The sequence below is a fragment of the Hoplias malabaricus genome, chromosome 9 (assembly GCF_029633855.1).
Source record: "Hoplias malabaricus isolate fHopMal1 chromosome 9, fHopMal1.hap1, whole genome shotgun sequence".
NCBI classification, from domain to species: Eukaryota; Metazoa; Chordata; class Actinopteri; order Characiformes; family Erythrinidae; genus Hoplias; species Hoplias malabaricus.
This window is the reverse complement of record NC_089808.1, coordinates 7647556-7935913: the sequence shown is the minus strand read 5'-3', so window position 1 is coordinate 7935913 and position 288358 is coordinate 7647556. Positions and strand designations below refer to the sequence as shown.

General features: G+C 39.6%; 7 protein-coding genes across 9 annotated transcripts in view; 3 read left to right on the top strand and 4 right to left on the bottom strand.

Annotated features, from left to right (window-relative positions):
- Nucleotides 1-12488: 12488 nt before the first annotated feature.
- LOC136707350 (histamine H3 receptor) lies at nt 12489-45149 on the bottom strand. Its single transcript, XM_066681359.1, has 3 exons — nt 44752-45149; nt 35544-35710; nt 12489-15632 (listed from the first exon to the last, which is right to left on the bottom strand). The coding sequence occupies exons 1-3, from the start codon at nt 44996-44998 to the stop codon at nt 14847-14849; spliced, it is 1200 nt and encodes a 399-aa protein (XP_066537456.1). The 5' UTR covers nt 44999-45149; the 3' UTR covers nt 12489-14846.
- Nucleotides 45150-66143: 20994 nt separating this feature from the next.
- On the top strand, nt 66144-113721 carry LOC136707283 (oxysterol-binding protein-related protein 2). Its single transcript, XM_066681262.1, is given in 25 exon segments — nt 66144-66269; nt 66792-66877; nt 67271-67345; nt 67520-67631; nt 67731-67816; nt 68889-68962; nt 70277-70340; nt 71192-71296; nt 71540-71665; nt 73933-74011; nt 74444-74550; nt 86228-86396; nt 89538-89704; nt 89707-89720; nt 91543-91618; nt 100408-100542; nt 101713-101810; nt 102884-103066; nt 103175-103282; nt 106106-106195; nt 106831-106957; nt 108180-108296; nt 108422-108545; nt 108743-108833; nt 111598-113721. Coding segments are annotated over 25 exon segments (2553 nt in total). The 5' UTR covers nt 66144-66232; the 3' UTR covers nt 111701-113721.
- Nucleotides 113722-121716: 7995 nt separating this feature from the next.
- Nucleotides 121717-126456, bottom strand: LOC136707890 (uncharacterized). Of its 2 annotated transcripts, none has more exons than XM_066682190.1 (5): nt 126375-126456; nt 124525-124669; nt 123864-123926; nt 122574-123149; nt 121717-122127 (listed from the first exon to the last, which is right to left on the bottom strand). In XM_066682190.1, exons 1-5 carry the CDS (start codon nt 126432-126434, stop codon nt 121823-121825), a joined length of 1149 nt encoding a protein of 382 aa, XP_066538287.1. In that variant the 5' UTR covers nt 126435-126456; the 3' UTR covers nt 121717-121822. The 2 variants fall into 2 exon arrangements, with proteins under 2 accessions (XP_066538287.1, XP_066538288.1); XM_066682191.1 differs by having other exon boundaries at nt 121717-121966.
- A 5073-nt stretch (nt 126457-131529) lies between these two features.
- LOC136707747 (tetratricopeptide repeat protein 39C-like) lies at nt 131530-147458 on the top strand. 2 transcript variants are annotated; one of them, XM_066681989.1, is made up of 14 exons: nt 131530-131603; nt 135111-135159; nt 136720-136848; nt 137711-137828; nt 139813-140362; nt 141138-141306; nt 142429-142522; nt 142711-142818; nt 144639-144748; nt 144870-144993; nt 145075-145172; nt 145464-145568; nt 145972-146010; nt 147077-147458. In XM_066681989.1, the coding sequence occupies exons 2-14, from the start codon at nt 135127-135129 to the stop codon at nt 147164-147166; spliced, it is 1767 nt and encodes a 588-aa protein (XP_066538086.1). In that variant the 5' UTR covers nt 131530-131603; nt 135111-135126; the 3' UTR covers nt 147167-147458. The 2 variants fall into 2 exon arrangements, with proteins under 2 accessions (XP_066538086.1, XP_066538085.1); XM_066681988.1 differs by lacking the exon at nt 131530-131603 and adding an exon at nt 132305-132718.
- A 3124-nt stretch (nt 147459-150582) lies between these two features.
- LOC136707282 (laminin subunit alpha-4-like) lies at nt 150583-159792 on the bottom strand. Its single transcript, XM_066681261.1, has 9 exons — nt 159697-159792; nt 158481-158611; nt 157587-157767; nt 157189-157344; nt 155984-156149; nt 154541-154665; nt 154168-154261; nt 151571-151690; nt 150583-151222 (listed from the first exon to the last, which is right to left on the bottom strand). The coding sequence occupies exons 1-9, from the start codon at nt 159790-159792 to the stop codon at nt 151026-151028; spliced, it is 1266 nt and encodes a 421-aa protein (XP_066537358.1). The 3' UTR covers nt 150583-151025.
- Nucleotides 159793-162622: 2830 nt separating this feature from the next.
- On the bottom strand, nt 162623-260531 carry si:ch211-241e1.3 (laminin subunit alpha-3). Its single transcript, XM_066680976.1, has 80 exons — nt 260211-260531; nt 256366-256518; nt 241891-242008; nt 241365-241483; nt 240712-240882; nt 233769-233866; nt 232127-232242; nt 230860-230978; nt 230668-230758; nt 229093-229224; nt 228536-228580; nt 228360-228404; nt 226682-226816; nt 225794-225928; nt 225542-225679; nt 223667-223801; nt 223429-223566; nt 222211-222345; nt 221973-222110; nt 221424-221558; nt 221143-221298; nt 220913-221047; nt 220150-220287; nt 219257-219391; nt 218842-218979; nt 217902-217960; nt 216305-216404; nt 211490-211542; nt 211211-211316; nt 210496-210595; nt 209348-209504; nt 205605-205737; nt 204164-204306; nt 203622-203722; nt 201696-201861; nt 200166-200329; nt 199581-199689; nt 199081-199178; nt 194977-195112; nt 193820-193946; nt 193245-193384; nt 192716-192831; nt 191649-191860; nt 190848-191052; nt 190315-190459; nt 189326-189466; nt 188604-188765; nt 187982-188083; nt 187717-187800; nt 186925-187155; nt 180618-180719; nt 179761-179879; nt 178540-178620; nt 177615-177709; nt 177342-177395; nt 177094-177245; nt 176150-176260; nt 175917-176028; nt 175388-175555; nt 174757-174953; nt 174479-174595; nt 173973-174127; nt 172768-172909; nt 172284-172383; nt 172039-172155; nt 171327-171500; nt 170990-171141; nt 170502-170705; nt 169954-170102; nt 168667-168829; nt 168362-168495; nt 168032-168173; nt 167589-167693; nt 167194-167339; nt 166492-166609; nt 166223-166363; nt 165942-166072; nt 165087-165221; nt 164505-164628; nt 162623-163287 (listed from the first exon to the last, which is right to left on the bottom strand). The coding sequence occupies exons 1-80, from the start codon at nt 260472-260474 to the stop codon at nt 163282-163284; spliced, it is 10398 nt and encodes a 3465-aa protein (XP_066537073.1). The 5' UTR covers nt 260475-260531; the 3' UTR covers nt 162623-163281.
- Nucleotides 260532-278764: 18233 nt separating this feature from the next.
- Nucleotides 278765-288358, top strand: part of cacna1eb (calcium channel, voltage-dependent, R type, alpha 1E subunit b) — a 73623-nt gene continuing 64029 nt past the window's right edge. Inside the window, exons 1-2 of the mRNA XM_066682062.1 lie at nt 278765-279407; nt 287226-287331. Of these exons, the coding sequence (XP_066538159.1) occupies nt 279184-279407; nt 287226-287331 (330 nt within the window). The 5' untranslated portion in view covers nt 278765-279183. The remainder of the gene's footprint in view (nt 279408-287225; nt 287332-288358) is intronic.

The following is a 288358-nucleotide window of genomic DNA, read 5'->3' as shown; positions in this document are numbered from 1 at the left end:
TGCTAAGAGTTAGAATAACTAATCAACCTCTAGTGTCTCAAATATTTAAGTGTAATGTATGAAGGTTATTGGCATAAAACTGGAAGCAACTGCTTTTAAAATATGAACTAGAATGTCGACTTTCGATGGTTTCGTTTGCATAATTTCATTAAATTTAGAGACTGTCCACATTACTTCACTATGAGGGATTTACATGTGAAGCACTTCATGGCAAAGGCTTTTATCACTCGCTCTCTCACAGTTAGCCCAGGATTCTCTACAATGTGGCACCACTCCCTCTCTAGAACACACTCCACACATCCACTGTTCTCAACACAGAGTTGACTCCTGTTCTACAAAGGAAGGGTCTTGCAGAGTCACATTGCAAGAGCAAATGCTTGACACTGCAGTGAATGATAGGACTTTCAGGTGGTTCTCACTGGTAAGTCATAAAGAGACGTATCTTCATTATTTAAACCAGATCCAAAATTCTGGTGCTTTAAGCTTTTTTGGTGTTTGTGTGTTTGAATATTGAGATGGAACTTGGGTAGTGACTGATTTCATCAAGCAAGAATGTGAGGACGTAAAACAACCATCAGAACTCAGGGAAACAGCCTATGTGTAATAGTGCACCAACAAACTCCAACGTCTATGTGTTCTGTTATTCATTATGCTCCCGCTTTCAGTTTAGACCAATGACATTATCTAGATCACTCACTACTGATTACATGAACGCAAACCATAAAATAAACTAATTTCAAAGACAGTAAAATACAGTATCTTACATTAAATATTTTTTGGGGGAGTATTAAAAAGAAAATGGTCAAATGGTGAGGTAGTTTTTCCCTGTGTGTATAAAACCATGGTTAATGAGCTAATTTTACTTTGAAATAAAGACATTAATAGTGTGTATATATTAACACAATTACATGTTCTTCAGTTTGATATGCATTTAGCCATACAAAAAAATGTAGGCATACCAATGGTTCTGTTAAGAACTCTTGGGATATTTATAAAACAGATATATATCTGTTTTTAAAAGTTCAAAACAAGGTGTTTACTAGAAATGATCTACTGCTGCTGCTAACCTGTTCATTACAGCTTTTGTTTCTAATCTAACAGTATCCCATCACTAAAGACTTAAGTCTTGTTTTAATTGAGGTGTATGATTTTATTAACAATTTCTTACATCACTGACAGGTTTTATGTATGTATTTATATTTTTGTTTTATTTATTGTCTGTGAGGAGTTGGTGTGTTCTCCCTGTGTCCGCGTGGGTTTCCTCCCACAGTCCAAAAACACACGTTGGTAGGTGGATTGGCGACTCGAAAGTGTCCGTAGGTGTGAGTGTGTGTGTGTTGCCCTGTGAAGGACTGGCGTCCCCTCCAGGGTGTATTCCCGCCTTGCGCCCAATGATTCCAGGTAGGCTCTGGACCCACCGCGACCCTGAACTGGATAAGCGCTTACAGATAATGAATGAATGAATGAATGAATGTTTTATTTATTTGCATTAAACAGGGTGTTTTTTAAATTCGATTTGTTCAGATTCGCAGCTCAGTATTTGACCTTGTTCAAACAACTGGGTATAAGTGGTGTAGAGCTGAACAGTGGAAGGCTGTTGTTGCCCAGTTGTGACACAACTTTAACATGTTTACCAGACTACTGTAGTTACTTTTTGGAGAGTATGGGCTAGTTTAAGCTCTACACACACGACTTTAGCTGTTTTTGTGCCAAACACATGAAAGAAACTTGGTTTTCCATGACATGAGCTTGTTAATAATATAACACTGATTGATTGAAACAGTGAACTTGGCCTTGGCGAGCGAATTAGTGCTTTCCAATTGTCTTTGTATTGTCGCGCGCTCATTATTCTGGCTCACGAAACTACCCAGTGGTCTCTCACTGAGAACTCTTATGCTTCTGAAGCTGAGGGTGGAAAGCCACAGCTGAACTGGCTGTAATTGCTAAATGAAATGAGGGCGGCTCTCCGCTCTGGCCCCCTGGCTGATGGAGGTAATTGTTTAATTGCCAAGTGCTGCGCCCCATCCGGAGAGGATTGGAGTGGAGGTATTTAAGTTGGGAGACGTGCAGGGTGAAATGAGCAGAGCGGTGAAGAAAGACCTGCCGAATGTAGAGAGGGTCTGATGTAGAATACACACATAACCAGGCATTCATGGAAACCTGATCATCCAACATTTCTTCTGAAATCAAGTGTTTTAACAGGATTTGTGTTCTGTTAGAGGTCAACTGGGGTGTAGCTAAGGTTCTGGATTACAATAGTCATTCCAGCTCGATTCTTACTGGATATAGCTGTTTGTTTAAACAGGATGTAGCTGCACTCATCCATAACTCAAGTCTTAGGCTCTTTAAGCTTCTAGACAATGCTTGGCATTGAGCTTTGTGACCTTATGCCCGTGTGAATCTCATTTCAATTCATGCTTTCCTGTAAAACATGTCCAAGCTGTCTTTTCAATCAGGGGAGTAAAGTACATGCTTTATCCCCTCACTTACAGCTTTCCTTAGTACTCATATGTCAGGTATCATTTGAGATATTCATTTATTAATACATTTATTCATTATTTCTTTCATTTTCTGTAACTGATTCACCCAGTTCCGGGTTGCAGTTGGTCTGGATCCTACATGGAATCACTGGGCACAATTCAGGAACACACCCCAAGCTAGGGGTGAGCGATATGAACCTAAAGTAATATCACAATAGTTGAGGGTATTTGGCAATAACGATATTTTTGGCGATATGACAAAACGCACTAGTTTCAAGAGCACACTATTGCAACAAAATAAATGTTATTAATATCAATCATCTTATATTTATTTATTTAATGTTATATTCAAACCTTCACATGTGGCAATAAAAATCTATAAACGTTTGCTTATTTTGTTTAACGAAAAACACAACAAACAAAAAACCCAGTGTTTGTTTTTGTATAAAATTATGTAGCGCATGTATATTAACACACAAACAATTATACAAAAAGTAACCTTAAAGCTTCATAGTAAATAACAAAACAAATAGTTTATCTGCTTGGATTAAAGCTCATTGGCTGTTGAACTCTTCTAATGGCATTTTTGATTTTCCTCATCCTTAACCAGGTGCTTCTGATTAAGGTGATGAAACAGATATTTTCCTCCTTTTGTTATAGGATTCTTTAATTTCTTACATAATACCATTGTACATCTGATATTTTGTAACCAAACCTCATCCACACGACTGAAGTTGCTTCCCTTTTTTCAGAGCGAATTCCTCCACCTTAGAGCCACTTTCCACCATACTTCACTTAGCATAAATGACTCGTAAAGAACGTATGGCGTATTATGGGTAACAGTATGATTTTACGCAAAATAAGTCAGAATATCACTATCTCAATTTTTTTTTTAATTGTGATGATGATATTGCAAAAAATACAATATGGCACAGCCCTAAACCAGACAGGCCACCAGTCCATCACAAGGCATCACACAATCACACCTATGGACATAGCCAATCCACATACCAGTATGTGTTTATGGAGTGTGGCCCAAGGTAGGGATTGGACCCATAGCCCTAGAGCCATGGAGTTTTGTGGCTGTGACCTTTTGTGCTTAGTCCACCGTGCTGCACTTTAAGCCCGAAGAGTCCACTTTTGATTTCATTTGAAACAGACTCTGGAAAACTCAAATCTGGAAAGCTCAATCTTAATTTTTATTTTATTTTTTTTAATAATTAGAACATGGATCATTAACTTTTCCATTAATTTGAAAAGCCAACACCATCTTTGTCTATTTCCTTGTTCTCATTAAAACTATTTTGCTGTTATACATTCCATCTGACCCAAGTAATTGTGGAACATGGTTTTCTTCTTTCCGTTAAACTTTTTTTAAACACTTTATCTGACGGTGACCGACTTGTTGCAGCATCTGGTATTGCCTGGTTGTTACAAGTCAGAGTTTCTCAATTAATGAGTTTTGAACTCCAATTTTGGAACTTGCAATTTGTGGCCACCTTTTAATTTCCTTACTTAATATGGATTATTCCATGTTTAATCACCTCAGAAATATCTCCTCAAAAATCTATAACCTGTAATTAAAGGCTGATTTGTTGCGAAAATGAAGGCTGCTCCTTTATTGGTCTCCTGACTGGAATCATTTGCAAGTGTAAATCTCAGGCCAAGATTTGCTACTGTTTTTGCTCTTTACGGTTTTTTTGAAATGTGGTGTCAGTTTTAATGCAACACTAGATTATATCTAGCACTCAGAAAAGCACAAGCAAAAAGTGGAGTTCCTTACATATCCACAGCTTCAAAAACCCCAAAGCAAGGTCTAAATTAAGGGTGTTTGGGAAGAGGTCTGAGCCTCTTTTTATAAGAACTTTAACACGCTTTCTCTGAGACATTTGAAGCCAGCCACCAAGTCTTTTTTTTTTTAACTGCTTCTAACACAATGCCATTGAACAGCTGCAGAAGCTTGGAGTACATCGTTCAGATCTGTCTTGTCGACTAACAGGCCCACACTGGGTAGCACAGTGCTTGTGTGATGAGGCAGAGGGAAAAGGGAGGACATCTAAACCACCTGGGGAGATTGAGGTCAGTCTTGGCTGAGGCTTCACCAGGGAACAAACTAACAATCTCCCAGTATTAGAGCCAACATTCAGACACCAGCTCTCAGGAGTTCAGCCTCCATTCTTTTAATTTATTGTAGTATAAACAACTTTTGAATTAAATCCTGAAACTTGAGTCAAGACAATGTTTTACCTCTTCTCACTATCTCTTGAAATATAGTTTAGTTTCCAATGTATTTAACAGTGTCCTTAAATAGTGCCCCTCACTTTTTGGACAAGGTTCTGTTGGCAGTTTTTGTAAACTCAATCCTGTTTTCCTGTACATCTCGACCGCTTCAATTACTGTTTGGGAAATAACTGAAATCTGAACTGTTTCCTGAACTGCAGTTAATCCTGCAACACACAATCTCCACTGAAATGAAGTGGATGTGGTGAAGTGATGTTGAAAGTGAACCAATCTGTAGCTTTTATTATACGGTTTTGTAGTTTGCAAGCAACAAATAGTGAAAGGGGATAAAATGGAGGAGCTGGAGTGTGGAACATGTTGGCTTTGCTGCCTACATAAAGCATGTGGGGTTTGGTAGAAAATCTATTGATTTTGACTTCACCTTTCAGAAGGGTGAGAAAGTGAGAATCCCAGGTGTTTGTTTATTTATTTATTTTTACTTATTTATTTTTTATTGGGGATTCTGTTCTTTCCTCCTTTCAGTCAGCTTCCTTCCATGAGGTCTGTCCAGTCTCAGACTGGAGTTGGCCTCGTCGTATCAGAGCTTGACTTTTTATCATAGGAAAGAAAAAGGGCGAGGGAGAATGAAATGGTCTGACTCTGGCCTCTGGGGGATATTTAGACCTAGTTTCTTTTTTCCTTATTATTGTGCTTGACTCCTCAGCTAACGACTTTCATAAACTTTAGGGGCGCAGGTGTGTGCCATAAGGGGTCGCCATTTCAGACAGCCCTTAGGGGCCATGCAGACTTGAGATTCATTTGGAAAGGTGGATCTGGTCTAGGCTAACTCCACCAAAACAACATGTATGGTTGTACTACAGGGTGGCCTCCAATTCTAGGGCAGTGGTTATCTAATGGGGACTCCAGTTAAGGTCCAGACCTCAATGCAATGTTTCTAATGGGGTGGAATAACATTCTTCTTACCATTCGACTGCATTTTGTCTGCTCTCTTTTCACCCTTTTTTTAAATGGCACCAATAACCTCACTCAGCGGGCAGTTAGTTTGCCATGTGCTTGTCTGAAACAGCTTAACAAACTGAATTTTAGGCTGACGTCACGTCACAATTTAAAGCGCCTCTTCAAAATTGCTCTGCGCTAAGAAAAGTGGACAGTGAAAACGGCTAATGGACTAAAAACGAGTTCATTTGTCTCGTTAATTTTAACTCTTTGGGCTTTCATCTCTGTTAGAAGTAATGTAAATGGACCTCATTCATATTTAACCCCTATTTCATATAGCTACTGTTTGAATCATCCCACGTTCTTTGTTCAACTCCAGCACAGTGAGGTTTGAATTGATGTAAAATGTGTTCCACTGGTCAGAATTAAACATGTTTTATCCTACATTTTTCTTTTAAAGGTGTCTGACATTTTGACGTTGTGTGTTTTTAGTTAATTTCTTGTACAACCAGTAGCTGGTTGTAATTTCTGCCATTTTAAACTGTTCAAAAATGAGCTTTCAAGTGGCTTATATATTGGAAATATATATACGATCCTTTCATCTCCTATAAAATTACAGTGTTATTTTCTGAGAAACTTAATTTACACGTTCTCTACAGGAAGCAAATGTCATGTTTCTGCATCTTTGCATTTATTTGCTTTATTTATTCATTTTTTTTGGCACAAAGTACTTGTTTATCTGCTTAAATGTATCTTATATAATGTGCCATTTATTTTTGCACATGCATATTTGGCTTTATTTATTTATTTATTTATTTTTCTCCCCTCCTCTCTTTCCCTTAGTATTTTTAAATGTTACTGCTCTCTGACCCGGATGTAATACACTTTTCACTTGATTAAACCAACAAAACACGTTGTCAAGGGACACCCACATTTTTCTTAAATTCAAATAATTGTTATAGCGTTTAGAAACAATTGAATTATTTTGGGTTTTTGTTACTATGGTAATGTGATACTGATGTGTAGCAGAAAGTATTTTAGATGTTTGCACCAAGAGTAAAATTGCTTTGCATCCATTCATTTTAATATATGTTTTAAATTTCAAAATAGTTTCATGTTCACTTTTCACACACATGACCAAATGTGATTAAGGCATAAGCAGCTTTAATTGTATTGAGACTGTAACTCAGGTTTAAACGCAGTCTTTAAATAGTGATTTCTAGTAGTTTACAAGCATGCAAATAAATAGAACTGCTGCGGAGATTAAGAACAAGCTGCAGCTGGTTCCTGCATCACCCTTCTTACCCACGCAGCGGATAATATCAGGACGGATCTATAAAAGTGCAGTAGCGTCGAGTGGTCAATTATACAGCTAAATGTATTAGCAGGGTCACCAAGAAATGACCACATGTAAACTGGAGCAGCTGGTGTGGATCGGTGTGGGTGGCAACAGATACGGGATGAATTGGAAATATGCACGGTATTTAAATTTTGATTTATTTGAGCAGTATATAACTGAGCAACAAAGAAACTATAGTCGTTTCAATGTTTAGTGTGTTGATTGTTTGTTCTGTCTTAGCAATGGGATTAATGTGTGTGTGTGTGTGTGTGTGGGAGGGGGGTGTTATTTAGTTATTTATTTTATTATTAAATATGAGCGTTAAATGGGGGGGAAAAGTAATGCTTTAGTGACTGCTTTGCTTTAGAGGGCATCAATCAATGTTCATGCTTAAGAGGTATTCTCAAACACATACGGTTCTTCCTTGTTGTGACTCGTTTCCATAGTAGAAGCTGGATAATTTAACAGCGTGAAACATGAGGAAAAACTCCCACCTGGGTTAAATAATATATCCTTATTCATAAAGCAACGGATTCCTAATCAGTACAATGTTATTTACTTTACAAATCCTGACTAAGCGATTCATTAATATAGTTTTTTTTTTAAATGTTATGGAATGCATGTGTCTTATGAAATCCCAGTGTAGACAGCCTTCAAACAAGGTTTGTGTGTTGATCTGCTGCATATGAGCTGTGATTTACTTATTACTCATGCATATTTCATTTTGAAATGCGAATTGCAGCGTGCAGTATGAGCACTGTAAATAAACAGCACTATGCTGGAGAAACGTCTATTTGCTGGTGGCATCAGGAGAAAATCTAAAGCACTGAATCCTCAGTTTTAACCACACTTTGTCAATAGAGAAAGTGGAGCGTTATTTATGAGAGGGAGGGGTTTCCTGTGTATACTAATAGGGCCATTAATGACACCTTTCAAAATCCTTATCGGCCCCTTGATGGAGATTTTAAAACATTATTTTATGTCACTATTTTTAGACAAAAAACCCTCTGGTAAGCTTTGACATGTTTTAAGACGTCCAGTCGACACCAGTCACAGGATTGAATCACAGCCGAGATGGACTTATCTGTTGGCAAATTGAATTATTACAATTTAATAACGTACTGTCGGTTAATATCCAAAATTACAGCTTTACAGGAGATCAGTTCACCCTCAATGTAACATGAATTATACTCCAAGCCTCTTTTTGGGGTAAATCTATTGAGCCATTATTGGATAATGCAGAGAATGTGGTCAACGTCCCCCTTCTTTTTAAGAAAAAAAAATCTTTAGAAGTGGCCAGTCACTTTTCATCATAATGGAATATGACAAGGAAAATGCCGGAATGCTCATCTTACTTTTATCTGGTCTCCCACAGACCAAAAGCTGGCGCTCTGCTTAAGTATAAGCAAGAAGTACAAAAATAAGCTGCGCAAAATCTAATGTATTCCTCTTGCATAAATGCATAAATTTTGAGGTCAACACGTTCAGCTTTGAGGTCACTCTCTCGTGACTGGCAGTTTAATCAGTGGCCGGTTTAAAAAGGGGGAAAAAAAAGTGCAGCATTTGCATGGATTTGCAGCATTCAGGTTAATACAGGGTATAGAATGCTTTTAAAATGGACCAGATAAGCATAGCCCCTAAAAACCTTGAATTTCATGGTGTAATAACATCAGTTTTACAAACTGGAACATATCACCACCTACATGTCTGACTTGGATAAAATGTTCAAGGCCAAACACTGACGCTTGGCTGTGGATACAGTCTGTTAAAGCGGCTCATGTTCATGTAGAACACAGAATACAAGCTGAACGAGACAAACACTCAAATCAGCTGCGCAATCTTGTAGAGAGGAGATGGAGCCCCGGAACACAATGCGGAGCACAGAGGAACAGTGACATCTAACGGCCGGGAGAGGGAAGTACAACCAATACTGGGGCCTGATGTTTGTAGACGATCTTTTTAAAGTAAATTCAGCTTTTTAAAGACTCGTATAAAAGACTTTTATTAGTTAAATTCTCTTGTGTGTTATTACACTGTTATTACACACCTCTTACACGTATGGTTAGTTCGTTTTGTATTAAATACAACAAGCTTATATAGTTGTTGGTTTGTTTAAATAGACTTGCAGGAAAATGTCCTATTTTGGACTTTACCTAACCCAGTTTTACATCATGAAAGACTGAACCAATCATGATCCAGTACTGATAAACTGGTAGAGAGAGAGAGCTAGCTAGCTATATAGTTATTATAGCTAATTTATTTTATTGCCTTTTACATCTTCATGATCTTCAACTGTAAAATATCAGGCGGTCTGAAAATTCAAAGAAACCTGTGCATGTGTGAAACAGTTCAGCTAACATTAATAAGGCAGATATTGGCTTCTTGTTTTAAGTTTTTATTCCATCTTAAATGGTACAGTATGAGCTTGTGGTCTACAGCATAATATTTCAGTTTAAAGGTGAACTTTATCCTAAGGCTCTGTTTTTGAGTGAAAAAAAAAAAGGGATGACCTTATGCCATACATAGACCTTTTTAAACATGATCCACATTAATTCATTTCATATAATTGTTTTATATAATGACTATTGTGTAAGGTATATCCGTTGCGGACAAAGTTGGGATGATCTCAATCAGCTGTCACCATGCATCATGCGGAGTATGGGCTGTAGAGCATTGGAACTGCAATTAGAAATGACTTGGTTTTAGTTTTGATTGTAAAATAATGATCCAGCCTCAGTACCTGATCTCGCTAATGTTCTTGTGTCTGATTTCCTTCCTCACAGAATTGTAGAAACCCTTTCTGCATTTATAAAGGGCTATAAATTACCTAGTAGCATTGATCCCAGAATTTAAAGTCAGTTTTGATGTTGTCATTATGTCCGAGATCTGCTTAAATATTGATGTGATAAGGACTTTATCGGTGGCCTGTCAGGTTGTGAATATATTTGCTTCTGTGGCTGAATGCCATTTTCACTTGATCTTTCAATAATATATTTAGCTTCATTTAAATACACACTTTATCTACTGTCCTAAAAACACTACCTGAAAAATGAATGACACTCTTGACTACAAATGAAATAAATGGAGTTATGTCCTGTGTGCGCTTTGGACTGTTCCTGCTACATCACATCATATTAAAGGCTCTTAGGCCTTAGCATTTGCATTCTTGTCTTTGACATTCCTTGAGCTCAGTAGGACCGCATTAATTTGCCACCAGGAAGGAAGCCGGCATTGACGAGCATTAGCAACTTACCAGGGACTCCCTCCTTCATTCGCTCTGAAATTGAAACAATAAGGCCTATATGTAGAGCCTCCCCCCCGCAGCTCGCCATCATAATACAGCCTACTGCTGCTTCCCCACTTACACCAAGATGAGGAAAGTGGCTTTCATTTGTGGAGCATTATCGTCATCAAGTGATGGAGCAAAGATTTGATTGTGGGGAGACCAGCATTGTTCAAGTAGAAAGATTTCAAAAGCTTTACAGGGTTTATACTGAATGTTTAGGTTTTAAATAGTGTATGGTCACACAGTAAAGTCACATTCAAAAGCTTTATTTTAAAGCAGATATAACCAGACATTAAAATGCTTGTGGTCAATCAACATGTATGAAGTTTGCTCTCCTTTTTAATGATAGTAAACTGGATGCTGAAACACTAGCAGTGAGTATTCTATGACCAGCACAGACAAATATAATAGTGAGGTCGGATACGAATGTTGGATGAGTGGTTCCATCTCAAACACCTCTCCATATCATCTCAAAAGTATGGGATGGTGCTTCGTCAATTAGAACAGTGCTGGGGGCTTTTGTTAACCCTCAAGTTCATTTATTAAATTGATATTGTATATGTGCAGATACTATGGAATCTCTCTCTACAGTTGGTAGTAATGTAGCTAAATTCATTAACTACTGTCCACAAACTTTAGTTTATTTGTATACAAGGACAGTTACCAATTTATCTTGTGCCTTGCGCAGCAGCCATTTTATCAGAAACCCCCACCCAAGTGCACTTAGTAGACTGCAGTTTCTCAGCCCCCTCCACTCCGTGACCATTGTAGGATCACCACTGACTATATTTGGAGGGTGCACCATTTTTTTCAGCTGATGTGGCCATGTGCCATCGGACGCAACGCTGCTACGCTTTGGATTTTAAACACAGGGCCCCTGTTTAGTGATGAATTACTAACCAAACTAGTCAGGCCAAAGTGTAGTGCCCTCTGAGAGACACTGTAAATAAATATCAAATATCAGGCCCCAGTAATATATTATATTAATGTAATGGGACAAATTAAGAGAAACTGCAAAGATGTAGACTTGTGAGGGATTTATTTTTCTCAAAATAAACTGTTGCAGGGAAAATTAAACTTGTTTAATTGCAAAAGTGAAATACAGGAGGTCCTCGGGTTACGTCAGTCCTGAGATACGATGTTTCGTGGTGACGACACATCTCCCATTTACTGTATAAAGCCTTGTTTTGACTTAAGTGGTTTTACGTCGTAAAGCGAACTTCCTGTTTGGTGTGCACGGCGGAAGAATACACGGTTACGCGGCTCTGGACCGAGGAGGATAGGTGTTAGGATAGGATAAGTGCTTACAGTATGTTATTTACGTACAGTATTACGTACCTGCTCAATACTGGACCTGTGAGGTTCATATCTTGATGAATGGTTCAAATAGGTTAAATTTTGTAGAGACAATTTTAGTAGAACCACAAATTACACTTAAATGGTATGTGAACCAGACTGGAAGTGGAGAGACAAGATGCCTACGGAGATCACTGTGTGTACAGTAACATACACACCCCAATTTGAATTGAAGTTTTGAGTAAATATAACTAGACAGTCCCTTATTTATTAACAGTTTAAAGCACAATTACTGTACTTTAAGTATTGCATGTGACCTTTTCTTGTATTTTTAAATCTACACTTTGATTTTGGAATGTAGTCACGCTCTTCTGAAAGGCACATTCTGCTCTTATGGAATTTTAGTGTTTGGACTCCTCAACATCTCCTAAATCAGCGTGCCCACATGAGCGCCCTTACCCTGCCAGCAAATCTGATGGTGTGCTTTTAATCATGTGCACACAAGCATGACCACATCTGCATCAATATTCTCAAGCTGTTATGGCTGATTTGCTGCTCTCAAATACTGGATAACCAGTGGCTCTGGAATAAATCCGTCTTTGGGCCCCTTGAATCAATGCAGTTAATTTAGATGAAATGGCAAAAAAAAGGTATCCAGCAAATGCTCAGTGTAATATCTTTTGAAACGACAAATCCAGAGCAATGGTATGTTTGGCGATAATGAAATAATGTTGAGTTGGCTTATATTCTGAACAAGAAGCTGGAATCACGGCACACCAACTTTAATATTCATCTTCCTTGTCTATACACATTTTTGAATGTATATCTGTTGGATTTTAAAAGCTTTCTAATGCACACACTTGGGAATTTAGGAACGAATAACTCCTCCAGCAGGTGTATTAAACAACACTTTATAAACACACACATTTTTATAATTTTGTCATTCTGGAAATACATCATATAATACTGCATAACAAAATGCACATAACATAATATACTTGCATGGGACCACATTGCTGTAACTGGCTTCTTATTTGCCATGTTTCTGTTTGAATTTTCCACAAGATCCTTAAATGGAATGTAACTTTGCACCATTTTAATGTGGAAGGATAAACTTCAATAAGGTATTGAGGAATTGGACACCAACTTCAGCTTTGTCACAGGGCCTTAGATGGCAAGACAAATTTAAGCCACAGCATTTAAATTCATTACAGCATGTATGGGTGGGGAGGAGGGGAGAAACACCACCACCACCACCACAAGGTGGCGATATAACCACAGAGTACATTTAAAACACTGGACTTGGTCAAGCGAGATTTACATATCTGAAACAACACTGATCTGTGTCGTTGGACCATTATTTTACTTACGTTATACACAAATGTTAGGAGTACAGTCTTTATGACTCAAATAATACATCAGAATTCAATACTATTTGACAGCAGTGATTTCTCAGTTGAACATTGTGTTCTGGGTTTAAAATATGAATGCTTTATACAGAATACTAAGTATTAGACTCAAACATTAATAAAGTGCATTTGCAGAAAGAAGTGTGCCATAGGACTCCTCTTGTTAGAGCTATTCAAATGTTAGTATTCGTTAAAAAAAACAAAAAACACACAAACATAAGATGCAAACAATAGTGTGTACAACAGACTAATTTCAGACTATGACAGCTAGACAATGCTACAAGGTAATAGTCCTGCTTTAAAATGTGTACATGTCAGTAGAATGAATAACATCTATTACATAGACTTATTTTTTAATTAATTAATTTATTATTTTTATTTTATTTTATTTTTTTGCTGTTTTTGAAACTTCAGAGTTACACAATTATCTCCGTACTCAAACATATATTTGATTGGATAAGATGAACCTGCTGTCTGATGTTTGCTTTTTCATGCCTTGTTTGGGAGCTGTGAGGCTAACATCTAGCAAAACTTAAGCCTTACCAGTTAGCATTACTGTTAGCATTGTACATTCTGTATACTTAATGCTCTCAGTTGCCCCCGACTACATTAGGTTGTTTAATACACAACATACAAAAAAATTTATCTTCATGATGTTGTATATACTACAGTTTGTAGTGAGGCTAAGCTACTTTTGTTCATATCTATAGAATGTTGTAGCCTTAACACTTGCCTTAAGCTAATTTAGTCCTAAATAATTGACACTAGTGATATCCTTACATTGTCCAAAACTGGCAACACTTCATACAGCATTAGGTGCTATATTTATGGCCTGCTGTTGTCTGTGTAATGTTCCTGCTAGAACGACATTGACCAGTTACCAGCAAAACTAAAACCTGCATACATTGTTTTAGATTTTGATATTCTGGTCAAGCAGCATGACCAGGCTAAACTAGCATCAAATATGACTTTATTTGGAATAAAGTTGCATTTTCACAGCACAATGTAGTTCAGGATTGCACTTTATGGCTTATTTGAAGTCGTTTTGTCTGCAGTGACTCTCTGCCCTCTCACATGCTTCATAGGCAAATAAATTTAGCTAAATATCTTAGTAAATTTTACCAGCAAACCCTGGACCTCAGCAGTAGACCTTGTATATACGTTTAAGTAGACCACAGTGATCCCTGTGTGTTTACACTTGGTATCAGAGCATTAGCATGTTCACATTCTGTGCCCAGGCAGGGTGAGCACTCTCTGTACAGAGTGTACCCACCAGTTATATGAACTGGACTTTGGGGGATCAAATGTGCCTGGGCACGGATTACCTAGTGAGTACACTCTATATAAATTTTACCCTCAAAGTCTGTCTTCAAGGCAGCAGCAACTGGGATTAGCAATGTAATCTTCTGTACTATGTATGTAAATAATGGTGCTTTTCCACTGCATGGAACCTACATGGCCCGGCTCACCTCTTTTGCTTTTCCTCTTGCCAAATCTGGCACCTGGTCCCTGGAAGCAAGTATATTTTTATTTATTTTTTGTGTCTCTGCTCACGCCTAATACGAATCGAGCTGTGTAACCCTTTCATAGTGCTGATTGGCCAGAGAGACCTGTAATAAATTAGCCGCTTGTAAAAGTAAACAGCATCATTTAAAAAGGAAACTGTCAAGCTGATCCCATGCTGTGAAAAAGCACCATTTTGTTTTGGTGTAAAAGCACATAAGCAAAACTACAGAGGCGAACTTGACGACAAATCAGTCTTGCCTGTTTAGAAACATCTGACATGTTGAAACATATTACAACAACACTGCTATATAAAAGCAATTGTCCTCAACCTAAAACATAAATCCTTTAGTAGATTATCTCGCAGTGTTGGAATGATGATCTGGTGGAGCCTGAGTCGACCTCTGCTTGGAGCAAAGGATTTTGGCGAATGCCCTTCGGAAGCTGCTGTGACATAGAGGGTAAAGGAAGGGGTTGATCGCAGAGTTCAGCCAAAGTAGCCAGAAGGTCACTTCATACCAGTGGTGAGAAACACACTGCCCCCTGCATGCTGCACGTATGATCATCAACAGTGTGTATGGTGCCCAGCATACAGCAAATACGCAAACTATGATTGCCAGGGATTTGGCAATCTTCTTGTCTTGTATCAATCGTGTACACTGACTGCTTCTCGCAGACAGACTGTCATTGCGATCCACTGCAGGAGAAGAGGAGCAGAGCTCAGAGCTTTTGTCTCCTTCTTCACTGGGCTGCTTCTTTTTCAGAATGAAGGAGCTGTGACATATGTAGGAGGCTAAACGGAGTCTCTCTCGCTTGGTAGACGGAGCAGATCCTTGGAATTGTGATGAGCTCATCTCTTGCCGGTGCCGTAACCTCCTCTTTCTGATGCTGCGGTAGATGCTGAGGTTGAAGTAGGTCACTGACAGGAAAGGAAAGAAAAACTCCAGCGTTGAGGCACAGAGCAGGAAGTACCAGGTGTAGAAGAATTCTGCAAAACACTCATCTTCCGGTACATGGCTTTCTCCAGTAAATCTCTCCCACAGAAGTATGGCAGGGCCATAGAGGAGGAAGGCTAATATCCACACGGTGGCCATCTTCCCAAGGGCACAGCGTGTCATCCCCTGCCTGGCCCGGTATGACACCTCAAATTAGGAGCAGGGAGGGCAGAAGAGGGGGGGAAAAAAGTGACGTTAATTTAATATGCAAGTTCATAACAAACGGACACCTTGGAGATTATGCTACCTGTCATAAGCTTTGGCACAAATACTGACAGCTTATTTCCATATATTTGAAGCAAAGTGAAGACATCTAAATGGAAGGCTTTGAAATCGCAAATTACTTGAGATTGCATCAGTGAAATTACATGCATCCTGCAAACAGCCTTGATGCAGCTTTACATATTTTTTCGCCATTCTCTCATTTCATGGTTTCCTGTAGGGCTGAAAAAGATGCACACACCGTGCTTTGACGTTGTTGGCAGCTGAACCACTTTGATTTGTGAGAAATGTTTTTTTTTAGTTCTGCACTGAAACTACTTTGCAAAGTAGTTAACATCGTCAGGGAATTTACAAAGAATTACATTTCATATCCCACAAATTAGCACTTCCTTCAAACACCATTACACCTGTTAATCTAGGTAAAGGACAAGAAATGTCATCGTTCTTCCCCATCACTCAATCTTAGTCACCATGGGCTCTCTTACCTGACCCAGCAAATTTGGCAGTTGGTTTTCTCCTCCGAGTTGTTGAAGCATGTCATGTGATTGAGAAAACCTTGGTAGTCCTCACCGTCCATGCTTAATGATAACTTAATGGAGAGTGGCAAAGTGTGGTGGTACGCTTGCTGTCACTCTGGAGGTATATACCCTTACACAGTAAAAGTATACCATATTCTATTATTTTTAAATATTTAGTTGCACCCTTTCATGTTCAGCACTTATTTTATTGTTTTATTTTACACGGTACTTTAATGAAACTTACAAATATACACCTCTTCTGGAGAAGACAATGTAATGTACCTTTAGGGAACACAACTGTACCACAGTTGTACCTTTTGTTTTTAAAAGGTACCTTAAAACGTTTGAGAACCACCGCGTTAGTCCATCTTGTGGATTTAAGCGTGATGCGTGTTTTTAACACTGAAGGCGGTGGTTCTCAAGCTTTTTAGACCAAGTACCACTATGGAAGCAAATCTGTCTCATCAGACTTTGAAATATTACTACTTTTGAATTTGTAGCACTGAATTTTGTTTAATTTGAATTTAAGTCTCAGGGCTATGTTCACAGGGCCATGACAAAAAATTCCAAGTAAAATTTCTTCATCTTCAGGACATCAATAGTGTGTTATGTTGTGCCTTAAATGAGCCTTTCAGATTTCTGAGACACTTTGAAAATAAAGAGATAATATCCGCGGAAAGAAGCTAAACGTGTAGTTTTTCCACGGTATGGAAGTTGTGTTCGTATTTCACCATCTAGCGGCGACAGAATGCAACTAGTGCAGCATTTTAAGGTGGAACAGAAAATCCAAATGAACAGATTGCTTATCCTTTGTATCCCGGATGTGTATCTGAATTTTTTCACTCGTATTTTGGCATCTGAATTTGAAATCTATCGAATTTGAGCAACTTTGAAATATCAATTGAATTTTTTTAAGCTTGAGTTTTTTTTTAATCTAAATTTATTAACCTTGAATAATAACAGTGAAAACGTGTTCTTGAAAATTCACGAGTTCAATTCAAGAGCAATTATATTCAGATGCATAATCGCGAAGCAAAAAATTAAGGTGTAAATCTGAAGACTTTAAATTCAGAAGAAACAAAATTCAGATGCATAATTTCAGTGCAAAATAAATCAGTGCTATAAATTCAAAGGTGGTAATATTTCAAAGTCTGATGAGACAGATATGCTTCCATATACCACCCATTAACAAACCAAAACCTCCAAGTACCACCTATGATTTTTACCACATAAACATGTGCGCCCCTGGTTCTTCCTCTGTTCCGGAGGCATAAGACTTGCTTGACGTGTTTGTATTGCTTTTTATTTAATTGACATTTTGTGTTAATGCAAATTATCTAAAATGACTGCTACAAATTAGAGAGAATGCAAATAAATATAGGCCCGAACTTAACGTTTTAAACACAGTTATAAATTTATGAGAAATAAGCATTTTGAAAGAAATAAAAGTGAGAAGAGATCAATTTAATAACAGTTATGTGCTTTTATAGGCTACAGGTGAAAACAGAGCAGCGTTTGTGGCAGGTCACAACGTCTCTATGCGCATGTAGCAGGTGAAGGAGGGGTGGTGCTGTGTTAAACCTTGTTTCAGGGCTGTAATGATGCGAACAACAGCCACGGTTTCCTTCAGCCGAGTGCTTTCTTTTATTTTGCCTTCACGTGTACAGAATTCTCAATTTAGTTCTCTTTTTTCCTCTGGATTTAGTCATTATGGGCTTCAGAGTATTTCTCGGGCTTGGTCTCGGTTTGCTTTTTTCAATTTTGCCTTGCCCTTTTTATAATAAAATCCAAATTGCTCACATCAAAACACAAATTAGTTTCATTTGGGCATAATTATGAAAACTGTGAACCATTATGTAATTTACAGATAAAGATTTTACATTTTCAGTTATGAATAAATTCCTTAATTTACTCGTGAAATCCACCTCTTGCTGCTTTGCGTACCACAGTTTGACAACCACTGGCCTAAGTGACACATGCATATGTCAGAGGAGGGAAACTTGAAGCTATAGTTAAGTTGGATGCATGCTCCTAACACGTCTATAGGCTGCTCAAAACTTAACTTACTACCATTAAACAGCTCATAATAGTAAAGATTGTGTGAAGGATTGAGTTAATTTACATAACCCCACGTCCCCAACTTGATCTAAACCCACATTCTCATGTTGTACATGTAAAATATGGCCAAATTCTGTGGACACATCCAACATTTAATCTGAAAAGTATTAATATGAAGCATGTTAGGATTTTGACTGTATGCTGGAGCCTAGCAATAAGGATGTGATGGCATTCAGCCACAAGAAATAGGTCAGATACTGGTTTCAGAAGACCATTCTGGGTCATTAATGCCACTCAGTCTCATCCCAAATGTACACTACATCCCAACCACAATGTATGATGGTGATATATGCTTATCTAGATGTTTAGTATTGATTTTTGGTGACCTTGGGCTAATGGGCACTTGTCCCATTTCATGTTTTCTTATAATAAAGAGGTCTTCAAAGTATCATCCAGTAAAACCCTGGCCTGGATCTAAGGTCTGGATTTGAAGATCCCTGAACGTATGTCCCTCAAAAAGGGACCTTTTTATAGTAACTGAATTTACTAATAAGGAATTGGTTTTCATATTTATATGTTTTTTGTTTGAGAAAGTAGAATGTTATCTTTAGAGAAAGCTACATCGTAAAAGACGTTAGGGAAATGGTAAAGTGGGTTGGTATGAATACTGTATTTGGGACACCATCTGACCTCAGTGTTATACCTAATCATCATCATCATCCAGAACCACCTTGACCTTGGTCCAATTTGTTGTTTTAAAGATGTGTGCAAAAGACCAGGAACTACGTAGCAAAGCCAGGAAAATGTCTCTAATCACTATTGAAATAGCATGACTAAGTGCTACTCCATTTACACTACAACAGCTCTTAAAAAAATGAGGGAGAAAAATGCAATATGCAATAGCAGCCTTCAAAACCTCTGTGCAAATCATGAAGAAAACGGGCCAAACAAAACATGCCATCTCTAGCACAATAATGGAAATGATTTGCGTTTTGGCAGAGGCGAGTGAAAAGCGAGCCGAGAGACGAAGGGAGACACGGTGAGAAAGTAAAAATCTCAGGCTGTTGATTGAAGAGCTCTTTAGCTGAAGCACTCGCTCAAAGGAGCCCCCTCCTAATGAACATATTAAAGAGCGGCAGCTGCTGGGCTCTAAATTAGTGCGTTACCTGATGATCCCCACAGATCTGTCGGCCATTTCAAATTCTTATTCATGCCGCCTGCCTGACCCCTACAGAGCTAGGGGAAAGAGGTATGGCGTTTAATGTTTAATGTTGTGCCCTCCTACATTTACTACAGTATATTTTGCACTGTGTTGCTTAGTCTTGGAAACTAGTGGTCGACCATGTTATGAGTAAATTTATAGCTGTAACTTTTAAAGTAAACTTGTAACTTTTAAAGGGGTTTTAGGACTGTTAATCCGTATTGTATTGCGGTGTAGGTGTTAATGACACTAAGGTCGTACGGTGTAAATATTGCCAATAGCCTTTTTTTTTTATTCTTTCCTCCCCCCGTTGTTGGCACAGTTTGTTTTATGAAGAATCGTGTTTAAATCAATGAAATTCACAATGGTTTAGTCTCATTTAATGTCATGCCTTCAACTGTGCCCCATCACTGTTTCAACAGTGGTTTTAATATATTGCAAGCGAACAAATAAGATATTAGGCCAAACATTTATGGACACATGCACGTCTGTTTCCTCTGAAATGAAGACTTTTGCCCCGTTTTGCTGCAGTAACGGCTTAAACTCTCGGCTTGCTGTTGGGATTGTTTGTGAAGTCAGGTACTGTTGTTGCTGGATGATTTGGTTCTGGATCATAAATGCCATTTCAACTCATCCTAAAGCAACTGAATGGAACTCCAGGGGATGTAGTTCCATAGCGCCATAGCCCAATGCTAGGCACTGCTCCAGAATGTCCTATTCTATTGGCCCTTTTCTGTTGATACTCTACAAAACGTTTGGCATTTGATTCAGTTTCTGCAAATGGTGCCTCTTTAAAATAGAAAAAAATAATTCATTAGAAGAGGAGTGTGCCCCCCCCCCTTTTTTTTTTTTCCTCCCTTCAATATCACATACCCATACTATAAAGATGAGTTGCAGTAGTTCACAACAGGTTACTTTTTACTGAAACCATTCCAGTCAGACTGATACACATCTGTGCAGCATGTGGCAGACCAATTAGAACCAAGCTGCAGAACTGGTGACTTGACAATGTCAATTTAAAATATCTAGACACCTGTTTTGTGAATTTGTCTCCCGTAGCTGAATTACTGCAGCACACACTGCTTCTGTATATTCAGTAGGAAAGGAATAGAAAAGAATGAGCTGGGTCAGTGAGCAAATGACTACGTTCACAATTCTCAATGTCAATAGTTGGCTGCGGTCCCCAACCACCGGGTCGCGACCCGGTACCGGGCCGTGGGCCATTAGGTACCTGGCCGCACAGAACATTTGATTTATTTTTTTTATTGATTATCAGTCTAAATGTTGATGTTTTATTTTGAAAAGTAACTTCTGTGCGGAATGACCCACGGATGGCGAAAGAATGGATCCGCGACCCATTTGTAAACAAACCTGGTGAATGGAGCCTGTCCGTGCTAGAAGAGGATCAACTGCTGGACATTGCAAATGACGGTGGCCTTAAAAGTATGTTTCAAACAACAACTGTCCAGTGTTCTGGGTTAAAATCGAGGCAGAATAACCCTGAGATCGCCCAAAATGCATTGAAAGCCCTGCTTCCATTTCCAACCACCTATCTTTGTGAAGCAGGATTTTCTCTAGTGACCGCAACCAAAACGAAACTATGGAACAGATTGAACGTACGGAACACACTACGGATGTCACTGTCTCCCATTATTCTGAGATGGGACCGGCTCGTTCCAGAGAAACATGCTCAGGGCTCTCACTAATTGACATTATTATTATTATTATTATTTGATTGACGTGTTCACCCTTTTATATAGAAATGACCAGTATTGTCACTTGAATCGAGTTTAGTTTTTTATTATAATTATTTCTTATTAGAAAGGATTTTCGTTCTAAAATGAATATTTTCATTTAGAGAGATGTTGTTGATTATTAATTTATGAACAAAAGGTTGTTTGTTGTCTGTTGATGTTTGCATTTGACATAAGACCACTGCGGATGATTTATTATTAGATTACGTCATTAACGATTATCGAGCAAGGCCTGAGCATATGAAGGCCGGTCCGTGAAAAACATTTTCCTAGATGAAACCGGTCCGTGGTGCAAAAAAGGTTGGGAACCGCTGGGCTAAAGTGAAGTATAGTCACTAGTGTTGAGCTACAGAGCAGTGAAACTGTATTCTCTTAAGTAATGGAAGCTCCATCTGGTTCCTCGGATGTATTTGCAGTGGCATTTAGTGAGGTCAGGTACTGATGCTGGATGATTAGCTCTGGATCTCAAAAGCCACTCAGAGACATTGGATGAATTACTTCAGAGAACATGGTTCCTCTGATCCCTAGCCACCACTACGCTTTGGCTACTAGGACCTTGGGCTTATGTGCGACTGATCCAGGCCATGTCCTTAATAGAAGAATACTGCCATATACCCTTTGTTACTACACCAGTAGAGGTGCAAACTCCCTAGAGGTCTTTTAATTTTAGAAAAAGCCTTCAAACCTATTGGATGGTAGGCAGCGGCTGAAATTAAACCTACATTTTCTACCCCACATTGCTCCCAGTGATTCCAGGTAGGCACCTGACCCACAGAGACCCTGAACTGAATGAGCAGTCACAGACAATAAATGAATACACAAACATGAATTCTCTGTCCTTTACTGTAAAGTTACTCACTGTTGAAGGTAGGAATCTTTCCTGTGTCATTGCTGCTAAACTGCAACTCTGGTGTACGCATACGCAGTCCAATATTGAGCACTCACTCAAACTCATTTGGAGTAAAACATTTTATTTACATTTCTGGATCTGTATGAAACGTGTTATGGCATGGCACTTTTTTGGGGGGAAGCTTAATTGCCAGCTCTGGGGTTTAAAAAGAAGTGATGTCCACAATAGATTTTGAATTGGACTCCGATGAGATGGAGTTTAAAGAACAGGACACGGGCAGCCTGCCTGTAGCATCTGAAGCCCATGAATGCTGTCCGTGTGTCCAAATTTGGAAAAGAAAAAAACGAGTCTCTGCTGCAGAAATGGAAGGAAATAAAGCGACAGACACTGAACAAAAACAAAGAACCCAGAATGTTTATCCATCATTTGTTAAATAACAAGACATGTTATATATTATATATATATATATATATATTATCACTGCAGAATTGTTTTGAAAGAATTGTTGGGGACTGGATGCTGTTTGTGTCCAATCCATGCCTTTTCTAAAATGGACTTTGCGTTTCGTAATAATCATGATCACATGAATGAAAGTATCAGTTTTACACATTACATGCACAAAATACAAGAAATATATTCTTATTGCAATACTTTTGCTCTTCCAAATGTGCAAAAAAATCTGAGGACTATGCAGTGACCATTCAGCGATGCCATCTGGTGAAAATGGTAACGTTTTTAAATTTTCTAAAACGGGCAAATCGGACTATTATTTTTTTTTTTTTTATTATTGTTAAAATGAGAAATTATTCCATATGTTATGTGTGCTCTAATTACAGAAATTAATTGGGATCTAACAGAGAACACATAGAAATGTTTATTTGTAAATATTCCAAATCATGATACTGGTTCCAATTTTGTAATGTGGGATCTGATTGTTTACAATTTTAGAATCAATTATAAGTTCTTTTTACAATGTATTATACATGTTAAAGTCTAGTGCAGTGAAGTGCAAAGCAATGTACACCAAAATATCATAGCACACTATTTACAAATGCACACCAATAAAGAACCATCTCCAAGGTGTTCAGAAGCCTTCAAAGGACACAAGTGTCAATCAAAAGCTCAGTGTTGGAACACTAAAGTGAACAAGTCAGAGACTAGGATAAGAATTATGCTGCCAGTCACCAGATACCTACTGTGTGTTTAATTACCCTAATCTATGGTAATTACAATGTATAATGAATAATGTAATATGATATTAAGAAAGAATTATAAATCTCTACACAGAAAACACTTGAGCTCTGGAGCCAATCTTGAAAGCTTTCTGCCAAAATGTTAACTGATCGTCATGTTCTCTTGTGGTTGAGGAGCTATATTCTGAGTTTGGATTTTACAAGTTTTGACAGTGAACCTGATCTTCAGTAGACGGAGGAGGTAACCCAGTCCGCTACAGTTTCTGCTGTAGTGTTCTGAGTTGGGGAAAATGAAGAAGAAAAAAAAGACTCTTCCTATCTGGAAAATATTTATTCTGCACCACAAAATGAAGGGAAAACATCCTCCATTGATGATTCTGCCAGTACATATGCATTTAAAGTGTGTATGTTTTATTTTATATAAACAGACAAGTTCACCAAATAGACGTTGAGATTTTGAATTTTAGAACATTTATCGAACTGGAATTACAAATTGTTGTTAAGATTAAAATTGTTGTGAATCTTTATCACAATTTTGAATGATGGATAAGTAACCGTATCACTTGTGGATATGTCATAATAGTCAGGAATATGAAAGCGTGGAAGATTCTGACCTGTATTTGTTCAGTCCCAGCAAAATGAATTAAGCCTATGTAAAAATTTGGATGAGTGCATGTCACCAGACGGCGCTAGATAGGTCAAATAAGTTTCGAATTGTAGATTAAAATTTGGATTAATACATGGATCACAATACTGAAATTCAGAGCCATATTTGGGCTTCTTAACTGGGATCACAATACTAGAATGTTGGATTGATTTCTGGATCCCAATATTGGAAAATCAGACTACAGTTTGGGTTCCAGGAATCGATGCAACAGTTTTGATAATTGGTGAAACACTTTGGGCTTGTCACTAGATTATAAAATGATCTGGACCCCCAAATTGGAATGTAAATCCAAATATTATATTAGCTCCATTTTTGTAATCCACTAAATTGTCTACCTTCCAAAGTTAGTATCTAGATTTCAGAATAGTTACCAGTTATGATACTGGATATTTTTTAGGAATCTTCCAAAACTGTTATGGAATCTTAGTTCAGTATTTGGGTCAACAACTAGGATCACGATACTGGAATCTTAGGTGAAATTATTGGGGTCATACCTGGTGTTATCAGTCATAAATTGCCTAAATTCCAAAGTTGTGTTTAGAGACCACCCTCCATGTTTTTAAGTAGTTTTTTAAAGCCTGTTTTAGCTGATGGGAACTTTTTTTTTAATTCTGTCAGGTCTTGGAGAGTTGTCAATTGTTATTCATTGATATACTACTTCCTGGCTGGTTTGAATTTATACTGAATAAAGGAGTGTGATCTCTGATTTTGCACAGTGCTGTAGCACAAATGGCTCACTTTTGGCTTTATATAAATGTTTTTGCTGTGTGTTCAAAAATCAGTCCCAAAAATATGTAGGCTGATTAGATCCATGGTAGTCGAATGATTTTTACCACCAAATTCGGGTATGACTTATCCTGTGTTTTGATTAACTGAGTCAGCTGAGGCATTCTGGCGACTAACTTCTCTGTTTGACATGCAGTAAATGTGTAAAGACACTTTCATTCAGAAACCTAGCCAAGCTGGACTTTTTTTTCCTCAAGCTGTTTGTAATGGCAACTTGGGTGTGAGTTCAGAACACACAGATACTTGCTTAAAGATCCATTTAATCAGTGTATTTTAATCAGTTTTACTACTGTTGCTAAGTATGTTTACAGCACAGTCCTGAAATTAAGGAGGCGGGGTGTGGATGCCTACCCTCCTCAGTGTTACATAGTGAAGTTTCTGTAGTGCTCCTCCTGGAGTAGCAATGACAGAAGCTGTATTCTCCCTTTTACAGGTCAATGGAGCGTCACCATGATTTAGAAGCTGTAATTTTAAGGTAAAAATGCTACCTTGCGTTCCGTGAAATGAGACATTTTGATGCTAATTTGTACTGCAAATATGCTTCCCCGCTTCTGTTTTCTCTGGCTGACCGAATACCAGCTTATCTGGAAACTGCTGAACTGGGAGAGTAACTTTGCACTGTCCAGCTGAATTTAGAACCCACCTCCTTAATAAAAAAGCCTCTTATGAACTGAATTTCTAAAATATATTATAATTGAAACAGCGGTCAGCCAATTATTTGGCACCTATTAGTCTACTACTCCTCTAAGTAAAGGAAAATCTGACAAATGTCCTCAAAAAAAACCTGCGGGGAGAGCAGTGCTGGCAGCAAATTAGAATATCATCAAAATTAATTTATTTCAGTAACTTATGGATGCATTAAACAGGGATCTATTTTAAGCATTTGTTTCTTTCTTGTTGATTATTATGGTTTACAGCCAATGAAAACCAAAACAAACTTCAATCTCTCAGAAAATTAATATATTATATAAGACTAAATTATTGAAACGTAAGCCTATTGAAAAGTATGTACAGTATACGCACTCGATACTTGTTCAGGGCTCCTGAATTACTGCATCGACGATCAGTCTGTGACAGACTGAGGTGTTATGTAAGCCCAGGTTGCTTTGATAGCGGACTTCAGCTCGTTTGCATTGTCTGGTGTCTCTCATCTTCCTCTTAACAACACCCCATAGATTCTCTATGGGGTGTAGATCAGGCGAGTTTGCTGGCCAATTAAGCACAGTGATGCTGTGCCAAAAGTACCAATACCTGGTTTAATAACCAGTGTGGACAGGTGCCAAGTCGTTCTTGAAAATGAAATCCACATCTCCATAAAGCTTGTCAGCAGAGAAAAGCATGACACTCTAAAATTTCCTGGAAGATGGCTGCACTGACCTTAGACTTGAAATAACACAGTGAACCAACACCAGCAGATGACACAGCGCCCCAAACCATCACTGATAGTGGAGACTTCACACTAGACTCAAGCAGCTCAATAAACACTTGAAATGGATCATTGTTTGTAATGAATCTGTGTAATGTGTTTCAATTTTTGAATTGAATTACTGAAATAAATATACTTTTTGATATTTTAATTTAATTAAATGCCCCTGTAAGTCCTATATTTAATTCCAGCCTATTACCTTAAATAGGTTCAGCTATGGGCCTGAAACATAGGACCATAAATAGCTTGGAGTAATCAAACTCAGAAGAAACATTTTGCTGTTTAAAGCCATCTTTTTTTTTAATTTATTCCTTAAGCACAGAGTATTGCCTTCCATTTTTATTTATAACCGAGGGTCAGGATGATCTGCTCCAGTAACTTTCTTAGAAAAACCCAGTGCATGACAAAGAGTTCGCTAGCGCAGACTGCTTGATGATAAACCATGAGAGAAATGTTTTTTCCAAAATGAAATGCCCAATTCTTTTAATAGTCAACTTTTGGACCTTGTACCTTTCCACCCATCGTTCTCAGTGCTCCTCCTTCATTTGCACTCATTAAACAAGTGACATGCTTTTAGTGTAAACTCAGAACCTCGCTTCATGTTGTGGTCTTTCGTTTTTGTTGTTTATTTTTATATATTTTTTTTCCATCTGCACTCAGCCTCCTTCCCCACCTTTGATTGAAGCTACTATCTAAAGTAGAGTGAAAATGGACAAAGGCAGAGTTTGTGAGATCAAATAGCACAGAGTGCCAGATTAAAGGCTGAGATTACGCCTGTGTGGTTTGGATTCGCTGCTCTGATGTTAAGTGTGTCTGTGTGTCTGTTGGAGGGAGCACTAAACAAAAGCAGGCGTTGTCGGGGTGCAGCGGAGCCGTCTGCTCGCATGGAGCTCCTATAAGAGCTTTGAAGCTTTTGTAACACTTCACCAAGAACGTGCTTCATTTATATTCCTACGGTCCATTAGATTAGTGGGCGGACCACTTGGGTGATACATTAATACTCTGCAGGTCACAGTTGTGGCAGGAGAGTGGTGAAAACAGTGTTTCCTTCAGTGCTTAGCATTAGCATGTTCTTAGCTCCTGTCAGTGGTTCTTAAAAATGGCCATGATTAGCCGAGCCTATAAAAACAAATGTACAATCTGAGTTTCTGTTCTCGTAATCACAAAACATGATCAAACTGAGAAATGACGCTCGATTTGGTTTATGTGTGAAATATATGTGAACGGGGAAAGTCTTCAGTGACAAGACGATGATAAACGCTGGATAAAGCAACTGGATCCTTGAGGCAAACATGATTTAACAGCTATTTAATTGATTTCTCTCATTATAAAGCACTGTTTATGAGGCATGCATGTCTCACTTGAATGCTATGGGGAGTCTAATCAAAAAGAGCAAGTCCTGTTAGGTCTATGTCACCAGAAGATTTTCCTCCATAATTTTTTCAAATATTTATGTCATTCAGTTTTAAAACAATGTTAAAAAGAAACATTTGTAAACATATTTAATAAAACATCCATAATCTTTTTTTAATGTTTATAACAATGTTTTAAGGGCTTGTTCACATTTGTCATTTTATATTGTTTATCATTTTCATTTATGTTTATTATATTGTTTATTCCACTTCATTAAGATGCTGCAGATATGTTGGGTTTTTTAAGCATTGTGCACTTAGTTTTATAAATCAATTAATCCACTAAAAAAAAAAAAACCTGAATCTCAATGGTTAATGAGGTCTCCCCAAATTGTCAATGTTAAAGTAATAACTTATTAATCATGTAAAAATAATACAAAACTTATTTTTCTTAAAATATGTCACACCCTTGTCCACCATGTGCTCTCTTAGCACATGGCTCTATTTGTTATTGTCCATGTCTCCGCCCATGTCCCGCCTTTGTTCCTCCTCCCAATCCGTGTCTCATTTGTAGTCCTGCCCCCTCGTTATCAGTCTCAGGTGTCCTTGTGTGTATACAAGTCCCTTTGTCTCTGTACGTTTGTTGGTCATTCGTTTCATTTCCCAGGTCATGTTGTTCAGCCTTCTAGTCTGTCTGTCCTGTTTGCTTTAGCTCTCCGTGTTTATGATTAATCTGTCTGTCTGTGCAGTTTCTCGTTTCAGGTTGTCGTTTCTCATTTATCTTGTTACTCAGTCTAGTCTGTCTGTCTCCACACTGTTTCACCGTTGTCATTTCCTCCATTGTTTTGCTCCCTCCAGTCTGTCAGTCGCTCATTTTCTTTCCTCATTCCGTTTTGTTTCGTTTTTGCCTGAGTCTTTGTCTTTGTTTTGTTATATTTCGTTTCTATAAATAAAGAGTTTACTGTGTGCATCCACCTCCGTCAGTCCACCCCCTTGATCCTGACAAAATATAACTTATCTGGGTCATTATGTACAAATGTCCTTAGACAAAGTAAAGTTAATGTAAAGCTTGAGAACCAAAAAGTGTCCCTTCAAAACTGTCCCTCTTTGCACTCGTAATGGCTTCTCCTAATCCAGACACCCAATTAAGAAGTTTTAGCAGGAAATCACTTGACATGCTTTTGCAAGTTGTCTTCAGAAACCTTTGGAAATGTGGGGCACTTGCTTTGCTCTGACTCTGATTCTTCCCATTCAAATTCATTACAGAGAGCTGTCTTTGCCTTTGGAATAAACTATTGCCAAGTTCATAGAAATATAAATCAGTGCTCATAATTCAGTGTTATGCTAAATACATTGAAATGGAAGTGGTCTTTCTTTGTTTGGGTGTGTGTCTAACTACAGAAATCTTTGAATTCACATCTCAGGCTTAGAAATGCAAATTAGTAAAACACACAAACATCTCAAATCAGACTCAAGTTTATAAGATCAATTTCCAAATCCTAGCTTTCCAGTTTGTGATTTTTGATGTCTCCCTCAGCCTGCCTTGCCCTTTAATTCCTTATGCAAGTGCCATACAAATCAAACTGATTGACGGTCTGGGACTCAAGGGTTATATTTTTATGATTCCCTGCATGTCCAATGGGGAGATACAGACTGAACAGATACACATCCCTCCCAAGGTAAAACTATGTAAATATATTTCCTTGGGGTCCAGATTTATATTTTAGATATGCCTAGGGTTGAAAAGGGGGTGGAAATTTTCAGTTAAATTTCCAGTCAATCACTGATAACTTTCCATGGGTACTTTGGAAATGTTCGAAAATGTAAACTTTCTATGGAAATTTGGTGAATTTGTTGGATTTGATAGAAAAGATTGGTTAATTTTAAAGGAACTATATCATACACTATCATCAATGTACTACTTTTTTGACATGAAGGCATAACAAAACAAATAACTAACAAGGCAGTCTTCTGTTAAATAAAATGACATGTAAAAACACTAAGGCTAATGGTCCTCAGAATGTTAAATAAATAATGTATCAATTCTTGGTTACAGAAACCCGTTGAGGCAAAAATACATAGGTAGCTAGCCTTTTACTACCCTGCTAGCCTTGGTAAACTAGTCCCTTAAATGAAATTGTTCATTGAGCTTTTCTGATTTACCAGTTTACCAGCAACTATTAAGATGAACTCTCACAGTTGCTAAGTGTTTCAATACTACTAAATATAAACCTCATCTAAACGTACCTGACTTTACATAGTGCTTTCATCCAAATGTTTGCTTTCAGAAGTGGGGGTGTGTGTCAGGTTTCTAGAAATCATCTGGACATATGCTGTACATGTGATGAAGGAATGAACAGTGCCTGCAGTAGGCGTGGTGTCAATAGCCCTTGAGTGTGTAATGTTCCTGGGATTGAGGAGCACTATTCTATGATGCTATGTTTTGGTATCATATCTGATTATTTTAGACTAAGATTTTAAGCTTATGGTTCAGAATTTAAAAAAAAACTGTATGCAAATTTCTCACCTTTAGCTTGGAATATTCCCATTTAATTCCCATGATTACCCATTAATTTCTGTTAATTCCCATGGTAAATTTCCCAATTTTAAAAATTCCCTGAATTTTGCAGAACCCTAGATGGGCTTCTCAAGCACAGTCCAGCTATAACAATCCAGTTCTAGATTAAATGAGTTTTTAGAACGTCGTTACAATGGTGAGAGTAAGTTATTTAAATGAGGCAGATAGAGAACAACAAGCTACTTGGTAAATTTAGCAAAGTTAATTATCTTGGCACGCTTTCTCTGTAGGTCATTCTGTGATTTCAAAAAATGTCTCTGTCCTAACTGAACCAGATCTAACATTGTCTTGTTTCTGCAGTCACTTTCCATTCTCTCAGCTCTACTAACAATACAGGACCCTGTTCAGTCATCAGGACCACCAGAAAACACGTGGGATTTGGTGTTGGATAACTCTCAGCGCTGCAGTGAAACTTGGTTTTCAAGGGGACACAGCAGTGCTGCTGGACTGTGTCCAATCCACTCAATCCAGAGCAACACACACTGTCCACCATTTTAGAAACACGTACCCTCGTCAGAGACAGTAATGTTAATCATCGTCCTAATCATTCATCAGTGAACACAGGACACTGTTGGCTGCATATTTTGATTGGTAGACAATCCTTAGTCCAGCGGTGACATTGAAGGGTTTAAAACTCGAGCGGTACAGATGTGTCCGATATAATTATACCAGCTCAACACACATCAACACCACAACACTATTCAACAACCCTAAACATATCAACTAATCAAATCAGACCTATTCTATGGGGGTTCTTACCATTTGAAGAACAGTGTGAAAGTGGGTAAACAACGTATACAGAGCAACAAAAGGACCACAGTCTTTAGATATAGATCTACAAAGTGCCCCTGTTTGGTCAGTGGGGCTGAGACAATGAACAGTGAATGCAGGAACAAGGAATAGTGGTAATATGGCTGAGTAGTGTTTAAATCCATGAGGGTTGTATCATGAATTAGTGTTTTATAGTTCATGTAAAAAAAAAAAAAAAAAATAGTTGGCATACCTCTTCCACTCGTCCAAGAACATACCCCTTTAAACTCGAAGAGCCCAGTTCTCCTTTGTCCTTTTTGGTTCCGACCTTGTGACTTTTTGTTCACCCATAAAAGAAAACATCTCTAACAGATGATGAGCAGACTTGGTTTGTCTGGCGTCTTATCAATCCTCTTATATAAACATCACATATCAGTTCGGTATTTTGTAAACTGACATTACTCCACAATCCAAAATGCTTCTGTGTACAGTTCTCTAGATTTCGGGTGTTTACTGGGAAATATTTAATACTAATTGACTTGATGGAATGCATTTCAGGGCACAGAGATCAGAGATTTACAAGGAAGACTAAAGTGTGCTGTACACTGGAATCATTTTATATATCAATTTTCTCATTTTTGTTTTTACCGAATTTGCAAAAAGACCAGGCTCTTCAGGTGTTTGGTTTTTTTTTAAATGGAAGGACTATTAGAAATGGTCAAACAGTATTACTCAAACAGGGAGGATGTATATTGCAATAAATGTCTCATGACACTTGCAGATTATGTCCCACAATGTTTTAAAGGTGACGTTCATGAGAGTAATAAAAACAACTTTTTATGAAATTCAGATGTTTCCTCATCATTTGCTAGCTCTGCAGTCTCTTTCTTTCTGGCTGTAGAAAAGCACAACCGTTGCCTCACTTAAGATGCAAAGGTCTCAGCTCAGAGAAGGCTAACTGCGTTACCAAAGGTGCTACAAAACTATACAATATGAGATACAAATGAGCTTCTATAGTAGTTCAAAAAGTGCATGCAACCAACCATTAGAGGAAATGCGTTTACCCACAACCTTAGACATTCCCTTTAATTCAGACAGAGCACTGAGTTGCATTTAAAATGATAAAATCTGAATACAATGGTTGATTCATATTCACTTGTCCAGGTACTGCATCTACTCTAAACCTTTTTATTAAAAAATAAAAGGCAAAAATTAATCAGACACAAGACAGTCTTGTGTATATCTAACAATAAAATATGTTCATACTGCCCTTCTGTAATTCACAGCTGAGTCATATGCCATAATAAAATTACCATTAGATGATAAAGTAATTATCTGTATTATTGCTGAACTGTTATGAAGCAAGCTGTAAAGCCTGAATGTAAACATAATATAAAACGAATGAGGTTTTGTCTATTTTTAGAAAGCAAAAGTAAACAGCGAATGAATGTTATATTGTGCCAGTCTGTTAATTACAACAGTCTCCTTGGCCAATCAGCTATACCTTAAACCTGATATCACCAAGTTTTAAAATAGTTTTAATGGTACTTGTGTATTTCAATTAGTAAATATTTTAGTTTCTGTTATTACTGTATGACATTTATTAGATTTATTAGATTGTAATTGCTTCAGTTTACGTTGAGATTTAGTTGGAACAACCTTTGGAATAACGCTGCATAGTATTTATTATGTAAATGATCCTGGTATATTATGCATTTTAGAATTGATATATTTTACAAATGTGCTTTCATTCTAATTTCAAAATACTATGTTTAGTAAAAGCATATCTCACGCATTTAAAAGGGGGAAAAAGGTCATATACAAAACCAACACTTACACATTTATAAGCTTCATTTCCAAGAACTAAGGGAATTGTTAGTTATTAATTTTAGTTATTTAGAACAATGTATTTCCAAAATGGCAGGTTGTAGAGGCAAAAGCGCACACATTTTTACATTTCTTAAAGGAAGTTAATATTGGTAGATTAATTGTTAAATATTAAATAAAACAAAAAAGTGTGTGTGTGGAGGGGGGGTGCATTTTGTGGTGTGGGCATTCTTGTTTTGTATTCTGGGGCTGTCTAAGTCAGAAAACATGGGATAATCCAGCTGGTCTGATTTTGATCAACTGACGTCAAGTGCAGAGACTTTGTACTGAAATTGTACTGCCCCTTGTCTGGGCACCTCCAATTGGCACTGGACCCACATTTTAAAAAGCACACAGTGCAAAGATGAGATTAAATGAAGTACAACAGACAATAGCGGCACGGTGGCTCAGCAGGTTAGTGTCGCAGTCACACAGCTCCAGGGACCGGGAGGTTGTGGGTTCGATTCGTGCTCCGGGTGACTGTCTGTAAGGAGTTTGGTGTGTTCTCCCTGTGGGTTTCCTCCGGGTTTCCTCCCACAGTCCAAAAACACACATTGGTAGGTGGATTGGCGACTCAAGTGTTCGTAGGTGTGAGTGTGTGAGTGAATGTGAGAGTGTGACTGTGTTGCCCTGTGAAGGACTGGCGCCCCCTCCGGGGTGTATTCCCACCTTGTGCCCAGTGATTCCAGGTAGGCTCTGGACCCACCGCGACCTCTGAACTGGATAAGCGCTTGCAGATAATGAATGAATGAATGAAGAACAGACAATGAATGCAGTGAAGCTGGAATACTGAGTGAGAACGGAGGAGAAAGAAATTTGTAAAAAATCGTTAACAAGAGCTTTGCCTCACTCAGCTCCACGCTGCTGGTGTGTGATCATTTTGGAGAGAACAGGTAGTAATGCGGTAGTTAAAAAGGCTGTTTAGACAGCATTACACTAGTGTTCCTGGTTATAATTTGCCCCAAGCATGTCACAGATGTTTCATAAAGGCCCCAGAGAACTATTAACTATTGTGGAAAATTAATAGAAATATTTCCTTTCAAAGTCTGTCACAGCAGTGACATTGTTTCTGAAAGCACTTGAACATGTCTGAGCAGCACAAGTGATGTGAAAATGCCATCAATAGACAATGGCTCAGATTAATTTAGTAGTTAGTGTGTGTCTTAAATGGGACATGGTTGAGGGGGTGCACGTTATCACACTAATTTGGGGATTCTGTCCCGTCTACTTCTGAGAATCTCAACTCTGTGCTGGATGTGGGTGTGAGACGGTGCAAAGATGAGGTTTAAAAAAAAAGCTAAACAAACACAATGAGCCGCAGAGAAAGTGAACAAAGCATAAAAGACTGCTTCTGCTTCTTATGCATCACTGCTTATTCATTCCGAACAGAGCTGTTTAGATGGGGGAAGAACAGTGCTATGCTGTCTTCTCCTTGTGGCATTTTGATCAAAATGTCACAGATGTGTTAAGACCCCCCAGAGAACTGTGTAAACTGTGTTCTGTAAAAGGGGTATATGATGTCCCTTTTAAAAGAGGTTGTTTCCCCTCATATGTCACGTAACTTACATGTGCCGATGTAATTGACTCTCCAGTGATGTTTTGAATTTCGGCATCGGGAAATTCAGAGTTGAAAGTAATGAAAAGCCACACTCTGTGTAGGAGTTCATTATCTGTGTTTCCTGCCATACGCCCACAAACCAAGTCCTTTAGTGTTCCATGTTCAGTTAAGTGGACTGCACCATCCACCCCTTGGATTTAGCTCACTGTTTTGGCCACAGTACAACAATAAATACTGGTCATATACAGGAAGATGATAGTTTTTAGTGAAGCATGTGAAAAAATGGGAGTAACGGGACTAACCGGATCTGAGATCTCTGAATAGAGATTATAAGCATAAAGAAATGTACAAAAAAGCCCTGGCAAAGACTCCATCACTGGGTAACAGAGCAAATAAGCTGTGTTCTCTGTTGTAATGGCGTTTCATATAATGCCTCTGAGATGAGTCCTTTTTTTTAACCTCAGTAATGTTCAATATAGCTTAATGTAATCAAATCTTCACTTCAGTATTCAAGTCCATAATGTAAAGACTTTCCAGAAAAATAGATGCAGTTACGGCTGCAAAAGAGAACAAACTACCTATTAATCACCTTGATTTCAGAGGAAACATTTTGCAAGCGAGTGTTCATTGAGTGTAAATCTTGGAGAATGGAGATCTACGACGTCCTCATTATACTTTTAAATAAATGCGTTTGGTAGGGGGCCGACATAAAAACACTGATGCCATATCAGCAGTCATTGTGTGAGAAGTGTGGTAAAAATAAGCTGTGGATGTTGACATGCACGGCTGCTGACTGGCCACTGATTACAGCCATCCATGTCACTTGTTGAATACGAGCCAAATTTACAAAGCCCATCAACTCTTCTCTACAAGCAGATTGCATGATTAATGTGATAAGTGCCTCTGTTAATCTCTGAGTAGAGCAGCCAATGCACAAATGTTCAAGGGCCAAGGACCTGGTGGCACTTTGGGTTTGATGTCCAGCATACCAACAGAGAAGAGCTGTATAATTAATCAGTTTTTAAACACCATTGCAGTTTCTGGGATTTCTCAGTTAATTACATAGTTAGCTCTATAGTTAATGCTAGAGATTTGTTTACAGCAGGTTTAAATGGCATGTTGTCTAGAACCAATATGGAAAACATTTAAAAACACATGAGAAGAGCTATAAATGTATGTTAAAAAATGAACAAACCTTACCTAGTGTTCCTTTGGGACAGTCATCATGAACATATTACATTGTAAATAACCCAAAGATAAAGATTTTAAAGTGCCTCACCGCTCTAGTGACGGACAGAAATCGATCGTAACTGATCAGGACGATGTTGAAGACTGAGGCAGTGCAGAGGAGGTAGTCCATAACCAGCCATAGTTTACAGAGGCCTCGTCCGAGCATCCATTTGCCCGTCAGAATGTAGGGCAAATATACAGGAATACAGAAGGCCCCTGTGGAAAAAACAGACAATTCAATTTCTGCAAATTCCTTAAGGCAAAGTAAGACATGTTTTGGGTTTAAACCTTTACTGCATTTAGGATGGCTGTGTTCTGTTGTGATCTAGAAACGCCCATGTTCTGTTTGAGAAAGAAAAGGCATGCACTTGAATGAGGTCTAATGGGGGTCCCATCAACTTTCAGCATTTACCTCTGTGCCTCTATTTAAAATTAAACTGCAATTTTGAGTAACTGAAAATTTGTGGAAACCTGTTTTCGAACACTTCTCATCTTCTCAGTCAAGTTGTAAATATTCATCTGAAGATTCATTCCACAGCAATCCTTGACCAAGAGAGCATAAATGATCCTGCCCTCTCTGTGCGGGTAGAACTCCCTATCCTCTATCACTCAGTGCAATGCCATTGTAGACAACTGTTATTTGACATGACAGAACTGACACTGTATTGTCCATCAAGCGTGTTGAGGTGTTCGAAATCACAAAGAGCTCTGAGAATGAGGAACATGTGCTAGACTTTACACGTTCAGCTTGGTAGCACTTTGTGACATGGGAAATTTAGCTTGTGGATGGAATTGTACAAGACCTGAGTGGAGGGAAAATACCAAAAGATAATGAAATGGTGCAATCCCAACTGGAATATTAAAGTAGTACCTGAATTCCCCCTCTTCATGCATTATTGATAAGTGATAATTACATATTTATATAAGACTGCTTTTCAATATTAATTCCAAAATATCACAAGCCAACTCAAATATAATACATTCATGTTTTTAATTTGTTGTTATTAATTGCTTTTATTTTAATACGTGCAACCCAAATCTCAGGTTCTGATCCCTATTCAACAAAGAACAAACTTTTGTCTCCATCTCTTCATGGGAGGGGCTGACCCTCATTGGATGCACTTGCAACCCGTTTAATCCGTCCTCCGAGCTCCATGGCATGCCCATGTTTACTTTCTTTGCTCTGTTCTCATTGGTTGTTGATAGGACTCATTCTGCCTTGAGTTCGAGAGTTTACGTTCAAAGTCGGGTCAATAAAATCACGTTTGATATGCCATGACTGGTCTGAAACCAGAAATTTCAAAGCAGAAATATTTAGAATCGTGCTAAAAGTCGTCTAGTGTAACCCCAGCTTAAGTCGTGCTAAAGAACAATGACTTAATTAAGCAACACAAAAAAACACGCTAACACAGGCCAGCAGCAGTCCTTAAAGTGCATTTCACAGTTGTGACAAATCCTCATGAGTGTAAAAAGGTGTTCAGTCAGGCTAGACTAATTGCAGTTAATAAAGTAAATGTTGTTCATTATTATATCTTATTAGCGACACAGAACACTGCTTTAACAAAAAATTTGGTATCGGCAGATACTTGAACATGAAATATCGGAAGGGGAAAAAAATTGTATTGGCGCATCCCTAGATTAAACAGTTAATATATTTTATGGTTTGACTTTACTATGTGGTTGGTAAGTTAGCCTGTTGGTTAACAGTTCTGGGCTTCAAGAGGCAGTAGAAGTTCCTAAGCTTCTTTTCAAAGCAGAAATTTTGATGAGAATAGCCTTTTCTGTTTCATAGCCTTTTCTCTGAAACAGAAGTAATGCTAGTACCCTTTAATGTTTTCTCATTCTCACGGCTATACACAAGCCAAGGCTAAGTGTGATTTGCCTCAGATTTTCTTCTCAGGTTAAAGTCCCTTTATAGAATTATGGACTGTGAACGTTTACAAGCTAGATAGGCTTAGACCATTCGTAGTTTAGCACTTTCATTTCACACATTGAAGGCAGTGAAATGAAAGGCTGTTTTTTTATCTGTGAAAAACATTTTTGCAAACACATTTTATATTTTCCACCTACTAAAATGATACTGAATTAATTTTGTACAGCGGAACCCCTACCTACGAACTTGATCCATTTCATGACCCGGTTCTTAAGTGGAAATGTTTGTTTCTTGAGTCAATTTTCCCCATTTAAAATAATGGAAAAGCAATTAATGCATTCCAGCCCCCACCCCGAAAGTCACCCTTTTTGCACTGATATATGTTTACAACACTCTCAAATTAGAAAAAAAAAATACACGTAGCGTTACTAAAAATAAAAGAGAAATACAGTGGAAACAGTAATAAAAAAGAAATAATAAAGTTTTAAGTGGTTACACATCGCTACCTTGAAGACGTGACGACTGGCTGGAGCAGTAACACAGGCACTGGCTGTATGACGGGAGGTGGGGGGTGGAATAACGGAGAGTAGGCGGTGAATGTGGGGAGACGAAGCGTAGATACGGCTTAATTTAGCACGAATTTCGATGTCTGCTATTTACACTAATGCTAATTGCTAAAGCTACAATTTGCTAATCGTAAAAGCTCACCCCAGTCTGGGCGCTGGGAGACTCGCCTATTGGGGTCAGTGGCCATTTCCAGCCGCCGGCTCGACGGAGGCTCTGGTTCGTTTCTAGAGTCATGGTTCGTTGGTGGAGGCAAAAAATATTCAAATGCCCGGTTCGTATCTTGGAAAGTTCGTTAGTATAGGCATTCGTTAGTAGAGGTTCCACTGTATTTTATTTTCAGATACTTTTTACAGTTCTGCATGGGCATAGACCCTAGTGGATCAATTGACAAATGGTGTCAAAAGTAACCGCAGTTTCAGCATGACACAGGCTGGAGAGCAGGCCACATCACAGATGGGACTGAGTTAACTTCAGGTAACAAAACTCTCACCAACCTGCTACAAAACACAGTGCTTCACTGAAACTCTTACTTTAGCTGGTGCTCCTGAGTAGAACAATGTAAAGTATGGGATGGCCATTTGATTTGTTTGAATGTGCCGTATAAAACACTTACATAAAACAAGCCAAAGTACTGACTTTTTTTTTTGGACACATTCATTAATTATATTCATTATATAACTTGCATTGTGTGATTATGATGATCATGATACAACACTGTTAATACAGTCTGGTGGGAATTTTCCTCCAGACATTCCACACTAATTGTCTACAATCAATCTGAGGCTACATGTCGTGGGCTTATAAAATGAACACCAATGGAGAATTACCCTTAAAAGGCGTTTTGCTCTGTGTTGAATCTTATAGTGCGTTGGAAGTAAAATCACAGATTGTCTGTGAGAATTCACAGCTTGTGCTAGGTGTAGATCTGTCCCACTTCAGACAATGACCATTCAATGCCAGTGTTCTTGCGTTCACAATAGTCAAAGTTAAATTACAGTTAAACAAATGAACGGAAAACTATGTGGCGGTCGAAAATGAAACTTCCATGTCGATACAGCATTTTGTGGTGCTAAAGGCCACCCCTGCTAATGTGTGTGTGTGTATGTAAAATAGTTATTTAATCAAGGTAAAATGTTCAGCTGCTTAAGATTTTGGAAAAAGACTGGGGTATTATGGGAAATGCAGTAGTGATGTTGCACCATCTTTTTACAGCCAGGATTTTAATGAGACACAAACATTTTACTGGTGCCCCTACAAAATGGGTCTAATCATGCCCCTCTGTTAATTATATGCTACATTACAATTTCCTGGAACCCTACTTAAAGAAGCATAAACAAAATGTCATTTCATTTTTTAACTAGTAGAAATAAACTAATAAAATTCTTGTAGCAGTGCCATCAGCACATGTGTATTCTGTGCCTGAGAAAACTTTGGAACAGAGTGCATCTTTATTGTATTTCTCCAAAAACTGCTTGAGGTTTTGTCTCTCAAATCCTGATTAATTCACTAGGCTGCTGTTTAAGATGAGACCTCTACCTGCTAAGTGGGTGAACTACAATAAAACAGACATGCTGCTGAAACTGACTAATGAAACTTTAAGTGTAAATACAATTCCAATTTGGATCCAATTTTGGATTTTGTTTTATTTTTCTGTCCTCCTCCCTCAGAGGTCTAATGCAAATTCCTAGGTGTGGAAAACATTAAAATGGAGGTTTCTGTTCCAGTTCATGAATATTTTCCATTTCTCTGCTGACTTTAAGAATGAAATTACTTCCTTGGGAATGGAAATGTCAACATTGCTTGACAGAAAATAACAATCTGGGCATTTTAAAAGGCTTGGTTCCCATATAAACCAGTCACAATGAAAATAAAAGTGAATGGCATGTTACTAAACAAGACAATGTGGATTTTCACACTGGACAGGCTTTGGCAGCTCCCCTCATCCACTCCTGCTACAAAGCCTGGATGAGAACACTGCAGTAAATTACTCAGTGCCGACTCAATCATGAAACGGAGAGCCTGGGGGAACTGACAGCAGGAACCTTTCTGACACACTGAAATGTGACACAGAAATACACAACCTAACCTTTAACACTTTAAAGGCAATTCATTATCAACCCTAAGCACAACAGGTGCGCTTGCATACATTTGCAAAATTATTTTATAGGCCTTTTTATCTGTTGACTCATCCAGGTAATGTTCATGTCAGTAATATAACAATAATTTGTTATCAATGCCATAGTTGTTGCTGCATTTTATGGTGTTTTGTTGCTGCAGTACTGTATAAACATTGGAGACAGTCCTTCATTGTTTTAAAAGGAAATAAAGTACACTTATCAGCCAGCACATTGAAACCAATGGGAAGTTAAATGAATAATACTGATACACACATTACAGTGGCACCTATGAAGAGGATATATTAGGCAGTCGGTCCTAGAAGCTGATGTGTCAGAATCATTTAAAATGTGTAAGGATCTAGGCAACAAGGGACAAATTGTAATGTGTGTGTTGTTTTGGTCAGAGTATCTCCAAAACAGCAGGTCTTCCGAGGTGTCCCCTGATGCCAACAATGGTCCTATGGAAGGGCAACTGTTAAACCAGTGACAGGGTCATAGAGCCCATGGGTCACTGATGCCCTAGAAATGGGGTAAAGGCTAACCCAGAAAACCTTCTGAAAAAGCTTGGTGTATGAAACTGTAGTTGCAGACTAGTTCGTGTACCTTGCTGTTCTTTTTGAGAAAGCTTACCTAGGGAAGAGATGTCCCCAGGATCCACCTTAGGAACAAGGCAAGCTGGCACAGGCCGTGTGAAGCTCTGGACAATGTTCTACTGGAAAACCCTGGGTCCAGGCATTCATGTGGATGTTACATGTGGTTTCTTTCAGCGGGATATTGTTCACTGCCACACTGCAAAACTGTTCAGGATCTGCTGCTAATGCCTTGGAAGACCTTCAGAGGTCTTGTGGAGTGCCTTAATGAGTCTGCACTGTTTATGCGATTTATACAATATTAGGAAAATGGATTTATCGTTATGGCTGACTTTATTTTAAGCAACAGGGGGAAAAAAAATCAGGAAATGTATTCGTAGTTAAAAATAAGTGGACATTTTGTCCATCACACCTGTATGAGATTGATGAACACCCCCAAAACCAATGCTAACCATTAGGACATGGCCGTCTCTTTACAGCTATAACAGCCTCTATTGCATGAAAAAGATGATTTATGTCAGTAATTTTAATCAAAAAAGTGAAACTTGTATATTATACTCATTCATTACACACAGACTGATATATTTCAAATGTTTATTTCTTTTAAATTGATGATTATAACTGACAACTAATGAAAACCCCAAATGCAGTATCTCAGAAAATTTGAATATTGTGAAAAGGTTCAATATTGAAGACACCTGGTGCCACACTGTAATCAGCTAATTTACTCAAAACACCTGGAAAGGCCTTTAAATGGTCTCTCAGTCTAGTTCTGTAGGCTACACACTCATGGGGAAGACTGCTGACCTGACAGTTGTCCAAAAGATGACCATTGACACCTTACACAAGCAGGACAAGACACAAAATGTTATTGTTAAAGATGCTGGCTGTTCACAGAGCTCTTAATGGAGCCCTTTAATGGAGACGCGAAGGGAAGGAAAATGTGGTAGAAAAAAGTGTACAAGCAGTAGACATAACCACACCCTGGAGAGGACTGTAAAACAAAACCCATTCAAAAATGTGGGGGAGATTCACAAAAACTAGACTGCAGCTGGATTCAGTGCTTCAAGAACCACCACACACACATGTATGAAAGACATAGGTTTCAGCTGTCGCATTCCTTGTGTCAAGCCACTCTTGAACAAGAGACACTGTCAGAAGCGTCTCGCCTGGGCTAAAGACTGGACTGCTGTTGAGTGGTCCAAAGTTATGCTCCCTGATGAAAGTGAATTTTGCATTTCCTTTGGTATTCAAGGTTCCAGAGTCTGGGAAAGAGAGGCACAGAATCCACGTTGCTTGAGGTGTAAAGTTTCAGTGTAAAGTTTTCGCAGTCAGTGATGGTTTGGGGTGCCATGTCATCTGCTGGTGTTGGTCCACTGTTTTCTGAGGTCCAAGCAGCCATCTACCAGGAAGTTTTAGAGCAGCTCATGCTTCCTGCTGCTGACCGACTTTATGGAGATGCAGATTTCATTTTCCAACAGGACTTTGCACCTGCACACAGTGCCAAAGCTACCAGAACCTGTTTTAAGGACCATGGTATCCCTGTTCTTAATTGGCCAGCAAACTCCCCTGACCTCAACCCCATAGAAAATCTATGGGGTATCATGAAGAGGAAGATGCAATAGACCAGACCCAACAATGCAGAAGAGCTTAAGGCCACTATCAAAGCAACCTGGGCTCTCATATAACACCTGAGCGTGCCACAGACTGATCCACTCCATGCCATGCAGCATTGCTGCAGTAATTCAGGCAAAAGGAGCCCCAAATAAGTATTGAGTGCTGTACATGCTCATACTTTTCAGCTGACGAGCATTTCTAAAAATCCTTTTTTTTGTATTGGTCTACATTAATATTCAAATTTTCTGAGATACTGAATTTGGGGTTGGGGGCGGCACGATGGAGCAGCAGGTTAGTGTCGCAGTCACACAGCTCCAGGGGCCTGGAGGTTGTGGGTTCAATTCCCGCTCCAGGTGACTGTCTGTGAGGAGTTGGTGTGTTCTCTCCGGGTGCTCCCACAGTCCAAGAACACACGTTGGTTGGTGGATTGGTGAACCAAAAGAGTTCGTATGTGTGAGTGTGTGTACTGGCACCCCCTCCAGGGTGTATTCCCGCCCAATGATTCCAGGTAGGCTCTGGACCCACCGCGACCCTGAACTCAATAAGCGGTTACAGATTCATTCATTCATTATCGGTAACCGCTTATCCAATTCAGGGTCACGGTGGGTCCAAAGCCTACCTGGAATCATTGGGTGCAAGGTGGGAATACACCCTGGAGGGGGCATCAGTCCTTCACAGGGCAACACAGACACACATTCACTCACTTTTGAGTTGCCAATCCACCTACCAACGTGTGTTTTTTGACTGTGGGAGGAAACCGAAGCACCCGGAGGAAACCCACGCAGACACAGGGAGAACACACCAACTCCTCACAGACAGTCACCCGGAGCGGGAATCGAACCCACAACTTCCAGGTTCCTGGAGCTGTGTGACTGCGACACTACCTGCTGCACCACCGTGCCGCCTGGTTACAGATAATGAATGAATGAATTTGGGGTTTTCATTAGTTGTCAGTTATAATCAAATTAAAAAAATAAACACTTGAAATATCAGTCTGTGTGTAATGAATGAGTAAAATATACAAGCTTCACTTTTTGATTTAAATTAGGGGAATCAACTTTTTTCATGATATTCTAATTTTATGACCAGCACCTGTATACTAAGATGACTTTCCACATGATTTGACTGTCTTTGCTCATTCATTTGTGCTTGTTCAGTTAAAGCATTTAACGTCCGCTTTTAGTTTTTTAAAGAAATAATCAGGCAAATGATCAGCTTTTTTCCCCCCTCTCTTCAAAATGTATGTCTTAGTCATTGGTAACATGTTTGGCTTCTCACAAGCCAATACTTGGAGGACACCAGGTAGCGTCTTTCTGACTTAAATATATTTTTATAAAGTTCCTTTTCTCGGTAATGGATTGCTTTGCTGCTGCTACGCATCCCTTTTACACTTAATCTCTTAAAATGGAGTCACGTGTAATATTTTTCTCTTACTACTTGAATTAAATGAAGGAGATTCTGAGTGGCACAATCAAACGTCAATCTTTATAATTAACAATTTTTGGAAGTTTAGTTAAAGCCACGTTCCTTAGGAAAGTATAAAAAAAAGTATCTAGAACTTGGTGTTTAACAAAAACAGTCATAGTTTAGAAAATACCTTGAATAACTTTTTCAACACAAACATATGTGTAAAGAACATGAATATTATTCGCTGAAGATTAGACAGGAAACATAGACATTTTAATGCTTATTGACAGTTTGACATCCTGAGGAGGAAAGTGTCCCTTGCAAAAGTAACAGTAAATGTTTTTTAATATATATTCCTGAATAATTTTGCTCTAAAAGTTTATTAAAATTACCTTGCTTCTAAACTCATTGTATATTTCATCTGTGCCATATATCTGCACTCTATAGCTGTATGATTAGACTGTAGTCCACTAGTCATTCTGCATACTTTTACCACCCTTTAATCCCATTCTTCATTGTTCTATAACACCCATAGAGCCATTCAGCAACACAGTGACACTGACGTGGTGGTGTTAGTGTGTTGTGCTGGTATGAGTGGATCAGACACAGCAGGGCTGCTAGGGTTTTTAAACACCTCGGGGTCACTGCTGGACTGAATAACAAACAACATCCAGTGGCCACTGATGATGGACCAGAAGATAAATATAAATTCTGCAGCAAAGGATGAGCTCTTGTCTGACTTGACATCTACAAGGAGGACCACTGGGAATGACCACAACCCAAATACTCCCTGCTCTGTGGTGGCCCTGACTACTGGAAAGAGTGCTCAGTCTATGTAGAGCAACAGATGGTCTGATGTTGTGTTGAAACAAGGACGTCATTTTAAATATACAATATATGTAACGTCACTTGACAAGGTTGGAGTTCAAAGTTTTTTGACTATTTTAAGCACCACAGTTCAACACGTTTTTAGCCGGAAATTTATTGAAACTGATGATGTTCCCAGAAGAGAAGACAGGAAACGCAGCCTTGTGCAAAATTGTTTTTTTATGAGGGGAGCGATGGAGGGTGAGCGCTTCCACTTACCAACGAGAAAATCAGAGATGGCCAGGTTCAATAAGAAGTAGTTACTCTGCCTCCTCAAACTCCTGTCCATCTTGAAGGCTAAAATGACCAGCGCGTTGCCCAGGACGATGACCCCGATCAGCACAACCATGACCGCGATAAGCAGCGCCAGAACCGGCGCCGTGAAGGCGAAGTCCCGCCGGATCTTAGCCGAGCTGTTGTGGACATAGTCCCGGGTAATATTAACTTCCAAAACGATGTTACCCATTTGCTCCTGTAAAATAAATGACTGGAGATCAACGGCACTAACAGTGTTCAGAGCGAGGCTGGCAGGTCAGCCTCTCCTGGTCAACGTCAGTCATGATTCAAAGAGCCGTTTCCAACAAACTCCTGGCTGAGACTCTTTTTCCTCCTCGCAGTTCAAGTGAACTGGGTCCTCTCCTGAATATACCGCCTCGTTTTATTAATCCCCACCCGTTTTCACACAAGCCCCGCCCTCCTGCTCTGCCATTGGCTGTCCTTCAGGCGGACCTCTGGTTAGTAACAAATCCAAGCACAGGGAAGTGGGGCTGGTTGGAAAACGGGTGGAAATTAATAACGAATGTGTAGAAACAGTGTATTTCAGGTTTGCACACTGTTTATAATTAGTGAATTTAGCCGTTTGAAAGAGCATCCATTGCTGTCAGTTTCAGCTCATCTTCACACAAGTAAGCAAACTGAATACGGGGGCTGCTGCAAATGAGTCTTTGCTAAATGCCAAGTGAAGGGAAGATGGGTATGAAGCCAGCAACCAGTGGGAGATTCTGTTTTGCCAATTTTTAACGTAAGTTTTCATTTTAAAAATGCTGTTTGTAAACACGCTATACATTAATGCTCAGATATGGATATTCCTATCAATTTTGTGTAGTCCCAGTAAACATTTAGCCGATGGTTCAACGTAATGACTGCCGTCTAATCAACGTTCTCTTAAGGTTGAAAATGAACCTTGAAAAGACGACTATTAGACGTATTTTGGACGTCAATTGACGTTATTAATTGGTCCCGAAATAAATTACTTGTATAAAACGCAATTTGGACGTCTACTGACGTTTAAAATGTGTCCTTGACGGACAGACTACTTTTTAGAGCTATTTTGAACGTCCAGTGACGTTCCTTGTTTACTGGGGTAGCTTTTTGCGATGAAGCCTTTTAAAATAAGCATTTCATATCTCAGATGTCAGGCACTTTTTGTATATTTCTCAACTCATGTTTAATGTTTCATATTTGTATACTAAGAAAAATGTTTACATATTGTAAACATCTGGTGGAACTCTCCTGAAATAGTGTATGATTTCTATTATGTAACAAATAATTGCAGGGAAAAAAATATGTAATATGTTTAGTTTATTGAGGGCAGATGAGCATTTTGGAATCATCAGCAAGACCCAGCACCATTACTGAATTACCACCACTCACCCAGAAAGCTTTAGAAGCTTCTGTGCACTGGAAATGAATCAAATGAAGTTGACTTAAAAACAGAAAATATGTCAGCTTTAATTGTAGCTGCGCATTGTGCTGAGGTGGCTGTCTGAATCAACTGACTGAATGAAAATGCGCAGTGTAATTAAATTAGATTAAATGAACCATTAATTTATTAATGTGATTGAATATGGAATGAGGTTTCTAAGCCTGTGTCAAAACAATGGGGATTAATTTAACGACATTAGAACTTCACTAAGCTTTCTGGGTTTGTGCTTCAGTGTTAAAGGATTATAAAGTGTCACTGGTTGTTTATAAACCACTAAATGGCCTCCTAACTAAATATATCTCTGACCAGCTCCCTGCATATAAACAGACCCCTCAGGTCATTAGAAGTTGGACAATTATTAGCACCCAGAATTAGAACTAAATGCAGTGAAATACTTTTTAGTCACTTAAGCTGGAGCAAACTTCAGCGAAACAAAGAACAAATAAAACCAAGCATTTATCTTTTTGTTGTTACTTTTTAAAAATAAAGAATATTGTTTTACTTTCTTGATTTTTTGCCATTTTTGTTTTACAACACTCCTCTTATTTCCTTTTTAACTGTAGCTGATTTTAATTATTTACCAAGACAAATGACATATGGTTTATACATTTATTTGAACTGAAACTTTAAATGAGACTGCTGTGGCAATCCACCAATCCACCTACCAATGTGTGTTTTTGGACTGTGGGAGGAAACCGGAGCACCTGGAGGAAACCCATGCAGACACAGGGAGAACACACCACACTCCTCACAGACAGTCACCCGGAGGAAACCCACGCAGACACAGGGAGAACACACCACACTCCTCACAGACAGTCACCCGGAGGAAACCCACGCAGACACAGGGAGAACACACCACACTCCTCACAGACAGTCACCCGGAGGAAACCCACGCAGACACAGGGAGAACACACCACACTCCTCACAGACAGTCACCCGGAGGAAACCCACACAGACACAGGGAGAACACACCACACTCCTCACAGACAGTCACCCGGAGGAAACCCATGCGGACACGGGGAGAACACACCACACTCCTCACAGACAGTCACCCGGAGCAGGAATCGAACCCACAACCTCCAGGTCCCTGGAGCTGTGTGACTGCGACACTAACCTGCTGCACCTGCATCATGCTAGTAAGTCTGAAAGTTGAGACCTCTCAGATTATTTTAAGTATTTCTATAGCTGATAGAACGTCAGTGGAACTTCAGTTAGTAAATTCAGCAACTTTCTAAGGCAATATTCTTCTCGTTTTGGTACAAATTATAACGGTAACATTTCAAAGTTGGATGCTTTTTGTATAAAGGTAGGAAAAATGTGCAGGTGATTAACTGTATATACAACCCTCTACATATGTAAGATTTCTCTATATCACTCATTCAGATTTATGTTTATGAATCTGTGTTTCCAAAAATATACATGGAAAATACTGGAGCATTGGCCCAAAACATCCATTTATATTGGGCCTTAAGCAGAACCGAATATAACTGGAAATTCAGTTTCATAAGTGATTGCAAAGCTTAAGAAATTCCCAGGTGGGTGCTTGGGTCTTTCTTGAAGGTTTCCATGTTGGTAGCTAACATAGTCATTGCTGTGCTAGCCCAAGTGATTTTATTTGGGGGTTGGGGGGTGGTGGTGTTTCTAAGTAGATGGTCTGGCTTTCAAGGTGATTGCTATGCTGTAGCATGCTGCTTTTGCTAGTATCAAAGATTATTCCCCTACTCCCTTTGCTGTAGCAGTGCTGAAAAATAAGCAGTAGTTGGCTTCCCACATCTTGGAGGTTGTCTGTGTGAGTGAGAGACTGGGGGAGTCCTGCATAACAGGCAGAAATATCAGTTGAGTCTATACCAAGAACAGAACAGTCCGTACAGGAGCACTTAACTGTGTGCTCAATTAAACATTCTACAATTAAACATTTTGTTCCACCTGTTTCACGCTTAAATAGTCAAGACCAGCAGAGAGCAGGTATGATTTGGCTAGTGGATTGTTCTCAACACTGTAGTGACACTGTGGTGGTGATATGTTGGTAGGTGTTGCGTCGGTATGATGGGATCAGACAAAGCTGTGGTTCACCTTGAAGAGGTAAAGTGAGAGAACATATCAGGGTTGTCCTACGTCAGTGGTGACAGTTGACTATTGTCAGCCCATTAGTGACACTGTGGGGTTTAAAAACAGCAGCGTAACTGCTGTGCCTGATCCACTCGTACCAGCACATACACACACTAACACAGCATCACCACATCAGTGTCACTGCAGCGATGAGGATGTCCCAGCACCTATACATCTTCTGTTGTGGTCCTGACCATTAAAGAGCAGAGTGAAATGGGGATATTCAGAGAAGCAAGTGGACTACATTCTGTAATTGTAGCACTCAGTGCTTCTGTATGGTCAGTGGAGCTCAGGTTCTTGGTATTAAAAAAAAATAGTAAATTTTCCTATGTGAACTGTGTTGACCGGCGAGGAGGTGAATCACTCTGCCATTCATTCATATCCTTTAGCTGCATGAGAACCCCAGCTGAGCAGGAGCTTTACTTCAACTACGACCATTCATTATTTCCAGTGCATTACAATTTGCACACCGATTACAATATGACTAACAAAAACAGTGTAAGAATGTTCAGCATATGGATCTGGTTCCTAGAAAGGGTTTAAGACTAGACATCCGCAACAGTCTAACCTTCTTTGGTGAGAGATTATGACTGGAATACTAGGATTAGATTTAGACTCACACAGTGACTCAGGCGTTTAAATTAAATTGAACATGACCTTAGCTGTTCCACCTTTACACATGTATCCACAGAGGGACTGATTTAAATTCCAGTGGTGGCTGGGGGAAATAAAAACAAACAAAATAAACACACCATCCCGACCTTTTTCGGTTCTTACTTATATTCCCTTTTTTAAAACATTTTAAAATGGTGACACTATGGTCTCTAGTATAGAGTTTTTAACGTGGTGGGGGTCATGAAGCCTTTGGGGTCCTAGGGTATGAGCAGTAAGCCTTTGTAGCATGATGGCTGTGTCTGGTTTGTTGCCCTCCTCATTTCTGTTTACATTCACATGCCGCCATCTGTGTCTTCAGTCTGTCACAAAGCTGCGATTGGCTTCTGAGCTAAACAATGGTCAGAGTGGGATCAGAACATTGAAAGCTTTGTATTTTAGCTATTTTTTTAAGTGTTATAAAAACCTTACTTTATTTTATTTCCTTTAAAATCATTTCCTGTCAAACGGACATCGCACCCCAATTTACATCATTGAAGCCTTCCACAGACTTGGTGCAATATCAGATTTAATCAGAGATCTCTAAATGCTTTAATAATTTGCTCATTTTTCTGCAGATACATCCTTTTTCTTTTTGAGGATTTAATGGTATTTAGTTACACGAACGTCCAAGAGATCAGATCCTCATGTTGGAAGATTAGCTCTGAATCTTAAAGCCCTCTTGAATGCCTCTCAGATGTATTGGATAGAGATCCATCACCCAAGAGAATGGAGTTCCACTGCTTTAAAGAACAATGCTGTGGCATTCATATATATCCCTTTAGGTGACAGGTGATGTTGAGCATGGCGAGTTCAGGTTCACGTGCAGCTGCTTTAGAGCGGCCCGTTCTGTTGGTCAGAGTGTGTTCTTTTGAAGACCAGTGTCATGGTTGAATACTGAAATAGTGGAATTAGGACATCTTGCATGCTGGTGGTGTATTTGTTAATGTGTCCAAAACAAATGTGACTTAATTATGATTGCAATATTTATCTGTTATACCACAGTGAGCTACCTGCAGTGTGATTGGCTGAGAGACGTTTCAGGAGTGCCAATATTACACGATAATGGCACTCCGACTGAAGCTCTTCAGGTATCACTCCGCAAAATACATGTAACCTAGCAACGATGCCAGCGCTTACAAGACTGCACTGTGCCTGGACTTTTTCACCCAGTTTATTTTCCTTTCACGCACATTATTTTGAACTGAGTGAAGGGATATGGCGCAGTGGACCGTTATCTGCTTTCTGATTTGTAAACAAAAGAATATCAGAAATGAATAAAAAGTATTTGTCTGCAGCTTTGTGGTTTCTGTGATTGTGTTTAACTTCGAGTCGAGGCGCGAATCTCACTACGGTCTGAATCCGCTATAGACAATGGTTAAACCATGACATTTTATTGACTTGAAGCGTTTATCTCTGCTTCTGTCCTGATTTAGACAGAGAGCAGCTCTGAATAATAAGCTGAGATTTGTTTCCCAACAAATCTGGTGTGAGCATGGACCGGCTCGCTGGAGAGAACCAAAGTTCCAAAATCCTGGACGGGTCCAACATCGCACAAGTTTAAGACACATAGTTTGTTGAAAAGAGCAAAAAGGAATGTGTGATAGAATCTACCTATCGTTACACTTATATATCGCCTTTCTAGACACCCAAGGACGCTTTACAATTCACACTGCTCAGAACACTCAATCCACACACACACACACTGGCGAGAAGCGGCAGCCAAATGTGCACAGCGTACTCTCGATCAGAACCAACCGACTACCTGGAGGACTGCATTGGGCACTAGGAAGTCACCCAGAATAGAGCGCCAATCCATATGTGGGCACACACACATTCACTCACACATACACCCTCATTCACTTAAACACCAGGACATTAAAGAAGCCAATTCACCTACCCTACATGTTTTTTGGACTGTGGGAGGAAACCGGAGCCCCCAGAGGAAACCCATGCGGACACGGGGAGAACATGGAAACTCCACTCAGATGGGATTGAACCCAAGATCCCAACGCTGAGAGGCGAACGTGCTCACCACTAAGCCACCGTGCCACCGTACCTCATGGAAGGTTGATTTTAAAATGCATTTTTAGTGTTTTTTTTTATCGTAAAACCTCATAATAAAGGGTGATAACGAACTGTGGTATAATTGCAATAATACACCTGAGATTCGTGCTATAACTGGTGTGCTGATTTTTGGCACTCGGATGCACACCAGTGCCAGTATCTCACGTTATAGCACTCCCTCTCGTGTATTATTGTGTACTTTTTGTACCTTTTTTTAAGATGGTGTCCAAGAACATTTGGATATAGTCAGTCAGTATGACCCTCTGAATTTGAAAGTAGTGTGTTCCGTGTAGGAGCAAATGTAAAATCAATGTACAGTAAACAAAGGCGGCTAATTTGTCATGACATCGGAGCGACCCTGTGTGTCAATAATTTATTGTGTCAGCACATGATACTATCCTCCAGAGACTTTCCCCTTCCAGTCATCGCAGTTTGACGAGTTAATGAGACACAGTTCTGCTGCGATGTGGCTTCATGACGGCCTCGTCAGCCCCTGGGACCACCCGGTGCGGGCCAAGGGGCTGACATTTCGCCCACTTCCCTACTGCTTCTACTGCAGCTGATCATAATTAGATTTAAGGGCAGGACAATGTTTTCTGCATATTTCTGATAGCTAAATGTCACTGTCTCCTGCTGCTTCCGACTTAAAACACTGATGGACCACACCCTCCCGCCTACATCTTGCCTGTAGATTCATTTTTTTGAGGTTTTTCTATGTTTAAAATGATATGAACAATGTAAATATATAATCCTTCATTTCCAGTGTATGATATTCTGGATGATTAGTGTCACAGAGATTCACGTATGGTCACCTTGGCCAATGCCAAGTGTCTTCTAGCAGGATGGATAGCCTCTCAGAACAATGTTGTGGAGCAGAGGAAGTGGTGGATCTACCTTAGGGTTGAATTGGAGTGGTGCCTCAGATCCACCAATATTCATTCTTCAATATCAGTAGTAGGTAGATGGTGTGAGGAAATTCAGCAGTACTGCAGGTAGCATTTTTAAGCCTTTACCAAGCTTTAGTTGCAAAGCTTTTACTAAGACCAGTTCTGACCACGTATTCCCATTTTTGTCTTTAAATTTAGAAAACACCCTCCCTATTTATCTGGCCTTCTCACAGTTCACACAACTTGTGAGCTGTAGCTTATGCCTTAAATACACTACAGTATATTGCCAAAAGTATTTACTCACCCATCCAAATCACTGAATTCAGGTGTTCCAATCAGTCCCACTCAGGAGCTCAGTGAATTTCAGTGTTGTACCCTGATAGGATGCCACCTATATACTAAATATTCCAGGCAACTGTGGTATTATAACAAAGTGGAAGCAATTGGGAACGACAGCAACTCAGCCACGAAGAGCGGGTCAGTGGGAGAGGACATTCAGAGATGTTACTTGCAATTTGGCAAGTTTGTGCTTGAGCTCTGCATTTTTTGGTGATTGACAGGTCCCTCTGGCTAATCATCGCTCTGTAGGGGTTACACATCACAATTTAATACCTACTAGACTTGGTTGGAACTGTAACCAAGCAGGGACTGAAAGAAGAACCTGGTTCCAGGGTCCAGGTACCAGATTTGGCCAGTGGGAAAGCAAAAGTCGAGTTGTGTAGATTCCAAAGCGCCATTAGTTCCAGTGAAAAGAACTTGTAATGCTTCAGCATAACAAACAATTTTGGACAATTTAATGCTCTTATATTTACAGGAACAGTTTGGGGATCGGCCCTTCCTGTTCCAACTTGACTGTGCACCAGACCACAAAGCAAGGTCCATAAAGACATGGATGATAGAGTTTGGTGTGGAAGAACCTGACTTACCTGCAGCTGGATATAACACCTTTGGGATGAATTAGAGCTGGTTATGTGAGCCAGGCCTTCTCTTCCAACAGTGTCTGACCTCACAACTGTGCTTCCAATAAACACACTCCTAAACCTTGTGGAAAGCCTTCTTATTAGAGGGAAGCTGTTATAGCTTCAAAGGGTGGGCTGACATCATATTAAGCTCTTATGCATGTGCAGAAAAGCAAATACCTTTGGGCGAAATAGTGTATGTCATACATTAAGGCTACAAATGTGAATGTAAACAAGTAAGATTTTAATTTCATTTATTAATATACTTTGTCATTGAACAGTGAGTGAAAGAGAAGCTCTTCATAAAGCAACAGAATCACATAAATGTCAGCCTGTGTTTAATACAGTTTTTGTGTGCAGATTGACTACGTTTATGATGGCAAAAGTACATTGATTTTGGAAGGAATTTTTGGAAGGAAGACTTGGCCACGTCCCAATAATTGTTTTTGTTCGACTCTGCTTTAGGTGAAGGATGGTGCCTGTTAAGAGACCATTAGTGGTTTTGACATTTAATTTAAGATATATATTTTCTGTTTTTGCCTGCCACTGCTTGCTTATATAAGGGATATTACAGTGGAAAATTTGACAGAGTAAATGTATTAGAAATACACATATGATGTCCTTTACCAGTTAAAAGGCAGTGTAGACTATATTCTGGGGAACTGCTGTTCTTACAGCGTAAAAAAACAAAAAAAACAACAACCCTCTGTTAGTGTCTATTGAAAAGCTTTTAAGGTGGAATGGTATGTCTGAGTAAGTAGCAGACTGTAGCATGTTTGTGGTTGAAGTTTAAATTGTCTACGTTTTCAATGAGTTTGTATTACCACAGAAGCATGTTTGTAATTCAAGCAGATTCAGTTTGTGTTTACTTTCATGCAGTTAGTGGTCTTCTGAATTTGGAGTCGGTTCCATCTTTACCACCTATGGAGCAGGAATAGAGCAACATCCTCATATTTTTATACTTTTTGACCATTGGAGGTCTCTTCACCATCCAGATGCCTCCAGATATAATTTCTGGCATGTCAACATTGTTTTCTTCCAAATTACTGAGCCAGAGCTGCATACAAACTGACATTTAACCCGTTTTGTACACTGTACAAATAGACTGGAGACCTAGCAAATATTGAGGGAACTCTCTAAATTGTATACAAATATATTTGGTTTAAAATCCATTAGTTATTACAGTGTAGCACTTTACAGAGCATTTTGGGGAATATGGGAATCTGGTAATGGTGTGGCTACAGTTTGTATCTACCCATAAATTAAATGGAAGTTCCTTGCTAATATAATATTATTGCAGTAATTGTTTTTGTAATAGATTAAATTAGAATTGTAAAAGTTGCTGTTGCCCCAAACAGTAGCAGTTCTGCTGAATTTATGGCATTAGTGATGCACTTAGTCTACTACTTAGTGACTGAATTAGTGAAAGTACATAGTGCTAGAGCTGTAAACAAAAAACAACTTTGATTTATTTTTATATCTCTGTTACTATGTCTTGCATCCAATAATAACATCTTTTGCCAAGACTAATTTGGGTGACTGTTGAAGTATCAGGTGCTGGTGTAATGGTTAATGCCACTGCCTTATATGTAAAATCTAAGGGTCATTCCTGATTTGGATATGCACAGATCAGTAAGAACTTGGTGTCAAGGGTTTGGTTCCCTGCTCTGGTAAAGCACAAATTAGTATAACCTTGTGTTATCAGCATATGTTAAATGCAGTAACTGTCTGTACGTCATCACACTGGTCACTATTTAAAGACAGAACAAATCAGAAACCAAGTGAATCAGTATTATACAGTAATGCCATATTTCAGGAGTTACTCCATTGATACAAAAGGATGATTTGTGTAAATACATGTTACAATAACTACTGATTATTCCTATTCTCTAAAATGCCATTTTGGTTTTGCTCAACACTAGGTTTTTTTTGTGTAATAATCTTTATAGTTATTCAGAATTATCTGCTACTTTAATTATCTAGTATGCACCTCACGCTCAGGTGGTTAATACCATAACTATGGTGAATGTAAAAGAAAGTGTTATGAAAAGCAATCTGAATGGAAAAGCCAAACCTTTGAAGTTTTAAAAAAGCATAAATAATAGATGAAGTTACGCTTGGATGAAGTGGAAAATTTTTTTGATGCAAAATGCGATTGACGCAAATTAGCCCTACATTCAAACGGAGCAGTTTACCACAGTTTTAGCAGGGGTTCAGTGAGAGACTCTTAAGAGTGAAAGAGACTCGTGTCATTTGGTACTAGCGTGCTTCATGTTCAGAAATGTTCACAAATCTGTGATGGTAACTTTGAATAAATTTACTTTTAAATTAACGCAACCTTTGAATACAACCCCTGCTGCAAGTTCTTCCTTCCTCTGTTTTGTTCTACTGTTTATTCCTTGTTTTTGATCAGTTTGTTCCTTCCTTAAGCTTTCCCCTCAGGCGACTTAGGCTAAGTGACAACTTCCCAAAACACAACCATTGTACTGGTTTTGTTATTAATTATCAACATCCTTATCTTAATCTAATGAACTTGTTGGTCAGTGAGCCATTTGTGTTTAATCTTTGTCAGGCTACATAATTATGCCAGACTATACAAAATTATACACTGTTATACAAAATATCAGAGGGTTAGATAAAATAAGCTACATCTTGGCTTCAAGATGTGATTTTTCGTTTGAGGAAAAAGACCCCTGGGTATATTTCACAAAGCTGGTAGAAAACGTTTCAGAGAGGAAAGGACTTGCTTGTTATCAAACACTGTTCTGTGGCTAACTGTAAAACTCTGAGAAGTGGTAGAGATCAGCTCAGGGTGGGTGGTATTCCACACACCAGGACTTCTTACTTAACCAGATATAGTTGGATTGTAGTAATGCCTGAACTTCGTATGGACGTCTATTTTTTGGCCTTAGTTATGTTTCCAAATTCTGCTTTTTGGAATACCCCCAGGGCCTGCTTGCCTCTAGCTTGGTCTATAAAATATAAAATTCTTACTGACACCCATCTGTCACATTCCTCATTACACAAAGCAACATGAACAATGCTGAAAGGTACATTTTTTTTATTATTAACCTGTTGATTGTCTTTATAAGTTAAGGTCACATACAAGCCTTGTCTATTCATGTCCCTCTTTAATTGCAACATTAGCGTCTCTTGTTGACTATTCATTTACTTTGCTCTGACCAGCATTTTGCTTAACTTCCAGTGGACCACACCCTTTATTTATCTGGCCTTCACACACTTTATTTTCAAGTTCTAGCCAACGCATTAAGTATGCCATAATTTGGAGCCACATGAGCCGAGTAAACATGTAGGGTTTGAACAGATTCAGCCATTCAGTAGCCTAACCTTTTTTTTTTTTTCAGGTGCGGCTGCTTTTAATAATAACAGTAGCTTACCAATCACTAACTTTGGAAGGCATTGAATGGATGTTGAAAGGGCTGAAATCTCTTATGGAGACTTTGACAAAGGCTAATACGCTGTCAGCTCTCCCGCTAGCCCTGCGCTCTCGGCTTGTCTCTCTAAAAGGTCCCTGTTGAGGTTTCTATCTCCAAGTTTCCTTTGAGATTTGTGTTCGCCTCCATTATCTTGTCATTTGAAAGGGATTAAACATTGGAGTCCGGCTTTAAAGAACTGGAACGGCTTATAATAATTGCTAACCTAATTAGCATGAAGCAAGCCCAGGGCACCAGAGCGCTGGTCTCTGAATGAGCTTGATTTCCTGAATGTAGCCTGATCACTAATGCATTGTGAAGACCTCTATGGGATATATAGTCATTTAGTCCTTTAATCAAGACTTCTATAATGGAGTACAACCTATTATTTGGCAAAAGGTGATGTTTTTAATTGTTAAAAGCAATGTGACACAATACCAGATGTTCAACACTGTAGAGAAAATAACCAACAGAAGAGCCACCTCTACTTCTGGACACCTAACAACCTGAGCATTTTGCATCTCGCAGTAAGCTCATATGGTTCTAATATTTTGGCCACGTCTAAATGGCAGGCAGGGCAGGCTGTAACACACAAAGATTAAACAGCCATTCTGCTGTAATATTGCAAAATGTGGTTTAGCACATGATGAAAAGAGCATAGACACCTCTGTAAAAATGATCGTGCTAATGGGGACTTCCTCGATGTGTAAAATGCCCAAGCCATCTTCAGTAATACACCTTCATACCAAGATGGTGCATCTCAATAAATTAGAATATCATCAAAAAGATAATTTTCTTTAGTAATTAAATTCAAAATGTGAAATTCGTATTATATAAATGCATTACAAACAGTGAGTGTTTCTTTAAATGTTGATGATTATGGCTTACAGCCAATGACAACCCAAAAGTCATTATCTCAAATTTGAATAATCAACACAAAACACCTGCAGTGGTTTCCTAAGCCTTTAAAATAATCCCTTAGTCTGGTTCAGTAGGCTACACAATCATGGGGGAAGACTGCTAACTTGATGGATGTCCAGAAGGTGGTAACATGTTCCTGCTGTATCCAAGCATAAAAGTGTGGTAGAAAGATGCACAAGCAACAAAGATAACTGCAGCCTTGAAAGGATTGTTTAAAAAAAGGCCATTCAAAAATTTGGGGGAGATTCACAAGGAGTGGACTGCTGCTGGGGTCAGTTCTTCAAGAGCCACCACACACCGACGTATCCAGGACATTAGCCACTCGTGACCCAGAGACAACGCCTAAAGTGTCTTACCTGGGCCTAGGAGAACAAGCACTGGAGGTTTGCTTTTTAGATGAAAGTAAATTTTGCATTTAATTTGGAGATCAAGATCCCAGATTCTGGAGGAAGAGTAGAGAGGCACACAATCCAAGCTGGTTGAGTCTAATGTGAAGTCTCCACAATCAGTGATGGTTTGAGGCGCTGTGTCATCTGCTGGTGTTGGTCCACTGTGTTACATCAAGTCTAAAGGCAGTGCAGCCATCTTCCAGGAAATTTTAGAGCTTTCCTCTGCTGCCAGGCTTTATGGAGATGTGGAATTCATTTTCCAGCAGGCACCTGTCTACACTGTCAAAAAGACCAATACCTGGTTTAATGAACACAATATCACTGTACTTGATTGGCCAGCAAACTTGCCTGACTTGCATCTCATAGAAAATCTATGGGGTATTCGCAAGAGGAAGATGAGACACCAGACTCAACAACGCAGACGAGCTAAAGGCTGCTATCAAATCAACCTGGACTTTCATAACACCTCAGCACTGCCACAAGCTGATTGCCTCTATGCCATGCAGCATTGATGCAGTAATTCATGCAAAAGGAGCTCTGACCAAGTATTGAGTGCATATACTATATAAACTTTTCATTAGGACAACATTTCTGTGTTACAAATAATTTCATAAATTGCTCTTATATCATCTAATTTTCTCAGATAAAGACTTTTGGGTTTTCATTGGTTGTAAGCTATAATCATCAACATTAAAAGAAATAAACTCTCACACTGTAATGTATCTATATAATGAGTTTCACTTTTTGAATTTAATTACTGAACTGAATGAATTTTTGATGTTATTCTAATTTATTAAGATACACCTGTAGATATTACATTTCTTCTTTGCCCAGAAGAACAAATCAGACCACAGTACACATTCCCTCTGGACAGCAGTCCAGTTTAGATGTATTCAAGCACAGGGGAAGACTGTGATATTGTCTTAACTTTGTAAATTTGTAATTTTAGTTATTTTACAGCATTGCCTACAATTTAATGACTCTGGATTATGGTCCAGGCATTAATTTCAGAATCAGTGAGTTAATAGAGGAATATATTTATTTATTTAAATATATTTTTTGAAATATTGTGGATTTATAAATAATTGTAATTTCATTTACAACATTTTCTATAAGTGAGGTTTGTAATTTTAAGGTTTTTTTTTTAATTTAAGTCAAATGGAAAACTATTACTCTAATTTAGGTAAAGCATGAAATATCACATGAATGGGAAAATATCAGATATTCCAGAATAAGAGCCTAATAATAAACCTTCCAAAGCCTTGTGATATAAATTACACTTTTGCTTTTAAAGAGTCTATTTATTATATTATTCCTTGTTGTTAATAAGCTCACGAGAAACAGGAAGAATAGTGTGCCCCCCCCCCCCCATTTAGTTTAGAAAAATGGCCCCCAAGGTCTCCCGATCTGACCCCCTTAGACTTTTATCTTTGTGGTCATCTGAAGGCAATTGTCTATGCTGTGAAGATACGAGGTGTGCAGCACCTGAAACTATGGATACTGGAAGCCTATGCTAGCATTTCTCCTGCGGTGTTGCTATCAGTGTGTGAAGAGTGGGAGAAGAGGGTTGCATTGACAATCCAACACAATGGGCAGCACTTTGAACACATTGTATAAGTGGTCAGAAACTTGTAATTAACTCATGAAAGAATAAAGTTACATTAAAACAAGCACACCATTGTTTTTCTTGTGAAATTCCCAATAAGGGTGATGTGCCACATGATCCTCTTCCCATTGAAAAAACAAAAGTTGGATCCAAAATGTCCAACTTCAAAATGGACGCCATGGTCACCCATCTTGAAACGTTTCCCCCCTCCCATATACTAATGTGCCACAAACAGGAAGTTAATATCACCAACCATTCCCATTTTATTAAGGTGTATCCATATAAATGGCCCACCCTGTACATAGCTGAACGAGATTTTGAAAATATTATACACTTATATAAGGGAAAATATATAAACAAATATGCACTATGTATAAAAATACAAAAATATTGCACTTTGTAGACAGTATTGCACATTGTGTAAAAATATTGCACTTTTGATGGAATTATTGCAGTGTGTAAACTTAGGGGAATAGCGATAGTGAATAGTGCTTAAGGACTGAGATCATTGCAACAGCATTAAAGACAGAACATGTGCCTGATAAGCATGTGTGTTTAACAGAGTTGAGCAGTCTAAAGGCTTGTGGGAAGAAGCTGTTACTGAGGGCAGAAGTCTGAACAGTCCATGAGCTGGGTTGCTGGGATAGCTGACAATTTTGGTGGCTTTTTTTGTGGCTCAATGAAAGATACAGGTTTTGTATGGATATTCAACAGTATGATTACTTTTATTCCATACTGTGATCACATCTCACATCTTTCACAAACTTGAAACATGTACTATGTATACTGTATAAATGTCAGTTATAAGGCTCCATTTCAGTCAGTTGAGCGTGAGACAATTTAAACAATGATGCACGAACATTAAAACATTCATAAAAACAGTAATAGAAACTTAACTTCTCTCTCCTCCATTTCCCTCTCCCTCTGTTTAACTTGTAGTGCCTCAAGTCTCAAAGCGAGTAAATAATTACATTAAAAAAAAAACACCAGAGTGTCATAAAAGTGTTCTTGGCGGTTGTAACACTGTCTCTTACAGAGTTAAGGAAAGCTAGCCGGCTAGCTGGCTAATTCTGCCTATATCTACCATACCATCAACACAATAGAAAAACGGGCAAACCTAAACACACCAATAAAATAAACCACATATTTGGGTCATGAAAATGGTTATAACCCTCACCCTGGTAGCTTTTTTGTGCCTTATCCACAATAAGGTGTGCCTGAAGCAAACTGAAGCAGCCTTCTTCGGTAAAGTTAATCTGAGTTCAGGTTAGTCAGGAAATTGTGTTGAAACAAGACTTATATTATTTATGTTACAAAAACTCAATAAAACACCACATGAATATAAAAACTCTACCAAAACCATTCAATTACATTTTTTATCTTAAAGCAGTGCATATATAAATATTGGCTAAGGGCCACCAGAATTACTTTTTAGAGTGTATTAGCTGACAGAGCAGATTAGAATTCTGCTCCCAGCGCGTTGAGCTGTCCTGTGCTGTGTTGGTGTTAGGGGCAGTTGGCTTCACGTCTTGGAGTGTCTCGGAGTTGGCATGTTTGTCCGCACCTGCCCAAGTAAGAGACATTGTTTTTCATTTGGGGCAGTCTAGCAGGTTGGGATTGGTGACACAAATTGGGTAAAATTCTGAATTCATGGGTTCATTAAAAGGAATAAACATGTTTTGCAGGTGTTATGTTAGTCTGGTGGGCCAGTGCAGACCAGTTAGCAACATTACAAATACTGAAGTGAAATTAGTGTGTCTAATTAGCATATGCAAATGAGAATATAACTGTTTAGATTAAATACATAAGCATTTTGGTCCAGCTTTGGTCCTGAAGAATTCGAACAGGAGCAGATGCCCCCACTTTCCTAAATGTTAAGATTCCTTTAAAAAAAAATAAATAAAGAAAGAAATTTCCAGACCTCAGTAACAATATGGGCATCTAAGTTAAACCCCATAGCTCTGTACCTTTAGTCCCCAAATAGACTCTCTTGTTCTGGCGCAATGCTCACAAATTGCCCACACTAAGGCCATGTCTTCAAAGCATGAGGCAGACACAGAGATGACCCTCATTAGTCCCTTTCAGACATAGCCCCAGCTTTTGGGGAGAGAGCTAATAAGATCGTTATCTTGTCCAAATAGGCAGGGTCCCTCATTATATTGGGGGTTCTGCACCTTATGGACTATGTAAAGCTATGCTCATCACAATCAACTATGGCATTTTAGCTTTTTCTGTTATTTGAATCGTGTCAATCTGTGTAATAATCCCTAGAGAGAGGCAAACCAACAACTGATTACAAGAGGCTTTTCAAAAATTAGGGCGCACTATAGCACCACTGAATATTAAATACATTTTTGTAAATGGTGTTTTGGGGATAGCAGGGCTAAGCCTGTCCTTTCTTTAAAAGAAAAGTACGAATTTGTCTGTAGGTGTGAGTGAATGTGTGTGTCTGTGTTGCCCTGTGAAGGACTGGCGCCCCCTCCAGGGTGTATTCCTGCCTTGCGCCCAATGATTCCAGGTAGGCTCTGGACCCACCGCGACCCTGAACTGGATAAGCGGTTACAGATAATGAATGAATGAATGAATTCTTACGTTGTTTTTATCAATGATTAAACCATGTCCATTTCATTCTCAATGGATCATCTCGTACACATTGCATCATGGAAGTGTTCTAGCAAGTACAGTGTATTCTCTAAAGCATATCTACAACCATATCTATTTAAAACATGTGTGTTACAATGAAGCTATGCAGATAAGACAGCCTCCTTTCTTTTACATTCTTGCTTTCTCCAAGATTTTGGTTATGGTTGTGATTTTAGGAATTTGTGCACATTCCGTAAAAAAATAATAATCACTGGAACAACTGACTTGTGGCAAAGGACTCTGTTTATGAAATTAGTTATTGATTTAGTGACTTTAAGCGTGACACAGCCACACTTCTGAATGACCCTATTTAATGCCAGTGTTTGTCTATTGAGTTTGCATGAATGTGCTTAGCACTGAGTGTGGCCATTAACGAATGGCTGAACAATGACACTAATCTGCAAACAGGAGTCAAATCTCTTAGTCCAATACAACGCAAGTCAATTTTGAATGCCTTGTTCTTTTACTAAAGGGAGAGCTCATTTACGTTTTCTAAAGATCAATCTACCAATCAACCAAAATAGTGCTAAAATTGATCCAGTCCCTGGGATGTGGAGCTGCAGACGTAGATGAGCCGTCTGACAGCAGTGATGAAGGGACTGAAGGGAGAAGGGTTTTCCACACAACAAACAAGCTTTGATCAATAAGATGAAGGGGATCTGGGATGTAACGGGACACAAGCAAAAGCATGAGGGACAAAACGAGGAGGCAACAACGCAACGTTAAGGAAAGGAGACATAGCACTGAACATACAACCACGGTCCCTCAAGATTCTCTGTGAAGACCTTCTGAAATAAACTAGTGAGATATCTCAAGGGAAACATTTCTCAGGACTTTTTATTTATTTATTTATTTTTAAATAGACCATTGGGTTTTCAGTAAGTATTTGGCACTGATTTTTATTAATACATTTCTAAACCTTGCCCAACTCATGAGGAGGTTTCAATACAAGATGATGTCTCAGCCATTCATATCCAAGACAGCACAACTGATCTCTCCCTCTGTAGGTGGTAGGATGGCCCTACTTTCCAAGCATGTTCTCAGCCAGTGCATTTGATGGCTTTCTATCGCATCAAATGATGACATCCATTTCTTTACTGATATGTTCTTGTCCACTATCAGCCAAGGGATCCCACCCTGACACAGCTGCACCAGGTGACATGTTCTGTAGCGAGATCCTCTGGGTCCTTATATATAATCCTGCGAAGTTGGAGGGCTGGATGAACATGGCCTCTTTCTGGTCTTGACAGGTAATTGAGAAAGAAATTCAGCCTACCAATTCAGCCTACCTGAAATCACTGGGCGCAAGGAGGGGAATACACCCTGGAGGGGGCAGACACACATTTACAGACACTTTGGAGTCACCAATCCACCTACCAACGTGTGTTTTTGGACCGTGGGAGGAAACGGGAGCACCCAGAGGAAACCCACACGGACACAGGGAGAACACACCAACTCCTCACAGACAGTCACCCGGAGCGGGAATCGAACCCACAACCTCCAGGTCCCTGGAGCTGTGTGACTGCGACACTAACCTGCTGCACCACCGTGCCGCCCAGAAAGAAATCACTCCACTTTTATTATACATCTAATGGCCGTGTTGACTGGAATTTTAGCTCATTGCATTTCTACCTGTGTTTTTGTCTCAATCTTCCATATGTCTACAGGTCGTTCAGTCCTTGTAATTCAGGTGAGCCATTATTATCGCTCTTGAACCACTGAATAGACAAACTTATGTAATTTGTGTCCTGACTACTAAATATTAATGAAGGTCCTCCTTTCCCTCAGTTCATCTCATTTACATAAACCCTTCATCTATCTTTCCAGTCTGGTACACATTGGAATCCAGCTTTGACCCCCACCAACCCACATATGTAGTCCCCTTGCCCCAGTGTCCCACTCATCTACTGTCCCAAGTCGTTCTTCACCTAATCACCTCCTGGAAACTTGCAAAATGAAAAACTCCATGAATATGCAACATCCTCTTAACATTTTTAACAAAAATTGTGTGAGAGGACCCTTTTGTGGCTTTGGGGGTTAAGCTTAATAGCAGCCTTAGACTTTATGGAGATCCAGTGATCTACATATTAATCTCAGCCTTTTCATTAAGATTATTTGCATATCAAACGCATTGCACACACACACCCAGGTTAATGTAGGTTAAAGGGTAATGCTTACTCTAGTGCAGCAGTCTGGATCTGGGCTCAGATTTGAATTCTAAATAGAATGCTGCAGCATTATGTCTATTTTATAAATGCTGATTTTAATCTACTTGATTAGATGAATATAAGGTTCGGCCCTCCACAGGAAAAGCATATACGTGACTGTGCAGAGTGGTTTTATTTTAGTAGACTCATGATCTGCTTATTACAGTATGGCAGAGGCACATTATACATCTAAGTATCCTAAAAATATGGCACAACTGACAAGTGCAGAAAGGTGCAAGGTCGTTCTTGCTGTGTAGTGAGATTCAGGGGCCCACGAACCAGTGGCACCCTTTCTGCAGGTGGTATGCCTACAAAAAACACACCTTGCCAGAGACAAAGCCTCAAAACAAAGCTGGTTAAGACGTACAAGTAACTGTCAAGCTGTGGACCATACCATATATCACCAAGTAATTTCATTAACTATAACTAGCACCCGTTTGAATAACTGTCTAGAGGTTGCAAACATCCTTCAAACATGGCCTCACTGTTTTCGACTATAGCTGCTCTAAGGATATCCCACATCTGAGAGTTGTGAATCTGTGTCTCTGCACAGGTCCTGGGAGTAGGTTTGTCCACTTGGACAGTTTCATTGCTCTGCAGATCCAAGTTCAAGTTGCAGCATGTGTTGTAGCAATTGTATTTAGCATTTATTTATTCTTTATTCATTTTATTACAGATATACTGTTGTCCCACTTTCAACTTTTTTGTATACAATGGGGGCGGCACGGTGGCGCAGCAGGTAGTGTCTCAGTCACACAGCTCCAGGGTCTTGGAGGTTGTGGGTTCGATTCCCGCTCCGGGTGACTGTGTGTGAGGAGTTGGTGTGTTGTCCATGTGGGTTTCCTTCGGGTGACTGTGAGGAGTGTGGTGTGTTCTCCCTGTGTCTGCGTGGGTTTCCTCCGGGTGACTGTCTGTGAGAAGTTTGGTGTGTTCTCCCTGTTTCCTCTGGGTGCTCCGGTTTCCTCCCAAAAACACATGTTGGTAGGTGGATTGGCGACTCAAAAGTGTCCGTAGGTGTGAATGTGTGAGTGTGTGTGTTGCCCTGTGAAGGACTGGCGCCCCCTCCAGGGTGTATGCCCACCTTGCGCCCAATGATTCCGGGTAGGCTCTGGACCCACCGCAACCCTGAACGGGATAAGCGCTTACAGATAATGAATGTATACAATGGAAAAAATACACATTTAAAGAGATGCCAAAATAAGCACTTAGCTCAGTGTCAGTACAGTATTACATACTATAGTTTAATAGTATTTAAAAGACCAAAATCTCTTTTGTAGGTGACACAGATGGAAGATCAGACTGTAGAATAATTGAGTTTCATCATCATTATCATCATCATCATCAATTCCATTTGGCCCATTTCAGTGTTCAGGTGGCAACGGTGCCAGCAAAACATCTGTCCCCTGCAACTTCCACCTTCTCTTCATGGGGAATCCCTAATTGATCCCGGGCAGCTGGGACATCCAGGGTGTCCTGGGTCTAAAAATATCACTAAAACCATCCCCCTGATAAAACCCCAGCAGGGCTTTACAGACTTAATGTGCTGAAGGCAATGCCTTTATTGTGATGCACAATATGACAAATGAAAATATACATAATCTTCTCTATGCCACTTCAGAGTACATTCCTCACAAAACATGGATAATAAAAGAGAATTATAAGAATGAGTGGATAGTGAATATTAAGATTAGAAATGCTATGTTAAACAGTTTGGGAAATGGACAAGATAAATACAACAAACCCTATCATCCGGCCAGTGCTTTCCCCAAGCTAAGTCTCAAAGGGACTAGGGGTAGATATTTGTCTTTTCTTTTGGGTTTGGGTGAATAAACATTCAATTTTGCGAAGGTGTTAAACGTTTGGATTCGTTTGTTTTCTTTAGCCTCACGTTGCATTGCGGTCCGTTGCCGAGCACACGGCTGGTGTCAGATAGCTTTCTTTATTTAGAAACTTTTTTTTTTTTTTCAGAACACACAGCGCCTTTAGCTCATTTAAAGCTGAGCTAGTTTTGTCGGATTAAGCACGAACGTCTGACAAAACGTTACACTGCCATACTGCGGAAAGTAACCGAAGACGACCCGAGAGAGTCTAATAACGGCAACAACAAATGTTGTCACCGAACATGGACCTGTCAGAGGAGGAATGTTCACTTTGTTACGGTAAATCTGCCAGCTGTGTGTGTGAATAACTCTGGGTTAAGTGTTAAAGTTGGTTAAATCCGTATGAAACCTTCATAAATATGTTCAGAAGTAGGCAAAACGAAGCATTAGCTGTGTCTAAAATGGCTGGAAATCTAAGTGTATTTATGAACGTGGATTGTGACTGACGCTGTGACTTTTGGAAATTATAAAATTATATTGGCTATTAAATTAGTAATTCCATGACTATAGTGGTGGACTAAATACGGAAAAGAACCATTTGAGGAACATTTATTGCTCCTCCCCCACAACCGTTTTCCGCCAAATCAGGGTGATCGATCATACAGAGTGTAAACTAGTAACCAATCACAACGCTGAAGTGGGCGTTACCAGCCAACCGGAGCCCGGAGGCGGACACTTGCAGCGGACACTTAACCAATCTCAGCTCACACAAATGAAAACAAGTTTTATGACTTTATATTAACGTTTTTTTTTTTAATTAAAGCCACTTTTATTGTTGTCAACTGATGTTCCCGTTTAAAGGTAAACACAACCCAAATGGTGGGTGGACAGCACTTCATTTGGCTTGTTACTTTGGGCAAAAAGAAATTGCTGAAGAAATGTTGAAGGTAAGAAAGATTTCTGAAAGGGTAATAAAAGTGAAAATACTGCTAAACATTTGTAGACACTTACAAATCAGTGATGTGGTCGGGTCTGGTCTTGTGTTAGGGGAGTGTAAAGCTCTCTCGGTAGCGGGTTGGGGCAGAGGAGTGATGGGTTCCATCCACTGCATTTAGGATACTGTTGTTGACTGCAGTGAGATCATCATAGCAATGTTCCAGTTACTAATTTAACAACCCCCTAGAAGGTGGGGAAGCATATGTCTATAAATGTCTGGCTGAAAGATACAACATATAAGACATTTCTTGTACATTAAAACATGTTTTCTACAACATTCAATTTTATTTTTATTTTTATTTATTTAAATGAATCCCTCCTAATAATTCTCTGATGATGTAAAGGCTGGTGTTGAGGTCAATGTGCAGAATGATCTGGGGGACACACCTTTGCACCTTGCAGCACTATCAGGGAGAAAGGTAGACTTTTTTTTAATCCTCTTTGTCGGATGATTTCTTTTTTCTGTACTTTATTGCCATTTATCTGTTTCCCATTTTTCTCCTTTCACTGTGGCTCCCTTCATCTCCTCTCTTCGTCACTATTCTTTCTATTATTTGTCCCCCCCCCCCCCCCCTCCACTTTTTGGGTCCCAGGAGGCTGTTCTTCTGCTCTTGCGCTATGATGCCTGTGCCACAGTAATCAACGGAGCTGCTCAGACCCCTAGGGCTGTCACGGAAGATGATGAAATCATTACTATGCTGGAAGGTGGGCACTTTAGGGGAGGTTGCTGCCTGGCCCAGATTGCATTCTGTATAGAAATGCTATATCTTTAACATTCGCTTTGCCTTTTTTTTTCAATCCCAGCTGCGGAGAGGAGAGAGAGAAGGAAGATAGAAGAGAAACTTTTGGAAGCAGCTAGAAAGGGAGATTCTGTGACCATGGCTGAGATGGTTAGTCCAGAAGTATATAGACGCCTACACATTTTAAGAAACCCCCCCCCCCCCTCCCTGATGTCAAGGCTAATATAAGCAGTTACATATTTTGCTTCAATAAATTCATTCATTATCTGTAAGCACTTATCCAGTTCAGGGTCACGGTGGGTCCAGAGCCTACCTGGTATCATTGGGCACAAGGCAGGAATACACCCTGGAGGGGGCGGCAGTCCTTCACAGGGCAATACACACACACACACACACATTCACTCACACATTCACACCTACCGACACTTCTTGAGTTGCCAGTTCACCTACCAACGTGTGTTTTTGGACTGTGGGAGGAAACCAGAGCACCCGGAGGAAACCCACGCAGACACAGGGAGAACACACCAAACTCCTCACGGACAGTCACCCGGAGTAAACCCACACGGACACAGGGAGAACACACCACACCTTTTAACATTTTCTGGTTTGCCATGATTTATCACTAACTTCTAGAAATGTCCAGATAAAAAAAAAATAAATGAATAAAAATGCATTCTCTGTTTCTCTCTCTGAAAGTGTGCAGCCATTAAGGTTAATAAGTTTGAAGGACTCCTGTGGAAGGTGAGGAGACATTCTACACTCCTTCCGTCTGTCACATACAGTCCTGAGTAAATGCTACTTCAATTTATTTTTTTGATTTATTTATTTTTCTAAATGTTAAACTCATTAAATAAATTAAAAAAATCTTGAACAAAAGCTGTATGTAATGCCACAAAATGTGTAATTTGACCTGGGGAGTGTGCAAATATTAGCATGCATTAAACATGTGTGAACATTAACATTCATTGCACATTAAGTCTATTGAATAAATAATACATCTCAGTGCACAGCATGATTTATTTATTTTATTTATTTATTTATTTATTTATTACAAGGACTCCCTAGTTGCATCCACCAGGTGGCAGCCAAGTGTTATAACACTGCTGTGAAGTATAGTTATTAAAGATGCTGATTAAGGAACAAAAATAAAAGGCTTTTGGGAATTCTCGGTTAAGTGTCCCAGAAAATGATTGTCGTATATATATTCTTTCTACCTTCTCAGAAATCAAATTTCTTGGCCTGGACCTCGCATTGGGTTGTTGTGGAGAATGGGAGTTTAAGCTGGTATTCTAAACAGTAAGTCCTACCCGCCTTCAGGGTAATTCACAATGTGTTACATCTTCCATCTGATATTACAACATCAACTATTTCTGATGATTTTGACCTTATACCATACCCATATTAACCATCTCTTTTTGCCTTTGTATGTACCCCCACTGAGCACATAAGTAGGAGCACCTATAAAGCTCATACATGCAATTGTTTAATCAGCCAATCATATGGATTCAATACAACAGCTTTGGGTAAAGTTCATTTTAACCAGAAAATGTCATCTTGCTGATTTTGGCTGATATTTGATATTGATATTTATTTATTTATTTATTTATTTTTTGGTGGTGGGTAACTGCTAAATTCTTGGGAATTCCATCCAAAACAGAGTCTACTCAGAATGGTGTAGTAAAGAAAAGCCCCCATTGGGCCTGTTAATACCAGTAAATCAAACAATGTAATGCCATGATCCACTGTAATGCTGAAAATGATCCACCACCCAAATAATACCTGCTCTGGGGTGGTCCTGTAGGAGCCCTGACAAATGAAGGACAAGGGAAGAGAGGTGCTAACAAAGTATACAGAGCAACAGACTGCAATCTGTAGTTGTAGTGCTAATCTAGGTGCACATTGTAATTTAACTTTCCATTTGCTCAGTTTTCACACACAGGTGGGCATTATAAATGATTTAGTTCTTAATTTTATATTTCACATCTCATAATGAGGCTTAAGTTGAGGGATATTTTATGGACTGGGGCTTTACTGACAATTAAAAATGTAGTATGCTGTTCTATCTAACTTTAACACCTGTGCTAAAATACATCCCAGTAAACATTCAGCCGTTGATTCAACATTAAAATAACGTAATGACTGCCGTCTAATCAACGTTCTCTTAAGGTTGAAAAGACGTCCAAACACAGACATTGAAAAGACGACTATTAGATGTATTTTGGACGTCCATTGACGTTATTAATTGGTCCCGAAATAAATTACTTGTATAAAACACATTTTGTACGTCTACTGACGTTTAAAATATGTCCTTGACGGACAGACTACTTTTTAGACCTATTTTGAACGTCCAGGGACGTTCCTTGTTTACTGGGATTGTCTTTTTTATGGTTTATGTTATGAGTTTAAGGGTTTTCTTTGATGCTGATCTGTGTTATTATCAGTTATTAGCTATTATTAGTGTCAGTTGGAAGCAAATTATGTTGCTATATGTTTTGTACTGGAAAACAAATCAGTTTGGGCTTATCAAGTCTTTGAAATGAATGGGTATTCTCTGTGTGTGTGTTTCTGTGTGTGTGTGTGTGTGTGTATGTGTATGTGTGTGTGTTGCAGATCTGATGCAGAGTCCAGCAATAGCAAACAGGGCTCTAAGCCTCTTATGAAGGCTCAGTGTATGGTGAGTCGCAAAACACCGTGCTTCAGCAGTCTGTGGTCAAACGTACCACTGATTCATCAGCCCCTGAAATCTGGTTTGGGATTGCTTTAGGAAATGGATAAAGGCATAAATAGCTAGATATCTCTCTTCATTAATCTCATAGGAATTTTGGCTAATTTCAGCAGAGATACAAGAAAAAAAATCATAAAAACATAAGGGCAAAATAAGCTAAATAATCTATTATCTTTAATAGTGAATCCCATAGAATGGATGAGACCTGAAGCCAATGGGATATGAAATGAAGAATGCATGTTTGGTAGATTTAACCTTTGCATTTAAAGAAGTGACAGCAGTAAAAACATTGCCACGTTTTGCTCTTTAACCATACAAAAATGTATCCTGATTTATATGGATGTTTTGTGTTTATTGGCAAAGAACCAAATTATGACCCACCATCACTTGAGGAAGGTGGGTCCAGATCGCACCTGGAATCACTAAGCGCAAGACAGGGACACACCCAGGAGGGGGCGCTAGTCCTTTGCAGGGCAACACGCACTTGCACCTTCACTCACCCACTTGCACTTACGGTCACTCGAGTAACCAATCCACCTACTAAAGTATATTTTTGGACTTTGGGAGGAAACCCACGCGGACTAGGGGAGAACACACCAAAATCCTCAGTGTGTCAGCCGGAGCGGGGCTCAAGTCTACAACCCCCAGGACCTTGGAGCTGTGCGACAGCGACACTAACCTGTTGTGCCCATCACTTAAATGGGAACAACGTTGTCCAAGATACTGCTTTTTTACTCAATGGTGATTCAAATGCTGACTGATTGAATGAAATTGTTGATTGTTTGATATTTGATCTACAGATGAAAGCCTGGGATAAATACTTTTTCACGCTCAAGTGTTGTGATGGCAGTGTTCATCAATTCAGATTGCCTTTTAGTTGTAGTGAACCAGAAGTCATGAGAAAAGTGAGTGTAACAAATATTAAACACCTATGATATTAAAATAATTTACCATTGCTTTATGTTGTTATAAAACGTGTACATTTACATGCACTAAGGGCATTTTGATATCAAACTCAAAATCCTGTTTTCACATACAGCTGAAATGGGACATGTCTTGTTTGTAGTCTGGAGCTCACCTGTTGCAGTACAGTAGCATTAGACCATACCTCAATTGCTGATGCTAACCTGTGCTCTCCATATGAGCAGAAATGGCTGGACGCCATAGAGGGGCACTCTGCATACAGCGCTCACAGCGCCAAGCCGGAAAACCTAGAGGAAAAGCATGCAGCTGAAGAGGACATCGCTCCCAGAGACCTGTCCCACAGCCTGCAGGTGCCATAAGCTTCTTCCTGCTAAATCCCTGCATGTGGTGTTAGGATTTATACTAAACACATGGTGCATGTTGTATGGTTGTATGTACAGTTGTCAGTCTGTTTCTGTCTATTGTTGTTTTTGGGTGGTACCCACAAAGACCCTAATTTTGTAAGCATAGTTTTGTCATACTTTATAAACATTATACATACAGGCAAAAGTATAAGAACACAAATTCTAATCATTGAATTCAGGGGTTTCTTTCAGTCTTCATATTAATGCTTATAGATTTAGAATGTGATGTCATAAAATATAATAATGGTGTCTCAAAACTTTTGTGTATATATTGTAATTATGTAGTTTTATTGTCCTAATACATTCATTCATTATCTGTAACCGCTTATCCAGTTCAGGGTTGCGGTGGGTCCAGAGCCTACCTGGAATCATTGGGTGCAAGGCAGGAATACACCCGGGAGGGGGCGTCAGTCCTTCACAGGGCAACACAGAGACACAGACACACTCACACCTACAGACACTTTTTGAGTCGCCAATCCACCTACCAATGTGTGTTTTTGGACTGTGGGAGGAAACTGGAGCACCCAGAGGAAACCCACGCAGACACAGGAAGAACACACCAAACTCCTCACAGACAGTCACCCGGAGGAAACCCACGCGGACACAAGGAGAACACACCAAACTCCTCACAGACAGTCACCTGGAGGAAACCCACGCAGACACGGGGAGAACACACCAAACTCCTCACAGACAGTCACCCGGAGGAAACCCACGCAGACATGGGAAGAACACACCAAACTCCTCACAGACAGTCACCCGGAGGAAACCCACGCAGACACAAGGAGAACACACCAAACTCCTCACAGACAGTCACCCGGAGGAAACCCACACAGACACAGGGAGAACACACCACACTCCTCACAGAGAGTCACCCGGAGGAAACCCACGCAGACACAGGGAGAACACACCACACTCCTCACAGACAGTCACCCGGAGGAAACCCACGCAGACATGGGAAGAACACACCAAACTCCTCACAGACAGTCACCCGGAGGAAACCCACGCAGACACAAGGAGAACACACCAAACTCCTCACAGACAGTCACCCGGAGGATACCCACGCGGACACGGGTAGAACACCCCAAACTCCTCACAGACAGTCAACCAGAGGAAACCCACGCGGACACGGGGAGAACACACCACACTCCTCACAGACAGTCACCCAGAGGAAACCCACGCGGACACAGGAAGAACACACCAAACTCCTCACAGACAGTCAGCCAGAGGAAACCCACGCGGACACGGGGAGAACACACCACACTCCTCACAGACTGTCACCCGGAGGAAACCCTCGCGGACATGGGGAGAACACCCCAAACTCCTCACAGACAGTCACCCGGAGGAAACCCACGCGGACAAAGGAAGAACACACCAAACTCCTCACAGACAGTCACCCGGAGGAAACCCACACGGACACAGGAAGAACACACCAAACTCCTCACAGACAGTCACCCGGAGGAAACCCACACGGACACAGGAAGAACACACCAAACTCCTCACAGACAGTCACCCGGAGGAAACCCACGCGGACACGGGGAGAACACACCAAACTCCTCACAAACAGTCACCCGGAGGAAACCCACGCAGACACGGGGAGAACACACCACACTCCTCACAGACAGTCACCAGGAGCGGGACTTGAACCCACAACCTCCAGGCTCCTGGCGGTGTTTAACTGCGACACTACCTGCTGCACCACCGTGCCACCCTTGTCCTAATACAGTTTTTTTTTATTATTATTATTATTTCTTTCAAAGGTGTTATTTCAATGCTTTCAAAGAATTTGTCATAAAGAAATTGCCCAGATTGTCTGAGAAGGAACTGCAATTTTTAAAAAAATAAATTGTAATAAATTGTTAAAGATATGAGTAAATAAAATGACTTAATTTTCAGTAGAATTATTTGTATTGTGTGAGCACAGGGCTCTCTTTAAAACATGACTATCATGTGTGCCCAAAAATGCCTTAATTTATATTCAAAACGTTGTCAATAATTATCTATTGAATTAATGGCCTTGCTTCTTGTCTAGTTTACATTTGAGTAGCAACAATCATTATATTATTTAATTTAAACATAGGCCACTTCTTGTCTATGGTTGTCTCTCAAATATTCCTGTTCCGTTTAGTGGGAGGAATAATGCAAGCAGAAATATGTGAAGTGATTACACTGTAAGTGTTCCAGACTGAGTGTGTTGACCTGTGTTCTCTACGCAGACAGCTGAGAGTTCACAGCAGAAGTTGGAGTCTCAGGTGGCTCTCCTTGTCTCTATGGTGAAGAGTGATGATGACAACAGTAAGGAACTCCTCTATTATGCCTACTCTGTCTGCAGTACAAAATAGCACTCAATTTAATAATGCCAATAATGAAGAGTAGGAAGTGTTGAGTTTATTGATCACATATATATAATGGGAATTTTTTTTATGATTTTATTTAGAGTTCTCTGAATTAAAATGCAAGAAATACTTATCATTTTATGTGAGACACACTGGCGTTAAAATTGGGGAATCCCATGCCATTCTAACAACTGCTGATACTTTAACCCTATTCTCTAGTGTGTGGCTATATGCAATCAGATTCTCACAAAAATGTTCCCAAATAAGAATTATTTAGAGTTTTTTTTTTTCAATTTTATCTTTAAAAAGCAATCCCCAAAGAGAAAATTGACTGATGGCTTTCACTAACCACTTCCGTGTGTCTGAATATGTATGTGTTTGTGTTTGAGAGAGAGTGCAGGTCATGAGCTGCTGAAGGTCAGAGAGATATGTCAGCTGTGCAGGGAAACGAGTTCTGCGATGAGACACTGCCTGAATCTGCTCTCCACACAAGAGGAGGTATCTCATTCTCGATTCAACCTTACAACCATCATGTACACACAACACAATGTGCTGCACCTTAACATCTTTTTTTACTCTCTTGTAGATACATGAAACAGTATACTCAGGTCCAAGGCTAAAAAAAGCAGAAATGTTCAAATAGTTCTTGTCTGCCACCTCAATTGAGTTGAAACAAAGAAATCAAGGTGTCATTATATAGTATATAGTAAGGGCTATAGTAGTGTCTATATAGTGTCGCAGTCACACAGCTCCAGGGGCCTGGAGGTTGTGGGTTCGATTCCCGCTCCGGGTGACTGTCTGTGAGGAGTGTGGTGTGTTCTCCCTGTGTCCGCATGGGTTTCCTCCAACGGTCCAAAAACACACGTTGGTAGGTGGATTGGCGAATCAAAAGTGTCTGTAGGTGTGTGTGTGTGTGTGTGTGTTGCCCTGTGAAGGACTGGTGCCCCCTCCAGGGTGTGTTCCCACCTTGCGCCCAATGATTCCAGGTAGGCTCTGGACCCACCGTGACCCTGAACTGGATAAGCGCTACAGATAATGAATGAATGAAAGCATAAAATGTAAACTTTTCAGTCTCGTTAGCATACAGCAGTTTTCCCCACACATTAACACTCAAATAATATAGAGGATTTCATCCTGAGTCTATACATGGCAGCTGATCAGAAAAGAGCTCAAGCTCATTTACATGCGTCATTATTGCAGAGTGGTTGAAATATGGTCATATATATATATATATATATATATATATATCAATTTGTTTTTTGGGGTGTGTGCTGAGCTCTGCAATCTGGCACAATCCAAACACTCACTCTTATTCTTCTCTTCTCTCACTGGACCTCTCTCCCTCCCCCTCCCTCTCTTTCATTCACACACACACCCTCACTTGCCCCCATATAATTTGTCCTCTCTCTGTATTTCTCACACACTGTCCGCTTATTAACTCTCATTTAACTCTCACCTTATCTTCACTAATCCCTTATCTTCAAATGCCTCTTGTTCTCAGTTCTCTCTTGCTTCCATTTCCTCCCTCCATTCATGTTTACCATCTCCTTTCCTTCTTCCTCCCTCACCCTCGAGTTCTCTCTTTTCTTCCCTCTTCTATTCATAGTCCGTCTTCTTCACTCACCCTCTCTTGCACAGCCTCTCTCTCTCACACACACGCGAACTCACACATAAGCTCCATCGCGCGGGTTGAGTCAAGCTTCAGAGAAAACAAGACAGAAGACAGAAAGGGTGACAGGACTTGTCTCTATCTATAAAAGGTACAGTCTTATCAATTCTCATTCATTTTTTTCTCCTAGTTTTTGGTTTGTTCTGTTGGAGCATCCTCTTCTTTTATCTCTAGTAGCTATTTTCATTGATGAAAATGTGCCGCTCCCTCGTGCCTTGCCCGTCCCAGTTTTGGCTCTGGGTTTGGAATTTGTCGGAGAGGAGAGTCGTGCGGCTTTCTGTGGCACGTGTCAGTACTGAAAGGTTGAGTTAGGTTTCAGCTGAACACAACAGTCGAATAGTGTAAACACAATCTTTGTTGGTGTCCAGGACCAGATTGGTTCCAGCATCGTGTATCAGACTTGTGTCAAGGTCACTGTATGGAAAACGGCAATATAGAATGTCTGTTTCAGCAGCTTTGAATCCTTAGAGCGGCCAAAGTTCACACCTTTCAGGGCGAGTGGAACCTCCTTTGTGACCACACAGACGGGGTGTAAATGTAGCTGGTTTTCTAGACACACTGAGTGCCTTTTTTTTTAATTCAGCCCAACGTTCATGCTTCAAAGCATTTGTCCTCAAGAGTCCACAGATTAGTTTGTGTATTTGGGGCAGCTGTGAGCATGCTTTGGAACCAAATAAACGCTCTGTAGTGCAGCAAATATCTGTTTGGATTGTTGCACTGTACACTGTTTGAGCATTTATTCTTGTTCATTTAGAAGGGAGGTAGTCCTCCCTCTGATGTATTGTGCACTAGAGGATTTAAACACTTATGTGCTCTTAAATTATTAATTATTTCTGTAAATAAGAAGGGAAACCTGAAGCTGTATCTTTATTAATAATTTATTTTATTTATAAATGCATATTTAAGTGCACTTGTTCAATAAAGTTGAATATTTAACTACACATTAAAATTCACACTGGAAACCGGTTGTAGGAACGTGTGCACTCTTTTTGTAAGATAGCTTTAGACGTTCAGAGCCATTTGCGTAGAAATGTCAGGACTTGAGTATTAGAATAATGCATATGTCTAGTGGCTTAGTGCTAGGATCAAATGATTAAAAGAAACTGTCTGAACAAGTGTAGCACACTGAAGACTAGCTAGATCCCCTACGACACAATGAATGGATTATAAAACATTACACATCTGCGGGTCACGGGGTTACACCATAATTACATTAACCCTAATCCTCTAAGTGTCCTCTTCTGAAGATTTGGTTACTTGTTAGTAGTAGCCTCTGTGACTTGCAAAGATGCAAATGGTTGCCTCTGACATTCTGTGATTTCTAAGTTTTGTTTGAGTATTTTGCAGTGTCCAGTGTCAGTTTGTTGTCAGCAGTGGTTTTGTTCCTGACCCCATTAATTAACTTTGGGGTCATTCATGGTATTTAGTGATGTATACCGGATATGAGCTTTAAGCTACAATGGTAGCGAGATGGATCGATTATATCACTAAAAATAGTTCACCTATCTAAAGATTCAGCTACATACCTGAGAGGAAAACACAATGTCTAACACTTTTCATATTTTTGAACCACCTTGTGCTTAGAATTAAATCAAATGCTGCTATAGCATGGACCCCTTCAGAGACTGTATAGTATATAACTCCCATCAGTACAGAAGATAAGGCTATATCTCTCAGGCTTTGTTAACAAATATGGGTTCTACAGAGCTCTAATTACAGTGATTTGGCTGAAAATACTTTTTCTGATTCAGCTCTGCTTCTATCAAACACTTGGGTGCCTGTTTTCAACCAGTGAAAGATCTTCAGAGGAATGCAAGGGGTGGATTAGTGATCAGTTATCTTACTTAAACTCTCTAGGGGAGACTTTCGCTTTGGGTTTTGGTTCCTCTGTGATTTATTCTCATACTCAAAAGCAGAGATCTACAAATCCACACATTTGATGCAGGGTGCAGGCCAGACTTCTAATGCACTTCCATTGCACTACCATTGCAGCAGTTGTATATTATACTCATTCATTACACACAGACCGATATATTTCAAATGTTTATTTCTTTTAATTTGATGATTATAACTGACAACTAATGAAAACCCCAAATGCAGTATCTCAGAAAATTATATTGTGAAAAGGTTCAATATTGAAGACACCTGGTGCCACAATGTAATCAGTGAATTAACTCAAAACACCTGGAAAGGCCTTTAAATGGTCTCTCAGTCTAGTTCTGTAGGCTCCACAATCATGGGGAAGACTGCTGACCTGACGGTTGTCCAAAAGATGACCATTGACCAGTTGTCTGATACAGGTCACCAGCACCTCAACTCATTGGCTTATGAGATATAGGTACTGTGCACTGATTATTTATTTTTGTTCTGGTATTTTGTGCTTAGACCTGGAATTACTAATATAGCGACCGTGAGCGACAAAGTGGGCGAATTCAAGGACGCGATGAAGTTCAGCTCAGGTCAACTTTATGCAAATAAGCAGTGACGTGCGGTGGCGACTTTTTAATCTGAAGACCAGCGGTCTAAATGTTCCCTCAGAACCGCTCCCCTCACTTTGGTTCCTATCTCAAATGGTTCCTTTCTCGGAACATCCCTTACTGCATCCGGACTTGTTTAAAGTTCACGTAAACAGTATGTTTTGAAATTGAAAGTGTAAATAATAATTGGAACATTTAAGTAGGGCTGATTTTTTTGATTAATTACATTGTGCTGCCTGCTTGCGTGTTGCTGGACACTCCCACCAGCGAAACATCTGAGCTATTTTATTGCTTTCGGTTTGCACACACAGTTACGGGATTTATATTCAGCGGCACCGAGACTAACTTTTGGCTTTGAGCCACACTGGGTGAAACGAGACAGACACTGCTTCCATCAGAGTCAGTCTACAATAGCTCATGAATTCCTCCCACATCCTGATTAATAGAAAATGCATGCTCCACACTGGTTATTAGGAGCTTCATTCACCATACTGATTAATAGTAGGATGATACACCACACTAAATAATAGAACATTTGAACGCTGCTCTGGTTAAAAGGAGATTCGTTCTCCACCCTAATGAATAGGGGATTTGAGCACCTATACTGGCTACTGAGAGATTCATACAGATTTAGGCTTCACTGCATAATTGGAGACGCTATTAGGGGGTTCACACTATAGACTGGTTAAGTAAGAGTTACTGTTGCAATGACTGCATGCTGGTGGGTAAGAAAGCCCTCTGCCAGAGTTCCACTTTATCAGTGTTTTCTCAATCTAAATCCAGGTGTGAATCACCATGGTAACAATGCTGTATGTAGGCCGAGCTGGTGGAAGGTGCACCGGGCAGAAGTGTCTTCATGCTTATATGTTAGAATATGGCCAATATTGAATAAGGTGCTTCCTGTCTTCCATTAAAAATCCCAAGTATATTCTGTCTGTGGATGATTGACTGCTTGATAATTACGTCCAAATCATAAATGACATTATGAACATTGTGTTCATTATTAAGAGCATTAATAGTCACTTATACCACACAGACAAAATGTAACAGTGACCCGTTACTTGCCAAATTGTGAGCCCACATCAATCTGCACTGTTAAACCTCAGATCTTGCCAGATACTGACCTTGCTTTGTTGTCTTCGTCATTTAACATTAAGCCTGTCAGTTTTAGAGCATATTTCATAAGTTTAACCTTTTAATTGCCAAGTTTATTTTGACACCAAGGCAGGCCTGGCTGGGAGCTGAGAGCTGCTTGAGGAACCAGCACTGAAAAAGCTCATACTTAAGAAGCAGCTACACAAAGAGCAGGCCCAGGAGATCAACTGCAGACCAGCAGAGGAGAAAAGGCTGCATGAGAAGCCAGCTCAGGAGAAGCAGTCACATTGGAGGCTCTTTTTATTTTTTGTTGGCACTGGAGGGACTGTATGAGCCAATGACCACTGAGGCAGGCGTGCCTGCAACAAAACAATGTTCATGGATGCAGGCAGACGGTGAAGCCAGGAAGCATTCAAAAAGATTTTGGACAATTGCATGCTCCCAACTTTGTTGGAACAGTTTGGAGATGGTCAGTTTGGTACAACACCAGTGCACAAATTAAGGTCAATAAAGATATGGCTAAATGAGTTTGGTGTGGAAGAACTGGACTGGCCTACACAGAGCCCTGATCTCCACCTGATAGAAAACCTTTGGGATTGATTAATGTGGGGATTGCGAGCCAGGCCTTCTCGTCCATCATCAATGTCTGACCTCACAAATGTGCTTCTGGAAGAATTTTGTTCATGGGCAAAAATTCCTATAAACATGAGTTAAAGCTGTTATAGCTGCTGACGACATATTCAACACTCTATGGATTTAGAATGTGATGTCATTCAAGCTCATGTGTGCAAAAGCAGACGAGCAAATACTAGTGTATGTTGTTCCAAATTGGCACTGTGGGGCAGCAGGTCGTATCACTGTCATACAGGTCAGGGGTCCTGGGGTCGTGGGTTCAATCCCCACTCCGGGTGATGGACTTTGAGCAGTTTGGTGTGATTTCCATGTGTCCATTTGAGTTTCCACTGAATGCTCTCGTTGCCTCCCATAGTCCAAAAACATGTGGGTAGGTGAATTGGCTACTCAAAAGTATTAAGTGTGAATGTCTGTGTTGCCCTGCGGGGGACTGGTGCCCCCACCTTATGCCCAGTGTAGCGATGAGGGCACAGTGATACTGATGACCACTCTTGTAGGTTTTAAGGATGTTCCTCTGGTTCTCCATTGGTTGATACAGGCATAAAAAGAGGAAACAAATGTTTTGTCCATCAAGGACTCAATAGTGTGTTTTGCAGCTTGGGATGGTGCGTTGTCCAGCATGAAAATGATTTTATTGTGGAAGGCAGAATTCTTTGTTTAATACCATGGCAGAAAATGGTTTGTTAGGAACTCCATCTTGCAGAGGTCATGTTAACTCCCCCAGGAACACTAAATGGACCTACTGTGTCATGTGATTATACTCCAGTGCAAATTATCATGCTGCCAGTAGCCAGTAAAGAGCCCAACCATCTGGACCATTCAGTGTAGGGTAGCATTAAACAATGAGAGAATAAAAAATCTAAATAAGTATCCATGAATTTCTCAACCCAGGTAGGCTCTGGACCCACCGCGACCCTGAACTGGATACGTGGTTACAGATGAATGAATGAATGAATTTCTCAACCCGCTTCATGCTTCTCATGATTTGTTTGACTAGGGATGGATGAAGTACAGGTACATGCACAACCATCAGCCTGTGAGTTAAGTTTAAAGTGTGTTCAGACTTGTCTTTTTGTTTGATTTAAACAAACCCTGTTGTAATTTGTTTCTTGTTAAAGTAAGTTATAAGATAGAACTGCATGTACCTCCAAAACCTGGAAAAAAAACAGGAATAAACTGGTCCAGGAGGCTGCCAAAAAAAGAACTGCATCACCAAAAGAACATGTGAAGCATGGTTGTTTTTCCTCAGATGAAACTAGGGCTTTAGTGAAGCTGGAATGACTTATAAACAATTTCCAAGTATCAGACAATTTTGGCATAAAAGCTGAAGATAAATTTCACAGCATGACAATGACTAAGGAGTGTATATTTACATTGGCAAAAGCACCAAAAGAACATCAGAAGATTTGGACTGAGCCATCTACAGCCAAGACCAATCCAATTGAAGATCTGTGGAATGACCTGAAGATGTCTGTGCACAGGAGATGATGCCTTCGCCATCTGACAGATTTGGCATGCATTAGCAAGAAAATGTGGGCAGAAATTGCCATATCGATGTCAATCGACCTTTTATCCAAAATCAAAAGGTACTTCAACAATTGAACAGTTTAAGGCTATGTTTATGAAACCATATTATTGTAAGTATATTGTGTATATATTTTTAATTTCCTTCTAAAAAACATGGGTATTTTTCAGTTGAACGGTACAGACTGTCACATTAAAGGTGGAAAACAAATATTTATTTATTTAATTATCTTTTACATCACATAACCTTGCATTTTAGCAGGGGTGTGCAATGTTCTGTATATAATACAAATACAAAACAAGGTTCGCCTTGCATGGCTACCTCCGACTCCCAGGTGTGACATGTGACAAGGTCGGAAAAAAGAGCCAGTACTGTATAAATATTTAAATTACATGCTTTCAGTTCAGCAGTGACACTGAGGGGTTTGAAAACTCCAGCAGCACTACTGTGTCTGATCCACTAACACCAACTAACACACCTGCATCAGTGTCAATGCAGCACTGAGAATGACCCATCATCCAAATCATGCCTGCTCTGAGGAGTCCCCCTCCTATGATTGGCTCTTCGTTTGGAAGTATGTGCTGATTAATCGCAGCCTGAGATTCTAAACCTGGGTTCTTAACTGCCTTCATAAAATGAGCTTTTACATTTGTTATATTTTTGTGAAGCTGAACTACTAGAAACCCTGTGTAAGTAGAACACAATGAGACAGGCCCTTCAGTGCAAGACCAGTGATCCAGATGTTCTACTCCAAGTGTGTGATTTTGAAAATAATGAGATATTGAGACAGCATTGCATCATCAGTGTGTAGTCACAATACACATCCACGTTTTTCCTCAGTGGTTTCTCGTCTGGCCCCCTTCACCTACTCTGCTGTTTCTCACTTACACTGCTTACAGTTATTTTTCACCCCGCTACCACAAAAAACAGAGTTTAACCACAGCTCTCAGCGCTCCCGTGGAGTGAGGAGACTGGTCTCACTGGCTTTCAGCAGAGTACAGTGGAGGCTTAAAATAGCGGCAGAGTGCAGTGAGGCGCGAGGAAGTGGTGCTGCTGAGAGTTGTGTGGCTCTGAGAGTTTCTTACACACTGCAGTGACCTCTGGCAAACCCTCCATAGCCTCCTGTCTCACAGTGCTAATGTGTGTTACCATAGAAAAAAATACTAGAAAACATGATTCCAGATGTTCAGAGTGGCTTTGCAGGGCATAGGAAGACTACAGCTTTGACATAATAATAAAGGCAGTTGTTAGGACTTTCAGAACTTTGCCTTCAGTTCAAAACCTGAATTATGAAACCCACCTCTGTCTGATAATGTTGAATTAATTAATGCCCCATGGCATTTTATAATAGTGTTGCAATGTGTGTGTGGGGTCAGACAGGTATTACATGTTTCTTTCTAAACTTGTAATATACATCAACCTAAATTTACCTTTAGCCAGATTTTTTTTTGTTTTGCTAAATTACAGTAGCATAGAGCTGCAACTATACAGGGGGTCCTTGACTTACGACGTTGAACCGTTCCTTCGTCGCGTCGTAAACCGATTTTCGGTGTAAATGGGAACATACGTACATACTGTACGTAAATAACATACTGTAAGCACTTATCCTAACACCTATCCTCCTCGGTCCCGAGCCGCGTAACCGTGTATTCTTCCGCCGCGCACACCAAACACGAAGTTCACGTTACGACGTTTACGACGCAAAACCACTTAAGTCAAAACAAGGCTTTGTACAGTAAATGGGAGATGTTTCGTAACCACGAAACATCGTAACTTGGCACTGACGTAACCCGAGGACCTCCTGTATTTCAATTATACCAACTTGACAGCTTGGTAAGGCTACGGCATATATTTAGATATTGTATAATCCTAGAATGCCAATAGTGCTCATTTTCAGAGTACCTCTTCACCCCTCTTGTAAATCAAACAGGTTTCACCGTGGTTATGTAGTTAAAATGTTTGTAGTTATTCTAGTGTTGGTACCTCGTGTCCAGTTCCTGAAGACTTAATCTATGCGAGTTTGCTTGCATACAATTACTATTTTAATTTTTTTATTTTATGATAAATTTTAGATGTTTACAGTCATAAGTCAAAGTACAAAAAGCATCTATAAAGCAAGGCAAGTTTATTTATAGAGCACCTTTCATACAGAAGCAATTCAAAGTGCTTTACAGAGGGAAAAAAACAGTTAAATTAAAAGGCAGAATAAAATCATAAAAGTCAAATAAAACAATTACATAAAAAGAGTAAAATGATTAAAAATGATTAAAATAATTTAAAATGATACAATAAAAGAAAAGAAATAAAATGCAGTTACAGATATAAATCTGCAGAATATTTTAAATTGAGCTGTAGCTGCTCAAACAGGAATGTTTTAAGTCTTGATTTAAAAGCGTCTAAAGTCTGGGCTCTTCTAATATTCTCACTCGGCTGGTTCCATTTATGAGCGGCATAGGAGCTAAACGCTGCCTTTCCATGTTGTTTTGACCTGAGGCAGGACTAACTGGCTAGTTCCTAAAGATCTGAGAGCTCTGCTCGGCTCATATCTCTGTAGCAGATCTGATAAATAACGCTGGTCCTACCCCACTTTTATAATGCAACTATAAAAGTAGTTTAAAAAACCAAAAACATTAGGCCACCTTTGAAGACCTAAGAGGTCCCGGGGATGGTACAAAATAACAAAAATAATGATTTGGTACTGATTGACCGCTGGAGCTCTGTACCATAATTGAGTACCTATATTCACAATGGCTGTACCTAAAAACACCTGAATTTACTGATTGTCAGGGTTGCTACAGTCTTTTGTGTATATACAGTGTACATGACAGGTGAAAATCCCTGAACAATGTATTCGCACAAAACCATACAATGAAAATATGACATCACATCCTTGTCCTATTCACACAAAGGACAAGGATGTGAGATGTGTTTGGGATGTGTTCTGGCAGAGCAAATGGATCACTCTGCGCTGCTTTTGCTTTAGTTTTATGGATTTGCTGGTCTTTTCTTACTATCTTCCTTTCCCAGGCAGATTTACAGCTCAGCGTTCCGGACACCGCTTCCCTCAAGGTGACTCTGCTCGTTTGGCACAATGCATTAAAAGCTCCCCAGTTTTTATAGGCTTAAACCAGTCTTTTTAGGCTTAAAGTCTTCCTAATAGCTGTTTAAATCCATGACCACGAAGCAGTGAAAGTGGCAGCACAGTCAAAGACAGGCTTTCGAACAACATCTCTAGTAATTTGGTGATTAGTGTCTGTGTGATCATTAATTTTCCTCTTGCAGCTAATGGCTGACACTGAAGTGTTTTTGCTAGCTTTTTTTTTTTTAAACGAAAGTTTGTAGGTATCTTTTTACAGTTAGTGAATTCAGGTACTTACATGTGCACCTATTGTGGACACAGACATTTAGTTTTGTGAATACAAGAACATCAAATGAAGTGTGACGTCGAAATAGCAGCATACAAACTTAGGATCATTAATATCAATGCCAAACATCAGCTAGAGAAGGTTACCCCAACCCTGGACACGCAATCGCCGGAACGGGCTGTGGAGCAGTTTAGCTCTACTGATGGAGGGTCGTGCAAGTCTTGTAAAATGAGTTGTAACTAATGCTCACTTCTTCACCTGATATCACTAATGGCTTTAATGACTTTTAATTTCAGAAAACAATGGATGAGCAACAATTACATACAATTACTTACTTTTTCACTTTCAGAAGCTTCAGCTGCTTTGGACGTCTGGTTCCCATCACAACCAGGTCCCAGTCAGTGAATGAATGAAGCGTTTCACATCAAACCACTCTGAAGGTCTTTGGTTACGTCTCACTTAGGCAAAATTTGTGAAACATTATGGGACATGCAGAACAAATTCGCTTGATCTTATCCTATATATGATGTGAAGCTGATTACATTTTTAATTTGGCTTGCTTTTTTTTAAAGAAGCAATCTCTCATTGCGTTATAAGGATTGCATACGTTAGCTGGAAATACCCTCTGTATGGTGATTTAACTTGTCACTGTCTGAGCTCAGGTTGCCATGAAGTGAAATGTAATCGTGTGTTGTGGTATGCTCTAAGACTGGGTGTTCAGTTCCCTATGCTGGAAACGAGAGCAGCCCAGGGAAACAAACACAAAACCCCAAAGCTGTGGTTGCTGTTCACCATGGGCTACCTGTTGTTAAACACTGAGTTTAGATAATGACTCTAGATGATACTGTGTATTGTGGCTCTTGAAGGAAAGATTTAGCTTTCTTTTCAACTTCATCTTTTAAATGTTCTTAAACAGCAGTCAAAACTGAAGAACATTCGATCTTCGAACAATCAAGACTTTGTACTCTACTGAAAAAACTGTAGACTACATTTTGGAACATTTATAAGCATTTGATGGCTTTTAAACTCAAAATATTAACAAGGTCTTTTACGGATGTTGGGTGATCACTTCAGAAGGACTTTCAGAATGTACGTCATGATAGTGCTAAGTTTTCTGAAGCAAGTAGGGCATTGTATTTACTATTTATTTTTATTTATATATTTTATATATTTTATTTACTATTTGGAAACGTCATTGGACTGGCTGTGTAAAACTGTCCACAGATGTGTGTGTGATGCCTTTTGATAGACTTGCTCATTGTCCAGCACTCCTGCCTGGAACACAGTGATTTGGGGTAGCCTCCAGACCTATTTTGATCACAATTTAAGTGATTATGGATTATGACATTCTTCATCAGTAGCACTTGATTTTCCTCAGTGTTATAGCTTTGTTTATTTTTGTGTGATTCAGGTGTGGAGTGTGAAGTTGGAACAGGAAGTTGAGAAGAATAAAATCCTCTCTCAAGCTCTGCAGGCTTTAGTGACTGAGCGTCAGCGGCTAAAGCAGGTACTCGCTAACGGCAAGAAGTCTCCAACCCCCAGCACACTCACTGAGGATGAGTTCTTTGATGCTCTCACTGGTGAGTGATCTCCAGCAATGAAGACCCTACTTCCAGCTCTGAACTCTGTTTGTCAGTAGCTGTGTTCTAGCACCTCATTTTGTTTTTCTACCCTTTGAAGTAGCCATATCATGGAAACCTTTGACTATTTGGATACACGCTTTAACACTTTCCACTCTATACAGTACACAGATAGAAACTAAGAATCAAATGTTCTTGTTTAAGTTTACTCTTTTTATTTTTCACTAAATCAACACCAGCCATTTCACCTAAGGTTATAAAGAATATATCAGCAAAGACTCCTTTGTCAGTAAGATATAATACAAGATGGTCTGTCTAAAGAGTTCTAAAACGGTCTGCGTAATCGTAAACCTTATCGTGAGGTTGGGAATTTTCTAACTTCTGTGGTACATAAAAGCAAACAAATGTCATCTCGTGGAAAAAATAAAAACAAAAATATTACAAACATATCCTTAAAGGCTAAGCACCACTTAATGGACCTCCATGAATATTCCACATTATTTTAGTTACTGACATATATAAGTATGAATTAAAATGAAAATAGCAGCTTAATTTGCTTTAAAACTGACAATTTTATTAAATTGACGGAAAAACCCGAGCTCGCTACGGAAATTCTTGAACGCAACCCTGACGTCACTGGTGGACAACAGCTGAACAATGCCGCGGTAAAACACCGTTATGACTGACTGTTATGACAGTATCTACCTAAATAACCAACATTATTCATGACAATAGCCTAGCAATAAGCTAAACTCAAATGTAGAGGTACCGTTATTCTTGTAAATGTGATCGAAGTCGAACTCGAATTCACTATAAACCTCCGTAATGCAGCTACGTAGCCGAGTATAATCTGAGACACCGAGTTTAGCGAGTCAAGCTAACGTTAACTAACACCGACTAAAACAGGCGAAGTGAGTGTCCTTACCCTGTTTACCTCCATGTTACAGAGGCTCTTGAACACCTTTCGTTGGTGTCCTTACATGCCCATATTGTTGGAAAAGCACCAGTGAAATGAGCTACAGATAACGGAGTGAGCGGATGGTGATTTCCAAAGTGTCCGTTTAAAGTGGACAAATTTAGTCCATTTTCTGGATATTTTGGGATCTTTGGGCCATTTGTGCACAGATGTCCCACTGTACATTGAATGATTGCAGCCAAAAACAACACACCTTTTCGTCATTTTGCATTAAATTAAGTGCAGCTTCTAGAGTGTTGTCCACCATCTACGTCACAGGCAAGACGCCTATTAGAGTTTCCCAACACAGTTGGGGGGGCAATGGTCATTTAAACCTTACTCCTTGAATTAGTAAGAAATAACATGTTTTCTGACTATCAATAAACACAAGGTAGGAACTCAAATTCCACTGTATTTATTTGTTTGACACTTTCATAGAGCTGGTGCTTAGCCTTTAAAACATTTTTCCCCTTCAGTGATCGGTAATGTGATGTTCTACTATGAATTACATTAAAAACAAATTATTGTTGTTGGATCCAAACTTTACTAGTGAAGCAAAATAAAATGTACTTAATGTTCAGTGAGTTAATGTTACTATATTCAATGTAAAGTGTGTTTGTTTGTTTCCTTCCCCCTTGTTTTTTATATGGTGCCAATGGTTTTTAATTAAAGCTCTTAATAGCTCAAACCACCACACCTTAAGAACATAAAAGTGGATGCAAAAATTCTGAATGTTTGTATAAATTATAGTAGAGGAAGAAAAGTGATTATTTCTGGTGACAACCTTGGAGTTAATTATAATGGGACTCAGCTCTTTGGAGATGCGAATCAATGTATTTGTGTAACAGAATGAATTGTTTCATCAACTTGAATAAATTCATCCAAAGTATGGAAATCGTCCTACGTGGGTTTATTTTTTAACCTTAACCAAGCTTGCATTGCTTTGACTAAAATGCATTGCATAAAAGATTTAATGCAGTATCATGCAGTTCACACACATATTAAATTATTTCCTTTGTTAACTGTTATTTTAGAAATGATGAGAATAATTGTGGCTTGATATGATTGGGTGTTGGACCATCAAATATAATGTTAGACCATCTCAGACACCATACCACTGGATCTGCAAGGCTTGTACCTGCCACACACACACACACACACACACACACACACACACACACACACAGACAATTGCTATCTAAATGTCACTGCTGTTACGAAATGACTTGCATTACATGTAATTACAGTGTAATGCTTTGTCGGATGCTCTAGATATGTCCTAGATAACAAGCACCTCCCGAACTCATCATAGATGTATTGCATGGAGTTTCATCACACCAGGGAACATGGTTCCTAACCTATGCTTAGTCTTTGACTTATATGAATTAAACATTTCCATTTATAGTGGAATGTGTCCGCAATAATTAGCTGAATCTATAGTTTTGTTTTCTACACTGACCTGCTGCAAAATTAAAAACATCTACAAGTAACGTGAAATGTATTATCGTGTTAAAATTGCAATTGTCAAGAAGTGGTCTATGTTAGGCAGCAAGTGAACAGTCAGTTCATGAAGTTGGACATGCAGCCACTTATGCAACAAGTTGCAGTAGAGTGTTCTGACACCTGTCTGTCACAACAGGCATTAGGTTTTTCCAGCAGTTTGTGCTACAGTAGCTTTTCTGTGGGATCTGACCAGCATGGCTAGCCCTCAGTCCCCGCACTCATCATCGAACCCTTTCGCCAGTTCACCGGTCATCTTTCACTGGATCACTTTTGGTAGGTATTAAACACTGCGTACCAGTAACTCCCCACAGGACCTGTCATTTTGGAGATTGTCCATCACAATTTGGCCATTGTGGAAGTTGCTCAGTTTTAAGGATTGACTGTTCACTCTGTGCCTAATGTATGCTACCACTTGGCTGGTCATATTGTGATGAGACCAGTGCAATGTTATTTGCATGTGATTGGCTTTAATCTTGTGGCTGATTATTGTATATATTTATACACACTATACCCTCTGTAGCTATAAGCAGAGACTGATTGGAAGATTACCTCTCAGGTGGACGGAGACAGTTCCTGTGTTAAACAGCAGGGTGTGTATTCAGCAGGGAGACTACAGTGACGTTACTGACGATACTGTGTGTGTGTTTGTGTGTGTGTGTGTGTGTGTGCATGCTTCCCTTCAGAGTGGTTCTCGGTCAGCTGTGTGATCTCTTTCCTGTCTGAGAGAGGACACACTGTCTCCATCAAAGCGGCTGGACCATTCGCTCAGCTTCAGCCTCCATCCAAACCCACAAGGGTCCTGCTATCATGTCTGGGGATGGTAACCATGGTGACAAGGCCCACCATAACGGAGTCAAGAAGCACAGGTGAGTCTCAAATCCCTGCGGAGGTGTTGCAGGATAAGGGCTTGGAGAGTGGGTGTTTGTAGAACCGTTGTGTGTGTTTACATTTTTATTGGTATATAAGTGCATTTTATTTATTTTATTATATTTTTCAATGCATGTATATTTCCTGTACGTTTGACTGCTTCAAAACATCATTTTAATTGAATTTTGCCAGTTTTATTTCAACTCTGCCATCTTGTCGTCTAAAATCATGGAGAAATCTTAAATTTCTTAGAATATTATAGAAATATTTTTGACAGAATGGTGCTCGTTTAAAGCATTTTTAAATAAAATCAAAGTGCATTGCTTTGTCAGTAGATTCTCCTGATTAAATAACTTTTTAAAGAATGAAAACATCTAGAAATACATAAAGAATTATTCAATCTTCAGAATACCTTACGTGGATGTAAGATGTTTTACCAAAGCTGTGAAGTAAGTCATCATTTTTATTTCTGCAGGATGCTTCTTGGTGCACTTTACCCAGCAGAGAGTTAGCGTTCAGTTTTAATTGCGTTTGGCTTCTTTCATTTGCTGAAGATATTACTCACTGGACAGGAAACACTTGGCATTTGCTTGAAAGTTTGAAAACAGATTGTTGAGCCAGGCATATGTGGTGTGTATCCAATTCTGCTCAAAATATAACCAGCGTTTTCTCCACCACCGTACATCTTCGTCTCACGCACAGAGTGTGTTTTGGTCCTCATGATTATTGAATGAAGGAGACATGGCAGCAGGCTGACCTCATGGTTAGCTGGGTGTCAGGTAACTCTTTCCAAAGCACCAGATCTGCGACAGATAATGGTCTCCTTCTCATTGTCCATCTCTGGGTTTACTCTGAAATTACCCTGAGCTGTTACAGTTCAAAAGAAAATGACCCTGATGACCTGATTGGTTGATAATTTCTCTATGAACCAATGTAGTCAACATACAGATTTATGCTAAACATGCAAATATTGTACACCTCCCCAATAGGGAGCCGACATACAGCATTGTTCCATACATTTTAGTGAACTCATCTGATGAGTTTAAATTTTTTAATAATATAAAATATGCCAAAGCTTATCCATTGGCCAATATGTTAATTTTGTTGTAGAGGAAATTGGCACTTACCTTTCACATATAAATCATTTAAATGGAAACATCCATCCATTTTCCACCACTTATCCGGGTCGCGGGGGAAGCAGTCAGAGCAAAGAAACCCAGACTTCCCTCTCCCCAGCCACCAGCTCCCAGCTCCCCCGGGGGTATACCAAGGCGTTCCCAGGCCAGTCGAGACATGTAGTCTCTCCAGCGTGTTCTTGGTCTGCCCCGGGGCCTCCTCCCCGTTGGACATGCCCGGAACACCTCACCAGGAAGGCGTCCAGGAGGCATCCGGACCAGACGCCCGAACCACCTCAACCACCTCTTGACGTGGAGGAGCAGCGGCTCCACTCCGAGTCTCTCCCGGACGTCCGAGCTCCTAACCCTGTCTCTAAGGGAGAGTCCAGACCCCCTGCAGAGAAAACTCATTTCAGCCACTTGTACCCGCGATCTGGTTCTTTCGGTCACTACCCAAAGCTTGTGACCATAGGTGATGGTTGGGAGCCATTATATTGGCCTCATAGCTGGGGAACTGTGTTGAGATTGATGTTACTATATTTTCCTGCTTGCAGAAAAATAATGTTGAAATGTTGAAAGACAGAAGGAGGCCATTATACTTAGTATCAGACCAGCGGGATAATTAAATAATTATTTGTGCACAGTTATGAAGGCTATATCTGTTTTCTATATTTCTGACTATATTTGTTTTTTATTCTGGGAATAGAAAATCCCTTCCTGCACCCATGTTCTCAAGAAATGATGTCAGTATCTGGAGTATCCTCAAGAAGTGTATTGGTATGGTAAGAGCAATTCAGTTTTCTGCATAACTTATGTAGCCTTCGTGAAGCTGATCACAAGAAGGATGAATATCTACACACACTATTAGTGATTAGGCACACTGTATGTATGCAAACACAGCACAAAAAGTAAGGAAATTTGTGTTTGGTTGATTATTTATTTGTTGTAAAATTGCTTCTTGGCAATAAATCTTATACCTTGGGAAATTCTGTTCATTTCCCTTTTCAATGGTGCCACATTTGTAGGAACATGCATTTGTGGGATGTGGGTTGCACCCATGAAAAATTTGCCCAATCCTCTCTTCCAATGCCAAACAGCTTATTCTGTGTGATGGTGTGGGGCGGCATCTTCCTCACTGGAAAAATGAGGCTTGTCATCACTGGAGGCCATCTCAATGTAGAGAGATAGAGATGAAATTCTGCAACCAGTGGCAATCCCATACCTCCACAGTCTGGTACCGAACTCTATCCTCCAAGATGACAACGCTCAGCCCTCCACAGAGTGGGGTTTATCAGAGACTACCTCCAGAATGTGGGAGTGGAGAGGAAGGAATGACCTGCCAGGTTCCTGACCTCAACCCCATTGAACACTTGTGGGATCAGCTTGGTCGTGCTGTTTGTGCCCGAGTGACCAACACAATCACGTTGTCTGACTTGTGACAAATGCTGGTTGAAGAATGGGATGCCGTCCCACAGCAGTGTGCGACCAGGCTGGTGAGCAGCATGAGGAGGAGGTACCAGGCTTTTGTGGCTGTGTATGGTTCTTCCACATTCTACTGAGGCTCCTGTTTGTTAAATGAATACATTTTTAAATTGCCAGTACGTCTTGTTTCTTCAAACTTCAATCATCCACTCCACCACACACCAAAAGAGTCAATGGCAGAATAAGCTGTTTGGCAGAGAGGATTTGGCAAATTTTTCATGGGTGCAACCCACATACTCAGCTCTACTGCTCATCCCACAAATGCATGTTCCTTACAAATGTGGCACCGTTTAAAAGGGAAATGAACAGGCTCCAACGGCATAAGATTTATTGCCAAGAAGCATTGTTACAACAACAAAAATAATCTACCAAACAAGAATTTCCTTACTTTTTGTGCTATACTTGTGTGTATTGACCTATATATTTTTTTGACCCTGTCTAGAGGTTCTGAACTTATAGTATGGTCAGACAACACCCCCACCCCTAAAGAATCCTGTCATTTGAACCATGCTAATACTAATACCAGTTATTCATGGTTTGATGTCCCAGTAACGATATTTAATATAAGGTTTTATACCTGTCCATATGGCAGAGCCGGAAAAAGTAACTATTGCTAAGATGATACTGATATTGAAAATGGTAGTGATCAACCTATAAGTGATATAACCAATTTATTGCTCAGAGCTTAATTTCAAGTGGCCTTACCATGGCAGGTGAATTTATTTCAGAGGCTTTACTATATTAAATATAAGAGATTTGTTTTCTGGCCCATTTCAAGGTGTTCATCGAAGGTCCGGACCACCACAGAGCCGTTATTAATTGGGTGGTAAATCATTGTCAGCACTGTGACAATGGGGTGGTGGACTCTTTTATAAATGAATCAGACCCAGCAGTGTTGCTGGAGTTTTTAATGTTTTGGCTGGGTAGTGAATGAGAAATAATTAGTTACGTAACAAATAGCATAGTGAAAATATGGGCAGGTTTACTAGCATTTTTCATTAATGCAGGATATTAATAGCTAGTTTGTCCCTGTTTAATGAATAATTAGTTTTGGAGCACTAGCACCACTCCAGCACCTCCCTAAGGTGTGCTGCTCATCACTCCAGAGAATGCCGTTCCACTGTCGTATAGCACAGTACAAGAGGTGTTTATGTCCATTTAGCCCACACTTGGCATTGAGCGTGGTGAGTGTAGGTGTGTATGCAGCTGCTGTAGGTTATTCCATTTCATGCAGTGATTTTAAAAGAGGTTATATCACCCGTGTACAACTGAACTTCTGTGATGGCAATTAAAGTAGCAATGTAGCTGACGTGTATAATTACACTGTAGAGAATGTCAAGATGTATTTTAAACTACTTTCCCTAGCAATCTGTCCTTTACCTGAGTGAGGATTTAAAGTTTTAGATTTTCCAGCTGTGTGCAAAGTAATACACCGTGCCAGAGCTCTCATCTGAAACACTGAACGCCACAAGGTGCACTCAAAGTAAACAAGAGCCTCACCCAGATATTCCCCAAAGTAGTCATTAATAATGAGAAGTGTTCCTCAGAACACAAGCACACCTGCCTACTCCTTTCCTGTGTGTGTGTGTGAAGAGTGTAATCTCCTTGCATAAACCCTGCTTCAAGAGGTCGAGTGTGAAAGAGCGTCTTTAGTCATGCTGTATCACTGCACTCTTAAATGAAGGTGATAGCACAATATCCCTCTTCATTTCTAAATTACTGATCTATTGAAACAGGGAAACGGTCAGAGAGGGAATCAGATGCTCAGACTGAAGGTCTTTGCTCAGACCGTGTGACAGAGAAGTCCTGTTCTTTATTCTTCTGACCATTCATTGCACAGCATTTTTCACTCTGCCTCAGAAACAGGTGCCACACACTCTGCACCTTTCAGAATCCAGAATGAACGTTTCAGTTGTTATAATAGCTTAAATTGATGGATTGATAGATGGAAGGATGGATGGATGAATAGAGAGAGATACAAACTGTGTATAGCCGAAACTAAAGGGACACCTGCTCATCCAACATTTCTTAAAATAAGGTTACTTTTAATGTTGTGCCTTTCTCAGCCACTTTTACTTTTCTACACTGTCAGAAAAGTAAGTGGTACCTTTTGTTATCAGTGTGGTGGTACCCTCAAGTGTACATATTGTGTACCTTTAATTAGGGAACATAATTGTAACTTACTTTATTATAATTGTAGATTAAAAAAAAATCTCCAGGACTTATATGGACCTCTGTCCAATGTGAAACACATATCTCCAAAAGGGTAATGTTAGGGGCGCGGGGTGCGGACTGACAGAGGGCGGACGCAAACGCTAATAACACAGACTTTATTGAACAAAAACAAACACAAACGAACTGGGGCATGAAATGAGCACTAGAAACGAGGCAAACAACACGAAGAAGAACACGAAGAACAAACGAACCATACGAAGAACAACATGAGAACTATGAACGCGGAACAAGGTACAAAGCGTGTAACAAGGAACAATGAACCTAGGAACAAAGAACAATGAACGACAAGAGGAAGTGAGACCAGAGGGCTTAAATACACAGACAAACGAGAAACAGCTGAAACGGATAACACGGGAAAAGACGAGGAGGCGGAACAAAGGCGGGGCATGAACATAAACAAAACAAAGCCATGTGCAGAGAAACGGACCAGACGGGACGTGAGTGTGACAGATGCCCCCTCCTAAACGCGCAACTCCCGGGGTGCGTAACCTAGACCCCCCCAGAAGCTGGCGCAGGAGGGAGCACGGAAAACAAGACAGACTAGAAAAACAAGGAACTGTAAGAGACGGGACTCAGGACAGGACGGGAACAGACACAGGAAATGGGGCTGGAGACACGGGACTAGACTCTAAACGTACACTGGACAGGACTAGAAAAAGGGGACGGGAATCGAGAGAGGACAGGAGACAAGACAGGAGCAGACACACGAGACTGGACATGAGGCAGGATATGACTAACAGGGGACTGAAACTTGGACTGGACAGGAGATGGGACTTGTGACAAGAAAGGACTATGCTGAACGGGAGTGCTTACGTGAGACTGGACGGGAGTGGACAAATGTGACTGGACAGGGTGCTTAACATAGGAAGGGAACGAGGACTGGACATGAGACAGGGCGGAGGGTTGCAAAGGGGACTGAACAGGAGACGGGACAGGTAACGGAATGGGGAACTGGGACTGGACATGGGCTTGAAAAGGGGCCTGGACAGAACTAACAGGGGACTGGACCGGACTAAGCAGGGGAACAGGGACTAAGACACTCACAGGTACAGACACGAACACGGTAACAGGGACAGGAATAGAAATGAAAGCAGACACGGGTACAGGGACAAGCACAGAGACAGGAACTAGGACAGGTACAGACAGTGGCATCAAAATCACCTGGGGGTGCCCAGGACTGGCAAATGTCTGCGGGGCAGTCCGAGGAACCAGCCTGGGCACAGCTCTGGGGATCGGCCCCGAAGTCCCTGGGGCCGTCCTCCGGGTACGACCGGAAGTGACCGCATCTACATTCACCGGGGCAGACACGGCCGTAGCAACCTTCTCGGGGGCAGACACGGCCGTAGCAACCGTCTCGGGGGCAGACACGGCCGTAGCAACAGTCTCGGGGGCAGACACGGCCGTAGCAACAGTCTCGGGGGCAGACACGGCCGTCGCCACAGCCTCGGGCAGGGGAGCGGCTGGCTGCGCCGCTTTCATGAGCAGAGGAGCGGCTGAGGGAGCCGCACCCATGGAGACTGGAGACCCTGCGACGACGTCCACGGAGGCAGGGGAACCTGCAGCGACGTCGTCCACGGAGGCAGGGGAACCTGCAGCGACGTCGTCCACGGAGGCAGGGGAACCTGCAGCGACGTCGTCCACGGAGGCAGGGGAACCTGCAGCGACGTCGTCCACGGAGGCAGGGGAACCTGCAGCGACGTCGTCCACGGAGGCAGGGGAACCTGCAGCGACGTCGTCCACGGAGGCAGGGGAACCTGCAGCGACGTCGTCCACGAAGGCAGGAGAAACTGCAACACCGTCCACGGAGGCAGGAGAGGCGGGTGTCGCGCTTACGAAGACAGGAGCGGCTGGCTGCGCCGCGTTCACGCTGAGAGGAGTTTGTGCTGCTCGCCGGGCTCGCGCTGGAGCTTTAAAGGGTTTAGGGGGTTTAACGGGCGCACTCACGAGATCTCCTAGAGGTGCGCCTCTGTTAGCCTCTCCTCCGTCGTCCTGAGGCATAAGGCTAACAGCCCCAACCCGTAACCCCCCCCCCAAAAATCTCCCCGGACTCGAGGGGGCCGCCCTCGGGAGCGGAGGGTCCTGCGGCGATGTCCTCGAGAGCCGATCGGGAGAATCTGGCTCTCAATAGTTTGCTGAAGCTCTCCACTGTAATGTGCAGGGTTCTCTCTCCCAGCACACGATCAGCCCACTGCAGTGCTATCCCTTTAAGAAGGGATCTCATGAACATTACCTTGATAAATTCATGTGGCGCAGGAACGGTCAAGTAGTCAAAGTACAAGCGGCATTGGAGCAAAAAACCCTCCACGTTTGAAGTCCCCTCAAACCCGGGGGGAACTCCCATATGGAATTGCAGGGCAGCCTGTTGGTCGCCCACCTTTGCCGCTAGAAACTCCTGTACTCTCCTAAACGCCTCGTTGAGACAATAGTCCGTGCTAGCTGCGTCCTTTAGGTGGTCAATCATTCTGTAAGTCAATGTAAAACGATTTATTTATTATTTATTTATTCCAAATTCCTGCCCGTTTCTATTGGTCCATTCATCATTTTTAAAATATGGTTAACTAAAAATTTACCAAAATGGAGATGCATTTTCTTTATTGGACAATGATCCATCCATCCATTATCTGTAACCCTTATCCAATTCAGGGTCACGGTTCAGGGCCAATTCATATACCCTGGAGGGGGTGCCAGTTCTTCACAGGGCAACACACACTCACATATTTACTCACACACTCGCACCTACGGACAATTTTGAGTCGCCAATCAACCTACCACCGTGTGTTTTTTGGACTGTGGGATGAAACCGGAGAGATACAGTCACCCGGAGTAAACCCACGCGGACACGGAGAACACACCACACTCCTCACAGTCAGTCACCCGGAGGAAACCCACGTGGACACAGGGAGAACACACCACACTCCTCACAGACAGTCACCTGGAGGAAACCCACGCAGATACAGAGAGAACACACCACACTCCTCACAGACAGTCACCCGGAGCAGGAATCGAACCCACAACCTCCAGGTCCCTGGAACTGTTTGACTGCGACACCTACCTGCTGCACCACCATGCCGCCCTATTGGACAGTGATGTATTGTTTTATTTTATTTATTTTATTTTATTGTTTTATTTTATTTTCTATAATGAAAGCTTATAAACATTAACCTCTCCTTCTGGGGAAAAAAAACAATATAATGTACCTTTTAAGGAACACAACCGGACTTAAAACCACCGTTGTACTTTTAAAGGGTACACTCTCAGGAAAAAAAAAAGATGGTAGAAGAGCAATATTGGTCATTAAAGGTACAAATGGTGTAAATGTACATTGCTTTAAAATGTCCAGTTGTGTACCCTAAAGGTACAGAATATGTACCGCCACAGTGACAGGGATTTTTTTATTTATTTATTTTTTTGTGAGAGAGACAGTGAACCTTTACACTGGTTTTATCTTTAGTCACAATGTACCTTTACCGTACATGCCCCCCCCCCCACTTTCCTCTCCCCCTCCTAAGTGTAGTAATGCTTTACACTAGATGCTGTATCACTCTTATCAGGGGTTTAATGCATGTAGCCACTAGAACATTAGTAAGGTCAGGTACCTAGGCTTGATAGTTTTGGAACACAGACAGCACACCACCTCATGCCAAATGTATTGAAGTGAGCTCCTTCACTCCATGGAACCCATTTCCAAAGCTGGTGGGGATTCATAATTTCCAGCCTGCACCTGGCAGTGAGCATGGCGACCATAAGCTCAACTCACAGGTGCTCCAGAGCTTCCCATTTCATTTCATGCTTTATTTCTGAGATTATACAAACTGTGTGCACAATTGAACGTGAGTTTATACAATAGACACAGTTTAGTTATTGAATTTACTAATAGGGGAAATGCGTGTGTGTGTCTAGAGAAATAAAAATAATAAATAATGTAAAAGTGAAATACATAAATACCTTTTTGTGGGGCTTGGTTTTTTGGGTTCAAGTCCCATCTGTTTCCATGTGCTCCCTGTGTCTGCATGGGTTTCCTCCAGGGTTTCTGGTTTCCTTTTGCAGTCCAAAAACATGGAGGTTAGGTGAATTAGCTTTTCTATTATCTGTCCTGGTGTGAGTGAATGTCTTGGTGTGTAGGTGACTTATGCACAGATATGGATTGGTGTTCTGAGAGTGAACCACCTAGTGCCCGATGCAGTCCTCCAGGTGGGCGTTTGTTTCTGGTTCAGAGTACGCTGTGCTCGTTTGGCTGCCGCTTCTGGCCTGTGTGTGGATTGAATGTTGATTGGAACGGTGTTTTGTGCAGTGTTGATTGTAAAGCTTCCTCGAGTCTCTAGAAAGGCAGTATGTAAGTGTAATTATTAATTTAACATAGTATAATCTCCAAGTTAAACATAAAATGTACTCTGGATATTAGAAAGTGATGAACGTATGTCGGTTAATGGTAAAAGCACAGCATATTGATCAGTGAAGGTCTAACAGATGGTGTGCACCTGCTCTGAAGCTTGAGAGATGCCCTTAAACTGCAGTTGTCAGCATAACACTCTGTAATTGAGTGCAATTTCCAAACAGTCCTGTAATTTGTCTTTAAACAAGTCTGATGCAAGTCAGATATGGAAGGCTGCCTGTTAATTACCTACATCTCTAGGGCATCAGGCTGTTCTTTCAGATAAGGGTGTTTAAAATCTTTGTGGATCATATGAGTACAGAGAAACTATCAGTAAAATCTCCAGAATGGGTTTGAAAACATTTTGTTCACTGTGATTTTTGTGGTCAGATATTAATTTGAATATGTATTATAAGCATAGAAAATTTCCAGCAAAAACAGTTTGAGATCCTTTAGGAAACGTTTAGATTTCTCCAAATTTAGATTTGGTTGTAATTGTTTTACAAATATATTGAATACACAAATTCAATGCACATACAGCAGTTGAATATATTCCACAATTATTTTCAAATACCCCCACCCCATTTTGTTTTTTTTTTCCTTTTGATATTAGTTTGAAAAATTTTTATGGCTAATGTTGTGCACATAAATATTCATTCATTCATTATCTGTAAGCGCTTATCCAGTTCAGGGTCGCGGTGGGTCCAGAGCCTACCTGGAATCATTGAGTGCAAGGCAGGAATACACCCTGGAGGGGGCGCCAGTCCTTCACAGGGCAACACACACACACACACACACACACACACACACTCACACTCACACTTATGAACACACCAATCCACCTACCAACGTGTGGTTTTGGACTGTGGGAGGAAACCAGAGCACCCGGAGGAAACCCACGCAGACACAGGGAGAACACACCAAACTCCTCACAGACATTCACCCGGAGGAAACCCACGCAGACACAGGGAGAACACACCACACTCCTCACAGACAGTCACCCAGAGGAAAACCACACAGACACAGAGAGAACACACCACACTCCTCACAGACAGTCACCCGGAGGAAACCCACGCAGACACAGGGAGAACACACCACACTCCTCACAGACAGTCACCCGGAGGAAACCCACGCAGACACAGGGAGAACACATCACACTCCTCACAGACAGTCACCCGGAGGAAACCCATGCAGACACAGGGAGAACACACCACACTCCTCACAGACAGTCACCCGGAGGAAACCAACGCAGACACAGAGAGAACACACCACACTCCTCACAGACAGTCACCCGGAGGAAACCCACGCAGACACAGGGAGAACACACCACACTCCTCACAGAGTGCCGCACATAAATATTGAATATTAGAATATTTGGTTCAAATCACTATTTTAAGGAATTAAATTATTCTCTTTTTTCTTTTTTTAATATGTATTTATGAACTACAAAAACTACATCTAGATGTGTATCTCTCTCCTCAGGAACTCTCTAAAATCGCCATGCCAGTCATCTTTAATGAGCCTTTGAGTTTCCTCCAGCGGCTGACTGAGTACATGGAGCACACATACCTCATTCACCAAGCCAATGTCTCCACAGACTCTATCCACAGGATGAAGGTAACAGTCATATATTGGGATAAGTTATAAACCATATTTACACAGAAATGTGTATCATTTTTATATATATATATATATATACACACACACACACAGAGTGAATGAAGGAACGTGGTCCTCCACCCAAATATCCAAGCAGAGGTCGTTAACTGAGATGAAGTAATAGATTATGGCTAACACAGTTAAAATCACAGGTGTAAGTCACTTTAACAATGTTATTGGAAATGTGCTACCCACAAAGATTAGTTTTAATCTTAACTTTTAAAAACCTGAAACTGAGATAGTCCTGAGAAGCACTCCAGCAAGTTTCTGAGATTACCATTGGATCTCTACCCTATGAGAGATCCAATGGCGATCTCCAATGGGCCTGTGGTGAGCTCCAGGTTAGAGGTCAGACAAATACAATGGATAGTGTGATGTAATATACTAGAAGTGAGTAAAATTTTGATGAGGTAGTGTTGCTTAGGTAGGACAGTTTCGCTCTCATTCATTCATTCATTAGGAGCAAAGAAAAACACTAGCATTGTGTCAGAACACCATGTGAGATGACCACAGGCAGTATCAAATGATATTTTCTATTGGATTCCAATGTATTTATTGTCCTTACTATTTTTTGTTTCTTTATTTTGTATTTGTAATTCACATTTAAAAATATATTTAGGTATTTTGTCTTGCCAATTGTATAGCTAGATTTTTTGTTTGTGCCTAGGTGCAATAATCCTATATATAAAAAAACTAAATCTAATCACATTCAGTCACTGACTGAACCTGAAAATTACCACAAAATGGGTGTTACACATTGCAACAAGCCAAATTCCAGGCTGCTAGGTTTTTGTGATGCAGAGTTATAGGAAAAAATGACATTGTTTTACATTTGGGTAAGATAAAAAAATACTGTTTACTGTATAGGTTTTGCAAATCAACCTGTGAGCAGCACTGAAATGTAGATGTTTTCTGTAATCTGCCCATTAAATAAACCTTATTTATTATACACATTAATAATGTCTTTGCCCTAATACATTAAATAATTAGCGCCCTCCCCAAAAACTGCTTAATTATACAATGTAATGGTATAGGGAGCAAATTATGGTGATAAAATATTCATAGGTGTCATTTTGAAGTGTGCAGTGTCAGGTAATAGATGTGTTTTTTTGTGTGGGTGTGTTGTAGTGTGTGGCCGCGTTTGCGGTGTCTGCTGTAGCTTCTCAATGGGAGAGGACTGGCAAACCCTTCAATCCACTTCTGGGAGAAACCTATGAGCTGATCAGGTCAGTGAAGCTTATGTGGGTCCTACACACAATGTTAAAACAAGCTCTAATATCTATTTACTGTGTTATCTAACATTTCGCTAAGGTAAGTATACTTAAAAACAAGTACATATCATTCATTCATTCATTCTCTGTAAGCGCTTATCCAGTTAAGGGTCACGGTGCGTCCAGAGCCTACCTGGAATCATTGGGCGCAAGGCAGGAATACACCCTGGAGGGGGCGCCAGTCCTTCACAGGGCAACACACACTCACACATTCACACCTACGGACACTTTTGAGTCGCCAATCCACCTACCAACATGTGTTTTTGGACTGTGGGAGGAAACCCATGCAGACACAGGGAAAACACACCAACTCCTCACTGACCTGTCACCTGGAGCGGGAATCGAACCCACAACCTCCAGGTCCCTGGAGCTGTGTGACTGCGACACCTACCTGCTGCACCACCGTCTCATATACCTTGTCTCATATCTCATCAATGATCAGCCCTGGTCATCGTGAAGATTTCATGATGAATGTTTCAGCTACATTCGGAGATACTTGTTTTTATTGGACCTCAATAATATGAAATGTTTTTTGCAGTGTGAAGCCCTCAGGGCGTTCCAGGCTGCCAGAGACACCCCAATTATTACTGCTTTTAGTATGCAATTTTAGTAATCAGATTTTGTTTGGAAAAAAGTTAATCATTATTCAATGAAAATTACATCACAATATATTTTGGTTGTATTTAATTAAGCCAAACAATCTTACTGATGGTTTAGTCCGTCAAGAGCAGAACAAAGACTAATTTCTTAACTGTATGATACACAGACAACTTTCATAGTTCAGTTTAAAATTGGTCATTTCATTTTTTTGTTTTTTATATGTTGGTGTGAATAAAGGGAAATCACTAATAGTGTGAGAACTGCAATTTTCAAGTGGTGTAATTTTTAATTGTTAAATTGATTAACCCTTAATCCTGAGATTTGATCAGTGTCACCTTTTTTTATTGTGCTTTTAATAAGAGCTATCCTGAGGTGATCTAAGAAATAGTCTGTGGACACCATATTATCTTCTTACACTCTGTCATCAGAGAGGATCTGGGCTTTAGGTGGGTTTCTGAGCAGGTCAGCCACCACCCACCCATCAGTGCGTTCCATGCTGAAGGCCTGAAAGAAGACTTCCTGTTTCATGGCTCCATTTACCCTAAACTCAAGTTCTGGGGGAAGAGTGTGGAGGCAGAGCCTCGGGGTATCATCACCCTGGAGCTGCCGAAGTAAGTGCAGTTCTCAGGATACAGACTTGATATACTTGATCTTGCCGATATTAGCTTTTGTTCTAAATTTGTGAAGCAAATTGTTCCACTATATTTCTTTCTACATAGGCACAATGAAGCATACACTTGGACAAACCCCACTTGCTGTGTCCATAACATTATAGTGGGTCAACTGTGGATTGAGCAGTACGGAAATGTGGAGGTTATTAACCATAAGTAAGGGCAAGTAAGGGTATACAACGGCACAATACAAACACTTCCCCTTTAGACATGAGGAAGTCACATTTCTATATTCAAACTCTATGTTTAAAGGTGTGTATATAAACCTAACAATTGATAATTCCATTATGTATTGGTGCAATCTTTGACGGAAACATAAATGTGTACACACACCTTGTATAATCTCTAAAGAGAAATGTGAAAAGTCTTCTATGGATAGTGAAATGTGTAGTAGGCTTAGTGGAAAATGGAGTATGAATGTAGTATGCATGGTAAAATTTAGTATGGGTCACAAACATACAAATCAAATTTATTTGTATAGCGCTTTTCACAACTGATGTTGTCACAAAGCAGCTTCACAGAATTATGGTAAAAGACAGTTTTGACATGAAATGTAAAGAATGTAAAAGTCCCCCTGGGGAGCAAACCAAACCACTGTGTAGTTTGCTTAAATTTCTGTTGGTGCATCCTGACAGTAGTGCGTTACAATAGTCAACCCTTGAAATAATAAAGGCATGTACTAATAAAGCATTTCTAATCTTGGTGATGTGTTAATCAAATGATAAATCCGGGTCAATTATGACGGCAAGGTTTAACTGGAAAGTCTACAAGATTTAAAATTAAATATGAATTTATTTTTTGCCACTTTTGGACCCAAAAGCAGGACCTCTGATTTGTTACTGTTTAGAAGGAGGAAGTTACGCAACATCCAGGCTTTCACGTCTTTTACACAGTACTCTATTTTCTTTAATCTTTGTTTGTCATCAGGCTTGGCTGAAATATACAATTGCGTGTCATCTGTGTAACAGTGAAATTAATGTCACTGTTTCTTAACTGTGCCTAGCGGTAACATTTATAATGTAAATAATAATGGTCCTAAAATAGAGCCTTGCAGAATGCCAAATCTTATTTTAGAATAATTGGGAGATAAATCGTTCCCCTTTTACGAACTGATAACTTTCCGTTAGGTACGATTTGAACCATAAAGGGGCTGTCCCTGTAATTCCAACCATGTTTTCTAACCTTTAGGAGAATATTGTGGTCTATCGTATCGAAAGCTGCACTAAGGTCAAGAAGCACCAGCAGGGATACGTGGCCTTGATCAGAGGCAAGAAGATTGTTTGTATGTAGATATGAACTAATTTTTTGGGCCACAACGTTTTCTAAGATCTTGGATAGAAATGGTAGATTATAAATAGGCCTGTAATTAGACAGTGTGCTAGCATTAAAATTTGGTTTCTTGATCAGAGGTTTAAAAACTGCTAGTTTAAAAGCTTTGGGAACATGGCCCAGGCAAAGGGATGAGTTTACTATAGTTAAAAGAGGATCGATAATAGCTGGTAGTACTCCTTTGAGTAATGTTGTGGGAATTGCACAAAGTATGCAAGTTGTACAGTTTGCAGGTGATAATCTTCTTTAGTTCTAACTGTGGGAATTAGGAAAGGTAAAAAGTTTCAAGTCTTTCTTTTACAGTTACATTACGTTTTATATCAGCCACATCAGATGACAGCCAGGTCGGATTTAATACTGTGGGTTGAGTTTATTGTCTAATGTTCTCGACTCTATTATTAAAAAAAGTCCATAAAATCCATAAAGTCCATTTTATAATTAAAAAAAATTCCATAAAGTTCACGCTTTGTAGAATAAAGAGTTGATGATATATATATATATATATATATATATATATATATATATATATATATATTATGGCTAAGACGTAGCTCATATGAAATAAAGTAATGGTCAGAGATTGCTGAGGTTTGCGGTAAGATTAAAATGTGTCTATGTTAAGACCTAAGTCTAAAGTGTGACTACAGTAGTGAGTAGGCCCTGTTACATTTTTTTGTAATACCAATAGAGTCTAGGATTAAAGTAAATGCCTTTTTTAGTGGGTCATCTGCCGTCTCAAAATGGATATTGAAATCTCTTACAACTATAACTTTATCATTGCACACAGCTAGGTTTGCACTGAAATCACTGAATTCTTTTAGAAATTTTGAGTAGGGCCCTGGTGGTCTGTAAATGTTACATAACATACTAAAGATTTAGTGTGGATTGCGAAGAATGTAGTATGCATAGCAAAAAGTGAAGTATGGATGGCAGAATATGTAGTGTGGTTAGCAAAATTTTGTATGCTTGTCAAAATGTAGTATACATAGCAGAAAATGTAGTATGGATAGCGAAAAGTTAAGTATAAGTAAAATATATTATGGTTAGTGAAAAAACGTATATGTATCTAAACATGTAGTATGCCTAACGTAAAATGTAGCATACATGCTTAAAGATGCAATATGTCTAAAAATGTAGTATGCATTTTACAAAAACAAAGGGTTGTATGCAAACCTGAAAAACGTGGCATGCATAGCTAAAAGAATTTCTATTCTAATCTACTTCCTGATTATTTTGGCTGGAATGGAGTTTGGGATTAAAGTTACTCATCCAAAATCAGTACCTGACCTCACTATGTTTCTGTGGTCCAAATTCCATCAAATCCTCACCAAAAGGTTCCATCATCTAAAAAGCCTAGTCAACGGTGCGGAAGCTGTTACTGCACAAGGGAGACTACCTATATTCAAGTCTTAATATTGGGATCAAGTCAGGAGAGTTATTTAGGATTTCTGCTGCTTTTGCCCAATTATCACTAAGCACCAAGGTGTTTATAAATTTTTAGAACTTGTGAAAAATCAAGATAGCCATGGCTTCCTCACAGAGATATTAGCATATTGCAAGAATAGCTAAATGCCCCTTTTTTGCTTTTTGCAGGTTCTAAAGATAAGCTTTCTCCTCTAAAATGCAATGACTCATCTTGTTTTCGAACAGAACTGGGGAAAGGTGCAGTCTGACGTTCAAGCCTTGTGGTCTTTTTGGCAAAGAGTTACACAAAGTAGAGGGTTACATTCTTGATAAAAGGTAACTGTGATTTAATTATTTGATTTAACTGTGATGTAATTAGTGCTGTGATTTTATTTATCTTTACTTTTATATAGTGTACCGTATGAGTGTAGATTGGACTGCATGAACCTTCTGTACACTACTGAATGTCTTACTCGGTATATTACTGTGCAAAATAAGAGACCACTCTTCAAAATGAACATTACATTCAAGTGAAGATTTGTTCTCTCTGATTCTGAAGTGAATGAATATGACATATGCAAGCTTCCGCTACTTGCCATGCTGTTATTGTAAATAAGAATGTTCTTAACGACTTGTTAAATAAAATAAATAAAACTTTCATATCAAAGGGTTAAAATCAAAGAAATTGAAAATCAGTTTTGTGACTATAACCGTTTCTCATGCATGTGTGTGTTTAAGTACCTCATCAGAACTGTTAAATAACGGCTAAATGTGATGAAGGTCTAAGTCACACTAACTTGCTCACGCAGCTTTCACAGATTTAGCCCCATCAGCTTTACACTTTGGCTGAGGAATCCAATTAATAACTGCAGTTTGAGCTTTTCCAGGCTTGGTGCCATTTGATATGAATCAGCATGCATTTATTATTCCTTGCACTGGCTGTGATTTAACACAGTGACATGTTTGTGCAGCAAAAAGAAGATCTGTGCCATTTATGGCAAGTGGACGGAGTGTTTGTACACCGTAGATCCGGCTACGTTTGACCTTCACAAGAAAGCAGATAAGAAGCCTACTGAGGAGAAGAAAGGCAACAAGCAGGTGCGTGAGCTGACACTTGTCTGACCCTTCTCTTTAGAGTCGATGCATTATTCAATTTAGGATATCACTTGTAGGCCTCAAAATAATAATTTATTAACATGAGCCAGTCCACCTACCAACGTGTGTTTTTGGATTGCCTGAGGAAACTGGAGCACCCGGAGGAAACCCACGCAGACACAGGGAGAACACACCAAACTCCTCACAGACAGTCACCCGGAGGAAACCCACGCAGACACAGGGAGAACACACCACACTCCTCACAGACAGTCACCCGGAGGAAACCCACGCAGACACAGGGAGAACACACCACACTCCTCACAGACAGTCACCCGGAGGAAACCCACGCAGACACAGGGAGAACACACCAAACTCCGCACAGACAGTCACCCGGAGGAAACCCACGCAGACACAGGGAAACACACCAAACTCCTCACAGACAGTCACCCGGAGGAAACCCACGCAGACACAGGGAAACACACCAACTCCTCACAGACAGTCACCCGGAGGAAACCCACGCAGACACAGGGAGAACACACCACACTCCTCACAGACAGTCACCCGGAGGAAACCCACGCAGACACAGGGAGAACACACCAACTCCTCACAGACAGTCACCCGGAGGAAACCCACGCAGACACAGGGAGAACACACCAAATTCCTCACAGACTGTCACCCGGAGGAAACCCACGCAGACACAGGGAAACACACCAACTCCTCACAGACAGTCACCCGGAGGAAACCCACGCAGACACAGGGAGAACACACCACACTCCTCACAGACAGTCACCCGGAGGAAACCCACGCAGACACAGGGAGAACACACCACACTCCTCATAGACAGTCACCCGGAGGAAACCCACGCAGACACAGGGAGAACACACCAACTCCTCACAGACAGTCACACGGAGGAAACCCACACAGACACAGGGAGAACACACCAAACTCCTCACAGACAGTCACCCGGAGGAAACCCACGCTGACACAGGGAGAACACACCACACTCCTCACAGACAGTCACCCGGAGGAAACCCACACAGACACAGGGAGAACACACCAAACTCATCACAGACAGTCACCCAGAGCGGGAATCGAACCCACAACCTCCAGGTCCCTGGAGCTGTGTGACTGCGACACTACCTGCTGCACCACCGTGTCGCCTTTAGTGTTATGTCATGCCTAAATAAAATAGTCCCACCATTTTGCCTCTGTTGTCCCCATATAGAGCAGTGTGGATGAGGAGCCAGAGGAAATGCCCCCTCCAGAGGCAGAAACTGTGCAGGTCATTCCAGGCAGTGAACTCATTTGGAGGATATCCCCCAGACCAGACAACTCAACTCAGGTGAGAGATGCTAATCAGGCTTTTAATTCTAAATAAAGTTAAACATACATTCTGATACATACTAAAAAAACCTTTTGCACCTTTTATAAGTTACCATTTGAGATGAGGTTTTCTTTATCCCACAGTATTATGCCTTCTCCACATTTGCCATGCAACTGAATGAGCTGGAGGAGGACATTAAGGAGAAACTGCCCACTACAGACTGCCGCTTGAGGCCTGATATTCGTGCCCTGGAGAATGGAGACATAGGTAATGTACCACTGTGGGACTCATACTGTATCAGTAAGGGTACTTTTGATGTAGGCAAGAATATGATTAACTGTATGAGTCTACTTTCTAACTTACTTAAAGACCTGTTAAAGACCTGCTTTAACACTAAGCTGCCAGTAATTTATGGTATTTCTGTCACTGTGTTGCTATAAGGCTAGCATATTGTTCCCATTTAGATTCAGCTAGTGCTGAGAAGAAGAGACTGGAGGAAAAACAAAGAATGGCAAGGAAGAACCGATCCAAATCCAGTGAAGACTGGAAGACCAGGTTAGTGTTTTCCTTCAGCAGACTGGATTAATTCTGCTCTGATGTTAGTATTTAGGCTTTCAGCTTTCAGTAGGGGGTGGCGGGGTGGACAGAGGAGCACAGCTGGGTGAGCAGGATGGCCCTACACTATCCCCCATTGCTCAGCATGATGTTGGCCCACATAGGGGTCTGTCTGTTAGCTAATGTAACAGAAGTGGCCATTTAGGTGTTCTCCACCAAGGATGCTGACATTACCAATAACTAGTTCCTAGTGGCTGTTCTAATAGAAGAATGTGTGTTCAAACATCCAGTCTGATAGCATCATGTGGAATTGGCAATGACTACAAAAATGGGGAGAATTTGTGTAGTAAATAAATACAATATACAGAATAAATCTTTTTTTAAAAATGGAAATCCCAAAGCAGATTAAACTCATAGAACTTAAACAAACAATTACTAGAGTCCCTTCATCTTCAGCATAGAAATCTATTAATGGTAATAATAAAAAAAACAAAATGAGACGTGTTTTGATGTGTATGAATACAGTTTCTGACATGATCACAGTACATTTATTTTGGCAAATTTACATCAGTGAAAGGCTAGAGTTTAAATATCAGATGCCTTTATCTGTATTCATTATTAATCTGTTTATTTCCCTCTTTTGTTCTTTTTCCAAATAAGAAACCCATGCACTGGCCCCAGGTTTGAGTTTTTGTGCAGTTGTTTGCAGTGCTTTTCAAGCTCTTAACCATTCTTATCAAACTAGCAAAATAATTATCCCAGAGCTTAATGGATTTGGATTAGCATTTTTCTGGTGTTATTGAGTTAATTATTGTTTTTCTATGGATCTTGAATTGAACCTTCACAAATCAGTTTCTTACTGCGAACAAAATTATTTTCTCATTATTCATAACTCATACCTGCTGTGGCACGGTGGTGCAGCAGGTAGTGTTGCAGTCACACAGCTCCAGGGACCTGGAGGTTGTGGGTTCGAGTCCTGCTCCCGGTGACTGTCTGTGAGGAGTGTGGTGTGTTCTCCCTGTGTCTGCGTGGGTTTCCTCCGGGTGACTGTCTGTGAGGAGTTTGGTGTGTTCTCCCTGTGTTTGCATGGGTTTCTTCCGGGTGCTCAGGTTTCCTCCCACAGTCCAAAAGGTAGGTGGATTGACGACTCAAAATTGTCCATAGGTGTGAGTGTGTGTTGCCCTGTAAAGGACTGGCGCCCCCTCCAGGGTGTATTCCTGCCTTGCGCCCAATGATTCCAGGTAGGCTCTGGACCCACTGGGACCCTGAACTGGATAAGCGCTTACAGATAATGGATGAATGTTGTGTATCTTGCTGTAATCTTAATATCAGTATATCATAAATATTTAGTTTGAAAGACCTAAAGCATTTCAAGAAACTAATTTGATTATCTCTAAAAATGTTGTCATGCTAACAACAAATAAGATTTCGAGATATCAAATGGTAACACATTACTATATGGGTATATTATTTAATAGCATTACAATTAAGCATCGTAATTTGGTTAAGTAACATTTCGATCATTAACTAATGATGAAAAGCCAATGTTTATTTTAGCATTAGTACAAATATTAGTATTTAATGTAATGTCTTAAGAAATCTTTTTTGAGAGCAAAATATATCATCAACACTATTATTAAATCATTAGCTGAGACATTGCTTGTTTACTATTATTAGAGAATTACCTTTATGCTAAAGTGTTACCTATTAAATAATTAACTCATTATAAACTGGAAAACAGAACAAATAATATGTGAATTAATGGCCCGTTTGTGGCCTCCTCAAAGGCCAACACAAGTCCATTTATCTTCAGTCTTTCAGGACTGAAATCTGAACATTGTGCCCTAAATAAAAGCCTTGTGATATTTCTGATTGTTGACTTTACAGTGAATTTGGTTGCTGTTGTGTGTAGAAACAGAGGAGTGTGTGCCAGTGTGTTTCTTCTATACTTTGGCTCCCCCTATTGTCCTTGAACAGTAGACAACAGACATCTTAAAAAGATAAAAAGATCAAATAAAAAGCGTTGTTTGATACAATAGCAAAAGCTATTTTTTATCATACACTTTCAAATACATATACTGTATGGCACTGAAGGATTAATATTACTCTTAATGTATTAATGTTCTAATAAGTCAATGCAAAATAATTGATCATGTCAAAGATGGTTTAAATAGCTCACCCCTTGGCTGTTAGTCTTTAGACAAGTCCTATTTTATTATATTATAATTGAATATAGAGTGCTTCTCTTCCAGCGGCACGGTGGCGCAGCAGGTAATGTTGCAGTCACAAAGCTCCAGGGATTGATGTGGGTTCGATTCCCACTCCGCGTGACTGTCTGTGAGGAGTTGGTGTGTTTTCCCTGTGTCCGCATGGGTTTCCTCCCACAGTCAAAAATACACATTGGTAGGTGGATTGGCGACTCAAACGTATCCGTTGCTGTGAGTGAATGTGTGTGTGAGTGTGTGTTGCCCTGTGAAGGAATGGCGCCCCCTCCAGGGTGTGTTCCCGCCTTGCGCCCAATGATTCCAGGTAGGCTCTGGACCCACCGCGACCCTGAACTGGATAAGCGCTAATGGACAGCTGGCCTAAAACATGGCGTGATATGGCGTGGCACCTTAAATGGATTGTCATATGGCACATATACATTTCTCATTACTTTAGCTCTCTATTTATGCATCTCTCTGAATGAGGAGAGAGCGAGAAACAGAGATCAGAGCATTTTTGATTGGAGGCCTAACGCTGGTTTCATGTGTGATCTTTGAAGGTGGTTTCACCAAGGACCCAACCCACATAACGGAGGACAAGACTGGATTTATTCTGGAGGATACTGGAACAGGAACTATTCTCAACTACCTGACATATATTAACTAAAACCTTCAGCATAACTCTTGACCTTGTACAGAAACGGGTTTATTTATACGGCTTGTTTCATCAAGAGGCAGTTCATTTTGGAGTGGAACTGACAAAGAGCTTAGTTGTGCACAAGACCATAATTCGTTCAGAGCTATTTTAGGACAGAAGCATGCTGTGATGAAGAGGTATACAGGACCAGTTTTTAAAGCACCATTTACCACCTTGGAGGAGGCCGGTGGTGGAAGACAGCAGACGTTCTTGATTATGCAGTGTGTGAGGTGAGGTTTGTGTATTCAGATACTTTTATTTCAACTTGTAGAGAATTAATTTAATATTAATTGTTTAAGTACATATCATAGTAATATTTAATTAGATGTAGCAACTTTGTACACAACAGGGTTATTGGTGATAAATACCTGTCTAGACATACATTCACTGAATGAACTACATCTTAGTCATCTTTAAGTGGTATAGAATAACTTCAATTAGTAGCAGACAAATTGGAGCTAAATTAGACTTATGTTAAAAAGGCTGGCTCTAGACTTTAGGCTGAACATAATGCTGGGCTGAAAAGGAATTAATATCTGCCTTATTCTTTAGCCCGGTAATATGTATAAACAACATGTCTTAGCAATGTAGGTAATACATAGTACAAGATGTTAGTATAGATGTTATTTATTGAATGATATATTTTAGTTCTTTGTGGTTAAAGAACCCCTACAGGCTATATACCCTCTATAGGATCGAGTAGTGAGCTGAGGGGCAAATCCAGCAGTTTTTCTCACACCCCATCGCATTCTCTGTTACAAAAAGTGATACAGAGGCATGAACTTCAGCAGACATTTTTGATTCATGAGTTGGATTCATGGCATGTTTTGTCATTTTGACCACAAAGATCTGTGCTAAGAAAGGTGCTATTGCCTCTATGTCACTTGCAATTTTATGTTAGCACCAAGCTTATAACAGTGCACAGTCATATTTTACTGGGCTTCATACTGTTTACAGCAACTTAACATAAGAATGGACATTCCATATTATAGAAGAGGTTTTCAAGTAATATAAACTCATCTATTTAAAGATTGGTGGTGTAGACAAAGATGTGAAGCCTAAAGACCCTAAACATGTACCAAATACATTTACTAGACCTGAAAATAAGCTCGATATCTATTTAAAACATCAAAATATAGAACATTGTAAGTTTCTCTTTAAATCTATAAACAGGACTTTGTCGTCCATTGATTGTATTTTCTTTTGTTTCCCATCTCACAACCACAAACACTAAAGTATAAGCACAAAACTGTCTTAACTATGCAAAAAAAAAAAAAACACACACTATACTGTTGTAACAACCTTTTACTTGGGGTATTAATTTACTCTTTCAATAAGCTGTTACAACAAAGATGTCCTGGGATTAGTGTTGGGCTAATGATGGTAATAACACTGATATTGGCCAGTTTTGCTGGTATTTGAAAAACTAATATACTAAATAAAGATTAAAATGTAACTTTTTGGGTCCAAATAAACAAGGGGAGTCAAAAGCAATGAGGTGTGTTGCTAATAGACAGGAATCCCCAACAGAAATGCCTCTTTTTAATATATATTGGCCCACAATAAGACAGATCCCACCACAGCGCATTCTGTCTTCACTGTTTGGTGACATCATGTGGTGATGCATCCTTTAGCCACAGTGTTACTGTATACAGTGATAATGCTTTGAAATGGTATAAAGGAATGTTAAGTGCCCCCCGTCCTAAACCCATCTGTGATATTGAACTGAAAGTAATCTGCAATTTCTCTGTTTTGTGGTAAAGTGTAATTGTAAAGAAGTTGATAAAATAAAGAAATAAGCTTACGTTTGACTGAGTTTGTACAGAAAATAACCACGTTACCTTCCTCCAGGCAGTTCTTTAGTGATAAGCTACAAAAGCTTTAGACAGTAGAAGGGGCCCTGTAAATTACACATTTGTAACTTTGCTGTAAAATCTTGTGAATACTTTAGAGCTGAAATTTGTTTGTATTGTTGCTAAATAAAGGCTTCCCTAAACTATTCCCTTATTGTCAGTGCAATCTTTTTCCCTTTGTGAGTTGTTGAGAAGAGTTGAAATGTAACATGTTTATAGTGATGGCGGCACGGTGGTGCAGCAGGTAGTGTCACAGTCACACCGCTCCAGGGACCTGGAGGTTGTGGGTTCGATTCCCGCTCTGGGTGACTGTCTGTGAGGAGTGTGGTGTGTTCTCTCTGTGTCCGCATGGGTTTCCTTTGGGTGCTCCGGTTTCCTCCCACAGTCCAAAAACACACGTTGGTAGGTGGATTGGTGACTCAAAAGTGTCTGTAGGTGTGAATGTGTGTCTGTGTTGCCCTGTGAAGGACTGGCGCCCCCTCCAGGGTGTGTTCCTTGCGCCCAATGATTCCAGGTAGGCTCTGGACCCACCGCGACCCTGAACTGGATAAGGGTTACAGATAATGAATGAATGAATGTTTATAGTGAATCCCACAGAACTCCTCATAATTATACAATGAACAATCAGTGGATTAAGAAAACCTACCTCGTATCCACATTCACACTCCAGTTTATCAGCTGACCATACAGGTGGACTACAGTCTGTAATTATAGATTTATTATTACCCCTCTGTGGTCAGTGGAAAAGATAATCTGGACAATGAATGTGGATCCAAGGAAGGTGTTCTTAATCTGGTGCTCTATCAGTGTATAATTACGATATAAACAGCATCCCAAAGTTAATCTAATGAACAAAAATTACCAAAACTGAAGGTTTGTTAAATTTTTCCAGTTTAAATTATTACAGTTTAAAAAATAAATAAAGAAATCTGTAGATGTTGGTCAGCTACGATTTTTGGTGTTTAAACAGAGCTGCTCTTATATATATCATGGTATAGTCGCACAATATGGAGGTCAGCTGCTGTGTTCAAATGATGATGTAAACCACAAACATGGAGATTTTTAATTGGATGGGGACATTATATATTTTCTAGCCCATGACAGATGGCAGATTTCATAACTATAAACCCTGTCTGTGGTCTCTCCAGCAGCTTTAACACGCTTTTGACTTGTATATTTTCAGCACTGTTGTTTGTGATGAAAGCTTCTTGCAAAAATCAACTCCTCAGGATGTCTTCCCTGTAATTATCACCTCATCCTGAGGCCAGCAATCACTTCAGACACACACTTGAACCTCAGATGAAACAGATTTCTGCGTCTCATCCCTCTTCACTTGTTCTGTGAGGCCTTCACAACTTCTTATCTGTGGATGGACACTGCAGGCTTCTGGAAAATTCTGTTATAAAGTATTTTACTGTTTTAAGCCATGCATTGTGGGACATGCCAAATGGTCAAACAAATTTACAGCATATTACTGCTTTTAATGAACAATTCAGCAAGAAGTGTGCTTTACACATGATGGTCCACATGAAAATTGAGTTTTCTCAAGTTTTATATAACTGCTCTCCAGCACTCTTTGAATTTCGACGTGAGCGCGTGACATTTTTTTTCCTGAAATCACCCTAGACTTCCACTGACACTGACCACTGTCATAAAGGTGAGTAACGTACATTTCTTTGCAACTTGTAAAGTGTTGTCGGTGTAGAAGCTTTAATGATCAACTTGTCTGTTTTTATGAGAGAAATATGGTGCTTTTCAGTTGTTTTAAAGCGCTTTAATTCTCTAACATTATTTAGCAGGCCTGCTAAAGCCTCAGCAAGGCTTCAGTAAGCCTACTCCATCATATCTGCAGTACTCAGACGGCAGGTTCAGTGTCAATTAAATAAAGTACAGAATAATTAATGAGCATGCCTGACTTGTCATTTATTTATCTACAAATTGGCTAACCTTACTGATGATAATCTGAGAAGTTTGTGGCTAGGTAGCAGTGGCATTAGCTGCGTTTATTTATCTATTGTAATAAATAGGGTGACCAGACATCCTCTTTTACCCGAACATGTCCTCTGTTTTAGACTTAAAAAAATGTCCGGCCGGAAATCACAAACGTCCGGGATTTTGTTTTTCTAGAGCTTACATAGAACTTCGAGAATTTTCGTTCACAAACTAGTCCCGCCCTCCCCTACTCCGATTGGTTCGCTTGAGTGAGAAGGGGGCGTGGTGAAGTAGCCTAAAATCTTCTGATTGGACGGTCTGACTGTAGAGCTACCGTTATTGGTCGATAACTGGTAAACATTTAATTGGTCAGTCTGCACGTCAGTAGTCCTTGTTTACGTCAGGCAAAGCTCATGTACCTACCCTCATCTCGAGCAGCTATGCCGAAATGTAAATGTAAGTTCTTGGATGAATTAAAAAAGAAATTCCCATGTTTTGTGTAGCAAATAAAGGTGTAAAGGACCTAAAAACCCACATACGTTCAGCTAAGCATACAATGGCAGCGAGGGGCGAGAGCTCATCACCCCCCAACCACACTTCCGACACGTGTCCTCTTTTTCACCATCCCAGATCTGGTCACCCTAGTAATAAACTACTATGCATATATAGGAGCTATATACCCCAATGTATTCCTTGCTTCAGTCCCTTCCATTACGGCGAATTCAGTAAACTCAGTATGTAGCATAAGTTAAGTATTTGTCCGTGCTAAAAGAACCCGACTTGGCAGAGGGCTTATGGATGGTTGGTCATATCTTCCAAGACCATACTAAGAAGTTAAGGTTATGAATGAGTTAATGAATGAATTTTTGTGCTTTTAGGTGTAAGGGGTAATAGACAGAAATGTATGTTTGGAACTGAAGGCCAGGTAATACAGCGTTAACCTCCAGAATCAAGAGGGTGCTGCCTGTATTGTCAAAGTCATGTAAAGGTAAAAATATGGTTATTACCATCCAAATTATTTGGTATACAAATATGTTTTAGAACTTTGTGTGTGTAACATGTAATTAATAGTTCAAACATTCTCCCACTCTTTTGTCATTTTATGGTAACTGTTGTGTAGTATTTAAATATTACTATTGTCATTCTATTTATTTAAAAAAAAACAACTTCAAATTGAATTATTAATTGCTATGTTCACAATGGCTAACATTAAAATATTTAAGTCGTAAACAGTGTTATCCCCAAGGACAGGAAAAATCTATACACATGCTTTTTCAGCACTCTATTCCTTGATGGATCTCATAACAAATGCAGTAATGAATAAATCCTTCTCACTTGCCATTTTCTAACTTCTTAATTTTAGGTTAATTTATGCTTAATAAAATCACAATATTTACCGTAAAATGAAATTTGAGTTATAATTATAAGTTACACTAAAAATTCTTTAAAACATTTTTGTACATTTAAAATGTATATAAACCCATCAGCCCTAACATTATGAGTTTTTGTTTCTACACTCTATCTCTCTCTAACTCTCAGCTCCACTCACAATAATGTAATTCTACTTCTTTTTTTAATGGTCAGGACCATAATAAAGTGGAACTGTGAAGTTGGAGTTTGATTAATGTAATTTCTTGGTGCCATCAATTTGCCTTAAAATATGTATACAGTAACTTCTTAAAATAAATAAGTAAATAAAAAATAAATAAATAGCAGTATTTTTACAGTATAAAGGTTGCATGTGATGGCTGTATATTGTTGTAAAAATTACAGTATGAAAACTAATACTGTAATAAAATACAGTAAAATGCTGGTTAAAAGAAAATAGAGTTCAGCTAATGTAAATGTACAGTACTGTACTGGCATATGAGCTGCCAGTAATTTACTGTATAATTTACAGTAGTCAATGAAATACTGTAATATACCATATCAAACTAAATTAAATTTACAGTACTTTTACTGTTAATGTACAGTGTACTGGCAACTGTGCTGCCAGTAATTTACTGTATAATTTACATTAGTCAATGAAATACTGTAGGAATACAGTATCAAACTCTAAGTTAAATTTTCAGTACTTACTGTTACTTTACAGTAGTGTACTGGTGTATGTGCTGCCAGTAATTTACTGTAAAAATTACAGTAGTCAATGGAATAGTGTAATAATGTAATACTGTAATAATAATTAACTTTACAGTACTTTTACTGTTAATTTACAGTAGTGTACTGGCGTCTGTGCTGCCAGTAATTTACTGTAAAATTTACAGAATTTTTTTACGGCCAACTATTTGAAAAATTAATTCTTGCTAACTTTAACAATATATATTTATACTATAAAAAAATATTTTATAATGCAGTTAGACATGAGACAGAACTGTATGCTTTAACTTCAGGCTCCAATTGGAGCATCTCACGAATACCATAAACTTCACACAGTATTAATGGACAAACTTAATACAATGACAGCAATGATTTTAAAGCTTGGATTTTCTGTGCATTTTTCCATGTCTATTTCAGTGTTTTGAACCACATTTAACAATTTATTCTAATTGAACACTGTTTGTCTTTAGTGTTGGTATTGCTTCAAAAGCTTGCATGACCCAAATGTAAGCCTTTTATGACGGATTACTTAAATCAGCATAAGGTGTTATAAAGGCTAGTTAAGTCAATTCCATCCTAAACGTGTGTTATGGTGACTACTGCTTATTAGAATACGCTTTTGTAGTTTTTTCTGTAGGTTGTCGGTTGTCATGGAGTGTCGTGAATAGATTTCAGTGTTCATTTAGAGTCATGTGTCCAGTAAAACATGGTATAGTTACTTTAATGACATCTTCAGGCTAGCATAGTTGGATGCAGGGACTGTAAATGCTCTGACGTCCTCTGCTGGGCGAGACATAATCTGCATTCATTTTTCCCACCGGCATTATGACAAACCCACACCACCTGCGATTTCAGTGGCTTGAAAAGATCCTCTTCAATATGATTGTCAGTAGGAGCGGCAGTAACAGCTCCTTTGATGTTATTGGCTAACAGTGTACACACAAAATGTCCAAGTTTATCCCGTATTCACAGAGTAAAACAGATCTGCTCGGACTCCCACACCTCCCAGTTTATTCTCTGTAGATTATAGAAAAATGAATTACAGAAGTCATCATGTAAAGAAAGAAAACCCTAAGGCTTGATTTAATTAAATCAGTCATTAAGGCTGTAGAGACGTGTTTAAAAGCCAAAGTGTCTAATTACAGTTTAACCTCAGACATAACACTTATTTTATTCTCTTCTTGTTACACAATGGTAATCTTTGGTGATAAACCTAGAAAAAAGATAAAGTCCTAGAAATGACATCGATTGGTTTTCATGACATTAATGCAGTCAGTCGACAGAAATAATGATAAACAAGTTTGTACAAATCTGTAAGCCTTTGCATTACTAGTTGTTGTAGACACAAAACCAGTGCAGTTAGCTTGACATTTCTGCAAATTTCACCACTATTTACACCGTTGTAAAGTAAAGGACTAGTAATACACATGTTTAAACATGAACATGAGTGTGTGGGAGTTGCTGACCAGTGAACACTACAAGATTATATTCAGAGTCAGGTGGAATTATATGGATATGAATTATTCTGCCACTAATTCTAAAGCGTGCATTGACCTTAAACTACATTTCCCACAATGCATGCCGATTATGTTGCCCGCCAAGTGATGGCATTCCACCTCTAGATTACAGTGTATCCTCTTCAATGTGATTTTTTCAACAAGTGGAATTAAGAAATAGCTACAAATATTGATCCCAAAATGTCCAGAAAAAAAAATTGATGCTGATGGAAGAGATTCAAGAGAACATTAACAGGATTTATGTTGTTAACAGAGCAACAAGCAAACATATTTTTATATCTATGCAAATATTTACAAGTTGAATAAGTAATACATTCAGAGTTATTTAACATTAAGGAGTACTTAGATTTATTCTACATTACACTTGGTTACATTTAGTTACATTTATACTGTTTTAGTTACATCTGGCCCTTTGAGGGCAACCATTATGCTGATGTGGCCCTCTGTGAAAATGAGTTTGACACCCCTTTTCTTAAGAGGACAAAGAGGAGCCTAGTGTTCCTGAAAACATTGATATCATTATGAATTTTGTAGCCTGACTGGACTTACGGTAGTGGTCCTCTGAAATGGACACTGGTAGGTTATCTTTTTTCCCTTTTCGCTTTGTTATCTGTAATCATGCTTTACTCATTCAACGTCTGAGATTTACCACAAAGATCTTTTACGCTTTAAAGTCCAGAAATATTAGGAGTGATACTGGCCAATGAAACCAATCATTTTAAACTATTGTTAATACCTTTTTGTGTGACGCCCAACAAAAATATTATGTTTATGATGTCAGTCCACATTTATCTAGTAGCAACTTGAGCAAAGCTGATTAAATGTTATACAGTAACCCTCAGAATTAAAATGGATATTAATTACAAGTTCTCTAGGGTTTTAATGAAACGTCAGTAATGTGCTTTGTTCAAAATACAACAAGGATCAAACAACACTAAACAGCCCTGATCAGAATCATTCGTTGCAGGTGTGCAGCAGCTAGAAGCAGGGCACGGAAGCTGTTTTCTGGATGTTTTTGCTCAGTTCTCTTCCTTCTCCATTCACATTTTGGCTGTTGTGTTAGTTTGATGTGGTTTAACTTTATCTTTTATCTATCAGTGAATTCACACACACACACACACACAAGCCCACTAGTGCATTAGGGGCTGTGAACACTATCCCTGCTACCCGGCGAGCAGTTGTGGGTTTGGTGCCATGCTCAAGGGCACCTCAGCCGTGGATCGAGAGGAGGACAGTGCTGTTCCTTCACTCCCATCACACCCAATTTTCTTGCTGGACGTGGGAATCAATCTAATGAATTTTCTAAGCATTAGGCCACAGCTGCCCACTCCATCCAACACTTGGCATTGTGGTTGGTGATATAAGGCATTCGTGCCGCTTCTTGGCCATGGACACCCATACCATGAAGCTCCCGGTGCACAGTTTTTGTGCTTGATGTTAATGCCAGAGTATGTTTGGAATTATGTAGTGGTTAAGTCAAAAAAGTGTTTGTAACCCCTAGGATGAAGTGGTTACTGAAAACGAAGGAATGAATTAGTTTGTGTTTATTTCCATCTGTACTCAGTTTGGGTTTTCAGCGAAATTGTACTTATACCAGTGACAGGACAGGGTTTAAGGTGCCTACACACTAGAGGCTGACAGAGCGTCAGAAACGCATTCCTCAAATGTATTTCAGTTGGGTCTCGGTGTTGGCTCAATATGACAATTGGTACAAGTGACTTAAAGTGAACGTCTACAATTGTGCGCAGTCGCAGTTCTCTCTGGTTGTTTACATTCCGAAGCTATGCGTCTTTTAAGGTGGAACAGTTTATTGAGGGGGAAAAACACAGTTTGTATGTGGATGAAGTTTTACTTGCCTGTAAATTTGTATTCACTCTTTGAAATACCACAGAAACTCATTTGTTACTAAAGTTGTTTAGTTTTGTAGCACTTGCAGTAATGCAGTTAACCATCTCCAGGATTTTGAGACATTTCCACCCTAAGTTATCTAAAACTGCAGCCTATATTACCCACCTATGAAGCAGTCATGAGGAATATCCTCATTTTTTATATTTTTAAGTCCTTTAAAACATTTTAAGAGGGATTGCCTAAAGTTGTCTGGCTAACATCAATTTCTGCATCAATTTCAGGTCATTCATTCATTCATTCATTATCTGTAACCACTTATCCAGTTCAGGGTTGCGGGGGTCCAGAGCCTACCTGGAATCATTGGGCGCAAGGCAGGAATACACCCTGGAGGGGGCGCCCGTCCTTCACAGGGCAACACAGACACACACACACATTCACTCACACCTACGGACACTTTTGAGTCGCCAATCCACCTACCAACGTGTGTTTTTGGACTGTGGGAGGAAACCGGAGCACCCGGAGGAAACCCACGCAGACACAGGGAGAACACACCAAACTCCTTACAGACCGTCACCTGGAGCGGGAATCGAACCCACAACCTCCAGGCCCCTGGAGCTGTGTGACTGCGACACCACCTGCTGCACCACCGTGCCGCCCCAATTTCAGGTCAGATTAAATGTTATTATAGTATTACTCAATAAAGAATAGGTTTTAACATTTACAGTTTCAGTATTTTATTTTCTAATATTGACACAGTAAGAAATGTAATCCCATACATTAGGATTTACACCCTATTTACCTTTCATTTTATCGATGCGCAGCAGCACTTACGTTCTACTTTCTACATGTTTCGTTTTTCTGCCTCATCTGGCGCAGGCTGCTGGTTGCATTGGGGACAAACGGAGGTGTCCCTCTGGTTTGAGGCGTTCTGATGGCTGCTCACAGGCAGAGAGCTGTGCTGGTGAAGCAGGAGTGGATGATAAACCTTGAGAGAGAGGCAGTAATGCGTCACAGGATCCTGGCAGTAAGGACAGGAAACAGTTAACTGGACCAGAGGGTCTGTATGGGTCAGGTGGCACTCCTGCGAGTGGTTACCAGAGCTGGCCAGGTTTGCAGATGGATAAACGGTTGTTGGAGCAGGACCCACTGGACCCAGGGGAGAATATGATTAATTAAATTAGTCACAGATATTCACTGCTTATAATAAAGGGTTTTTCTTTTTCATTTTCCCACCAAATAATTCCTCAAACAATTTTCTAGTGCCGTTGTAATAAGACATCTCCACTATGGTACAAACGGAATCTGTAAATGCCACCTAACCGAACCTCACACTACTACAGAACAGCATTAATACTGGTAATGAAAATCTAAATGAATGATCAGTTCACCAATTGTTGTGAACTGTAAACAGAATGGCTGCATTTGCATTTTAGACATTCTGACTACCATTTCCTATCACTTCCATTATGTAGAATCATTCTCCACAACTACCCATTTCACCTCTAACCTATTTTTTTTGCATCTCAACCACTGCACCACACAATTAGTAGAATTACATTTTAAAAATCCTTTCCACTGTATATTTCACATACCTGGCCTGTGATTGTAATTTGGGAAGTCGACACGTTCCTGGAAAGTGTTTGCTGGTCTTGTATTGACCGGTGGTCCTGTAGAAGCTCCAGCAGGATGCTGAGAGAAATGATGAGCTGTGTACAGCTGTTGGAAAGGAGGTAAAGTCTGCGATTTTGCGTCTTTAGCTTTATTTTTAGCAGTCTGGAACACAATCACTTCTGGGATCTCCTCTGTCTGTGCCATTATCACAGATTCGCTGGGCAGTCTGGAAGTTTTTATTAGAACAGCGTCCACTCCGGAGGATATCTCATGCAGTGAGACACGTTCAAAAAGTGCTGACGGGACCTGATGACCCTCCTCACTAGTAGTACCCAGAAGTCCAGCAGTCTCCTGGTCAGTCTTTCTTTGAAATACAGCTGTGCTGTGAGTCGATTCAGGGTCAATGAGCCCTGAAGTAAAGCTGAAGCCAGTGGCAGACCAAGTTCTTTCAAATCCATGTTCTTTCACAAGATCAACAGAGGGAAGTCTTGCTGTTGAGCTGGAGATGGTGTCGTTGATGGAATCCTCAGCACTTGAGGTGTTGCTTTTTGTGCTGACTGTGAACAAATATACATAAATAGTACACATTTCTGGACATTTAAAAAAACATCTCCATTTGGTTTTTGAGATACACAATGTGTCCAGATGTTTGTCGACACCTGTTATAACTAGTCAGTTGAACTAATATATGGTTACATACTGTACGTTGTGGATACAGATATTCAACAATGCATGAATAGCTTGTTTAATCTTCGTTTGAAAGCTTTAAACAAAACCGAATGCCCTAGAACAGCTGGACCTATGGTCACCACAGTGGAACATAAAGCCCCACAGTGGAAATGCATTCTCTGGAGTGATGGGGCTCCATCCAATACTTTTGGAATTTAATACAATGGCTTTTTTAATCAAGAACTAATCATCTGTCTGGGACTTCAGTAAGGTTTAAAAATCTGATTCCTCAGCAGAGGTCTAAAACATTTGGTCATATAAGGTTTTGGTGTGTTCACCCCGTGTCCGCTTGGGTTTCCTCCGGGTGCTCCGGTTTCCTCCCACAGTCCAAAAAACACACGTTGGTAGGTGGATTGGCGACTCAAAAGTGTCCGTAGGTGTGAATGTGTGTGTGTGTCTGTGTTGCCCTGTAAAGGACTGGCGCCCCCTCCAGGGTGTATTCCCGCTTTGCGATTCCAGATAGGCTCTGGACCCACCGCGACCCTGAACTGGATAAGCAGTTACAGATAATGAATGAATGAATGTATATTTACAGTACTTACATTTAACACATTCGGATCTGCTGAACTCCTGAATCAGGGTGTCCAGATCCAAACTCGGATTTTCTATAAATATTAATCACAGCATAATAGAATTGCTTTTGTTACATAATTGTTCTAAGACATTCAACAAAAAGTAGTGTATGTTTATTTTAAGGACAAAATATTAATATCTATTGCTAAACTAATCAGAATAAAAACAAATACAAGCTGTCTGATGATAACGATAACCACTTATGTCTCATCTGAACTTTATAATTACATTGATCTACTTTACTTTCTTTCACTTATACTTTTGATCTAGAAGTAAATTGAATTTAAAAGCAAAATGGCTTCTATTTTTACACACACTATTTCACTATTGATTTATTCGTTCATTATCAGGATTTTGTTGTGTTCTCCCTGTGTCTACATGGGCTTCCTCTCACAGTCCAAAAATACTTGTTAGTTGGTGGACTGACTATTCAGAGACCATTACCTGAGGTGGGGTTTAAACTCACGACCCCAAGACCCTGGAGATGTGTGACATCAACATTACCTGTTGCGTCACAATACCACCCACTTTTACACATGTATATTGCATATACTTTGCCCACCACTATGAATAATTCAATATAACTAAACTGCACATAAAAGAAACTCTGATAAACACAACATTGCCTACCAGCCCTGAAGTGTAGGAGTTTGCAGCAATAGTCTGAGGCAAACTGGAGGATGTTCTCTGGTGTGTTCTCAAACACTGCCCAGCTCAAAGCCTCCAGCAGCGGCTTTAGTCCCGGAGGCCAATGCTCCTCAGACTCTCTCTCCATCTGGTTCAGAAAGCAGACACCAAAGAACCCTTGTATTACAGGAGTGGTGAGTATTTAGCCTTTTGTCATCATGGATACGTACAATCTTGACACCTGTGTCCACATTTTCATTACTATGTTACTGCTCTGGTTTCATTCTTTTTTTGCAAATAATTATAATCACTGAAATATTAGTCTTTCATATAAAGGGAATGTTTATTGTTAAAACGTTTTGGATTCTCCGTGTTAACACGTTAAGTTTGGATTTTTTCGCTGTGGGGAATCATGATGTTCGTGAACCATGATGCTTTACTGCCACCTACTAGTGCATGGCGTTATTGCTGAAACAACATAACTAACCAAATAACGGAAATATTTCAGTGTTTAATGTTCTGAACAATGTCTTTTATGAGATTTATATATATATATACCTCTTATATATTATATATATAAACCTCTCACTTCAAATGATGACCACCACAGAATTCACTGCTCAAAAAAGCTATTTTTTATTCAGATTTTTTTGTTCAATTCCATTTTGAAAGAGATTTAACATTTTTTATGTTTATTTACATTTTTTAAGAGATCACATTTTTTATGTATATATAGAAGTAGATATACATATATATTTGATATAAAATTATGAAACGCTTTAAAGCTTTTTATGAAGTTATATTATAATATGCATGTTTACAAATTGTAAGGTATTAAACACCAGAGTTTTTTATTGTAAAAAAATAAACTTCCAGTTGCCATGGGGATCAGCTTAGTATTGTTCTCTTCACATTGCTCATGTAGGGCTCAACGTAGCCATAGGTCAGCGCTTAGCTCACTATGTTATGGATAATTCAGATGAAACATAGGGACTACGTTCACAAAGGATTTATGTTTCGTGTTAGCTACAGTGTGTGATGTAAGTCCTATTATAAATATGTAAGTACGCCCGGATTTGAGGCCTCCAATTGGCGGAGACCTTAAGAAGAAATTTTACGTGTTAATACGTAACAATTTTTTAATAACGTGTTAACGTGCACGTGTTCACACGTTTAGAGCCCAACGGCGTTCCATACTTTCTTTTCACCGCGCCGTAACCTCTATTAACCGGTGTAGCAAGCCGCGTAAAGCGGCATTAAAAACCGGTCCCGCAGAGGCCCTCTACTTGCAATAGTTGTTTTATTACTTCAAACACTAAAAAACATTAGGCATGAGTGGCCTGAGCTACACAGCCAGGTAAGAGTTAGTCATACACAAACAACTCCATGGATCCTGTAGTGAAGAGAAAAATAGCAAAAAAAATTGCAAAATAGAACTGTAAACATTTTGCGAATTTTCTTTGAACTGTGGGTTTCGAGATGTTCTGAATACTCCTTTTACATCCTAACGTTTTAACTGTACACACATTTAAAAAATATATGACTTCCCTTTAATTTCAAAACCTTAAATTCAGGCTAAACTTGTAACATTATGGGATGGTTTTCCAGAAACGGATTAAGCCTAGTGCTAGACTTTATGGCTTTTTCAAGACTAATAATAAACTTTTGCCCAAAATTAAGCCTTTTCAACATGATTAACTCTGTTAATCAAAATTATTTGGTATTTCAAATACAGCAAGGTGTGACTCTGGGTCATAATTACGTTACCGTTAGCGAGATTTTCGTTACGCTCTTGTGATTGGCCTGGTTGATAAGTAAATATTCAAAATCTGACCAGACAAATTTAGACTTACTACCAGGTAAATGATAAAACGAGAGTCTTGTTTGGCAACTCTCCCTACATTTAAGGTCATGTCCTTCGTCCTTTTCGTTACCTTATTGTTCCTATTGTTTTTTGAAATTTGGCAACGTCTGCGGAATATGTTCGTTATCCGCCCAACAGTAACAGTCTGCGTGACGCAATACTACAAGACACGCCCACCACAAGACACGCCCTCATAACGCGTCTTGTGTGGTATGTTAATAACTGTTAGCTTAGTGCTAATAGTATTAACAGAAATTAGATTTATAATAGAAGTGGGAATTTTTTTTTACAATTTTGGTCCAAGCTTTAATATTCAAGACAATTCTTATAGTAGGTGATATCTTCATGCAATGTATCTAAAATACATTTACAGTTTTTAAGCAAAGACATAATCACAGTTTCTGAAACATTTTCATGAAAAATCTGAAAAGGTATTTATTAAAAAAAAAAAAAAAAACACTACCAAAGCCATTCTATAATTACTGTAACACACACACCTACAGACACACCTAAGACAGCAGTGCTATATAATGCCCACATGTATTTTAGCCTATCAAAAGACACAAAAGTAGTGTAATGTTTAATATTAATATATATTATATTAATTAATTAATATTAATATTTGCAAAAACAAATAAATAAAAAATAACTAAACAAAATGTATCCATTTGAACATTAAATATCTTTTCTTTGTAGTGTATTCTATTAAATATAGGTTGAAAATGATTTTCAAATCATCGTATTCTGTTTTTATTTGATTTAAACAACATCTCAACTTCATTGGAATTGGGGTTGTAGACCCACTGCTGACCTAATATTAATGAATAGGTTGATTTGGCTGGTGGATTACTTTTAGCACAGTCTAGTAACACACGTGTCCCATTATTATGTCAGTGTCACTTCTCTGTTAAGACATTATCTGGTCTGTTTTAAGTTTAAGTGCAAAACCAGTTAAAATAGCAGTATTTGTAAATATATAAACACTTCTTGTCAGGGCGGCACGGTGGCGCAGCAGGTAGTGTCGCAGTCACACAGCTCCAGGGGCCTGGAGGTTGTGGGTTCGTTTCCCGCTCCGGGTGACTGTCTGTGAGGAGTTGGGGTGTTCTCCCTGTGTCTGCGTGGGTTTCCTCCGGGTGCTCCGGTTTCCTCCCACAGTCCAAAAACACACATTGCAGGTGGATTGGTGACTCAAAAGTGTCTGTAGGTGTGAGTGAATGTGTCTGTGTTGCCCTGTGAAGGACTGGCGCCCCCTCCAGGGTGTATTCCCGCCTTGCGCCCAATGATTCCAGGTAGGCTCTGGACCCACTGCGACCCTGAAATGGATAAGGGTTACAGATAATGAATGTATGTATGAATGAATTTGTACTTTACTTTACTTCAAATAATATTTGCACTCTACAAATTATTATTTTTTATATTCCGAGATAAAAGAAGCATTACCATGACTTGGAGAGTGGATCTGGCTTAGCGTCTCAAGACAGTCCATTGAAAAGTGTCCACTGAACCAGAAAGCAGTTCTTGTGTTGGAGCACCAACTTCACAACCATCTCCTTCATACAATTGTGAGCCCACTCTGAGTGAAGTTCATATCAGAGAGGCAATATCTTTTATTAATCAGTCCTCCAATGAAGCTGTAGGCCAACAGAAGATGACACTCACGTTCGGCCAATGCCAGATGATGTGTTCTGTGTTTCCCACCCTCTAATGTGCTCTATGTTTCCTTACAGATGTAAAGGGTCTGGTATGTATTCTTTGGTAACACAGCTTTCTTAAAAGAATACAATGTAATAATTGGCTTTTTTGTCTACTGAGCTCCCTCTACCTGCTGCTTTCGTGCTACTTTTGTGCTCTCCTAGCCATCATAATCACAGCAACTGACAAAAAAGTGCTTATTACCAGAATCGATGTCCAACGTTAAAAAGTGAGCTAATCCAGTTAAATTTGCCCCGTATATGCGTGCCCGCCACTGTGTGTTCTCAGCCCCTAATGCACTTGTGTGTGTGTGTGTGTGTGTGTGTTCATGGCCACAGGTGGTTTAAATGCGGAAGACACATTTCTTGGTATGTCGTATAATGAAATGTATTTAATTTTTCATTTAATTCAAAGAGCAACCAGAGAAAAGCACTTACTACCAGAATCAATGTCTAACGTGTTTGTATTATGAATGGGGCAGTGATAGTTCTTCGCTCACACTGCTACTTAATTTACTTCCACCTTCTGCGCAAGACCAAGCAAACGCAGGCAAGATATCAGCTACCCCAGCTGAAGGGTATCTTCTTGTGTTAAAAAAGTATGTATTCATTTAATTATTTTTAATTTTGCGAAGCTCTTGCAACATTGCAGAAATTTTACTGATTGACATTTATCAACTTATTTTAAAGACAGTTACCTCAAGCAGTTATTGATTTTCTTTGTGTGGGTATTAATTTTGTATATTTGTTTTTCTAAAGATAGGAACCAACAACCAAGAACATTTTGATTCCATTGATGAAAGCCACCTACCCTACTTTCTGGCAGCTGGTACAACAAGAAGCCATAACCGTGTGCTCTACATTGCAGAATGCAGAAATCGTAGAAAACGTAGTATGGATGGTAAAAAATATAAAACGCATAGTATGGATAACAAAAAAATGTACCATGCATAGCATAATGTAGTATGGATGGTGAAAAATGTAGTTTGCATAGCAAAAATATAGTATGATAGTTTGCATAGCGGAAAATGTAGTATGCATACCTAAATATGTAGTACGCATAGCAAAAAAAAATTGAGTATGGATAGCAAAATCTGTAGTATGCATAGAAAAACTTTAGTATGGATCGCAAAATATGTAGTATGGATGGCAAACATTTAGTATGCATAGTGGAAAATGTAGCATGCATACCTAAATATTTAGTATGGATGGTAAAACATGTAGCATGCATAGAAAAAAGCAGTATGGGAAGCGAAAAATGTAGTATGCGTAGCACATCATGTATGGATTGCAAAATATGTAGTATGAAGTCTTGTGAATAGATGTCAGTGATCATTTAGAGTCATTCATACATTCATTATCTGTAACAGACAGTCACCCGGAGGAAACCCACGCAGACACAGGGAGAACACACCACACTCCTCACAGACAGTCACCCGGAGGAAACCCATGCAGACACAGGGAGAACACACCACACTCCTCACAGACAGTCACCCGGAGGAAACCCACACAGACACAGAGAGAACACACCACACTCCTCACAGACAGTCACCCGGAGGAAACCCACACAGACACAGAGAGAACACACCAACTCCTCACAGACAGTCACCCGGAGGAAACCCACACAGACACAGAGAGAACACACCACACTCCTCACAGACAGTCACCTGGAGCAGGAATCAAACCCACAACCTCCAGGTCCCCGGAGGTGTGTGACTGCGACACTAACCTGCTGCACCACCGTGCCACACTTCATTTAGAGTCACGTGTCCAGTAAAACATGGTATAGTTACTTTAATGACATCTTCAGGCTAGCATAGTTAGATGCTGGGACTGTAAATGCTCTGACGTCCTCTGCTGGGCGAGACATAAACTGCGTTCATTTTTCCCACCACCATTATGACAAACCCACACCACCTGTGATTTCAGTGGCTTGAAAAGATCCTCTTCAATATGATTTTCAGTAGGAGCGGCAGTAACAGCTCCTTTGATGTTATTGGCTAACAGTGTCCACACAAAATGTCCAAGTTTATCCCGTATTCACAGAGTAAAACAGATCTGCTCGGACTCCCACACCTCCCAGTTTATTCTCTGTAGATTATAGAAAAATGAATTACAGAAGTCATCACGTAAAGAAGGAAAACCCTAAGGCTTGATTTAATTAAATCAGTCATTAAGGCTGTAGAGACGTGTTTAAAAGCCAAAGTGTCTAATTACAGCTGTAAACTTTGGTGATAAACCCCTTTCTTAGAAATGACATCATTCGGTTTTTACCTGACATATTAATCAGTCAGCAGACCTTTGAAATCAGTTCTTTTTTAAATTAAGCATTAAACTGTGCACTTTCTTAATGCATCATATCAGTGCTTGAATTGTCCCAGAGAGCTCTAGATACATTTTGGCTCCCTTTCTTTGCATTCCCATTATGGTAAATGAAGTAAAGGTACAACACTTCACAGCAAACGTCCTGAGATGTGCTTTAGGACTGATAATTGTAATTATACACAGGATAAGATGTAAAATATCCTATGCCATTTATTTGAGCTTTATACAGGGCCCAGCTCACTCTTTTTCTTCCAGCAACCACCACATTCCTGCTGCTGCTGAACACTTAAGTTGTCCTACACCTAACCACTAGGCTGGCTGTGGCTGTTTATAATCCAGTCAATAATCAGCTACCTTAAACAACTAAGATTACTCATTGATTGCATGCCCATGTGTACCCATACCACCCACTGCATCACTAGCTCTCCATAGGGCTCATCAGGTAGGCAATGTTAATGCATGCTCAGTGCCACCAATTCCATATAGACTTTATGCACAATATCAGCTGCCTGCACTAACAACAACGGCAAATCCCCACTAGCCTCCCTCTTGAACTAAGGCTAAACACACCGCAGCTTTGACACTACATAATAAATGACAAGAAAATTTGCTATATTTCTCTTCAGTTTTTACTTTCATTTAGTTGCAAATAAAGAAATAAGTGGAAGAAATGGATAGCAGCCATAACGAAGGTATATTACATACTTTTTTTGTCAGAATATTTTCAAAACTATATATGATCAAGGGGTGGCACGGTGGCGCAGCAGGTAGTGTCGCAGTCATACAGCTCCAGGGACCTGGAGGTTGTGGGTTCAAGCCCCACTCCGAGTGACTGTCTGTGAGGAGATTGGTGTGTTCTCCCAGTGTCTGCGTGGGTTTCCTCTGGGTGACTGTCTGTAAGGAGTTGGTGTGTTCTCCCTCTTCAAAATACAACAAGGATCAAACAACACTGAATCATTCGTTGCAGGTGTGCAGCAGCTACAAAAAGGCCACGGAAGCTGTTTTCTGGTTGTTTTTGCTCAGTTCTCTTCCTTCTCCATTCACATTTTGGCTGTTGTGTTAGTTTGATGTGGTTTAACTTTATCTTTGCTCTCTCTTACATCAACATGGGTCCAACACTGTGATCAGAGATACTTGGATTGGGGGTGGTTCAGTAGTAAAGTCTCGGCCATTGACACCAGAAGTAGAGATATATCAGAATGGTTTGTTGAATCAACAATTTTTCTGACTTGGGCAGCTCCAAAAATCTACCGGAGTTGTCTTGTTTCACAGTTTGTGGGTTGTTAGGCGCCATATCCCAAAATTAACAAGAAAGTTAGCTATAGTTAGCTAACCAAGCTATATATATATATATATATAAACTGTAGTCTATATTTTGCCCTGCATGCTATATTACCCAACATTCCCAGTAAACAAGGAACGTCCCTGGACGTTCAAAATAGGCCTGAAAATAGTCTGTCCGTCAAGGACATATTTTAAACGTCAATGGACGTCCAAAATATGTCTAATAGTCGTCTTTTCAATGTCTGTGTTTGGACGTCTTTTCAACCTTAAGAGAACGTTGATTAGACGGCAGTCATTACGTTATTTCAACGTTGAATCAACGGCTAAATGTTTACTGGGTTGAGCCTGTTCATCAATGATTAGGACCAACATACAGTAGGCATTACAATGGTAGTGAATTCTCAGCGCGGCAGTGATTCCTGAGAATAATACAATATGCCCAGTAATACCAGTATTGTGGCTGTCCTACAGGAGGTCCTAACTACATATATGTATGTAAATATTGTAATAAAGTAATCGGTTAACCCTAAGAACCAATCAGGGCGCGGAGGCGGGGCTTGTCGGAAAAAGGGTGTAGAAGAACAGCGCACCCTTCGTCCATCCGGTTACGCCCACAAACACGGCGACAACAAACAGCCGCTTTCAAACCGAAACTGGACACACTGCTGCTGTCCGAGGAAAGAGGAAACATGGAGCGTGACCAGATTCAGTGACTGGGAACCCGGCGGGCTTTCTGTTTTTGCGGTATTTCGTCCCTGTTTGGCATTTATGTGCAGTCTATTCTTTTCCTGTATTTTCTGAGACTTGATAGCTATATCTCCGGAACTCCTGCCTGGTTTTAACTGGAGGAGGTGTGTCTGAGTTCGGTTACGATTCCGTTGGTATCTCTGCTATTTCCCCGGTGTCGTGGGCTGTCTCCCTGAGCAATGGCCGAGGCCGAGCAGGTGGACGATGCTGAACTGTCTCTGAGAGGAATTAACATGCTGCTCAACAACGGATTTAAAGAGAGCGCCGAGCTTTTCCACAAATACCGGTGAGAGAGCAATCTACTGATTTTTCTAAGGCTGAATGACTCCATGTTCTGCTCAATTCTTTTACAGAGGCCTTAATCCACGAGTCTTGTTTCCCCCCGAATATTTGTTTGGAGAATATTTGGTGGAGAAAAGTTCACAAAGAACCTCAGTAGGAATTTGTGTACAGCCTGAATTTCCAATCTTTAACACAACGAGTCTAATCCAGGTTATTTAATCAGTGGAGGAACTTATAAACCTGCAGCTGAACCCTACTGGAAACAAGTGTCCTCTGAGGGACTTGGTGTAACTGAAGCTTGGTAGATCTGGTGCTTGGTGGAACCCAAAGATGTGGTTGAAAGGTTCCTGGACGAGAACAAATGTTTTCAGGAGTTAATTTAGTATTTTTCATTATTAATGAGTTGTTAAAGATGCTACAATTTAACCTTAATTTCTTTGATTACCATTATTTTGTAATAAGTGAGGTCATAAAGGAAAAAAATATAAACATGTGATTACACTGTCAGAGGAAAGGTATTGTACATTACTGTTCATTAAAGGTACAAACAGTGTAAAGCTACAACAGTCTTTGTAAAATTAAATAGAAATCCCGGAGATGAAATTGTGCATAAAAAATGAATACAACATGTACTATATGTTTCTATCAGACGTATTGAGTGGAAAGTGAAAGATAAACCAAAATGTCGAGCTATATTTGAGTAAATGATTGATACACTTGTTGCTCATTCAGACAGTAGAGTTCTAAAGCTTTGTACCATTATCGTTACTTACCATTGTTTGGGCTTTGAGGTCACAATCTCCTGAAATTCACATTACTCTTGAATTCAGTCAAAGCAGCAGGTATACAGTCATTTTTTGGAAGTAAGGGTGAGGTTATAATAAAATAGAAGTCATGCTTCCACACAAATATTGAAATATCAGTCATTACAGTCAGAGGTGAAACAGCAGTGGTAGACTATGTAGTCCCAAACATTCGGCTTAGTCTCTAAAAGGCTCTCTTAAAATGCAGGAATTGGGGGAAAGTTTAAAAGTGAAATTGGCTTTGCTCCTTCAGATTGATGTGTCTAAGGGTAGATAGTTGCTTGTTCATGGTGCAGCTATATTTAGTGGTGTTAAGTGTCAGTTCCCCTCCTCTGCTAGCAGCCCGTTCTCCCAGCATGAAGTGTTCTACTTAGCGCAGTTAATGAGCAAAATGACATTTAAGCCCACAGTGCATGCTGGGACACTCCAGGAGCTCTATTAGATCTGATGATCATTCTCATCAGATGAGCCTTTCTATGTGTCAACAATAAAAACACAGTAAATCATGTCTGAGTGGACCTTTACCCACGCTCTCTGTTCGATTCTCATGAAGGTTTCAGTACTGGTGAGAGATTATGGCAGAAATGTTTGAGTTTATTTAAGACTGACTTCACAGCTTAAGCGACTCTTTCAGAATGAAGTGTTACTCATATGAACGGTTTTTGTCACACTTCTAGGCTTCCCACAATGTTACTTCCTTAAAACCTGCCTTTAGTGAGATGTGTTTAGTGGGTTTTGTTTCTGCTTGTGCATTCTAACTGCATTCACTTCACTGAATTCGCTTTACATGTAGTTCTGCTTGACCCATAGTAATAATATAGATTACCTCATGTCAGAAAACCACTTAAAGACGTTTGAATTGCATTTAACTTTTCAAGACATTATTTAGATAATATTCTTTCATTCATTGTCTGTAACCGCTTTTCTAGTTCAGGGCCACAGTGGGTCCGGAGCCTATTCGGAATCATGGGGCACAAAGTGGGACCCCACCCTGGAGTGGGCGCCAATGCTTCACAGGGTGACAAACACTCACATATTCACTTTCCCCTATGGACACTTTCAAGTAGCCAATCTACCTACCAGTGTGTGTTTTTGTACCATGGGAGGAAACAAGAGCACCCAGAGGAAACCCACGCAGACACAGGGAGAACACACCACACTCCTCCCAGACAGTCACACGGAGGAAACCCACGCAGACACAGGGAGAACACACCACACTCCTCACAGACAGTCACCCGGAGGAAACCCACGCAGACACAGGGAGAACACACCACACTCACAGACATGGTTTTACCTTGTACCAGAGCAGCCCAGACCAACAAACACCACCATGCCACTATCACTGCCTACTGTATGTTAGTCCTATTCATTGAAACGGTGAACGTTGGGTGATATAGCATGCAGAGCAAAATAAAAAGTTTGTATTTGTAGAACTACATAGTGCACCTTTATGGTAAGTGGAGCTTATAAAAAGGAAAATGATTGTATAAACAAAGATGTTATTTCAGTGTTGTCTTATTGGTGTGTAGACAGAAAATGCTTACTGACTAATACTTTTTACTGCATTTCCTTCTTTTCTTTTTTGTCCTCCAGGAATTACAGCCCTCTAATGAGTTTTGGTGCTAGCTTTGTTAGTTTCCTGGTAAGTACAAAACAGAAAAGTATCTTTATTGTTTTTAGATGCCAGAAATACTCAGTATTTATAATCCAAGACATCCTCAAAAGTCTGCTCTTTACACATTATTTATTTACACGGAAAATAAGACCAGTGCTCCAGATATGGATATTTGTAGTTATTTATTGTAATTCTCTTCAGACAGCTTCCAGGAAGAAAATAATTACTACCATTGCTTGCAAAAGACTATGAAAAGAAGCCTAAAAGTTCTTGTCAGCATGTGAAAACCGAATTTAACTTTTGGATTAGATGGGCGTCAGCATGTTTTGGCATGACCAAGAATGCCACAGTGGCTGCATAGTGCCAGCTGCAAAACATGGGTGGTAGTGTGTCAATATACTTAATAAATTCACTAGGTGTGAGGAAAAATTCACTCTCAAAACATTTGGCATAAAAAAAATGACTGATCCTAAACACACACATTTCTAATGAAAGAATAAAACAGTCACATTCATGAGTAGTTACCAACAGCTCTGGGGCTTTCTCTGTTTGATTATTTCATTTTTGAAATAAGGGAGATGTTTTGCAAAGTGATCTGTGCGAAATGTAAATATTTTAAGGAACATGAATAATAATCAGTTTCAGTTCTTAGCATAAATATGTGTCTTATAATTTTAAATGACTAATTGTGCAGACCTTCCTCCACCTCCTGCAACTGAGGGCCACTTTAGAAGTCAAGCATGAATACGTTTTTTTTTCATTACCCTACATTCACTACTTATTTTATTTGGTTTTTAATTTGGTTGTTTTTTTTTTTCGGTTTGTGTTTTTTTTTTTATAAATGGCTTGCTCAGGAAGTGGGAAGGATGTTACTTCATAAGAAAACTGAAGCACAGTTAATATGGTGCCTTAAAAATACCTTATTGATTGCTTGAAGTCTCATGCCATTTGAGTGTTTGTTTTTGTTTTCCCCGTATTTTACTATTCACAAAATGCATTTTTCAGCAATGTATTTAAGATGCATTCTTCAAGCCAGTTCTCAAGGTCATTTTTGCATATTTTTGCTCTGTTCTGGGCAACATTGCTGAATGAGATTATAAATGCCTATCGAAATTTTATGTGGATCAAGTGTGAAAATCTTGAAAATAGCAAAATTGCATTCATCAATGGTTTTAGATTTTTAGTTGTCCATCAATAGGTCGTTATACTGTTGTGACAACTGGCTAATTGGCTATCCAACTTGTTTTGAATGCTCTATTAATTTTGTAATTAGAAAGTGTTTGTCTTTTCTCTTTGTTCCTGTTTTGAAAATGAAAGTGTGTTTTCGAACAGTAATAAATGATTCCTGTTTTATACGCCTAAGTTCTATCATGTGGAGGACAACAGCTGATCTGAGATAATGAGTCAAATATTTTAATGTTATTATCACAACTTCATAGTAAATGTAGCTTAAATAAAGAAATTACAGATTATCTGAGGCACGGGGAAAATGAGATAGTCTTTGTTACTTTGCTGTTGTTATTTTTATTTATTGTTGTTAAATTTATTTATTTATTTTAAATTTGTGACACTTTCTTTCTACCTCAGAATGCCATGATGACGTTTGAAGAGGAAAAGATGCAGGTGGCCTGCGAGGACCTCCGGGCCACTGAGAGGCTGTGCGAGTGTGACAGTGTCGGCGTTATTGAAACTATAAAAAACAAGATCAGGAAGAGTGTAAGCTTTTATTATTTTTGTGGTTGTTGTATTTTCCCCCCACTGTAATCAGAGTTCAACAGTTCAGTATTTACAACACTGTTCTTACTTCTTGATAATGATGACTCACTTTTCAAGTAGCAGTATGTGATTCATTTGGCAAATAAAGAAACAAACTCCATGAGTTATTCCAACTCATTTTTTTTCTCTGTCTGCATTGAAAAATAATATTTTTAATTAAATATTTCCATTAGGACAGCCTTCAACACACAGATACTGAGTATTTGCTGTGACCACTTTTTTTGCTTCCAGCACAGATCATGCATAATTAATTTATAGTTAATTGTACATTATTTGAGGACACCTGTTTATTTAACACTTATATATTAACGTGCAATTTGCCCTGCCATATAATGGCCATGAGTAAAATGCTCTGTTATTCTCAGATGCTACAGACCAATTGAGGCAACGCTGCTGAGAGGATGTAGTTGATGAAAGTATTGACTGATTATAGAGAATAAAGTCCCATTGCTTCAATTACTAGCGCTTGGTGCGCTGAGAGATGCTTCGTAGCATCTCATTTTGTTCCATGCTGAAGTAGAGTATTCAAGCAGTGAGTACACAGTTAAAGGTGTGTACAATTCACTTATTAAAAGGGTTGTCACCATTAAACTGCAGTAACACATGGTCTTAAAGGGCTCCCTAATGTAATTAAACATATACAAGGATCTCTGTTTGCTAAAGAAAAAGTAAAGGTTAGAACTGTATAAAAAAAAATCCTTGTATCTGCTGATGGACGTGATCTGTGTTGCGTGATCTGTGTTGCGTGAATTCTGTTGTGAAATACACTGCAACCATCACATTACTTTGTATGTACTTTTAGCAGGTGGAAAGTCAGCGATCTGAAGTGGCCATGATGGAGCGGCTGCAGAGGCTGATCATTGTGGCAGATTGTCAGGTGTATCTGGCTGTGCTTTCCTTCGTCAGACAGGAGCTTTCAGGTTGGTCTGCTGACTTCAGAATGGCAGCAGGAAGTGGCTGCGTCAGACAAACAGGTTCTCAGGAATGTGACGCCTAAGTGCACATTCCAGTTTTTACATTCATTCCAGTCTCTTTAAAATAAGATAAATTGTGTTTTATATAATGACAAAAATCTCTGTTAGTCCACATATAAATAATTGTCATTCAGAGTGGTTTAATAGAAAACCTACCAGATTTGTATTTTCGTCTTGAGTAAGATTTCTAAGCACCACTTAATGGACCTCCATGAATATTCCACATTATTTTAGTTACTGACAGATATAAGTATGAATTAAAATGAAAATAGCAGCTTAATTTGCTTTAAAACTGACAATTTTATTAAACTGACGGAAAAACCCGAGCTCGCTACGGAAATTCTCGAACGCAACCGTGACGTCACTGGTGGACAACAGCTGAACAACGCCGCGGTAAAACACCGTTATGACTGACTGTTATGACAGTATCTAGCAGCTAAATAACCAACATTATTCATGACAATAGCCTAGCAATAAGCTAAACTCAAATGTAGAGGTACCGTTATTCTTGTAAATGTGATCGAAGTCGAACTCGAACTCATCCGACACTATAAACCTCCGTAATGCAGCTACGTAGCCGAGTATAATCTGAGACACCGAGTTTAGCGAGTCAAGCTAACGTTAACTAACACCAACTAAAACAGCCGAAGTGAGTGTCCTTACCCTGTTTACCTCCATGTTACAGAGGCTCTTGAACACCTTTCGTTGGTTTCCTTACATGCCCATATTGTTGGAAAAGCGCCAGTGAAATGAGCTACAGATAACGGAGTGAGCGGAGGGTTCTTTCCAAAGTGCCCGTTTAAAGTTGACAAATTTTCTGGATATTTTGGGATCTTTGGGCCTTTTGTGCACAGATGTCCCACTGTACATTGAATGATTGCAGCCAAAAACAACACACCTTTTCGTCATTTTGCATTAAATTAAGTGCAACTTCTAGAGTTGTTGTCCACCATCTACGTCACAGGCAAGACGCCAACGGTCATTTAAACCTTATTCCTTGAATTAGTAAGAAATAACATGTTTTCTCACTATCAATAAACACAAGTTAGGAACTCAAATTCCACTGTATTTATTTGTTTGACACTTTCATATCAATGGTGCTTAGCCTTTAAGGCCTACAACACGAAGTTATTAGATGGCATGTTTTCAAACATAGTTTATATATATATATATGTGTGTATATATAGAGAATGTTTTTTCATTTATTCATGGCAGGGTGACATGTGCAAGGCATAATAAGACAAAAATGCCTAAGCCTCATTGCTTTCACCATCATCATAAAGAATTCACAGGTTGCTTCACAAAACAGATTTCACATCAGCTTAGTGTAAATGGTCTAGTTCAAATTTCAGTCATATAATTAAGAAGAAATTGAAAAATCTGTTTCTCTTTGACATTGTGAATCATTATTATTATTATTATAATACCTTTCTGTATTAATCAGTAATGCATGTAGTTGCAAAAGCTAATTATTTAGGGATTATTACTATTAATCCCTTTGTTCCAGTAGCTTAATTTTATTGCTTTGGGTTTTTTTGTCATAGTTAAGATGCTCATGGGCACACTTTCCTAGGGTCATCTAAACTGCATGTCTTAATAATTACTCTCTGAAAACATGTCACAAATCAAATAGACGGCAAACTTTAGACAGAAGCAAATAGAAGCAAACTTTAGACGCCAACGTGTTTTGGCTAATTTTGTACATCTTGTTGGATAGCTATATTTCATTACTGGCTGTTATGTTTCTGTGGGACACGTCACTCTTGTTATCAGTGGCACTGAGAGATATTGAATGATAATTTGTTTACTTAGTTCCTGTGGTGAAAATGGAAGAAAAATACATGACTTAAAAAAAAAAGCTGCTATTGAGGAGCCATTGTTTTCATATCCATTTACAACAGTTGAATGCTTTCTCTCACTCTTGTTGCAGCTTATATTAAAGCTGGCTGGATTCTCCGCAAAGCCTGGAAAATGTACAATAAATGTTACACTGACATCAGTCAGCTACAAGAGGCTTGCCAGAGGAGGTCTTCAGCACCACAGGGGGCATTGTCTACTCACCAGGCCACACAAAGTCAGCAGCATCCACTGTTGGTTGAAGGGCAAGAAGAACTCTGTGCTGATCAATACACAGCCAACCAGAAATCTGATCTACCTCCAGCGCCAAAGGATGGACACACTACTGGTCAGTCTGAAGACTCGCTGCAGTCTCAACACCAGGGAAAACACTCCTCCCGTCGGCACAAACCCAGTCCAAAGGCTAACCTGCGGTATGAGTCTGGAGTAACGGCAGAGTCCCTGAGCCGACTGAAGGGTTCGGTCAGCTTTGGCTATGGTCTGTTCCATCTCTGCATTTCCATGGTACCCCCTCATCTGCTCAAGATCATTAACCTACTGGGCTTCCCCGGCGATCGGCAACAGGGGCTCACGTCCCTAACGTATGCGAGCGAAAGTAAGGACATGAAGGCCCCTCTTGCTACGTGAGTAGGTGTACAGAAAAAGCTTCCCCAAGAACCACTTGAAGGTGGTTCATGTAAATGCTTTTAATGCAGATTGATTTTAGATGTTCAGAACAAATGGATCAGTCTGAAATGCTGTTTTAAAAGGAAAATTCAGTTCAGGTTTCTGCATAATTCATTAAGGTGTAGAAAATAATTGATCAGACTGATTTGTGGTAAAATATTGCATTGTAGAGAAATCTGAAGAGTTATAATTATTCGCAGCCTTGGAGATATGAAACGTCTGGAGTGAAGTAGAACTCAAATTTCAAAATGATAATTTTTTTCATTGTCAGCGTTACATTTAAACACACAGAACACATATTGGTAACTAACTGTTCAACTATTATGAGTTCTGTCATTCATTTTACCTCAAAACACTATGAATGATGTCAGAGTTTACGTCTTAGAAACTGAATTGTGCAGAAAGGAAACAAACAAAAAGACGTTTACTGATCAGATGCCTTTAGTTTACATGGAAAATGTGTGCCACACATTATAAAGTATATGTATAATAGTAAAAGTCACTAAAATGACTAAATATCATCTTCCAGCATAATTTGTGGACAGTTTCTATGTGGATGCAGACTGAAACAGTTTGATGGATTCATGATGGAACCCACATCTATAATTTGGTTGGACTTTAGCTAGTTCAAACATTTGTGCATTGTATCATCGTATGTGACCTTACCTGTTAGAGCGTTCTAACAATCTGTCGTCTGTTCTGAGGTTTCTAGTGGCTTTGTGTGTGTTTCAGACTGGCCCTCTTATGGTACCATACAGTGGTGCAGCCTTTTTTTGCTTTAGACGGATCAGAGACAGAGGCGGGGCTCCTGGCTGCTAAAGCCATTCTTCAAAACAAAGAAGCAGAATATCCAAACTCCTCCCTCTTCCTTTTCTTTAAAGGCAGAGTGTTGCGGCTGGAGGTGAGGACAATTTCACTTCTGTTCATCTGGTACTGGAAAGACCTTTTACATCCAGTCTCTCTCTCTCTCTCTCTCTCTTTCTCTCTCTCTCTTCTCTCTCTCTCTCTCTCTCTCTCTCTCTCTCTCTCTCTCTCTCTCTGACCACCTTTGATGAGCAATTAGACCTTTAAAATAGATAGGGGAAATATAACTATATTATCAGTATATCGTGGTACATTTGGTATGGTAAATTGTGGTTTTCTGCTGTTTCCTTAAGAGAACATAGTTTTACTCGTGTTAAACTGTTATTAATGCAGCAGTGTGACAGCAGTTTAAATTGCCATTATTATTATTATTGTCTTAAAAAGACATTTAGGTTCAGGCCTGTTATTCTGACCTATGGCTGTTGAATGTTAATATACTGCCAGTAAGTTCTGGCTGTAATATTGTGATTCAAGCAGTTACTTTGTTGGGCCTAAGTGATCTAGGTCTAGCTCACAAGCTCTGTGTTAATACATTTCCCCAGTTAAAAATCATAGTAGTGTTGATAATATAGGCCATATTTATTCAACTCTTGATCTTGCAGAATAAATATACCTATTTGTTTGATTTGGGACAAATTTGGCACTACTGGGCCGTACATTCTATTGTGGTACTTGTCATAAATTCAGAAAATATCTATGTTTTATGGCAGAAAATTATCTTAAATCATTATTCCTGAAATCTATAGTATGACTTCAGCAACACACTGCATTCCACAGTTACACCGTGTGTTTGGTCCATTGTACGCAGCGAATTATACGCCATGGCCCTAAATCTCAGTCGTACAGCCATGCTGAGACAAGATGTACAGCAAAATGTTCTTGTCAATAAAATATGTGCAAATTATATTAAAAAAAAAAAAAGAAATAGAATTAAAATTCAAGAGAGTTTATAAATTGACTTGCTTATTAATCTACAGCAATGAGAATTCTAATTACTTCTTGTTTTGGAAATCATTTGCATCACATAAATATACACTCTTAAAAGGCATAAATGAACTGAGGGATCATTAGAATTGTTAACATTGTTATTGTCATCTGAATATTGTACGAACTGATCACATTTTCATGTTTTTTCTTTTCCAAACTTTAATGACATCAGTGCCAAATTAGCAAGGCCTTAACATCCTTCAACAGTGCTTTGGAACTGGCTTCAGACCAGAGGGAGATTCAGCACATTTGCCTCTATGAGATTGGTAGGTTGCCGTTTATTTTTGCAATTAGTTTTCCGTGTATTTATTTATACTTTAATCCAAACCAAATAATATTCAAATAATAAAATTTGTTCTTGTTGTTTGCCTGTATTTAGTGGCACTCTAAATAGCTAGTGAAATGTAAGAACGAGCCTCTCTGGAGATCTTTCAATAGTGTTGATGTATGACAGGTTGGTGTAGTATGATCGAGCTGAGCTTTACTGAGGCATTCAGAGCTTTTGATCGTCTGAGGACAGAGTCTCGCTGGTCCCAGTGCTACTATGCCTACCTCACTGGAGGTAAGATATCTACCTACTATTTTTTGTATATAATACACAAGAAGGATGATTCAGTTCATTTAAAGCTGCAGTACATAAGATTTGTTATCTGCTAAAATTTAGTGCCCATTGTCTTGTAAAGCTTAAAATTCATTCATTCATTATCTGTAAGCGCTTATCCAGTTCAGGGTCGCGGTGGGTCCAGAGCCTACCTGGAATCATTGGGCGCAAGGCAGGAATACACCCTGGAGGGGGCGCTAGTCCTTCACAGGGCAACACAGACACACTCGCACCTACGGACACATTTGAGCCGCCAATCCACCTACAAACGTGTGTTTTTGGACTGTGGAAGGAAACCGGAGCACACGGAGGAAACCCACGCAGACACGGGGAGAACACACCAACTCCTAAAGCTTAAAATATTAATTAAAACCCAAACTTACATAGTGCTGTGTCGATGTTACATGAAGAAAGCAACATTAGAATTTAGAGCAAGGCTGAACTTCATGCTCTTATCATTCGTAGACATAGAAAATTGTATAGAGTAGAGAATGTGATAAGTTTAGGTTTCGATCCCATGTCCTTCATGGTTGATAACAAACTCACAATGCACTCTATTTATTAACCAGATTTCCTGATTTGTGGTGTTTACTAGAAGGTACAACTGCATTATATCAGTGTACAGTAATCCCTCACTACATCTCGGTTCATCTTTCATGGATTCGCTACTTCGTAGATTTTTTCAAGAGGGCTTATGGCCGCTATATCGCCTAAAAATAGAATTTGTTTATGATGTGTACATTAAAAGTATTTTACATTACATTTTACATTAAAACTATTAGACTAGGCCTGTAGGTGACAAAATATATAACTTATTAGTATTTCTTACGTACAGTACATGTATTGTTCACGTCCAATTTACTTACGCTAAATCACAGCTTAAGAATTAAAGAAACTGGTAGGATATCACATGTAGTTCCAGCTAAAAAACACAGCTCCAGGGGCCTGGAGGTTGTGGGTTCGATTCCCGCTCCGGGTGACTGTCTGTAAGGAGTGTGGTGTGTTCTCCCCGTGTCCGCGTGGGTTTCCTCTGGGTGCTCCTGTTTCCTCCCACAGTCCAAAAACACACGTTGGTAGGATTGGCGACTCAAAAGTGTCAGTAGGTGTGAGTGTGTGAGTGCATGTGTGTGTGTCTGTGTTGCCCTGTGAAGGACTGGCGCCCCCTCCAGGGTGTATTCCCACTTGAGCCCAATGATTCCAGGTACGCTCTGGACCCACCGTGACCCTGAATTGGATAAGTGCTTACAGATAATGAATGAATGAATGAATGAATGAATGTTTAATGCAAAGGGTGGGTTGTTAACAGTACAGGGGTGGGTTTTAAATGTCCAAATACTTGTTAAATACATTAAAAAAAATATCTAATATCTTTCCCCTACTTCGCGGAAATTCGTTTTTCACTAGTGGTCTTGGAACACATCCCCCAGTTTTAAAACTGGCCTCATAACAATAACAAGAACAGATGTAGCTGCTCCAGTCTATGTTAGCATTCACCAACTTCTCAGTGCTAAAATTATTCACATTTGTATTCCTTTTCATTCCTAATAATTCATATTCAAATATTATGGATAATTAAAATGATGGTGCAAATCAAAATAACAATTACTTTTGTATTGCTGTAGTGTTGTTGTTATTAATGTTGCAATTATAAATGAATGTTTATATATAATTTCTTCAGAATCTTAGGGATTATTGTGTTGTGATGTGATTTTGGTCATTGCCCTACCACTAGGATCTGTATTATTATTTTTTATATAATTGTCCATATTTCTGTGATTCAGTGTGTCAGGGAGCAGCGGGTGATCTGGATGGAGCGTGTGGTGTGCTAAAAGATGCAGCTCGGCTCTTCAGGAGGAAACACAATCAGATTGAACAGTTTTCCATGAGGAGGGTAAGGCCCAGAGTCTTTCTCAAAGACTTTTTCATTTTTAAGTAATCCAGATTATCGTATTCATTTACAAATTAGAAAGTCCATCTTAGTCACTATACTATGTGTGTGTGTCTGTTAACAGGCAGAGGATTTAAGGAAGCTCCCGCCTACAAGAGATCGGTGCGCTATGGCAGCCATCGAAGTGCTCTACCTATGGAAAGCACTGCCCAACTGCTCCACCTCCAAACTGCAGCTCATGATTCAAAGTATAACACTAATGAACAGGGATAACAGCACAGTATTGGTTTTAGACAAAACGTGATTTCACCAATGTTTTTCTGTGTTAGTTTTACAGCAAATAGAGGATGCCTCGTGTTCTGGTCTTAAACACCTCTTGCTTGGTGCTGTGCACAAGTGCCTGGGCAACAGCACAGATGCAGTGCAGGTAAGCAGTACAACATAGAGAGAGAACTGTACTGAATTCAATGGGAGGGGAAGTTACATAGTGCAATTTCTGCAGTGCTGAGCCCAAGAAAGTGTTAGGATGCCATCTGTATCACAGTCATGCCTAAAATTTGTTCCTATAGTCTGTTTGTTTGTCTGTATATGTCTGTTTGTGTCTTTCTCTCTTTTGCTACCTATGTTTTCATAAAGTGAATTCAGCAGACTGCAGAGTTGTATTCTTTTATCATGTGTATACACACAGATCTAATATACATGTGTTTCATCACTCCAGTGTTTTCAAGTGGCTTTGAGAGATGAGCAGGGACGTCTGAATAACTCCTATGTGCAGCCTTACTCTCTGTATGAGCTGGGATGCATATTTCTGGAAAGTTCTGAGGTAACATCTGTATTTTTGTTGGTTTTTGTTTTATTAATCACACAACCTACAGCCATTGTGGCAAATGTTTGTAGGTGGAGCAGATAACTAAGTCAAATGCTTTGCAGACTGACAGAAAACAAACAACATTTATAATTCATAAAATAATATTCAGACAGCTGAGTATTCCAGAAGAGCTGAGTTTGATGTTGTAACCAGTTTGATGAATTTTGGTGGAAGGGATGACCAATATATTGCAATGTTCTGGGCTTTTTTGCTTTCTTTTTTTTTTGTAGAACTGTTTGTCAAATGATAGAGAACTCATGGATATTTTTTATTTTACAAAGAATGCAGTTTATTGTAATTGTATGCGGTGCCTGATTTACTGAGCAGCAATTTTTTCTCTTCCCGTCATCTTTTTCAGTCCCCAGCCAAAGGAAAAGCTCTTCTACTACAGGCCAAGGTAGAGTGAATTCCTTAGAGTGAAACCTAATAAAGAAAAATATTGAATTGGCGATAAAGTACACGGTCAGAAAAACTTTCACTTGGGGGGGGCTTGGGGTGCCTTTTGCTGTCACTCTGGGGGAACCCTCAAGGGTACATATTCTGTACCTTTAATTAGGGAGTATAATTGTACCTTATTCAATTATAATCAAAGATTTTACAATTGTGAAACTTCTGGAGAAAACAGTGTAATGTGCATGAACAAATGACCAAGTGTCTGCAAACATTTGCCCCCACGGTGTATAATCACTGTTGTATCACATAAAGAAGTTACTTCGCAAAAGGTGAACATTTCCAAGCCCTTTTGAAATATTTCTATTGGTCAATTCATCATAAAATACTCACACAATTTAATATAGACAGTCACCCGGAGGAAACCCACGCAGACACAGGGAGAACACGCCACACTCCTCACAGACAGTCACCCGGAGGAAACCCACGCAGACACAGGGAGAACACACCACACTCTTCACAGACAGTCACCTGGAGAAAACCCACGCAGACACAGGGAGAACACACCACACTCCTCACAGACAGTCACCCTGAGGAAACCCACACAGACACAGAGAGAACACACCACACTCCTCACAGACAGTCACCCGGAGGAAACCCACGCAGACACAGGGAGAACACACCACACTTCACAGACAGTCACCTGGAGAAAATCCACGCAGACACAGAGAGAACACACCACACTCCTCACAGACAGTCACCCGGAGGAAACCCACGCAGACACAGGGAGAACACACCACACTTCACAGACAGTCACCTGGAGAAAATCCACGCAGACACAGAGAGAACACACCACACTCCTCACAGACAGTCATACGGAGGAAACCCACACAGACACAGGGATATTTCTATTGGTCAAGTCATCATAAAATACTCACACAATTTAATGTAGTTGGTGTTTTCAGAGGCAAAAGAATGGGAAGTTTTTGCTGTGGCTGCAATGGTTTCACTCTACACGTGAAAAACCGTGTCACTTTATGAATTGAGACAAACTGCGTTTGTCCATTTTGCAGGAAGACTTCACTGCCTATGACTTTGAGAACCGTCTGCATGTGCGAATCCACACCGCATTGGCCTCCCTGAAAGACTCAGCATCTCAATAGCTGGGACCCTCTTTTTGAAGGCTTCTCACACCATGTCATTCCTTTTCCAGAAGCCAGTTCAGTATGATGTGTTGGGAATATCTAATTTGGTGTCATTTAATGATTTAACTGACAAACAGAGTGATATTTGTCATGAACACAGAACGACATGCACTTTATATTGGGTCTTTAGTAACTTTATAATTATTAACATTAACCAAATAATAATTTACATTATAATTTACTACATTGTGATATGAAATATGTGATGTGCATTAAGGACATGGACAATAGCACCAGCTTGATGTGTTTTTTTTTTTTTATTGCTATTATTATTATTGTTGTTATTTATTTATAATTCCCCCAAAATGCTGTTTCTTTGTTTGAACAGCCAAGGTTATGATGCAAGGTAGAACCAGCACCAGCACATCATACATCACTCTAACATTCTTGAGCCTTGCTGGTTTCCTTAAAGCTGTTTTCTTCAGCAAAGGAGTTTGGCGTAGGGGAAAATGAGGATAAGATGGCAGATATACCCAAAATGTTTGGAAACATGGCCTAATAAATGGTTTTAAACCTGGAAAATTCCAGTATTTGCAGCACAATCAGAATGGCAATCTCCAGCCAAGCAACTTTACATTGTGTTTTTATGCCCCGGCTTTCTTAGTCCGGTACGAGAGCCCACAAAAGAACAAGGTGAATTGGCATTTATTTAGAGGATTTTGGCTTATGGTGAATAAGCTTCAGCCCAAGAATAGCGTTTTGCCACTCCGTCCTACCAGCAAAACACAATGACGCTAACGCAGATGTCATTTAAAAACACACTTCCAACATAGCAATAACAACAGATAGGTGGACATTGATAGCCACTCAGAGGGCCACCATGTTATTTTAACGGTATATGATCACAGGCAAAATGAAGAACTCCATGTTTGTGAAAAAGGCTAATCATAACATGGCTGTCAATGCTGCTATAGACAACCAACATAAAATGGAGGTTAAAAATATGTTATTTCCACACATAGTGTTTTTCCTACACTTTAAATCTGGCTTTCCAAGCTGCGATATATTTAGCTCACATCAGTTGCTGGACCATGTAAGACATATAGTGCCCTTCTTCTACCAAAGCGTTAGCGTAAAGGCACAAACTTTGTGCATAAACTAGTTATGAATGTAATCCCACAGTGAAAAGACACATTATTATTAGAGATGATTGAACCTGTAATGGCAGCTCTGGATAGCTCAGTTATACTTGAAGACATTGAGAGACTTCTGAAAACAGCCACCATGTTGCTATCCCACGGGGAAAAACAAACAAACTAAAAAAAACCTCAGTCTCACTGATCATGCCCCTGAAGCACATGACTGAGCAGAGAATGAAGCCTAACAAGGAAGACTCTGCTACACTGGTTAACAACGAGGCCTACCCCATTACACTGCAAGCAGCGTGAGGATGTTTTTCGCAGAATGTATTACGAAGCCGTCCAAGTGGAGTTCAAATAAGCATTTGTTTACTCTCTCATTCTGTGTGCATGTGTCAGTGAGTTCAAGATTGTTAACTCAATTATGTATGTTTCAAGCTCATTTTCTATTTGAGGGAATAAACACAGTTTTAAAATCTATATTTTGCTTTTATGTATCTGATGAAAGCCAAGATCCTAGGCCATGTTTAGTTAAATATGTGTTTTATGTTTTATCCATGCCCTGTGAAGGACTGGCGCCCCCTCCAGGGTGTATTCCCGCCTTGCGCCCAATGATTCCAGGTAGGCTCTGGACCCACCGCGACCCTGAACTGGATAAACGCTTGCAGATAATGAATGAATGAAGGAATGAATGTTTTATCCATGACACCAGGAGCTCATTTACTAGGGTGACCAGATCTGAGATGGTGAAAAAGAGGACAGGTCTTGTATGTATTTTTACACTTTTATTTGCTACACATGGGAAAACATGGGAATTTCTTTTTTAATTCATCCGAGAATTTACATTTACGTTTCGGCATAGCTGCTCGAGATGAGGGTGGGTACATGAGCTTTGCCTGACGTAAACAAGGACTACTGACGTGCAGACTGACCAATTAAATGTTTACAGAGAATGTTATCGACCAATAACGGTAGCTCTACAATCAGACCGTCCAATCAGAAGATTTTAGGCTACTTCACCACGCCCCCTTCTCACTCAAGCGAACCAATCGGAGTAGGGGAGGGCGGGACTAGTTTGTGAACGAAACTTCTCGAAGTTGTATGTAAGCTCTAGAAAAACAAAATCCCGGACGTTTTTGAAATACCGTTTGTGACATTTTTTTAGTCTAAAAAAGAGGACTTCTGGTCACCCTACCATTTACCCCTTTTTGACTGTAGAATGAGATGCAATGATGAGATTAAACTGTGTAAATAGGGACCTTGGAGAAACAACTACTACCTAAAAAGAAAGCAAAGTGAAAATTACTAAAACCTAAGTTTCTGCTCTTCACTGCTACACATATGGCATTTGTTCTATAGTCTACAGTTTACAGCAGGAACTGATAGCAGTCATTCTGAACAGGGCTTTTTAGACAGGGAGAGAAAGGTGCTTTGTTGTTTGATACTTGGGGTATTTTGACCAAAGCATGTCACAGGTTTCATTAAGACTCCAGGGAATTGTTAACTAGTGGAAGGAGTGTACGCACATGTTCATTTGTTTTTGTATAATTTCACTGTAATTTAATTCATTTTCTGTAAGCGCTTATCCAGTTCAGGGTCGCGGTGGGTCCAGAGCCTACCTGGAATCATTGGGCGCAAGGCGGGAATACACCCTGGAGGGGGCGCCAGTCCTTCACAGGGCAACACACACACACACTCACACCTACAGACACTCTTAAGTTGATTGAGTCAGCAATAATAATTAAATTCTAATAAATATTTGTATGGAAGTAGTGCAAAACATGACCCCTCCCCCCAAAAAAAACAACCCAATATAGTATTTCTATTTAAAAATATATATAATTTTCCAAGAAGAAATTAAAGTCTATTTTATAAGGGTAAGTTAGAGAATGTTAAAAAAAAAACAGGGATATTAATTTTCAACTCTTCTAAATATTACAAAAAAAGGCCTCAAACAATATGCTGTGAGGATCTGACTGCACACAGCTACTAAGGCATTAGTGAGATCAGGCACATTAGTCACAGTTTCATTTAGTAAGGGTTTGTAAAATCATGCAAAAACACCAACAGGTAGCATTTGGAATGTTCACAAATGCATTAAACTCTAGGGGGAAAAAATCTTTTACTGATATACACATTTTAACAGCATTATAAAAATGGTCCATTATTTTTACATAAAATATATTACAGCTTAGAGAAATGCAATTCAAGTAGTAAACATTATAATGGTCAAATACTCTATTTTGATATATAGTACATCAAAATGACCCAGTTTCATTATTATTTACTGGTCTTAATACGAAGACTTAAAATATTAAATTAAATTAACTTAAATATTTCCAAACGCTTTCTAGTGTATCAATATATTACAATTTAACAATATATTCTTCAGTGAAATGAGTGCTCTCCATTAGAAATTACACAAATGGTCCTCATTTGCAAAAAGCCATGATTCTGCTTGAGAAACCTATTCCAGGTGTTCATTCATTTAATGAAATATTCCATTTTTCAAACTATTCGGTATTCGAACAGTTTATAACATTTTAAAAATGATGTAAAAATAATTTCTGATGCATTTATACATAAAGTATAGAAAATGTGCTCCAAATACACATTCAGATGTAGCAAATAGGCATTAGTTTGAAAATAATTGGATTACTTTAAACCAATCAAAGACTAGAACTGTTTGACACTGAGGTGTAATACCATTAGAGAGAGTCTGGCTAGAGTCTACACTCTTATGTCCTTCTTACTGTAGGCTTCACTCTGGGGATGTGTTTAGACGGCGGCCTCAAGTTAGCTGGACATTCTTTAAGGTTTATGGCCCCAAACACCCCAGAGAGCTTCTCAAACACAACCACTTCCCCATTGATTACAATGTTTTGGAAACAGCCAACATAGGGTTCAGTGACTGGGAGGGAGAACCTGAGGTGATCTGTAAAATAGAAAAAAAAATTAAAATAAAGATTTTTCACTTCAAAAGACTGAAAAGTGATTCCAACATGTACTAAAGGTATTTAATGAGCTATTTCAATGTGAACTTTTTTACAGTCCAATGGTCATTAGCCAAAGCTAGCACTGACTTTAGCGATAAACATAATGATCACAGCTGCTCCAGAGTGCGCCATTTTGTTTCATACTTTTCTAAGGAGTTTATGCAACACTTGTGTCTAAAACTGTAGCACCCTAATGTCACTGAATTACATTTATAAAGGGTGTCTACAAACATTTGGTCATACAGTGTATGCTGTAAGACATGTATGTATCGAGTTATTTACAGTACCTGGAACTCCGCCCACATAAACAGGATGTGGGTCTTGGGTGGGGACAGATGAGCTCGGACCTATAGTGTATTTGCCCTCGGTGTCTACATGCATCTCCACCACGTTGTTGCGCTGGATAACTGATAAAGGAAATGGACATAAAACACAAACCAACTGACATGAATTACAACTCACTCAATTTCTCAGGTTCTCTGAATACACTGTAGTAGTAGAGCTAAATCATTATGAGACGTGGACTGTAGATGGAGACTGGACTGAAAATCTTACAAGGAAGTTTAAAGTGTCTGACTGGGGCTGGTTGGCCTGCTTAGCCACCCCCAGCCACTAGAGGGAGACATAGAAACACTACTCCTTCATTTGAGGCAATCAGCTCAACCTAGGCCACTCCTATTTAAGGAAAGCCAACTATCATTTCAGTGCTCAGTCTTGGGTTTCTCTTTTCAGAGTGCCACATAAGCCTGGTCAGTAATTTTGAGTTTTGTCCTGGGTCTCTCTTCTTTCTACCTTAAATTCCTTTGAGTGTTCCTTTGAGCTTTGAGCTAAGGGTTTCTCAGACTTCCCTCTTTTGGACTTAATATTTTCCTTTTTTTCCCCATGTTAAAACTTACCTCCCATCCTTTTTTTTGCCAGTGACTGTTTAACATCTTGGAGTTCTTTTGTCACATTTTCCCACCTTTTTGTTTGGGAAGTTCCTTCTTCCCCTCATTTTCATTTAGCTCAGTTATTTTGGGCTGTCCAGTTTTCCTCTGACATCCTAGGTTCCCCCTTCTTATTTATTTATTTATTATTTTGTATCACTCTTCCTGGCCCTCTCTTAGTTTTGTGTCTTGGGTCTTTGTACCTGAGCCCTGTTCCCCAGTAACTCAGTTGGTAGCTCACCCTGTTTATGCAAGTCTCCCAAACCCACAAAATGGGATTTTGGGGTTCTAATCCTCCCCGGGGTGAGCTGCTACGTTACAGAGGGAACTGTTAGCATGAATACACACTCTTTAAGTAACATTATGAAAAATCAAAAGGCCCCAAAAGTCAGATTTCATAAAATGCTAATTTATTATTCATCACAACCAGTAGTTGTGGTAGCTGTAGTCAAGCAAGTAACTAGAACATGAATCTAAATATTAGTTTAAAAGTAATAAGGTGTCTTAAAAGCCAGCAATAGTTGTCCTTCTGGAAAAGAAAATCAGCCCAAAGACAGCATGTTTGGATTCAGGGAAGGTTTGCAAAAAGTTAATTATTTTTTTAACCAAAAGTAAAATGGAGGATTATTTTCCTCTTTCATTCAACTACAACAAAAACCCATGGCTCTGTATTAACCAAGCTCTGCAAGACAGTTTGTACAGCCTCTTTTTTGTGTCAATTTCAAGATGGTAGAAAATTGCCCCAGACTAATCTCAAACTATTGTTAAGGCTTTTTTTTGAGCTGCAGAGCCTTCAGTTCTTTCTCAGAGGGGTTCCAGCAGGGCTCTCCCCAGTGTAATTTCCTCAAATACAAGGTGAGGCATGCTCCTAATGGCCCCCTACTCTATTCCCTACATTGCTCTCTATGTAGTGAAGTATACAGTGAATATGGCACTGATCATTTTGAACACAACCCTGTACAGATACCCAGAGCAGCCAGAGCCATGTAGTGATCTGATCAGTTTGACTTACGCAAACTTCACAATACTCTTTATTCTGGAGCTCCTGTGCCTAAAATAAAATATCTGAAGGGTGAAGAATGTATATCATTATGAGTAGTGATCTCTCTTCAAAATATCTGTGAGGGCGACTCAATGGAAATTTATTTGTTTTTGACCAAACTTGGTTGTTTATTTGCTGTAGAAGCAGAGTGACTTTATTAAAGAAGACCTTTATAATAAACTCCTAAATAAATCTCTCCCCAAATACTGTACAGTATGTAGATAAAGAGAAAGCTTTATGAATCTAGTGGTATTTCTACATGAGGTGACCACAGAAATAAAACTCTTCAATATTAGATGAATAAAACTGTCAAGTTAGATTCTTGCCTCACCCCCCAGGAACCACCAGTGTATCACACGTATATTTTTGTTTTTAATTAATAACTTTAAAAATCACAGATAATAACTAAAGCATTTTGGCTTCCGGAGTTTGAAATTGTTACTGTAATCAAGCTTTGTCCTATGAAACTTTTCTACTATTTTAGCACTCTTGCTGTCCTTCTCAGGAGCTTTCAGCTGGCCCATCCATCTAATCTGCCATTAAAGTGTTCAATTAGTGCTCTCCTCCAAGTGTGTTAAATTGCCTAATAATGTTGGATTAACAACAGATAAAATGTTCTGTAGGACATAATGTAAATTCAATGTTGGATCCCTGATCCCAGCTTGGGGATCAGGGATCTAACATTGAATTTACATTATGTCCTACAGAACATTTTAACAACAGTAATTATGTAATTATGTAATAATAATGTAAATTCTCCAGGACTACAAAGTGTTAGGGAGGGCCCAACCTAGTCAGATAAAGTTAGATGACCAGGTTGAGGAACATAAACCTGAGTAAATAAAGTGTTGTGTATTTGTAATTTCCAGGAAAGCTAATGTTCTCTCTGCAGATTTAAAAAAAAAAAAACACTGACCTGCTATCCTGTGGAACATCCCATCACACAAGGTCTGTTTTGGTTGGACAGCCACACTGAACTCTCCCCCTCCGTTATTGACCTGTGCTACCACCTAGAAATCAAGCAGTTTAAAAGTCGGCTGTTTACTTTATATATTTTTCAGTTAGTTGCCATGTTCACTGAATAAATCCAAAATCATTTTCTGGTTTGTAAGTGATCTTTGATCATTTAATATGCTGTGTTTACATCTAAGTAAATCAACCTGATCATTTTAAATTAACCACAGATAATCCAAAGAATTTGATACGCTAGGTCAGAACTATATAAACTAAGTCTAATGAGTAATAGAGACTAGTCCCAGTCCAAACTACAGTGAATTGTGCGATCTTACCTCTTCTTTCCTCATGAACACAGTCAGATAATTGCGTTTTCCAACATGCAGCAAAAGAGCGCTCTGTTTACTGGGCCTCAGTTCCAACACCAGTTCAAAACTGTCTCCCAACACAAACCTCTCATCTGCACACATTTGTAAAAATAATCTTAAAACACAACGTTTACGTTTATCATTCATTATCTGTAAGCGCTTATCCAGTTCAGGGTCGCGGTGGGTCCAGAGCCTACCTGGAATCATTGGGCGCAAGGCGTGAATACACCCTGGAGGGGGCGCTAGTCCTTCACAGGGCAACACACACACACACACACATTCACTCACACACTCACACCTACGGACACTTTCGAGTCGCCAATCCACCTGCAACGTGTGTTTTTAACTGCGACTGTGGGAGGAAACCGGAGCACCCGGAGGAAACCCACGGGGACACGGGGAGAACACACCAACTCCTCACAGACAGGCACCCGGAGCGGGAATCGAACCCACAACCTCCAGGTCCCTGGAGCTGTGTGACTGCGACACTAACCTGCTGCGCCACCGTGCCGCCCGTTTACCTTTATTTCAAAACAAAATTTAATTCTTATGTGGACGGCTCGATAGTGCAACAGGTAGTGTCAATGTTACAGCTCCATGATCCTGTGGTTGTGGGTTTGAACTCACTGTCTGGGATGAATTTGTGTTCTCCCTGTATCTGAATGGCTTTCCTCTGGTTTCCTTCCCTAATCATGATGGTATGTGGATTGGCTATTCAAAGTGTGAGTGTGTTCCTGCCTGTTCCCAATGATTCGAGTTGTGCTACACACCTACCCCAATCCTGAACAGGATGAAGTTCTTGCAGAAAATTAATAAACGAATGAAATTATTTTGTGCTCACCACAAGACATGCAACAAAGCAATAAATGCAACATTCAGATAATTTTCTAATTTAAATCAAATTAAAGACTACAATGTATGCTTGTTCAAAATAAATTGTGTAGATTGTTGACAGTTTGTTTTACTGTGATTATCACATTACAAACACTTCCACCCTTTATGTTGTAGACTTATAACATTTATGAACGGTATTGCATTATACAATCTGTGTATAGTCATAGCTGTGTTGTTATATAAGCAATAGAACACTTTTGTCTTTTGTTGCCCCTGTCCCGACTCTTTTGGAATGTGTTGCAGGCCTCAAATTCAAAATGAGTGAATATTTGCAAAAAAAAAACAATAGAGTTTATCTGTTTAAACATTACATGTCTGGTCTCTCTTCAATTGAATATAGGTTGAAAAGGATTTGCAAATCATCGTATTCTGTTTTTATTTATGTTTTACACAACGTCCTGACGTCATTGGAATTAGGGTTGTATTTTTATAAATGTCACATTGTAAGTCTATAATATATTATATACAGGCTTTTGCCTTTTTAATGTGAGTTGAAACAGAGTGTGCAAGACTCACCAACAATAACATAAGCTCCAGGTCCAGAGAAGTAGGCCCCGCTCTCTGCGTGACCCTCAAAACATGGAGCTACCCCACGATTCACTGTTGCTGCTGACATTCGTGAGCCGTTCATCTTAAAATTGCGAACACAACCCACCACACTATGATCAGGCAGTTTCTTTCCCTGGGAATAAGATCAAACTGTTAGTGTCTTTGCACTTATTCATTGACATACACCCCACTTCAAATGTTTGGCAGTACAGTTTATATTGATGTGGATACAGTAAAGACTTCCAGCTTGGGCAGAAACACCATGTAACATGATTTACCTCTGTAAATATTCATTCATTCATTCATTCATTATCTGTAAGCGCTTATCCAGTTCAGGGTCGCGGTGGGTCCAGAGCCTACCTGGAATCATTGGGCGCAAGGCAGGAATACACCCTGGAGGGGGCGCCAGTCCTTCACAGGGCAACACACCTACGGACACTTTTGAGTCGCCAATCCACCTACCAACGTGTGTGGATTGACACAGACACAGGGAGAACACACCACACTCCTCACAGACAGTCACCCTGAGGAAACCCACGCAGACACAGGGAGAACACACCACACTCCTCACAAACAGTCACCCGGAGGAAACCCACGCAGACACAGGCGGAACACACCACACCCCTCACAGACAGTCACCCGAGGAAACCCACGCAGACACAGGGAGAACACACCACACTCCTCACAGACAGTCACCCGGAGGAAACCCATGCAGACACAGGCGGAACACACCACACTCCTCACAGACAGTCACCCGGAGGAAGCCCACGCAGACACAGGGAGAACACATCACACTCCTCACAGACAGTCACCCGGAGGAAACCCACGCAGACACAGGGAAAACACACCAACTCCTCACAGACAGTCACCCGGAGCGGGAATCAAACCCACAACCTCCAGGTCCTTGGAGCTGTTTGACTGCGACACTAACCTACTGCGCCACCGTGCCGCCCTCTGTAAATATTATAAATGTAAATTTATATACACTATTTCATTCATTTTTTTTATCAGCTTCATTCAGTAGCTCTGGACACACTCAAAACTGATTGAATTTCCTGGCTTACTGCTAAATATTTTGAAAAGATATACAGTTGTGCGTAATACAAATATTTTCTCCTATTGAAGTTAGTGACATCTCATCAGCTTCTTGAATTAGGTAAGTGTAGAATTACCCTCAGAATCTCGTGTAAGGATGATGGAGGCGTGCCCAGGTATATGTCTGAACTCAGCTGGATTAAGGAGCCCTCTCCAGGGTTCAGTGCTCCATCCTTAGCCCTTAGACCATCAATCACCAGCCGGAACCTGCGCTTCTCTAGACCTAGAACAACCTATGCAGCAGACAAGAGCATGAAGAACCACAGTAGTTAGATCTACACTCTACAAGCCTTTAGTTCTGAACACCACACCAGACTTTTGTGTATATATTTTCAATTGGCCTCCTCGTCTTTTACAATATCTACAGAAATAATTCATTTCTGTAATAACAAACCATTCCAAGAACCATACAAGTCAAGCCCCTACATGCTTTAAAACCTGTAAAAACACAACAAATATATCAATCCACACTTACTGTGTGCCACTTTCCGTCATTGTACTTGTCTCGGTTCAAGATTTCCCTCTGGCTTCCGACCGAGAAGCGAATCCTTCCCTTGGACATGTAAAGAGCCATGTGGTATTTGTCTTGCTTTGTCGGAATGTAGAACAGCAGCCCCTCTGCTGACCTTGTCTTAAGGTCCAATGAAAAAGCAGGCCTGCAAAATAAACCATGATAGTGGAGTACTGTAGTCTCTTTCTAGACTTAGATTAAAGTAAACCATGATTAGTTTATGAAATGAATAAGTACAGTGTAGTACAGCGTTGCTATGTGTCTGCACAGTAAATGGTGCTGGTTGCTAAGGTGTTATCAGGAGGTTGCTATGGCAGCTATAGGGGTTTGCCTTAGTGTTGCTGTGGGATTCCAGGTGGTTGCCTTCATATGTTTCTTGCAGTGTGTTGTGGGTGATAAGTAGTTGCTCTGATGTTTCATGTGGAAAACAGTTATTGATGTGACTGGATGGTAGCTTCTAAACCTAGTGCAGAACTCCAGTGTGTGTGTGTAATACAATCTGTAGATAGTAATGAGATTGTTATGAAAGGATAGCCTCAGTCCTTATTTTAGAGATCATTACATTTCCTCTCACTGAAAGAAATGCAGAAAATACAGGTCCAAGTACTTTTCCTAGGATCTCTGTGTTTTGTATCTTGTGCCTCCAGTTTAGAGTTCTTTCATTTTTGCCCATACTTAAAAATATCAGATGTTCTTCTTGCTATGGATATATTTAAGTATATTATATATATTAAGTATATTTAAGTCTAAATAATTTTGAATAAAATATATCTATATTATTTATTTTCTGAATATTGTGGAAGTACAAGGTTCACTTCTGACAGTGGTGTTTTCCGAGCCTATGATCTTGGGACTGACCAGTTAGTGAGTGTTTCTGGGGGGACCTTGTAGCTCAGGCTGCTGGAGGACCCGGTCAGCTGAAAGGAATGTTTGACTGGAGAAGGGACGAAACAGCTGGAGTCTTCGACTTTCGCACCTTCTCCACGGTCCTGTATAAATACATATATACACACGGGAACACTGTGGTCAAGCAGAACTTATGTGAAATGGTAGATATTTTCTCCTTTTGGTCCCTCTTTGGTGTCCAAAGAAAAGCATATATTCTGTCACACCTTGAAAAAAGAAAGGCTGTGTCTACTACTACTCTAGTCTACTGGAAAGTCGCTGTTTTGGATGCTCTGATGTTTTGACACTTCAGGTTGTATTGTTTAGTAAAGGTGTATGTTACTGGAAACCATTTCAGAAATTAAATCTTTAATTCCTCAGCTCAGAATGAAGTATATCAAAGAAGCAATTGCAAAAGGACGGCGAAGTCTACAATACAAATAGAACAATTTTATACAAGTAGTCTTTAAAAAAGGCTGTATAGCTTTGTCAAAAAAATGTATTCAGTTTTTTAACTTTCTACATGGTTTCCTTGATGTCTTTTATATTTGGTGAAACTTTCATGAGGAATAGACTAAAAGAAATGTGGAATAAATTCACTTTGCCTTAAGTTACATCAGAAATGAAGATTTAAATTATACTAATTAATCTTTTTAGTATTTTAAAATAATACTTGTTTTGCTTTGGACAGTGATGTCATGGTGATGATGGAAAAACAGTAGTAAATAAAATGGAAAAGCTTTCTTCAATGACGCTGTCTTAGAATATGTTAATTATAATGTTAGATTAAATGTGTTAATGACAGTGGTTATTGCTACTAAGCCATCGTCATAAATCAGTGACAAACCCAAAGTGAATAAGTGTTCTACAGAGAAGAAATTTCTGCTGTTTAATTTAAAGCTGCTCTCAGAGAAAATCATTCAAGATTTGACTTGACTCTCGTCCGTAGTAAACCACAGTTGCTCTGAACCAAAACTTTTATTCTGCAGTCCTTCTGTTAAGTAAATAATAAATATAAAAATATACAAACCCCAATTTGACCAACTTGATTGTGTAAATATAACCCAGTTTAGAATCAGACGCCTGGAACATTTCATAAAATAACAGTAGAAATGTTTTATTTCTTTCAGATTCTATAGTATGTCATGTGCATGATGGTCTTCAGGTGATGTTATTTGAGGAATGATACCGTGATGGACATAACCACATGGGCTCTGGAGTGATATGGAAAATCATTGTCACTTAACACAGCATCTAGAAATGGAACCTGAAAAGAGGAAGCCATTGTTGGGCAGAAACTCCGGTGAGTTCTTTTGGGCCCAAAGTGACCTGCGATGGACCGAAAGATTTGTTTTAGACCCGTGCATGTTTCAGCTTGTTTTTGGGTATGTGCCTAAGATGACAAACTCCATCCATGGGTGAGTTCCCAAAAGCATAATTGCTAACTAGCTATTTTAAGGAGTTTTGGCAAAAGGCAGCTGGCTTAACCCCAGTGAATAAACAGGTTCTTAATTTAAACATGAGCATGAATTACCAGTACGTTCACTCACTTAAATAAAATGTGCCCAAATTGCAATTCGTCCCAATGAGTGAATTGAAACATGCGCAAAGAATTTAAATTTGTTCTCTCAAATATTTATTTTACCCCCGTCCCCTCCCAGTTGTTGGAAAGCCTGAGCTACATGGCCATATGGGCCATATAAACACTGTAGTAATGTAAAGGGTTAATTGAGATATACTGTAGCTTTAGGTTCTGAGCTAAAGAGTCAATAGTAAGAGGAGAGTAGTTTGGAAGCATAGAAGGTGAAGCCAGGTTGTGCTGAGTTCTATATAGTGATATAGAGGATAGCACAAACACTATATTTTAGTTTTTATTGACTTTTTAATGTCCTTTTAATTCATATGACTACAGTTGTTAATGCCAGGGCAAGCACATTACATGTGGCAATATTAAGGGGTATATTAAATAAAATGTGTGCACAAAATACTAATTTTACCCAGACTCCGTAGAGGCTTATATTGGTAGTTTGTCTCCAATCTGTTGGTGTCCAAAATACCAACATAAGTCTCTAAGTAGCCTGGGTAAAATTGAGTGAAATTCATGCGCATGTTTTTTTGTTTTTTTTTTGGATTATAGTCTTTTTCAGCAGGACAATGCCAGGTCTCATTCTGCACGAGTAACCTCAGTGTGGCTTCATTTAAGGATGAGTGTGCTTGACTGTCCTGACTGCAGTCCAGATCTGTCTCCTACTGAATATGTATGGAGCATCGTGAAGAGGTGAATCTGACAACTGCGACCAAAGATGGTGGATGAGCTCAAGTCTTATTTACAGCATTAGGCAAAAAAAGTCCATTTGCAAAACAGCAGCAATTTGTATCTTCTCTTCCCAAACGATTAAATAACGTCACCCAATGGGAAACATACCTCTGCCCTAGTGATTTTTTTAAAACTTTCATCAACATCTTGCTCATATTTCCCTATGTTTCAAATTGAGCACTGAACATTTGTAAGTGGTAGATGTAATAATCATGGGTTACTTGATATTCGCAGTTGGTGAATATAATTGATGTTCACTTATCTTACACACAAATTTTTTAAACATAATGTAATATATATTGACACTGAAAACAATAAGGGTGCAGGTGCTGAAGTTGAAGGATTTGATTTGTGTAAAAAAATAAATAAATAAACACCGGCCCAATCATTCCAAAGATACAGGATGCTCCATCACTCAAACAGAACACTGTTCAACTGCACCACACCCCAGTGCTTTGAGGGCATTCCACCCTTCCAGCTGGCACTGTTCATGATGATGACATCAAGCTCATTTCATTTCCTGCTTTTTAATGCTGATTATACAAGCTGCATGTCTACAGTTGGTGAGCTTGTGATTCACTAATTAGAAGGGCTGTTCCCCATCTTACATTTATTTATTTTGAACAATGACTCTCCCCTTACTTTTTACTTTTTTATCTTATTGCTCTTTTAATCATTATTTCATTATTTTAGCTTCTTGTATTGGCATTGTGAAATCTGAAGTCTTTAATGAATGTGGCATTTTATTATATATTTTCATATCAATCCTTACGTGGGTTCGATTCCCGCTCCAGGTGACTGTCTGTGAGGAGTGTGGTGTGTTCTCCCTGTGTCTGCGTGGGTTGCCTACAGGTGACTGTCTATGAGGAGTTTGGTGTGTTCTCCCTGTGTCTGCGTGGATTGCCTCCGGGTGACTGTCTGTGAGGAGTGTGGTGTGTTCTCCCTATGTCTGCGTGGGTTTCCTCCGGGTGACTGTCTGTGAGGAGTGTGGTGTGCTCTCCCTGTGTCTGTGTGGGTTTCCTCCAGGGTGATTTTCTGTGAGGAGTGTGGTGTGTTCTCCCTATGTCTGCGTGGGTTTCCTCCGGGTGACTGTCTGTGAGGAGTTTGGTGTGTTCTCCGGGGGCTCCGGTTTCCTCCCACAGTCCAAAAACACATGTTGGTAGGTGGATTGCCGACTCAAAAGTGTCCGTATGTGTGAGTGTGTGTTGCCCTGTGAAGGATTGGCACCCCCTCCAGGGTGTATTCCTGCCTTGCGCCCAATGATTCCAGGTAGGCTCTGGACGCACCGTGACCCTGAACTGGATAAGGGTTACAGATAATGAATGAATTAATGAATGAATGAATATCAGTCCTTACAGTGTGTGTGTTGTGCGAGCACGCAAGGACAGCATTTGCTAAAGATCCCTAACATCCCTGTATGTAACCTTTAAAAAAACTAACTTGGGTAATGATAGTTGGCCCCAGGTTTAATGTGAAACTCTCAACTGCGGTACTTCAAAATCATGGCTGAGCCCAGAAATGCATCACACACTGAATCCTTTTTAACGTAACTCCAAAGCTGATCTACATTCACAGCCACAGGAAAAGAATGGCATGGAGGTTTTGAGATTAGTATCTGAACTACTACACAGCCTCTAACTCTATCAAACCCCACACACACAAAGGAAATCACACAAACACGTATGAAACTGTTGAAAGATGGATATTGGGATTATTACTAGAGAAGAGGTTCCCAACCCCAGGGACATGGATTTGTTCCTTAAATAAAACATTCATTTTATTAAACATATTTGTGCCATTTTTTATTTAATATCATTTTTAGTCATTGCAAGTTCTATACATTAGCCAGGTCATTAGCCAATAGCACTTTTTCAGTGTGTATGTGAAGCTGGTTACAGCTCAGCACGCTCAGAGGAGATTACACTGATTAGCAAGAGATTTCTGCTGAATGATGGGGGAAGGAGGAGTGCACCACACCCCGGAGAGACCCTTCAAATACCACTGTCACATTTTTTGAACTCAGATTTTCAGTCCATGCTGCTGAAAAGGTTGGGAACATCTGTATTAGAGTACTGTTTGAATGGAAAAGTGAACAAATGATGAGTATTTTGATTAACTGAGAACATGGTTAGAACATTTATTAGTAGCCCTCAGTCTGGCAGACACTGGTACTCGACAGTCATACAGGAATTAAATTTGAAACTGAAAATTAAAAGAAAAAAACAAATTATAGAAAATATTTTTCTTTGTTCTGTCTTCAAAAAAAGTTAGAAATGGCAGAAACATGTATCTGTGAATAAACATTTTCAATAGTGAATCTACTGATGGTAAAAAAATGTTCATGCAGTAATCGGATTAGTCGTCACAGAGCAGTGGTCTAAGATGATAGGTTTTAAGTGATTGAAGGGCAAGCGGAGGCAAACATCTCCAAGTTAGTCCACTCTCTCAGGATTGTCTTCATCTCTGGAAATAAAGTACACAACACATACGTGAGCAGTGCAGCTTCAGTGCAAAAGATGGACGGATTCCTCCAAGGACGTTTAAAGTTTGGGTTTCTTCGCTGTCCAATGAAAAACACATCTCCATTTGTGTCAATTTTAGTTTAATGTTCCAAACCTACTTGGAATTTAATCTTTTTACACTTAGACTTCCATTGAAATGCAAGTCTTGTAGTCACTACTTTGGAGATACGGTTTTCATTAGACAACAATGATATATAATAGCAGTGCTAACATGCTGTAATATCTTCACTTTTTTTTGCTATGTTTTTAACATGCATCTTCTGGTTGGAGGTTAAAATTTTAAACAAAGTTAAGTGAATCAATTTGTTAAACAGCGTTTACTCTCATTTATTTCTGAGAACATTGCTACATAAGTTATATAAAACAAGTCTTCAGATGATAGGGTGACCAGACGTCCTCTTTTACCCGGATATGTCCACTTTTTTTAGACTTAAAAAAACGTCCGGGATTTTGTTTTTCTAGAGCTTTCATAGAACTTCGAGAAGCGTTTCGTTCACAAACTAGTCCCGCCCTCCCCTACTCCGATTGGTTCGCTTGAGTGAGAAGGGGGCGTGGTGAAGTAGCCTAAAATCTTCTGATTGGACGATCTGACTGTAGAGCTACCGTTATTGGTCGATAACCTTCTCTGTAAATATTTAATTGGTCAGTCTGCACGTCAGTAGCCCCTCTATTACGTCAGGCAAAGCTCATGCTGAAACGTAACCCCCCCCCCGCCACCAAACGTGTCGTCCGCCTTCGAGTCGTGATGTCAGATCTGGTCACCCTATCAGATGAGCGCTAATATTCCAAGCTAAACTTGAAAAATGTCTAAACCTGTACTGTCTATAAACTAATAACATCACGTTACGATAACTACGATCCTGTATATAGTTACGAATAGTTACGATCCTGGAAGTAATTAAAGCATGCACGAATATTTCCGCTAACCTTAAATCTGATGGTTTACTTCTTGCAGCTTTGCTCTGATCTCTAATATGTGCAACTGTATTCTGTATATTTCTGACTCATTATTGTGTAAATGTGCACGGAATCTGAATCCTGAACTATTTTAAAGCTTGCATTTTACATTCGTTCATTCCGTTAAATTTTAGAACTTTGAGGATTCCGGAACCACATTCCAAACAGCTCTTTAAAGGTTTAACATGGTCAGACCCTCACCTGAGAGATGCTCTGATTACGGGTGGCCAGCATGTTCTCTGGTGGCCGGGCAGCATTGCACACGTCCGCTAGTACCTCTCCACTGGAGGAGAATGAACTCAAGTCTTCTACTCTGTATAGCGTCCTAAAAAAGTACAAAAAGACTTCTTCAGTAATCATAAACAGACAGAGATAAATGCACTATGCCATCTTTAAGACCACAGCTATGACCGTGTAACTGAATATTTGTCACGTTTAACAAGAACTTTTATTCTTTAAACATAACCATTTAAAGCAGCAATCAGTAATTTCAAGTAAATTAGTAAACAACATTAATGAAAAGGTTTATTATTTATTTGCTATTAAGTGCAAATCACATGAGCAAGAGAATCAAACCGCTTTGTAGTCCCTGAATTAACCAGTTTATGATGCATAGAGTGATCCCCCCACATAGGAATCTCAGACATATCTAGGTCACTAGGTGCCAGTATATCATTCATAACACATGGAAAATTTGCTGACTGCTCCTTTAACTTGTACCCTGATGCATGGGAATCAATGCTGACAAATGCTAAGCATGAAACTGTAAAATCTGATGGTTACCTTTTCATATAGAGATTAGCCATGCAGCCTTTGAAGCTTCTTTTGCCCAAAACGATGTCATCATTGTCAAAACTGAGTGAACGTGAGAGTTTGACCTGCTTTCCAACATCATATTCATCCACACGAAACTCCACACTACAACATAAGAGATAACCAGGTTTTGCACTCCTTACATAAAATCAAACTCTGTTCAGCCAAGAAAACAAATACTTTGCAACGACAACTGTGTGTTTTCTTCTTTAACTGCCTCAGTTGTTAAATAAAACTTTTATAAACAGGTTTTCAGTTATTACAATACAAAGCAAGAAAGAACTTCTGTAGTTGAACTTGTGTTTACACATTACATAAAGCCATTCTAAATGCTAAAAAAAAGAGAGACATATTTCTGCCCGTGCTTGTGCAAGGTCTGTTTTGCATCTTATTATAAAAGGGCACAATACATAAATAAATAAATAAAACAAAACTGAAATATGTTCTAAAGTTTTGGAAATTGCCTTAAAATAATATTAAATTCAAAAACAAAAGATCTTCTTTTGATTCTCTAAGAGAAATAAGATACAATGTTCCTTACGGAGAAAATTTAAAAGAATTCCAGCTTATTTTCATTTAATTTGAGTTCAATCACATATTGAAAAACATATATAAAAAAAACTATAACATGAAATGTGCTAAAGCCTTTGCAGAGGTCAATGTTATTCTTGTACGATGCTAAATTTAGCAAATAAACAGCATTTAAAGTGCATAAATGGGTATAAATGATAATTTACTAATTATAGGAAACAAATGAACCTATATTACAGTGTATTTTCTATAGTTTTATAAAAGCATGTGATTTTGACCACATCTGGGACTTACGTTTGACCTGTTTTGACAACAGTAAGATAATGCCATTCTCCATCTTGGTACTGTTTGTTGGATTTCCAAGCTGTATTTTGGAACGTCAGTATCACATAACCATCCTCCATATCCAGCTCAAGCTCATTGGCCTACAATAAAAACAGAGAATATTAACTGTTATCAGAATGTTTAACTCCTTAGTAATGGTAAGGATAACTGTTTTTGGTATATTTTATACATTAACTTATACATCTGGGCATGTGTATCTCAGACGGAGTCTGAAGGACTTAAAAACTCACCGCCTGTTTGTTCTGCAGTAGAAGGCCGTCCTTCTCTGTACTTCTGAAGCCAAGGGAGAGACTCACATCTCCTGACAGATCAAAGTTTGTAGACGAGGTCTGCAAGGAACTGCCCTCGCTGAACTCCGCCTTGCGAATGGGCTGCAAAACACCATTACAGAGGAACAATAAAAAAAATGTAAATCAGCTTAGTATAAATGATATCTGCACCTTTAACATGGTGCTAACTAAGTTCAACTCTGATATATTTGAAGTTTTTCTCCTCTCACCAGTAAGTCGGGGTAGCAGCCTCGTCCCACGCCCACTCTTTCAAGAATAGTCGGACTTCTGCCCCCAGCTGTTAGACCATACACACAGCCCTTTAGAGGCAACACTGTGATGTTATCTCTGTGAGGAGTACAATACACCAATTGTTATTAGCGCAGTACTGGAAAACTGAGGTTTAGCTGCAATCAGGAGGTGTACAAGATAAATACATTCATTCATTCATTCATTATCTGTAACCGCTTTTCCAATTCAGGGTCGCGGTGGGTCCAAAGCCTTCCCCGAATTGTACAAGATACAGTCAACACAAATTCAACAAATAATACGTTAAAACATAGTATATATTATAATAACTGACAAGCACAGGGACACTGCCTCAGGAGACCCAGTTAGTTTCTAGTACATTTCAGGTCTCTACTCTATTACTGTATTGTAATGTTGTAAAATTTGGGGTGAGAAGGAATGACAGTAAAGCTGACATTTAGTTTAACGTAGATTTACACTGTTTTAAATATTCCTAAAATACTAGTCCTAGAACATATTACTTTCCATTTTTAAATGAATCAAGGGTCTGCATGTGCTGGACCTATTCAACACCCCCTGAGATGAGTTGACTAAAGCTGACTAAAGTGAATGAGCAGGCACTGACACACATTTTAGGTTTGGACATAGATTACAGAATACAAATAATAAAGAAAAAGACCCACCTCTCTCTTAAATCATTGGGAAGGCCTCCAATGTAATAGCTGTCATATACTCCTGCTGTGTATGGAAAAGACAAGACCTCTACAGTTTTCATACGGACCATTATTTTCTTGTCAGAACTGAGGAAAATGACTTTCAATTCTCCACTCTAAAGAAAGAAAGATAGATATAATGGAAACACCATTTGCCTTCCACAAAAAAAAAACGCTTCAGATCCCAGATTGGGTAGGGACACCATGATACACAATTGGGGGGGGAATAATAAAAAAATTCCAAACTCCTTTGCAACAAGATTAAAAATAGTAAGTCTCTTTGCATTTAAGATTTTTAGCCTTTTATTGTATTTTCCTGTTGTAGTCACAAAGGAATTTACAAAGTCTATTTTTCAAAGTCTCACCAAAATTTGTTTGCTGGTGCTTCTCTGTGTCTCCAGGATTGTGTTACCATCTCTACCGCGCATGACCATGTAACCGTTCTCCACTGTGAGAAGGTAAAATGAGTTCTGCAAAAAAAATAGATGTGGATTGGTTGGTTAAATGCAGGAAAAGTGAACGTTATCACACTCATAAGGTTCTGATGCTTTAAAGCCACTTGTGTCAGTTTTGTGTGAGAATGCAAGACTTCTAATGAATCAATGGGGCAATATATAATTTTAATAAAGGATTTTAACAATAATACTATTAACTTTCACTTTCACACTTGCAGGATGTTTTAGTGGGACATTATTTATTGAAAGATGTATTTGCTTCCTGATTTGGGTGCTTTTAAATGATAGTAATTGCTCATTATTCTGTTAAAACAGTAAAAGTTTCAGACACAGACTATTAAGCAAAATCTGACCTCATTTGTAATATACAGCAAGACCGCATTTTCAGCCTTAGATTCTATCTTCTGAAAAATCACCAGCACTGATGCCATTTTGTCAAGCTGCACTCTTTCATATCCAGAGCCTTCAAAGTAGTCATTTGTTGGAGGAACATATCTAAGCAAGTCAAGAACAAGGGTAAAATATTTTAGTTAAACATACAACTATTGAAATAAATGGCAAACGAACAGATCTAGAAAGATTCTGCAGTTCTAAAGTAGCACAAACAAATATTACACAGGTAGTATAGCAGTAAATATCATATAACATAAGCTACCAGAGAACTGTAGGAACTACAATCTTACCTTTTACATGGAGATTTATCGCTGATGTCCTTAGGTTGCAGTGATTTAAAGTTGTACAGGCTGATAAACTTCTCATTTAAGGTGGCAAACTCAATACAGCCCTGATATTTTGGATAGTTTAAGGCAGCTGGAGGCTAAAGAGAAAAGTTTGGTTTTATTCATATTTGTCATTTTTTCCACATAATTGGTGTCACTATCAAATATGTAGTTTTTAAGATAAGGCCAAATTTACAGCACTGATTTATATTTCCAGACTAGGCTTCAGCCATAGGTAGGAAACCCACCCGAAATGTACAGACACTTACAGTAAAGCTGTCCGGATAACCACCAACATAAAAGACCACTTCATCGGGGTGAAGGTTCAGCAGGTTAAGAAGTGGCTCTCCTTGGTTGGGAAAATATTGTGGATCAGGGGGATTAGTAGATGTGAACCCTTTTGTGAATTTGACCTCAGCATCTTGGTAAATCCTAAAGACATAGAAAGTGGGGTTAAATGACATGAAAGAAACATTAGCACATATTTAGAGACTTGGTAGATGAATGTACAGGAAATGAACAGCCATAGTCACGTCTTTGATGTGAAACAATACTAAATGAAAATGAGAATTGTAAGGGTTCAGACAGGGGCCCGGTTGCCCACTAGGCCAACCCCAGCCAGCAGAGAGAGACATGGAGCCAACACACCTTAATTAAGAGAAATCAGCAGCACCTGTTTCTCTCCTACTTAAGGAAAGCCAACACGCACCTCAGTGCTCAGGCTTGGGTTTCTCTTTTCAAGAGTGCCACGCAAGCCTGGCTGGTAATTTTTGGTAAAGTCCCTAGAGTGTTCTCTTGGGTCACTTTCTTGAGAAATCTTCTTGAGCCTTTTGTTCTTTGTTTATCTCTTATTTAAAATATATATATGTATTTCTCAGATTTCTAAGCTTATTGCTTTTCTTGTTTTTTCTCATCTTTTGGTTTGGCATCTTCACCTGTTTAGCTGTCTTTTCCGTCTTTAATTTGGGAAGCATCACTTTTGTTTTTAGTTGCCTTTTGCTCTCAGCTTTAGAACCATTCAGTCTTTCCTCTGTTGACTGTCTCCAAACCCTTGTTAACTTTTAGTTAAAAATTGTTTTTTTCTGCACTTGAGTCCATTAACAAACTACTCCACTAGTAGCTCACTCAGGGTCCCTTGGTTTGAACCCATCCCTGGGTAAGCTATCATATTACAAATGTATGGTTTAGATATTATATTTACAAAAAAAAATCATTAAAAAGGTTACTTATGAACAGGTTACTGTGTATTTTGCATTTGGAAATGGCCTGTCGCTACTAACTGCACATGGTTTTGTACTGACTAAGGACATTTTTACAAATTTGGATCAACAGAAATGGTCCATAATGACGTAAAGAGAACAAAATAAAATCATATTAATGAATACTGACTGATCTGATTAAGTTCAAAACATTTGTCCTTCACCTGTAAATGTAAGTTTTTGTTCTGACACTGACAACATATCATAGGACACACATTTAACCAGATACAAAATGCATATGAAGTGCAGTTAGTTCATGACACGCAATATTTTTTTCTGTGCTATGGTGTAGCCAACCTGCGAAAATCCACTCTGTCAAAGTAGGATGGTTCTCTCTCTGACAATGTGACGGAATCCGTCATCACTTCATAAACCTTTCCATTCAGCTTGTAAATGAAATAGAGTACATCTCTTCTCAGAGCCATGCCAATGTAGTCTGTAGATGCCTGTGGGATAAGGAGATAATAACCATTTGAAAGCTGGTGTTAGACTTTGTGCTGGTATCTCTAACAGGACGTACACAACTGAGTTTCACTAGACAGTTTGCTAATAAATCTACATAATGTTTTGTAGATATAGAGCTGGTTTACTTGTTTATGTCACACTAAACATGTTCAGCATTAGCTCAAAACACTTTACTGCTACAGTATATAAGCCTCATTACTAGTTTTACAAAAACCTATAAACCTCTACAAACACACACACTCCAAGTGTCATTTGTCACAACACCCTCTGGGGTGAAAGTGACGTTCATAGGCGTTATGACCAAAGTTTGTTGGATTGTTGTTTGTGTAGGTGTCATAACTTAGCGGAAAGAATAATATTGATGCAGAATGTGGACATACATCTTTGTTTCCGAGGTACAGCACAAACAGATTGTCAGGGTCCTTATTGGTTTGGCGTCGTCTTCTACGTGAATCTCCTCTGTAGGTGTGGCTTGGACGTTGGAGGAGGAGGCTCAGAGCTGTGTAGGCTCGCAAATCTTCAAGGTTCTTCGGGGGCCGCAGCTCCACATAGCCATCGCCAGTGAACTTCATGGGTACGACAATCTGTTAAATGGTCCAACACATCTGCTTTAGGGCTGAACAATTGTTTTCAAAACTACATTACAACGGGCAAGAGTACACTTTTCAATGTACAAGAGCTGGTATTTTAATTGTTATCTACATTATTCAAACATTCAAAACTACTTTCCATATCCAACTTCACTGAGATCAATATTGGTCAGAGAACTTGCTATTGGCTATTTTTTTTTTTTTTTTTTTTTCAGCCCCAACAGGCATTTAACATACTATTAGATAAGAAAATTGGATTCATTGTGAAATGTCCTGACCCTGTTAGCAGCTGCTCGAGCTTGTTCAATCAGCTCCTTAATGCGGTTGATGTTGTTGGATATGTTGTTGTTGGGATCAATCTGTGAACTCAGCCTCTCCACCTGTGCAATTTTACCCAACAGGGAAGGGATGGAGCTACTCAAGTTCTTCACTGTAAGGGAAGAAAAAACAAGATTTAGGGATAGGCTATTTTCAGAGCAAAAAGACACATCCAAAGTCATTGAGATGCTATTTTTATGCATTACAGATTTGGTGCAAACAGAATTCCCAAAAGCAGACCACCATGTAGCATAGGTGCAAGCAAACGCTGTAAAAACTGGAACTTGGTGCACTCACCTGTTGCATCAACATCATTGAGCATATCATCAATGTTTGAGGACGTTGCGTTGATTGGCTTGATCTTGGCAATCTCATCATTGATGGCCTTTAACTTGTCAAGGGTGGTGATGGCTGAGGCATTAGCAGCTGCTGCGGTTTTCTTTGCTTCATCAATCATTCTACCAATGTCATCTGCAGTGAGGAAGAAAGAGCCAAGATTAAACGGAAATGCATGGAGGATGACTTGTGATGAACCAATCTAGTGTAATGGAGCTATAATGATTTAAACAGTATGGTTTGGCTGTCATAGTCAACCTAAATGGATATGTAACACTGACATAGACAGGCTGCAATTTTAAGATATTTTGCATAACATTTTCCTTATGCAAAAACCAAAATAAAAACGAATTCACGCAGTAACAAAGAGGAATCTAGCCTTTTCTGGGCCATAATAGAACAAATTACTATTTCATGACATGAATGTACTTATATGAAGAGTAAAAAGTGGGGTTAAGTTAGTGTGAGCTTTTGTCTTTTTGTGACTTGAGAATGAGATTAGATTCTAGTAGCTCTTTTGTGAACAGAATGACCCCTGGCTTCCAAAGAGACTGTCGTTTTGGATTTATTTAAGTGCTACACTAAAATTTCATTGTCTTGTACAAAAAACTAAATTGCCTCCATGAAACTGTTCTTTTACAACATGTTAGAGACATGTGACCTTGTAATCTACCTCTCTGAATGCCCTTCAAATCACTGTTTACAGTTGCCAGCTCTTTCTTCAGTGCCTCTTTCTTCTTTTCAGCATCGTCCAATCGCTGCTTCTGGTTCGTCAGTTCATCTGTGGCCTCTGATATATACACACACACAAAAATAAACACTCATCTCTGACTAAGGTCAGAAAGTCCTCTAATATATAATGGAATACATTTAGATTGTCCATAAAGTTCAATCATGATGGTGAGGTGTTTTGCTCACGTTTTAAGTCTTTGTCAGCTTTCTTGGCATCTTTGAGGAGGCTGTTGCTGTTGTCTTTCAGATCTTTCGCTCTGTTGGTGACGTCACCTTCAGTGATATCCTGCACATTGAAAGAAATTTTAAAACTGCTTTGTTAGGTTCATTTATTACTGTTTTTAACATAGTGTCAAAATCAACTCCATATTAACAAATTAAATTCATTAAGAGCTAATACTAGAGTTGAATGCCAAGGTTGTGCACCTTGTATAAAATGATATTTTAACTTTCTAATTAAATAGTACACAACTTTTACAGAGAACACATTATTCATGGCATATTTTATTGTCACTCATTAAATTTGCAATTTGATCAGGAATATCTGAATTTTAACACGTAAAATGAGTTACCTTAGATGAGTGCATAATCAGAATGAATTAGTCTTGACTCACAAAATTCTATGAATGTAAATATGGCCAGTTTGAAGCTTTGAGCATTGTCCTCTTACACTGAATGCTTTATCAGCTGCCTCCTTGGCTCTCTTAGCCGCTTCCTCTGCGGCCTTGACTGCATCCGTGATGTTCTTGTAGACATCTATGGCAGCGAGGGCATCCTGGACATCAGTACGTCCACTTGAGTTCTTGACCGCCCTGAGGGAATAACCAGACATGAAGGAAAAAAATTATAATTAAGGCCAGTGTGACTTTGTCAGTGTGGTTTGGGCTTTAAAACTTCAATGTTGAGGAGTGTACACTATTATATAATGAAGAAATCTGATGTGTAAAATTTGGGCCATTTGCAATTTCTTTAAATATTTGCTTTGCCTGAAAATTCTAAACTAAAACATATGTTTTTATAGTGATTGTGTATACAGGTGTCTACAGAAGATGGCTGCCTTTTAAAGCTGAAGCTGGAAATTCATAGAAAAGCACTGAATGCAAATTAACATCACTAATGTTACAAAAATGTGGTATTCCTAATACATAATATCTACATAATTCATAATAAACTGATTCCTAAGGGTTTACATTCCCCCACAAAACAATTAAAAAGCCTCACAAAAAACGATTTAGCTGATTTCTTTTAGATTTTGTCATTTTCCCTCAAATTATAGTTGCTTTAAAAGAAGAAACAGAGACACAGGCCAATGCAGGCAAGTCCATGTCTTTTGGGTTGTTAAGGAAAATGTAGTTTGTGTGCAAGCACATCTACTGCATCTGCTGCTGTAAACACAGAACCATAACAAGTGACCAAACAAAAGACTTGCAGAGCAGATGCACAGCGTATGTGTCACGTTGATACTTAAAGACCCCACTCTGAACTAAAACGGCATGCTTCTTGCTGGAGAATGGCTGGGTCAAAATTACAGTTTATGCAAATGTATTTTCCTATTACTATAAATGCATCTGACCAACTACAACATGTTATGTCCAAATGTTTGTGTGCATCCGTTGAGACACGTGCATAAAGTCAACATACTCAAGGCCAAATGTGTTCTAAAGTTCCCAGAATTGGGCTGTGGCTCGGCAGAACTGAATACCACATGTAAGGAAATTCACAATGTTTTAAGAGCCAATGGTTGGCAGAGGAGTAGATGCTGTTTTCTGCAGCAAAGAGGGACAAATCATATTTTTCACCAATTTAACTGTGCTGTAAACAATGATGTTCCAATGGCTCCCAATTCTTGTTTTATAATTGAAAGGAATGCCTTACTCCTGAAGGTCATTGGCTAGTTTATTCAGGAGAGCTGCATGATCCTCTGCTTTCTTCACAAGGGGCTCCTTAGAGGCTGCCTGCGAGATGTTGTTCAGTCTGTTGATGAGATCCGTCTTTGCTCCGTCCAACTGTGCTGCCAGCTGTTCATATTCCTGTCAGGGGAGAAAAAAAGAGAACCTGAATCTGTTGATATGCTAAACACTGAGCGACACATGCACCTTATTTTTACTAATATTAATCTTAATATGAAACACATTCCAACAGCCATGCTGAAAAATGTTAGTGCAATGTGTTTATTCTGTAACTGCTTCCTTCTGTTCAGGGTCAAGGTGGGACCAGATCCTTTTCAATAAAGCACCTTAATAGATAAAATAAAGCCAATGTAGGAACTGAACTGAATGATGTCAATCACATTAATTTTTATAGGACAGGGTTGAGTTTGATTTTTTTTATTCTGTTCAATGTGCAATATGTCCACAGTAAGTTTCTTCCTGAGACTGTACCTTTTTGCTGTCACTGAGCATTTTCAGCAGGTCTTCTGTGTCGCTGAGCTGCTGTTTTGCTAAGGAAATGTCATTTAAAACATTGTCTTTTTCTTTCTGCAATTTCTTCATTTTATCCTATGAGAGAAAAACAAAAACATATTACTGATCATGAATAAAACGTGGAATTAATTTATGAACAACAAGAAATGATACAGAATAATAAGACCGATTGGTACGTATGTGTTTTCAAATATATTTCTCCATTATGGAGGGAAGCCGACGGTGTATATTCTTACCTGCAGATCGCTGAGGGTTTTGGTGTTAAGGCTGTTCTGGCTGTTGGCTTTCTCCACTGTGGCTTTGGCATCTTCTAGAGCACTTTCCAGCTCCTTCAGCTTGGCTTCGTAGTTGTTCAGACGTCCCTTTATCTGATTGGCTGTTGCCTCATTCTGTTCATACTGTTTAGTGCAGTTGTTCTTAACATACTCTAGAACTGTTGTGTACACAAACACACACAGTAAGACATTTTGATTTAATCTCATCATGCTAAAATAATATAACTACAAAGGTATAAAGCAGTGTTAATAATCAGAGATCAGAGTTAATTATATCTTGTGTTAAATGAGTGGAAGCAATCATTTTTCTCCCCTGATTTGTCTTCATGTCATAAAGCCTGCATTATGCTAACACCTGGTGCCCTATCAGCAATCCTTTAAGACCTTTTTTAAACATAGGAACACAAACTGGTATCCAGCAAACTACAACGCAATGTGATGCTTCAGCTCTAAAGACTTAAGTCTTAATAGAAAGTGCTACTACATCTTTGATCTGTTCGGCTGTACACCATAGAATGACCAGTGATTAATTAACAATGATTCATCTTTCTGAAAAGTGACAGGTTAGTGAGGTGACTTGAGATGAGCATACGTTTCTTTGCTTCATCAAGCTCTTTGACCGCTGCATCATTTTGGGGTTCAAGGCTGCGTTCCTGCATCTGTTTCACCAAACGCTCAGCTTCTGCCTGCAGTTTATCCACGTTGCCTGAGGGCAGCGTCCCGTCGTCCCATTCTCCATTTTCCAGCTGCCTCAGCAGCTCTGAGAGACACAAGATATCTTATCAATAAACAGACTGTCTTATACAAAGAATCTGCATTCAGCTACACTTTATATTGAGTCAAATGAACTACAGATTCTTCAAGGTGACTTGGAAAAAACGTTGCACACTGTATTTCATTAAAATGTTCATGCTGTGTTTTCTTCTGTAAAATCATCATTTTGGATGATGAAAAATAAATGAATTATAGATTCAAAATGCACTTTTTATTACCATATGCACAGAGTACAATTACATTCTTATTTTGTTGTAACCCCAGACTACAACTACCTGTAAAAAGCATATTATACCAGGACAGCCCAAAATTCTGCATTAGGGTGCATATACATAAACTCGGTTTACCTTTGATTTGTCTCAGAAGGTCCAAGGTCTGACTGTTGAGGTCTGTAGCCCTTTGGTGTGTCCTCTCAATATTTGCAGCAGCAGTTTTGGCATCATTTGATCTGTCCTGAGCCTGGACAAATACATTTCAACATTTAAATTTGAAAGACCTCCCACTAATTGTATCCCATTTGACCCGCTGCCTAGACTTCATTTCTGTGTATTATTAAAAATGACCGTGGGCCTCCATTTACCTTCCGTATCAGCAGATTAATATCTTCTTTGAGGCTGTTTGTGTCCTGTTCCAGCTCATCAACTTTAGGACTCAGTCTATCGACTGCAGCACTGTAGTCAGTCACCACATTCTGAGGAATAAAAAACAGGACCTCTGTGCAGTATCTTTTTAAGCAAATGTTCTTTAACACGTGTTTACCTGCCATAAATAATGTTGTACCCTTCTGTTAATGGCTTAATTTCTGAATAATTCTGTTTATTTGCCATGTAGAGGATCTAAATATGGATTAAACTAAATCTGTGATTATTATTAACTACTCAAACATAAGTGTTAACAAATTACAGTAAAGCTGCAATTTACTATTACTCTGTTTAATCAAAGTGTGGATACCATCTCACAGAATTAGTAGCACACTCAGTATAATTCAGATATGTATCAGATTCCGTGTCTTTGTTGCCTGTGAGGTGCATGTGCTAACCTGCCTGTAGTATACTAGTACTGAACATGCAATGGAATTTAAAATGTTTGTTTTTGTTATTTGTTTTTATCTATTTTAAGGCAACAAGTCAGCATTATTCTCTGTGGTAACTTTCCACCTGGATGTGGCAGGTTTAATAAAAGAAAGAAATTATCATAACTGGCCCAAAACTAGGTAGAATTGAGAGGTAGGGCAAAGGGTAATTCACTTTCAATCAAGGGAGGGTCCTGCCTCTAGGAGTTACATTGTGCAGATGTTGCAGTGCTGAGCCAAGAGTGCAGCAACAACAAGAGGCTCTATTCTCCTTATTTCGGGTGACCAGATGTCCTCTTTTACCCGGCTTTTTACTTTAGACTTAAAAAAAAAAAAATGTATCCCCCACCCTAAACACTACCTAGTGTTGCCATATGAAGAATTTTATAACACACCCCATGAAGTGAACAGAGAAGAAAGTGAAATCATGAGCACAAGATGTGGTAAAATACCTTAGTGTCAGCAATGGCGGCCTCCAGTTTCTTCAGACGATCATAAGCTGAGGAACTAGAATTTACTGAATCCAGCCGAATCTTTATCCGAATCAGCTCGTCTTCCAGTCTATCCAGATCATTTAGTAAGGTTTGGGCACAGTTGTCACACTCTAGAGGGGTTTAGGAGACAGAGATAAACACCATGCTGGCAGCTCTGAATTCCTCCATGATAAAAATAACAATCTACAAAGCTAAACCCAGCATACCTTTACACTGCTCTTCTGTGTCGGTGTCTTTGGGGTCCTGTCCGTTATAACAAACTGCAAAAAGAGAATCACATTTAGTAAATATTCAGTAATAAACAAGAAACATGTAAGAATGTGGTCAAAGCAGAAACACAGAAAAATGTCCTTTGAATAACATTAGAAATTGCAGATAGAAAGAAGTTAGCCAGAAACAAGGGAAAAAAAGCAATAAGAAAAATCTTCACACAAATGAGGATATCTGTTGTTTAAAATATATAAATTCCTGATATATACCTCCTGTCTTTGGCGAACAGGTGTTTCCGTTGCAGTTGCACAGGCGACATCGGCCCCCTAACATCTCGGGGTCACCATAGTAACCAGGGGCACACCTAAATATGTGAGGAAAACCAGTTAAGCTACATTTCTTTTCGTTCTGCAGTATCAACAATGGCATGTTACTTACTACTCAATGTTTCTTAGTATTGGAACTGAAGTTACAACATTCCTCCAAATAATCACACCAGAGTGTTTATATTACTCTTTAAAAATGTTTTCAAAATAGTAATCTCTATCCTCAACAGGGCCATGGTTTTTATAAGACCCCAGTTTAGTCACACAGCTCCAGGGACCTGGAGGTTGTGGGTTCAAGTCCTGCTCCGGGTGACTGTCTGTGAGGAGTTGGTGTGTTCTCCCTGTGTCCGCGTGGGTTTCCTCCGGGTGCCTGTCTGTGAGCAGTATGGTGTGTTCTCCCTGTGTCTGCGTGGGTTTCCTCCGGGTGACTGTTGGTGTGTTCTCCCCGTGTCTGCGTGGGTTTCCTCCGGCTGCCTGTCTGTTAGCAGTATGGTGTGTTCTCCCTGTGTCTGCGTGGGTTTCCTCCAGGTGCTCCTGTTTCCTCCCACGGTCCAAAAACACACATTGGTAGGTGGATTGGCGACTCAAAAGTGTCCGTGAATGTGAGTGTGTGTGTTGCCCTGTGAAGGACTGGCGCCCCCTCCAGGGTGTATTCCCGCCTTGCACCCAATGATTCCAGGTAGGCTCTGGACCCACCGGGTTTACAGATAATGAATGAATATATGGTGCGCATGTGCGCCCTGTAATTCAAGGTTGGCTCTGGACCCACCACGCCCCTGAACTGGACAAGTGGTTCCATTCAATAAATGAACAAATGAACGGTGTTCACGTACACATAGTTGTAGTGACATATTACACTGAAACTCACCTCTCACATCTTTCTCCAGTGTAGCCTGCTTTACAGAGACACTGAAATCTTCCACCCACTTCACCGCAGCCCACAGCAAAACTGAGGAATAAAACACAAACACTTAGTTTATCATACAGACGCTGGAGATGTTATGTTAGGAAAATCTCAACCTGAAAAACCACAGTTCACAGAAATATATGTCAAATAACAGATTATTTATTCTCTTGGTGACATGCCTTTGGCTCCCAGGAGTAGACATCGCATGCATGAGCAAATCATATTAAAATAAGAAGGACATAAATACACATTGCAATTTTAATAATAATAATAAGAAGAAGAATATTAACAACGATAATAATAATTATATTTTACTGAGCTTTTTTTGAGTTAAAAACAACTCAACCACACATTTATCCTCCTCTAAAACACACATCCTCAAACACACCCCTCTTTTCAATACAGTACAGTACTGATATGTAATCTACAAATCTTACTGCTCAAATATTTACAGTCCATGTAGCTTCAGTTGGTTTCCTCTTGACATTAACACTTTATAATTGCCTGAGGTACAAACAAGTGCTTTTAACAATTTAACTTCAACTGAAGGACCCTAAATCTTCCACCAGAAGGTAAATGCCGGAATTTAGAGCAGAACATGGGTGGAGTCGGACAATAAATCATCACGCCCTTACCTCATACAGTACAAAGTTAGGGAAGTCTTTTTGAAATTACTTGAGATCTCTGAAAACTGCTTCTGATAATAATATATTACCTATAAAAACCTATAAATGGAAGTGTTTTTCGCTTCCATTTGTTGCAGTAGCGGTTCATCCATAGCTGGGAAAGTTGTATGGTACCGGATCATATCTCTGGTACTGATATTCAATGATGACTTCATAAACCCTATTCTCAAACGTACTGGATAGAGCTCCATCATTCCAGATTACCTAGTTCTAATGCTCCACAACTCAATGCCTGGAGCTTTGTGAACCCTTGGCCTTGAACCAGTTAATCTTAGCCTCGAGTACAGCTGCTCCGGCGTTCCATTCTATTGGTATGTATAATATTGGCCCACAAAAATGAATGCTTGTGTCCACAGTGTGTTCACTTACAGTAGTTGAACTCACTGATTGAGAGGCGTCAATATTTAGTGTATGAGTGACTGTAGCAATGTTAAAGGTTAGTCATAAATACTGAGTGGTGTTTGGTAAGCTCCACTCAGTGACGCAACTGACTCACTTGTTGCTGGCTAGGCGAAGTGGACATGGACAAATCTTACAGGTCCTGAGAGCAGCGCTACCATAGTAACCATCTTTACAGCGTTCACAGTGGTCTCCAGCCGTGTTGTACTGGCATTTCTAGTGGAACAGAGGAAATACATCATAAAGAGAGTATTATTTACTCTTATAAACCAATGATTTATCAGTAAAAGATCAAAACAAGAACTCCAGAACATGAATATGGTTGAATTATTTCATGTTTTGTATACGTTAGTGATTTTAGGGCAAAAATAGTCTTGTTTTGTAGGACTGTCGGTAACATGTATGTACGTATGTTACTCAAAAATACATATGAGATAACACAATATGTAATAAATAATCCCATAACCTGGCAATGCATTAATACAAATCTATTCTTGCCATGTCTTATCCTTACTCATCCCAGCAAATTACAGGGCCGAGTAATAGAACCTGCCACAAAATTACAGTAAAATACTGGGTAGACAGAGCAGAGACAAATAAACCAAAATTGCCTAAAGTTTTTTTGTTTGTTTGTTTTTATGTGGATTTGGAACGTGAATGTGTGTATCTCTCAACAAGAAACAATGATTATGTCTTTAATAATCTTATTGTGTCAGATTTAAAGTCAAACCTAGGACAATAATTTTGTGGCCACTGGTATAAGGAATGGGCTTTGTATGTTAGTCACTGATGTTATTAAATTGCTGAGGATGCCACAAATTGCTTCGTACCCAGCTGGGTGTAACTGGTCATATTCATACAGGACTAAACCGGCTAGACTCTGACGAAAGTGCTGTGGCTTAATAATGTACTGGTGGGTAAGAAATTGAATGTTTGTATGTGTGTAATTCTTACACGACATATCCCTGTACTCTCATCACAGTCCTCTGAAAGGCCATTACAGGCACAGGGCATACAGCGTCCACTGTAGTCTTTATAGAAACCAGGAACACATCTCTGCACAAGAAAAACAGACAAATGGATAGTTAGCGGTAGCCTCTAAGACAATTTAGTCTTCTTGTAGTCAACTGTAGTCTAGTGACCAGCAATTACAAAAAAATATATATCTCAAGGTGTTAATATTTGTTTGGACAAGCCATCATTCTGTCAGCAGGACAATTAAAAAGTACTAGACAAAAAATACTAGCCCTTAAATATATTATAATCTAAAATGGCAATGCATTAATGTTGCATACGTTAATGCAATGCTGATATTGAAAGCTTGGCTGGCTGTTATCTGACTGAAATTGTCTAAAACACAACAACACAAAGGAATACACAAAGTACAATTTCACATCTTTTTCAAATCGATTTATATTATACGCTTCATTACCTTCCCCCAAAACCACCTGCTTTTTTCTCCCTGTTCCATGAATATCTATGGATATAAGCCCAATTTTGGTACCTACTATTACTGATATGCCATCAGTACGGCCATCTTCACTCTACACACAAGTTAGACTTAACCTCTCGTCAGAGCAATAACAATGCATAAAACAATTATATTAAGAATAATTATCCATGTAAAATGTAATGTTTGTGATTAAAATGAGTTACAATTTACTTCTATCCATGGATTGAGCCTGTAATTAAAAACTCTCCAAAGAATTACTTGCTTTAATCCATCAGGAACCAACAAAGCCTCGGATTTGATTTTACCTTGGTAAATTGTCCATCATCGTATGAAGGAAACTCAATCTTCTGAGTATCAATATCATCCAGAGATGGAAACAGAATCCTCTGTGTGTCCATATCGTTTAGAGTTGGAAACTGTATCCTTTGAGTTTCTCTGTCTACTGAAGGGAACTGAACCCTCTGAACTCCAGGCCAGTGTGGTCTCACTGGCTGTCGTTGTGTCCTTTCAACCGGTCGAGGTCCAGCCACACACAACCCCAGCAGTGCCCAAGTAACCAGCAGCCGAAAAGCTCCACTGCTGGGGGCTCGTAGTCTTACGCATCTTGCTGACATTCTCACTGAAGTGAAGTGTGTAAAATAAGTGTGTGTGTGAGGAACACTGATATTTAAGGGAAGAGGGAGATAAGACACACCCCAAACATGTGCGTATACCTGAGTCAGCGAGGAGAGTAGAGGAAATACACTCACACATACTGTGTTATGTCTGTGCAGTGGAAGTACACACACACACACACACACGAAAAAATCCTTTACTTCAGAATTTGTGTTTTTCAAGAGAAAGAACATAAATAAAACTTAGGTGTACTGCTGTTTATTTAATTATGTAACTATTTTATTCTATGTCTACTGTGTCATATATATATATATATATATATATATATATATATATATATATATATATATATATATATATATATATAGTAAACTGCAATAAATAATAACTCATTCATTCATTGTCTGTAACCATTATCCAGTTCAGGGTCACGGTGGTTTGGGAGCCTACCTGGAATCACTGGGTACAAGGCGGGAACACACCCTGGAGGGGGCGCCTCTCCTTAGTTAATAATAATGACAATAAATAAATAAAACGTTTTTATCTGGGAATAAGACATTTATTTATTCAGGAAAAAAATGCACTAATAAATATATGTAATGTTTTATTGTTCACTGCTTTTATTCTAGTGTTTGTGTTTGTTGTTAAAGCTCTAATTACGGACGTCCGATATTATTCGTGGTTATATTCCAATTACTGGTTTGTCCAAACTTTTATTCAATAAAATCATGTCTTTTTTTACCTGTTACTAATACGTAAGGAGCCTTGTATATTTGGCAAATATAGACAAATGTGGGCTGCAATGTTCCAAATGTTCCATTTGCTTTTCTACATTGTTTGTAAAAATCTATGTCCACATGTTGCACGGTTAAGTATCTGAATTCAATAATCATAACGGTTGTTTCCAAATATTTGCTGTATGCATGACTAATCATACCCAGTGTGCAAAAAAAAAAATAACAGAATGAGACCCAGACAGTGAGTGGATACGGTACTCATTCTTGAATCACACAATCCAAACACATAGATTGGATTGAGAAGGTGCGGTTGCCACTCCTCTTTCACACAGATATACACACAAGTCTATGTACAAACTGTCTGACCTGTGTGCTCGTACCACTGCTGAGCTACCACACCCTACCCAAAGGTGTCCCGGCACGCCCTGTGTGTGTGTGTGTGTGTGTGTGTGTGTGTGTGTCAGAATGCACCTACATTTATTCATACCCGCCGGCTACAGACTTCACACTTCCTCCCAGTTCTCCTTTTGTGGGCAAGCCCTCGCACAGGAGCATGTTCAAATATGTGACAGAGCTGCTATAGCAACAATCCCAAGAAAACAAAACCTAGATCAAGACCACTGAGGCAAAATCACTGCAACCCACTATTACTGGTCAAAACCTCAGCAAGTGTGACGTATGTTTCCAGTAGATAATGGTGCAGTACTCTGATGTGAGATGAGTTTTGTAGTTACTGTTACTATGAATAACTTTTGAAGGTCCTATTTCACTCGTAATCAATAAATAATCAAAGTGTTACAATCTTTTTTTCTTACCACTGAGATTACAATGATTACAAACTGCAGCTTAATACTAGAGGGCTGTACTCTCCAAGAAGCTCTGAATTAACCCACATTACAAATGGCAAATGCATATTTTGAGCATCTGAACAATGCAATGCTATTTTGAATTTTAACTAATATAGCTAAGCTATTACACAATAATGCTTCACTGACCTGAAACATTTTTGATGCTTCACGTGAACGAAATAGATATTTACATTACACGTCGCACGTACACCAAAACCTATATCCTACCGCTGGCTGTATTTCCAGAACAGATGTGGTAAAAAGCCCAAAGAAGATATTTTCCTACCATCCTTCACAAGATACATAGTGCAGTTTCTGCAGTGCTGAAGCTCTGTTCTCCCTATTACAAGTCACTGAAGCATCACAGTGATTTTTAAGTTTTAATTTTAAGGTAAACATATCACACAGTTTCCATTTTTACCGACCTTTTACTGCTAGCCAGACATCTCAGTGTTAGCAAACATGCTAACATCATATTCAGACATCTGTTTTGCTAATAACAGCTACTGTGTAAGCTTCTTTGTGTTTTTAGTAGTTAGATTTACACTTTCATAAGTTATAATTTGTGCTGTAGAATCCAGAATTAGTTGACCACCGTATGTGTTATAGTCTGGTGTTCGCGTTAGTGAACGTTTGTAATCAGAGGTGGTATGTAAAAGTGAAATGTATTTTGCCACTGTAGAGGGGGCCCAGGAGCAAAAATACCAATTCTCACATAGTGCTCCTTTAAAGGAACCACTAGTCTTCTCCAATAATAATACAGCAGCCATTATACTGACACATAGTGCACATAGTGATCTGGATCTAACAGAAATTCAAATATAAAATGCCTTCATGTGGAGAAGCTGCTCTGTGAACAAACTCACTACAAAAAATAAATATCCATCTCATATGAATTGAATGGTACAGAACAATAAAGTTTAAAAAAAAAATATTTGCTACGCTGTTAAGGTGACTTTAATAATTATGAACCCTAATCACACTCAACATAGAGTCATTGCCCTTCCCATTTAATCTGGTTTGTCCCTGTTCTGCTGTAGTGGATGGCTGATGTTGATGAATTTTCCCCTGACTGAGTTCAGTGCCTGGGTGTGACTAGACATGTCTAGGCAACAACAGAACAGCAATGCCTGTCACTTTAATGTAAAAGTTCATTTGATCTCATTCAGCATAACACTGCCCTGCCTCTTCAGGTGCGACTCTTTTCCCAGGAGTTAACAGTCAGTAACAAATGAATTTAAAGGGCTCCTAGAGCTGCCTCAATCCTTCAGGAGGATTTGTTCTAAAACAAAGACTGAAACCCAAATAACTACAACATAGGTCCTGAAACTGTATCTTTAACCTACAGACTGTTTTAAATAAACATTTCAGTTTATGACTGAACTAAAATTACTTTCTCTTATGTAATGCAATATGTATTATATGTAGATTCATTATGTTGTGACCTATGTGCTTATTTCATTACCAGTTTTGTAATACACACTGTGCACTCGGCAGGGAGTATTCATCTGATATTCAGCCCTGGAAATTACCATGTATAAAAATGCTTATTAATTGGGAAAACTATACACCAGGCCCTTCAAGCTTGCACCTCAAAACTGTGTTTCTTTTAAAGTCCATTTTACAGCCTCAACTTTAAGTATCCAAGTACATGGATTGCATAACAGTGTGCTGCTTGCCAACAAAACTTAAAGAAAGATACTGAGGTCCCAATTAGTATGCAAACAGTATGCTTTCAGCCTACTCATACTAAATATATATCCATAAAAATATGCTGCTTGAATAAAATCACCACGACTGAGCTGAAATAGAGGGGGAAAAACAAGATAAAAAACAACAACAACAGAGAGACACTAAGACCACGGTGTCAGTTTGTGTATCAAAGCACGACATCTTAAAGTAAACATCAGGTAAAGTTAGCAGTGGCCTGAACTACCATAGGTACTTCGGAAATACAGTAATATATATATATATATATATATATATATATATATATATATATATATATATATATATATATAATACACAATAGATAACAATATGAGTCACTAGGGGAGACAAAGTAGAGACAAAAAAGACTAACAATGATCATGGCAAAGGCCACTCGCATTCAAAAAGAAACCAGGAAACAAAGAAAAGACAACAGCCACCAGGCAAGAAGAGGTCTAAGTTGTTTGAAATGAAATCTAAAATTTATCAGATTTTTTTTCTTTACACACAAAGGCAGAAGTGATTTCAATTGCAATCTTGGGCCCCACTGCAGCAGTGTACATGATATAGACACTTCTTGTGTTTCATTTTGTTAGAAAATTAAATTCTGGGATTTTGTCCCTGTGAAAGATGACCTCCTACACTGTACAGTTCTTTTGGACCTTCAGGGCTTATATCCAGCATAATCTGTTAATTCCCCAACTTTAACAAATCCACTAATTGTGGCAACTATCAGAAGAGTGTATCACATATGTTTGAGCTAGACTCTGTTGCTGGACACCGGCCCACTGACACAAGTCATAAATATGAAAAAAAACTGAGTGTAGAACAGCAGTTTGGGGATTCTGAAAGCCTTGTAGTGTCCACTAGTTAGTCATAGATCTAATAAATACGGGCTTTTTTTAACACAATGTTCAATATACAGGAGGTCCTCGGGTTACGTCAGTCCCGAGTTACGATGTTTCGTGGTTACGACACATCTCCCATTTTACTGTATAAAGCCTTGTTTTGGCTTAAGTGGTTTTGCGTCGTAAACGTAGTAACGCGAACTTCGTGTGTGGTGTGCGTGGCGGAAGAATACACGGTTACGCGGCTCGGGACCGAGGGGGATAGGTGTTAGGATGGGAGAAGTGCTTACAGTATGTTATTTACGTACAGTATGTACGTATGTTCCGACTTACACCGAAAATCGGTTTACGACGCGACGTAGGAACGGATCAACGTCGTAAGTCGAGGACCCCCTGTACTCACAATTTACAAATGGCCATGCATTGTGTACAAAAATATTTTTAGGAATTTTTGTGTAATGGCAATTCAAAATATAAACATTCTCCCCCTTTTTTGTCATTTTATTGAACAAAAAATAACCTGAAAATGGCAAGCCAGGTGAATTTATTCGTAATTGCATTTGTTAAGAGTTCCATCAAAGAAAACGCTTTGCAAAAGCATGTGCATCGATTAGTTCTTTTCTTGGGGATAATACTGTATAAATAGTGATGTTTAGTTTATACAATTTAAATGTTTTCTATGTTAGCGATTGTGAATGTAGCATATTAATACTTTTTTGTTAGCTTTTTTTAAATACAATGACAAATTTCATCCTTAATACTGTGCAACAGTTATGAAATGACAAAAGGCAGGAGAATGTTTGAATTACAGTTATATGTTACACTAATCTTATTTGTTCTCCTAATATTTACACAATAATAGATAGTAACAATATAAAAAACACAAGGCACAAATCAGACATGTTCCTTATGCATCCCTTTCCATAATTGTGTACTCCTTTGTAAGATCTTTGGCTTGTTTTTAGAACATACCTGGCCAAGTAAGTGTATTTGATTCTGATTTTGAAAGGAAAACTAGAACAAGACAAAGACTGCAGTTTATCTCCTTACCTGACAGGAGTCTCCGGTGTATTGTGGGGGGCAGGAACACACCTCCACGATGCTGGCGGGACCCCCACTTCCCATGAAGCTGGCCTCCTCCATGCCTACCTCCTCAATAGTGAGCCTCTGACTCTGGGTGAAGTACAAAGCTCGAATCCACACGGACTCCAGTCTGGACAACACTTGCATCAGCTCCTCCCGGGACACAGGCCTGTTTGTGCCGCTGTGGCGGAAGTTACTCTATAAAACATCATCTGGAATTTAGCAGGAACATCTACACTGTGGAAATGGAGTAATTTACTCAAACTGCCAATCAAAATGACTTTTTAATCATTTAAAAAAATCTTCCTTATGGTTACTGCTGGAATGGAGCTGTCCTATATAACCTTAATCATTGATCAGATTTTCAGCTCATGCCTTCAGGTTGAAAAAAGATAACATGTATGTATCCTCCTCACTTGACGATATAGTGCTGGGACACCAAACTTAGCTTGACTTATCTGGTTATATCCTGATCCTAATTAAACACTTGTTCACCAAGTGTTGTGAAATTACTTGTGGACCCTGTCCCATGTTATGAGATTCCATTTATAATTCAACACCTAAAAACACAGTTTTTCAACATAATTTCCATTGGGAATAACTGCAGATTGCTATTGACATCTTCGATCTTCAATTCCAGATGGCCTTGGAATAAAGCCTCTTTACATTAACATACATCAAAAATGTTTTTGTGTTCTCTTGTAAAATTTCATTTCATTCAGGAGACGTTTTTCACACAGCGTGTATTTTGTATTTTACCTCCACAAGCTGGACCCGGCCCTCATAATGTTTGTCTGGTGAGGGAGAATGTGGGTCCTGGTAAACCAGCGTCATTTTCTGCCCCTGTTTGAACAGGAAAACCGAGTGTATTGGTTTCAGTCCAGCATATCAGACATGACTGAACACATGTTAGCAAGAGTCAGCAGATAGAAAGCTCAGACTCATCGTCACAGAGGACCACCACAAAATGATTCAAGGATTGAGAAAGCACTGTGGAGGACATAGACTGTGGAGAAATAAATACCTTTAAAACCACGTCAGGGTTCTTATCCAGCAAACGCATCCCCTCACTGGGAATGCCAAAAGTTTTTATCTGATATGTCAAACTGCCTCCATAAGATGACACCTGGAGCACACAAAGAAGATTATATAAACATTGAATTTCACACTATAAAAATAAAACGTGCAATTGCACATTTCCCAGTGAATGAATCTGATTGTTATGAGTTAATACAAATTTTCCAAGGAAAACTTAGTGAAGCTAATGTCTTTTTAAAATTTAAGAGAACATTCCTAACTATTGCCCTCATATCTTCATCAGTACATCCCTGCCATCTCATATACAACTGTTTTACACTGTACCACGGACACACACACACACTAAATAGTGTTATGCATGATTCTGTAATCTTCCTGCTTAAATAACACAGTTTGAGGTGTGGAATCAGTATAATTAAGATTGGTAGGGCACAATCTCTCATTAATATCATAACTTTTATATCATTAGTCTGTTAACTGCAGTACAAATCTAAAGTAGCAAACTTTGAATATAAAACACAATCTGATTGACTTCGTGATGAAAGCGGAAAATGGAAAACATATAATATATCACCAAACAATAATGTACATCTTTATCCAGCTCTCACCCTGTCCCCAAGGTAAGACTGAGGCAGAACCCAGTGCAGCTGCTTTACAGACACAGGCAGCTCCTGAACATCTGCCACCACACTGTTACTTCTAGGATTCATCGTAGTGCCAACCACCTCCTGATCAGATGATATCAGGCGCCAGGAACGCATGTCTACAAACTGACATGGAGATAAAGACACATCGTCATGATCATAGGCTTTGTGATTATTAAAACCATATTAGTCTTCAGCGGTTTCCTTAAACAGAGAGAAAACAAAAAGCATAAACACAGATTGGACAGATACATACACTGCCATTCCAAATCTGGAACCAATCACCAGCCACTAACACAAACAATGATTTACACATGATGTAACCAATATTTTATGCATTTGGTGAAAGAGAATGACGTAATGATGTAAATCAATCACACCCATTTATGTCATTCTTTTGCATTGTGACTTAATCCCCACACAATGTGATTATTAATTTTATGCCATACAGCTTCCTCAGTCATTTGAAAATAAAATACTCCATTGTAAACAATAACTCCATTATAAACGTTTAAAAAAAATATCTCATGGAATAGTTGTTAACTTTTGGAAGTCTTGTATTTCATTTACATTTATTTTAAAGATGTATAAAAAACTGAGTTTATATTTTTGATTCCATTGTTCACTACATGTTCAACAGCACTATATTTGCAGAGAAGGCACAAGACGTGGAGAAACACACACACCTTTCCTCTGCGTTTCTCTGAGCTGTGGCACTGATCTGTGGCCCCGAAGCAGAAGCACTTGGTGCACCCTTTTGGGTTTGATGGGTCAAAATTAAACGAGCCCTTACGGCATGTGTCGCAGAGAGAGCCCTCCACATTGCTCTGATCAAAAACAAAAACACACATACACACACACACACACACACAAAAAACACGTTCTAGCATCAGTATAAAAGATCACAGTTCACAGCTGTCAGAATTCATTAGCATTATACAGATTATGGAATTTTAAACATAACTAACTATTCAGTCTTAAAATCAGGTTACATACTGATCAAAGGAATGTGCATAATTTGATATGCATGAAACAGGCCATAATTTAATGCCTTTGAAGGTGTAAATTCAGTTAAAAAATGGCAAATATAATTATATATGCACTTCTCCACATGAAGGCATTTTATATTTTAATGTCTGTTAGATCCAGGCCACTATGTGTCAGTATAATGGCTGCTGTATCATTATTGGAGAAGACTAGTGGTTCCTTTTAAAAGAGCACTATGTGAGGAATTGGTATTTTTGCTCCTGAGCCCCCTCTACAGTGGCAAAGTATATTTCACTTTTACATACCACCTCTGATTACAAACCATCTCTAACGCAAACACCAGACTATAACACATACGGTGGTCAACTAATTCTGGATTCCACAGCACATTATAATTTATAAAAGTGTAAATCTAACTACTACAAACACAGTAGCTATTATTACCAAAACAGATGTCCGAATGTGATGTTAGCATGTTTGCTAACACTTTGAGATGTCTAGCTAGCAGTTAAAGGTTAGCTTATGATCATTATAGGAAACTGCATCATATGTTTACCTTAAAATAATAAAATAGTAAATAAAATGGCTATAGTTGGCTTCTAGCTCTTGCTAACACCAAACCATTACACATCAGGGTATTCATTGTTTTATTCTTATATTTCAATGTGGGTTTTTTTTGTGTTGTCACCTTGCAGAGGCACTGGCCAGTGTTGGGATCACATATCTGTGGGGTTACTCCCCCCATGTTACACGAGCACCGCACACATTCTGGGAAACGGTAGTAACCAGCAACACACTGAGAGCACCGCCGCCCACCGATTTTAGGTTTACAGCTGAAAAACACAGAAAAGCCACTTAGTTCAAACTTTACTGAACATACACAGATCTGTAGGACTCCTAAGGATAAACAAATTGAGCAAATTCTGTACTCATAATAGAGGCATGTTTGTTACCATAAAAAACAGGAGATATAAACAAAACTGTACAAAATTATAACTGACACAAAGCTATAATCTAAGATTCATCACATTTCATGGCTTATTCCAGCTCCAGTTACTTTACAGCCAAATTAACTGATGGGTGTCTAATATAATAAAGCATGTTGAAATGTGTGAATTCTCTTGTAAAGTCATAGATTTATTTATTTATTTTTTAAACAGTGTTTAAAAAAACTTTGTCAAGAGAAACTGTAGTTGATCGACACGTCTGTAGTTAACCCACATGCATTGTCCAGTGGAGATGTGGCAGTGTCCAGAGTCTCCAGTGCGGATTCCGATCGGGGAGCAGTCGCAGCCCTCACAGCCAAGCAGTGGGTGATAACTGAATGTACGACTCTCACACACCTCACATGCAGGCCTCACGGTCTGAGGTGGACAGATACACTCCCCTGTCACCTCGTCACAAAGCCGCTGACCACAATCACATGCTGCGCACACACACACACACAGAGTGTTGGGCACACATTTCATAGGAAGGAAGAAAAATGCTAAAAGAGCAAGTGAAATGTAAAAAAAAAAAATAGCATCTATAAATTGAGACTTTTATTCTTAAATTTCAGTGGAAGGTAAACTATTTATATTTTGTTTAGTTCCAAGGATGTATTTGTGGTACATTATGAAACTTTCACAAAATGTAAACGGCAGTAGGTTTTTAAATATGTCAATATAAATTATGTTCCAATAACCATATGTTGCATGTTGACTATAACTAATTACTAATTTATTACTGTTGAACCAACAGACTAGGGGTGTGTGATATGGAAAGAATATTTACATGTTGTACAAATATACAATGCATTTTAACATATACTGTATACACAAGAGAAGCTGCTTGCTAAAAAACAAAATGGCTCCTTTTCTCTTTGTAATGGAACAGGCACTTGTTCTGTGATTATAATGTACACAAAACCTCTGCTGTGGCATAATTTATCACGACAATGCTGAGATATTTCGATCCCCTTAGAGTGAGCCACCCTGTTAATAATGATGTCTTTGTGTAAGTGTGCCAGCAGAGGTCACTCACGTCTGCAGTATGGAAAGCCGTAAAAGCCTGTAGCACAGCGGGTGCACTGCCGCCCAATAACATGAGGTCTGCATGAGCACTGGCCCCCAAAAGTTTCACAGGTGGGACTGGTGGAGCCCATTTTATCACAATCACAGGGTAGAGCACCATTGTAGTAGTTAGCCACCAGAGAGCGGGCTGAAGACTTACAGAATTCTGAGGCATTTTGGGGACTGTGGAAAAGAAGAGCTCAATCAAAATACAAACAGTGACAAATGTGTTGAATACGTCTTTTCTAGCACAGAAGTATGAGCCAAAAATCTAAGTGATACAGCCACCTCTTTACTCCAATGAGGCCTAGATAAATTTGTTTAGCTGTGAACTAAATGTAGCTAACAATGAGTATACATAGATGGTATAACACAGAAATCATTGTTAATACATGAAAGGTATTTGTAAAGCTTGAAATAACTGCCAGTTATTGCTGCAGTAAAACTGCTCTGGATAAATGTGTCTGCCAAATACCATAAAAGTAAATGTGTGTGTGCTAGCTAACAAGAAGCTAAAAGCTACTATGTTAGCACTGAGAAACTGCAGAACTCTACAGACACTTGTCTAAAATCATACACACAGATATATAAAATAACCTTCTGTGTGTTGTTACCTGACACTGACACAGTATTTATCTTCAGAACATGCCCAAAATGCAAAACGTAAATACACTATATGCCAAAACCTTTGCTCACCAAATATTTCTTCTGAAGTGTTGTTCTCTTTGGTCCACCATCTACTATTCTGGACATGTATTTTACAATATGTAGTGACATTGCTGGAGGATTTGATGGCTTTTGGCCAGAACACTTATTGCATAACCCATAGAACATATACCCCTCTATGCCCCACTTGGCACCAAGCATGGTGATGTTATGGCTCAGGCATAGCTGCTCCAAAGTGTTTTATTTTCTATGTATTAAATGGGGGTTATTACTGTTTTGTGATGTGCATTGATCCTTTGTCAATTTTTCACATAACATTTCATACAATTATTATTTTGAAGTTTTAACCTGTGCATATGACATGACACTTACTCAATGTAAAAGCCACGAGAGCCACACTGACTGATGAAGTCTGAAGATTTATCCAGTGCTTTAGATTTGAGCAGCTCTGGACTGTAACTGTCCTCAGGAACAGCCAGGATGTACTCCTTCAACAAACACACAAACAGAGGGGAACCCAGTGAGGTGTGCAGTTTAACCTTGCACTTCCTTGCACAACCAGAACAAATTTAATTGTAACTGTATTGAAAACACAGCAAAAAAGTCCTTGAAAAGAGTTGAGAGACCGCCAAAAAGAGGCACAGAAAGCAGCACAGAGAGCCACTTAAATACCAGCCACATACCACAGTACCATCATCCCTTTCTCTGTCCTACACTCCTTTTATGGAAGTAAACTTATACTCTTGTGTAGAAGAGATCAGCTAAAGCATCACACACACACAGGCCTCAGGAGTGATGCCAGCACATCATATTAGGCTGGATTAAGGCCTAGAGGGGGCTTAGATACTCTAAAAGGCAGATAAAAGAGCTAAAATGAGGCAGTAGAAGTATGGCTGCTGACCAGAGTTAGAGTTTTTTCTTGTGGGATCCTCAGTGTGATGGTCATTGTTTGCTGCATGGCATCCAGGCCAATCCGTCTCTCTGCTATGACTGGACTCCGACAGCCAGATATGGAGGGACAGAACGAGGCATTCAGCTGGCCTGGTTAGGACACAAATGCATGAAAAAATAAAAACAAATCAGTGTCAGTGGGACTACTTTTATCCCCCCAAAAAGTCTACAAAATTTGACATGGTTTGACACCATGATTTCTCTGAATTCCTTCAGTGATTCCTCATTACGTTATAAAAGATCCATTATGCTGTCATCTAGAGTCCTGGATGTTTCAGAGATTCTGCACTTGACCTATTTTAAACACTCCATGGAGCATATAAATAACAGATATATGCTGTGAATATTTAGGTACTTATCTATGCACAGTGGGAATAAAAAGACAATTATTTTGAAAAGAACTGTCCTGTGTGTGTCTCTGAAATCTGCTGGCGTTTATAAGCAGCAGCCTATTTTAGATCTTTTGGAGTTCAGAATTGCTCTAGATGATCCAACAGAATTCCAGAGTGTGGTGAGTGTGCTCACCTGTCCAGGTGTTCCCCATGTTCAGTAGCACTTTCACAGAGAAACCAGGATGCTCAGACTGACAGTACTGCACTATAAACACATAACGGCCTGCCTGGGGGATCTGAGCACTCAGATGTACGTCAGTCTAGATGAAAACAAATATATAAACACACACACAAATCAGATGGAAAAGTTTCAAGGCAAATCCGTTAAAAATTAAATTAAATATAAATAATAAATCAACAAAACAACCAAAGTAACAATTTCTGAATGAAAAAGCGTGACTGCTGTAATAATGTACAGGGTTCATTGTATCATCTCATTTCACAGTTATTATTTATCTATTCTGGTCTAAATGGCTTAACATTGATTAAATGGTTAAACATCACAGTTTTCATTTTCTTGCAATCCCAAAAAAGATGTGACATGTAAGCACTGTATAATGTCATTATATACTTCTGACGCCACAGTCTATACAGCTCATGCCTATAAAATAAGGCAAGAAAAATCTGTTCTCTTAACAATATTGTAATTTTGTCTCATTTTAACAAATGCCTAAATATATTATACTATTACGAACAAATAAGCATTATTATTCATTCATTCATTATCTGTAACCACTTATCCAATTCAGGGTCGCGGTGGGTCCAGAGCCTACCTGGAATCATTGGACGCAAGGCGGGAATACACCCTGGAGGGGGCGCCAGTCCTTCACAGGGCAACACAGACACATTCACTCACACACTTGGACACTTTTGAGTCGCCAATCCACCTACCAACGTGTGTTTTTGGACTGTGGGAGGAAACCGGAGCACCCGGAGGAAACCCACACGGACATGGGGAGAACACACAAACTCCTCACAGATAGTCACCCGGAGTGGGAATCGAACCCACAACCTCCACGCCCCTGGAGCTGTGTGACTGCGACACTACCTGCTGCGTCACTGTGCCGCCCTATGCATTATTAGCATAGTCAATTATATAAAGGGCATAATGAAATGAAATTCGATCCCTATATCATCTGAGTAGACTTTTTTCAAGGTTTGGAACTTGCCAATCACCTGGCAGATCTGTCGGGGTCCAGGACTAAAATGAAAGCCACTATTGTTCCATAATATAATCTAACTGCTGACTGGTAGATTAAACATCAGAAGAGAGAGCAGAAAAGAGAGTACCTCTGGATATTTAAGCAGAAACCCATCACACTGTCCAGAAGACTGAGAAGTGAATCTGGATGGCTGGGTCACAGACGATTTGTCCAGGACAATGGCTGTTGAAGGAGTATGGAACTGACTCTGGACACATTGCTTACTGAAATGTAAAAGGCAAGATGAAATAAAGTAAAGCAGAAGGGTGAGGATCTCATTATGGACTGAGTAACAGCATTATACCGTTATATACTATACTTTCGGCTCCCGTGCTCATAATAAAACGTTTCTTGATTTAAAATATGAGATTTTTCCTTGCAATTGTTTTTTTTTCACAAGTTCCATTTATGTGCTGACTTTTATTTATTCTTTCATTCATTCATTATCTGTAACCATTATCCAGTTCAGGGTCGTGGTGGGTCCAGAGCCTACCTGGAATCATTGGGCGCAAGGCGGGAATACACCCTGGAGGGGGCGCCAGTCCTTCACAGGGCAACACAGACACATTCACTCACGCACTTGGATACTTTTGAGTCACCAATCCACCTACTAACGTGTGTTTTTGGACTGTGGGAGGAAACCGGAGCACCCGGAGGAAACCCACGTGGACACAAGGAGAACACACCACACTCCTCACAGACAGTCACCCGGAGCGGGAATCGAACCCACAACCTCCAGGTCCCTTATGTACTGACTATTATTTTAAAAAATTTAATTGTAACTTTCATTAAGTTTTCACACTATAATTTGTTTTACTTTATTCGTTAAATGCATCCCACAGTAAAATGGACTAAAATGGAGTGACACTTGTAATATATTTTTGCAGAATGTAATGTAGGCATATGTCAACAGTAATGAACAGTGTATGTACAATAGGTGTCTTCTAGCCTTCAGAGCATGAATGATGACCTACAGTGAAATGTTACCAAACATTCGGAACTGAACTGAACTGAATCTTTTGTTTACTATGAGTCATAAGCATTAAGACAATACATCATGTATGATCTGGAGCCTCATATGTCCCTTGGTGGGTATAAATAATTATATTTGCCAGTAAAGAGAGGTTATTCTGGCAGTGTGGAATTTAAAGAAGGAAGTGGCCCACTCTGTTCATTTGAATTCTGGTCTTTAACCTGCAAAGAGACCTCTGAACAAAGATCAAATCCCTCACCACACTGCCAGCCACCACATGATCCTCCAATATTCCTTCCTGCCTTCTGTTATTGTCGTTCTTATTCTTATTGCAAGCAAAAGGTTAAAAAAATGCTTAGTTTTCAGTAAAATAAAAGTATAGAAAGAGAAGAAATGAATTAAATTGCCTGTAGATGGCAGTCTGCACTTTGCTTACATTACAGTTTCTAACAGAGAGCTTGGAGTCAGACTTGAGCTGTGTTTACAAAAGAAAAAATAAATAAATAAAACAAATTAATAATAGCTCCCTCCAGGGTGTGTTCCCGCCTTGCACCCAGTGACTCCGGGTGTGCTCCGGACCCACCGCGACCCTGAACTGGATAACCAGTTTCAGACAATGATTAAATGAATGAATAATAATAATAATAATACTAATAATAAACATATTTCCATAAAATGCATACTACACTACTGAATGAACCTCCGATGAGGATGTACTGGTTTTGGATACTATTTAGTACGGTAGTACACTTCTAGGGATTGAGCTTTAGTGTGAAATGCTTGAAGATTTATGGCTCTGCGTGTGTTTTTATAAAATCGGAAGCTCAGCAAGGATGGGTTCTGCATTATTTTTTTTTTCCGTAATTGTGCACTGACGTTTGCAGATAAATAATATATTTAAATTCAGTCTCAGTACAGGACGAATGAATTAACTTTCACTTATACAACTTAATCTAACCAGAGGATCTTCAAAAATCTCTCCTCATGTTCTTCTCCTCATGTTTATAATTCCTCACACATGTTTGACTTAAGGCTGAGTTAAAGACATTGACATTCACCCCTCTCCCCACCTTCCACCCCTATCACTCTCTCCTCCCACACTGCTGTAACCTCATAAAATGCTGCACTAAGCTTTTTAAGCTTTTCCCACGTTAAATCACTGTCCTCATCTCAAACAGAGCTCACTTTCTCATTGTTCTTTTTTTCTTTTTTTTCCCTGGGTTTTTCCTTTCGGGAACCATGCCGTGATAGGGAAGTTGGCATAGCTTTAAAAGGAAACAGGGATGTCTAATCTGGGTGGAAGTCACCATTGATAAAATACACACATACTTTGTCATTGTACAGTACAATAGCATTTAACCTCTGCCCAAAACCCATCTGTGACAGTAAATACATACACACACTAATGATTTGGGACAGGGAACATACCAACTCTGAGCAGCTTGCAGCCACCCTCAGTATTTGCAAAGAATTTTGGGGGTTAGGTGCCTTGCTCAAATCTGTGTATTTATACTGGGTATGATATATGATACAGGAACAATTGTGTTGAGGATTTGATGGCAATCAGTCACAAGAGCATTAGTGACACCAGAAGTTCAATAATTAGCCTTTGATAACTAACATCACTTTAGCAATCTCTCTTTAGTATTTCTCCAGAGCATCCCATTCAATTTAATGCAGTTTTATGGACATTATACTAGCTTCGCTGTAATCTACTGCTAAAACTGAAACAGGATGGGGAAGGGTCATGCAAGGGTCAGAATTACAGACCAAGTACAATCATAGATGGAGTTAAAGGGTTAAAACTGTGACATTACAGATGTTCCAATGATTCGTCATCTCTGCCTATAGAGTGTACACTTGTAAAGGAACAAGCATCCCATAGGGAGATAGATCCATAGGTCAATAGATTGATAGATAGCTGCGTAATTATGTCCCTATTGTAAATACAATCAAACAGCCAAGGTCTTTTTGTTGTGTGAAATTTTGTTTTGCACTGGCACCACAGAACAAATACAGGCAGTCAACAGGCCTGCTACAATTGTTATATATTCACTAGATGGCAATTATTGTCTGTCTTGTATTAAGTAAATAAACATGTAAATAAACAGCAGAAAAAACGTCTCGTGTTAAATTCGTTAAATTCGTTAAAACAAGTTAAATTCTGGATGTTTAAAATATAGAAGGCAACAGTGAGTCAGGTTTGTTTACTTGTTCGGGCTTGACTTTAATAGACACCATTATGCGAGTGCATCATGCATTCAACTTAATTTTAACACTCTATGATTTATTGTTAGCTGTAAGAACGCATAAACATCACAATATCTCCTGAAGTGAACATAGTAAAATGTGAAGAAGTGTGTAAGGATGCAACTCTAATGGCAAGGATGAGTTCAGCAGCTCTTGAGAACAGCTATTGAGAATCACCAAGCAAAAAGAAACATATAGAAGAGGCAACAGTTCTATTTTGTTGACTAAGGCAAAGATAATAAATCATAAAAAGGCAAAATGTCTGTAGGTGTGAGCGTAACACAAAACTCAGCCGAAGTGGACAGCCCATAAATACTAAGTGCCTCTGAGCCTGAGATCTGAGATCAGACAAAAAGTAAGGCAAAAAAAAAGGAAGAATATTCTGTCCAGGTGAGACACCCATTCTTGTGTGTGGAATGCAAGTGGCCACACCTGCGCAACAGATGTGCTCTTCCCAGCAACAGGGTGTTTTTTTTTTTTTTTTTTTTTTTTTTTTTTCACTACTGAAAAAGGAAAGATTGGGAAACAGCCAAGAACCACTTCTGAATTATTATTGAATTTATCAAAAGCTAACACACATGAAATGACTAATATATTTATGTTATTTTTTGTTGTTTCTGCTGCCATACAAATGGACATCAAATGTAAATATGAATCCATGTAATTCATATTTAATCAAATGGAAACAGCAAAAAAGTAACAACTCAACCTCTAAAGGGTTAATGCAAGATCTGCACTCTGTGCTGTGTTCGACTGAGTAGATTTGAGTGGTGCTGATTTTTTCTAAACTATGCAGAGCCGTTCTATTTTGAGGTAAAGTACACTGTACCACAGAGAGCTCTTCTTCCCTGCTTCTCTTTGGTGCTCAACGACCCTTGGCCAGCCAATGAATGCATCACAGAAAAAAAAAACATCTTCAGAAGAACACAGGGGAAAGTCTACCTCTTTCCACACAAAGAAAAGCTTTACCTGTCTTCTGTGAAGCGACCGTGGACTGAGACACACAGCACCTTGGGACTGATGAGCTCCATGGAGAAGTCCTCAGAAGGGACAGCATATACTTGATACTGTGAGAGGAACACCAAGAAAACACACAACAGGTGAAAAAATGCAGCACTGGCCTAAATTTAAGAAACGATTGCAAGAAGTGTTTGCCTAAGAGCTGGAGGAACCAGAGAGAGGGGGCAGCAGGATTAGACCCAACAAAGATTCAAATAAATGATTATATTATGCAGCAGAATGTGTATTTATTCATAATCATAACACCAGACAATAGTTTGGCTTAATAGGTTTAGACGTCTTGCCCAAGGACCCTTCTTGCTTTCAGAGCAGTGTTTGATTGCTGCCAAAATGAGAGCTTTTTTTTTGACTAAATATTTAATTGATTTATTAGGGGAAAAAACATTTGTACCCATATAACTGTGTCCTGAACAAATGATGTTGTCTGGTTCGATACTACAGTCACTCACCAGCATGAACGAGGCTGAAGATGTTTGCAGAAGAATTTCCGCCTTAGGGGGAAGGAGAAAATGAGCGATGCGATTCTGGTCATCGACCACAACAGAGCGGCAGAGAAAACTACACAAAAAGAGTTCTTTCAGATGAAGAGTGATGGGCTAAGAACATGTCAACGCTTCCATTCTTACTCAACAGTGATGCACAAAATACGTTCTCACTTCAGAAATGAGAGGATTATAAAAGTTTACACTATGTAAATTGTACAAATAATACAATGGATACCTCTTGAAGACCTTGTATCTCTTTTTGATTAGTGTTTTTTAATGATGTATCATCAACTACTTGCTACATTAGTCTCATAGCTTCAGAGCATAACTGTAAAATTACACAATCTTAATTACAAACTCAAAATTATAGAAAACCCGATATCAAGGGGCTTATGTCATTTATTTTTCTTATAAAATCATAAGATTTTCATAAGATAATTCATTGATAAATGACAGAAAATGATTAATAAAAAATGGGCTGTGTTTGTAGCTAGGTTTTCATGTTTTTAACCAGAGAGGACAATGATATTGTCGGTTTAACCAAGGCACCTGTAAGCACAGCTGTAGATGTTGGCCCTGGTCTGAAGCTGCTCCTGAGGTTGTCCACCGATGAACACATTCACGTTCTGGATGTTGTTCAACTCGCTGGCGTACTCCAGAACCAGAACGTGAGAACCAGATTCTGGAACATGGAGTAACAGCTTCAGCTGGGCCTGGGCAAACATAAAGTTGACGACACTTAACTCTAGTTGCACATAAGACTGGAGGACACTTTTAACTCATAACTGACATAAACCTATATCAATTCATTCATTCATTATCTGTAAGCGCTTATCCAGTTCAGGGTCACGGTGGGTCCAGAGCCTACCTGGAATCATTAGGCACAAGGTGGGAATACACCCTGGAGGGGGCGCCAGCCACAGGGCAACACACACACTCATACATTTACTCACTCCTACGGAGGAAACCCACGCGGACACAGGGAGAACACACCAACTCCTCACACACAGTCACCCGGAGCGGGAATCGAACCCACAACCTCTAGGTCCCTGGAGCTGTCTGACTGCGACACTACCTGCTGCACCACCGTGCCGCCCTATATCAATACTTAGAAAAGCTAATTCCAACCAGCAGCATTTGTCATAAAGTCAGTTCCACCCTTGACGTTTCTTGGAACAAGCCTTTAAGGAGGTTTAGGTTTATATCTTGTAATAAACTGTTTATTTGCAAGTACATCAACCTCTAGGCTTTTTTAAGACCAGCAGAATAGCCACTTGCTTTACTAGTGCAGAAAAACAACAGGTTAGTCATGGAGGGGCGTATATGATGAAACTGATGACAGAGCCACGGCTGGAAGAGTGAGGTGTAGATGGAGTTTGTTCAGATTATACATTGCAGAAAGCTGCGACTTTGGAGGTGTTAAAGTGACTCACAGAGCCGTTTCACCCCTGTGAAGAAAACTGAGTGTGTATGAGAGAGACTGTTTGTTTGCTGTGTTTTCTTCACGTGTTCCCAAAAAAATCCCAGCAAAAACAGTGGTTGATTTGAGGCACTGTTGAGATTCATACTGCTTAAAAACATATTTGTTTTGTTTTTCTGGATCATTTAGCTATGATTCAGTGGATGTTTCAAAGCTCACAACTATCACTAACAATAAAAAAAGCATATCTCACTTGAAATAGTAGCTAATTAATAATGAGCCACTGAACTTTTGTCATAATATTGTTAGAAATATGTAGCACAGCAGTGCTGCTGGAGTTTTTAAAGGGTCACTGCTGGACTGAGAACAGTCCACCAACCAAAAATATCCAGGTCAGCGACTAGAGGACGACCAACACTCACTGCAGATGAGCTACTGCCTCTGACTTTACATTCAGAAGGTGGACAGTGAGTGTCATTCACTAACACACTAACACCACCACCACTGAGAATGATCCACCACCCAAATCATATATATATATATATATATATATATATATATATATATATATATATCGGCATGTAGTCTTGCTTCTTAGCACATCAAGTATGTCTCTATGCAGATCAATGTGATTACAGTGTGTGTGTGCAGCTGCCAACCTGTCGACCGCTAATGGAGGCCAGCTGAGGATGGTCAGGGGTGGGCCGCCGCAGGTTGAGCCGTGGTGGGTTTGTCCCTTTCTCTCTCACTGGGGCAGACAGAATCCCTTGAGAGGCCAGTGCTGATGGGAAGCTGTCCATTGGTACATGCTTGTAAAGTAGACAGCTGCAGCCGGGCGTACATAAAACACAAAACCAAGCCAGTATTCAGAGCATGCCAACAAAACCCCTAAGACACTAAATAGAACAGGATAAGATAGTTTCTCAAAGCCTAGACACAACACACTTTATAGCTTCCAAGATGTTTTGACTGTTCCCAGGATATCATTTATTTTCTATTATTAAATCCCCTTAAACAGTTGCCTGTTTAATATTAGTTTCTAGTTTCACTTAAGGCAGCATTTAAAGGGTGGCTCCAAAAGCACTTAATAATATTTAAACAAGGGCAACACATGTCTCAAAGTGGTCTCATTATGTGTGTCTAGCTTCGCTTCGTGTGTTTATCTTCAACATTTGTTTGCTATTGTTTTGTCCTCTGTCCCATTAAAATACGTTAAATCAAAACTGAAGAAGAAAATTGCTTTAATATGGTTTTTTTCTTACCTTAATTGAAGTTTAGTGTAGCCACATGATTTTGAGTGTCTTAAGTTTATATCTTTTAGTTTTTCATTAGAGCTAGGACGCTAAAGTTGCTAACAAGTAATGGAATCGTATGTAAACCTGTTAGCATTAGTCAAATTACATGCATTAATCATCACACACCTGCCACAAACTGGCTCAAGCTAATAAGCAATCTGTAATAGACTTATACATTCATTATCCATTATCTGTAACCGCTTATTCAGTTCAGGGTCACGGTGGGTCCAGAGCCCACCTGGAATCATTGGGCGCAAGGCGGGAATACACCCTGGAGGGGGCGCCAGTCCTTCACAGGGCAACACACACACACTAAAAAAATCATGAAGGAGGCAAACACCTTTTCACACCACTGTAGATTTAAATGTTTTAGAAAAAATTCTTCTACATTCTTCTCTTTAAACATGGAAACACTTACACCATACAGTGAAAAGGTTGCAGACACCAGCTAATTCCTCTGAAATCAATTTTATTAATAAGGAGTTTGGGTCCTTTGCTAAGAAGCATATCTGGAAAAGTTATAGACTACAAGATGGTTGTTGTTGTGAGGAATTGCTGGTATGGAGCCACAAGACATTTCAACACAACTGGTCATGTACCCTATATTATGTCTTAATATCCTCACATGCACGTTGTTATTTGGTAAGTTATAACCTACTGGTCAGCTACTCCCATGCAAAACAAACAAACAAAAAAGCTAATTTTGGACAACCACCACATTTTGGATTACTGATTATACTGGGGGTAGTATGGGGTAGTTCTGTTTTCTTTAAATTGTAATGAGAATGGAATTCTATTGCAAGAAGTGAAGACAAAAATGCCAAAACGAGTTTAATGTTGTCTTTACCCCTTTCTTATAGCTTTGTTATTGGTTTTGGACAAAACCAAAACATCTGTTTTTTAGTTTTGGTGGCCACTGTATTAATTATCCACGGTCAGCAGGCTGGATCGAGAGAGAGCTGCCTGCCCGTGGAGGTAGAATGCAGATGTTTTGTGGCCCGTTCCTTGGCCAGAGCTTTAATTAACTTAGGCATCAAGCCATCCGCAATCCCACCAAAGCATCAGAAAGGGCCTCAAGATGGCTGAGGCTCAAGAGAGGAGAACCATGGAGAACTTAGTCTGGACCAGCTGGAGGGTGTATGATGTTGAAAGACCCAAAACACCCAGTGATTCCAGGAACATCACTGACAATGTGTCCATATGCATCAGCAGATGCATTACATTATTAGCTATGACACAGTATTATTTTTTCAGAATCTAGTAAAGTTAAGGCTCCTACTGCACACTTACTTGCCCTTCCCAGCAGAAGCAAGGTAGGTACATGGTTCTGTAATCTTATACTGGAGAATTGGAGCTTCGTAATAGGCGCTGGGCACAAGCACTAAGTAATCCTAGAACAGAACATACAAATTTAAGTCATATTCATTTATATTACAGTGAGAATATGAGTGAGTTTTTGGTTCTGAAAATGCTGTCACAAAAAATGCAGTAAATCAAGCTATATAATTATATATATATATATATATATATATATATATATATATATATATATATATATATATATATATATATTTGACTTAAGTATTGTTCAACAGTAATGACTGATATCAAAGTAAATTCAAATGAAATCACTTAAAAATAATTATTCCTTAACATTAAAAGGTTTAAATCAATACAATGTGTAACAAAAATAGCAAAATAAACAAAAGCACAAGCAAAATTTCAACAGATCATTCTGTTAAATGTGGTGGCCATACGTGTGATTTCAAAAAGCTTTACAAAAGCAGGATTTATACTGAAACAAATAAAACCCGAGCTGTTAACATACGAACCAGTAGGACTCCCTCGGCTTGAAGACAGATCATCCATTTTCCAGGTTTAAGGGTGAACGGTTGTGCGAACCCGTCCCCAGGAACAGTGAGGAAGGCAGGGGAGCGGCTAGGTGGAAACAGCAGCTCTTTACTCTCTCCAGACCCTACAGAAAAGTAGTAGTTAAACTCATAATACAGTCTAGATAATTATGATACACTGTCTAAAAACATGCATTGGCAACAAATACATTCATACATTTTAATGCAAGTACATTTGAAGAGATTTTATTCATTTAGAAGCATTTCTACTGGTCCATTTACTGTGTAACTCTCACAGTATAAATAGTAGGAAATGTTTTTATTTGGACAGTAACAATATATTCATCCCTAAATTTAAAAAATAATAAAAATAATAATATAAAATAGAAAGAAAAAAAGAAAACTTGAAGAAATGTTATGACTCTTTGTGATTTATGCTGCTTATATAACCGTGTGTTAAAAGGGGGAAAATCTAAATTATTATTATTATTATTATTATTTTTGCTGCTGTTTTGTATTCAAGTATCCACTTAAAAAACATTACATTTAATAAGTTTAATGATATTTCACTAATCCTTCTGGAACCAATATAATTGGTGGATGTCTCGGTGGACGTCATTTTACACCCAGTTCTCTGTAGATTCTGCTGTCAGCAAATTTCCTTCATTTTAAAAAAGGACCTTTTCCAGAAGCTTTAAGGAGCTTCCACATGATGTTCACACACATGTTCACACTCATACAAGAACACATTACACCAAGTATTGTGCTTTCATCTGTCTTGTCAGGGCAGGAGGAGGAGCTGATCTTTTAAGTGCCTGTGTGTTTAGTGCCATGTAAATAATGAATGGAACATAATGGAGGTTTGCAGGGGTAACGTGTCTGGACCAGTAGAGAGAGAGAGAGGCAGAATCAGAGTGACAGACTGAATACAGTGTGAAAGAAACACTAAAAAAAGAGCCAGAGAAATATATATAAGAGACATTTTCAGAGTATGCCTCCATTAATAAATTGTATTATTACAAATTATAACATAATTATAAGCTAAGTGAAAAGATGTGGTAGTTAGCGAAAATGTTCAAAATATTTAATGTATTTTTCACAAAATGGACTAAAGCTTTTAAACAAATATGGCAAATTCAGCCCGGTTCAAGATTAATTTGCCCTCAGTGTGTGTGGGAAGCTCCAGACTCACCGTGACCCTGATCAGGAAGAAGTGATTACAGAAGATGAATAAACGAATGGTACATTCAGTAATAAAGTGTGAATGTATGAATAATGCATACATTCTAAAAACTAAAAAAAACATGTCACCAGATCAACTTTTACATGAGAGTTACAAACAACCAGCTTTATAGAGTGAGGATAGAGAGACACAAACATGAAAAAAGAGAAAACGAGAGGGAGAGTATGTAAGTGTGTGTACCTTGTGGGCTTCGTGTGCGGGTGACTGTGACTCTGCCGTTAGCACTGGCTCCAGAGGGGTTAGAGTAGTGTAGGAGGATGAGGAAGAGAGAGTGCTGCGTCTCATTGGCATGCACGTTCACACACACTTCGTTCTGCAGGGAGACATGGGGAGGTGGACAGTGCACTCACAAGCTTGAGAGGAGCTGGTCACTTGACACTTTATCGGCGCTTTTAGTGTTAAACTCTAATGGCATTCCAGACCCCAGGGCCAGTACTTTGTTCATTAAATCAAGAGACAGGAAAAGTATTTATATTTGTAACTGAGAAGGCATTTCTAAGATTTTACAGGCAGAGGCCTCATGAAATAAACAGATATAACAGGGGTAGCACTATCAATAACACTTCTCTGTGTATTTCTCTCTGGTGGATGTGTACCACATTACAGTCACTTGAAAAAAAAACCACTCCTGGACTTTTCCTGACTGATGAAATAAAGTTGGCCCTAAGGTCCAAGTAGCCAGCAGCACATGGTGAACAGGGTGAAGGCACAAGCAAAGCCAAACCAATAAAGAATAGCATCAGAGAAACGAGAAGTCATGCACAGATTATTTTGATCTTAAGGTAGTATTGAGGTGATAACATTAATAATGATTTGGATTGGTATTAACACTGTTACAGTGGTCCAATATGGTGACCCCTAGTTTTGTTACTTGTTAGCCAGACTGAAATCTTGGTTAAAGTAGTTTACCAACTGATTTAAGATCAGCTCACTCTTTCTGTTTCTCAGTTTTTTAACTAATTGCTAAAGTTCACCAAATCTCAGTTATTAAAAAATGGCCACATTCATACAATCACACTCAAACAATGGACAATTCCCAAAGACCTGAAGTCTTTGAAACAAAGTGTAGATATATTAAAGCACTGATTAGCACCTCAACTCTTTTGAACCATTACCTAAGCATCATTCGAGCGTAACTAGTGTGATTCAATGATCAGCAGTCGACCTCTTAAGCTATGAAGCAACCAGGTCTTTGTCTTGACCAAAACCCCTGAATGGATTAGACATAGTTTAGACACAGCAAAATCCCCAGCATTGACTAAACTCTTAGGCACTAGTTGAGCTGGATTAATTTAACTGTGGAGTTTGTAAACGGATTATCAGATGTTTTACATGATAAAACTGACAATTTAATGCGATATGGACTGTAAGCTTTTAGGAATCTTGAAGAGGGAATGGGTTAGCACTTTTTCCTTCCAGCATAGTAATGCCACAAGGCCCTACTTGTGGAGATAAACAAATGCCCAGGAGCACAACAAAGTTAAAAATAAAACAAATTGTTTATTGTTTGTAGCCTAAAGCTCAATGTGCATTGCTGATAAGTGGCACAACACGTATTGTCGCTGTCACACGGTTCCAGGTTCCTGTGAGCTCCCTGTGGATGCTATGGTTTCCTTCCATGGTTCAAAAACACACATTGGTAGGTGGACTTAGTCAAAATTAAGAGCTAGAATGACTACAAACATGTCTGTTGATGTTGCAAATATAGCCACCGAATGAACACTTTCCTATAATGTTGTTAACAGCGAATATTACCAAGATCTCTGTAGATAAAACTAACCCAGCCCAAACGTAACACTTTTACATTTTAACTGACCACTGGGAATTTTGCTGTGCAATAAAACACTGGTTGAGTGATGATTGTGAGCATTCATCACTTACAATCGCAGTGAGTGTAAAAGCCAATTCCCGCCACCAGCAAGAGTCTCCCGCGCACTGCCCTCTGCAAGCCAGCGATTGCATAGCGCACTACAATGTTGAAGGGGCCGGGCGTGCCAACAACAAGATACAAGACCACTTCTGGCTGGGAAGAGAGAGAGTGTTAGAGCTCAAAAGCCATATTTAAACATCTTCAAAGAGAACAGTCTAATGTGACAAGTCTTTATCACAGGATTAACTTACAACTGGAGTGTGTGCTTTTAAAAATGAAACTTCCACCACAGGAAGAAACAGCAAGTAGGTAATAACAGCCTTGAATTTAAATCAAGTTTATCATTGTTCTCACTTCACAAAAGAAAACATATTCTGGACAAAATAATAATTAAAGAAAACATGCTGCATGGGAAAAATATTTTTTTAGCAAAGAAAACTGTTTAATTTAACATTAGTGGAAACTTAGAACACATACAAATGATTGTAGGTTTGGTGTTCATTGATCAAAATAATCAAAACAGAACCCACTAATTATTTAGCAGTTGATTGCAAAAAAGCAGGCATTGCACTGAAGCAGTTAGAGTTATGCACATTTTACACCATTAAAAACACATGCAAAGAAATACAAATACAGGAGGTCCTCGGGTTACGTCAGTCCAGAGTTACGATGTTTCCATTTACTGTATAAAGCCTTGTTTTGACTTAAGTGGTTTCCCAGTAAACAATTAGCCGTTGATTCAACGTTGAAATAACGTAATGACTGCCGTCTAACCAACGTTCTCTTAAGGTTGAAAATGAAAGTTGAAAAGACGTCCAAACACAGACATTGAAAAGACGACTATTAGACGTATTTTGGACGTCCACTGACGTTATCGATTGGTCACCACTTAACTAACTTATTAAGATGGATTTTGGACGTCCATTGACGTTTAAAATATGTCCTTGACGGACAGACTACTTTTAGACCTATTTTGAACGTCCAGGGACGTTCCTTGTTTACTGGGTTTGCGTCGTAAACGTCGTAACGCGAACTCGGGACCGAGGAGGATAGGTGTTAGGATAGGATAAGTGCTTACAGTATGTTATTTACGTACAGTATGTACGTATGTTCCGACTTACACCGAAAATCGGTTTACGACGCAACGTAGGAACGGATCAACGTCGTAAGTCGAGGACCCCCTGTACACCAAAACAGCCATGTTTTACAATGTGATTTTTAATAATAATATTATACGTTTTGAATACAAGATTCAGCCTTTACTTCACTTAGATTTAGACTTCAATTGAGCAAAATAGATCACATTATAATTTGAATAACTGAATAACTATCGCTTGCAGGGTTTTATTCAGATTAACCTTCAAACAAAATATTTAAAAAATTATAAAGAATCAAAGCATGCTTCTTAAGTGAGTCTGGGCATTGTTTTACATACAACAAGCCTTTACTGTATTTCTGTGCAAGCATGCAGACTATTTCCTCACAGACAGTTCATGCTATTAAATATATGAGCCCTAGGCCATGCCGGCTATGCTCCTCTAATATAAAAACAAGTGCTCTGAAATCATTTGATCTTTGCTTGAGGCTACCTTCCTTGCAGAACAAGTAAAAGCACATTACCCCTTTTCCAGAACCCATACTTATATCATACGATACAGACACATACGTCTACGGTTATAGTTAATGCAATATGTGTAAATTCTACTTAAAAGGGCCGATTTAGTATGTTGTACTTGTAAAACAATTATGCCTGGGTTTATGTGTGAATTCAAGCACCAGAGGTACTCATAACTCGTTTTTCCATTAGCATTAAGCTGACTGTTTTTGCTGATGTTATATGTAAGAGGCATTTGTTCTAATTAGCTACACTTTATAGTGCTTCATTTAGAAAGCAGCCTAGGCTGAAACTCATCAATCTAACTGTGATGTCTGTGAATTATAAAAAAATAGTGTATTTTACATAAATGGACTGGGGCATGAGTGATATGTTTTTAAATTTTAACAGTGTTTATTTATTACGGTAAACGGTAGTTAACAGTAAAATGTGTGTTACCTGGGCTGGTGTTAGCACAGCGTAGCCCCTCCAGCTAAAGTGTGGGAACTCTTGCGGGTCAAAGCCAAATCGCACTGGCCTGGCATTTGGAGCGATGCCATTCTCGACCTCGAATTTCAGGTGGTGCAGAGTAGGGAGGTAGAAGTTCAGCTCAGGCCTGTTTCAGACAGAGAATAAAGAGGAAACTTTGCTACTGAGACAAACACTCAGTCAAATTAAACATAGCATAAAGATGACAAAAACACAGTTGAGTGATGAACATTGCACACTGCATGCACATTCTTTATTAAACTTTATTACATATTTCTGTTCATATGGTTAAGAATGCAGGCTCATAACATTGCACTGTAGTTTAACTAGCCATATTCTCACAGTGCTGGTGTTTCCTGTAGTTTATCTGTTCATGAGGATTAATGGTTTTAAGCGTGAAACATTTTCTTTAAAGGATAATTTCATTTATTATTTATTCATTCATTATCTGTAACCGCTTATCCAGTTCAGGGTCACGGTGGGTCCAGAGCCTACCTGGAATCATTGGGCGCAAGGTGGGGATACACCCTGGAGGGGGCGCCAGTCCTTCACAGGGCAACACAGACACACATTCACTCACACAGTCACACTTACGGACACTTTTGAGTCACCAATCCACCTACCAACGTGTGTTTTTGTACTGTGGGAGGAAACCGGAGAACCCAGAGGAAACCCACGCAGACACAGAGTGAACCTACCACACTCCTCACAGACAGTCACCCGGAGGAAACCCACGCAGACACAGGGAAAACACACCAACTCCTCACAGACAGTCACCTGGAGCGGGAATCGAACCCACAACCTCCAGGTCCCTGGAGCTGTGTGACACTACCTGCGCCACCGTGCCGCCAATTTAATATTTACTTTTAATTTAATTATTTATTAGTTCATTATATTATGTAAAAACAATTTCTAATAAATATTGTCGATTTACTTTTGACATTGTCCACTGGTAAATTGGCAAATGTTTTTGTCATTTAGTAAACCTCCCTGGACTTAATCTGTAACCTGTCCAGAAATATCTAACTGTATAATTTTATACTGGACATACAGAACATTATTTGGACGTTCCATGTTTAAAGGAGAGACTAGGAATGTTTGAAGAGTGTGATACTTACTCTGAGCATGTTCGTCCATTCATATGTTTCCTACACTTGCACTGGCCAGTTGACTCTTCACAGCTACTCGCTAGAGACCCGCCTACATCACACTGACAGCCTATTAAAGGGCGGAAGATGATGTCATTATTAGACAATGTATTTACACAGTTTGTTGCTCGTACAAGTACAGTTGTTCATCCAAATCTGAAAAGACACGGATATATCTAGAGGTGGTAGTCAGAAATAGCCACAAACAACTGGCGATAATTATCATCACATATAATATCCATTTGAAAAAGTATTTAAGTGATCACAATTGCTTAGGTATTCACCTTACTAAAAATACAAAAGTCTGAGCAAAATCATCTAAAATGCATTCATCAAAAGTGTAAAATAGAAGCTGTTGCTGCAGCAAAAGTGAAAATTCCCTATTTCCCTTTATTTCAGAAGAAACACTGGAGGAGTCGTTGTACACAGACCTTTGGCCACATAGTGAGTAATAATAAAAATATTTTTCCTTTATTAAAATGTGTTAAATAATAATGAAAAGACTGCAAAAATGAATGGTATCTCAGGGAAGACTGATAAAACAAACAACACTGCTTAGACATTGTTCCAGTTTAGTTTCTGTTAAATACGTGGCAGTAATCCAGATGAAGTTGAAAGGGGAGAAAGCTGAAGGGTGTGTATACTTTTCTGAGTTTGTTAATCATTAAAAATTAGGGTCACTCACCCTGGCAGCCAAAATAGTTCTTCTTCTGGAGCAGAAAATATCCGACCTTGCATGTACTGCAGGCGTGGTTGCAGATGTTAGGTTTGCAGAAACAATCTCCATTATTCTGAAACAGAAACACACACTATAACCAAGGATAGTCTATGTACAGTCAGCTAAGTATATACACACCATCATATTATATTCAAATTACACCAGCTGATTTAAACATTATTAATTACATCGACCTCAGGCATTGAATCAAGTACAAAATTTTTGATCTCTGAAAAATGGACTCACCTCCTCACATTCACCCACACCACTGAGAGTCCCTTTAACATCACACCTGCATTCTGAGAAGAAAAGAAAAATATGGTATGGGCTTAACATCTCATCATTTGTAGAACCTGACATACACAAAAATGTTATCCAAAGTTCGAGGTATTCCCTGAATCACTGAAGTTTTTTGTTCGTTTTAGGCTAGTGTTTTAGGACCTGTCTTACTTCAAAGTCTCAGCTGTTCCAATCAAATGTTTGATAATACTTTTGGTGTAGGATAAGAATAAGGTAACTATAACTACACTATTAAATGGGCGGCACAGTGGTGCAGTGGTCGGCGTTACACAGCTCCAGGGACCTGGAGGTTGTGGGTTTGAGTCCTGCTCCAGGTGATTGTCTGTGAGGAGTTTGGTGTGTTCTCCCTGTGGCCGTGTGGGTTTACTCTGGGTGACCATCTGTGAGGAGTGTGGTGTGTTCTCCCTGTGTCTGCGTGGTTTTCCTCCGGGTGACTGTCTGTGAGGAGTGTGGTGTGTTCTCCCTGTGTCTGCGTGGGTTTCCTCCGGGTGACTGTCTGGGAGGAGTTTGGTGTGTTCTCCCTGTGTCTGCGTGGGTTTCCTTCGGGTGCTCCGGTTTCCTCCCACGGTCCAAAAACACACGTTGGTAGGTGGATTGGTGACTCAAAAGTGTCCGTAGGTGTGAGTGAATGTGTGAGTATGTCACCCTGTAAAGGACTGGTGCCCCCTCCAGGGTGTGTTCCTGGATTGCGCCCAGTGATTCCAGGAAGGCTCCGGACACACCGCGACCCTGAACTGGATAAGCACTTACAGATAATGAATGAATGGACTATTAAATAATTTATTTTCAAAATATACAAACTATCCCCAGCTTTTGGTTTTCACAACACTTCATTTGACCAAAGGTGACCAAACGTTTGCACATGACATTATACTTTTTTTTTTCAATGAATAGACCTTATGTTCTCCCATTTAACGATCCAATCCATAGTCTGCTGCAAAACCACAATAAAGTATAAACAAATATATAAACATGTGAAGAAATAAAAGAAGGATTTCAAGAACATCTGCAGCAATACACAAAAGCAACGGAAGAAGGTAAGAAAAAAATGAGAGAGTCAGACAGAAAGAGGGAAGGGGTAGTAGGGTGGGGTTGGATGAATAGGCTCTGATTACCTTGGCTGCCTGACTTTTCAAAGCTTAAAAAAAAGAGACAGTACAAAGCCTCAATCCCGCAGGCTGCACATCAAAGAGGAGAGAGAGTCGTGCTTTATGGTCATGTAAGGCTAAACCTTCATAGACTCAAACCGTCTTCAGCCATGGTTAAATAAAGAGATATAACTGGACAGGGGTAGCTCCTTTGGCCTAAGCTTAAGGTCAGTGTGTCGAGCACTGCACCATTTGTAATTGGATTCACTACCTATGGCTTGAATTCTCTGAACCATGGACTTAACTAATGACAGCTATTTTTTTCACCAATCCAGCTCTGTCTGTCTCTTATTGCTGTTGCCAGATCAGCTTTGCAGGTTTTCAACTGGTTTGAGATCCAGACTATTCGCAGGCCATGCCATTGATATTAGATGTCTTTTTTGAAGGAACGTCGTCATGTCCTTTGTCTTATGGCAAGAGGCATTATCATCTTCAAAAATGAAGTCATCGTCACCAAACATCCTTTCAGCTGATGAAATAAGAAAGGTGTAAAACACTTTACCGTAGATTTTGGTATTTATTAAAGATGCAGTGACTGCCATCATCCCCGTGCCTTTACCTGACATGCAGGCCATATCATCAATGACTGGAAATGTACATGTTTTCTTCAGGCGGTCATCTTCATAAATTTCACTGGACTGGGACCAAACAAAAGTTCCAGCATCATCACATTGTTCAATGCAGATTTTTGATTTATCACTGAAGATCACTTTCATCCAGTCATCCACAGTCCATGACTGCTATTCTTTAGCCCACTGTAACCTTTTCTTTTCTGTTTAGGTGTTAATGATGACTTTCTTTAGGCTTTTCTGTATGTAAATCCAATTTCTTTTTAGGTTTTTCTTACAATCATTGACTCCATTACTTAGTAGGTGGATTGGCGACTCAAAAGAGTCCGTAGGTGTGAATGTGTGAGTGTCTGTGTTGCCCTTTAAAAGACTGGCGCCCCCTCCAGGGTGTATTCCTGCCTTGCGCCCAATGATTCCAGGTAGGCTCTGGACCCACTGTGACCCTGAATTGGATAAGCGGTTACAGATGATGGATGGATGAATCTTGATGCTTTGATCTACCAGTATGCTTCCGTTTTTACAACCTTCCCATTTTGTTTGTACTTGGTCCAGATTTTAGACACAGCTGACTGGGAACAACCAGCATCTTTTGCATCATTCAGTGATGAATTTTCTTATTGAAGAAGTTTATAATCCTCTCCTTTGTTTCAGCTGACATCTCTGCAGGAGTTTGTTTTAGAACGGCAAATTACAGACTGATTTCATAATAATTTCCTCAGAATTGTCACGGCCTTATCCTGTCATGTCCGTTTGCTCACTTAGCACATGGCTTTGTTTGTTATTGTCCATGTCTCCGCCCTTGTCCCACCTTTGTTCCTCCTCCTTGTCAGTGTCCTCGTCAGTGTTATTTGTTATCCTGCCCCTTCGTTATCTGTTCCAGGTGTCCAGTGTCTGTGTCAGGTATTTAAGTCCTCATGTGTCACTTCTTGGTTTGTTGGTCATTGTTTCCCATGTCATGTTTCCAAGTCTAGCCCGCCTTTGCTATTATTCGTTTCCAGTTGTTGTTTTCTTCTGTTTGTTTTCTTGGTCCTCCATTCATGTTCCACTGTTGTCATGTTGTTTCCTTTGTCATCGTTTCCTTTGTTTTGTAACCCTAGTCAGTCTTTGTTTTGCTATCCTTGTTATAAATAAAGTTTACTGTGTTTTAGCTTGTGCGTCCGCCACCATCAGTCCGCACCTGCGTTCCTGACAAGAATTCCAAATTGTATTCCTGTACTTGAGTGGCTGACTACAACAATTCTATTCATTTCTTTTTTTTGTTTTGTTTCTTAATGCCAGAAGGTTGGAATTTTGGAAATAAAAAATAAAACAACTGAAAGACCATATAAATAAAACAATATATTAATTAATTAATGGAATGTGTCCCAAGTCCCTCGAGGTTGTACTAAAGTGGCTCACTAAAGCCTCAAATCTGGCCTTGCACCTGCTAAAGTAACAAGGCACGGAAACGGCAGAGCAAGGAGCCAAGCCACACAAACTGACAGGACTGCAGCCACATGACTCTCCACAATCTCTTCCGTCACGAGTACCTATTGGTGCTCTTGCAATGAGATAAAAGATGGTTAAAAGGATCTATTCAATTTAAAAACTTAATTACAAGATTTTAGAATTAGGCCTAAAGGGAAAATAGTGGAAAAAAGTAGAATATAGCCTCTACAACAACAACCACTTTTTAAGGGCTTTGACTATTGAGTTAGCTTTTATAAGAACAGGCATGTCCCACATAATGAAAATTCTCTTGTGCAGAAATGCTATGTGCAGTGCTTCAAAAAAGTAAACCAAGTTATAGAGAGCCAATTAAAATAGTAACCTACTCCTCTACAGCAGCTTTTTTGGTTGTTTGCAGCTTAGTCCTCCAACACCCAAAGTTCAACCTATGAAATTATGGCTTGGATGCTTACTGCTGTGTTGGCAAAACAATAAAATCTGCACTGTATCAAACAGGCAGAAAACAACTGACACGTATAAACTTGTAGCACTGAACCGACCAAACACTGTAATAAAGAAACCACTGTATTTACACTGTATTTACAATCAAAGCACTTGAAAACAGAGCTTTATTATACCTTTCCTACCAGGTATTCCAGTGCAGAATTGTTTCCAAGACATGCTGTTGTTATCTCCTTATCAAGATTTTCCATGTGAGGCAAACTATGCCTGGAGTGAATTAGGATATCCAGGAAGACAGAGGGAATGCTATGGATTTACTAAAATATTTCAAATCAAATTCAGACCTGCAAGCCACACCTTAATTGTTGAGAAAGACAGGAATCCATTCACATATTTCTCCTCTCCATTTTTATCATGTCGCACGGGTGCCAGAGGATTATGAAAAGCTGCTGAAACTCTTGAGTTATGAAGACAGATGGGTGGCTCCTGCACCACTTTCAAAATCAGCTAAAGCGAGTCAGGGAAATGTGATCTACATAAATAAACTTCATACACTGTACATTACCCACCCTCTGCCTTGCTTCCCCACAGTCTGTGTCTCTCTCTCAATTATAAGTTGAGAAACGTTATGTCACAAGAGCTCTCATTTGATTGTGATCTTAAAAGTCACAATGAGTGCAGTACAGAATGTGACAGAAGGGAAGGGGGATGAACAATAGAAAATGCAAACAAATAAAGGTGCCAACCAGATACGTTTCAAAAGAGCAAGTACTGCCGAACGGCTGGCACTGTTGTTTCTAACTCAAATAATGTTTTGGAAAGGTTTACAAGAAACTCATTCTTCATGATTCTTCATGATTAATTTTGCTTTTTTAATTTTTTCTCTTTACCTCATACAGCAGTTGTGTCCAAGGTCTGGCACTTAAACATAGCCAATATCACTGATATTTTTAAACATACATTAATTTTGTAAATATTTGTGCACACCTTAAAATAATCTAATGGACTTTGTACAAAAAAAAATCTCCTAAAAATCTACACAACCCAACTCCTTTGATGACGCCGTTGGCTTCATAGTCAGTGGTCTGGCCAGAAGACACGGCAGGTGAAGATAAAAATTACTTTCGAGTTTTGGACAGAGATGTGAGACATACCAACACAACCACTGGGGTTTTCACGAGCCAGGTTCCAGTAAAGAGGTTTGCAGTGCTCACATTCATCTCCTTCTACATGTGGCAGGCAGATACAGGAATCCTACAACACACATATAATTTACACATATCTAAGAAAAAGAGTTAAGAAACAACATATAAATATTAAAAATGATAACCATTGTGGGGTGGGGTTTACGAAAAGAAGCACTATGTCTGGTAAATATAAGTTGGTGGAATTGGTGACCTTACTGGTAGCAAAATATATTTGCATGAAATATTTAGAAAAACATTTTGCAATGTACATTGAATGAGTGCTCAAATAGAACTTAATCTGAACCCTGTGATGAAAACGTGTTCTATGTAATGGAATTCAATTCCATTCAATATTACTACTTCTTTCCATTTTTAACAGAACAAAACTTACATAGTGGAGTTTTAAGAAAAAGTGAATATCAATGGCACCTTACATTTGATGATATAGTAACATCGCTATATATATCAAAAACACAAATAATTTTTTTCCATATCTGTGAATTTATAAATGCCTATGAACTTAATGAGTTTTGATATGTAAAACATTTCATGACTATAAGACATTAAAGCTGATTTTCAAACACAGTTTTTCACTGAAATTAACGGAATAGTTTCTTGACTTTCAAAATTCTAAAAAGAAATGCATCTTGTTATAAAACCATACGCTGAAACTGCAATAATTCCTTAAGAAATTAGAAAAATGTAAGATATAATTATCAGGCTGTCAGGCACACGAGATATTTATTCCAGGGTTTTCTAACTCAAATAAGGTGTTGTTTCAGTAATCCTCCCCTATGACACCTTACTGCCCTGTGATGAAATCCAAATGCAGGGATAAATCTGAATACACCATGCATATGCAATTCTAAAAAGATATAATTTCTTTGGCTTTGATTAAGAACTCAAATAACTTTGAACCATAACCTACACTTTACACTTTAGTATATGTTTCGGACTGTATAATCCAGCATAGAAAGTAAATAATGTGGTATGTACAGGGTGGGCCATTTATATGTATATATAAAATAGGAATGGTTGGTGATATTAACTTCCTGTTTGTGGGACATTAGTATATGGGAGGGAGGAAACTTTTCAAGATGGGGGGTGACAATGGCGGCCATTTTGAAGTCAGCCATTTTGGATCCAACTTTTGTTTTTTCAATGGGTAACTTTATTCTTTCATGAGTTATTTACAAGTTTCTGAACACTTATAAAATGTGTTCAAAGTGCTGCCCATTGTGTTGGATTGTTAATTCAACCCTCTTCACTCTTCACACACTGAATGCAACATCGCAGGAGAAATGCTAGCACAGGCTTCCAGTATCCATAGTTTCAAGTGCATATAAATGGCCCACCCTGTATTGTTGAGCAAACACAGACCATGTGTGTATATTGTACCCAGTTCCTGAAAATATACTGATTCATTTCACTGTTTCTCTATAACTTTGAAATAACAATGAAGTTCTTTGTCTACATATTCATGTTGACTTCAAGTAAACATGTCTCAGGAGGCTGTATACATGATATAAGTAAGGTGATGACAAGTTGTTTGCGTGTGACATACCGTTACTGGATCTTTAACGCTGACCTCTGATCCTGCTGGATGACAGCCATTGCTTGGAGCTGAGAAGTATACACAAACATACATAAAAAAAGTAAAGAACCAGTGTTAACACTCCACATACTCTCTGACAATTACTACAGCAAAAAATCAGCATGGATTACAGTGGTGCTGATTTTTCGCTCATAACCCTATTGCAAGTTGTGTTTACCTTCAAAGTAATGCTTCATGAAGATCTGCTTCATGAACTGAGCGCTACAACACAAACAACACTTCAACATGCTTAACATTCCACTTTCTGATCCCACTCATTCATTCATTCATTCATTCATGTCTGTAACCGCTTATCCAGTTTAGGGTCTCTGTGGTTCCAGAGCCTACCTCGGATCACCGGTGAAAGGCAGGAACAAACGCTGCAGGGGGCGCCAGTCCTTCACAGGGTGACACACACTCACATTCACTTAAACACTCACATCTACAGACACTTCTGAGTCGCCAATCCACCTACCAACGTGTGTTTTTTTGGTCAGTGTGATTCCACTCGTATAAAAATTTGGACATATCGAAGCATACAGATTTGTGAGACAAAACAATAGCTATTTTTCCACACCATGTTCAAAAATAATGATAATATTTACAAGACAAAACTCGAACTGATAAAACTAGTAATTTATCCCTTTTAGTAATTCTTTCTGTGTGGAACCATATAAACACTGGCAAATAAAATTGTATTTATCATTTTGTTCATCTTACACCACTCTAAACTGTTTAACTTCTTGCTTGGTAATGAGAGTTAGCTTACAATACTCGTTGATATGTAAAGATATACTGCCCTGTTATGCACTCACATGTACACACAAGTTCCTACAATTAGAACACACACACACATATATATATATACTGAAGTATACTGTATACTGAAGATGTATTGCACTGTCATTACCATAGCAATAGGGGAAAATCTGGTCTTCTATAATGCAGCTGTCACACCTCTGTCCACTCACTCCAGGGCTGCAGATACACTGACCATTATTTGGGTCACACATCTCTTCAACTGAGCCTTCACTTGAACATTGACACGCTGCAGAAAAAGAGTGTCATCAGTGTAATGTAGTGACAATGTAATGCAATGCAGAAATTTCTTTTTTACCTAAGGGTCTTTTCTTTTTCTTTTTTATTTAAGGGTCAAAAATACAAAATATCCATGAAATCCTCAGAGATAATACAATTATGCTGATTCATATTGTATAAGGCAAATGTGATAAATTCTTATTAATAGATGTTCTAGGAATATGGTTTTGACAAACTCATGTGGATAAACATTTACTACATGAAAATATGAAAATATGAAAACCTACGTAGACAGGTGGGGTACGCATAGTGTCCTGTGGCGCAATGCTCACACTGACGTCCGGCAAAATTAGAACGGCAATGACACTGACCACCTGGACCACACAAACGGTCAGCAACACCCGGCCCTTCACAGTGGCACTCTTAAGAGAGAAATAAATTCATTCATTCATTCATTCATTATCTGTAACCGCTTATCCAATTCAGGGTCGCGGTGGGTCCAGAACCTACTTGGAATCATTGGGCGCAAGGCAGGAGAGAGAAATAAATGATATTTATAAAACAAAATAATTTTATGCATCTTGAAGCCTGACCAGAGTTCTTCAGCAAATGCAATGTGTGTGTACTAATGATTCCAAAGCCAAAAATTACATTATTTTGAAGTTCATAGTTCCACTTGACATCCAGCTGGCCATGTTACTAAAAGTCCCTTTGTTTAAATACAGCTTTTAAATGGCAGCTTGTGCCATGTTTTAAAATTGTTAATCACCGGATTGTGTCCAATCCAAAGTATTGCATTAAATCAAAGCTTACAGCCAGTGATATGACATCATGTTCGCTCTGAACCACGCCTTCAGTGGAATACACAGGGCAGTATTTGTTGAAAAGTGAAGTCTCTGCCAGTGTCAGTGAAGAAGATGGGAAACCATGTTGACATAATTTCACGTTTAGTATTTAAAACCTTTAGAAGGTTGTGACGGCTTGAACCGGTCAAATCACGTGACAGGTTCAAGCCGTCACAGAATAAATCTCCATGTTAGTGTTTGTTTTATGTGAATAGGCCAAGTAAAAGCGGCTATATAATAATTTAAGCTTCGTTTGAAGCAACAAAATATAAGAAAATTTGAAAATCATAATAGCATGACTTTGTAATACTGAGATTATATTAAACTGCCGTTACCAGAGCAATATGGGAAGCTCTGATCTCTGGCAATACAGCGGTCACATCTCTGTCCAGTCACTCCAGGTCTACAGACACACTGACCAGTATTCAAGTCGCACGTCTCTTCACTTGAGCCTTCACGTGAACACTGGCATGCTGGAAGTGAGGACACAAAGTGTCAGTGATGCAAAGCACAATAGCACCCACTTGTGGAGCAGTTCCTAAATATAAGAATGTGAGAAACAATGCCCCTGGGGGTGTAATCATTAACAAAGTGTGAATATTTATACAAGTGACGGAGTTATTAGTAGACTTTTATAAAGTCTCTAATGAAAAGACCAGTCACTTGTGTCCTGTCCTTCAACAAAAAGAACCAATCAGCTTGCTGGTCACAGCTCAAGGCTGGAAAAATAAAATCACATTTTTGCAATAATGAACTAAATGCTATAAACACTTCATGAGGTTTTTGTCAGATTTTATTAGTGATATATATATATAATTTTCAAATGGCAATTTGAGTTTGGATTATTTTGGTCTCTCCTAAACTCATAGAGTTAGGAGTCTAGTCTTGTGTGAATAGAAATAACTGCCTAGGGGCACTGCAAAGATGGACCCAGGGAGAACAGGCTTCCTTATATGTATTTTGGTTACAAGCCAGTTTTATATTTGCTTCACATTTTAAAAAAAGAAAAGGCATGGACATAATTTTCCTGTGTGTGTGAATATTAGTTATGTTCATGTAACACCTTAACCATTGTCCATTGTGTGTTAAGATACGTACGTCTGCAGGTTGGGTATGCGTAGTAACCTGCGGCACACTGTTCACACTGCAGTCCAGCGAAGTTAGATTTACAGAGACACTGACCATCTGTATCACACGATTGGTCAGCTGCCCCTGGCCCATCACACTGGCACACTGTGGAAAAAAACAGTGATAAAGCTTGATATATTTCAGAAAACATGCATATTTATTAATTTTAATTTAAGCAGAAGAAATACTGCAGTGATTACCAATTTCACAGCCATTATCAACGCAATTAGGGAAGCTCTGGTCTGTTTCGGTGCAGCGGTCACACCTATGTCCAGTCACTCCAGGCCGACACACACACTGACCAGTCTCTGGATCACATGTTTCATCAACTGAGCCTTCGCTTGAACACTGACATGCTAGGAAAAAAATAGGGATGTCATCATCCATAAAGTAGAATACGTTTTTATAACAAAAACATTCAAAAGTAAAATGTCAGAAGCAAAAAATTAAAAATAAAAATAAAAATAAAAAAATCACGTACGTCTGCAGGTTGGGTATGCATAATATCCTGTGGCACACTGTTCACACTGCGGTCCAGCAAAATTAAAATGACAGCGACACTGACCATTTGGACCACACGGCTGTTCAGCTACCCCTGGTCCATCACAGAGGCACTCTGAAGAGACGTGGGACATAAAGTGGGAATAGGAAACTTGGCTTCATGGTACTTCAAGATAAATGTGCATATTTATCTACAAAACCACCACACAAAGACAATCACATAGTTGAAAACAACAAAACAAATGCCAGTTTCATATTCAATCTTGCTCCATAAATGGCATGAACGCAGCCTGAAACAATGTGTGTTCAGTGACTCCCCAGGATGTTCTCACACTGCAAAGAGATCATCACCAGTGTATTCTAAAATCTCTAACATACCCCATTCTAATCCCTCTCAGTCTAAAGTATGCAAAGTGTGCTTTGAGAGTATGGAAAATAAAACATGTGGCAACAAGATGATGCATGATTAAATTGTTTGAAATTACCACAGAAAGAAATATGTAAGAGCGTGACATTACTCTGCCATTACCAAAGCAGTAGGGAAACCTCTGGTCTCCTGCAATGCAGCGGTCACACCTCTGTCCAGTCACTCCAGGCCTACAGACACACTGACCAGTTCTCGATTCACATGTTTCTTCACGCGAGCCTTCACGTGAACATTCACATGCTGGGAAACAGAGAGTAAAATATAAAAATATATATAATGTATTATAACCAGTGACCTAAATTAACCAGTGACGTAAATTACATTAAATATAAACACATACATTTGCAGGTTGGGTATGCGTAGTATCCTGTAGCACACTGTTGACACACAACTCCAGCAAAGTTTGAACGACAACGACAATGACCCTGCGGACCACACGACCGGTCAGCAATACCCGGCCCTTCACAGTAGCACTCTGAGGAGAGAGAGAGTCCTCACTTTGAAACCTGGTTCAGTCATGTTTGTACATTTTTGATTTTAGAGTTTAGAACATTCTCTCTGTATTGTAACAAAAACAATAAAGATAGAATTTTATATAAATATTTCAGGACATTCAGGAGGCTTTAGAATAAAAGAAGCAACCGTACACAAACATGAAAAGAGTTAGACAGTAAATGGCAGGATATAATACATTCATTCATTCATTATCTGTAAGCGCTTATCCAGTTCAGGGTCGCGGTGGGTCCAGAGCCTACCTGGAATCATTGGGCACAAGGCGGGAATACACCCTGGAGGGGGCGCCAGTCCTTCACAGGGCAACACTCACACACTCACACCTACGGACACTTTTGAGTCACCAATCCACCTACCAACTTGTGGTTTTGGACTGTGGGAGGAAACCAGAGCACCCGGAGGAAACCCATGCAGACACAGGGAGGACACACCAACTCCTCACAGACAGTCACCCGGAGCGGGAATCGAACCCACAACCTCCAGGTCCCTGGAGCTGTGTGACTGCGACACCTACCTGCTGTGCCACCGTGCCGCCTTTTAACAATATTTCAGCTAGTAAAATTAAAAGACAGAGTGCTATGTGAGTGTCCTGCTATGCATCAGTAAACCATTGAAATGCATTTGGCCAGTTCAGCTCATGGTCACAACAGCTGAAGTTTGACACTACTGAAATATAACATGACCTACTGCCCCTGAACACAAATAATCTACAAAACCACCACACAAAGACAATCAAATAGTTGAAAACAACAAAACAAATGCTAGTTTCATATTCAATCTTGCTCCATAAATGGCATGAATGCAGCCTGAAACAATGTGTGTTCAGTGACTCCCCAGGATGTTCTCACACTGCAAAGAGATCATCACCAGTGTATTCTAAAATCTCTAACATACCCCATTCTAATCCCTCTCAGTCTAAAGTATGCAAAGTGTGCTTTGAGAGTATGGAAAATGAAACATGTGGCAACAAGATGATGCATGATTAAATTGTTTGAAATTACCACAGAAAGAAATATGTAAGAGCGTGACATTACTCTGCCATTACCAAAGCAGTAGGGAAACCTCTGGTCTCCTGCAATGCAGCGGTCACACCTCTGTCCAGTCACTCCAGACCTACAGACACACTGACCAGTTCTCGATTCACATGTTTCTTCACGCGAGCCTTCACTTGAACATTCACATGCTGGGAAACAGAGAGTAAAATATAAAAATATATATAATGTATTATAACCAGTGACCTAAATTAACCAGTGACGTAAATTACATTAAATATAAACACATACATTTGCAGGTTGGGTATGCGTAGTATCCTGGAGCACACTGTTCACACCGAAGTCCAGCAAAGTTTGAACGACAACGACACTGACCCTGCGGACCACACGACCGGTCAGCAATACCCGGCCCTTCACAGTAGCACTCTGAGGAGAGAGAGAGTCCTCACTTTGAAACCTGGTTCAGTCGTGTTTGTACATTTTTGATTTTAGAGTTTAGAACATTCTCTCTGTATTGTAACAAAAACAATAAAGATAGAATTTTATATAAATATTTCAGGACATTCAGGAGGCTTTAGAATAAAAGAAGCAACCGTACACAAACATGAAAAGAGTTACAGACAGTAAATGGCAGGATATAATACAACCATATTAAAATACTGATCCATCACCATACTTGTGTAGTTTGGCAGGAGAAACTAAGACCAAATGAGCATCAGAAGACCGGCGCGAATGTGAACGATAATATCTGAACAACAAAGCAGGAAGTTAATCAGAGGCCAAACCGTGTAAAGGATTCAAAACCAAAAGAAGAAATCTGTATTGTATGTGATAACAGACCGGAAGCCAGTGTAAGTCTTTTAAATTGGGTGATATTTGTTCCCATGTTATGGTGTGCAGGAGAGGTATTGCTGCTGAATTATACATGTATTGGAGCTTCTTTAGGCTATTAGCAGGGTGCCCAGCCAATAATGGGTTGCAGGAATCCGGTCTAGATCTAATAAAGGCAAGAATAGGAGCTTCAGCTACAGAGGCATGAAAGGAGGGCTGTAGTGTAGTAATGTTTTTAAAATGGAAAAGGGGACATTTTAGTTGTGTTATTAATGTGGACCTTCAGAGAAAAGTTATTGGGAGTACAAATTAGTTTCAAAGTGGGTTTTCTTTTGTCAATTAATGGTAACTTTTGCAAGAATAGACAATGACAGTTGTCATTATATTCAACACACACAAAAGAAAATAAACAAGGAACAAGCCATAAACTGAGATGCATTGATAATACTGGTGATGAGCAGTGACTGACAGCTTTAATCAGTGGGGTGAGCAGAGGGTCTAAAACAAAGGCAGTCACTTTAGAACCTTTAATATGACTAGATACAATGTTTTTACCAACAGGGTCGAATGCAAAAAGGCAATAATTAACTGGGGGCCAGAACTCATATCATATGATAAAAGAGATGTTTTCACAATATGCACTGCTTATACACAGGGGTTAGACAATGAAACTGAAACACCTGTCATTGTAGTGTGGGAGGTTTCATGGCTAAATTGGAGCAGCCTGGTGGCTAATCTTCATTAACTGCACATTGCACCAGTAAGACCATGTGCATCCAGTGGTTCAAACATTGTGTCCTGAAGGCGGTGCCGTGTATCAGGACGACAATGCACCAATACACAGCAAGACTGGTGAAAGATTAGTTTGATGAACATGAAAGTGAAGTTGAACATCTCCCATGGCCTGCACAGTCACCAGATCTAAATATTATTGAGCCACTTTGGGGTGTTTTGGAGGAGCGAGTCAGGAAACGTTGATCCTCCACCAGCATCACGTAGAGACCTGGCCACTATCCTGCAAGAAGAATGGCTTCAAATCCCTCTGACCACTGTGCAGGACTTGTATATGTCATTCCCAAGATGAATTGACGCTGTATTGGCCGCAAAAGGAGGCCCTACACCATACTAATAAATTACTGTGGTATAAATCCAGGTTTCAGTTTCATTGTCCAACCCCTGTATGTTTGAAATTAAATTTGGGATATTGAATGAGCTATCATAACACAATAATGCATACACTGCTATTTCAGCTATAAGATATTAGATGGTACATGTTCACACTTGGCACATAGAGAGTATATGCATAGCATATGCAGGAAATGTTATTGCATTTACCAAAGCAGTAGGGAAACCTCTGGTCTCCTGCAATGCAGCGGTCACACCTCTGTCCAGTCACTCCAGGCCTACAGACACACTGACCAGTATTTGGTTCACATGTCTCATCACGTGACCCTTCACTTGAACACTGGCATGCTGTTTAAAAAAGAGGTACAATTATTAATTACGTGTCATACACATAATACATGTCGAACAAGTCTGTCTGTTGTGTATACAGATTCAAAATAATGTTAAAATACTGGGACATACATTTGCAGGTTGGGTATCCATAGTATCCTGTAGCACACTGTTCACACTGGAGTCCAGCAAAGTTAGAACGACAACGACATTGACCCTGCGGACCACACGACCGGTCAGCTGCTCCAGGTCCATCACAGTGGCACTCTGAGGAGAGAAAGAAATCAAACTGATAGGTCTGACATATTTCTATTCAACTTCACACACAAAACACAAGTTCTCACCTTTAATTCACATCAGTGAAAATCATCCACAACATTAAAGCCACGTTCCTAATATTGTGTAGGTTATGTAGTGCTACCTTCTGGAGTTCTGACCCACTGAGGCATGAACTCCAGACGACCTTTGAAGGTGTCCTGTGGTGTCTGGCACCAACATTTCAGCAGCAGGTTCTTTAAATCCTGTACTAGTGGCCTCCACATATTTAAATATTTTTTCTAGCACATCAAAAAGATGCTCAAAGTGTGGTATGGTGCATTATTCTGAAAAGGGGAATCACTATCTACAAAGAAAGGGTGTACCTTGTCTGCAACAATATTTAGATCATTAGTTTATGTCTATCCCTTCCCTAGATAAACAACTATGCACCTACAGGACCTAAAAGCAAACGTAATCCATCAATCTAGGCCATCCATATTCTTCTATTGCTCTGTGGTGTAATTCTGATCCTCATGTGTGCTATTTAGCCTCTTTGTGCAATGGACAGAGGTCAGCATAGGCATTATGACTGGTCTGCATCTACACAGCCACATTGCAGCAAACAGCAACAGACTACAGACACCATTCTATCACAGCCAGCATTAAGTTTTTTCAGCAGTAAGTGTTATTGTAGCTCTTCTGTGGATGGTCCCATATGATTTAAGCACTGTTTATTGTGGCTGGATCAAGCTGAGTGCTCACCCCGGCAGTAAGGGAAGTGGTGATACCCTTGACGACAGCGGTCGCAGCGCTCACCAGTGACCTTCAGAAGGCATAAACAGCGTCCAGATGCACTGCAGACCTCTGGAACTGTGCCCCTCGGCTCACAATCACACGCTGAAGAAAGGCATGCAAGATTACATCAATAAAATCACCATCACAATCATCAGCAGATTAGCTTTATTAAATCTAAAAGCTGTGTTTCAACATATACTACGTTTTTGTGTTGGAGATCAGATTGTATAATGGACTTGATGTACTATACGCTTGAGTACAAACATGGAGAATACACACACAAAGTATCAGTCAAAAACAGATGTGCATGGAACTAGACACTTCTTTCTGCAACCTTAAGATGAATCCATTGCTAACACTGGTATTCAACTACAATCTCCATAGGAAGGCACTGCCTATATAATGGGATGCTCTGGATTCACATGACCTGAATTTGAGTGATGCTTAAAAAAGATTAATACTGTCTAGGCCTTCTTCTAATAACAGACCAGACTAATGTAAGACATACTGTACTGTAAACTGTTCAGTATTCATTCATTCATTATCTGTAAGCTCTTATCCAGTTCAGGGTCACGGTGGGTCCAGAGCCTACCTGGAATCATTGGGCGCAAGGCGGGAATACACCCTGGAGGGGGCGCCAGTCCTTCACAGGGTAACACACACACACATACACACATTCACTCACACACTCACACCGATGGACACTTTTGAGTCGCCAATCCACCTACCAACGTGTGTTTTTGGACTGTGGGAGGAAACCGGAGCACCCGGAGGAAACCCACGCAGACACAGGGAGAACACACCACACTCCTCTCAGACAGTCACCCGGAGGAAACCCACGCAGACACAGGGAGAACACACCAAACTCCTCACAGACAGTCACCTGGAGCGGGAATCGAACCCACAACCTCCAGGTCCCTGGAGCTGTGTGACTGCGACACTAACCTGCTGCAACACCATGCCGCCTAGTGTTCAGTATCTATTCATAAAAAAAAAAAAAATGGACAGATTGAAGTATGGGGCTTACACGCAAGCCCTTATGGTTTAAGATAAATGGAAAGTAACTTGTTATAAGCTCAGTCAAAAAAACCAAATCTGAGATTTGGCTTTATATGTACTACACAGGAAGTGGCCTGTGTAGATATCAGCTTGTAATGAGCAGTACACAAGCCCAAGAGCAATCAACAAATCCTGGAAGTTTGTGACAGAAACAATAGGCAAAGAAAGACTTTAGCCCCAGCACTCACTAGTAGTGAGCATGTCCCACCCAGAGCTTTTTATTTGGCACACAGAGGTCAGTGTGAACACAAGGTCTGAGCAAGCCAAGAAGAGGTGGGGCAGAGGATTTGTGCCCACAGACCCTGACACAGAATCAGAGCAAAACTGTTCCATTACAAGCAAAAGCTTTCCATTATCCCTCTGTACTCATCATTAAAAAGCTCAACTCAAAACAGGAACATTTAAGGTGAAAGAAATGAACCAAAGTACAAAGCTGATGACCACAGAAATAAAAAAAGAAAGAGAGAGAGAGAGAGAGAGAGAGAGAGAGTGATTAAAAACAGCATTTGTTCTGAAAGTGAAACTAAGGAACAAAACACATGTGTGGGATTATTTTTAAAGGTCATTAAAGGCTAAGTATACTCACGCTGACATCTTGGTGCACCAAAATACCCCACGGGGCAATTTGGGTCTGATTAGATTGATGGATAGAAGAGAGAGAGAGAGAGAGAGAGAAAGAGAGAGAGATTTGCTTACTATTAATGTTATTTACTAATCTCAAACTGCTGTTTTGTATTGTAAATATGTGCGACAGACACTTACCAACAATATTGCCAGCTGGGGGCTCTGTGGTGGTGATTGGATATGCTTAAAAAGATAGGCAATGAGTCACATTATAACAAAAACAAAAATGCATGTTAAATAACACAAGTAAAAACTGATAAACTAATAAACAAAGCTCAAACAATGAAACACAAACAGATTTCAGATAGAGACAGTAATGACGTATTTGTGAATTTTTATTGTGCTTTGTTATCTAGGGCTGGTTCAACCAGCAGTTCAATTTACATTCAGAATCTAACAAGCTTTCCTCGGGTGATAGAGAGAAAGATGCAGGTGAAAATCAAGGCTAAACAGCTGGCCTGGGTTTCAAACTTCCTGCTATGGAAAGTGGGCCAGTGCCTGTAAATGGCTCAGTCCCTCTAAGGTTATTTCCAGGATATCCTCAATCAAAACCCTTTGTCTACGTTTGTTTCCTGGAAGAGGAAAACTCAAGTAAAGCCATGACTTTAATCAAGCCAAAAGATCTAACAGTCTACCCCATCACTCAGCAGCAGCGTTAGTCAAACGGAAGGAAAGATCACGCGTAAATTACATACGAATGCATCGTGGGTAACCGTAGAAACCTCTGGCGCAGCGTTCACAGTTGTCCCCACTGTACTGAGGCTTGCACTGACAACGTCCTGAACCCATCTCACACCCGACTGTCGTCCTGCTGTCACACCTGCAAGCTGTAGATCATACACATGTTCAGTCGCATATGAACGTTTGTACCACCCTGGTCAAATGACATGTTTTGGTGATTGTATTTATATTTAACTTTGTTCAGTGCACCAAGGGCTAAAGGCTAAGGTCTAGGATTTGTGTGACATGTGCAAACAAATACACATTGTAGAGCATGTTTACATATTTACCCTCTTAGAAAACAAACAAAATATTGGACAAAGGATGTCCAAACTTAGCAAACTACATTAACTACGGTTCACGTCCAGCTCTGTGTGGCTGTCTGTAATGACTTTGGTGTGTTCTCTCTGTGTCCGCGTGGGTTTCCTCAGGGTGCTCCGGTTTCTTTCCACCGTCCAAAAACACACGTTGGTAGGTGGATTGGCGACTCAAAAGTGTCCGTAGGTGTTAGTGTGTGTTGCCCTGTAAGGGACTGGCACCCCCTCCAGGGTGTGTTTCTGCATTGTACCCAGTGTTTCCAGGTAGGCTCCGGACAAACCATGACCCTGAACTGGATAAGCGCTTACAGACAACGAATGATTAACTAGCATTATTAATTATTAATAGCAAATTAACTAGCAAAATAATTTACAAAAATATCAGACAGTAAAAACATAAAATATATTAAAATTTTCTCACAGCCAGCACCACCCCAGACAGTAAGGCCATGGACGTATAAAACATGACACCTATTTACAGCAGCACTGCAGTCTGTTACTAATGTAAACACTGTCATTCCCAGTTTAGCACGGGCTAATACTGATGTGCTAATGTATCAGGTAAGTCTACTCTATTAGTCTAGTCTATTAGATTTTACTCTACACTACATAACATGGGCAAAAGTATTGGGATACTCCTAATCATCAAATTCAGGTATTTTACGGGTGTTAAAAATGAACACTGAGCCCTGCAGGCTGCCTAAACAAACATTTTTGAAAAAATTGATATTTTGTACAACATGTTTCCTCCCTGATAGATTTTTGATTGTATGATTAACTGTATGATATCATTTAAAAGTGAAAGCATCTCAGAATCCAAATTGTAAGTTCCAATGCAATTCCAATTTATAAATCGATTGCATATGTAATGTGTACTTGTTCCAATACCTTTGTCCATATTGTATTTGCAAACAGATAACGCAGTGAGCGGATGGTCCTTTCAAAAGTGCCCGTTTAAAGTTGACAAATTTAGTCAATTTTCTGGATATTTTGGGATCTTTGGGCCATTTGTGCACAGATGTGGCTAAAATCCTAATTTATTAAAAAAGCATATGTAATCTAAATGGGTATGGGTAGATATTCCAAGTTATAAATACCGGTTGTGTTATGAAGTTTACAAATACTGTGACATTTTTGTTCCTTGACATGAATGCGTTAAAACTGAATGAATGACTGAATTAACAAACATGGATTTTATTTCAAGTGATATGGAAAGCACAGTGATATACGTACGTATGCAGCCTGTGCGAGATTCTTTGGGGATTCCGTGTGGTCTGTAGTAGCCCACAGCACATACTTCACAGTTCACACCAGCCGTGTGATGCTGAACATAAAGCGCACAAACAGCATGGCTTTACCAAAAGAGGAGACGCATAAAGAGGTCACTGCTGTATGGTCTGTTGATAAAGAAAGTCTGGCACTTACCTGGCAGTTAATGCACACTCCTCCGCCATCGTATTGGCCAAATATGTTCAAACTTGCCCTTCTGCGCTCGACTTCAGGATTGTAATAACAGTCAGTGGCATGTGAATGACACTGGCACGCTGCAGGAACAATCCCCACATACAAACAAAAACACAAACACGCACATACAGTCACGAAGACAAAGAGGCAGACGCAATAAAATTAAATTGGTTTCACGCCACTGAAAAAATACAGCTGCCATCTTTAAAACACATTTTTACACATCTTTTCATTTAAAAACGTAAAATGTTATCGTGCTAAAATTGACTAGAAGTGCTCAACTCTGACGAAATGTTAGTCTACATCTATTTGCAAAGGGATCTTTTCTACATCCACAGGGGGAAGCTTAGCGTAATGTACCAAAATGAGACTACAGCAAAATCCAGTGAGTTAAGTATGTTTTCAAAGCGATTTGCTGTTGTTCATTAAATAAAAATTAAGCTAGGCTCCACAAACTAAAATGTTCTCCAGAGCAGTACAGTGTGTTCTTCTGCTGCTTGTTGAAGCAGATACCTGTCAACAGAGCAGGCTATTAGAGCTCAGGCAGCAGAGGAAAGACTGTAGCCAGGCTGCTGAGAAACAAAGCCAGAAGAGCAGTGTTAAGAAGTGCCAAAGTGGGCCTGCATGTTCTTGCATGAGTCCTGCTTAACAATGCAACTGAATGCATTCTGCTTAGGGCAAAACACACCGGGGTAATTCCATCTCACTTCACTCAGACAGCTCAGGCTTTTATACGTTCCAAATTAAAGTATGTTAATAAGAGGAGTCTTATTAAGTGTTCCTCTTTTGCTACATGAACGAGCAAACCCTATAATCGCAAAAGGTTTGGTTCCACAATGTAATTAGTGAGTTAAATTACTCTTAGTGGACCGACTGCACACAGACGTTCAAATGTGTCCACAGCCTGTGTAATCTCCACAGAAAAGTATGAAATAAAATGGGATGATCTTGAGCAGCTGCATGTTCAATGCCACACATGGACTGGAAGGGTATTAAAGCTTGGACTGTGGAACAGTGGAATCTTTGGACTGAGTGGGAATAGCAGTTGTGGTGCAAAATCCAACATTAATACCTGACCTTAGTACCTTCTCAGAAGAATTAAAGTGTTATTATACAAGCACTAAATGCCTCTGTGAACAATGAGTGCACATACAATTTGATTTAACTAAATGCGAGTGAATACATTTAGATATATGGCGAACCATCATTCACCGGCTCTGAAACTTACGTTCGCACTCGTTGGGATTGTTAGCAGTTGCCGGTCTCCATGGTTTCTGATGGAATCCTTGACAACAACGATCACATGACTCTCCGCAGGTGTTGTGCTGACATTCACAGAGGAGTCTGCAGATCAAGAGGACAGTTCTGATTCAGACTGGACCAGGACACATTCAAAAAACAAAATACAGTGCACTTTCAAAAAATACAGTGCAGTTTCATTCATATGCTTATTTAACTGAGCTATAATCCAAGATACAAATACAGTTATAATATAAAATACAGTTGTTATAACTTTCGATTACAAGCATTAGTGAGGTCATATATTGAGGCTTCAGGATTTATTTTGGACCAACAAAGCAATGTACCAAACAGTGATCCAGTCAAAATTGGTGGGTTTAATTTCCTTTTACCTCACTGAGCATGGTAACCAAAGGCTCATGTTTAGCTGCCCCAGGGCACCCTATTTCCTTTCATGTTTTTCAACAGAGATTACACAAGCTACATGTGCACCGTAGAATGGCTATGTCCACAAAGGGTGCTTGTAAAATAGCTTAGTTTATAAAGGGTGCAGATTAGGGATGCATCAATCCAATTTTTTTCAGTTCTGACATTATACATAAACCCCATACCGATCCAATACCATGTTTAATTAATAAACCATAAACCTCACTTTTGGGAGAGACTTAAGGCATAAGGATTTACTTAAACATTACTAACAAACATGTTTTTTTCATACATTTTATATAAAAAAAAGTACTAAAATGCTATTTATTTGTCACAAAAATGAACAATTCTGAAGGACCTTGGAACAGCATCCAAATTCTAAATAATAGATAGTCAAACTTCTTCAAATATATTTAAATAAATAAAATGTAGCAGCCAAAAATAAAAATAAATAGTTTCACTTTGTCAAACATACAAACAGTAATCAATCTTATTTTTAAATATTTAGTGTAAACAAATCCAAAGTAAAATCTAGCAGCTGAACCTGAGAATAAACAAATAACTCGGTCAAATACGATCAAACATTGTAAACATTCAAACATTTAATGCAATTCAAAATAAAATGTAGCAGCTGAAAATTAGAAAAAAAAAAACAAGTAGCTTAAACTGTACTCCAACCTTTCCAAAACTAAACCTGTTTCTGTGTTCTTAAAGACCTCCTTTACAGTGTGTTGTAAACCTGAAACTGATTAAAACCTAAAAGAAAATGTACTGTAATTTATATCAAAATTTTAGAATTACAATGCTATAGGATTAGAAATATAACCAAGCATTTGTTCATATAATCAGGCAATGATTAGCCTGCTTCAAGTGTCAGAGCAGGGCAGGGTATTGTTTTCTGAGGTTTACCACTATTTCAAAAATATAATTGACATAATGCAGGTGTAGGTTGGTAACAAAATAGCTTAAAAATAATTGTATAGTGACAAAATAGCTTCACAAAGATAGAGACATCACAATACTTAGCTCCTATAACCACCACCATAAGAAAGAAGTTGGTTAAGTTGGTGGAATTACCTTTTAATTTAACAAATTCATTCTTATTTACTGAAAAGCTGCCATTGACAAATTCCAAAAGAAAAAATAACACAGTTTGACTTGAACATGCAGTGTTTGGTGCAAGTCTTCTCAGTAAATATACTCACTGTCTGGGCTTTCCTGGGACTCGTGCTCCACACACCTGAGCATGGCCGTGGCACACACACCGGCCCCCCAAGCTGATGTCTTTGATGCTGTAGTAGTACTGGAGAAGAACAGAGAAATAGTCTCCATTTGGTTGTGTATCTACTGGTTTCAGGTCAGTATTTGTGTCAGTGAATTAGTGGTAATAAAATATGGGGACATATGGGTGATGCTGAGGGTCTATGTGTGTGTGTGTGTGTGTGTGTGTGTGTGTGTGTGCATGTCTTTCTGTCGCAGGAGTAGGATTAATAATGTACAGAAATACACCCATTGTTCTGTAGATTATCTTAATTCTAAATACAACTTTTTTAAAAGAAGTAAAAGAGCATTAACTCTGTTTGTTAATGAAATGAAGCTAATTAGGAATAAGATTAATAAAAATACAAAGCTCTATCAATGCATCTTTGTGTCTGTGCTTATTTCCCCAGGGTAAAGTTGCCTGTTTTCATTAATTACAGGAATCAGCAGCCTCAGGCCATTCCTGAAACACACTCCACCCTTCTGTTTCATGCTACAGTAGCTGAGTAATCTCAAATCCAACACGTGAGGCCAATAAATCCTTCTTTAACAGGCACATTAGGAGATCACTTCTCCAAATTTAGACAGTCTGCTGAAACCTTCAGCCACTTGATGATGGGATAGACTGATACTAACATTGCAAGTCAATGATGTAATGTCTTTCTTGTATTACCAAATACATTAAAAAGGCAAGTATTTGTGAACACCTGTGGATCCAACATGTTTCTTCTTAAACCAAGGGTATTACTAAGGAGTTTGTTCCCCTCTGTGCTGTTGTAACTGCGTGGGGGGAGGTTTATTATATGTTTACACATTGCTGTGAGGATATAGTTGCATTCAATCAAAAGAATTTTATAGAGCTACTTAGAGTACTGTTTTGGATGTTGGATATTGGGGTGGCTTAATAACCCTCCAACCAACACTTGGCATTGAGAACAGTGGAATAGAACACCCTGTGTGCTTCATGCTTTTCTGTACAGTGTGTTCAAAGTAGGAACAATTATTTTAACTGGACTGTGCTTGTTGAGATTCAATTCGTCATGTGCTAACTTAAGCCAGCTTGAGACTGTGCAGTAATAATCAAGAAGCCATCTATTCCACAAATCTATTGGCAAAGCACAGAGCCAGTTTAAAGAATTATTTGCCTGTTGAAAACGTGACACCTGAGCCACGTTTGATCACAGATAATCCAAAGGAATTCCTCATATTACACTTTTACCAGTGAAGCTTTAAACAAAATGTGTTTGTAAAATAATATAAAAAGGCAGAACTCTTTTTAACAACTTTAGAAAATAAACCTTCCAGACTGACATGGAGAAAACAAAGCACCTGCCTCGAAGATTGTTTATAATACATGTTTATAAAATTCATTTATTCATTCATTCATTATCTGTAAGCGCTTATCCAGTTCAGGGTCGTGGTGGGTCCAGAGCCTACCTGGAATCATAGGGCGCAAGGTGTGAATACACCCTGGAGGGGGCGCCAGTCCTTCACAGGGCAACACAGACACATACACACACATTCACACCTACGGACACTTTTGAGTCGCCAATCCACCTACCAAAGTGTGTTTTTGGACTGTGGGAGGAAACCGGAGCACCTGGAGGAAACCCACTCGGACACGGGGAGAACACACCAACTCCTCACAGACAGTCACCTGGAGCGGGAATCGAACCCACAACCTCCAAGCCCCCTTGAGCTGTGTGACTGCGACACTACCTGCTGCGCCACCGTCCCACCCCGTTTATAAAATTATTATTATTATTTTGTTCATTTGAATTAATCAAGTGCCTCTTGTAAAATAGCACCTCTGCCGAAGAAGTAATTAAACTTCTCTTTATTTTTTAGAAAGGCCTTACACACTCACATATACCACTTGCAATATTCGTTGCGGACATTACCCGGACTTTATCCCTGTTGCGCCCTAGTAACAGCTCTGAGTAAAGTCTAAGTCACATTAGAACTGCACAAGAAATGTTCCAGAGTGTCTCCTGTATGCACTGCACAGCACATGTCACTTCCTGCTGTGGGAGTGCGCCTGACACCAAAAATTTCCCGCTGTGAGCTGCTTGTGTGAAAGACTGCTCCGGGATATCTCCCAACCCAATACTGTAGAAATTCTCTGGAGTTCATGTGTGATAGAGGCAATTTATTCTCACTCACACACATTAGGAGCTGCATCTCACATAATCACATTTAAGTACTATTCCACAAGATTTGGACAAGTTTAAGTTTAGCTCTACAACTGTGAGTGGTAAAACCTTAGCAGTGACACCAACATGCAGTCTCGCTGAACCATGATGGATAAATAAACAGTAGGAAGGCAGATGCTAGCATGATAGCTCAGTTATACTGGTTAGGTTAGCTTTATCTCACTGCAGCATGTTCTTTATTGGTTTTCCCAACTTAAACAGAGAGATTGAAATGAAGAGGAGGAGGAATAAGATTTTGTTAAAGCTGTGTGGCTGGGACAAACGAGAACATTACTAAGCATTAGCTCTTAGTTGCAGTCCTGCAGTATACTTTATTGCAGGGTTTTTCGAACCCTGGGTCATGACCCTTGGATAGGTCATGGGTCAAAAAAAAAGTGTAATCCTTGAGAAAGTTACAGGCTAAACTCTGCCCCGACAAAACAGGACAACCCTTCAAGAACCTGATACGTCATCAGAACACAAATAAATGTGAGCAGTGCTGTATTCCCAGGCTACAAGCAGTGCTTAGAATAAATGAGTACACCCCAATGAAAGTCTTAGGAACAAAGCTAAAGTTTAGACTACAAAACTGTAATTAACAAGAATTCAACAACAGGTGAGTCTAATTATTCATTAAACAGGTCTCCAGCAGACGGCTGACTAGAAAAGGGCATTACTACTACAAAAAAAAAACCTTCCCATTTCATGCTGTTAGCAATGGCACCACATGGAAGAGAAATGTCATAAGACCTGAGAAAGAAAATGATTTCTTTACACAAGAAAGATGAAGGCTACAAGAACATCAGCAAAGCTTTACTTATTAGAGAATACTAAAGGAAAAGTGATGCAAAAATTAAAAAAAGATGGAACTGCAATCATCTCACAAAGACATCCAGGCCGTCCACAGAAGTTAACGCCTAAACAGGAGCATCTTCTGATGAGAAAGGTTGAAGAAAATCGCCACACAAATTCATTGCTGTTAGCTAAAGAAGTAGAAAGCCAATCTGGGGGGACTGTTTCTCATGACACAATACGACGTACACTGCACAGGAACGGCATGCATGGGTGTCGTCTTTCCTGAAGCCCATACATCAAAAAAGCCCATCTAGAATTTGCCAGGGCCCATTCTGAAAAAGACAAAGACTACTGGGACTCTATATTCTGGAGTGATAAGATGTTTTCGGAACTGATGACTTCCAAACTGTATGGCGTCGCAAAGGTGAGGAGTTCAAAGAAAAATGCATGGTGCCTACAGTGAAACATGGTGGTGGCAGTGTCCTTATGTGGGGCTGCATGAGTGCTGCTGGTGTCGAGGAGCTGCATTTCATTGATGGTATCATGAATTCACAGATGTACTGCTCTACATTGAAAGAAAAGATGCTACCATCACTCCATGCCCTTGGTTGTCAGGCACTTTTCCAACACGACAATGATCCAAAACACACATCTAAGGCCACTGTTGAATTTCTGAAGAAGAACAGGGTGAAAGTGATTCAGTGGCCAAGTATGTTTCCAGATCTGAACACAATCAAACATCTATGGGGAATTCTGAAGAGACAAGTTGCACATCACTCTCCATCAAGCATCCAGGCTCTAAAAGATGTCATTCTTGAAGAATGGAAAAAGATGGATGTTTCAATATGTCGCCAACTTGGTCATTTCATGCCTAAAACACTTCTTGCAATCCTTAAAAATCATGGACGTCATACAAAATACTAGATTAGTAGCTTCTATTGTGGGGTGTATTCATTTTTACATCAAGTAAGTTACAGGGGTAGGACAATAATACTGAAACACCTGGTTTTAGACCACAGTAATTTATTAGTATGGTGTAGGGCCTCCTTTTGCGGCCAATACAGCGTCAATTCGTCTTGGGAATGACATATACAAGTCCTGCACAGTGGTCAGAGGGATTTTAAGCCATTCTTCTTGCAGGATAGTGGCCAGGTCTCTACGTGATGCTGGTGGAGGAAAACGTTTCCTGACTCGCTCCTCCAAAACATCCCAAAGTGGCTCAATAATATTTAGATCTGGTGACTGTGCAGGCCATGGGAGATGTTCAACTTCACTTTCATGTTCATCAAACCAATCTTTCATCAGTCTTGCTGTGTGTATTGGTGCATTGTCGTCCTGATACACGGCACCGCCTTCAGGACACAGTGTTTGAACCATTGGATGCACATGGTCTTACTGGTGCAATGTGCAATTAATGAGGATTGGCCACCAGGCTGCTCCAGTTTAGCCATGAAACCTCCCACACTACATTGACAGGTGTTCCAGTTTCATTGTCCAACCCCTGTATATCATTAACCTTACTTCTATGGTTATGGTTCAAAAAAATGTTTTATGAAATTCTCTCTGTTCAAAAATTTGGAAAATGTCCTTGTGTTCAGTGAGGTATTGATTAAAATCTTACTTTTCATATAAGATCACTGCTGGACATTTTTTTTCCTTTAAATCTTCCATTTTCATTTCCATTTCTGAAATCTTGCAGTAATAATGTGAGGCACTAGAATTTAAGACATTCACCATTTAAGTTGGTACTGGAATTAACTACCAGCCGAGACATCAGTGCACTACTAGTGGAGTTTATGCTTGGTGTGAATAAAAGGGTCATGATATATTTAAACTATATTAAAATAGGATAACATCATTGTTATCATAGTTTTAAAAGAGAAAATATGTTGGCTTAATTCCCAAAAAGAACTGAAACCTCAACCCCTAGTAAAAACAGAAATGGCTCCCTAATTTTGAATGTTTTTAAGAGTAGTGTACAGAAACAAACAGCATCAGCCAGCATCAGTTATATATTGTGTTTTATAATGCAGTTATGTTCAGTTTATAATTCCTGAGTCTGATATAGGCCTAAACCAACTGACAAAATATTTGACAAAGCCCTGCTTTAGTGCACATACATTTTTTTTCTGCTCTGTTTTTATTCACACTATGAATAAACTGCCTGTCCATCTTTGTTATGCTGGTGATGAAGGCTCTTAGGGGCTGAGTATGTTGGTTCTGAAAGTCCTCCAACCATGAGCCAGGGGCTTGGCAGAAGTGCAGGGCTGGCACATGGCCCAAACGAAGGAATGTGTATGAGGAAAGAGATGAATGTAGAGGCTAGATGATGTGGTGTCAGCTAACAGAGAACTAGCACCTGAAGCAAGAGCCTGTAAACATCAGCTACATACATAGTCAGAGCTCGCATTCAGAAGAACTTGGATGAGCAAATGAACAATTGGCATTTTTGTTTTCTAAAAGCAATGCCAAGAGTGCTTGGTTAATATGGATCATATCATTCCTGAGTTACCCACAGGATGAATCTGTTTCAGATTGTCAGCTGTTGCAAAATGGAACCTGACAGTTGTGATTTACTTGAAATATTGTGTGTGTTACACTGGTATTGTGGAAACAGGCATCATTTCTATTGCAATTCTGTATCTGTATAGCTAAAAAAAACAGAAACACTAGAGTCAATCATTCCATTAATCAAATAAGATTCTGTGTTGAAAGTTATGTGCTACGTGAGGCATAGAGGTATTTTGCAGAAAGTGTTGTGCACAATTATGCTACCAAATTTAAGTGCAGCAGCAGCATTCAAATTAAAGATGAGTGCCAACAAACATGCTACCACATGCTTCAAAGAAATCTCCTTACTTTGTTTTAGAGAAGCAGTGCCCTAAGCAGGGTCCAGACTATCTCCCCCCAGAAACAATAAGTCAAGAGAACCAAGAGTAAAACCCATGTACACGTTCATATACTGGTAGCCAATCAGAATGAAATCAACTAAATCCTGAAAGGGACCAGCATTAGTCCACCACTGGCCTTTGAATAGTAACATAATGCACTCCTCGCACTTGAGCCGGCGAAAGGAGATCCAGTTTTATCACTGCAGAGTCTTGGGCATCCTGGGATACAGCTTTGGTCAGGACAGTAGAGACAGTCTTCACAGCTTGTGTTAAGGGAAACCTGGACTGGTTAATTAAGTCGGAGCTAATTGCAGTAGTGTTCCCTACAGTTGGGATATAGGCCTGGGAATAGGATGTGACTCTTCTTGCCCTCATGGGTCAGCGTTCAGTAAAAGCATGATTAAGACATACAAGGAGGACTTCCCTAGTTCATTCATTCTAAATTCATTCTTGAATGCTTCATACACCTCTGGGCATTGAGCATTGTAGCTTTATGCTCATGTGTAGCTGCTTCAGACCAAAGTGCTTTTCTATTGAGATTATGCTGAATATCATCGCCTCGATGTTATAGTTCACTGTAGAATATGAATTCACTATAGACAAAGGGTGTCTACAAACTGGTCCTGCTGAAACCTACTACTGAGGGCATGATAAGTGAAGAAAGCTGCTCTATATGAGTAGTAATGACCAGTATTCATCACAGTGAGACGAGGGATAACTTAGACATAAGAGCGGACTGAACAAATATATACATTTATAAATATCATATATAATATGAATTTAAAATATACTACAAAGCAGAAAACCGCAAACCAGCTTTTAGCACAGTTATAAATCATCAGGTTGCATGTTTTGCTCCACAAACATAGGAAAATAAAAAGTAACAGGGGAAAAATCCCAATCAGATCTCACTTACTAATTTGAAAGGCACTAATTTGTTGTTTGTGTCTGTCACTGACAGCAGCTGAGATGTTTGCTCTTTGCCTTAGCTTTTGCCTGTTAGCACTCACCCTGCGTGTAACAGTGGGGTCACGCTGGGCCTTGGAAATCAGGTGCCCGAGGAGGGTGTTTGTCCGTAAAAAGCGGAGGCGGATATTGGTTGCCTTGGTGAAATCCTGGAGGACTGGGGAGTAGGTGAAGTTCTTTGATCCCGGACGACCATTCACAAGCGATACAACAATCTGAAACGGCCAAAAGGCAAAATCGATATTAACAGAATATTCTACTCTGTAGAAAACTGCTGAAATCACACAGCAATCTACTGCATTCCCTAAGTCCAGCTACATTATTGTTGTAAACAATACCGCATCATGTCCAGATTATTCATTCCAAGTCTAATCACAAGTTCTGAAAATGTGATATGAACGGAATTTTCAAAAACTGCCACCATACAGTCTCTTTAAAACAGAATATTCATATACATTCACTAAATATCACTCGACAGAGGCTCTGTACTCCCCACTACAAGTGAATGAAACATCACAATTATCCTTAAGCTGTAATCTGAAGGTAGATATACTACCCAGTGCTGCTTTAAATTTAAAACTACAAAGTCCCAACCTAAAATCGTCCTTCTTCCATTTATATCATACCTCAACACCCTCATATAATACTCTGAAAAACTAGGGACACAATAGAGCATGAAATTAAGTTGGTAAATCACCTCCCCATTTTCCAGTGGAACAATCCGGGAGTATTCTGTGGTACAAATCTGATCATCATCCTGGCGAACTTTTCTATTAGGCTGCTTCCCAAATTTCTCAATACAGTCCCGTTTTGAATCTGCAATACATTTAATTTATATATATATTACACATACATTATACATTTTGACACACAATCAATTCAGAGGGCACAATACGTTTAGTGCGTAAATATATAAAATTCATCTTAAAATCATATGTTCATTAATATCTAATACATGACGAGCAATTAATATTAAAGGAAAATAGACTGTAGAACGAGAATATGTCTGAATATAAACAGAAGATACATTTTTCAAAAGATAAATTAAGATTGTTATTTACAGTCCATTTTTTTCTTTTCTGGTAAAACTGACTAATAGAATTGTATGAATTAAACATAAATGTAATAAATGTCATAAAATCTTAGCTGTTAAATGTGTGAAAAGAACAAAAAATTGATGACAAAAAAATTGATGACTTTCTACAGAATTGGCCTCAACTCACGTGCAAAATACTGCCATGGTACATAGCTCCTGCCATGATCGACAGACCGCTCCAGGACCCACAGATCAGGGCGTGGTGAGTTAGCGAACTTAACAATCACATACGCCACATGGAAAAGCTGGAAAGTAAACAAAAGCACATCAGTAACTTGCGTCATAGTACTGTACGCGCAATAATACAAAGCCCTGCACTGTTGTGCTGATAAAATCTTAAACCGTATCATTTTCCATACACAAGGAAAGAGCGACTATGCTACAGCAGATTTGGACTTATGTCTTTTTCTACAACAAAAACCCTGCATTGTCTATGGACAGATTCTTTGAAAACACTGTTAAACAGGTATTAAGAGACAAAAACTCTCCAGTGTGATGGAACACTGTTTAATAATTTCCTCACTGTAGTATACAATGTTTCAAAAGGAATGGAGAAATAACACTTTATAGCTCTAAACTATTTCTGAGATGATCTTAGGGCTTATCAGTTATTTCTATGAAATGTTATTTTCTGTATTTTTGAAATTAGAAAACAGACATGCACAGTAAAGCATATCAGTAATGGTATAGAAATTAGACCTACAAATGCATATAAATAAAATAGTTTAGCAAATTGACAATAATAACTTTTAAAAAGTGTATTAATAATGTATTAATAACTTTTAAAGATCAAGCATTTGGCTCTGAAAACTTGAGAATTGAATGTAGTCCCCAGAGAAATCAGTCTATTTCTCTTGTGCGTGTTGTTCACACCTGTGTGTGGTATGAATGTTGCTATGTGTGGCACCACACACTGGTGTCACTGAGTGCATACGTGCAATCACTTGCTTGTGTTGATGAAGTGTTCAAAGCTGAGGTGTGTGAGCAGCTTGTTCACTACACTCAGATTCCTGACATGGCGGCACATACCGAAGCCCTCAGTCCCACCCAATCCATTATCCTCCAGCTCCCATCACTCACACACACAAACACACATTTACTATCTCAGCATTTTTTCAACCTGCTATAAGTGAATTCAGCTGAAGATGATCCCACTGTGGACACATACTTTCCAATCATGCACACATTTCAAATTGGTGATAAAATGATGAAAACATGTAATAATTAGCCATTTATGCTAAGTCTCTGTTTAAATACATTCTTTATTCTCAGTTAATGGATTTGTATTAGATTTTGTGCTAAATTTAACACACAATCCTTGGTTTAAAAAGGCTGTTACTTTCAGTTTCAGAATCGTCATGACTGTGAAAATCAGAATAATAGAGAGTGACAGCATTTATGTACAGACAAACAAGCAAACAAATCAAACAGGTACACAAAGAATAAATCAAGATGCCAAACCCATTCATAAACAAATCATTTTGTTCACATTTAAAAGTTCTGGTCACATGCGTCACTGTGGTCCTGAAGAATGTTAAATCTCTCCACACCAGTAATCAATCATCAGAGACCACCAATCTGTAGGGATCAGTCTAGATGTAGAATGAACAGAAAAGAGGTATACCAGTTTTCGTACGGTAAAGGGCCACACTAATATATCAGTTGACTGATAATATCAGATGATATTAGTGAGTTCTGGCATTCACTAACATCACTGATAATTTGTGATTTTATTTTGTAACAATATATGACAATAGTACAGGCTATGATGGATAGCTTAATCTAAATACTAAATAATCTGAAAACTGTATTATGGTATGTATTCATTCATTATCTGTAAGCGCTTATCCAGTTCAGGGTCGCGGTGGGTCCAGACCCTACCTGGAATCATTGGGCGCAAGGCAGGAATACACCCTGGAGGGGGCGCTGTCCTTCACAGGGCAACTCACACACATTCACTCACTCACTCCTACGGGACACTTTTGAGTCGCAATCCACCTACCAACGTGTGTTTTTGGACTGTGGGAGGAAACCGGAGCACCCGGAGGAAACTTACGCGGACACGGGGAGAACACACCACACTCCTCACAGACAGTCACCCGGAGGAAACCCACGCAGACACAGAGAGAACACACCACACTCCTCACAGACAGTCACCCGGAGGAAACCCACGCGGACACAGGGAGAACACACCACACTCCTCACAGACAGTCACACAGAGCGGGAATCGAACCCGCAACCTCCAGGTCCCTGGAGCTGTGTGACTGCGACACTACCTGCTGCACCACCGTGCCGCCCTCTATGGTATGAATTATAATTCAAATGTTTATTTATAGTGTAAAATATAATATTATTCCTATTGTGTTATAAATGTGTGTTCATGTCACCCATCCCTCTCTCCCTCCACCTCATGGCACCACTAAACAAAGTATGATCACATTCTGTGATGTTCAGGCCGAAGGTCCAAGAGCGACCCACAGTGTGTAATGTTATCACCTCAGGAAGGGCTACCCTTTTCATCGTGACCTCTCCATAACCTCAGACTGCCCCACCGTGCCCTGCTCTGATTTTGGACCACACTGCTACAGTGTTTACGACTGGGTCGTGAGGAATGACAGAGCTCAGACTGGTATTTCTGACCTGAACTATATACAAACCTGGCTTTTACAATTACAGCTTCTACATGTAATCACATTTTACCAACATCATTTTTCATATTAGTCTTGTGACTGGGGTTCTAAATCTATGGGGAAGGGTTCCCACACAGGGATCAAGCCTATTCTTGAACTATAGCTTTGTTTCAAAGGAAAAATCACAATTCAAATCATGACTAGGTTTAATCCTTGTTAGGGAAACCACCTTATAATTAAATGTTATACTCTAATGATTACTTTGATGGAGCTTTCTTTTACTGGTTTAAAAGCATTACATTTTAAAATGTAAATTCATTTCCTTTGAATGGGGCCCCTACACTTTTAAGACAAATACATTTCTGTAGACCTATCAAGCTCAATAATCCCGATTGTACAATACAGGAACAAACACACCTAACCAGCTCTTCAGCCCATTATCCGATATCTTCTTAAGCTGAATCAAAGATAGCAGGCCGAGTCTGCTCCAGTGTGGCACCCAAGAGCCCAGTGAACATGTGCTGTGTTCAGGGCTTGCCTAGAGTCTATTTTGAACATCCATATATTGTGCGTGAGCTCAGGGTTAAAGAATGCCCCACAGATGAACAATCACCTGATGCTATTGCAGACTGAGACAGGCAGACAGTTGTTACTGTTGTTGGAACCAAGGCCATGAAGGCAGAAGAATGAAAAGGGGCCTTTAAAACAATGAGAAGAGCATTAGAGTATCTCAGAGAGACAGGTGGCCATGTCTAAGGTCACGTGGGCAGTGGAGGGATCTCTCTCATTTATCCTCTTAAAAATATTCTGCGTATTTCACAACAGCGCTAGATGTGGGAACACTGCTGTGATCTGATTACATTAGTGTGGTCAGGTATCGATGTAGAACGATTAGAAGGACTTTCAGTGTGAGGCAGGTTTCCCCTGCACATTTACAAATGTTCTAACGTAAAAAATGCAACGTAGACGCAAAAGCACAACCAAAGACCATCACAGCGATTTATATTCTCAACATATTACGACATTAATCTCAAAATAATTACAAGATTCATGTCAAAATATTATGACTTTGTTCTCAAAAATGCATGGCAATCTCTGTTCTGAAATAATACCAGCATATTTTTAGAGGGGTTGTGGTTTGAAATTAATAATCAATTGCTAAAACGTGCTGAATGTGTTGTTCAATAACTGGACATGCTGACAGTTTAAGAAAACGAGTAGTGATTCACTTCGTTGCTCAACAGACTCCTGACATCACCCAGAAGTACAGTGATCCCTCGTTTTTCGCGGGGGGTGCATTCCAAGACCACCCGTGAAAAAAACGAATTTCCGCAAAGTAGAGGAAAGGTATTTTATGTATTTAATGAGTATTTGGACTTTTAAAACCCTCCTTGTGCTGTTAACAACCCACCCTTTGCATTAAACAGTGATTCTATACTGTTTTTCAGCTGGAACTACATGTGATATCCTACCAGTTTCTTTAATAGATTAATTCCTAAGCTGTAATTTAGCGTAAGTAAATTTCACTCGGATTTGGACATGAACAATATATGTACTGTACGTAAGAAACACTTGTAAATGATATATTTTGTCACCTACAGGCCTAGTCTAATACATGTAAATAATAAAAAAGACCCCTTAAAAAAACCCGCAAAGTAGGGAAAGATGAACCGCGAAGTAGCGAGGGATTACTGTACATCAAATTACCAGATCAACTAAGAGATCAACTGAAGCACTGTGTGCATACAGTTTTCCATGCTCATATATCACTGCCTCAGAGCCAGAACAGTACCTTCTACATCAGTCCTTGCATCACTAGGCCTCTAACCACTTGCTGATATATCTGGAAAAGGCTGACAGTATTAGATGTCAATCCTAACAATGTTCCAAGTTGGAGCTCCCAGTCCAAAAATGACTCATGATTCTAACCTGTAGCCAGGCTACTAACTAGTGATTACAGAAATAATCCAAAATAATTTCATTGATAGATAGGGCAGAATATCTTCTACGTTTGTCCAAATACTTAACAATAGTATGGACTGCAAACACAGGACACACCACTTATTCTGCTGCAATTTGGTGTGGTCTGTATAATTCCCTAGAAGGAAAAAACAAACCTCCATATGAAATGACATCCTCAGAGGAAACCTCTCATCAATTTTTCATCAGCATGTTTTTAGCCCAAGTGTACGTGACTGATAGAGAGCAGGACTTTGCCTCTTGAGTTTCTGCATGTTGCTTTATTTTGTCTGACAATGAGAGTGAACTGGGCCAAAATTTAGGACACGGTCTGGCTCCTCACACCTCCAACTAATTAGCAAAATGATGATTAGAACAAGCCTCTGTTGATATATAATTGCATTTATGTGTCAGTTTTAGCAAAGAGGGAACAACTACGTATTAATACTGCTCATTTAAGAAGAGAAACATTAGGCATGGGGTTGTCTCCAAAATGTAATTAAAAATAAGTAGAGCAACTTTGCAAAAAAATGGTGAAAGATACAGAAATATGTAGCTGATAGAAATTTGCAACACAGGAAATTTTATGTAAATGTCTGTTACAAGTTTGAAATAATAAACATGAGATGTAATTAATATTCAATAAAAAGTAAAATGCAATAAAACTGAATCTATGATTTATTCATTCTCAATTTATTTCATTCACAGATGTACAAAGAAATGACTATTCATGTTTCGGCAGACCAGCATGTTTGTTCATTCATTCATTCATTGTCTTCAAGTGCTTATCCAGTTCAGGGTCGCGGTGGGTCCGGAGCCTACCCGGAATCATTGGGCGCAGGGCAGGAACACACCCTGGAGGGGGCACCAGTCCTTCACAGGGCAACACACACTCACACCTGTGGACACTTTTGAGTCGCCAATCCATCTACCAATGTGTGTTTTTGGACCGTGGGGGGAAACCGTAGCACCCGGAGAAAACCCACGCGGACACAGGGAGAACACACCAAAGGTCCCTGGAGCTGTGTGACCGTGACACTACCTGCTGTGCCACCGTGCTGCCCCCAGCATGACTGTATTTTGTAATAATAAATTAATTAATAATTGGAAGTGTTTTATCAATAATATCAAGAAAACAAAGAATAAAAAATATAAACCCCAACAATAGCAAGGATGTAACATGAACACACATTCATACGACTAGCTGATGATAAATGATGAGGAACTTTGTTTGTGATTTCCTATTGTGTCATCCAAACCCTATTTACAGCCGCACCGTACATTCCCTCACAAAAAAATATTACACAGGACCAAAGCTAAGATTCAGGTGACATGCCAGGGAGCATAGCACAACACTGCGACACTGTGAGCTGCTCAGTCTCTGTTTCTTACGGAGACATACCCGGGATAAAGGTTTGGACGGTATGGCAGATGATCTAATACGATCTAAATAATGATCTAACCCTAATATGGTAGATGGTCTAATTTAAACCATTATATGCTATGCATGTAAACCTCCACTACAGGAGGTTTACATGGGCTCTGAGCATGTCCTTGGTTTCTCAAGGCAGGGAGGTAATGCAGCATGGGCATGCAACAATTAAGGCAATACTAACATTAATAATACAGCATTAATTCATTATCTCAGTAAAATGTTTAGCTGTCATAATGAAAATTTAATTTGTTGTGATAAAACAGTACAAATAAATGTAGGGCTTCCTGAGATATTACCATTACCTTCGGTATGTATTTTGTTTTCTTACATTTTAACATGTACGGTAATCCCTCACTACTTCGCAGTTCACCTTTTGCGGATTCGCTACTTCGTGGATTTGTTCCAGGGGGCTTATGGCAGCTATATCGCAGACCAGGTGCCTAAAAATATCATTTTCTTATGGTTTGTAAATTAAAAGTATTTTTTTTTATTATTTACATGTATTAGACTAGGCCTGTAGGTGACAAAATATATCATTTACAAGTATTTCTCACGTACAGTACATGTATTGTTCACGTCCAATTTACTTACGCTAAATCACAGCTTAGGAATGACTCTATTAAAGAAACTGGTGGGATATCACATGTAGTTCCAGCTGAAAAACATTATAGAATCACTGTTTAATGAAAAGGGTGAGTTGTTAACAGCACAGGGAGGGGTTTAAAAGTCCAAATACTCGTTAAATACATTAAAAAATATATCTTTCATCTACTTCGCGGAAATTCGTTTTTCGCGGGTGGTCTTGAATCACCTGCAAAAAACGAGGGATCACTGTATTAGTCAAACCTGAAGGCCTTATACAAATAATCATGGTTCAACACTTCTGACAGTCACAATGTGAGCTGCACAGAGAAATACATCTGCAGTTAAAAAATTATGACCCGGAAAAGTTAAAACAATACATCACGTTACCTGTGGAGAATGGGGACCTTCACCAAAAAGATTCCTTATAGGAACAATGGGTATTAATTTGAGGAGGAGGGCAAATTAAACCATTAGTTTTGGGCACAATGGTCTTTGACATGTGTAGTTAACTAATTTGACTTGTGTGATTGGCCAATATGTTAGTTTCCATGGCAACCTTGTATATGTGTTAACTGTATACCCCATTTTGTAGTTACTGTGTTGGACTAAAAAGTGTGTGTTTTCTTGTTACTGAATAACTATGGGCCCAGGTGGGATCTCTGTGTCCTTATATTGTTGCTCACTTGGGTGGTTATGAAGTTTGCTCTGTTCAAACTCTTACTACAGTATAAACTATGGCAGTTCATTACTGCTCAAGGTAGGTCCGTCACACACAGAAAAAACAATTCTGGTTTGTCTATTCCCAGTAATATTTCAAATACAGATAGGAGCCATTTGTTTCCAAACCCTAGCATAGAAACAGCACCATAGGTGTGTACTTTCCTTTGTAAGAGTATTTATTCAGACAATGAATTGGTTCCCTCAGCGGGGTTGACCCTGCCATGCTGCTCCAGAGTGTGTGGTGAGTAAGCGTTCAGTTATGTTGCTCTGGTGTAATGGCGATAAGGCTGAAATGAATCAGAAAACACACTGAACATGTGCTCTGCAGGAAGACTGCCACACAGCCAGGAAACACAGGCCAAAAACTAACCCACCAGGCAGAGTTCATCAGAGAAAGCTAGGACCATTAAGGAGATTTAGAAACACACAATGAATCTGGGGACCTCAGCGAAATCAAACAATCGTCCCTTTCACCAGCTCTGCACCAGTTAGAATGATCATCCAAGACATTTTGGTGTCTGAAGTTAATTAACTGAAACTTTTTTTTAACATCTGAGCTACATGGCTAATAAATATTGAAAGATTGTAGCCCTCTAATTAGCACTGTGCAAGACGCAGGGGTAAAATCCCAACCAGCCTCAAACTCTCAAGTTCTGGATTAGCCTCAGACTTGATTTAGAGGCTTAAAACACTTTTAATTCTTGTTGTCTTTTCATAGACAACAGTGTGTCAAAAACACATAAGAAGGTGTGTACTCCAGTGTCTGGAATTGTCTATTATAAGTGTTCATTATTTTTTGCTACATTAGCTTTTCAAATTTTGTTCAAAATTAATAATAGAAAACTATTGGAGTTAAATGGGAAATTAATTCAAACTGATAAACTTTATTGTATTTTTTTGTTTGTTTGTTTTTTGCATATATTCAATTTGAGTTTGAGGCCTGCAACACTTTCCAAAAGAGTTGGGACAGGGACCATAAAGGACTGGGAAAGTTGAGGAATGCTCAAAAAAACACCTGTTTGGAACATTCCACAGGTGAACATGTTAATTAGAAACAGGTGAGTGTCATGATTGTGTATAAAGGGAGTGTCGCAGAAGGGCTCAGTCATTCACAAGCAAGAATGAGAAGAGGTTTACCACTCTGTGAACAACTGTGTGAGCAAACTGTCCAACAGTTTAAAAACAACGTTTCTCAACGTACAATTGCAAGGGATTTAGGGATTTCATCAGCTACAGTCCATAATATCATCAAAAGATTCAGAGAATCTGGAGAAATCAATGCAAGTGTGCAGCAAGGCAGAAAACCAACATTGAATGTCCGTGACCTTTAATCCCTCTGGTGGCACCGCATTAAAAACAGACATCATTCTGTAAAGGATATTATTATATTATATTATATTAAAATTATATGGGGGTGTGTTAGTGCCCATGGCATGGGTCACTTGCACATCTGTGAATGCACAATTAATGCTGAAAGGTACATACAGGTTTTGGAGCAATATATGCTGCCATCCAAGCAACGTCTTTTTCAGGGACATCCCTCTTTATTTCAGCAAGACAATGCCAAGCCACATTCTGCACGTGTTACAACAGCGAGGCTTCATAATAAGAGTGCATAATAATAAACATGCCACTCTTTTGGAACGTGTTGCAGGCCTCAAATTCAAAATGAGTGAATATTTGCAAAAAAAAAAAAACACCCAAAATCAACAAATAACAATACACTATTCGTTTGAACATTACATATCTTGTCTTTGTAGTGTATTCAATTGAATATAGGATGAACAGGATTTTCAGATCATCGTATTCTGTTTTTATTTATGTATTACACAATGTCCCAACTTCATTGGAATTGGGGTTGTAGAAACAGCATCATAGGTTTGTACTTTTTGTACACACTCCTTTGTAAGAATATTTATTCAGACACTTAATTGGTTCCCTCAGAATCCAAAATCTTTTACATCATCACAGTTAACGGCAGTGATGTGAGATATCCAAGCATCCCTGCCAAATAAACAGTGCTGCAGTCTTGTGTTCAAACTAAACAATGTGTTACTGTGGAAACATCTCAACAGGACGCTAAGTGGACTCTTATTTGGTAAGAACACAAATAAAAGTAAAGACAACTCTGAGGGAAACTTATTTTTTGTGGATGCCATTGAGGTTTGGAGATACTGAGGAAAATACCAACAGGATGTGTGTGTGTGTGTGTGTGTAACAGCTGAGGCTATTAATGTATGAGTGTTTTTGCCATTTCTGTCTGTGAAGGCTCCATCCTGGATCTCTGCATTAGACAAAACCTCAGAATCCCGCACAGCTCTAAAAATAGAGCCACCGGCCCAGCTTTAATGAGCCACACACACAGACTATTTCTGAAAGCACCAGTCCAGCTGCTTCGCTGAGCACCAGGACTTCAGATCTATCAACAGGTGGATGTGTGTAGAGTAGTGTGTGTCTGTGAGAGAAAGAGACAGATAGACGGCATGAGAGAAAGGAGGAGACCGAGTAAAAAGGTACTACTTTGCCCACACAGTTTACCCCGACATACATGATGGGCAAATCATACATATAATATGTCCAAATGTTTGTAGACAAAAGTAGTAAAGAATAAAATGCCATGATTTATTTTAAAGGCTTTCTTAATTTTTTACTTTTTTCCAATAGTGTATTTTTGAAATTTTATATACAATTTATTTTTATTCTGTCCATTTTTAATATTTGGCTTTAATCACCACAATATTCAGTATCTATATTCAATGATAGCTTAGTATTTAGGATAATTTTACCATTGCTGGAGTTGCTCATCCTGTTTTGACTCTTTGAGCCTTCTTTGGACATTTTCCTTAAGGAAATCCCAGTGAAAACTGGGCTCTATTTTTACTCACCTCATTCTCCTGAGATATTAAAAGAAGCCGCATGGTAGCAGCAGCCCATGGGCTTCCCACAATTCCCCTGGGCTGTGGGGGGGGGACTGGCCTACTCCGAAATGAGGCAAAGGCTGAGAATAACACTGTCAGCTATAGAAAAAGGACTCCTGTAGGGGTTCAATTCGGTGCCAACCTCTGACCACAGACAAAACGTGTCTCACAACGGATCAACACCCAACAAAGCCGGGGGATTAGCATCTCTTATCCTGGAATCCTCTTTTAGTCTTTTTTATGGAGAAGTTTATTTACTGTTCGTTGAGCATGAGGAGCAATTTCACACACAATGAGCCAGGCTCTACGTACACTTGACTGAAATAGATGCACATGTCAAAGCAAGTGGAGTGAGGCTCTGAACCTCAGCCAGCGGTGATTACAAGCTAACATGATCAACTCAAGCCCAGAAACTCAGGCAATATTTGTGTTTAAGTCTTTTGAGTCTAATATGGAAGCAAATCTGTCTCATCAGACTTGGGACCTGGAGGTTATGGGTTCGATTCCCGCTCCGGGTGACTGTCTGTGAGGAGTTGATGTGTTCTCCCCCTGAATTGGATAAGCGGTTACAGATAATGAATGAATGAATGAATTAATGATTTTATTTCACTGAAATTATGCATCTGAATTTTGTTGTTTCACCTTAAATGGTGCAGTAGTTGCTAGCGGCGACAGAATGCAACTAGTGCACAATTTAAGGAGGAACAGAAAAGCCTAATGAATCAATTGCTCATCCTTTGTATCCCGGATGTGTACTCTGAATTTTTTCACTCGTATTTTGGCATCTGAATTTGAGCAACTTCGAAATATATTGTTTACATTTTTTAAGCTTGAATTTTTTAATCTGAATTTATTAACCTTGAAAATTCAAGAGCAATCATATTCAGTGCATAATTAAATAAGTATATGCTTCACTGTGTAAAAGCCATAACCAGCTATAACTTTGTTTTCCCCTTCGTCATGTGAATAAAACCCCTCGGTTTCTGAAGCGCCGTTCTCCTCGTTCTTGTTTTTCAAATGCGCCGCACCAACTTCAGCGCCATTTCAAGCCATAAACTTTTTCAAGCCATTTCTCCGACGTCGACTGAATAAGACATGGAGGGTAACTGAAGGGATGGGTAAGTCCTTAGTGATTTCTTGATGTTCCATTGGTCAGTTTCAAACAAAAACACTGATGGACGCACGAATTCACCAATTACAAATGAGATGCAGATGACGGACAAGTGAATCCACCATTTAGACACGGCCAAAGGCAGAGGAGGTCTGCCTCAAGCTTTTTCACAGGCTCGCAGCTCGGGATGTAAGTCTCGTACAGTCTCGCGATCAGATGCAATCAAAAGAGCAGTTTCTACACATTCAGAGAGTGTTTGAACGGCGCTGTGTTATTAATAAAAACATCACAAAATATGTTTTGAAGTATATTCGACCCCAGAGGGTTAATTGCAGTTACATATAAAAATGTGGGTGTGTTTTCTGCCTAAATAGGAGCCTCACCTTCCAGACGCTCACACGCACATGTTTGGGTGTGTGTCCATGATTTGACTTTCTGGAACTGGGTATTGAATTTCAGTATGGTACCCACAGTATTATTTCAATATAAACATTCATTCATTGTCTGTAACTGCTTATCCAGTTCAAGGTTGCTATGTGTCCAGAGCCTACTCGGAATCAATGGGCGCAAGGCGGGAACACACCCTGGAGGGGGCGCAGGTCCTTTGCAGTATGACACACACTTACACATTCACTCACATGTTAAGTAGCCAATCCACCTGCCAACATGAGTTTTTGGACTGTGGGAGAATACCCACGTGGACATGAGGCGAACACCCCAAACTCCTCACAGACTGTCACCTGGGACCCACCCGGAACCCACAACCCCATGACACAAAAAGAGGACACGTCTCTAAGCGTTGTATGCTTAGCTGAACCTATGTGTGCTTTTAGATCCTTTACACCTTTATTTGCTACACAAAACATGGAAATTTCTTTTTTAATTCCTCCGAGAACATACATTTACCTTTCGGCATAGCTGCTCGAGATGAGGGTGGGTACATGAGCTTTGTCTGACGTAAACAAGGACTACTGACGTGCAGACTGACCAATTAAATGTTTACAGAGAAGGTTATCGACCAATAACGGTAGCTCTACAGTCAGACCGTCCAATCAGAAGATTTTAGGCTACTTCACCACGCCCCCTTCTCACTCAAGCGAACCAATCGGAGTAGGGGAGGGCGGGACTAGTTTGTGAACGAAACTTCTCGAAGTTCTATGTAAGCTCTAGAAAAACAAAATCCCGGATGTTTGTGAAATTCTGCCCAGACATTTTTTTAAGTCTAAAAAAGAGGACATGTCTGGGTAAAAGAGGACGTCTGGTCACCCTAGTGAACTAGCATGTTGGTCCTGCCTGGCAAGAGATGCTATCTCTATTTCCTATGCTACACCAACCATAAACATCATCAAAAAGTATGTTGAAATTAGTACTGATCCCTGAGTCTGTAAGGATTCTTATTATATTGTTTACTGTGTAGTAGGTGTTGCACAGACTAATCAACAAGTCTAGTTACAAGCTGAAGACTAGTTGAAAGGAGATTTAAAAAAAAAACTATATCAAGGAAGCCGGCAGACGGCAAAGAAAGCAGCTCTTCCATAAAGGACTGTGCTAATCATACTTCGGTAGTCTGGAAATAATTCAGAAGAGATGAATCCAATTCTACAGTCAGTTGCGCAAAGTGCAAAGCTCTGACTCATTCTTTCAGCATTTAACAGCACTAATAAAAAAAAAAAACGTACAAATAGCAGCCTCCCAAGTTTCTTTATTTATAGGAATTACAACAACTAGTCAACTTGTTTTCTGAATAAACAGTCGACTAGTAAAAATGACTACTCATGCAACCCCTACTGTGTAGTGCACTATACAGTGAGCAGAAGGCCATTAGAGATTGAGCAAGAGTAGTGGTTTTGTGCAACATTAACCCTGTGTACGCAGGTCCAGAAGTTTACGTATCGGTCCAAAGGTATCATGCTCAGATACTGTGACAGGTACAATGATATAAACATGTATGTATGTGCAAAGCTTTGTTGATTTAACACTGGTGAATTTGCTGTGTGGAAACCCCTTATCATTATTGAATTCAGCTACTTTAAGGTAGATGCATCACTGACCCTGCTTATACAATCTTGGTATTAAAAAAACAACAACAACAAAAGCTGTTCAGTTTGCCCAATGGCAAATATCAGTTCCAGGAGTAGTAAAGCTCTCAATTTTCATGCTGTGGAGCAGTGAAACCGCATTCTCTAGAGTGGAAGAACTATATGCCCAATGTCTGAGTAACATTTGTGATTCAAAACAAACCAACTATCAGCAGCACCAGTAATATCCTGCTGCTGAATGCCATCTTCATAGAAATCTATTTTGAAGTATTTCCTGAAAATTAGAAGCTGTTTCTGCAGTTAAGTGGGACAAATTATTGAATGTGCAAGTGTCCACTCACTTCAGGCCCTGTAGTGTATTTTTAAATTGTAAAACATCTAGGAGTTGCTCTTGTCCTTAATCCTTCTAACAGAACATAACAGCACAGAGAATTCCATACACACACATTCTTTAGTCAAGAAGTAACACACCTTTCTTTGGTTACAGTGCACACAGATCAAAGCAGCCTGAATAGCAGCTGATTTGACTGGTTACTGTAATATAGAGCCAGTTAGCAAGCACTGTGTCTCAAATACTTCTCTGTTGTGATAACTATGATAGACTACTGCTTAGGGAGGGCTGAAACGGCATGTGCAATTTACTGATAAAAAATTATATATTACAGTAAAAGTTGCTTTGAAAGTTCAATGGTCCCTTGATTGCCAAACAAGAAGCTAGCTTTGGCCTCACATATCATAGCCAGTAAAGGCTAATCTACCTACCTGCTTTTTCAATATACTCATGTTGGCTTTCTTCCCAGCTACTACTACTACTCATTAACTGGGTAAATAGCTTATGGAAACTAGGCAAAGTACAGGTAAGTACACAATACAGTAGAAACATTAGAGAAATTACAGCATATGTAAAACAGATGTCTAAGTCCTCCAAGCACCCTGTCCCTGCATTGCACCAACATTGGTTTAACTAAGAAATAAATGTAATATAGATCACTAACTCAATGCTTTTTAGCTGTCTATCTCTACAAGCTGAGTAGTAGAGTGTTAAGAGTAGTTTGAGCTTGGTAATCTAACTTTAGATGTTTTGTGTATTTTTTAATCACAAGAAAGTGGTACCGTACCATCTCTACCTGACACAGACATTACACTATTCATCAACACGTAAACAAGTAGCATGTCAAAATGTATAATGCTAAAGGAGCACCCACCTGTCCCAAATTCAGCGTGACGTTCACCTCATTGTAGTTCGGCCCTCTGGAGAGAGGTGGGCTTTGCCACCAGCGTTCAGTGCCGTCAATAGCATTGGTCACTGGGTGTGATTTATCCGGGTCATTGGCATTGCAGTAATCACAAAACTGGCCCTGCAAAGAAGCCAAAAAGATCTCAGGCCCAGTATCACAAATTTATATTTATATTTCTGGATTAGTATTTCTAAACACAATTATCTATAAAGCCATGTTTAATAAAACGGGAGTTTTCAGAGCAGTAGTCCTTGTAGACCATCATAGGTCAGTCTGTACAGTCTGTTAATGCAGTTAATGTTCTCCTCTAAGGATCTTGAGCTGTTTAATGAGCTGTCCAAATAGTAAGTGCCATCGCACCTATCACAGAAATGCTCCCTTCACAATTCCAACTCTGTGACAGGAAACTGAAAACTGAGAAAATGCTCCGTGAGTGACAGTGCATGTTAGAAGGCATTAATGGTAAATGGAGCTGGTGATCATCGCAAAACAGTGACATCTCTAATGGGAAACACAGGCATTTAAAACAACAGTGGTGGCGGTAAAGCTAGTTGCTATTTACTCATTGTGTATTTGTGTATTGTTTGGTTTTTTTGGACTGAACAAGGCTCTGGGCCCCAGTTCTCACAGATCAGTTTTCCTTTTTGCACATCCAGCTTTCGCTGGAGAAATAACAAATGTGAAATCTGCCTGTAACTTGAGAGATTTTACAAGCTGCTAGTTTGTGCTGGACCTTTGCATTTTGTAGCAATTGACAAGTCTCTCTCGCCAATCAGCACTTGGAATTCATATGTTTTCCAGTGCACCAAAAGTGTACACTACAATTATGATGTCTATTTGAAGAATAATGCATTCCCACTACATATTACTACAACTACTACATATAGTGTAAATTTCGGCACTCTAATGTACCTCTAATGGTACATATTATCTACTGTCACCAGCTGTAGCCATACATGTGTCAAAAATACAGTTGAAAGAAGTGTTACAGATCAACACACTCGATTTGAACCCAGGCATGCTACACAAATGCAATCAGAGCTACATGTGCAACCCACTCTGACAGACACCGGCTTGAGTAATGCCCCAGTTTTCATACAATGTATATACAATTTCATACAATTTATACAGTCACGTTTCTGTAAATATAACCATCCAAACTCTTCCCAACATGAATTAGGGAACATGGGAACCTAAGCAAGGAAGAAAACAGCAGGTGACCAACAGGGAAAAAAATGATTCAACTAATAAAACAATGACTAAAACAAACCTAGCCACTGTAAGTGGTAAGTCATTTTATGGTTTTTGTTGAAGTGAGTTGAGCTGCTTCAGCACTGTAGGATCTGATTCAACCCTGGGGCTGGATATACTTGCCTAAGACAGAGCAGGACAGATGCAGTGAGTACTTCATTTGAGGAATAGTAGTCATACTCACTATACTCATGTCAGAAAAATATGTCAGAAGCTAAACAACTGCTTAGTTTCACTTTTTTTAGCGGGTGGGTGTCTCACAGGTGGAACATTAATTGTCATTATAGGAGACCTGATTATTCTGAGGTGGCTGAAACAAATACATGTTTTATTTTCCAAGCACTTAAGCAACATCTTTAAGCAAGATACATGCAAGGTACACAATACTTTGAAAGCACAAGTCAAATCATGAGTGTATCATTATACCCCTTGCACCAAAAGAAGGTTAGTTCCTTTGCTGATACCTGTTGGGTGTACAAATGTACAGTTTTGCAAATGGAATATTTCCTCATTCTTTCTACATAAACATTTCAGTGAATCAATTGTCTTTGGTTGCAATTGTCATGAAATGTTACAGGAGACAGATTTGGACTACAGGCATGGAAGTCAATCACATACTGTATGTCAATGAAGCCACGCTGTTGTAGCATGTGCAGAATGAGGTCTGGTAATGTCTTGCTGAAATAACCCTGGACTTTCCAGTAAAATACATCATCTTGATGGCAACACATCTCTCAAATTCAAATAAACACTTACACATCTATGGTACATTTATACATAGGCAAGTCACCCATGCTGTGAACACAGCAAATGTTGTCAAGCCATTCAGACCATCTGACCATAGTTTTACCCCTATCCCAACATTGGAAAAGTTATTTAATAAATAAATAAATAAATAAATGTATTGTTTATTGAATTTTACAAACTGTTCCAAAATTTCACGAAATTTCTAAATGATAAAATAAGTATTTTTATTAGTTATTTTTACAAGATAATTCATTATTTGAACATAGCACAAAACTATTCTAAGAAAGTGTATCAGCAGATATTAAGTCAATATTTTGGCATACTGCTTCCCAGAACACTGGAGGTAAAAAAAAAAAAATAAATAATTAGAGTGAACATTTACAATTCGTGCGCACATTTTAGCTAATTCGAGGGAACAAATTAGTAATTGGTGAGCACTAAACTAATTAATTCACTGGGGGCTTCGTAGAATCCAGCAGCCTTTTGCCAAAATTCTTATAATGTTTGAGCCCTGGTACTAATGGGAGCCTAACCAACCTTCACAGGAATTATGTAAAATATTTATGGCTCCTAAGATATAAACAGGACAATTGTGAGAAATATAGGGCTCTGGAATTCGATGCAGTGCAAATAATTATTTTATTTTGGGGTCGTTGTGTTTAAATGACTGCTATGAGCTTCTAGTGCTCAAACGAAAAAAAGATGCGCGCCGTTTATTTCAACACTTCCGCAAGTTCATTCATTCTCTGTAACCCTTATCCAGTTCAAGGTCGCGGTGGGTCCAGCGCCTACCTGGAATCATTGGGCGCAAGGCAGGAATACACCCTGGAGGGGGCGCCAGTCCTTCACAGGGCGACACCCACACTCACACCTTTTGAGTCGCCATTCCACCTACCAACGTCTGTTTTTGGACCGTGGGAGGAAACCAGAGCACCAGGAAGAAACCCACGCAGACACAGGGAGAACACAGTCACCCGGAGCAGGAATCGAACCCACAACCTCCAGGTCCCTGTGACACTACCTGCTGCCGCCCCACTTTCGTACACTCACTTAATAATCCGTATGTACACAGTATGACAATCACTGAACTGATATGTTTTGTATATATGGAGTAATTAAAGTCAATTTACTTCATGTGCAGTGACTGCATTCATTAGTATCAGAGGGGGCACATTATACGACTTTTGACAAAAGGCTGCTGGCTTTTACGGAGTTAATTAATTCGAGTTACTAATTCGTTCACTTGAACGTGTGAACGAATTGTAAATCGCTCAAATTCATATTTTTTTGCCCATGGCCCCTCCAGGCCTCCGTACTAGAGAAAATCGCAGGTGATGTTTTTTTTTCTGAAAATATATAAAAGGTTAAATGATTGATTTTTGATAGTAGTCGATTTTTCAGGGTCTTGATTGTACTTGATAACTGGGCACTGGTTCCACATAAATGAAATTACTGTACTTCAACTGCTTCAAATTGCTTTTGCCAAAGAAATTCCCATGAGAGTCTTATAGTATTTTAAAGAAAAATAAGAGTCCTGAAGAAGGAAGAGTGACTTTCAGTTTCTCCAGTTAAAACCAGCCTCACTGTTACTGCAGGTACTACAGTATACTGTCTGGAACACGCTGTGGTAATGTCTCTGGTAAACTCTAACCGCGACATAAAACCACCATAAATATCATTCCTAAAGCAGTGCACTGAAATAAGAAGTGCTTTCAGTTGTGTTGTGTGTTGGTCGTTGATGTGAGAAGTGAGAACAGCGTTCGTCTCCGTTTCCCCCTGCGTGCGCGTGTGCGTGGGCGTGCGCGCGTGTGTACCTGTATGGTCTGGCTGGGGACTGCTGCGGTGGGTCCTCCGACCAGTTTGCAGTAGAGATCTGACCTGGGGTTAGAGAGCGGGTCCTCTCCGCATGTGGCGGTGGCTGAAATGTCGGAGCCCTCTGCCAGGTTGAAGTACGGAGGACTAAGACTGAAGCCTGAAATCTCATTTACTGACACCTGAGCGCACTCTGCGTGACCAAGTAAACAAGTCAGAAACAGCAGAAGCGCAGGGGAGTGAGGCGCTTTTCTTCTCCGCGCCATGTTCAAAATGTTCTTCAGTCTCCTGTGTAAAATCCCTCATATCCAGTCCATGAGAGCCCTGACTTTCTGAGTCTCTCCACACAGTGAACTAACACAGAGCTACAGTGCCCATGCGTACTTCCCCTTCAGTGTATGAGTTGTGGAGGGAAGAGGGGGGGGGGGGGGGGGGTGCGCGCGCGTTGGTATTTACTGCTTTGTAGGAACAAGTCATCTAAACACTTTAAGAAAAAACGAAAATAGCCGATAATAACCGACTGGATGGCAGTGTATTAGGCCATGTTTACAGCTTCTATTAAAGGTACTCAGACGCACAAACCTAACAAAAGCTCATCAGGATAACAACAAATCTAAACTGGGTACCACTTTTGACCACTAATCTATATAGAAAATCTGTTTATTACACGGATATTAATGGTTCTTTATGGAACCAAAAGTGTTTCTTCTGTGGCATCACTTCAAAGAACCTTCTAAGAGTAAAGGAGGAGACAAAGTAGAGTAAGTATCCAGAGATCTGAGATTTAACATTGTTCATGGGTGTGGGTTTATTATTTGGCAAACTGCAGGTCACTGTAGTCGAATTAATCCAGTGAGATTAAGTTAGTTCATTCATTCATTCATTATCTGTAACCCTTATCCTGTTCAGGGTCGCGGTGGGTCCAGTGCCTACCTGGAATCATTGGGCGCAAGGCGGAAATACACCCTGGAGGGGGCGCCAGTCCTTCACAGGGCAACACACACTTACACATTCACTCACACACTCACACCTACGGACAATTTTGAGTCGCCAATCCACCTACTAACGTGTGTTTTTGGACTGTGGGAGGAAACCGGAACACCCGGAGGAAACCCACGCAGACACGAGGAGAACACACCACACTCCTCAAAGACAGTCACCCGGAGCGGGAATCAATGTAAGCAGTTGCTCAGAGCCCTGAAACGACAATGGACTCACAACAGTGGAGTGCTTAGGTGAAACATATCAGCATGTAGGTACAGTTATACAGAAGGACATGGACATACCCAAACCTTATTTTAACATACTGTGTTAGAAAATGCAGATTTCAGTGAAAAAAAAAAAAAAAAATTATATATATATCACAGTTTATATCTGAACTGGAAATACACCAGTGCAAAGGCAGACGTGAGCTTCAAGTGTGTTCAAGTTCAGGCCGTATAGGGCACAAAGTTCAGCTTTACACTCTAACACACCCATTTCAACTTTACGAATGGCTCAATTATGACCTGATGAACTGAATCAGGTGTGTGTCAGAACAGGAAGCACTGAACTGTGGAATGCAGGGCACCAGGATTGGTAAATAATGCTTTATGGAGTCCTGTTAAAGAGCATGTGTATGGACTATAGACATTATATGTGCCGTATATATATATATATATATAGTATAATAAAAAAATAAATAGTGTAAAAAAGTGTAATTCCGCTATTTTTGACACTATTGCATAATCATAATCAGCTGCTGGACAGCAGAGTTGTAAATAGTGAGAACTGACTGACTGTACACATTTAAAAGTGCACTAGTTGTGTGAGTGACTGGGTGAGTGTGGACTGGCATTCTGTCCAGGGTGTGTTCCTCTTTTATGCCCAGTGAATCCAGGTAGGCTCCTGGCAACCCTGATCAGGAGAAAACAGTAATCAGAGATGAATGAATGAATGAATGAATGAATGAAAAAATCAGCTGTGGGCACGGTCAGTAATCCCACTGGCTCTTGTCTACATAATTGCATGTCATAAGGCATTATATAAGAAGACAATTAGACTTCATTAAAGATTGTGAATAAGTAAATATATTATAAATTATATAATGAAATAAAGTGTACTCAATATGACCTAGGATATGAAACAACAAGATATTCATTCATTCATTCATTGTCTGTAACCGCTTATCCAGTTCAGGGTCACAGTGGGTCTGGAGCCTACCTGGAATCACTGGTCACATGGTGGGAACAAACCCTGGAGGGGGCACCTGTCCTTCACAGGGCGACACACACTTACACCTACGGACATTTTGCGTCGCTAATCCACCTATAAACGTGTGTTTTTGGACTGTGGGAGGAAACCCACGCACACACAGAGAAAACACACCATCACCTGGAGTGGGCCTCGAACACACAACCTCCAGGTCCCTGGAACTGTGTGACTGCGACACTACCTGCTGAACCAATGTGCCCCAACAAGATATGAAATAAAACAAATGCACAAAACATGCCACTAAGTTTATTACTCAGTTCAGTACAAAACATAAAATGCAACAGGTTGCAGCCAGTCAAAAGTATCACTGTCTTAAGCAGATGTATAGACTGTTCATTAACACCATTAAACAAACTGATTGGCTTTAAATGTTCTGAACCACTGTTGAGATTAGCTAGGGAGGGGTGTGTTTTTAGTACTTTCCTCTCCTCCACCCTTTTACACTCTTCCACAGAAGGAGAGGAGCAAATCCAATGATTGGTCTTCATGTTGACTCATTCATTCCGACTCATACTGACATGACCAGAGTGGCCTGGTTTGATCAGAGATAAAGTTTAATTTAAGGACTAAAAAGCAATTCACTATTCACCTTATGTAACTTGTACTTTTTAGAAAATAGGAACAAAAACATTGAATATTAATTTTACAATAAACATTGTTTGCTACTTTTTGACATTTTTGGCTCTAGCCATGGCATATATCATTCATTTATTAAAAGGAGTTCTGTGTCAGTTAAGCTAATTAGCTAATGAATATGAATGGGTGAACTAAAACAGTTTAGCTTCATGTCAGCTCATCCTTTACAAATTGCAGTGGATACATTTTCAGCACTAAACGAAATGGAGTAATTAGTCAGATGGATGTCCTCAGAGACAAATGTCTTATACTTGGACCGCAATTAAACTACCAGAGGAACCTAGTTTCTTCTGGGTTGCATTTTGTGCAACATTTGAATAATGTAGTCACATGACTATATAATATACAGCAATAGTTTATTCTCGTGGTTGCCATTAAAATGTATTAATTCATTCACTGTCTGTAACCGCTTAGCCAGTTCAGGGGTGCGGTGGGTCCGGAGCCTACCCGGAATCACTGGACACAAGGCAGGAACACACCCTGGTGACACATACACTCACACCTGTGGACACTTCTGAGTCACCAATCTACCTACCAATGTGTGTTTTTGGATCATGGGAAGAAACCCACGCGGACACTTGGAGAACACACCAAACTCCTCACAGACAGTCACCCGGAGCAGGACTAGAACCCACAACCTCCAGGTCCCTGGAGCTGTGTGACTGTGACACTACCTGCTGCACCACTATTGGCCCTTTGATTATTCCGCAGGATCTTGATTTCTTTCTCTTCATAAATAAGTTCTTACAGCAGTAAAAGATTAACATGTGTAAATTTAGAAAGCAAAAATGATTTTGACATTCATCAGGAAAATCACAAAAGATTGTATCCAGACAGTTCTAAAATCACCAAAGTACCTCTGAGGTTGGTGGAAAACTTTAGGTAATTTAGCCTATACATTTCTCAGGGTAGAAAGGGTTTCTTCAATGTCTCAATGTCAAGGCTGATGTTCACAAATGAAACTGCATTCTTTGGGCCATGGGCAGTTTCTATTTATTTCTCCAATTTCCTTCACTTACATGATGTTTACTACAGTCACAGAAATCTGTTTATATATCACTGTGTAGCATACTGTAACCCATTCTTTATGTTCTTTAGGCCTACAATTTATTTTAATATTTTGCTGACACTGATTGCATGTGTTTTTTAATAGTTATGTTAGATGCCTGTGCATACTTAAAATCACACAAAGTTACCAACATTAAAAGCAACTCTCCATTTATAAATAATAAAGAAAACAAGAAAAAAAACCTTCATTCTCACTGTTTGTGTGATGCCATATACCAACACATTTACATATATCTGCATTTTCAGTCAGCAGTTTTACTCTGACTGTTCATGTTAGCATATAAACAGTGTTTCAGCCCAGAATTCTTTTTGAACAAAGCACAACGGGGTCAAAGGTCAAAGGTCAATTTCATGATAAATACATTTTTTTAGTTATTATCTTGAAAATAAAAGGAACATTTTAAGGACCTTCTTGAATAATGGCCTTGTAGTTGTCAAAGAAATAAAATTTACTAGATGCAAGGTATTTAACAAAATGCGTTCTCTAAATACAACTGTGGGTCATGATTAACGATGCTCTCTTTGATTCGAGTTTTTGAGTTCCTCAAAAGCACTGCAGCATAAAGCTTATCGTAAGGTGGTAGATCAAGTGCCACTCTGCCCAATCCTTTGTGCTGTGACAGTGATCTTAACATTTCGAGGACAATAGAAAAATCGTAATGAAAATATAATGCTTGGGTGCCCTCTACTGGAGAACATCTGCAAATGGTATACTGTAAAATCCAACGGTCTTAAAACCGCGTTGGTTAAGGAACTATGTTAATATATTTTGCTCAGAATGGAATAGGAGTGACTAGCTGAAATAGCCTATATGAGAATCCAGGGAAAGTGCACACACATGCAGAGTGAAGTGACGCCATTTTAGTTATCCACACGCATTCAACTGTACTGTGTGCATGTAGAAAAGACTGTAAGGAAATTACTTTAAGTTTATTAACAATCAAGTTCCCTGAACTATTCAGTGAGGTGTTTTCTTCACTTGAACAAGTCTTTTAGACGTTTTAGACGTTCAAGAGGACTGGGAATGATCTGAAAAAGCGAGGTAATGTATTAAAGCCAGGAAATGGCCTATTCTGTGAAGATATCTGATATTTTCTGGTATTTTCTGTAATTTAAACATTTACCTTGTTGTTTTGTAGAATGAGGCTAAAACAGCCTTAAATCTGTGTTAGAAATAATCACACTAGCCCTAAAATGCAGTTTCTACATTTCCACAATCCCCTCTGGTGACCTATGGAATATTTTTGTTCTTTAGAAATGTTGAATTTGATTTACCAAACCAGTGGCAAAATGGATCTGAATTCACAACAGGGGTTTTTCCTCCTTTCTTTTCAGCACCTACATGTCACAACATGCAATGGAATCTACTAGCACTTAATACATTGTACTCAACCCCAGAACAATGGCTCCTAAATGATCCTGGAGTTGGTGGATGTATTTACACACAGAGTGCAACTAAGCTGTGAGGTCTAGCACACATCAAATGTGGAACCAGAAACTGCACTTTTTTTTTTTTAATTGCTGTTAGTGGAATATCTTTAAAAACCCAGCAAACTTGAAGGAGTGCTCTAACTACATCATTCCTTGCTATGCATACAAGAGTCTGAGGGACTTCTTACCCTACTCCAGACTTGGATAGCTGTGACATAACCAGAGATTAAACTCTGAAAAGTTCTTTGAGGAATCAAAAGCCACAAGATCCTCTTCTGGCATGTTTTTTTGAGGTTCAAGGACTAGACTCTTCTTTATCATCGTTCTAAAGACCATGTAGGTAGGTTTACTTTTAAAATGGTACCTGAAAAAAACGGCAGTGCTGCAGAAAGTGTATATACCCTACAAAGCTAAACGTCTCCACCCCTGCTGTCCTGTGTGTGTGTGTGTGTGTGTGTGTGTGTGTGTGTGTAACATATGGTCATCACTTATATTATTATTATTATTATTATTATTATTATTATTATTATAGGCTGGAAACATTGCTGTATCTAAAACACTACTGCAGTTGCTCTCAGTAGGTCCTGTGAAAATCAGGTGTGATTTTCCTGCTGAAGTCTCCTTTCCCTTGTATCTGGTGTGAGTGTGTGTGTGTGTGTGTGTGTGAGAGAGAGAGAGAGTATATACTTCCATATATGTGCTTCCTGCGTTCAAGTGGCAGAGAGATTTTCCAAGGTATAAGTGCCCACTAAAAGTGCTTTAAAAGACAGGCAAATGTGTGTGTGTGTGTGTGTGCGTGCGTGTGTGTGTGTACTAAAGGTCCTTTAAAGGAACCTTTAGGCACCTATAGCCTGTACAAACCCTTCGCCACTCAAACACATGAAGCAGTTATGAATGCAGATTGGGAGCCATGAGTGCTTTCAGAAAATGCACATAAGAGAGTATAGGGGCATGTGGGAGGGAAGAAACAGAGAAAATCAATGTGCTGCCAAGGCAGGCAAAGTGCATTTCAATGCTTTGCACACAGCCCTGTAATGTATGAGAGATTCATTTCGCTCAGAATATGCTCAAAATGACCTGCATTTAACGCTTTACCGCATTTGAAGGCAAGAGGGTTCTGTAAAACACCGCACTGCACAGGACAGGCGTTTATATAAGAATGGTTTAGGCTTGAACCTGATCAGGAGTAACCAACAGTAGAGAGTCTGTTGCCAGGTAACAAAGCGAAAGAAAATACTAAAAACTGCTCTCATCAAAGCCGAGGTGAAAACCTGTCAGAAATTACATAAACGTCCTTCAGGCTCACAGCCGTCAAGAATGAGAAAGGTTTCTGATCCAGGTGACTTCAGCCACCAGTCTGCCTTTCGAAAGGTTTCCCAGACCAATGTTTTCATTGCAGCATACAAGAGTCAGCTCTATTGAAAGATCTTTACCATAGAATATCCTTGGTTATGTAATTAAAATGTTGGATGCAGGATATACCATTCATCTTCAGTAACTGCTTCATCCTGTTCAGGGTCAGGGTGGGTCTGGTGCCTACAAGATAGCAACAAACACTGGGCAGGGTGCCAGTCCATCCAGTCACACACACACACACACACACACACACACACACATGGACAATTGGACACAGCCAGCCCATTTATCAACATATGTTTTTGGACTGTGGGAGTAAAAATGGAGCACCAGGAGGAAACCCACACAGACACAGTAAGAACACACCAATCACACCAATATAACATTTATTTTCCAGTCTATATGTATCCATATACAGGGCGGCACGGTTGTGCAGCAGGTAGTGTCGCAGTCACACAGCTCCAGGGACCTGGAGGTTGTAGGTTCTGCTCCGGGTAACTGTCTGTTAGGAGTTGGTGTGTTCTCCCAGTGTCCGCGTGGGTTTCCTCCGGGTGCTCCGGTTTCCTCCCACAGTCCAAAAACACACGTTGGTAGGTGGATTGGCGACTCAAAAGTGTCCGTAGGTGTGAGTGAATGTGTGAGTGTGTGTGTTGCCCTGTGAAGGACTAGCGCCCCCTCCCGCCTTACGCCCAATGATTCCAGGTAGGCTCTGGACCCACCGTGACCCTGAACTGGATAAGCGCTTACAGATAATGAATGAATGTATCTATATATGGAAACTCATTTGCTAAAACAGCCTATTGATTTGATTATGTCACAGCAGCCAACTCATTGACATAGATCCATCTATTCAGGCCACTACAGATAAACCCAGTCAGCTCCACTGAGTCTCTGTCATGGCAGACTGTGGTTTCTTATTTTCAGAATATCCATTTCACCTCAGTCCTCACAGTCCTCACCGCTTTCACACGTTCATTCATTCATTTATTCAGCTGCTGTACCTGCTTCGTCCCGATCAGGGTTTCCAGTGAGTCAGTCTCTGCTGGTGCGCTCACCACCCATCAGCTTTAACTTAGAGGGGAAATTATATTCTTTGAAGCTGAGGATGATCAGGAGGCCAGAAATGGCAACAGTGGCAGATTTAACAGGAAATCTGGATAAACCTCCTACACTAAGACAGAAAGACTGAGGCACTGGGATCCCCTCAGACAACTGGGACTGGGACCCCACCTTCCAGAAGTTCCAGAAGTTTCCTTGGAGGTTTCTCATGCACAGTCCGGCTAGACCTAATGCTGCTTTATTTCAGTGGGTGTGCATCTTCAAATGTTCAGGTGCTATGAATTCTGGCTATTTTCTTTATTTTAAGACAGAGAATGTAATGTTTAATGTAAAGTGAGTCAAATCACATCATAGCTTCATGAGCGTCTTTGCCCATGCGCTGATTAGATCGCTTTAAGTCAAACTAGATCCACTTTGTTGGCCTCATGGTCATGAGCCGTGGTGTACAGAGGAGGCGCTGTGTTTAGACCATCCTTCCCCACCCATGATCCTAGCTGTGAATGACTTCATCACAGCTGAGGAACCCAGGCTTTTGTTAGCAAGCTGCTTCTTCCCTTTGTCCGAGCTCGTCTGGCTGGACCAGGACAGGAGCCTTGACACCGCTTGCTCGAGGAGAATTTGCCCTGGGGATGGAACCGAACAGGCTTTCTGTGGGAGAGCTCAGTCTATTGTGCAACAACTCTTTTGCAGAAATTCAAGTGGGTTCTGTTGCCATGGAAACAAGTGTTGAGATCGAAATGTTTGTAAAAAAAAAAAAGAGAAAAAAAAAGAAAAAGAACAAAAAAATTGGTTAGGATTACATCTTTAGCTTTAGTGGGGAGTTTATTATGTAATGAAGTACATCCATGGCATGGTGAGGCTTGAACGAATGTGAAGACCTGAGCAGGATGGACATCAGATCTGAAGAAGGCTATATTAAGTTACACAGCCCCTGCTCTGAAGAACATTTAATCAGCTTCACCTTGGGCTCTTAAAGACCACTGGGAATTGGGGAGATTGGTCGTAAAAGTGCACTGCAAATACAGTAAAAACATCCACTAGGGCTTTATCCAAGTTCTTCATTCACTTACAGGAATAGGAGGAAGGAGTTGAATTTCTTTGATGATAAGCACTCTTCACCGTCGTAACCCACCTATTGAAGCAGATTTCAAGCACACTCAATACCAGCAAACTGGAACTGTGAGGGCAAGCACATGCTTCCTGTAAGACATGTTTTCTGTTAAACTATTAAACCAGCACCGCTGGACAGTTCCCAAAGCTTGGAGGAGAAGTCTTGACTATTCAGATCTGTTATGTCAGGTTAAATGTCAGTTTGACAAGCTCTGTTATACTCCCACCCACAGATTTCCTAAGGATAAGGCCAAATCTAAGACTGCTGTGGTACTTAGGAGCCCTGAAGAAAACCCTGGCCTACAGGAGTGGGCTATGGAACAGTGGTCCATTCACTGGACTGATGGCGCTCCAGTCAGTGTCTTTGGGATGCAGTAAAGTGCTTTTGTGATCCAAAACTAATCATCCAACATCAGTAACGTCCTTGTGGCAGAATGCCATAAAATAGGATGACCAGACGTCCTCTTTTACCCGGACATGTCTCCTTTTTTAGACTTAAAAAAATGTCCGGACAGAATTTCACAAACGTCCGGGATTTTGTTTTTCTAGAGCTTACATAGAATTTCGAGACGTGTTTTGTTCACAAACTAGTCCCCCCCCCTACTCCGATTGGTTCGCTTGAGTGAGAAGGGGGCGTGGTGAAGTAGCCTAAAATCTTCTGATTGGACGGTCTGACTGTAGAGCTACCGTTATTGGTTGATAACCTTCTCTGTAAACATTTAATTGGTCAGTCTGCACGTCAGTAGTCTTTGTTTACGTCAGGCAAAGCTCATGTACCCACCCACCCCGTGGTCTCAGATCTGGTCACCCTACATTAAAACTGCACAGAAATTTTCCAGAAATGCACTGGTACACCGAAAATAGGGAGTGTTACTGCAGCAAAGGGGGACAAACTCCCAATTAATTTGATTAATTTCAGAATTTACTGCTTTTACAGAATCCAACATATTGACAGTCGTTTCAGCTTCAGCTACCCATTCATTCATTCATTCATTCATTCATTCATTCGTTCATTCGTTCTCAGCAGTCTATAGCTTGCTTGAAATCTACTACACCTATGAAAAATGTCACACAACCAGTCCACCAGGGGTGGCTTTTCAATAGAGGGCGCTAGGGAGCCGCCCTTCGTTTTAAATTCATTCATTCATTCATTATCTGTAAGCGCTTATCTAGTTCAGGGTCGCGGTGGGTCCAGAGCCTTCCTTGAATCATTGGGCGCAAGGCGAGAATACACCCTGGAGAGGGCGCCAGTCCTTCACAGGGCAAACACACACTCACACATTCACACCTACGGTCTCTTTTGAGTCGCCAATCCACCAACCAACGTGTGTTTTTGGACTGTGGGAGGAAACTGGAGCACCCGGAGGAAACCCACGCGGACACGGGGAAAACACACCAACTCCTCACAGACAGCCCCCCGGAGCGGGAATCGAACCCACAACCTCCAGGTTCCAGGAGCTGTGTGACTGCGAAACCTACCTGCTGCGCCACCGTGCCGCCATTCGTTTTAAATTATTTTTCTATAATAATTCATTCATTGCCTGTAAACACTTATTCAGTTCAGGATTGCAGTGTGTCTGGAGCCTACCTGGAATCACTGGGTGCAAGGTGGGAGCACACCCTGGAGGGGGTGCCAGTCCTTTGCAGGGCAACACACACTCACACATTCACACCTTTGGACACTTTTGAGTAACCTATCCACCTACCAATGTATTTTTTTTGTCACAGCTCCTCACAGACAGTCACTCAGAGCAGGGCTCGAACCCACAACCCCAGGATCCTGGAGCTGTGTGACAGCTATGGTGACAGCAGGATGTTACAAATGTAAAATAATGTGTAATAATAAAGGGAACTTCCTTTTATGTTGCTACTGGGCTGTTTTCCTTTGGCTGCTCTGCTGCAGAGGGTGGAATTTGGGGTGCCAATCCAGGCCAGATGAATAAGATGAGCACAACCAATCAAAGTCTGTTTCTGAGAGAAAATACACACGTAGCAACCAGTGGCGGATGCTGGTCTTTCAAGGAGGGGAAGTGTTCTCTCTGTGTCTGCGTGGGTTTCCTCCCACGGTCCAAAATCACACGTTGGTAGGTGGATTGGCGACTCAAAAGTGTCTGTGAGTGTGTGTAGCCCTGGGAAGGACTGGCGCCCCCTCCAGGGTGTGTTCCTGCCTTGCACGGTAAGCTGGATAACCGCTTACAGATAATGAATAAATTAATTCTGCCTAGAGTATTTTTTCCATTTTGTGCCCAATGATTCCAGACCCAATGCAACCCTGATCAGACTGAAGCCATTGCAGAAGATGAATGTATGAACTGCACTATACTCAGTTACAGCTTTATTGTTAAAGTGACACTGACTAAATACACCCTGTGCTTCTCTTTTAAAAATACAGTAACAAAGGCAGCCTGGTTCAAGGCAGGTTGGAAATAGTTCTGAAAAATTAATGGGCGGCAATCCACAAAGCAGGACTTCTCAGTTTAGCTCAGTTTTGTATAATTTAAGCCTCAAGTCAGATGTGTCCTATAGGAAAAGAGCTAAGGGCCATTCCTATTGGACAGTCCTCTACACTGTGTGTAAATTATCTAGCTAACTCAAGAAACCTGCTTTCTGGAACAGCTGCCTGGTGTGGCCTTTTTAAAACAGAGTGCACAGAACTGAGCTACACTCAAAAAGTAACATAGGCCCTGGAGGCAGATGGTAAAAGCCTTCACATGCAAAACAAATAGTGCTGGAAAATAATTTCCATTGTTTGTGCAAATTCTCGCTACACTTTAAGGCCAAATATTTGTGGACACCTGCTAACTGAATATACTTGTAATGCTGGACGGCGGTTGGCAGGGTGCAAGTGCGAAGTAGTTTTAATTGTGGCTTGCAAACAATCAAGGTTGAAACAGACAGACAAAAACATTGTCGGCAATACTATTCTCACAAGTCCCAAAAGACAGCAGGGGGAAACAACTAGACCAAATACTGACATGAAACACTAGCAAAAGACTAGGCTCGGCTAGGCTAGGACAAGACAGATTAAACTGTGAACAGACAGTGTGACAACACAGACAAACACAGGACACACACCGTGTTAGTAACAGAAACGTTGCAGGGATTGGGGGGTTATTTATTGCCCTCCTCCAAATTTACACAGTGCAGTTACTGAGCCTGAGGCAGCCTTGACAGACGCTCTATTTTCTTCATTACACCTCAAGCACTACAATGATTCTGAAGCTGTAATTTGTATGGTACGAGTACCACATTATTCCACTGCATTGTATTGGCTTCGTGTGAACTCTTCTGTAACTTGGAGATTTTTACAGAGGGTTTGTGATAGTTTGTGCTGGAGGTCTGTACAGGGGGTCCTGCATTTCCTCATTCCTACGTCGCGTCGTAAACCGATTTTCGGTGTAAGTCGGAACATACGTACATACTGTATGTAAATAACATACTGTAAGCACTTACACTTAACCGCCAGTAAGCCGCGTAACCGCGTATTCTTCCACCACGCACACCAAACACGAAGTTCACGTTACGACGTTTACGACGCAAAACCACGTAAGTCGAAACAAGGCTTTATACAGTAAATGGGAGATGTGTCAGCACTCTGTAAGGTCTACATGTCATGTTTAGTTTCTTCTTGGGTCCCATGGAACCAGGTGCGAGCAGGTACTAAAAAAAGTACTGGCTTTCAGTAACAACATCTAATCTATTAGGAGGTATATTATATTGATATTACCATAAGGATTTGATAGCACTCAATATTACTGAGGTTAGGTACTGTAGTAATAAAAAGTTGCACCAAAGATATTAAATGTAGCTCCATCACTCCAGCAAACCCAGCTGCACTGGCCCTTAGTCCAATGCTGGGGTTCTAAATACTCACATATCTCTAGGCATATTGACATTAGGCACAATGCCCCATACTGTGCAATGCTTTTCTCTGTCTACAGTGGGTGTAAGGTAGCTGAATTCACTTCTTGTAATAGGTCTACAATCTTTTGGATACAGTGTACATAGCTCCAAATGAGGTTGATTATTAGCTTAATTGTGAATATCATACAAAGCCGAATTTCACAGTTGGAACCTCAGGAACATAAGGAGTGGAAATTAAACAGTGGCTTCTGCATAGGGTTCTGGACACAAGGTTCCAGATGGTTCTAACTGCAACAAATGCATTGTTATGCTCCAGTACCAGACCCAATTAGATGATCTGACAGCACTGCTGCCATTGGTACTCTTTTATTTGTCACAATTATGACAGCACATGCTGCTCTCAGTAAGGCCTGAAGTGTTGGGCATGCCAGGGTAAGGCCCAAATTAAGAGGTGTGAGGGAATCACTATGGTGATATTTGCATATTTGGCTGAAATATAAAAGATTGATAAACAAATGGGCGATTCTGGGATAATTTCCATAGCAGCAGTTTAATGACAGTCATTGTCTTGTGATCTCTAGTGGGATGGATGTTCTTACTGCCAGGTTTTTCTCCTCTTTTTTGGTGCACAGTTTGAGCCCCTCCTCTCTTTGTTTCCAAAAAGGGGAGCAGTCTTAAGAACTATTTCATGATCTATTTTTGACATAATATATTTGCACAGTGACCTGGATAGGAAATATTCATGAAACTGTCATTATGAATGGTTTGATGATGCTTGGGCACTTAGCCCATTCTGTTACTGCATCCCTGGGCCTTCTGCAGTGAGACAGGTTAGTAAAGTTTTAGAACTGGATATTCAGCTCTGATTTCTAAACAGGATATTCATGACATTCAGTATTGACAAGCTAGTTATCAGCATGGCCATTAGTCCAAAAGACTTCATTACTTCATTCATTGTCTGTAACATTTATCCAGTTTAGGGTCGCGGTGGGTCCGGAGCCTACCCGGAATCACTGGGTGCAAGGCAGGAACACGCCCTGGAGGTGGCGCTAATCCTTCACAGGGCAACATTCACTCACACACTTTTGAGTCACCAATCCACCTACCAACATGTGTTTTTGGACTGTGGGAGGAAACAGGAGCACCGGGAGGAGACCCACGCGGACACAGGGAGAACACACCCCACTCCTTACAGACAGTCACCTGGAGCTGGGCTCGAACCTCCGGGTGACTGTCTGTGAGGAGTTGGTGTGTTCTCTCAGTGTCTGCGTGGGTTTCCTCCAGGTGCTCCGGTTTCCTCCCACGGTCTGTTGATAGGTGGATTGGTGACTCAAAAGTGTCCGTAGGTGTGAGTGTGTGTGTGTGTGTCTGTGTTGCCCTGTGAAGGACTGGCGCCCCCTCCAGGGTGTGTTCCTGCCTTGCGCCCGATGACTCCAGGTAGGCTCTGGACCCACCGTGACCCTGAACTGGATAAGCGCTTACAAATATTTAATGAATGAATGAATATTGTGGGTGAGAGAGAGAGGACAGAGAGAGTGATGCATGCTGATTTTTCTTGGACTCGCTAAGGCTTCATTTGATTGGATATTAGATAAGGTAAGGTAGATCACTGAATGAATGAGTTTTTCATAATGTCCCCGCAATGAATGAAAACATATGTTTGTGTGTATGTGATTATTTATAAAGCTAACGTGAGGGCTATATGCAGCTGCCCTACATTAAGCACTCTCCCAGGTAGGTGGCCTTTTCAGTCCTGGTGGCTGCCTCTGCATTTCCTCATGCCAAACAGCTACACTCTGGCCTACAAATCCAAAAAGCCTCAGAGGTGTGTCTATCTGTCTCCTTTTATTTTTGTTTAGCCAAAAAAATAATGATACAAAAAATAAGGATGATTTATGTACATTCATCCAGTGAGCTTACTTGTGAATTGCAGTTGTCTAATGGGATTGAAGAAATGCCCATTATACCTTCAAATAACTTTTATATTTCTTTACAAATGCATTTCTAACTCATTCAAACAGACATTGTACTTTCTTACCAAAGCCTATCACCCTGGAGGCTGTGACATATCAACTCCTACTCAGTTTATTTAGTGGACAGTATCAGAATGTATGCCCACTGAGCCAGTGGACAATAACACCAATGCATGCCCTCAAGGCCTGAAAGGTTTCTCTCTGCTTAGTCATATTCCCTTCATTTTGCTGCAATGTGGGAAGCATGGTATAAAATATTGGTGACTAAGAAGAGGGTGTGTTCAATGTGATTTGAACCCCTTAAACTATAAAGGTCCCTAAGTGGGTCCCTATATGGCTATATATACTATATGTATATAGGGGAGGGGGGGGGGGTCTCCTGTTTGATGCAGTGACAGTCTTTTCCCTTCTTGAAAGGCTTTATTTTGGAACAATCATGTGAGGAGTTGATTGCACCCGGCCACTTAAAGGAGCAATCTGTAATATATTTACTGTACTTGCTCATAAAATGTTCAAGCTGGTCATGGATTAAGGCCACAGGCTAGATTGAAGCACTAGTATCCCTGAGAGCACTGCTGAAGCAGTATATTCTCTATGAGAAGTGTCCAGTCCGGAGCAGAGCTCTATTGGAATTTCAGCCTCAGATCCCGCCCTCTGTCCAATCACATTACAGTCCAAACTCACTGCATTGACAGGTCTGCAAACATAGTTCTTGCAGCCATGAAATGCTCAAGTGAACATAGTTAATGTTATATTTAACAGACCCAAAAAGCCCCATTGCCTTTTTAAAAATGACCATGACCAGAGACGGAGTAAAATGAGAGGAAATATTGGCCTTGTGTTTGAAAAGTGGAGGCAGTTTAGAAGCAGCAACACCACAGAACAGAACCAGAGCTGGATAATTTTCTCCTGAACAGGTAACAGCGAAGCATTTCTTTAAAAATATAAAAGTATAGATGCCTACGTTTAGATTGAAAAGTAAACACCATGGGTTGTGTTTTATATAAAGAAAGTGAGGCATGGCGACGTTTGAAAGGTGTTAGGACTGTGTTTTGTGTGTTTCATATGAAGACGGTGAATAACAATGATTGTGTAAATACCATTGTTTGCTAGTTTTAAAGAAACTGAGGCAGATTCCTGTGTGTTTCTCTGTGGAGTGTGTGTGTTTTAAACAAATTAAGGAGTAAGAATTATTTTTGAAAAGCATCGCTGTCACATCTGCTGCCAATCCTCCACACCAACAGAGGTCACTCTCACCAGAATTTTAGAACTGGTCACATGATTCCTGTGTCTGCCATTTTGGTATAAAAGCCCTTTGTCTTGCAGGCTTCATTGCGAAGTCTTGTTAGCTATTTTCACTGCAATTCTGAGCACTCACTCATTCATTCATTCAGTTAGTTCAGGGTTGCGGTGGGTCCAGAGCCTACCTGGAATCATTGGGCATACACTGGGAATACATTGGGAACACACTCTGGAGGGGGCGCCAGTCCTTCACAGGGCAACACAGACACACATTCACACACTTTTGAGTCGCCAGTCCTCCTACCAACGTGTGTTTTTGGACTGTGAGAGGAAACCGGAGCACTAGGAGGAAACCCACGCGGACACAGGGAGAACACACCAACTCCTCACAGACAGTCACCCAGACCGAGAATCGAGCCCACAACCTCCAGGCCCCTGGAGCTGTGTGACTGCGACTCTAACCTGCTGCACCACTGTGCCACCATTCTGAGCACTCCAGGTAAAATGGAGAAATCAAGCTTGGTAGTACACAGCAAATATAATCGTTTCACTAGTAGGTAGATGTTTTAGTGACACGGTGTACACTGGGTGATGTATTTTAAAGTGATAAAATGGGAAATAAGTGTTTCAAAGCTAGTTTTATTTACAAAACCAGTGTTAGATTTAGCTTTGCATAGCTGTTTGAGGTGGAAATGAGTATTCAATAAGAAGCTGGAGAATAACCCAAATAAGTCTCATAAACGGACCCATTAAAGGTGGAACTAAATGCTTGAAATATGAAAATTGTGAATCTGAAGCAAGGATCCGCCTTCTAAAATGACATTTATGATGGAAGGGAATATCGATAAATATGACAGATGTGATTTCTTGTGAAACTGGGGAGTATTAATAAGGAGGTTGTTGGCCCCCAGCCTCTACTCCTTTACAAGCTTACAGGAAGGATTTAAACTATTTAATAGAGCATTGCTGTAATGAGTTGACGGCATTCAGACACAAGTGTTAATGAGGTCGAGTACTGATGACGGATGATTAGTTCTGGATCACAGCCCGCAGTCAAGCTCATCCCCGTTGAACGCATCGCTCCAGAAAATGCAATTCCACCACGCTCCACTCTTTATAACCTCTCTGGTGGAGTGATAGCACGACCTTAGGCTCATGTGCTTTTCTGTGGAGATTACGCAAGCTGTGTGTGCGCTACTGAACTCACTCAATAGCAGAGGAGTCTACAATGTTTTGACTATAATGGTCTATATAATTAAGCCACAGAGGTACAGCTGTAAACATATACACTGAATAATTATTGGATCAGGAACACCTACCTTGTATCTACAAATAGTGTCCATTTTATCAGCTCCACAGAGCTTACCGGAGCCCTTTGTAGGTCTACAATTACATACTGTAGTCCACCTGTTTCTCTGCCTACATTCTTATCCCCATTCCACCCTGCTCTTCAATGGTCAGGAACCCCCACAGATCAGCTATGATTTGGGTGGTGGATTATTCTTTGTCACTGACGTAGTGATGGTGATAGTGTGTGTTGTGCTGGTATGAGAGGATCAGACACAGCAGTGATGCTGGAGTTTTTAAACAGTGTGTCCTCCACACTGTTAGACAAATTGTAGACAGTAGCTCATCTGTTGCTGTGTTGGTTGTTGTCTAGTCCTTCATCAGTGGACACAGGACGCTGTTGGGTGGTTATTTTTTGGTGGACTATTCTCAATCCAGCAGTGAAACTGGGGACTTTCAGATCTCTAGCGACACTGCTGTGTCTGATCTACTTTTACCAACACCACACATCACCACTAGGTCAGTATCACTGGTGAAAGGGAGATAAGAAAGTATGCAGAGAAATAGATGAACTACAGTCTGTAATTGCAGGAATACAAAGTGCTCATGTACGATCTGTGGAGCTGATAAAATGAACAATGAGTGTGATTGCTCTGTGTATCTTGTATGATCCCCTTTGGAGCAGCTGCACATGACAAGCGTTTGCTAGAGGGGTATACAGCCCTCATCTTTCCATCCAAAGAGATCGGAACACGGCCAACAGGTTGCACCCACAGAGATGATATAACAACAAGCCGCCTGCATAATGCTCCTTCCTAATTACAGATACAAAGACGGCATGGACTCCGAATGGGATTTCTGTGGGGAGTTTCTGCATCCTACAGCTTCATATGCAACCAAGAAACTTCACTCCCTGAGGGCAAAAGAACCCCTTCATCCATTAGGGGAGGAATAGAAACATCTCCCCCTAATTCGTACGTGTAAAAGAGCTGTTTACACCGATTGCATGTACTCAATAGAGTATTGAGACTGGAGCTCTGAGTACACAGATTGCCATGGTAACTGATTTTCCTATGTCCCAATGAGCCTGGGGGAAATAAATGAATTGCTGCGCTGAAATCCGTGGGAGAAGGTAGTGGAGGGATGGTGATGGTGATGATGATGATGGTGGTGGTGGTCGTGGTGGTGATGGGGAGGGGGAGGTGGAGTGTTGAAAGATTTTTCTCTTTTTTTTAAGAGCTGCTGGTGATCGCGCCCACCAAGTCAGAGCAAAGGAAGGCGCAGGATTTGTGCCTCTCTTGGTTTCTGCCCTTTCATCAGAAAGAGATGATATGATGCGATGTGTTCATTACATCACATGAGTCCGGCGAAACTGGGAGAAGAAGCAGCAGCAGAAAAAAACCCAGGCTGGGGATTGAGCTCGAGGCTGCAGGCGCGTCCTGAGGGTCTTTTTCTTCAAGTTTCTGGTTTCTAAGCTTGCAGGTAGACGGTCCAGTTGGAGATGCACGTTGTTTTTTTGGCGCTGCGTCCAGGACACCCAGCCTCAGCGGCAACGACAACTCTGCCCGAGAACAAAAGTTAATGGAATGTAAACAGCGGGACTCTACGAGCAGCGCAGGTGTCCTCGCTATGGAGTGAAAGGAGGACCTTTCTTGTTTCCCCTTGGTTTTCTCCGCACCTCGTCCACGTCCTCAGCATGGGTCAGCCTGAAGGGGAAGCGCCTCGAGAGGCGGGCGCCGAGCGCGAGGGAAACGGCGCCGAAGTGACCGCCAGGCAAGCCAAAGCCCAGCGCGCACGGACCATGGCCCTTTATAACCCTATCCCGGCCAAACAAAACTGCCTCACCGTCAACAGGTCTCTGTTCATCTTCGCCGAGAACAACATCATCAGAAAGTACGCGCGGAGGATCACAGAGTGGCCATATCCTTCACGCTTAGTGCCGTTAGTACGTTGTTGTCAAACTGTACAGTCTCGCAAGGTGAGTCTCCAAACAACGTGGAGCGAATTCAGTTCAATCCCAGCTACAATGTGTCTGCCTTAAACACGTTTTAAGAATCCTACCATTCTGCTGTCCATGTTTTCAATTCGACGGTTTTTTTCTAGAACGTTCTCAATAAATATTCATATTGTTAACCTGCGCGTTCAAAACACCCACTGAGCGTGGCAACTAACACGTTTGAAGTGATAAACAGCTTATAAACGTTATATTACAGCCTTTGAACATTACATTACAATGTTATTTAATAATAATAAGCCATTAATAAACAATAACTTACAGGTAACCTACGTTTTGGGAACGTTCCTGCGAACTGGGAGTAGCAAGTACATTTTAGTTCTAGGAACATTCCCCTAACGTTCAGTTTTAATCTTAGAGGACGTTAATTTACTCAGTTGTTGACGTTCAGAATGACTGGCTTTATTAATGTGCCAGGACATTCATATTACACAGATCTGTACAAGGTTTTTTATATGATATTTACGTTGTGGAAAGTTTTTGTTACTTTTATAATATTAGAGGCCCCTTAAATGTATCCAAAGTTTTGGAAACGTTTAGCTAACAATTAGCTCATTTCGCCAGAATTCCAACTAGCACATTTTTTGTCAATGTTTTGAAAACATTCCCAGTATCAATCAGTAGTTGAAGTAGCTGAATTACTTCTGGTTGATAAAATGTGGTGCTTGTTTTAGTAACGTTTAAAAAACACAGTTAAAAGGTATATTCGTCAGTTTCTGTCATGATCATGAGTTTTCTGGTGTAAACAAGGCGCTTTAATACAGGGCTTCAGTTTTTAATTTTGGTATGAACAGAAAATAACAGGTTTCAATAATAATAAAAGAAATGATAAACACATTATTTTATTATTTTTGCTTAGGGCCAAATTTTGAATGGAAAGAATCAGTCCAAACTCAAACATGGTCAATCTATTTTAAGTTGTTCTCTATCTCCAACACCCCAGCCCCAATAGATAAATAGATAGATACAATGTCACACATTCAATACATTTATTGATTACTAACTTTGTGGGAACGTAAGTCAATGCGACCTTTATGGAATCTTTGGTAAATCTTTTTTTTTTTTAAATATATATATTTTAAGGCCCTATAAGGTCAGCCAAAGTTCTAGGAACTGAAATAGCTGAAATAGGACTATTAAAGTACAGTGCTGATTATGGCTAATTCTTTATCCCAATAGGTTATTCAACTCCATGCAGTGTTTATTTTATTTAAAGGTTTATTTATTGTTAACAGTAGCTTTTGTTTACCGTAGGGTATAGTTACATGCCAAAGCAGTACTTATTTTCAGAATGTTACTGTATATGTGTCGGAGAAACACGTGGCCCTTATGGCTGACAAGATTCAGGGAACTATTACTTATGGTTTAACCTGAGTTTTAAAATTAAGTTTCTTCACTCATTGTCCATTTTATCAGCTCCACTTTTCATATAGCTGTGCTTGATATTTTTGAAAGTACAGACTGTAATTTGCTCTGCTTTGAGCTGTTATACAATAATTAGGACCACAACTGAGCAGGTATTTTTTGGACGGGGGATCAATCTCAAACACTGCCATAGTGGTGTGTTAATGTGTTTTTGCGCTGGTACAAGTGGATCAAACACATCAATGCTGCTGGAGTTTTTAACCACGGTGTCCATTCACTGGCCATTTTATATAAAAAAAAACTATCCTGACTCTTTGATTCACTTTTTAAATATAAATTCAGAGAGAGAAGCTCATCTGTTGCTGCAGTTTGTGTTGGTCGACCTCTAGTCCTTCTTCAGGGGATTTCTGGATGCTGCCCACAGGTTACTCTTGGCTGGATGTTTTCTATGGTTGTTGGACTGTTCCCAGCCCAACAGTGACACTGGGGGTTTAAAAACTCCAGCAGCACTGCTGTGTCTGATCCACTCATACCAGCAAAACAAACACAGGCCAAATAAACAACACCAGCCAAATAACACCTGCTCAGTGGTGGTCCTGACATAGTGTAAGAGGGTTAACAAAGTATGAATAGCAATAGATGGATTACAGTCTTTATTGTCCAACTACAAAGTGCAACAAGAAACAAGGAGGCATTTTTTAAAACGTTTTTCTGATTGTTGCATAGTTGTATGCAAAGGTTTGGACATCAGTTAACTTCTCCTCTTTAGAATCAAACCTTAATATCACTGTTGTTTTTCACATTTAAAGCATAGTAGCTAATAGTTTTGTTGATATGACAATACAGAACCTATACTTAAAACATAGAATATCAACTGTAGCATATTTTTTCATTAATTTTTCCCAGAGTATGCTGCAAGTGTTAACTTATTAACATGTCATTGGACTATGAAAGTCCAAACTTATTGTAGCTTTAGTGTGGAGGCCTGTGCAGTTGTCTTCACAATGGAGAGCACTTTTTGGTTTTCTGTATTTTTTTTACAGCTGTAGGTTTTGGGTTCTCGATCTTGAGAACCCACTGTCTGGCACAGAAAAAGGCCATTTGTCCATTTTGTTATGAAGAGAATATATTACTTGTGAATATAGAGAAAATACTTTCCTGAAAATATTTTCCACTGATTGTGTTCTATATGCTCATAGGAACAACCAAACATCAGTAGTTCTGCACGTCTTTTATCTTACCAAGTTTCAGTGGATTAAAAGCCGCACTGCACCACTTGTAAACACATTTTGCTTATGGCCTGTGTAACGCCCACTTCCTCACTGAAAACAATACTTTGCTTATTGTGCTCCATACAACTGATGGAAATACATTGCTTCACTCCCAGACAGTAAAAATGTAAAGAAGGCAGGCCTTTATAACTGTAACATTCTGTAATTTTACCAGAGCAAAGTGGTCTGACCTTGAACTTTGGATGTTGGGGTCATAGTGGGTTTTCTTGCTTGCAGCTTTCTGGCTTAAATGTGCATTCAGAGCATCAGCTATGACCAGAATCCGAATCAAAAGAAGAGATTTTCTGTCACCATTAGTTGAAGATGAGTCAATGATTTAATGGAATGTAAACTAAATTAATCCTGAACTGTACTACAGATTAATTTACATCATATCCTGACGTTTATGGACACTCCTTCTGAAGAATCAGTTAATCTAGTTTATTATGCACCTACTGTAGACAAGGGCTTGAGCTGCACCCACTGTTTTTTTTGTAATCTTCAAGTAATACCATTGAACAATAGAATGGGAAAGTTCTACTGAATGGGGTCATGCCTAGTGCCACATGTCTGCTAGAGGGATATAAAGCCCTCTGGGCATTGGGCTGTGGAGCAGTTAAACTGTGTTCTCTGGTGTGATTAGAGCACCATCTAAAACCTTTGGGATGAGCTTGAGTGGTGTTTCAATTAGCATCACATCCTGACCTCTCTAATCCTCACAGTAATCTGCCAACATCTAGAATAAAATCGTCCCAGAAGAATACAGACACTTAATGTAGTTACTCTCTATTAATACTCTTGTTTAACAAGAAATGTTGGATGAGCACATGACCACAAACACCCTGCCTTTTAGTCTACCATGTGGAAGACGTGTGATTTACATAACTATGTATTGTAACGTGCATGCAGAGATTCGTATTCATGTCACTGACTTTAAATACCTTTGTTTGTTGGAGAAATACAGATGCGGAGATCACTAAGACATACGATGGGTATTATTATTCTGCTCTTAAGGCTATGGATATACTAATGACAAATTGCAGGGTGATGATGGCTCTGTATTGGCTCTTCCTTAGAGGAACTATAAGCGAATACTATTAGAAGACTGACCCTGGATCTGATGTTCTAGATAAACCATTCATGAACTAAACAGGCATATTCAGGCATATTAGTCTAGACCAGCTGTTTATGTATAAACACAGGCACAGTGTGATAAGTTGGAGGACGTTTAATCTCTCTGAAAGTTACCAATTAGGTGGTGTATGTGATTTTCCTCAGAAATCAATTATTGCTTGAAAAATATAGTATTCCATATTTAGCACTCTTATAAATAAAGTAAATAAAGTGGTTGCGTTTGTGTGGTAGATATTGTGACCTGAGCCATTGCAAAGAAATTCAGGTTTCTCTACCAGACATCACTTATATCACATCATATATTTAACAGTTGAAATGACATGATTTTTAAAAACCAGCAGATTTCCCCATTTAAGGTATTGTAATGATGCTATTGAAATAAAACCTCATCTATAAATAATCAGCTGCAAAGGATATGGAAAATTCAATGTAAATCAATTCATTCAAAGTCATTTTGGAGCCTTTCTATTGTTCTGTTTGTCATGAAATACTCATGTGTTGTAAATGTCAGCTAATGTTTTCTAAGAGGGTCATGAAAGAACTAACCTCAAAAACGGAGATACACGGTTTTGTTCAGTCAGGGACACACTAGATTTACAGATTTTGCTCTCCAGCCATTAGAGGAAATTAGCGCAGAACTAGGCGTAATGTTTTTCTGGGAAACTGCCTGTAGTATGTAATTAGAAGCACTGTTCCAGATAATAATTCGTACACATTAGTTAAAGATCAAAACTAATGAGATATACACATTATAAGTGAATAGCCTGGAGTTCTAATGTGGGGTATTTTGGGCTGGCTGTGTGTTACTGCTTCTGCTTTCAGTGACAGTGTCTCACGGTGATGGTTCTGAGGGTCTGTTGACACTGTGACAGCACTGTGACTGCTATGTGTCATACCCAGATGTTTCATCCCTCCATCATCTCTACCGTCATTTGTTTGATCATTTTTGCCCGAAATGGTGAAGAATGAAATGTGATGCTGACCATGGTCACCTCCAATGCTTAATGAGATGTTTGTTTATGGCCTTTCTGAAAGCCTTTTACATACAGCTGATTGATGCTGGTGTAAAGAATGAACTGCATGTGGGAAGTTCTCTTCAAACCCGTGGCTATTTATAGCAGCTCGTTGTTGTGTGGACGCCGTCCTCTCAGTGTGAATCACTCAAAATCCCACAGCCTCATCATGGCGACCATTGTGGGTTCATGACACCATTTATGGTGGTGGCAAGAAATTAATAATGAAGGGGAGAATTACTCAGTCTCTGAAGACACATACTCCACACTCGAATAATCATCTTCCATCCAGAGGATTTGATCATCTCATTTGAAATTTATAATGGAATTAATTGTATAACATAGTCCAGGCTTTCTTTGCTATCATTAATATTCTGCTGCAAGGCTATGGGTGGATTTTTGAAGTTCAGAATGAGAGGTGAGTGTGAAGCATCTTCAAGTTTAAAGAAACTCTACTAGAACCATGCATCCAAGCCGAGAACCATTTAGGACTTTTAATTTTGAAGAGTGTAGTCATAGATGAGATTTCTGCTACAGCATAAGGCCTGGAAGCAGTATTAGATTTCTGTGGTAGAGCCGCCTACACAGAAAGGCCACCGTTCAAATGGTTTATGGAGACCCATCATCAGCTATTGGAGGTTGGACATGTTTCAAAGTCAGAACCATTAGTGTGGATTTGAATATGACACTGTGATATCAACAACTGCCCATTTGGCTATGAAGTGCCAGTTATACTCCAGAAATTTCAGTGAATGATTTTTGGAGTTGTTCCACTGCAGATAACTAAGGGGAAAAACAAAACATTAAAGTAGTAAGAAGAATCAGTAAGACAAATATTTCTAGCTGTAGTTTATTTAAAAAACTTTCTGAGAGACTATTGCAACAGCATGTGATTGAAATAGAAATAGTTTTTGGTAATTGTGCGTGACCTTAAAAGTTCTGTTCTGGCTAACTAGCCTGCCTTGCTTTATAGCTACTGTAACCTACCTGATGGCGGCACGGTGGTGCAGCAGGTAGATGTCGCAGTCACACAGCTCCAGGGACCTGGAGGTTGTGGGTTTGATTCCCGCTCTGGGTTACTGTCTGTGAGGAGTGTGGTGTGTTCTCCCTGTGTCCGCGTGGGTTTCCTCCGGGTGCTCCGGTTTCCTCCCACAGTCCAAAAACACATGTTGGTAGGAGGATTGGCGACTCAAAAGTGTCCATAGGTGTGAGTGAATGTGTGTGTGTCTGTGTTGCCCTGTGAAGGACTGGCTCCCCCTCCAGGGTGTATTCCCGCCTTGCGCACAATGATTCCAGGTAGGCTCTGGACCCACCGCGACCCTGAACTGGATAAGGGTTATAGATAATGAATAAATGAACCTACCTGATGCACATTATGTTTGATATACTCCATTTACCATGTCTTGTTCCACCAGAAGAGCGGCCAGGACAATTCTAATGTGTCTGCACACAGTGTAAGATGTAGCACAAAATTAGAATGGCTAATTGCAAGTTTTCAGACATACAGAAACAGAACACAACAAACCGACTTGGGTTTATTTCACAGTTTTTACGTTGGTAGGAGCTGCAGATCCTCAACTAACTGTGCACATGAACTGAACAAGTGAAATGTTCATATGTTCCTTTAATGTTTTTGAGAATGTGCACTGACAGTAACTATCGAGCATATTTGTTGTCTTAGCGCCATTGGTTGTGTTGAAATGTAACTGTGTTTTCATCTGGACCCAAAACACATCACGACTTCATACACTAGCATAAATGCTAATAATATTAACATTAGCTTCCAAACTGTAAGCTTAGAAGACTCTTTCACAAATAATGCCATGCTCCATTGTAGTTTACTTTATGTTTTAAGTTTATTCTTGTTGTTCACCTATGGGTCTGGTGTTCTGCTGTCAGTTTGTCCTACAGGAGCACATCACTCTGTCAGATAATGCTCCCATGTGTTAATGCTACAGGTAGGGCATTTTTATAGGCTACATCACACTACCAGAAAACTTTCAGAACATTCAAAACTAAATAATACTAAGTTGAATTTATATTATATACTTTGCGAATCAGTTTAAAATTCCTCAGAATCTTGATGTGTACATGTGCAGTAACCCCTTAAAGGACTGTTAAGAGATAACTGCTTTGCACCGGTTATGGGTAGATAATAAAAACCATAAATGATTGGACAGTGGACTAATGGGAAATGCACATTTCTGATTTTCTGATACTAAAGGTTTTAATATATTGTGAATAAACATCCTTATAATTCATTCATTATCTGTAACCCTTATCCAGTTCAGGGTCGCGGTGGGTCCAGACCCTACAAGGAATCATTGGGCGCAAGGCGGGAATACACCCTGGAGGGGACGCCAGTCCATCACAGGGTAACACACACACTCACACATATAAAAAGTGTCATCGGACACTTTTTAAGTCGCCAATCCACCTACCAACGTGTGTTTTTGGACTGTGGGAGGAAACCGGAGCACCCGGAGGAAACCCATGCGAACACAGGGAGAACACACCAAACTCCTCACAGTCAGTCACCTGAAGCAACACTGAACCCACAACCTCCAGGTCCCTGGAGCTGTGTGTCTGCGACACCTACCTGCTGCACCACCGTACCGCACCCTTATAATTCGTAAACTTATTTTTAATATGGTTTCTGGCCTGGTGTCAATCAGGTTTTCAAACCTCCTCCCACTTATAAACTAATTCAAATAAAGAATCATCTTTTAACGGAAACCAAAAGTGGTTCTCCAGGAAATCATCTTTCTTTTAGAAAGAGAAAGGATGGGGATCTGCCTCAGAGAAGCAGGGCACATTCTTGACTGTTGTCTTTAGATTGTTTGATTATTGGTAAATCAGGTGTGAAAATATGCATGCCTTTGATCTTTGATGTCTAAATTAGCTCCTCTTATTACATAACCATCCTTGACTATGCTTTCACTCCGTTTGAGTACATGATCTTGGCCACCATAATAGCCAACTGCATCGTACTGGCTCTGGAGCAGCATCTTCCTGGAGAGGACAAGACGCCCATGTCCAAAAGACTGGTGAGGAACGTTTTTATTATTATTATTATTATTTTTAACTTGCCTATTCTGATGTGGTTCTGGTTATTTGGGTTGACCAGTAAAACAGACCCTGCTGACAAATGCAAATATTAAAAAACAAATATTAAAAAACAAATATTAGTTCTGATATTGTCAGAACAGTTACAAAATATCTGTACATAAGTCCTGAATAAAACTAGAATCATCAATTTCTTGAAACATTCATGAACCATGGTAAATCTAAAGTTAGCCTGGGGGGCTAACTTTTCATAAGCTCATAGATGAGTGTCTATTCTAGCATTCAGAATGTTTTACATCCCAAGGATTCCCAAGGTTTGTATGATGTATTTGTGCAATAAATGCTGGGTATTGTAGCAAAACCATATAAACTGTGAATTCTGTCACATCGATGAAATGGAGGGACGTAATCTACACTCTAAACATTCAGATTAATATCGCTTCTGTGTTCATGAAATATATATTTGTACCAATATCATGATTAGCATAAATATCTTAAAAACATCTTAAACATTAATTTCATAGTGGCCACAGAATAATGCATTGTAGCTTCTGGACAATACACCATAAGAATAATAGCACTATGATAAGCAAAGCAAGATGTTATAATAAAAGTGAATTGGCCTGAGCTTCAGCACAGCTCCTGTTTAATATATTACAATGCTAATTTGAGAACACTAATAAATACTTCATCTCCAGTTCAACCCTTTAATAACTGCTGGTAATTATTAAATGATATTTTTAAAATCAGAAGGCCTGAAATAAGCAGTTGCGTTTTCAAATGTGCACCAAGACTGACAATTGCAAAATGAGTCACCCAGATAATGATTCATCTGATTATTTCATGATGTTGAATAAGCTGTAGTCTCTGTAGTACAGTGTGGACGTATAGATGTTTATCATTGCACTTGGTTCTGTGTGATATTAATACCAACAGACTGTATGGTGCATTAGTCACTGGTTGAGTGTCAAAGGGTCCGTTCCTCTAGAACAGTTTATGGTTTGAATG

Bases quoted from the DNA above. Each gene is read 5' to 3' on its own strand.
- LOC136707350 (XM_066681359.1), bottom strand. From the start codon at position 44,998: ATGGGTAACATCGTTTTGGAAGTTAATATTACCCGGGACTATGTCCAC. The intron at 35,711-44,751 runs GTAAGTGGAAGC...TTTTTTCCACAG, and splicing joins CATCTCTGATTTTCTCGTTG to GGGCCTTCTGTATTCCTGTA. The intron at 15,633-35,543 runs GTGAGGCACTTT...TCCTAATTTGAG, and splicing joins TTCTGTCCGTCACTAGAGCG to GTGTCATACCGGGCCAGGCA.
- LOC136707890 (XM_066682190.1), bottom strand. From the start codon at position 126,434: ATGACCTTAAATGTAGGGAGAGTTGCCAAACAAGACTCTCGTTTTATC. The intron at 123,927-124,524 runs GTAGGCAATGTT...TAATATTTATAG, and splicing joins ACTCCTACACTTCAGGGCTG to AAAATCCGAGTTTGGATCTG. The intron at 122,128-122,573 runs GTATGTGAAATA...CCCTGGGTCCAG, and splicing joins AAATTACAATCACAGGCCAG to TGGGTCCTGCTCCAACAACC.
- LOC136707747 (XM_066681988.1), top strand. From the start codon at position 132,612: ATGGCCGAGGCCGAGCAGGTGGACGATGCTGAACTGTCTCTGAGAGGA. The intron at 141,307-142,428 runs GTGAGGACAATT...TAATGACATCAG, and splicing joins GCAGAGTGTTGCGGCTGGAG to TGCCAAATTAGCAAGGCCTT. The intron at 146,011-147,076 runs GTAGAGTGAATT...TCCATTTTGCAG, and splicing joins CTCTTCTACTACAGGCCAAG to GAAGACTTCACTGCCTATGA.
- LOC136707282 (XM_066681261.1), bottom strand. From the start codon at position 159,792: ATGGCTTCCTCTTTTCAGGTTCCATTTCTAGATGCTGTGTTAAGTGAC. The intron at 158,612-159,696 runs GTATCATTCCTC...GTATTTATACAG, and splicing joins ATGTGGTTATGTCCATCACG to GACCGTGGAGAAGGTGCGAA. The intron at 157,345-157,586 runs GTAAGTGTGGAT...TCTGCTGCATAG, and splicing joins ATGACGGAAAGTGGCACACA to GTTGTTCTAGGTCTAGAGAA.
- si:ch211-241e1.3 (XM_066680976.1), bottom strand. From the start codon at position 260,474: ATGGCGCGGAGAAGAAAAGCGCCTCACTCCCCTGCGCTTCTGCTGTTT. The intron at 210,596-211,210 runs GTGAGTGACCCT...GCCCTTTAATAG, and splicing joins GAACTATTTTGGCTGCCAGG to GCTGTCAGTGTGATGTAGGC. The intron at 174,128-174,478 runs GTACAGTCTCAG...CTCCCCTGACAG, and splicing joins TGCTCAGTGACAGCAAAAAG to GAATATGAACAGCTGGCAGC.